The 256,050-nt window shown below is 43.1% G+C and overlaps 4 protein-coding genes and 2 pseudogenes across 6 annotated transcripts in view; 3 read left to right on the forward strand and 3 right to left on the reverse strand.

Moving 5' to 3' along the window:
- LOC129822793 (sonic hedgehog protein-like) overlaps positions 1-677 on the reverse strand; it is an 8,392-nt gene extending 7,715 nt beyond the window's left edge. Inside the window, exon 1 of the mRNA XM_055881215.1 lies at positions 47-677. Coding sequence (XP_055737190.1) covers positions 47-355 — 309 coding nt within the window. The 5' untranslated portion in view covers positions 356-677. The remainder of the gene's footprint in view (positions 1-46) is intronic.
- A 3,384-nt stretch (positions 678-4,061) lies between these two features.
- Positions 4,062-107,458, forward strand: LOC129823304 (RING finger protein 32-like; annotated as a pseudogene).
- A 6,517-nt stretch (positions 107,459-113,975) lies between these two features.
- On the reverse strand, positions 113,976-176,461 carry LOC129822794 (limb region 1 protein homolog). 3 transcript variants are annotated; one of them, XM_055881216.1, is made up of 17 exons: positions 176,272-176,461; positions 168,202-168,274; positions 155,876-155,915; positions 154,155-154,294; positions 152,777-152,880; positions 139,549-139,675; positions 137,314-137,382; positions 136,965-137,029; positions 136,414-136,486; positions 129,483-129,569; positions 128,189-128,265; positions 127,633-127,710; positions 124,129-124,202; positions 123,676-123,766; positions 122,956-123,022; positions 118,273-118,434; positions 113,976-117,066 (listed from the first exon to the last, which is right to left on the reverse strand). In XM_055881216.1, the coding sequence occupies exons 1-17, from the start codon at positions 176,332-176,334 to the stop codon at positions 116,981-116,983; spliced, it is 1,476 nt and encodes a 491-aa protein (XP_055737191.1). In that variant the 5' UTR covers positions 176,335-176,461; the 3' UTR covers positions 113,976-116,980. The 3 variants fall into 3 exon arrangements, with proteins under 3 accessions (XP_055737191.1, XP_055737193.1, XP_055737192.1); XM_055881218.1 differs by lacking the exon at positions 154,155-154,294; XM_055881217.1 differs by lacking the exon at positions 127,633-127,710.
- A 2,693-nt stretch (positions 176,462-179,154) lies between these two features.
- On the forward strand, positions 179,155-190,638 carry LOC129822795 (nucleolar MIF4G domain-containing protein 1-like; annotated as a pseudogene).
- A 7,691-nt stretch (positions 190,639-198,329) lies between these two features.
- Positions 198,330-200,972, reverse strand: LOC129823362 (motor neuron and pancreas homeobox 1-like). The gene is made up of 3 exons (XM_055882282.1): positions 200,426-200,972; positions 199,449-199,609; positions 198,330-199,208 (listed from the first exon to the last, which is right to left on the reverse strand). The coding sequence occupies exons 1-3, from the start codon at positions 200,910-200,912 to the stop codon at positions 198,921-198,923; spliced, it is 936 nt and encodes a 311-aa protein (XP_055738257.1). The 5' UTR covers positions 200,913-200,972; the 3' UTR covers positions 198,330-198,920.
- Positions 200,973-210,650: 9,678 nt separating this feature from the next.
- Positions 210,651-248,594, forward strand: LOC129822796 (ubiquitin-protein ligase E3C-like). Its single transcript, XM_055881219.1, has 24 exons — positions 210,651-210,797; positions 211,666-211,828; positions 212,147-212,200; positions 212,302-212,376; positions 212,593-212,739; positions 212,885-213,000; positions 213,231-213,388; positions 213,513-213,678; positions 217,461-217,681; positions 217,935-218,086; positions 218,506-218,696; positions 222,566-222,652; positions 222,931-223,094; positions 224,155-224,381; positions 226,999-227,103; positions 227,541-227,628; positions 232,417-232,514; positions 232,831-232,963; positions 233,770-234,017; positions 240,179-240,391; positions 243,238-243,426; positions 243,579-243,645; positions 245,437-245,567; positions 247,502-248,594. The coding sequence occupies exons 2-24, from the start codon at positions 211,760-211,762 to the stop codon at positions 247,670-247,672; spliced, it is 3,270 nt and encodes a 1,089-aa protein (XP_055737194.1). The 5' UTR covers positions 210,651-210,797; positions 211,666-211,759; the 3' UTR covers positions 247,673-248,594.
- The last annotated feature ends 7,456 nt before the right edge of the window (positions 248,595-256,050 follow it).

The raw sequence follows: 256,050 nt of genomic DNA on the forward strand, positions 1-256,050 counted from the left end.
GTCCTAAAAGATGCGAGGCATTCAAAAGGTAGGCTATTCATTTTACCTGAGTCATGAGCCGGTCCGCACCGGTGTTCTCTTCATCCTTAAAGATAATGTCAGTATTGTAATTGGGAGTCAGTTCTTTAAATCGCTCGGAGTTCCGCGTGATCTTGCCTTCGTATCTGCCACTGGCTCCTAGGGTCTTCTCCGCGACGTTTGGGATGAACTGTTTGTACGCAAGAGGTGTCAGCTTCTTCGGATGTCTTCTCCTACCGTAGCCCCTGCCCGGTCCACAGCCCATACCAGAGGACACCAAGGACAAGGAGATCAACCCGACCAGAACGATTCTCGTCAACAGCAGCATTTCGTCCATAAAATCTAAATTACTCGGAGCCTCAGTGTGTTATCAAACAGCGGCCACTTGTTTCTATATCTCTCCTCCCTCTCGCGCCGCTGCTTCCACAATGTCCTTGTCTCCTCCTCTAGTTCGTCTGTAGGCTACCGTGCCCCCCGATCACTACCGTGGCAGGTGCGGAAATGAACGCCTCTGCAAAATGATAACGGAACACATCGAAGGAGAGACGTTGCTGCGTGGGTAAAAAGTGAGAAAATTAACAACGGAATCTCTGCGCAGTCGAGCTACAGCCGCTTGTGCGAGCAGACCGCGTTTACTGCTATGTATTATAGCACCGATCTATGGCAGGGGAGGGACCTGATTGGTTCGCCTAGACAAACCCTTCTGATGTTATCACACAAAAGAGTTTAAAAAATCTTTAAAGATTTTTTCCACCTGAAGGGTGGGTTTAGGGGAGGGGCTGTACTCCATGGGAAAACATAAATTACACCTTTTCTCTCTCTGTTCCTAAAACGATTCCCAGTTGAGGAAAAACCCAACTCGTAGCCTATAGGCCTATGTTGTTATGTTATGTGACTTAGTGTGGGTGATTCGAATGTTGTGTCTGGAATTATTAGAAGTATTACTTACGTACATATTGACTTCCCACTCATGGGAAATAGCTTGAAAATGCGTGTGCGCTCACGGATGCCCATGGACATGCATGTCTCTGACTCTGGGAGTTTTTCACTGTGTAAGAGTCTATATTAGAGCGTCTGGGTCGATAGGCTGCATGAATAAGGCGAAAGTTGTCAAAAAGTTGTACAATTACTTAACCATATAGCCCAGTATTATTGCTTCTCATATGTATCATTTACTCAGTGCGTAACCGCGCATTTGGATATAACCTACAAACTAACTTTTGGAAAAATAATGGGTGAGTCACTGATTGGAAATTAGACGGGCCAGGGGAAAAAAAGATCGTAAAGAATATAATTTAGGCTAAACTATGTCCAAATGTCCGTTGATTAAATAATTTGACTCGGGCGTGATACCCCTTATTCTAGTTTCAGTATTGTAGATCAATTTTCAGTCTGAACAGAAAGTAGCAGGACAAATTGCGTTTCAGTCTGAGATTGCATCTAAAGAGTACATCCTATGGGCGCATATGATATGTCAGTGGACGTGAAAATCCTTGCGTTTATTTTCTTGCATAAAAATCCATGAAAAATATAAATGCGCATGGACACTGCCATATGCCATGGCGCACACATAGGCTATGTGGATGCATGTCACGCTTTAGAGCCACCGTCCAATTGTTCTTTTAGATACAGCGCCGCATAGAAGCAAGCCTATTTGAAATGGACAAAACTGACCAATGACGTCTAACTCAAACTCGAATTGTATGTTAATGATGCATGCGTAATGCGCGCTCTCGGTGCGCCTTTCCAAAATTCGCCAAAAGGTAATTAATGGAAAGCCACTTCAAACCACGTGGACGCGCAAATTATAACAGTAACAAACACTTTTCTTTTACTTTGTTACACTTGTTAATACAAATGTTGAATTACATTTACATTGTTACAGCACACTTGCGTTGTGTGGAAGCATAGGCCTGTAAATACAGGTTCAGATATTTAGCCTTAGATCTAGGGGAATTCCTTAGCAACAAACACTTTAAAAAAAAATCCTATTTCAACCTTACTCCGAACTAGTAACATCCTATTATGGAATATAATTATGTTTAGGCCTATCTTAATAAATTCCCCAAAGTCAATGGAACCATAATCCAAAACATATGGATAAAATCAGACAGGCACAAAAAGGTGTCCTGGTTTGAATTATGTTTGGGGGGGGGGGGGGGGGGGGGGGGGGGGATTTAGGGTGTTCTGAGGGTGTTATCCCAGGCCTCTCCTTCCTCCCGATCCTGGGCCATTGGTTATTGGAATTGGCTTGTCAAGTGTACACAAACGTGCTGCTGTCTGTTTGGGCCAGGGATCAGACCACAAAGCTTGCCCCCCAAAGTCCACTTCATTGACAGATTACGCCATGGTAACCACTGTGTTCACTGGTCCATAGCAGCAGGCGAGGTATGTGGTAATTGTCTTACTTTCTCTTGTCTTCACATGTTTGCAGGACCGCTTTCAAAGATGGTGGCTGTTTGTCTTTGGAGACATATTAATGCTCTGCTTCTGCTCCTCCATGGGCAGGCCTTTTTAGCAGGCCCCTTTGCAGATAATGATTTGTTGTCTTCCATTGGATACTTCTGGAGATGACCAAAACTCCAGTGTTCATCGGTGTCCACTTGATGCTGTGCTGCAGACCATATCTGAGTTTCACATAGATGGTGATCTTTTTAAATGGCTTTAATCACTATTTTCTGGGTTCATCTTAATAAAAGCCTTGTCTGTGATGTATCAATGAGTGAACCACTCTGGTCTGACACAATATAAAACATTGGGAGAGGCCTTGAAGATCTTGCCAGGATACTGCCACGGTGAATGACCACTGTAAAAGGAATATTATTTTTTCTGCACTGATATATGTATATTACTAGATACAGAAGCAACACAGAAAGAATCCAAGGCTTGGTTGAAGAGAAGTCGATTGGGAGGAGCTTTGTATGTAATCACAAAACCCTTTGTTAAGTAAGGAGGTGCTGATTTGGGTCGAACAAACAATGGATTACTTATCATTTGGAGATTATTCATTCAAATGTCTATAAATATAAATCATATTTTGTGTCATTACATAACATGTCCAGGGTGAACTATTGGTTCACATTGGTATTCAATATCATAGTGATAATGCAGAAATATGAATAGTTCAGATTAACCTTTAGTTCAGATTAACTAGATTAACCTCTATTCTAGCATTTGCATGCTAGAATAGGCCCGTAGGTCTTGCTTGTGCTTTGCTTTGCCCATATTCACCACGGTTGTGTGGCACATGAAATGGGGGAGATCCTGCCAACCACAGGAGAGACGGGTTAGGTCTAATTAAAACCTGCTCTGGCTGACCTCCAGCACTGCCAACAATATGCCAGTGGCTCATGCCAGCTCAGTCAGGGCAGGTGAAGCTACCTACCTCTTAGTGTGCCCAGGAACATGATGAGGCCCTTGCCAAAAGATGAACAGCGTAACTGGCAGAGCGCCAGGTCAAACTGAGAGTCCCCCTCTTCAGTGAGCGAGAAGAAAAAAAACGTGATTAGCTACGTATAGCTGTGCGCATGCACATCCTTGAAATGCCTGTGTTATTTGTTTGCAGAGTGACAGGAGAATCTCAGTCGTCTTGGCACTAGACACATTTCAGCAGCCGTCAACATGGAAGTCCTGAGTAAACACAGGGAGGACGAGCCTACAGCTGCAGAAGACGTTCCAAAACCAAGGGCAGTGTTTGGGCTGAGGTCACAGGCAGTGAACAGGAGTTCAGGTATCATTACTCTGAGATATAGACCTAGGCAAGCATTCCAGTGATGCCACCCAGGTACCTCAAAAACCACAGGGAGAGACGCATGGTGTGGTGGGGATTGGTGAAGTCAGGTGGAGCCCTCACCCTCAGACTCCACCACCACATCCACCCTGGTAGCTGACGCCGTGACGTCGCGCTTTGCACCATCGACCGTCGAACCAAAAAGGTGCATTACCTCAATCACACGAGGAGAAGAGAAAAAGGCCTCCCTGTAAATGTGTAACATGTAAAAACGGTAAGCAATGTAAATAATGCAGACTGAAGGCCATAAATAATGCAACCTGTACAGACGACTAGGAGGCTGTGCTGCTGCCTGGGCTCCGAGGGAACCAACCAGTCCACTGGAAGCACAGCTGACAACAAGAACACAGCCCGGCCCAGCATCTTTTCTCCGGCATCGACACAGCACAGAGGCCATGGCTTCCAGGATGAAGTTTCCCCTTGGTACAGATCTAGGATCAGCTTCCCTCCCCCGATCCTAACCTTAACCATTAGTGGGGGGGAAATGCAAAACTGACACAAGATCAGCATCTATGGGCAACAACACCCTATCCCGAGGCCATGGACAGGGGGCGATGGTGGTAGAAATGGGGGAGGCGGCGTGAGATATCTGGATGATCTGAACACTGGGGCAGAATCTCAGCAGCATAATATTTATACAGTGGTAGAGACTACCCCATTTAGAGACAGCTCTCATGAATAGTAGAACATATTCACCAGGGACAGCAGAGCAGTAGCAGCATGCCATGCTGACTGCTACCGGGAGTGACACAGCAACATTGAGAGTTGTTTGATGAAATCATTAAGGAGGGATTGAGGGCATTATAAATTGTGTAGCGCCGCAGGGCCTGTTGCATGTGATGGATAATCCACTGTGAGAAGTAATGAGAGGGATGACTCGTCAGTTCTCTCTGTGGCCATTGATCTCTCTTCCAGGTGACTACAGGCAGTGGCGATGTTAGCATGTAAATCTTGATGGGGCAAACTCCTCCGCAATTTTTTTTTAGATGCATGCCAGCAAAGCCACAACACAACACTAAACAATACATTAATTGCACTATAACGGTGACAAGCGGTGCCCACAAACTGTTAGGGCCGACATAAAGCTGTCCCAACAGCAGAGCTTTCCTTTCAGCACCATGGAGTGAATCCTTACCACTGGTACACCTGGCTATCAGCGGAGCCTTGTCTGGCAGCGAAACAGTTCATTCAGCCTCGTTTACTGCCTGTTTAAAAAACATAGCTGATATGGCTGACCATATCTCCCTGGCGTATTATATCATTGATGCAGTAACATGTAAGACATTTTAGGACTCACCGTGTTGTGCGCGGCGGTCCTTCGTTGGCAAATTTTGCCATCAAAGAAAAAGATTTGCAATTCCGAGTTGGATGACCGTTCAAAACGTATCTTCCCAGTCTGACTTCCCAGTAGCAATGCTTGCGGTCAGCCACTGTCGCCGACTCCCTCCAAACAACTCATTGTTGAATTTGCGATTTCTAACTTGTTGTGTAATGTTTATGTCCAATTGCCGCTGAGTACCGATACGTTTTATCTATAATTTATCTTCATTCTTTCTCTTCATATGACAAGGATTAAAAAGGATTTGCCGGTAGATTGTCTACTTGATTCATGATGATGACGGCTAGCTAAGATTTCGAATGTAAGAAGTTGACACGATCAGTCCAATCAAAGCTACTGTAGATATAACGTGATTTGGCGTCATTTTATCTGTGGCCAATAATACCCAAATACAGCACTGGCTGTTTGAGCATGTTCCCCTCACCAGTTGGAGCCGACATGCAGGATCTCAATTTGCCTCTGATCTGATTGAGTCAAAACAGGTGGATAAAATCGCCCAATACAGTGATAACCAAGCATGTTGCAAAGCAGAAATAAAGACGTTGAACAGAGCTTTTGCTGGTCCTTCGTGGCTGTTCTAAGTTCTCCTAATGAAATCCTGTTTGATGGATTAAGACTGCAGAATAATCACACACACACACACACACACACACACACACACACACACACACACACACACACACACACACACACACACACACACACACACACACACACACACACACACACACACACAGTGCCAGATAGCTCTCTGTTATGGTTTGTTAGGGAAAAGGAGGTTCCTTTATTCGACCCAATAGAAAACCATGACCAAGAACAAGGTTAAGAGTTTCAAATAGCAGGTCCAGATGCAGGGCTTGAGGGCTTTCATCCTGGCCTGAACCTCTGACAATATATATATTTTTTTATATCTACAGTACCAGTCAAAAGTTTTAGTACACCTACTCATTCAAGGATTCTGCTTCATTTTTTAAAACTATTTTCTACATTGTAGAATAATAGTGAAGACATCAAAACTATGAAACACATATGGAATCATGTAGTAACCAAAAAAGTGTTAAACAAATCAAAATATATTTTTTATTTGAGATTCTTCAAAGTAGCCACCCTTTGCCTTGATGACAGCTTTGCACACTCTTGGCGTTCTCTCATCCAGCTTCATGAGGTAGTCACCTGGAATGCATTTCAATTAACAGGTGTGCCTTGTTAAAAGTTATTTTGCTTTAGCCAATCAGTTGTGTTGTGGAAAGGTAGGGGTGGTATAGAGAAGATAGCCCTATTTGATAAAAGACCAAGTCCATATTATGGCAAGAACAGCTCACATAAGCAAAGAGAAACAACAGTCCATCATTACTTTAAGACATGAAGGCCAGTCAATCCGGAAAATTTCAATAACTGCAGTCGCAAAAAGCATCAAGCGCTATGATTAAACTGGCTCTCATGAGGACCGCCACAGGAAAGGAAGACCCAGAGTTACCTCTGTTGCAGAGGATACGTTCATTAAAGTTAACTGCACCTTGGATTGCAGACACATCTCAACATCAACTGTTCAGAGGAGACTGTGTGAATCAGGCCTTCATGGTCAAATTGCTGCAAAGAAACCACTTCTAAAGGACACCAATAATAAGAAGAGACTTGTTTGGGCCAAGAAACACGAGCTAAGGACATTAGACCGGTGGAAATCTGTCCTTTGGTCTGATGAGTCCAAATTTGAGATTTTTGGTTCCAACCGCCGTGTCTTTGTGAGACGCAGAGTAGGTGAACAGATGATCTCGGCATGTGTGGTTCCCACCGTGAAGCATGGAGGAGGAGGTGTAATGGTGTGGGGGTGCTTTGCAGGTGACACTGACAGTGATTTATTTAGAATTCAAGGCACTCTTAACCAGCTTTGCTACCCCAGCATTCTGCAGCGATACGCCGTCCCATCTGGTTTGCGCTTAGTGGGACTATAATTTTTTTTTCAACAGGACAATGACCCAACACATCTCCAGGCTGTGTAAGGGCTATTTGACCAAGAAGGAGAGTGATGGAGTGCTGCATCAGATGACCTGGCCTCCATAATCACCCGACCTCAACGCAATTGAGATGGTCTGTGATGAGTCAGACAGCAGAGTGAAGGAAAAGCAGCCAACAAGTGCTCAGCATATGTGGGAACTCCTTCAAGACTGTTGGAAAAGCATTCCTCTTGAAGCTGGTTGAGAGAATGCCAAGAGTGTGCAAAGCTGTCATTAGGGCAAAGGATGGCTACTTTGAAGAACCTCAAATATAAAATAAAATATTGTTTAACACTGTTTTGGTTACTACATGATTCCACATGTTATTTCATAGTTTTGATGTCTTCACTATTAATCTACAATGTAGAAAATAGTTTAAAAAAAACAACAACAAAAAACATGTATGAGTAGGTGTGTCCAAACTTTTGACTGGTACTGAATGTCTTTGAATCACTTAACACGATTCAATCAACCTTTCAGCGGAGACAACATTGGTCGTACTTTGCATTGAAAGGATTGATACTGTATGTCCTGTAGGCTTTTCTTTTGAGTTACAATGGAGATTGCACAATCACAGTACCTGGGATTGTAACTCTTAGTGTGTCACAGTGTCTGTAAAGACGTTTTATTTGCTCCCTGTAGCCGCTCCCAATACTTAAACATTAAGCGGCAAGGCTAGACAGGCAAACCCCCCATGAACTACGGAGCAGGGTGAACCCAACACGGGGAGGGGTGGAGGGGCATGGTGTCGTGATTCGGGGGGGGGGGGGGGGGGGTTGGGGGGGTAAGGAGACAAAGAATAGTTCTTCAGGTGTGTCAGAGGAGCCATGTTAGACCATCCAAGTCTTGACTGGAATAAAATGTGATGAGGAGAGAAAGTCTCAGGCCTGGTGTTTTTAGCAATGCCACTTCTGTGCTATTTCAATTTCAGTCCTAATTCCTACACTGGGAGTCACACAAATACACTGAACTAAGTTCATAAATCTGAACCTATCTATGGTTGCTTTTAGACAGGCAGCCCAATTCAGTTCTTTTGACCAATCGCATCAGGTCTTTTCACATCAGATATGTTTCACAGCTGATCGGGTTGGTCAAAAGACAAACTATTGAAAAAAAGATAGATCAGAATTGGGCTGCCTGTCTAAATGTATTCTTAGATAGGTTCAGATTTAGGTAGGCTGTCATTGTAAATAAGAATTTGTTCTTAGCCTAGTTAAATTTGAAAAAATTTGAAAAAATGGTTCAGATTTAGTCTGGTCCAGACTGGCCTTGATTTGGCCCAAACATAGATGTTTATGATTGGATCAGATTTTATTCCAAATCTGAACCAATCATAGACATCTACAGTGCATTTGGAAAGTATTCAGACCCCTTGACTTTTTCCATATTTTGTTACGTTCTAAAGCTAGGCAAAAAAAAAAAAAAGGCAAAAAAAAAAAAAAACAACAAGTCTAAAAACAAAAATGCACACAGACCGAAGACTGAACACACACTTGTATCATTACCCACTGGGCAAAAACTGGTTGAATCAACATTGTTTCCATATCATTTCAACCAACAAAAATCTATATGATGGCGTTGAATCAATGTGGAAAACTGATTGGATTTGAAAAAAGTCATCAATGTAAGGGAATTTCGTATTTTTTTCACCAAACTTTTAACCTAAATCCACTGTCATGGTGACATTTTTCATTGATTTCACGTTGAATTCACGTTAGTTGACAACTCAACCAACTGTAAATCAGAACTAGTTGAACTGACTCCTGTGCCTTGTGGGTAGCAAAGAGAAAGAGCAGGTGAGCCAGCGCAAGGCTGTATCGCATTAGTGGAAACCAAGGCTAGCAGAAGTGACTTTTCGTAGCAGGTTAGGAGAACTTATGCAGCAGGTTAGGAGAATTAACGTGGCAGGTTAGAAGAATTAACGTGGCAGGTTAGAAGAATTAACGTGGCATGTTAGGAGAATTTGGTTAAGGTTAGCTAAAATTGTCCCAGAAGATGCGATCACCAGGCCTGCCCTGAGAAGTGCCTTGGTTTCCACTAATGCTGACAGCATGAGGGAGTGAGAGGAGGGGGCAGGCAGAAATAACCGTGTGCCCATATGTCTTGGTAGTATGTATTTCTTGTCTTGTATGCCTGGCAAATTCACCAAGTAGCCTAAAATGTGCCTCTTCCTCTCTGGTTTAATTTAAATGACACACCTTTCGCCAGACCTAGATAGCCTAGTTAGGCTAAAACTCAGAGAATAATATGTATTGTGATAACTGCACTGTGATTTACATTGTGTGAAAGAAAAAAACAACAACGTTAAGGATCCCAATTACATTTAAACATTTTAACAGTTAAACATTCACACCTCTACTTAAATGTCCACAAAATACTTTTTAATTTTACATTTATTTTTTACCTTTCATTCAGAACCTAAACGGAATCTAACTTCAACATCTGGAAAGTACGTATTTTAGACGTATTTTCAACGTCATTTTGCTTACTGGGTTGGCCCTCTGCTGCGAAACAGTAATGGCAATTTCAGCAAGAGACAAAACACATGATAATTGCACTGGCGTAAGAAATCTGGATATGCAAAACCAATGCTTATGGTGAGCAAACTCTGCTTCGACACGATCTGTTCAATCTGCGTTTTTTTCTAAAACCAAGGAAACAGATACTATCTGTGTAATGATCCCGAGTCCTTCAAGTGTGTGCCATATCACCTCAGGCCTATCAAATAGAGGCTATAATTCCCTCCTTAGTCAAATGAACCCTGGAACACAGAAAACACCAACATAGCTTAATTGTGCCACAGGAACAGGCTACTGCGCTACCCCGTGCCAACCACACTAACCACCCCAGTATCTGCTAGTCGTTAGGGTACGCTGACATGCCAGCCAAGCACACTCTCAATCCGCTCTTTCCCATCCATGTTGATGATTTCTGTCCTTGGAGCAACAATGCAACTGTCATCAGACTGGGTCTTGGCTGGTTCTTTGTCAGAAGTACGTTTGGAGGAAATGTTCAACACGGTCCAGGATTGATTCCAAAGTATTACTCATGCTGTCTGAAGATACGGTTCGTCCCTATTACCTAATTGATTATGATATTAACCAAAGGTAAAGTAACCATTAACTTCATGAGTCACAGACTGCATATTTGTAATGTCTGCTTAGACATCATAAAGCCAACGAGTCAAAAGTAGACAACTACCTCATACCAATACAGACAGAGTTGCATCCAACTGACCAGCTAGCGACAGTGACGATAACACAACTGTTCAGTTCTCTTCGCAGACATCACACCAGGAGTGAGAGTCCTTTACATAGTTCACACTTAACCTGCAAACGTCAAATGTCAAAACCTCCAACTGACAAACTCTGAAGAACTGAGTTTCGTGAGTGTGTGTGTTATTGTGTTTGTGAGGGTTTGCGCCAAGACTAGCTTTCAGAAAAACAGCAAAACAGCAGCTAACAAGGCGAGTGACTGATTGAGTGGGTTATGTCAATAGTGTGTGGCAGACAGACAGTGGGGCTTATACTGAGGACGCATCCCAAATGGCACCCGTTCCCTTTGTAATGCACTACTTTTGACCAAAGCATCACCGTATAACCGTGTAACCCACAGTTATGGATGAAGACCGTCATTAAAATAAAATACCTGTCATAACCGTTGAAAAAAATATCTACATCTACTTTGTGGGGGGTTCCGGGGGTGTGGAACCAACAGCTGACTGAAGGTGGGATGGCGGAGCGTTCGTGCGGTTGAGTCCGCTTCTGCGATTACATGGACTCTAAACAACATGGTGGAACCGTGTCGCTCCTGTCTGAAATGTAGAATATTCATTCAAATGATGTTATGGAACGTATTTTTTTTGTCATGTCAGTTGAGTTGAATCAACAAATCACATCCCATATTGAGGGGTACACTTCCTGCTTTTACTTCCTGTTTTTACTTTCTGCTTTGCTCCTATGGGCAAAGATTCTGGAGAAATGAAGAGGTCGTTTACCATTAAAAAATTGAAAAACATTGTCAGTTCCGGGTCTGCTTAATGGGGTGGCTCTCCCATATACACCAGTGCGACAGCAGCTGGGTCTGGTCTACTTAGTTCATTGACTGTAACCAGAAAACATTTTGGGAGTGGGGTGACTGGCTTCCTCTTCCGTTTCTGCTATGGGTACATTCGCAATGGCCGCCAGTCCACCCATTATGCCCGCATTGACTTGAATGGGGACGCCCGTTCTATCCATTCTATTTTTACGGCAGCACATGCAGTCGGGAGCGGAGAAGAGGAGAAAATGTGTGCCTATTCGAACGGTTACTACGGTGACCGCGGTCATTTAGCTGGCCAATTACCGCCATCCAAAATGCCATGACCGTCTCAGACCGTCCCTGGTCAAGTGCACTATATAGGTGATACAGTGCCATTTCGGACGCACCTTGAGAGACCAGCCCAATGTGGCAAACTAAGGTGAGGAGAGCAGAGCTGTGAGCGGGTATCGAAGGCAGATGTCAAACTGCGCTCTGGAGGATGAGCCTGGATAGTAGCGAGCTGATTACGCTGACGGAGCTGCACTCTGAGTCACACTTTCCCAGTGACCCCTGCCAGTCAATCCTCATCCCCACACCCCATCTCCTCACCACCACCCGGAATAATATCATCTCCCTCACAAACAGCACTTTAACAAAGGCTCAGTCTTCGTACTTCTGTTGCTGTTGTCTGTGGGTTCTTCCCGAATGGCACCGCATTCCCTAGAAAGTACTCCCTGACCAGAGCCCCATCGGCCCTGGTCAAAGGGCTCTGGTCAAAAGTAGTGCACTCAATAGGGAAGATGGTGCCATTTGGGACGCACACTGTGGGTTAGCACGGCGATCAAGTTCAGACGTTCAAGCTCACCTTCCTTTCAGCTCTGAAGCCTGGTGGACACTTCAAACAACACGTTAACTTTCCAAATCCCTTTATGATGGCTTATAAAAATGCTCTGTCTCCCAGTCAAATAGCAACCAGGTCCCTGTTAAGAAGATGTGTTTATTACTCACGGTTCTTGTCATGTTTTTATGTTTTGGACCACATGTGAGTGATACGATGTAGACACTTGTGTTTAAGTACCTGTTGTAGTGGCTCTGCACGCGATTGTGGTTTGACCCCTATTAAAACAGCTTTGATGTCTGATTAGTTAAATAAAAGTTAAAGAAAACATAAAAATAAAATAGTAACTGTGTAAAAATGTATCTTTTCCTGCCTGTGACTTATGTGTCATACGTAACTGTGGATGTTCTATTCTGGTACCTCATTTCAGGTAAACAAACTGATTTCAGGGAAGAAGAGGTATTTCAACTAAAGCTATTGATGCAATGACTGTACAGACAGACAGACAGTAAGCTATTGATTGAATGACTGTACAGACAGACAGACAGATTAGTGCTAGGTGTGTCCTTTTACAATGTCCACTCCACACATACCACACCGATAATACCCCTCCTGTGAAAAGAGCAGAGAAAATCTGTCTCTTTCTCTGCCGCTCCATCTCTATCTGTCTCTCTCCTCCGGGGGCCTCTCTCTCTCTCTGTCTGTCTCTGTGAATTATAATGCTGTTAGTAGAGATATAAAATTGGCGTGTTAGATTATTGCCGGGATAAACTGCTGTGGAGTAGACATAGCCCAGCTACAGCGGCTCCAACCTCAAGAGCATGGCTATCGATCGCAGGCTGCTGCCATTGATTGCCCGTTCCCTTCCGTGACGTAATTGTATTCTCCTCGTTATCTCTCAGCAGACAGTGTCTGACTCCAATCCTCTACTATTCTCCCAAATGGCACCCTATTTCCTATATAGTGCACTACTTTTGACCAGCAAGACAGACTTGACCTATGGGCACTGATCAGAAATAATGCACTGTAAAGGGAATAGGGTGCCATTTGGGATGTTGACTCTGAGTACAGTTCCTCTACCTCCAAGTCAAACCAAACCGATTCGTTAACACAAGCCTGCCGGGATCATAGTCCAAGAGGAGGAGCCCCTCTTTCCTTCCTGATGACTAAAGTCTTGCAGTAAACTCAGTAAGCTGTCTCTAATCCTGTGGCGGTCGGGAAAACAAGACGACACAAGAAAACAAAAATACACTTTGACGATTCCTAAAAGCGAATGAGAACATTGTTTCAGGAGTGTCGAGTATGTGTGTAGAGTGTTTGAACACATACTGTAAGCTTAGGACGTCAAATCTCCATATGTTCTAGTACGTCATCAGATAAGGACGAACTTCACGGCCAAGCCAATAATGTACACAACCACCAGTTCTATAAATCTTACATTCTTTAACAAATCAGACATACGGTAAATTGGAATAAGGAGATAGTGAAGTATGGTGTATGTTATTACCGGAGCAACAGTAGTGTATTTTGTGACTGACATGAATAGTGGCAGTTGTGCTTATCTCAGGTCTCTTTGTGCAGGTGGGAAAACACCCCGCCCTTTATCTTTACAGCCTGACAGCAGGTCGGTGCTTCGTCAGGTAAGGAGAGGGTTAGGTTTAAAGCTTTGTGCACTGCATCTTTAGGCTACTGTGGGTAGTAAAGTCTTTAAAAGCCCAGATCACAAGCTAAGGGGATCATCACAGGGGGACTAGACAGGTGCCAGCTGTTTGAGGAAAGGGATTGAGGCCTTTCCCGATGCCGTGGACCATTAAACTATTAAACACATCACATCAGTTACGCCATCTTTGTAAAGACACGTCATCATTTATGATCCCTTACATATGATAACATGTAAAAGCAACATGTGATAACATGAAACTACACGTGTAATAATGTGATCTCGTGAAATAAATGTGACAACATGGGGATGCAAATTTCACCATGTGGCGGTCGGTGCCGTTTTAAGAGCATGGCCTTATTTCTATTACAACATTACGCCTTGACCGTAGAGAGCTTTTTATGTCTCTATTTTGGTTTGGTCAGGGTGTGATTTGGGTGGCCATTCTATGTTCATTTTCTATGTTTTGTATTTCTTTGTTGTTTGGCCCGGGTGTGGTTCTCAATCAGAGGCAGCTGCCTATCGTTGTCTCTGATTGAGAACCATACTTAGGTAGCTTTTTCCCACATGGTTTTGATGGGTAGTTGTTTTCTGTTTTTGTGTCTTCATCAGACAGAACTGTTTCGTGTTGTTACATTTTGTTATTTTGTTTCAGTGTTCAGTTTTTTAAATAAATAATCATGAACACTTCCCACGCTGCGCTTTGGTCCACACCTTCTTCACAACAGACGATCGTTACACCTAGCTCAATGTAACATCGATAGGTTTAAGCTACTACACGATACTCAACATTTTCCCTATACCCATCATGAGGTTGCTACAACCTAGCCTATGGATGAAAGTTTACAACGTAAGGGCAACAGGTCGAGAGAAATTTGAGTAATTAAGGTGACAGACAGTGACACATTCAATACCACCTTGCACACTCTTGCCTGCATCTAGCTGATCTAGGGTGAAATCATTAGTCTAACAGTTGCGAATGAGAGTTTCTCTTGGACAAATTCAGGTATGTTTATCCCCGTTTGCTTCCGTTTAAGAAACGTTTTTCAACAGAATCGTTTTTCAACAAAATGAATACACTTCTGATTAAAAGCAAACACACTTCACTTTCATAGCAGTCACATACAAACAGCATGATCCCTTTGATCAATGCATTCCTTTTCGCATCTACACGCTCTCCTCCTCTCACCTTTTCACTTCGCTTGTGGACTTCAGTGCCTCTGTACGCCTATGTAAATATTCCATAAAAAATCTGCCGTTTCCAGCTACGATAGTAATTTACAACATTAACTATGTCTACACTTTTTTACTGATCAATTTGATGATATTTTAATGGGCAAACATGTGCTTTTCTTTCAAAAACAAGGACATTTCTAAGTGACCCCAAACTTTTGAACGTTAGTGCATATTTCAGTTATCAGTCATTCGGACTATTCTCTCATCATCTGATTGTATAGTTGTCTAATGTTGGTGGGGCATACCATTCTGTTTTAATGTTACTCCTGGATCACTATGATGAATATAATAGTCTTTCTCGAGTGTATTTTTTAACAAAGCTGAGATTTACTGGGTTAAAAACAACCCAATTCGCTTAAATATTGGACAGAACACACGTTGGGTTATTTTGATCAAACCAGTTGGGTCACAAACAATCCATTGTTTTCTTTAAGTTGGTTTGTTGATGCTGGGTTATTAAGCTATGATCAGATCAGAAGACTGGAGGAGTGTTTTACTAGCGGTGTGGCTTTCAGATAGTTATTTTTGGCCACCTGTGAGAGTAAATATCATTCCAGTTAATTTGTTGTGTTCTATTGTCAACACGTGTTAAGGTTGAGCACTGACAGTTTTGTAGGTTAGTTAAGGCATACACAAGAATCATCACATGTGAAGTGTTCTAAAAACACATGATTTCACATATGGAAATTTCACATGTGAAATTGTGTGGTTCTTTCTCAAAGGGATAATCCTAGTGTTTCTCTATAAACTGTCAGTTTGTACAATGTCAATGCAGAACCTAAAGAAATCAACACGCTCTAACCCCAGCCAGCACAGAACGTTCCCTAAAGGTTCTTGCAACGTTGCTATGTTGGTTAAGGAAAACCACATATTTCTCATACATTGGTTATGGGCTTTTACAAATACAGACGTTTCAATCATGTACGCGTTCAGTTGAATGAATGTTCTTGGTACACAGTGTTTTGTCAGACCTCACCAAACGAAGAGAGGCCGGGTTTCCGGCGGCACCACAGTTGGGTCTGACCCGTGAGACTTTGCCACATCCTCTGATTGCGAAGCGCCCTGAAAACTGACAGGGAAGTGTGTAAAAACTCACTCACTCGCTACAGACTGGACGCCGGCGCTACAAAATGTGTTGAATTTACTCCCCTAAATACTTTCCTATAAATACATGTCTGCCTCAGAGTCGATGAGAGGGATTCTTGTCATTTCACACACAGCGAAAACGAGTGGACTCTCAGCCTTTCAGTGGAATGATTGTGATCATGGGGACCTCCCGGTCATCTCATTTAGAACTAGCTGGACCTGGTTTGGCCTAAATCTCTGCCTTTGTTAACTGGATGGTGAACAGACATGCCACTCACTGTTAAACGTGTCTGATTCGACAGAGTTTCATAAATACTTTATACTTCAACCATGTATTAGTAAAGAGAGACACATTGAGCAATTGAGTAACTTTGACTTAATGTAATCAAGTTATTATGACTCCTGCTTGTGTTTTGTAAGTTACCACTACGCAGTTCATTTAATTACTTAGACAGTTATATTTGACACTGTAAGTTAAACAAACAGATATGAGAAATTAATATGATTTTGAATTGTTATAGAGTACTGTAGGAGAGCTGGACAGGGCACGTTTCTATGTGAGAAGGAGGCCTACTCTCGTCTCCCTGTCTGTTTGTGGGACAGAGGGTCATACGCCCACCCTCACGGGTCAGGGTTGAAATAACGTGCACCGTGACACTGTGCAGGCAGACGGGAAGCGGCACTATACAGACAGACCAATTAGATGTGACTGTAGAGACCATTCAGCTGACTGGCATTGAGCATGACCCCTGGGACTCACAGGCAATTTGTATCTCCTCCCAGGGAACTTTGATGTGAGCCTCCAACCACCTTGACTTCCTTTGAAAGACGTGTTTTATGACATCTTCATTCACATCACCAGGCACCAACAGCGCCCCCAAAATATGCTACTACTTAGTTCCGTCCAATTTCCATCCATTTGCACATAACGCTATTTCTTTATCATTGTATTTCCATCATCACTGCTATATGAAGATTTACTATATGTTTTCCCACAGTGAATCCGAGACGTTAACTTCTCCCACTTAATTTCGGAGATCTTTCATATGTAAACACCGTGTCAGGAATAATGGGGTTCTCTTAAGTGGACACGTGCTTTGGAAGGACATGTTGGGAATCGAGCAATACATTTATAATGTCAGGATTATAATGACTATATAAAGGTTCCTAAGCTAGAGTCTGATCCCCAAACTATGTTAAGAGCCTTACTTTCCACTGGAAAAAAAACACGCACAAGCAATAACATTAAATCAGGCCATAATCGTGAATATATGGGAAAATACAACTATTTTTATTCTATTAACATGACATGATCTGAAAAGGTTCCGTTGCACAATGTCGTAGCCCGCGTCCCAAAATGGCACCCTATTCCCTATTCCCAAAGGGCTCTGGTCAAAAGTAGTGCACCATGTAGGGAATAGTGAATAGGGTGCACACCCTGGGTAGGTTGTCTTAAGAATGGCTGCTGTCAACAGCTCTGAGAAACACACTCTGAGCTTATAGCAGCAGACTGATGCCGTGGTTCAAGCCCTTATGGAGAAAAGATTGCACAAGGGGGGGGGGGGGGGGGGTCGGAAGAGAAAAAAGGGACTGAATACCTTTAATGGGTCTGTGATCAACGTGTAAGAATTGCAGAGTGTTATTGTCGCGGGAGAGGAATAGTGATGGAGCGAGCTGATAGACAGGGTTAGAATTGGACCCTCGCTCTCGCTATTCCCCATAATAATCATACTTATCAGGACACCTCACCTCACCCCTGCATCAATGCAGGGGTGAGGGGGGGGGGGGGGGAGAGAAAGAGACAGAGAGAGAGAGAGATGGAAAGAGGGAGAGGAAGGAAGAGAAAGTGCACTCGTGGAAATGCTAATCACTCCATAGGGATTGTTTACAGGGAAGAGAATATTTAAAATCGGTATGTTTAATGATGACGTGGAAGAAATCAAATCACCTCCAGCTCGTTATCTTAGTTGTTGTCAAAAACACAATCTGTAACAATTTAAAAATGTCTCTAAACAAAGTGGGTTTTACTATTTAGATCAAGTATTGACTATTTAGAGAAAGACTAGGTCCATGGAGGCAACAGATGAGTGGGGGGCCAATAGGGGGCACTGGGGGGCTAAGCCATAAGTTTGAGGAAGTGTGCCGAATTAGATGGACCCATTCTGTTGCTTCTTTTAAGATGTATAGCAATGAATATATGGTGTAAAAGGGGATGCTGTTCTTTGCAGCACAGTGCTCGGGGTCTATTGAAAATCCTGCAGGTCTTTGACATCCAATCAGCAGCTTGATTGGCATCCTCGGTGGTGAGGCCAGTTAAATAATCAGGAGGTGAAGAAGTGGAGTGGGCTGTTTCCAGGGTCTCTGCCATCAGAGAGCATGCATAGTATGTGTCCTAAATGGTACACTATTCCCTACGTAGTGCACTACTTTTGACAACAGCCCTGGTCAAAAGTATTGCATTACATAGGGAATAGTGTGCCATTTTGGATGCAGACAACGTGTATGCTCCCATCATTACGACCCCACAAAGTTCAATGTACTGCTGTGGATAGTCACGATGTAGGATGTAATGATATTCATTTGATCACTCTTTTGTTGCTGAGAACTTCTAGTGTAATTTACACTTTAAAATGTCAGACTTGATTTCGCCTAATCAAAACTATATCAACCCCTTCAAAAAAATGTGTATTAATTATAAACCACTTCACCACATAATAATTCCCATTTCCTGTTGCCGCAGGATTATTTTCCTGCTGTAGCATACCGGCTGAAATTAAGAGCATACATCTGTATAAAGGTAGCTGTACATTGTACAAACAAAACATGAAAGCAGGTAATTACAATGCAAAAGACCTCGTATTGTCTGTGAAATTATAAATGGTGTCCTTCCCAAATGGCAGCCTATTCCCTATAGTGAATAGGATGCCATTTGTGACATAGAAGGTGAACAGAGTGAACTGAGGCCTGGCAGGTTGACCACCCTGTTTCCTGCAGGCCTGTTGGTTACTAATGGAAACAGCAAGCCTAACATTTACCTTCCCCTTAAAGACCCTGCCTGCCAGACACAATGAACCCGGCAAAATAACATGCATAAACCATGAAGGGAATAACATACGTGTCTCTGAGGAGAGTCTTGACTAAGCTCAAAAATAGAGAGAACGAGAGAGAGAGAGAGGGAGGGAGAGAAAGAGAAAGAGAAAGAAAAAGAGGAGAGAGGGAGCAAGAGAGAGAAAGAAGAGACACAGAGAGAGGAAGAGAACAGAAAAAAAAACTTCCCAACTCCTACTCCTTCTCCCCAGTGGTGACAAAGATTAATTAGGCAAAGAAAGACAACAGCAGCCGACCCTCTGACATCAATTACCAGATTGATTATGCGGCTGAGGGGAGCGGACACTTGTCAATCAGTGCCATACAGGGGGAACTACAGGAAGGACGGACCTGGAATGCTGCAGGAACAAGAGGGATGTCTCAGGATCACCATAGAGATGCACTGATCCATATGGAAGCTGTGCACTCAACACCTCAGCAACACAAAAACACCACTCTACCACCACCAAACCCACAAAATGACACTAAAACACCACTCTACCACCACCAAACCCACAAAATGACACTAAAACACCACTCCACCACCACCAAACCCACAAAATGATACTAAAACACCACTCTACCACCGCCAAACCCACAAAATGACACAACAACACCACTCTACCACCGCCAAACCCACAAAATGACACTAAAACAAATCTCAAATAGCAATAGAAGTTGAAACATATTGTTTCTGGTTCACAAAATCCTCTGGTTCATTGACAAACTGAGCTCTAAAGACCTCAGCGCTAGTTCCTTAGTGCGATGATAGTGTATATACCTGGATGGGATTGTGACCATAGAGGTTGGGAGGGACTGTGTGTGTCTTTGTGCGTGTGTGTGTATGTTTGTGCATGCACCCATAAATGTGTGTGTATGTGCAATGCACGTATCATGCATGTGTGTGTACGTGTGTATGCTTGTGAGTGCCTGTGATCCATGAGTTCCCGAGGGGTTGAGTGTGCAGAGCGCTGCTCTGATTGGTGACAGGCCTGTTCGCCCTTCATTTAGCAAGGACACTCCAGCAAGGGCATCAGGTAAATAAACGCCAGCGCTAAATTTAGTGCCGCCTGACAGATGCAATGCCGCAGTCCTCGGGAGAGAGGAGAGTGTTCATCTATTTAACTTAGATTCACTGGATGACTCTGCTGCTGCTGTAGAGACCTGTTCTATAGGCATACACTGAAAATGTATGGTTACTGAACTAATACTGGTTCAGTTAACTGAGCTAATACTGGTTCAGTTAACTGAGCTAATACTGGTTCAGTTACCTGAGCTAATACTGGTTCAGTTAACTACATTTATAGTGAGAGTGTTAAGTTATATATCAACATAAATTTGTTATCTTCTTATATGGAAGAGACAGATACAAAGACATACGGGGATTATATTATATTCAAGTCCAAACACACACAGGTGCAGTGCCTTCAGAAAGTATTCACACCCCTTGACTTGTTCCACATTTTGTTGTGTTACATCCTGAATTTAAAATGGATTAAATTGAGCTTTTGTGTCACTGGCCTTCACATAATACCCCATAATTTCAAAGTGGAATTATGTTTTTAGAAATGTTAACTCATTCATTAAAAATGAAAAAATGTAATGTCTTGAGTTAATACATATTTAACCCCTTGGTTTTGGCATGCCTTAATATTTTTTATATATATATATTTTTTCCCCACCTTTATTTAACCAGGTGGGCTACTTGAGAACAAGTTCTCATTTGCAACTGCGACCTGGCCAAGATAAAGCAAAGCAGTTCGACACATACAGCAACACAGAGTTACACATGGAATAAACAAACATACAATCAACAATACAGTAGAAAAATCTATATACAGCGTGTGCAAATTAGGTAGGATAAGAGAGGTAAGGCAATAAATAGGCCATGGTGGCGAAGTAATTACAATATAGCAATTAAACACCGGAGTGATAGATGTGCAGAAGATGAATGTGCAAGTAGAGATACTGGGTTGCAGAGGAGCAAGATAAATAAATAAATACAGCTGGTGCTTAAAGCTAGTGAGGGAGGTAAGAGTCTCCAGCTTCAGAGATTTTTGCAGTTCGTTCCAGTCATCGGCAGCAGAGAACTGGAAGGAGAGGCGGCCAAAGGAAGAATTAGCTTTGGGGGTGACCAGTGAGATATACCTGCTGGAGCACGTGCTACGGGTGGGTGTTGCTAGGGTGACCAGTGAGCTGAAATAAGGCGGGGCTTTACCTAGCAGAGACTTGTAGATGACCTGGAGCCAGTGGGTTTGGCGACAAGTATGAAGCGAGGGCCAGCCAACGAGAGCGTACAGGTCACATATGGGGCGTTAGTGACAAAACGGATGGCACTGTGATAGACTACATCCAGTTTGCTGAGTAGAGTGTTGGAGGCTATTTTGTAAAGGACATCGCCGAGAGTAAGCATCTGCTTAACAAGTCACATAATAAGTTGCATTGGATCTGTGTTAATTAATAGTGTTTAACATGATATTTGAATGACTACCTCATCTCTGTACCCCACACATACAATTAAGGGTGTGTTTGTAAATTCAATCTGGAGTGCCAGAGGGCGCTCAGAGTGCGCTCTGGGCATTCTAAATTCCGAGCTTTGTCAGATTGTCAGTTTGTGAATTCAGAGCTTTTGGCGCACACTGGACGCTCTGTTCGAGGAGTAGGGTTGATCCGAGCGTTCTGACCACACAACGGCAGTCAAGCACCCAAGCTAACTTGCTAACGTTGGCTAGCTACTTCCAGAAACAAATGAGAGAACTGACCATTTTACATGCACTTGCAGAGCTGGTTAGGCTGTTTTCATGTTATCCAGAGCGTTGGTGACTGTAACTGTGCTGCTGGAAACTTTATAATTAAGTTTTTTTGCCAACGTTTACTGACACCGGCCATATTCAACGGGTGTTGGGTGTTCGTAAATTCATCAGTCATTCTGTGAACTTACGAACGCACCCTAATTTTCTGTAAGGTCCCTCAGTCGAGCAGCGAAATTCATGCACAGATTCAACCACAAAGACCAGGTAGGTTTTCCAAAGCCTTGCAAAAAAGGGCACATATTGGTAGATATAAAATAAAAAAGACATTGCATATGACAGAGTGAAAATGACAGAGTGAAAAGAAAGACGCCTGTACAGAATAAAAATATTCCAAAACATGCATCCTGTTTGCAATAAGGCACTAAAGTAAAACGGCAAGAAATGTGGCAAAGAAAGGAACTTTATGTCCTGAGATACAAAGGGTTATGTTTGGAGCAAATCCAACACAACACATTCAAGCATGGTGGGGGCTGCATCATGTTATGGGTATACTTGTCATCGGCAAGGACTGGGGAGTTTTTTGGGGATGAAAAGAACCGAAATAGAGCTAAGCACAGGCAAAATCCTAGAGGAAAACCTGGTTCAGTCTGCTTTCCAACAGACACTGGGAGACAAATTCACCTTTCAGCAGGACAATAATCTAAAACACAAGGCCAAATATACACAGGAGTTGCTTACCAAGATGACATTGAATGCTCCTGAGTGGCCTAGTTACAGTTTTGACTTAAATCGGCTTGAAAATCTATGGCAAGACTTGAAAATGGCTGTCTAGCAATGATCAACAACCAACTTGACAGAGCTTGAAGCATTTTTAAAAGAATAATGTGCACATATTGTACAATCCAGGTGTCCAAAGCTCTTAGCGATTTACCCAGAAAGACTCACAGCTGTTGCTGCCAAAGGTGATTCTAACATGTATTGACTCAGGGGGTTGAATACTTATGTAATCAAGATATATTCTGGGTTTTTTCTTCCACTTTAACATTAGAGTATTTCGTATAGATCGTTGACAAAAAAATGACAATTAAATCAATTTTAATCCCACTTTGTAACACAACAAAATGTGGAAATATTCAATGAGTGGGAATACTTTCTGAAGGCACTGCACTTAGTTAAACCATCTCAATCATGTATTCTGTGGGGTGCTTGAAATTGAGAAGAAAAGGGCACAATGTGATTTGTCTGGATGAGAGAAGGAAGATAGATCATTATGTTCTGATTTTCTCCTCTGCTCTCCTCTCAAAATATATGGTCCACTGTCACTCTTAAAAGGATGAGACTATGACATCACCTCCTAGTCTGAATACCCGTCAGTAAAATGAAAGAGTGGGGGGGGGGGGGGGGGGGGGGGGGAAACAGGAACCAATTTTTTTTTACTAAAAATGTATCATGCAGGCGCATATAGGAGTGCAGGAGAAATATCAGATATGTGTGAGATGTGTGTGTTGGACATTTCTATTGGAGGTATGTCACAGAATTATAATTTTTCATTTGTACAAATGTTCACAACACACAAGAACACAGCCAGACAGCCACACAGATACACACACAAACACTCTGGCCACATGATCCTGTGATCACCATGGCACACATGCGGCCAGCCCACCCCCTGGAGGTTGTTGGGCCCCAGACAGCATATAATAGCAAAATGTGTAGAATTGCCAGAAATTTGCTCCGGGGCCCCAAATCCGGTAGTCCGGGACCGCACATAGTAGACATACACAGGTACACACATGTGTAAACTCACTCACCCCCCGGAAACACCCCAGACCCACACACGGCTCTGACCACAGCAAACTGATCCCATTCTCCAAAGCCCTCGATTTCCTATTACTAAACAAAGGCCGGGTCAGGAAGAATTCCAGATTGTCTATAAACCCCGTAAGTAGCCAGGAAAAATGTTAAGCCGTTTCAGTGTTCCTTTCTTTCCTTTTTTCACTTCTCATAATCATGCGCTCTCAGGCAGAGGTGTAACATTTTTCAGCAAGAGGAAGTAAACATATGCGCACTCTCTGCTTCGCCTCTTCTCGCTTTTTTCGTAACTGTTGGGCGTGTTGTCATCTAAAAATGTGATATTTCACATTGAACATGACACACGTGTATTCCAACAGTATGAGGCAGACGTGCTCAGCGTCCTTACAGACCCCTGGGACTTATGCCGGTGAACACACACTCTGAAATACCACACTTCTACACGGCGAATGAGTCCCAAATGGCACCCTATTCCCTATATAGTGCACTACTTTTGACCAAAACCCTTATCAAAAGTAGTGCACTTTAAAGGGAATAGGGTGCCGTTTGAGAAGCAAGCAGACATTTCCTTAAGTAAAACCTGTCAACCAAGTGTCAATCCTATAACACATGATCAGACTGCACAACTATATTGCTTGGAGGAATCTAAACAAACAAAAGGGTAGGATTGTTACTTTTCAATGGATCAATGGATTTCTCCTCTTGACTCCAACTGTAAATTAATGTTACATTGATGTAACCAGTATGGAAAAATATCCCTCAAAGCAAATACATGACATGCTGATAACTGGAGTCCGTCTTGGAAGATGAACATTCAAATACAGTCTCTCACATATCTCTCACTGCCTGGCTGACTGCAAGTCTACCCTTGGAGTAGCATGTTTTTTTAAGTCGAAGGCAGCACCATAGTGTCAAGCGGGGTCATCACAATAAACATTTTTTTCAGCTTTTCAGGAGAGACTGCCTTAGTCATCTCCTTTAAAGAAACCCAAAAGACGTGTGGACAGACACCTCAGTGGACCAGCTAAGCTGTTGCTAGCAGACATGCTCTGTTATGAACCAAGGCCACTTCAGTCAACAGGATATATCTGGCCCGAAAAACAAAAAAAGAGACGTTTCAAGATGTCCTCTTCTTCTTCTTTTTTCCCCCTTCTTCTAGCTCTCTCTATCCTCTAAGATTGATACACGGCTCTTGCTCCCTGTCATCTAATTCTCTCTGTGGCATGTCTGGGCATAATTAAAGCTAAAAGGTGAAAAGCACTTTATCAAATGAATGGCTAAAATACAGCAGACCGTTATTACTATCAGTCCAAATTGACTCGGTGGGTTCCTGTGAAGAAGACAGGGGTGTAACAGAGCAGCACACGTAATCTCTAACTGGATATAATTGCTAGTTGATGAGGGGAGGAAAGAAGGAGGGAAGGAGGACAGGGGATTGCCATATATGTTATGAAGATCAACACGATACTCTGTTTCTATGCTCCTCTCTTCACATGTGGTTTCTTAATATCGGGTCATCTAGCCTGCATCTGTTCTTAAAAAAAGGCAACTGCTTGGAAATAGTTAATTATATATAATTAATGATATATAATTAATTATACGTTGTGCGGTTAAACGTTGTCTGGGTTATTGGTGTGGCAGCACGTTAAAATGTTTGCCATTCATAATTTCTAGGGCTTTTTTTGCTGTTTGAGTTTTACTACAGGACCAGGCTTGTTTACCTGTCTGTCTGCAGTGTTTAGTCGACCCGTGAAGGGAGCATCCCAAATGACACCCTATCCCCTACACTGTATAGTGCACTACTTTTGGCTAGAGCCCTGGTCAAAAGTAGTGCATTAACATTACAGCAGACACTCTTGAAGTAGTGAGCGCCTACATTTTCCCCCCCAGTACTGATCCCCCCCCCCCCCGTGAGAATCAAACCCACAACCCTGGCCTTGCAAGCACCATGCGCTACAAACTGAGTCACACAGGAACACATAGTGTATAGGGTGCCATTTGGGACCCGCTGTTACGTCTTCTATATTTGTGTATTCAGAAATAAAACAACGACCCTTTCGGGGAGTCCAGACAACACCCGCAATCCCATATTGAAGAGGAGACAGTCCTTTTCAGTTATGAACACCAGCCGAACAAACATATTGTGTCGAGATTCTCATCATCCTAAAACCTCTGTCGAAGCCTTATTGGATGTGCAATTTACATTGTGGTTATCATCTGATATCAGTTTACTCTATGACTCAATAATAATCCAGTGTCATTGCCACACAAAATGATTGACTTCTGAGAGTCTGGTAATATGCTAATCAAATTATTGTAATTTTATGGGTGACATTGCAGCGACTTGCAGAGAAGATCCAATTTCTTATGAGTTTCTGGGGGAAATCATCGTCAGTCTAGTCTTAAACATGTGCTTGATATATGAGATAGACTTCTGTCAAAAGGTTGGAAATGAATAATCTCATTCATTCTGATTGAAATCTACCTCCGTACTCATATGACTTTCAATGAGTTAGATTTTTTATCTCCATTTGATGTGTTCTCCCTGTGAGTAGCAGCAGCCCTAATGCACAGGTATCAAGAAGAATTGCAGGACTGCTCCTGCCTGCACACCGTCAGACACACTTTCTTGTGGCTTCCTAAATCGAGTTGGCTGGCACAAAAGATGAAGGGACTGCTGTGAAGTTACACATAGAAGATCATGTCTCGTTTTTTTTTAATGTTCTCTAGCTCGACCCTTTGAACACAGGATGCGTTGGCTGGGTTGGTTTCAGCTCAATTAGCTGAGAGCTTAGCCATATTCATCCTCGAACCTGAGAAAAAATGCTACATGTCTTTGTGTTTGTATGACAATCCAAAATGATGCAAACTAAATACAGTATGATATTTTGTATCAGATTTTGTAGTAAAAAGTGCAAAATATGATATTTTGTACTTTTTAGAGTGATTACTTAAACGGTGACATGAGGTGACTGGTGCCAACTTGATTTTAGCCAGACACTCTAAAAAACCCTCTACGACTGAGTTACAATTCAAATGCCTCATCTGAACCCATTGCCATGCATTCTCAGAGGGGGGAAGTGTATTAAGGAATATAAATTACAGGGATATAAAATGACGAAGCATTTTTGGTGTGTCCTAAAAGAAGACGATAAACGATCTAGGCGTCTGGAACCTGGAAGGGTTATGTTTTTATGCATTCACATTAATTATTCTCATCATGGACTGGAAAGTGCAATTAACTAGAAACATTCAAAGAATGGTGAGCACACAGGGCTGATTCTCTAATATTGTTGACATGCGAACTGTCTATTATCCGGTAATGAGGTGGGAGGATGTCTTGAAACCAGTTTCGAAGAGAAGTCTTGCACACCACTCGTTTTGTTGTGGTGTAAAGAGACGGACCTGGCGTCTCAATGAGAATTTGAGAATCCAAATCCAAGGCTATAGTGTAAACAGAACATTTGGAAATCTGATGCGGAAGAAAAGCAAATCTACTTCACATATTTTGTTCGTGTAAAAACGCAAAATGCCTGTGTTCCATTCCCTCTGTGATCTGATCTGGAGTCAGTGTAAAGGCAGGTGTGAAGCAGGAGTCGTACTCGGGAGCATTGCTCTGCATTCCTCCTCCCCTCACAACCAGGAGAGTGAGAGCTTCTTGTAGCTCTGCCAGGATGTCACTCGATACAAGGTCTGAAGGAACAGTTTCAAGCTCCTTGACTAACAGCTTCCTCTGTCAAATGTGTCACAAGAGTTATGTCTCTCTCCCTATAACTCTCTCTCTCTCTCTTTCTCTCTCTCTCTCTCTCTCTCAGTCTTTGATGATGGTGGAGAGGATCCAACTCAAGGAGGAGGAGGAGGAGGGGGGTGTTGGTCGGGACACAGGTGAGAGTTTCTCAATCTAGAGGAGCAGGCAGCTGCAGCAGTAGGGATTCTGGCCTGGTGTTGATGCTGCTGACAGATCCTTGTCTTCACTGGGGCTATGGCACCACTTCAGCCCAGCCTAGAAGCACCTGACCCGGGTCATGGCACCACTCGCACTGCCTGCCTACCTGCCCCAGGCTCTCTGCTCCTCCAGCTCCATTACACTAGCACAGCACACCCAGCTAGCACATTTGGTTCCTTGTTAAGTTGTAGGAACGAAGCCATACGTTTCCTGACCAGTAAAACCATTTTTTTTAAATAGAAATGAACATTTTGGCTGTTCTGGGAACGTTTATTTTTAGGTTGCAGGGAGGTTCTGAGAACGTTTTACTCTGGTTCCTTGAAACGTTTTCCTGATAAGTTTTATTTAAACTGATAAGGGAAATTCTAGGTTATTTGGAGGTTTTCTAATAATTTCCAAAAAGTTCACTGAATGTTTCAATCAGACTTTAAACAACACCGCTAGCTTATTTTGGGTAAACTTTTTTGAACTCCAAGTACAGATAGAAATGAATTTCCCCATCATCTATAAGTCTTTGCTAGGTAAAGCCCCGCCTTATCTCAGCTCACTGGTCACCATAGCAGCACCCACCCGGAGCACGCGCTCCAGCAGGTATATTTCACTGGTCACCCCCAAAGCCAATTCCTACTTTGGCCGCCTCTCCTTCCAGTTCTCTGCTGCCAATGACTGGAATGAACTGCAAAAATCATTGAAGCTGGAGACTCATATCTCCCTCACTAACTTTAAGCACCAGCTGTCAGAGCACCTGTACATAGCCCATCTGTAAATAGCCCATCCAAATACCTCATCCCCATACTGTTATTTATTTTGCTCTTTTGCACCCCAGTACCTCTACTTGCACACTCATCTTCTGCACGTCTATCACTCCAGTGTTTAATTGCTATATTGTAACTATTTCGCCACTATGGCCTATTTATTGCCTTACCTCCCTTATCCTACCTCGTTTGCACACACGGTATATAGACTTTTCTATTGTATTATTGACTGTATGTTTGTTTATTCCATGTGTAACTCTGTGTTGTTGTTTGTGTCGCACTGATTTGCTTTATCTTGGCCAGGTCGCAGTTGTAAAAATCAACTTGATCACAGTGGGAGTTGTTGAGTCATAGCTATCTGCCATGGTGTAAACCTTGAAGAGAAGAGCTGGAAAAGTGAAGAGCTGGAAAAGGGGGAGGAAAATGTCAGTGACTATGTCACAAATGGCACCCTATTCCTTAAATAGTGCACTACTTTATACCAGAGTTTATAGAGTTTATCAACTTTCAAAGCAGAATAACTTTCCCATTGTTCCTCAACTGTAGTGTATGGTATACCATTTTCTAGCTCTGAGTCTTTACTTTTATCCAATGTAAAAAACACAATTTCAAATGTTACTACATAAGACCAAATCGAGCCAGTCTGTCACATTTTCACTCTCTGCGGTTTGCACATCTGACTGGGGAAAAGAGAGATTAGATGCCCTTAAAGTTTGTATCAATAATGAATGTGATGCCTGGGTAAATCACTGAATATTGTCAATGGAAATGATGTAGCTAACTCATTGCTTTGCACTCATTGAGGATTTGGAGTACCTTTATTTTCCTAAATGTTCTTGAGGATTAACCTGAATATAATCTTGGAAACCCAGAACCAGATTTTGCGATACCAAATGCTCAATTTAGTTCTGTTTTAATTTTTTATTTAACCTTTATTTAACAAATTTGGGATGGGAGATGTTGAACTAGTGCGAGTGACGGAACCAGAGCGCTTCCTCTTTGATAGTCCACAACATTTACAAAGATGCCAGGTGTAGGTGCACCCCCACAGTTCGAGATTCACCCAAATAACCAGTGACACAAAACCAGTGCACCAATAGAACTGTTCCTCGTTATCTGACAGGTCCCAGTCTTCCGACAGAGGTGACGTGTTTTCTTCTATCACGAGAGACTAGACTAATGGTTTTGCAGTGCTGTATTAATGACGATGTACAACAAACACAGTTGCTTTACATACATTCTCCTACTTTGAACGTGCATGCATTGATCATTTAAAAAAAATCTTTGAATGAAGAAGTACATTTATGTGTGGTTGGTAGACAAACTATTTGAGTAAAACATGTTAATATTCATTTGATAACACCGTGTTGCACAGCCACCGTGTTGCACAGCCACCGTGTTGCACAGCCAGTGTTGCACAGCCACCGTGTTACACAGCCACCGTGTTGCACAGCCACCGTGTTGCACAGCCACCGTGTTGCACAGCCAGTGTTGCACAGCCACCGTGTTGCACAGCCACCGTGTTGCACTGCCACCGTGTTGCACTGCCACCGTGTTGCACTGCCACCGTGTTGCACTGCCACCGTGTTGCACTGCCACCGTGTTGCACTGCCACCGTGTTGCACTGCCACCGTGTTGCACTGCCACCGTGTTGCACTGCCACCGTGTTGCACTGCCACCGTGTTGCACTGCCACCGTGTTGCACTGCCACCGTGTTGCACTGCCACAGTGCCCTTACCCTGCTGTAGAAATAATACCCTGCAACACAAACTCACCTTATTTCTCTCCTGACTAATTACATTATGGTAATTGATGACAGTAAAGGAGGAGACAACATTTAATGAATTCGGGTCAAGGAAACTGCATCTCTGTCTATTTGCCGTTAGCTGCAACGCTACAGGGCGTATAACATTTATTATGTTTATGCCTAAACCTCTGGCATTAAATTGGCTATACGTTTTGTATCAGATAAAAATTGGGCCCTATTGATAGGCTGATAGCCTTGTCTTCCAAAAAAGCACTGCAACACCAGCCAGAGGCCACACCTTCTCCCGACCGAGGTGGAAATCACTCAGCTAGCTACAATCCATCATGCTAAACCATCTGCACTCTAAATGTTTTATTGGAACGGAAATATGTACTCAAAAAGTGATATGTACATCTCTATATAAATCAGCCTCTCTTATCTGTGTTGTAATCAATTGGCATCTCCACATTTGGGATCAATCAGACATTCCTGTGCACTTTGTCAGAGCCTGCAGCATATTTGCATCCAGGGTCACAGCCAGCTAACCTGGGAGAAGGAGGATTGTCTTTCTGCTGGCGACCATTCGGCTCTGGATTCAGTTCAAGTGATTCCTGAATTCCACCTTGGGCTAATGGGAGGAGGGATTTTAACTACTGTAAATACTCCCTCAAATACTGTACAAACATGTCACGTCTGCTGCAGCTCTCTGATCCAATGAGTTACTCATGTGGATTAATGACTTGGATAATATTCAGTTCAATAACTACTGTATTCACTGGGACAGTAAAATATGGGTGAGAATGTCTGCATCTCTCTCTGTCCCTCTGGGGGCAAGAAGAGGAAATGCAACTCCTCTCACTCAACATCTACATGCACAACGCAATGCTGTGTGCACAGCAAGTGTCCCTGGTTTTGTCATGAGTAAACAATTTTACGTAACGGGACATTTATCTATTTGTTTGAATATATGCCATCACGTTCCTTTAAATATAAATAGAAAGTTCTATTAAGTTCTATTAAATAGACAGTTAGATTTTTTTTTTATAGAACCTGGTATGTTTTGTTAAAGAACATTATATTATATATATAGAAAGTTCAATTAAGTTATGTTAAATAGAAAGTTCTATTAAAACTGGATTGGGTATTTTGACACTGCAAATTCATTCCTCATTCTGAGGGCGCTGGACTGTAAAATTACTCGTAAAACGGCTCATCGTTTAGTATGTAATTTCCCATGGAAATGATAGATTGAGGATTATCTAGCAGTGACGATACTAGTCATCTCTGGCAATTATCTGTAAGTATCATCATTGTTTAGTTGAATACCCTCTGCTATTATTTTCTTTCACCATGAATTAGGGCCTATGAAAATTACAGGTTCGAGGCCTGTCTCACTGTATTACGGCCTGTAAGTGCTGATATTGATAGGAAGGTAATGGTAGTCCTCGGCCCTAAATGTAAACAGTATCTAAGGTGATATTTATTCTGCTCTCACGTGGAGTGCTGTGGAGCAGAGCACTGGGGGTAAAGGCAGGAGTGAGGCCTGTTGTGGATCTGTGTGGGGCAGGCCCTAGCCTACATATTATACATACCTCATGAGTGGCACAGGTCTGGCTAATAAAGATAAAGATGTAAGAAATGTAAAACGACATGTACGCAAATTCGCATTTACAACGTCTGAAAATACGGACGACAAAGTGTTGTGACGTAATGCCTAGAGGCTGACGTTAAAACGGACATGGTCAGTTACGGTTGAATTTGCTAGCGCTGCCTGTTGTGCAAAATCTTCAATAGAGTGCAATAGACTGCAACTTCTTAGCCAGGTAAGTATTTTTTTTCCTGTGAACTCTGTTTGTAGTTGTGAACCAGATATGAATGTGTGATCAAGAGATCTGGCAGTCATCCACAATCTGTTCAGCTCCACTCCCCAGCTGAGATCTTAGTGACACTGAAACACATCTACTACCTTGAGTGTTACTTACTCTCCAATCAATCTGACTGCCAGCTCCTCTATTCATGTTTAAGGGGCTGTTAAATTGTTATGGTTAATTTAAAACCGGGAAGCTCTTGTTACGCAACACCTCCTGAAACAGCTCTCTTGACACCCTCGCCGTGGTTAAGATATTCCGTTTTCATCTGTTAGTGGGTCTCCTTCTCTGGGAATGCAAACTGCATTCTCCGGGGTAGAGTGTAGAATAGAATACGGCCGATAGCTTTCAATCAGAGCTTCTCTCAATGCAATCACACTGTCATTGTTCGTCTCATGTTGTGGAAAGCGCCTTTTGACAGAGCCCTGTAAATGAATCACCTGGCCAAGTATTTTGAAAAGGAGCGATTCAGATCACATCGGCAGCCTTTTTCATATAGTTAGAAGGGGGGACGGGACGGGACGGGGGGGGGGGGGGGGGGGGCGACGACATTCAATTCATTTCTCATGCTCTTTTATGTCTGCTGCTTTTCATTGGAACACAGTGTTTTAAAAGTTATTCAGTGCAGCATCCCGTCTCTTTTCTTCTCGCAGAGCTTCGCAAAGCAAATATCTAGCAGGGTAGTTCATAAAGAAGGGGTTTTACTTACTCAAGGTGCTGACGGCAGGGCACACTGTTATGTTGGAGGCTTAGAAAAACAAAACTTAAGCCAAACTGGCAGAGGCTTCTAATTGTACCGCGTTCATCTGGTGAACAATTATTTGCTCAATCTTTTGTTTTGTAAAGCCGTAGCAATGAAGAAAGTTTTTTTTTTTTTTTTTTTTACTTTGACAAAAAAAATCTATTCTAATATCAACTTCCAAGAGTCAAGTATGGGGACAAATATAAACTTGCAGGAACAGCATGCAAGCACATGATCTCTGGTCCAATATCAATGTTTTTCAAAAGGCTGAATACATCACAGGAAAACCAACGGACGGAATAGTGTAACTGACACTCCCTAAGACTAAGCAGTGAGGGTGAGTTGAAGCCCCTTTGATTTACAGTGTATTCGGAAAGTATTCAGACCCCTTCCCCTTTTCCGCATGTTGTTACATTACAGCCTTATTCAAAAATGAATCAAATAAGAATGTTCCTCATCAATCTACACACAATACCCCATAATGACAAAGCGAAAACAGGTTTAGACACTTTTGCAAAATGTATGAAAAAATAAATGAAATACCTTATTTAGATAACTATGCAGACCCTTTGCTACATCATTTGAAATTGAGCTCAGGTGCATCCTGTTTCCATTGATTATCCTTGAGATGTTTCTACAAGTTGATTGGAGTCCACCTGTGGTAAATTCAATAGATTGGACATGGTTTGGAAAGGCACAAACCTGTGTATATTAGGTCCCACAGTTGACAGTGCATGTCAGAGCAAAAACCAAAGCCATGAAGTTGAAGGAATTGTCCGTAGAGCTCCGAGACAGGATTGTGTCGAGGCACAGACATGGGGAAGGGTACAAAAAAATGTCTACAGCATTGAAGGTCCACAAAAACACAGTGGCCTCCGTCATTCTAAACTAGAAGAAGTTTGGAACCACCAAGACTGGCCGCCCGGCCAAACTGAGCAATCGGGGGAGAAGGGCCTTGGTCAGGGAGGTGACCAAGAACCCGATGGTCACTCTGACAGAGCTCCAGAGGTCCTCTGGAATCTTCCAGAAGGACAACCATTTCTGCAGCACTCTACCAATCAGGCCTTTATGGTAGAGTGGCCAGATGGAAGCCATTCCTCAGTAAAAGGCACATGACAGCCCACTTGGAGTTTGCCAAAAGGCACCTAAAGAACTCTCAGACCATGAGAAACAAGATTATCTGGTCTGATGAAACCAAGATTGAACTCTTTGGCCTGAGTGCAAAGCATCACTTCCGGAGGAAACCTGGCACCATCCCTACGGTGAAGCATGGTGGTGGCAGTATCATGCTGTGGCGATGTTTTTCAGGGACTGGGAGACTCGTCAGGATCGAGGGAAAGATGAACCGAGCAAAGTGCAGAGAGAACCTGTCCAGAGCGCTCAGGACCTCAGACTGGGGCGAAGGTTCCCCTTCCAACAGGACAACGACCTTAAGCACACAGCCAAGACAACGCAGGAGTGGATTCGGGACAAGTCGCTGAATGTCCTTGAGTGGCCCAGCCAGAGCCCGGACTTGAACCCAATCTAACATCTCTAGAGAGACCTGAAAATAGCTGTACAGTGATGCTCCCCATCCAACCGAGGATCTGCAGAGGAGAATGGGAGAAACTCCCCAAATAGAGATGTGCCAAGCTTGTAGCGTCATACCCAAGAAGACTCTAGGCTGTAATCGCTGCCAATGGTGCTTCAACAAAGTACTGAGTAAATGGTCTGAATACTTATGTAAATGTGATATTTCAGTTTTTTATAAAAAACTGTTTTTGATTTGTCATAATGGGATTTGTGTGTAGATTGATGAGGGGGGAAACGATTTAATCAATTTTAGAATAAGGCTGTAATGTAACAAAATTTGGAAAAAGTAAATGGGTCTGAATACTTTTTCGAATGCACTGTACCTGTAATGTAATATGCATTCAATGCCTGTAAAACATCACTGAAAACTGTTGTTTATGAGTGCTATTACACTAAAACATGTGTATAATGCTCATTTAATTTAGACAAGCAATATACTTTCTTTAGCATTTAGCTACAATGGGTAGACCATGCCCTGCTATGCCTAAGTACACTCTGTTCTTAAAGGGGTACAAACGCTTGTCATAGTACACTGTAAGGTACGTCCTTTGTACCTTTAGTTATAGGTACTGTACATACAGTGACTTCAGAAAATATTCATACCCGTTCCACATTTTGTTGTGTTAAAGCCTGAATTCAAAATGGATTCAATAGATTTTTGTTCTTACCCCTACACACGATACCCCATAATGACAAAGTGAAAACATGTTTTTAGAAATGTTTGCACATTTACTGAAAATAAAATAAGGAAATATCTAATTGACCTAAGTATTCACACCGCTGAGTCAATACTTTGTAGAAGCACCTTTAGCGGCGATTACAGCTGTGAGTTTTTTTGGGGGTAAGTCTCTAAGAGCTTTGCACACCTGGATTGCACATTTGTCCATCATTATGCTTCATTCTATAGTTAGAGGACTCCTGATATCACCAGGAGTGATATGCACAGTGCATTCGGAAAAGTATTCAGACCCCTTCACTTTTTCCACATTTTATTCTAAAATGTATTAAATTGTTTGTTTTCCTCATCAATCTACACACAATGCCCCATAATGACAGTCCCTTGATATTTTGGCTCTGACGGAGACATGGATCACTCCAGAGAACACTGCTACTCCAGCTGCTCTCTCTCCGTCTGACTATGTGTTCTCTCATAGTCCGAGAGCATCTGGGCGTCGCGGTGGTGCCACAGGTCTACTCATTTCTCCTAAGTGGAGATTTGATCTTTTCTCCCTTTCTCACCTGTCCATCTCCTCATTTGAACTCCATGCTGTCACTGTCACTTGTCCACCCAAGCTTAACATTATTTTAATCTATCGTCCACCAGGTGTCCTTGGAGAATTCCTCAATGAGCTTGACACCTTGACAAGCTCATTTCCTGACGATGGCTCACCACTTTTCGTACTTGCCGACTTCAACCTCCTGATGTCTGCCTTCGATTCATTTCTTTCCAACTCTCTCTTTCCCCTCCTTGCCTCTTGACCTCACCCTTTCCCAATCCCTTCCAACTCACAGGGCAGGTAATACACTTGACCTCATCTATACTAGAAGCTGCTCGCCTACTGATTTCACTGCAACCCTCCTCCAGGTCTCTACTTTGTTTTGTTTTCTGTCTCCCTTTCCTCCAACCCTAACCACTCAGCACTTACCCAGATGATCATGCGCCGTCGCAATCTTCACTCTCTCTCTCCTCTTCTATCCTATCATCTCTCTCTTCCGCTAAATCCTTCTCCTGATTCTGCCTCTTCGACCCTACTCTCCTCCCTTTCCACATCCTATGACTCGCACTGTCCCTTTTCCTCCCGGCCGGCTCGGCCCTCCCCTCCTGCTTTGTGGCTGCATGACTCATTGCGAGCTTACAGAACAGGGCTGCGGGCAGCTGAGCGAAAATGGAGGAAAACTAAACTTCCAGAGGACCTATCATCCTTCCACTCCCTCCTCTCTACCTCCTCTTGCTCTGTAGCCACTGCTAAAGCCACTTTCTACCTCTCTAAAGCCACTTTCTACCTTTCAAGCTTCTGCCTCTAACCCTAGGAAACTCTTTTCCATATTCTCCTCCCTCCTTAATCCTCCACACCCTCCCCCTCTCTGCGGACGACTTTGTCAACCACTTTGAAAAAAAGGTTGACGACATCCACTACTCATTCACTCAGCCTATTGAGTCCACTGGTCTCACTCACACATAACAATCCTACACCTTGACCTCTTTCTCCCCTCTCTCTCCAGATGACATCCTGTGACTAGTGAGGTCTGGCCGCCTGACAACCTGCCGCTCAACCCCATCCCTCCTCCCTTCTCCAGACCATCTCTGGAGATCTTCTCCCATTCCTCACTTCCCTCATCAACTCATCCCTGACCACTGCCTGCGTCCCCGCTGACTTCAAAATGGCCCGAGTTGCTCCCCTCCTCAAGAAACCAACACTTGACTCATCTGACATCAAACTATAAACTTGTATCCCTTCTTTCTTTTCTTTCCAAAACACTTGAGCGTGCTGTCTCTGATCAACTTTCTCGTTATCTCTCTCAGAACGATTTTCTTGATCCTAACCAGTCAGGCTTCAAGACGGGTCACTCAACCGAGACTGCTCTTCTCTGTGTCACGGAGGCTCTCCACACTGCCAAAGCTGACTCTCTCTCCTCTGTTCTCATCCTCCTAGATCTATCCACTTCCTTCAACACCGTGAGCCTTCAGATCTTCTTCTCCACCCTCTGAGGGCTGGGCGTCTAAGGCTCTGCACACTCTTGGATTGCATCCTATCTGGCAGGCCGCTCATACCAGGTGATGTTTTCAACCTTCCCAAGTTCTCTCATGTCACCCCGCTCCTCCACACACTCCACTGGCTTCCAGTCGAAGCTCGCATCCACTACAAGACCATAGCGCTTACCTACGGAACAGCAAGAGGAACTGCCCCTCCCTACCTTCAGGCTATAATCAAAACCTACACCACAACCCGAGCACTCCTTTCTTCCACATCAGGTCCCTTGACCCTCCCACCTCTACGGGGTTCCACCACCCCAATGGTGGAACCAGCATCCCCTAGAAGCTAGGACAGCAGTCCCTGCCCATCTTCCTAAAAACATCTGAAACCCTACCTCTTCAAACTGTATCTTAAATAATCCTCCTCCTCACCTCGACCCCACCCCCACATTTAAAATAAATAAATAATAATGAACCAGCACTTGAATTTGACACCCTCTCCCCTTCTAGCTCAGACTCTACTGATAGCTATGTTATTGAGGGAAAATGTACATTCTATGCCTGTGATATGTGGTTTTCCCATTTGGCCTTGTGTTTTAGGCTATTATCCTGCTGAAAGGTGAATTCATCTCCCAGTGTCTGATGGAAAGCAGACTGAACCAGGTTTTTCTCTGGGATTTTGCCTGTGCTTATAGCTGTATTCTGTTTCTATTTATCCCCCCCCCCCCTCCAAAATCCCTAGTCCTTGCCAATGACAAGCACACCAATAACATGATGCAGCCACCACCATGCTTGAAAATATGAAGAGTTGTACTCCGTGACGTGTTGTGTTGGATATGCCACAAACATAACGCTTTTATTAGCCATATTTTTTGCAGTATTACTTATGTGCCTTGTTGCAAACAGAATGCATGTTTTGGATATATATATTTTTTCATTTAGATTAGTATTGTGGAGTAACTACACTGTTGTTGATCCATCCTCAGTTTTCTCCTATCACAGCCATTAAACTCTGTAACTGCTTAAAAGTCACCATTGGCCTCATGGGGAAATCCTCGAGCATTTTCCTCCTCTCTGGCAACTCAGTTAGGAAGTATGCCTGTATCTTTGTAGTGATTGGGTGTATTGATACACCATCCAAACTGTAACGAATAACTTCACCATGCAAAAAGGGATATTCAGCGTCTGCTTTTTTTTCGGAGCATGTGACAAACACAATATTATTAAATGTAATTTAATTTGGAGTTAATATTTCCAACAGTTGGAATTTGTATTCACCCGCAACCTGCATTCAGAATGACTGTCAAGGTTAGGAACATTGATAAAGGAGACTACCTAAACTACGAGTGTCAAACTCATTCCATAGAGGGCTAGTATATGCAGGTTTTAGTTTTTTCCTTTCAATTGAGCCCTAGACAACCAGGTGAAGGGAGATCTGTACTAATTGGTGACCTTAATTCATCAATTAAATATAAGGGCCTAAATATGTGACCTAAACCATTTAAACTGGAACAACCATTTCAGTAACGGGTGCAATACATCTAACTAACTGACTGGACTGATAAGTTTAGAAAATGTATGTTGATTATAAAATATAAAATAACAATGGACAGATTATTGATGAAGACTTAACTGATAGAATATACTGAACTATAGATTATCATTGCTGCACAAAACCATCTGGTTTCAGAGACTAAAATAGAAAATGAAGATTCCAAATTTCCTGAAACGCTTTAGAATATTATGGAGACCAAAATCTAGCCACCTTGCTTTTCACACACACACATCATCATCCACACATGTACATCAATCACCTGCAACCTGTATTCTGAGTGCAGCCAGGGTTGGCGAAGGGTAACATGTGAGACTACCTTAAACATCTAAACTGGAACCATCATTTCAGTAATGGGAGCAATAAATCCAAGTAACCGATTGGAATAGCTTAGAAAAATGTATGTCATTTATATTTGAGTAACATGAGATTAATTAATCAATGTACATGCAAAAATATAGATATTGAAACCAACAATTAAAAAAAAATCAACCTGTAGGTTGAACACATTGGTGCAGCTGGCTTCCGGGCTAAGCGGGCGGGTGTTAAGAAGCGCAGCTTGGCGGGTCATGTTTTGGAGGACGCATGACTCGACCTTCGCCTTTCCCGAGCTTGTTGGGGAGTTGCAGCGATGAGATAAGATCGTAATCATGAAATTGGGGAGAAAAAGGCAGTAAAAAAATATATATTAAAAAGAATCCTTTGGTGGGCTGCGTCAGCTTTTTTTAGGGGATGCCAAAGTCCAAACAGTGTATATGTAAATATTTTTTTTTTTACATAAATATAAAGTCGGAATGGGTCTGCACTCAAAAATATGTTGCATAAAGCTTGTGTAGAAATGTGTAGAATTGCAGGAAATTGGCTTGAAAATGAAACATTTTCTCTGCACAGAAAATTCAGGGTCACGACTATGGCCATTATCATGCCCTCTGCCACGCCCAACACCTATGCAGCTTTTTGTTCCGAAAAAACCCTGCTGTCCCCTTATTTCTAAGAGTGTAATGCTATAAGAAGAAAGCTGTGGATGTGAATTAACATTAGAGGTTTGGAGGGGTAAGGAACATTTTGGCCTTGCTTACTGAACAGCTAGGGACAGGATAAGGGGTAAATTAAGGTTGGAGTTAAAGGAAAATTCACCAATTTTTTGTTATTTTGTATTTGAGAAACTCAGAGCGATGTTCTATCGATTCCAGGGATAATTTCATGTTTTCGTGTGCATCTGAGTGATTCACTGTTCAATCAGGAAGAAATACAGTTGGTATGGTGCATTTTGCATCATTGAATACCTCTGATGCCTCATATGATGCAATACTCGTCATACTGGCTGTATTTCTGCTTGCTTGAACGACGAATACGCATGAAAACATGAAATGACCCCGGGAATCAATAGAACATCGCTTAGAGATGCACAAAGATGATATAACATTCAAAATGGATGAATCTTTCCTTTAAGGTTAGGTATGTTTGTTGGTGTCTCTGCTTTATAATTTATACACTGAACAAAAATATAAATGCAACAATTTCAAAGATTTAACTGAGTTACAGTTCATATAAGGAAATCAGTCAATTTAAATAAATAAATTAGGTCCTAATCTATGGATTTCACATGACTGGGAATACAGATATGCATCTGGTCACAAGTAGGGGCATGGGTCAATAAACCAGCCAGTATCTGGTGTGATCACCATTTGCCTCATGCAGTGCGGCACATCTCCTTCGCATAGAGTTGATCAGGCTGTTGATTGTGGCCTGTGGAATGTTGTCCTACTCTTCAATGGCTGTGCGAAGTTGCTAGATATTGCCGGGAAGTGGAAGACGCTGTTGCAGACGTCGATCCAGAGCATCCCAAACATGCTCAATGGGTGACATGTCTGGTGAGTATGCAGGCCATGGAAGAACTGGGACATTTTCAGCTTCCAGGAATTGTGTACAAATCCTTACGACATGGGGCTGTGCATTATCATGCTGAAACATGATGTGATGGCGGCTGATGAATGGCACGACAATAAGCACTAGGATCTCGGGACGCTATCTATGTGCATTCAAATTGTCATTGATCAAATGCAACTGTGTTCATTGTCCGTAGTTTATGCCTAGCCCATACCATAACCCCACCGCCACCATGGGGCACTTTGTTCACAACGTTGACATCAGCAAAACGCTCGCCCACACAACGCCATGCACGCTGTCTGCCATCTGCCCGGTACAGTTGAAACGGGGATTCATTCATGAAGAGCACACTTCTCCAGCGTGCCAGTGGCCCACTGAAGTTGATTACAATGCTGAACTGCAGTCAGGTCCAGACCCTGGTGAGAACGACGAGCACGCAGTTGAGCTTCCCTGAGACGGTTTCTGACAGTTTGTGCAGAAATTCTTGGGTTGTTCAAACCCTCAGTTTCATCAGCTGTCCGGGTGGCTGGTTTCAGATGATCCCGTAGATTAAGAAGCCGGATGTGGAGGTCCTGGGCTGGCGTGGTTACACGTGGTCTGCCATTTTGAGGCCTGTTGGACGTACTGCCAAATTCTGGAAAAACGATAGGTAGATAAATCAACATTCAATTCTATGGCAACAGCTCTGGTGGACATCCCTGCAGTCAGCATGCCAATGACACGCTCCCTCAAAACTTGAGACATCTGTGGCTTTGTGTTGTGTGACAAAACTGCACATTTTAGATTGGCCTTTTATTGTCCCCAGCATAAGGTGCACCTGTGTAATGATCATGCTGTTTAATCAGCTTCTTGATATGCCACACCTGTCAGGTGGATGAATTATCTTGGCAAAGGAAAAATGCTCACTAATAGTGATGTAAACAAAACTAGGCCCTTAAAAGAAGTCCTTATGAAATATGTTAATGCCTTAAATAATTTCATTTAAATGGCAACATATTCACTTAAGAGCTCACTTGGTGAAGGCCACAGGACAAAAAGAAAATCATGAATTTAACAACTCTGTCACTAGCAAACACAGTCACGGGTGGTACTGGTAATAAATGCTCACTAACAGGGATGTAAACAAATTTGTCCACCAAATTTGAAAGACATTTCTGGGATTATTTATTTCAGCTCAGGAAACATGGGACCAACACTTTAAATGTTGTGTTTATATTTTTGGTTCAGTGTAGATCAGTGTGTATCTGTCAGCTGTGCAGCGATCAGTCCGCACGACTGCAGACAAAGTACCTAAGTGACACCATCCAAACCTTGGCTGGCCCCTTCACCTCGGGATACAGGGACTTGACCTTAGATAGACTGTTAGAGCACATTTCATTAACACCCCGATGTCATATGAAGTGTTCCTCAACGGTTTTAGCTGCTTCTCTGCGTCTATATTTATCTGTAAGAAATTCCTCAACGATGTTGCCAAGCGCCTCAGGAGATGCCGTTTTGACACACCTGAGCAAATATACACTTTACTCCAGAGGAGTACAATGCAATCATATTGTGCAAGGTGAATTCTGGGCTTGATGATTAATGTTGTTCGGGAAGAGTAACGCCACTGAGCTAGTAAAAGAATTTGCACTATACATAAACAGCATACAAGTCAAGCATCAGATCTTTCAGAGTATCACGTTTTCAAATACTGAAAAAAATAAAAGGTTCTTAAATGGTTCTTCCTCAGCTCTTAAGGTTCCTTGGAGAACTCTTGCCTGATACAGAACCTTTGAGTCAAGTGTGGGGTTCTTGACGTGGCAACTACGGTTCTTCAGAATTCTAAAAGGTTCCTAAAATGTATGGAAGCCTGCAGATAGCACACAGAAAATATTTAACTAGTGTTGATTTTTCAGTGGAACATTTCTAGTGTTGATTCAAGAGTGGTGTAAAAGTACACCAGTGTTGGTGTTAATAGCCAGAGTTGAACCAAAACCCTTCATTATCATATTTCCCAGCATGCTCTATTGCAGGTTGATTTTTACAAATTGTTGGTTTCAATATCTATATTTTTGCATGTACATTGATTGATTAATTAATCTTATGCCACTCAAATATACTGTAGGTAACATACATTTTTTTAAACAATTCCAATCTGTTACTTGGACTTACTGACATGGTGGTTTCAGTTAAGATATTTAAGGTAGTCTCATATCTTAGTCTTCCCAACCCTGGCAGTCATTCTGAATTCAGGTTGCAGGTGAATACAAATTCAAAATGTTGGATATCCAACAATTCCAATAAGAATTACACATAACTTTGCAGGCCAGCATAATGTGACTTGAGTTTTAGGCCCCTGCGTTAGGTTCAAACTAGGCCCTCAAAAGAAAGCCTTATGAAATATGTATTGCCTTAAAGAATGTAATTTTAATGACAACATATTCACTTAAGACTGTCACTAGCAAACACAGTCATGGGTGGTACTGGTAAAATCCACTCGAAAGGCTCCCTAGGAAATATGCAAATAAGCTCAAAACTCTACAGCAGGGCTACTTAATTCCGGTCCTGGAGGGCCAAAACATTTCTGGTTTGGGATTTTTATATGGTTCTTCACAGAGCCATCCCATTTATGGTTCTTTAGAGACCCTAAAATAGTTACCCTAAGGCAGAGGTGTCAAACTCATTCCACTAATGGCCGAATTTCTGCGGGTTTTAGTTTTTTCCTTTCAATTAAGACCTATACAACCAGGTGAGGGGAGTTCCTTACTCATTAGTGACCTTAATTCATCAATCAATTACAAGGGTGGAGCGAAAACCCGCCGACACTCGGCCCTCCGTGGAATGAGTTTGACACGTGTCCTATGGCATCGCTCCCAAGAACCTTATTTGGTCCTTTAATTTCAAGGGTGTAGGGCATTGCGATTGTGTATACAATTTTAAAGTTCATTATTTGTTTCGACTCTAATCTTTCTGGTCTCAAACTGATTTTGTTACAGCAGCTTGTGTCAACATACAGTAGGAATGAAATCATTTCCACAATTTTCACTATTTGTGTCACACTCAGGCTTCAGAACACTTTTGGCCATCTTTATAATATAAAGACGTCAGAGCTACTAAAAAGGTTATCCATACCATCAAGACATTGACATGTGTAGACATGCAGGTTGAAGACCTGGACAAACCCTTTGCTGTCTCAGTTAGGAAGACTAACACCTGGGCAAACACTGGAGCCCAAAGATCTTCCACCAGCTATGGAAACCAGTACAAACCTGGTCACTTTTGTCGACACACAAAATAAATTACTTCAAATTAATTTAGCACTGCATTAATCTACACTTGACACTTAAGACCTTGTTTATGCTTGCAAAATGATAAGGGGTCTTCATTGGAGGATATTGCTTGGTTGATAGGCGCAGTAAAATGTTGTAAAGACATGACACGCTGACTGTTTTGTCAAGTGTCTTGGATCTAAAGAGCCCTCAGATAGTAATTCTGTATATACTCCACTTCTCTGATCTCTTGTGTTGAAGCTGTCCTACAAAACGCCAGACCTCTTAAGGACATACAAGATAATTGTCCCTCAACGTTTCTCTCCCACGGCCAACTTCAAACAGAGAAATTCCAAATTCGAGATTACGTTAAGCGTGGTTGGTGATGACTTATAGGGATCTCTCAACGATGACATGTTTTTTGTGTTCTTTAGTGTCTTTGTGACGCATTGTATAGACCTGAGGAAAATACTCATGCTGTCTGGAATGCAAATAATGAATACAGGGATTACATCTACAAACCCAAGGACCGAAGGCCTCATGTCTTCAAGAGCCCAAACACAGACTAAAGACTAAATGCTTTCCGCAAACTGATGATGGAATATCCATCATCTCATCTGATATATTGTCTCAAGAATTTCATTCAAATGTATTTCATTTATAAAGCTAGTTGTCTGGATTCTGAGACAATTGGGGCAGATAATGAGAGTACATATAAGAGACAAATGTCATATTTCTGAGTAAATTGGCATTATCGGAATCTGAGCAACTACAAGCTGGAATAACGTTAAACTAGCAAATGTCTTACATATATGACTTAAGTAGTTTGCCCAAGAATCTAACACATACAAAGACGGTGACCTGAGTGCCATTTCCATGGTAACTCCTATTGGCGTGTCTGTAATCAGGGTGTAAGGCTGTCATAGTCAGCTATTCAGACAGTACCGGAGACCTTGAAAGTATAGGGAGAGAGGTGCTGTGACGAGACCCGTTGCTTTTCAGCAGTTCATTATATGGCACACTGCTCAGACTTGATCACATACAAAAGGAACTCGTTTTAAGCTCTTTAAGCTACCCCATAATCCACCAATGTGTGCAATGTGACATGAATATTTGCAAAGAAAAGAAGACATGCTCATGCATTCATGTCGCCTAATTCATTGTCAATGTTATGTTACCCACATTGAGGTTCCTTTCTTCTCATAATGCAGACATTCAGAATTAGCGTCCTAAAAAGGGTAGACATTGGAGACTATTTGGATCTGAAAGGAGTAAATAACTACAGTATTATAAATTACAACATCTATTAGAGAGACCGGGGCCTGATGTACATAAACAAAGATGCCACCAGTCCACCAATCCCACGGCTTGCTTCCCTGTAGGTTCATTTTTGGGGGGAAAGGTTAGCCACAAGAGCAGATTAAAACCCCACCAATCATCCTCTAATACCAGCAGTCTCTATAGAGCCCTTGTTGGGTTTTGCCTGTTGAATGTGTGGCTTATGGCGGCTAAAGAACTCTCGAGGGGAATCCTGAGGGGATTACTCTGACGTTTCCCATAAAGTGGGAAATAAAAACAGTCTTGAGGATGATCATAAACACGCATCATCTCCAAGCCGCCCCCCACCCCGAACTAAATAGTGGACGCCCACTTTCTCCATTCAGCTTTTTCTGACACCCAGGGATAGAGACCTGACAAGGGGCAACTCCACTTGGAGAGGGATTAGTGTAAATCCAACTGATAATGAAATCAAGGTGCTGAGTAGCTCTTGTTGGATTTGATACAAAAGATGGGCGAATTACTTTGTCTTTTTGGAAAATCCTCTATTTTCCTATGGTGAGAACTCGCTGATAAGTAGCCCAGGGATCCTGCACAGCATACGAGCCTGTGGCCCCATCCCTCTGCCCAACGGACCAATAGACGCCTCCATCCACTCCACATTGCTTGGACATTTCCCCATCCACACAGAAAACTATTTATACTGATCTAGTGACCAGCTAATCGTATTGTTATTGAACTAATCTGCGATCCAAGGACATTTTGATTGGGGTGACACAGTTTATCATTGTTGCCCACATGAACTCTCACCCCTAATGAATCATTATGCTAAGTGGAAAGAAAACGGTGACTGTGCTATTGGAACTATCACTCTATGTATGCAACCACTGATACACATTTCTCCACTGTCAAAATGTTGTGGTTTTCCTAGCGGTCTCTTGCTATATCAAGGAATTCCGCCAAAACAGACACAGCCTTTTTGAGTATGTTGATATGGACAGAGGCAGAAATGACTCCTTGCTTGTGACAATGCATGATTGTGGGTCAAGAAGAAGGTACATTTGAATGCAGAAGATCAACAACCAGTAGCTGTTTGTTAAGAAACTACAGAGTGGGTCGTGTTGACTGAATGTCTAGTTATTCGATCTCAGACACCAGTTATTAGTCAAATTTGAGCTTAATTCATGAGAGAATGGCCAGTCCCCACTGGGCACACACTGGTTGAATCAACATTGTTTCCACGTCACTTCAATTAAATTACGTTGAACCTAAGTGGATTGATGTCTGTGCCAAGTGGGTCAGTCCTTCCAATATATGACCGTATAAAAAATAATACAAATACTGAGCTATATTTGCACTATATATGTATATACAGTACCAGTCAAAAGTTTGGACACACATTTAAGGGTTTTTATTTATTTTTACTATTTTCTACATTGTAGAATAATAGTGAAGACATCAAAACTATGAAATAACACACGTTTAATCATTTATATTTTAGATTCTTCAAAGTAGCCACACTTTGCCTTGATGACAGCTTTGCACACTCTTGGCATTCTCTCAACCAGCTGCACCTGGAATGCTCCATCACTCTCCTTCTTGGTCAAATAGCCCTTACACAGCCTGGAGGGGTGTTGGGTCACAGTCCTGTTGAAAAACAAATGATAGTCCCACTAAGCGCAAACCAGATGGGATGGCACATCGCTTCAGAATACTGTGATAGCCATGCTGGTTAAGTGTGCCTTGAATTCTAAATAAATCACTGACAGTGTCACCAGCAAAGCACTCCCACACCATCACACCCCCTCCTCCATGCTTCACGGTGGGAACCATACATGCGGAGATCATCCGCTCACCTACTCCGCGTCTCACAAAGACATGGCGGTTGGAACCAAAAATCTCAAATTTGGACTCATCAGATCAAAGGACAGATTTCCACCGGTCTAACGTCCATTGCTCGTGTTTCTTGGCCCAAGCAAGTCTCTTCTTATTATTGGTGTCCTTTAGTAGTGGTTTCCTTGCAGCAATTTGACCATGAAGGCCTGATTCACGCAGTCGCCTCTGAACAGTTGATGTTGAGATGTGTCTGTTATTTGAACTCTTTGAAGCATTTATTTGGGCTGCAATATCTGAGGCTGGTAACTCTATGAACTGATCCTCTGCAGCAGAGGTAACTCTGGGTCTTCCTTTCCTGTAGCTGTCCTCATGAGAGCCAGTTTAATCATAGAGCTTCATGTTTTTTGCGACTGCACTTCAAGAAAGAATTATCCGCATTGACTGACCTTCATGTCTTAAATTAATGATGGACTGTCGTGCTTTGCTTATTGCTTTGCATATTTGAGCTGTTCATGCCATAATACGGACTTGGTCTTTTACCAAATAGGGCTATCTTCTGTTTACCACTGCTACCTCGTCACAACAAAACTGATTGGCATAAATAGATTAAGAAGGAAAGAAATTTCACAAATTAACTCTTAACAAAGCACACCTCTTATTTGAAATGTCACGTTCTGACCTTAGTTCTTTTGTATTTTCTTTGTTTAAGTATGGTCAGGGCGTGAGTTGGGTGGGTTATCTATGTTTTGTGTTTCTATGTTGGGTTTTTCGTTTGGCCTGGGAACACGCACCTCAGGGCGAGTGCGGAGAGCAGGAACAGGGCATACTGGACGCGGGAGGCGCACAGTAGGCCTGATGCGTGGTGCCAGAACTGGTGTGTGTGGCCTCCACGTGCCTGTATGACCTCCCTACAACGCCTGAGCATGCTCCTGATGAGGTGGCGGATGGTCTCCTGAGGGATCTCCTCCCAGACCTGGACTAAAGCATCCGCCAACTCCTGGACAGTCTGTGGTGCAACGTGGCGTTGGTGGATGGAGCGAGACATGATGTCCCAGATGTGCTCAATTGGATTCAGGTCTGGGGAACGGGCGGGCCAGTCCATAGCATCAATGCCTTCCTCTTGCAGGAACTGCTGACACACTCCAGCCACATGAGGTCTAGCATTGTCTTGCATTAGGAGGAACCCAGGGCCAACCGCACCAGCATATGGTCTCACAAGGGGTCTGAGGATCTCATCTCGGTACCTAATGGCAGTCAGGCTACCTCTGGCGAGCACATGGAGGGCTGTGCGGCCCCCCAAAGAAATGCCACCCCACACCATGACTGACCAAACCGGTCCCACACCATGCCAAACCGGTCATGCTGGAGGATGTTGCAGGCAGCAGAACGTTCTCCACGGCGTCTCCAGACACTGTCACGTCTGTCACATGTGCTCAGTGTGAACCTGCTTTCATCTGTGAAGAGCACAGGGCGCCAGTGGCGAATTTGCCAATCTTGATGTTCTCTGGCAAATGCCAAACGTCCTGCACGGTGTTGGGCTGTAAGCACAACCCCCACCTGTGGACATCGGGCCCTCATACCACCCTCATGGAGTCTGTTTCTGACCGTTTGAGCAGACACATGCCCATTTGTGGCCTGCTGGAGTTCATTTTGCAGGGCTCTGGCAGTGCTCCTCCTTGCACAAAGGCGGAGGTAGTGGTCCTGCTGCTGGGTTGTTGCCCTCCTACTGCCTCCTCCACGTCTCCTGATGTACTGGCCTGTCTCCTGATAGCGCCTCCATGCTCTGGACACTACGCTGACAGACACAGCAAACCTTTTTGCCACAGCTCGCATTGATGTGCCATCCTGGATGAGCTGCACTACCTGAGCCACTTGTGTGGGTTGTAGACTCCGTCTCATGCTACCACTAGAGTGAAAGCACCGCCAGCATTCAAAAGTGACCAAAACATCAGCCAGGAAGCATAGGAACTGAGAAGTGGTCTGTGGTCACCACCTGCAGAACCACTCCTTTATTGGGGGTGTCTTGCTAATTGCCTATAATTTCCACCTGTTGTCTATTCCATTTGCACAACAGCATGTGAAATTTATTGTCAGTCAGTGTTGCTTCCTAAGTGGACAGTTTGATTTCACAGAAGTGTGATTGACTTGGAGTTACATTGTGTTGTTTAAGTGTTCCCTTTATTTTTTTGAGCAGTGTATATATATATATATATATATATATGCAGTGGGGAGAACAAGTATTTGATACACTGCTGATTTTGCAGGTTTTCCTACTTACAAAGTATGTAGAGGTCTGTCATTTTTATCATAGGTACACTTCAACTGTGAGAGAGACGGAATCTAAACCAAAAATCCAGAAAATCACTTTGTATGATTTTTAAGTAATTCATTTGCCACGGCCCCCACTGAAATCTGATTGGCCACCGCATTGGCCCCCCCCAGAAATTCTGAGGTTATCTCTAAATATATAGATCATTTTTACCAAGACTCGCAATACTCATCAATTTCACCGGAGAAAGCATCCGAGCAAGTGAAACTGCGCCCCTCTGTCTTTGTATGTGTAGCCCATGTATCTGATACCGTCTGGCCAAAAAGTGTATGACATGACCTTACAGTGAAATGCTTACTTACAGTTTTAAGAAAGTAGAGTTAAGAAAATATTTACTAAATGAACTAAAGTTTTTTTTTAAAGTAACACAATAACAATAACGAGGTTATATAAAGGGGATATCAGTACTGCGTCAATGTGCTGCGGTACAGGTTAGTCAAGGCAATTGAGATAATTTGTACATGTAGGCAGGGGAATAAAACAAAGAGGGGTGGGGGTCAATGCAAATAGTCCAGGTGGCCATTTGATTAATTGTTCAGCAGTCTTATGGCTTGGGGGTAGAAGCTGTAAAGGAGCCTTTTGGACCTAGACTTGGCGCTCCGGTATCGCTTGCCGTGCGGTAGCAGAGAGAACAGTCTATGGCTTGGGGGACTGGAGTCTTTGACAATTTTTGGGGCCTTCCTCTGACACTGCCTAGTATAGAGGTCCTGGATGGCAGGAAGTTTGGCCCCAGTGATGTACTGGGCCGTACGCACTACCTTCTGTTGCGCCTTACGGTCGGATGCTGAGCAGTTGCCGTACCAGGCAGTGATGCAACTGGTCAGGATGGTCTCGATGGTGCAGCTGTAGAACTTTTGAATGCGGATCTGGGGACCCATGCCAAATCTTTTCAGTTTCCTGAGGGGCATTAGGCCGTGTCGTGCCCTCTTCACGGCTGTCTTAGTGTGTTTGGAACATGATAATTTGTTGGCAATGTGGACACCAAGGAACTTGAAGCTCACGACCCATCTCAACTACAGCTCCATCGGGAGAATGTCCTAAAAAGGTCCTGACATGGTTCTCAGTGACCTCCTTGGAACGTACAGGGAACTAGACAAAGATCCCCCAGAGAAAGTTCCCTTGTGACCATCAGTGGGATAACGTTGAGCTTAAACCTGGAACTCTACACATCTTGTCATGGGTTTGAGGGAAGAAAATTAAAATGTTAAGCTAATTTCCTGCAGTTTTACACATTTTGCCATGGAATAGGGAGAAAATGTTGCAGTTTTAAAGCAAATTTCCTCCAGTTCTCCACATTTTGCCATGACTTATGCTCAGCCTGGTATCAACTGATAAGCATCAGTCTGGTAAGCTCTCTCTCCCTCCCTCTTCTCTCCCTCCTCTCTCCTCCCTCTACCTCATTCACCCTCTCCCCCTCACTCCCCCACTCTTAACCTCCCCCTTTTCTCACTCTCTCTTCTCCATTCTCTCTCCCTCCTTCTTTCCCTGCCTCCCCCTCCTTTCACATCTCCCTCGCCCTCCTCTCTCTCCCACCACCTCTCTCTCCTCTCTCCCACCTCCACAGGAAATCGAAGCATATAAAGCTGCAATGGGCGATAAAGCTGCAATGGGTAAATTGATGAAAGACTAAGACAGACAGACATATACACTCACAGACAGACAGGCAGACAGGCAGGCAGGGGTAAGGTGGGGGTGAAAACTCCATATTCGTAGCCATGGCTTTACATGAAACTACACATGTGAAAACATGATCGCATGTGAAATAAATTTGACAACATGGGGATGCAAAATTTCAACATGTGATACCATGAAATTACAAATTTGAGCACAGGAAAACATGATCTCGTGAAACATGGGGATACAAAATGTCAACAGTGTGTCACGTGAAAATGCAATTCCACATGTGATCGTTTTCACGTGAATGTTTTTCACATGAGAAACTGCAAATTTCACATCTGAATCTGCAATACACGAGGGGATTTTTTTTTAATACTCCTCACATGTGAAAAGGTGGTGTTAACATGTGAACTCTCAATTAATACATGTGAACATATGAAGAGTTTCATTCCAAAACACTATATATCCATTTGCAGAAGTGTTAGTAAATGAGCTTTTATTGTTTAAAGAAAATATGAGATTGGTGTGTTTTTTCACTTCATATTATGACATGAGGTTGTTCAATGACCGACATGTATTTATTTTCAAATCAATGGTTTCATTTCAGAGACACGTAGTCGTGTTTTTTGCAAAATCCTATCAAATCTGAGAAGAGTAATATTTTACCGTGAAGGTACCCATAAGCAATTATTTATGATGAAAAAACACACACGTGAAACATATCCTTTTTGAAAAATTGTCCTCAAATGTGTCTGTTGTTTTCCATGTGAAAATTTCAGCTCGTGAATGAAAATGCAATTTCACATGTGAACTGCAAATTTTCCCAAAAAATTGGTAAGGAAATGAAATGATCTAGGGGTTTTGAAGGAGGTGGTATGGTAAAATAATGTAAAAAAAATATTTTGTCAATGACAACATGATTACATTGGACATGATCACCTAGTACTGCCTTTTCAATATGACCTTTCTGATGCACCACAAAGTCTGTAGCATGTCACTACGCATTCATTACCTATAAAACATAAATAATAATGTCATCTGCACTGCTATTTTAGTTATCAGTTCATCTGACTATTCTCTCATCATTTGAGTACTACATTGTTATTGATTATTGCATTGTTGGGTTCTGAGTTTGCAAGAAAGGCATTTCACTGTATTTGCGCATGTCACATTAAAACTTGAGTTCATTTACTTATATCGGCAATTTGAAGGGTTTTCTGAATAGTTGTCTGCTGTTTGTTGGGGATATTATTCTGTTTTAATGTTACTCCTGAATCACTATGATAAATAGAATCGTTTTTGTTCAGTGTATTTTTAGCAAAGCTGAGATTTAGTTTATTTAAATCCAAAGTATAGGGATACAGGTGAAATCTGTTATTGACACAGACATGGTGGCGTAGCAGGAAGATCAGAATGCTGTGAACCAAAAGGTTGTGAGTTCACATTCAAGGTGAGGACATGTTGAATAATAGTTCCTGTATAAATAAACATACACAGTATAATCATGCATGTCGAATATGATGTATGTTAAAATCACAGTTTGTGCGTGTTCCCTAAAGAACCATTTTTGTTTGCCGGGCATCATTTGAAATCTCATGTAAAAAATATTTGCATGTGAAAATTTGAATCGACATGTGAAAGGTTCTGGGATGACGTGAAAATCCACATGTAAAACTTCATGTGAAATATCATTACATGTGAAGTGTTCCAAAAACACATTGTTACACATGATTTCACATGTGGAATTTTGGGGGATATACGCAGGGGATATACTAGAGACACCCAACCAGGCCCAGATCCCGGTGATTCGCTGGAAAAGGACACGTAGATTTCGTGGAAAGAGTTCAGGATGCCTTGCGAGGCTCAGGCAACGAGTGGCTAATCTGCCCTTGCCTTCCGTTCTGCTAGCTAACGTTCAATCGCTGGGAAATAAATGTGACGAACTGAAAGCACGTTTATCCTACCAACGGGACATTAAAAACTGTAATATCTTATGTTTCTCAGAGGCGTGGCTGAACGACGAGATTAAGAACATACAGCTGGCGGGTTATACACTCTATCGGCAGGACAGAACAGCAGCCTCTGGTAAGACATGGGGCGGGGGCCTATGCATATTTGTAAAAAATAGCTGGTGCACGATATCTAAGGAAGTCTCAGGGTTTTGTTCGCCTGAGGTACAGTATCTCATGATAAGCTGTAGACCACTCTATCTACCTAGAAAGTTTGTATTTTTCGTAGCTGACCGAGGCTTGCACTAAAACCGCACTCAATCAGCTGTATTCCGCCATAAGCAAACAGGAAAATGCTCTTCCAGAGGCGGCGCTCCTAGTGGCCGGGGACTTTAATGCAGGGAAACTTAAATCAGTTTAACCTAATTTCTATCAGCATGATAAATGTGCAACCAGAGGTAAAAAAATTCTAGACCACCACTCCACACACAGAGACACGTACAAAGCTCTCCCTCGCCCCTCTATTTGGCAAATAAGACCATAACTCTATCCTCCTGATTCCTGCTTACAAGCAAAAAGTAAAGCAGGAAGCACCAGTGACTCGGTCTATAAAAAAGTGGTCAGATGAAGCAGATGCTAAACTACAGGACTGTCTTGCTATCACAGACTGGAATATGTTCAGGGGTTCTTCTGATGGCATTGAGGAGTGTACACCACATCAGTTACTGGCTTTATTAATAAGTGCATAGAGGACGTCGTCCTCACAGCGACTGTACGTACATACCACAACCAACAGCCATGGATTACAGGCAACATTCGCGCTGAGCTCAAGGGTAGAGCTGCCGCTTTCAAGGAGTTCATAAGAAATCCCGCTATGCCCTCCGACGAACCATCAAACAGGCAAAGCGTCAATACAGGACTAAGATCGAATCGTACTACACCGGCTCTGACCCTTCGTCGGATGTGGCAGGGCTTGCAAACTATTGCAAGGGAGCTGAGAGCTGCCCAGTGACATAAGCCTACCAGACAAGCTAAATAACTTCTATGCTCACTTTGAGGCAAGTAACACTAAAACATGCATGAGAGCATCAGCTGTTCAGGACGACAGTGTGATCACGCTCTCCGCAGCCGATGAGATCAAGACCTTTAAACAGGTCAACATTCTCAAGGCCGCTGGGCCAGACGGATTACTAGAACGTGTACTCCGAGCATGAGCTGACCAACTGGCAAGTGTCTTCACTGACATTTTCAACCTCTCCCTGTCTGAGTCTGTAATACCAACATGTTTGAAGCAGACCACCATAGTCCCTGTGCCCAAGAACACTAAGGTAACCTGCCTAAATGACTACAGACCCGTAGCACTCATGTCTGTAGCCATGAAATGCATTGAAAGGCTGGTCATGGCTCACATCAACACCATTATCCCAGAAACCCTAGACCCACTCCAATTTTCATACCGCACCAACAGATCCACAGATGATGCAATCTCTATTGCACTCCACACTGCCCTTTCACACCTGGACAAAAGGAACACCTATGTGGGAATGCTATTCATTGACTACAGCTCAGCGTTCAACACCATAGTGCCCCCAAAGATCATCACTAAGCTAAGGACCCTGGGACTAAACACTTCCCTCTGCAACTGGATCCTGGACTTCCTGACGGGCCGCCCCCAGGTGGTAAGGGTAGGTAACAACACATCCGCCACACTGATTCTGAACACAGGGGCCCCTCAGGGGTGCATGCTCAGTCCCCTCCTGACTGCATGGCCAAGCACGAATCCATCACCATCATTAAGTTTGCTGATGACAAAACAGTGGTGGGCCTGATCTCCGACAACGATGAGACAGCCTATAGTGAGGAGATCAGAGACCTGATTGTGTGGTGCAAAAACAACAACCTCTCCATCAACGTGATCAAAACAACGGAGATGATTGTGGACTACAGGAAAAGGAGGACCGAGCACGCTCCCATTCTCATCGACGGGGCTGTAGTGGAGCAGGTTGGTTGAGAACTTCAAGTTCCTTGGCGTCCACATCACCAAGAAACTAACATGGTCCAAGCACAACAAAATCTATCCCCCCTCAGGAGACTGAAAAGATTTGGCATGGGTCCTCAGATCCTCAAAAAGTTTTACAGCAGCACCATCGAGAGCATCCTGACGGGTTGCATCACTGCCTGGTAAGTCTTGAAAGTAAGCCTTTCACTGTAAGGTCTACCACACCTGTTGTATTCGGCGCATGTGACAAATAAAATGTTATTTGATTTTGATTTGAAATGTCACATGGAAATGTACGTGAAATTATTTTCCCGTAAGGGTATCCTGTCTGTGGATGTGAGGAGAAAGAGGTGGAAGTGGGACAGAAGAGGGAGAGAGAGGAGGGAGGGGGATAGAGATGAGGAAGGTGAGAGAGGGAAAGGAGGGAGGAGAATTGGAGAGCGGAGGAGGGCTGAAGGGGGGAGAGATAGGAGGAGGGGAGAGAGAGAGAGTCAATAGACAGACAGACAGACTATCTATGTGTCAATATCCTGTCTGTAGAGGTGAGAGAGAAGAGGGTTGGAGGAAGGAAAAGAAGGAGAGAGATAGAATGGAGGGGGAGGAGGGGGAGAGAGAATGGTGAGAGTGGAGGAAGGAGGGGGAGAGAGGGAGAAGATGGAGGGAGGGGGAGAGTCTCAAATGTCTCAAGGCTGAAAAACCTTCTTTAACCTGTCTCCTCCCCTTCATCTACACTAATTGAAGTGGATTTAACAAGTGACATCAATAAGGGGTCATAGCTTTTACCTGGATTCACCAGGTCAGTCTGTCATGGAAAGAGCAGGTGTCCTTAATGTTTTGTATAATTACTGTATATGTGTCAATACCTTGACGCATATATTTTCGCATTGAATATTTATATGTTATCGGAATGAGAGTGACTAACAAAATCAATGTGAGCCCCCTAGAGGTCAGGGCCCCTGAGCATGTGCTTTGCGTGCCCGGTCAGTAAATCATCCATGATTACTACAGGGTTTAGATAGCTGGGTAGACTAACGCACGGTTCAGATGACGAACTCATGATGAGTCAAACTGAATAGAAATTAATAGCGGGTTGGCACGGTTGAGATCTTTGCTTGACATACCGATTGGTTTCATACAACCACTCTCAAACCGATACTGCAGACTTCCTTGTTGGTTTTGAGTCGATTTCAGGCATAACAGCGACCTTTTGTGTTAAAGAAACCACAAAGTATATTGCAGTAAAAAGACAAATAAGGACAATTCACACACCTGTGCAGCAGTTGATGTTTGAAACAGTGAATATGATCAGTTTAATGTGTCTCTTCAGATTTCATAACTCCCTTTACTAAGGAATCACAAAAAGTCTCCTCATCCCTAAAATAAACCATGAGATTGGTTAGCGATAGTGATATTAGGCCTACTGTGCAACATAGATGTTCTCCAGAGATAAGAAAACAATTTGCATGTTGATGTAGTGCCCATCGGTTATGAATGTTTCAACCTCTGTGTTGAGAAGTCGTGTTTTAATGTGACCACCTGTGAATCTGAGTCCATGATTGTGCTTCCGTTTTGGGTTTGGTGGTGAAGCAACCTTTATTTGCATGCAATTGACATATACAGTGCATTCAGAAAGTATTCAGACCCCTTGACTTTTTCCACATTTTGTTACATTACAGCATTATTCTAAAATGGATTAAATAGTTTTTCTTCCTCATAAATCTACACAGAATACGCCATAATTACAAAGCAAAAACAGGTTTTTAGAAATGTTCGCAAATGTATAATAAAAAAACCCTGAAATATCACATTTACATTAGTATTCAGACCGTTTACTCAGTACTTTGTTGAAGCACTTTTGGCAGCAATTACAGCCTTGAGTCTTCTTGGGTATGATGCTACAGGCTTGGCAACTTTGATTTGGGGAGTTTCTCCCATTCTTCTCTGCAGATCCTCTCAAGCTCTGTCAGATTGGATGGGGAGCGTTACTGTCAGCCATTTTCAGGTCTCTCCAGAGATGTTCGATCGGGTTCAAGTCCGGGCTTTGGCTAGGGCACTCAAGGACATTCAGAGACTTATCTGCGTTGTCTTGGCTCTGTGCTCAGGGTCGTTGTCCTGTTGGAAGGTGAACCTTCACCCCAGTCTGAAGTCCTGAGCACTCTGGAGCAGGCTTTCGTCAAGGATCTCTCTATACTTTGCTTCGTTCATCTTTCCGTCAATCCTGACTAGTCTCCCAGTCCCTAAATCTGAAAAACATCCCCACAGCACAATGCTGCCACCACCATGCTTCACCGTAGCAATGATGCCAGGTTTTCTCAAGACGTGACGCTTGGCATTCAGGCCAAAGAGTTTAATCTTGGTTTCATCAGACCAGAGAATCTTGTTTCTCATGGTCTGAGAGTCCTTTAGGCTGCCTTTTGGCAAACTCCAAGTGGGCTGTCATGTGCCTTTTACTGAGGAGTGGCTTCCGTCTGGCCACTCTACCATAAAGGCCTATTTGGTGGAGTGCTGCAGAGATGGTTGTCCTTCTGGAAGGTTCTCCCATCTCCACAGAGGAACTCTGGAGCTCTGTCAGAGGGACTATTGGGTTCTTGGTCACCTCCCTGACCAAGGCCCTTCTCTCCCGATTGCTCAGTTTGGCCAGCTCTAGCAAGTCTTGGTGGTTCCAAATATCTTCCATTTAAGAATGATGGAGGGCACTGTGTTCTTGGGGACCTTCAATGATGCAGAAATGTTTTGGTACCCTTCCCCAGATCTGTGCCTTGATGCAATCTTGTCTCGGAGCTCTACGGACAATTCCTTCAACCTCATGGCTTGGTTTTTGCTCTGACATGCACTGTCAACTGTGGGACCTTATATAGACAGGTGTGTGCCTTTCCAAATCCTGTCCAATTAATTGAATTTACCACAGATGGACTCCAATCAAGTTGTAGAAACAGCTCAAGAAGGATCAATGGAAACAGGATGCACCTGAGCTCAATTTCGAACTCTCATAGCAAAGGGTCTGAATACTTACGTAAAAAAGGTATTTCTGTTTTTAATTTGTAATACATTTGCAATACAAAATTAAAACCTGTTTTCATTGATGTCTAGATTGATGAGGAATCAAATTAATGTAATACATTTTAGAATAAGGCTTTAATGTAACAAAATGTGGAAAAAGTCAAGCGGTCTGAATACTTTCCAAATGCACTGTACATTTGGTCATGTAGTGTAGGTGCAGGGAAATGTGTTGTTTTGCAGGGTCAAACATAGTGGTACGGCGCCCCTGGAGCAAAACAGTGTTAAGTGCCTTGCTCAATGGCACATTGACTAATTTTCACCTTGTTGGCTTGGGTAGAGTTAGGCGGATGAGCTATGCCCAGATTCTTTTAGATGAGTTCCACGTTTGGTTACACAGATGGCCAGAGATACTGTATATAATGAAGAGATGCTTGTGTCTCCCCCCTAACAATGGGTGGAACAGAGCGGAACAGCGGGCTGTCAAGCTCCCGCTTATTCCTCTTTGGATTGGTGGATACCAGTGGAGGCTGCAGAGCGGAGGATGGCTCATAAAAATGGCTGGAAGAGAGCGAATGGAATGGCATTTGATACCATTCCACTTACTCCACTTCAACCATTACCACCAGCCCGTCCTCCCCAATTAAGGTGCCTGTGGTGGATACATCTCGTAATTTGAATACTTTTTTGAATATTCGACGAGGGGTGTTGACATCAACCTTCTGTACTCAATGGAGAGTGAGATGAAATTCTAGCCTCATGAATATGCATAGCCCGTCTCCAATTTCAACAGGGACAACTCCGATATAAACATAAAAAAATCTCAACGTTTCCAGGATTCACGTACATCACACTTATATCAGTACACTCGTAAACAACCTAAGCATTACAAAACTTCTATTCGATCAAATAAGCCTCACATATCAAAATAGCAATTCATTTTTATCTTGACTATATTCAACGCTCTCTTATTGACCCCCATACAAACTCTGCACTTTCTTAATAATTCATGATCTGCTTAACATGGACAGATTTGGGGCGGAGTAAACCCTCTCAGTTTGCCTCTCCCACTCTGAGATGGGTCCTGGCAACTGCGTGTCACTTCAGAATGACGCCATCTGATGTCAGACAACGCACACAACCGTAAACGGTTAGCTGTGAAAAGGAAGCTTACGTACTTGGTCTTCTTTAGAGTCACAATTGTGGGGGTGAGAATAAAAGAATTGCCTTGAAATTGCAAGACTTAATCCCAGGGAAACTGACCCGCGCCCTACGCACGAAAAGCCTGGGAGAAATGTAGGTCAAAAGCTAATTTATGTGGTCTGGCAGTGAGGCTTATACATCAGGGTATTTCACAAGGACTACTAGAGCTCCACCAGCACACGCTCACTCAAAACATCGGTCATGCGATTGGAGGTGTTTATACCTCTTGTTTGGGTATGAAATGTCACACCTGAACCCTGTGAACTAAGTGCGTTACTAAAGAAAAAGGCCTTCAAGTCTCTTGATTGAAAGACAGCAGCAGCATCATAACAATATGTTGATTGGACAGTGAGATAATTGCGTGGGTCTGAAGAGGCATTATGGGTAGTGGTCTTCCGGTCAACTCTTCCTGAACCCTAAAATAGTGGTCTCATAATGAAGCGGCAGGTATTGGTTGGCCCGTGTGGCCAGTAACCGAACGTTTGCCGGATCAAATTCCTGAGTTGACGAGGTAAACAATCTGTCATTCCATACATTAAAGGAAAGGGGGATACCTAGTCAGTTTTTCTAACTTAATGCATTCAACTGAAATGTGTCAGAGAGGTGCGGAGGGGCTGCCATAATCAACATCCATGTCTTCGGTGCCCAGGGAACAGTGGGTTAACTGCCTTGCTCAGGGTCACAATGGCAGATTTTTACCTTGTCAGCTCGGGGATTCAATCCAGCAACCTTTCGGTTACTGGCCCAATGCGCTAACCACTAGGCTACCTGCCGCCCGATCGTGAGACCAGTATTTTAGGGTTCAGGGAGAGTTGACCGGAAGACCACGACACATAATGCCTCTTCAGACTCACGCTACACCCAAATAACTCTCCTTCCTCAGAAAGTGTACATTGATTTGAAAGGAAATTACTGATGGAAAGTCCCACTAGCCCATGTTTCCACCAATCCAATGCTTTTCGATTCATAATGCAGTAAGGATGGGGCATTTGAAATATTTTCACTATTTGAATAATATCATGATTTTTGGAGGAAAGCTGGATAGTCTAAATACTGTTTTTCTAAACAGCACCTGTTTGCTGAGCGACTCAGGAGAGCTGCAGCAGGTCGGGGGAAGGGCAGGGCCCGGTGACGGGAGGTAGAGAGAAAGTAGTCATACTCGCGCTTATTAGACAAACTTGTTGCTGCCATATGTTATCTTTTGTACCGTCTGGTAGTGCCTGTATTGACTGCATCAAATTGAGGTAAAGAAGCTAGCTGCACTAGGTTAGTCAACTAGCTAGCTTTCCAGGCTAATTGTCTACGACAACTCCATTCAGATTAAACAACAACCTACCTGCTGGTTGCTCATAGTCTACTCCTTCTCATTAAGATAACTTAATTGTGTCATTTTTATTCCATTTGGCATTGACTAGAAATATCCTACTTCGCATGCTAGGCTACATATGGCTGTAGTGCCACTTTGATTGCCCGACAACAACAAGCTACATGTGTGAAATGTGTGCAGCCTACCAGTATGTCTTTTTTATGGGGCGTACTTCATAAAAACTATATTCAAAAGTGTGTTTTATTCAATTAAGAATGTCAAATGTCATGGTATATACTTGTATGTAGCAATGTCACATGGATCCATTTGATTTAATTCAGACAAATGCCTTTTCATTGTTTAAATAGGCCTATAATTGTTTTCTAAAAGAAATAAGAATACTCTTGCAAGTAATCGAATAGTGACATCCATTTGGATATTCGAGTAATCAAATAACCGTACACATCCCTAGAATGTGGTCAGTGTAAATGTGGAACCGTACACATCCCTAGAATGGGGTCCATCTCAGAATTTTTATGTCACTGTTGTAATGTTTTACCAGACAATTTATTCTGTCAAAGCTATGCATAAGAGTGATGGATCTCCTAATCACAGCATAGTATGGAGATCGAGTACTATCTAAATTCACATTGTTACTCATTCATCAAATCAAAATCAAATCAAACGTTAAAGGTCACATACACATGGTTAGCAGATGTTATTGCGAGGGTAGCGAAATGATTGTGCTTCTAGTTCCGACAGTGCAGCAATATCTAACATGTAATCGAACAATTCCACAACAACTACCTAATACACACAAATCTAAGTAAAGGAATGGGATAAGAATATATACATATAAATATATGGATGAGCAATGACAGAGCAGCATAGACAAGATGCAATAGACGGTATAAAATACAGTATATACATATGAGATGAGTGATGCAAGATAGGTAAACATTATTAAAGTGGCATTATTAAAGTGACTAGTGATCCATTTATTAAAGTGGCCAATGATTTCAAGTCTGTATGTAGGCAGTAGCCTCTCTGTGTTAGTGATGGCTGTTTAACAGTCTGATGGCCTTGAGATAGAAGCTGTTTTTCAGTCTCTCGGTGCCAGCTTTGATGCACCTGTACTGACCTCGCCTTCTGGATGGTAGCGGGATGAACAGGCAGTGGCTCGGGTGGTTGTTGTCCTTGATGATCTTTATGGCCTTCCTGTGACATCGGGTGGTGTAGGTGTCCTGGAGGGCAGGTAGTTTTCCCCCGGTGATGCGTTGTGCAGACCTCACCACCCTCTGGAGAGCCTTCCGGTTGTGGGTGGTGCAGTTGCCGTACCAGGTGGTGATACAGCCCGACAGGATACTCTCAATTGTGCATCTATAAATGTTTGTGAGGGTTTTACAACATTTTGACAGAAATCTATCTCCATAGCTTTGGAGCAGACTATTGGTTTGTCAGCTGAAAACTAGGACAAACATTGTATGTAGACTATGTAGGCCTACCTTTTTATTTTTATTTTATTTGACCTTTATTTAACTAGGCAAGTCAGTTAAGAACAAATTCTTATTTTCAATGACAGCCTAGGAACAGTGGGTTAACTGCCTTGTTCAGAGGCAGAACAACAGATGTTCACCATGTCAGCTCAGGAGATTCAATCTAGCAGCCTTTCAGTTACTAGTCCAACGCTCTAACAAACGAGGCTACCTGCCGCCCCAGTCACGTTCCCAGTCACGTTCCTCAGTTGACACCATTCTCCAGAGTGCTAAGCAGAACCATCCAGTCTCAATAACACTGTAACACCAATAGGTTATTATGAGCTCAGTGGAATGCCATTCCCACAGTGAAAAATGTATATTTAATCAGAATGTTAGCTCGAAAAAAATGCCAGAAACTGCCAGATATCTGTCCTGGCCCAAGACAGTATTGTTCTTGGACTGTCGCTATCACCAAACCCTTTTAGACTCGCCTACATAACAAAGGATTTTATGAGGTTTTAAAATGATTGATGCATAGGTGTGGGTATGGTTCCTTAGAACAGCATGTCAGTGGAACAGTTTTTCTATGGCACAGTGTTAATGATTAAGCTGTTTTTGTCAAGGCAAATATACAAAGAAATTACTGCCAATAGACTCTTTATCATTTTGATTCCTATACCATTATTGACTTTTTTTTCACAAGTTCCTCCTTCAGATAAGACATTTCGCACAATAAAAGTCAACGGGTTGCTTATTCAAAACAATGCAGTTAAAAGCTAGTAATTAGAGGTACCAAACGGATATATTCTCTAACATAGATTTTCCTCCTTTGAAGAACTCCAATGACAGAACACTATCAGTTATAGGAGAGTAAATGAGCTCTAACCATGACAGGGAAGTCCACGTGCTCTTCTTGAAAAAAGTCAAGGCTAGATGTGACACTTTTCCCAAGGGATAAGAGGAATTGATTTGTTCACAGTTTGTGTGTGAAGGAACTCCCACATCTAGAGATTAGAAACCATTCATAAAAGGATTGCATGGTTCAGACACTATTCCTAAACAACTATTATGTTTGATGAGTGAGCACACCCCAGCCCTTTCTGAGGCCGGCGAAGAGCACTTAGCACTCTAAGATGTAGGCTCGCTAACCAGATGTCAATAGCACAATCAAACTATTTCAAAGGAAAGCATGTTCCCCAAGAGAGAACTGACGCATCACCCTCTCACCTCAGAAGTCAAAACAATACAACATATCTGGGAAAATAATGTCAAGATTAGTCATGATGATCCCATTTGGCCTGCTCTCAGGCCACCTCGCAATTATGCATAAATCAAACTTGAGCTGTGACATAACTGAGTCAGCAACGGTTTGAAGGGGCTATAACTGAAAGAGAAGTGGATCACAAAAATGTAATCGCCGTATTCGGAAAAACGTACAGGTTAGTCACAGTAAGAATACCACCCAAGCAAATATTATTTCTAATGTAGTGTATATGTTATCCATCTCCAGCATGGAAATGTGTCAAAACGGACTTCGATTAGATCTGACGGCAAACTGGTGTTTTCAGCAATACAACGTCTTAGCAAAGCGCCCCGAAGAGGAATTGATCTTTTATTTATCAAATCTTATTAACCCAATAAAAATACTGACAAATACAGACGGTGTTTCAAAAGTATGTCTCCTTACAGTGGGCATGCAGACAGTCCAATACATGTGTCTGTGATTCAGAGGTTCTCAAATGGAAAAAGAAACTGAATCAAAGAGGATTTGCCCTTATGTGCATCCCTTATCGGTTTTACGTAATCTACTTGTGCATCTAATTGGTTAATTATTTATTTTTTTGTCACAGTATTTATAGTCAAGCTTTTGAAGTTAATGCCATTAAAAGACCAACTCTACTGAATAATTGAATTCCTTTATTTAACCAAGGTAGCACTTCCAACAGGGAGAGTGTTTCTATAAAAGAACGAGCGAGTCGTGAAGCTGGTCTGAACGGAAGCAGGGAATTCAACACAACTTCTTTTAATAGAACATCTGTAGCCAAATATACTTCAAATCTGTCTCTCCAGAGAGGCAAAATACATTGTTAAAGACAATGGCCCCTCAACAATTTCTCATAGACTTTTCCTTCTCTTTTTTACCAGTTGCTTAAAATACCTACAGACAAGCTTTTTTCCCCATGCTATAATTGCATAATTGCAGGAAGAATAGCAAACTATTGTAGGTGAAAGAAATCCTGAAGGTCAAGCCAATATAATTTCTGCTGACTTTCCATTTCAACTCTCCATTCTACCTAACTGCTCACTTATAGAAATAGGGATGTCAGTTAACAGAGGGGGAAAAAATCTATGAGGATATTTCTGAGCCACTGCAACCTCTTAAATGCAGAAATTCTCCACAAGGTACCATTTTCTTCAATCAGGAGTTCGCCCGGGCCCTTGTCAAATATGGCTATTGCTATAGCAACCGCTGTCTCAACCTCTGCATTGAGATATGAACAATGCGGCAGGGCAAATGGAAAAGGCTGGCAGAGGAGCAAGGGGAGAGGATAGAAAACTTCAGCTATAATGAAGACGCAGTGGGCCTGGCTTAAAGGGCCAATCCGCAGTTGAAACATTAACTAAGCCGACATCCCGCCTCTGTTTTGCAACAAAAACAATAACGCTTTGAGACTACACGGTGTTATTTTACATGTACAATGTTTCAAATATGTTTACAAACATTGGAGTAAAAGAAAAACGTATATTTTGGGGTCTGATGGGGTCTCACTAGGCACAGACATAAATTCAACGTCTATTCCACGTTGGTTCAACGCAATTTCATTGAAATGACATGGAAACAGCGTTGATTTAACCAGTGTGTGCCCGGTGGGGTGTGACAGTTGAGCTAAGCTAATGAGGCATTGATCAGTTATAAAGTATATATCATTAATGTATGCGTCCAAAAATGGATGTGGCAACTGCAGATTGGCCATTTAACGACGCTCATCCTTTTTTGTCTTATACATGTAGTCTGGAAGCAAAAGGTACTAAGGTGGATGATTTCCATAGGCATGTGGTGTTCATTTCACTGAATAGTCCATACTTAATATGCATTGGAGTTGACAAAAGGATAAATGAATTGCATAAAATCTGTGCATGGAGTAATTTGCCCTGTGTTACACGTTTTAGTTCTGAGGGCACTTATTATGCAATCTGCTTATAAGGAGCACCAAAAGAGATATATAAATGCATGGACAATGGGTCGATAGAAAGGCTGACACTACAAGGAGAACGTTTGCTATACTGTACACTGTACCAGTGTGAGGGACACATGAGTGCCAAACCCAGCCAATGCTGAATATGTAATGGGGTTTCCAGATGTGGCGTCATTCTCCGAAGGAAACCCCATTTCCTCTTGGTGGAATGAGTCAGGAAAATTCCTGAGGATCAGGATGGAACACTGTGAATATCACAGTGAACACCAAAACAAATACTGTGAATTAGAATACAAAATATGTACCTACCTTCTGATTGGTTCTATGATATACATGCCCTGTAACAGAGAGGAGTTCATCTACCAGGTTGGGCGGAACTAACCGTTCTCGTAATGCAACAAAGAGGATTTTATGCATCACAAATCCTGCTGATGACGATGCCAAGGATTCCGATATGCTATAGGAGTAAGAATTACACCGAAATGTCTGCACACCTAAAGCTGAACAATCAAAAGCGTTCTAATCCTAATGCCTCACCTGCAGACACCGGAGTTATAAAAACCAAAGGGGGTGAAATGAATTCCCAGAGAAAACTTCTGTTTCCCAGAGGTGCAGATGAGAGAGAGAGAGAGGATTCACTTGTACTTTTAATCTGACACAGAATACCCTGAGGCAGTGTATGTCTACTCTGCCGCAGATAAATAGCACAGTCAGTCTGATACAATATGCCCTGTCTGTATGAGAAGCCAAGCGATTTCACGACGCAGAGATCAGCAACACACCCTTAGAAGTAATATGGCAGTAGTAATAACAACTCAGAAAAGTTATAGCAAAACTATATTAGCACAGGATCATGATAACTGTGCATCCTCTCAAAATATTTCATCAGAACATAATTTTTTTTTGGGGGGGGGGGAGAAAGGAGAGGAAACACCCTGTAGGTGACAACCAATTCCGTAATTATGGACAGACAACATAGTATAGTGGTCTAAATTCAATAAAAAAAGAAGGCCGGCCAAACAGAGCTCGCTCCAACACCACAGCCCTGATTGGATGACAAAGATAAAAAGGGGGGCTTTGAGAAAAGACAAAAAAACTTTTCAATAACTCAGACTAATGTTGTCGCCTTAGCCCAGACCGGCTGTTGCCCAGGGTGCGTGTGAAATGCTTGGTGTGGACAAAGTAAACCTCTGCCGGTGCCCGTACACCATTGTCCCCAAAGCCTCCTAAAGAGCACTCTTCACAGGTCCAGCAAACACACTCTCCAGACTCTTGGCATATCTCTGAAGATCCTCCCTTTGTGTGTGGAAACACATTACTCTCTCAAGGAGAGGAACAGGGGAAACAAGGCAACACTAGTGAAAAGGCTTAAGTAGCCCCCCCCCCACCCCAGTCAGACCCCCTTTCCTCGTTGCCAGATGATAATTGGTATTGAAACACTTTTTTGGTTTAGGCCTAATTCAGTGAGTAAATTGCAACATGGGAAAAACATGAATGGGGCCCAATCCTCTGTAGTGACTCAGCCATAGAGATGCAGAGGGCTTCTCTTTGTAGATGGCTACAATAGATGGGGAAACATGTTCTTTGAATCAGCATTTGTTCTATGAGCTGGCCTCTTGCTTTCCCAGATATGAATTAACGGACATATTTACTGTTGGAGAACGATAACAAATACGATTGGGGAGTTGGATGGAGTCATGAATGATCACGGTAGAGCATAATTGTAACGCTCGTCCTCCTCCTCGTCTGAAGAGGAGCATGGATCGGACCAAAACGCAGCGTGGTTTGAATACATACTTGTTTTATTAAAGAAAGACGAACACGGAAAAACACTTGATAAACTACAAAACAATAAACGACGTTAACAGACCTGAACTTGTGAACATATAAAATTAACGCACGAACAGGAAGGAACACACGAAATGAAATAAACGAAACGAACGAAAACAGTCCCGTTGTCACGCCCTGGCCTTAGTATTCTTTGTTTTCTTTATTATTTTAGTTAGGTCAGGGTGTGACATGGGGAATGTTTGTGCATCTGGTCACCAGTGCGTCTCCTCGGGCCAGCGTACATGGCACCAGCCTTACGCATGGTGTCCCCGGTTCGCCTACATAGGCCGGTCAGGCGACGGGGAGCATACAACCAGGTAAGGTTGGGCAGGCTCGGCGCTCAAGGGAGCCAGTACGCCTGCACGGTCCGGTATTTCCGGCGCCACCTCTCCGCCCCAACCCAGTACCACCAGTGCCTCCTCCACGCACTAGCCATATGGTGCGTGTCTCCAGCCCTTTACCACCAGTGCCTAAACCACGCACCAAGCCTCCTGTGTGTCCCCAGAGTCCTGTGCGTCCTGTTGCTGCTCCCCGCACTAGCCCTGAGATGCGTGTCCCCAGCCCGGTACCACCAGTTCCGGCACCACGCACCAGGCCTACAGTGCGCCTCAGCCGGCAGGAGTCTGCCGTCTGCACAGCGATGCCTGAACTGCCCGTCTGCCAAGCGCCATCTGAGCCATCCGTCTCCCCAGCGCCATCTGAGCCATCCGTCTCCCCAGCGCCATCTGAGCCATCCGTCTCCCCAGCGCCATCTGAGCCATCCGTCTGCAATGAGCCTGCAAAGCCGCCCGTCTGCCATGAGCCTGCAAAGCCGCCCGTCTGCCATGAGCCTACTGAGCCGCCCGCCAGACAGGAGCCGCTATAGCCGCCCGCTAGACAGGAGCCGCTAGAGCCGTCCGTCAGACAGGATCTGCCAGAGCCGCCAACCAGACAGGATCTGCCAGAGCCGCCAACCAGACAGGATCTGCCAGAGCCGCCAACCAGACAGGATCTGCCAGAGCCGCCAGCGAGCCATGAGCAGCCAGAGCCGCCAGCGAGCCATGAGCAGCCAGAGCCGTCAGCGAGCCATGAGCGTCCAGAGCCGTCAGCGAGCCATGAGCGTCCAGAGCCGTCAGCGAGCCATGAGCGTCCAGAGCCGTCAGCCTGCCATGAGCGTCCAGAGCCGTCAGCCTGCCATGAGCGTCCAGAACCGTCAGCCTGCCATGAGCGTCCAGAGCCGTCAGCCTGCCATGAGCGTCCAGAGACGTTCCTCAGTCCGGAGCTGCCCCTTATCCTGGTGCTGCGCCTTATCCTGGTGCTGTCCCTTACCCTGGTACTGCCCCTTACCCTGGTACTGCCCCTTAGTCCGGAGCTGCCCCTTAGTCCGGAGCTGCCCCTTAGTCCGGAGCTGCCCCTTAGTCCGGAGCTGCCCCTTAGTCCGGAGCTGCCCCTTAGTCCGGAGCTGCCCCTTAGTCCGGAGCTGCCCCTTAGTCCGGAGCTGCCCCTTACCCTGGTACTGCCCCTTAGTCCGGAGCTGCCCCTTAGTCCGGAGCTGCCCCTTAGTCCGGAACTGCCCCTTAATGCAGTGGGGTTAATGTGGAGGGGGGTCATTTGGAGGAAGCTAAGGAGGTGGTTAGGGACTGTGGTGGGGTGGGGACCACGACCAGTGCCGGAGCCGCCACCGTGGATGGAAGCCCACCCAGACCCTCCCCTAGACTGTGTAATGGTGCGCCCGGAGTTCGCACCTTAAGGGGGGGGTTATGTCACGCCCTGGCCTTAGTATTCTTTGTTTTCTTTATTATTTTAGTTAGGTCAGGGTGTGACATGGGGAATGTTTGTGTTTTGTTGGTTTTGGGTGATTCTATGGTAAAGGGGGTGTTGGGTGTAGTATATGGGTTTGTGTTGAGTACATGTGTCTAGCGTTGTCTATGTTGGTTTAGTTGTCTAGGAGAGTCTATGGTTGCCTGAATGAGTTCCCAATTAGAGACAGCTGATTTCTGTTGTCTCTGATTGGGAGCCATATTTAGGGTAGCCATAGGCTTTCATTTGATGTGGGTAGTTGTCTATGTTAAACGTTTGTAGCCTGTGTGTGCACATCGTTTATTTAGCTTCACGATCGTTTATTGTTTTGGTTAGTTCGTAAGTGTGTTTGTTTCGTTTTGCCTTCTTCATCAATAAAAGGAGATGGCTTATTTTCCTAATGCTGCGTTTTGGTCCGTCAATCCTCCAAACAGTCGTGACACCCGTGTGGCACAAACACTGACACAGGAACAATCACCCACAAACAAACAGTGAGAACAGCCTACCTTAATATGGTTCTCAATCAGAGGAAACGTAAAACACCTGCCCCTGATTGAGAACCATATCAAGGCTAATTGAAAATGAACCCAACATAGAAACACATAACATAGAAAGCCCACCCAGCTCACGTCCTGACCAACTAAACAAAGACAAACAAAGGAAATAAGGTCAGGAACGTGACAATAATCAGCGGTCAAGGAAAAAACGGTGTCAAGCCTTGTATGCATCTCTCATTGGAGGTAAACAGACACGCAAGAGTGTGTGTGTGTGTGTGTGTGTGTGTGTGTGTGTGTGTGTGTGTGTGTGTGCGTGCACGTGTGTGAGCATACACTAACGTATGTGTGTGAGACAGAGAGCACAGAGAAGGTGAGAGAGTTTGAGAAGAGTCTCTTTCTGCACAGTGTGTGCAACATGTTGGTCAGTTCTGCTTTAAATCCCAAGAACTGGCCTGGAAAACAAACCACAGAGCTGACCTGAACAGCTTATGCTGCATTGGTTCCCTTACGTCCATGAAAAAAACGCAAAGCAGATTAAAATGTTTTAAGGAATGTAAAATATGCCACACTGCAAGGATAAACAGTCCAAAGTACGCAATTGCTAGACGCTTGTTTATCTCACAACATTGGCCACATTGCAGAGGTGAATGTTATACTGTATGTAAATCTGCACTTCCAGAGAGAGAAAGAGAGAGAGAGCTCCAGGACAGCGACACAATTAGACCCAACCAAATCATGAAAGAACTACAAGAGAATTACTTGACACATTGGAAAGAATTCACAAAAGAAACAGAGCAAACTAGAATGATATTTGTCCCTAAACAGAGAGTACACAGTGGCAGAATACCTGACCACTGTGACTGACCCAAAATTAAGGAAATCGTTGACTATGTACAGACTCAGTGAGCATAGCCTTGCTATTGAGAAAGGCCACCGAAGGCAGACGTGGCTCTCGAGAAGACAGGCTATGTGCACGCTGCCCATAAAATGAGGTGGAAACTGAGCTGCACTTCCTAACCTCCTGCCAAATATTTGACCATAGAGACACACATTTCCCTCAGATTACACAGACCCACAAAGAATTAGAAAACAAATCAATTTTTGATAAACTCCCCTATCTATTGGGTGAATACCCCAGTATCCAATCACAGCAGCAAGCTGTTGCCACAAGACAAGGGCAACAAGTAAAGAACAAACACCATTGTAAATAAAACCTATATTTATGTTTATTTATTTTCCCTTTTGTACTTTAACTATTTGCACGTCATTACAACACTGTATATAGACATAATATAACATTTGAAATGTCTTTATTCTTTTGGAACTTTTGTGAGTGTAATGTTTACTTTTCATTTTTTATTGTTTATTTCACTTTTGTTTATTATCTATTTCACTTGCTTTGACAATGTAAACATATGCCAATAAAGCCCCTTAAATTGGAGAGAGAGAGAGAGAGACAGAGGACTCCAAGAATCACTGTAGAAGCATGATGTAAAGTAGATCCTCAGAATGATTGTTTTGAAAAGAATAGTCACATACCAGTGAAACAAACAAGTTCAAATAATTGAATGTACTGGGAAGAAAGATAAGAGACTGATTCAAAATAAGAAAAATACTGCAAGGCTAATACTAATATCAGGTAAAACATGATACATTTTTTGTGCAAAACTGAGCATGAAAAAGCCATCTAGAAAACGAATTTGCTCAAACAGTGTGCAAAAGCCTATATTTATTTCTCTATAAATGTTTCATATATAATGTAAAATTCAGATAGGTCAGCTACCCTGGCACAGATGGAAACTTTCAAAAGACACACAGATGGGCTAAATCAAGCACGACAGACATGAGTGCATTTAACTGTATTTTCGAATGAGAATGTATATCGTCAAAAATAGTGGTGTGGTGGAACCGAGACTGTGAAGTAGAAGTGTCTCAGAGGCCTAAAGGTCCTGGATATGCAGCTCTAGTTGTAAATATAGTGTCAGCTCAACACTGGCTGGGGCTGGAGGAAGGTGATGACTAACTCCAAGAAGCATCATTTTGGAGTCAGATGTTACCTTACAGCAAAAGAAAAGGCAGCAAATGGAGCTTGTCTGGACTGTGAGAAGGCATCAGTATGACCATGGTACATACAGAAGGGCAACTCTGAATGTAGGTCCCAACGCTATGTGTCATATGGATTTTTAGCATGCTGTATATTTTTATTTTTATTGTAAAACATTTTTGGGGGTCTTTATTCAAAAAATATTTAGACTTCATAAAAAAAAGCATTAATTTAACTTAAATCTAAAAATATTTAGTCTTTATTCTCGAAATATTTAGACTTAATTCTGAAATAACTTTATTCCTGAAACATGATTTTGACCTTAATCTCGAAATAATTTTCATGTTTTGAATTATAATGCTTAGAAAAATATATGTGTATTTGTACTTAAGCTTCTTCCAGAAAATGTATTTTTACCTCAAAGTTGCTTTTTGTTTGTGTCTTAGAGGAACTATTTTCTGCTCTGAAATGCATTATTTAAAATGTTGCCATTTAAAGGAAAGCTATTTCTGTTAAGAATGAACCCTGGGAAGCTTCTGTTCAGTTAAATGTAGTGTTTGTTCATTGAGCATCAGAGAATATGACTGTGATATTGGTGAAAACCAGAAAAAGAGAGACAAATGTGAATTTCCTTCTAGAGCCATGTAGTCATAAAACGCCCCCTAAAACAGAGAGAAATACTGCAACTGGCAAAACAAACATGATTCTTAAAGCTGCATAACTCACCAAACACGTGGCATTTTTACTCGGCAATCTGAAGCATGTCTCACCACCACTCTATGTTGAGTCTCGTCAGACTTGTAATCAGGAGACAGGAAATGTTTGTTAAGATATTCTGACTAAGGAAAGCATCTGAAATAGGAAGTAACTCCTTGGAGAACAAAAAATGGTAAACCATTTATGGACACCTGTGATACACAGAAGCATAACATAAGAATGAATGCAAAAGCGTCCATGACAGATTAAAGGAGCTATATGTCATATTTTTTCACTGTAATTTCCTTAATATACCTCCAGTAGTAGTGGAATGATAGTGTTTCCCAATATGTTTTCCACCAAAATGACAGACTGTCTCTTGTTGTCAAATTGACTTGTGCCCGAAAATCTCTTGTTATCAAATTGATTGGATCCAGCAAAGAGCAAGAATCAAACATGTAGAAACCGCTCAGCCCCAGTCAATTTGACAACAAGAGTCTTTGTTTGACCAATAAGAAGGCTGCACCATTATGATGCAATTTTGTGTAGACCCAATACATCATTTTTTGGGTGGGGGTATTATGAAAAACTATCATTCCACTATTAATGTAGATATATTAAGGACATTTTCTGAAATGACAACGCAAAACTATTACACATAGCTCTATGTACAGTATTACATATTATACTGTACCAAAACATAACTCTAAGATCCACTAATTAATCATCATTCTCGGGTAGAAACATTTGTCTTCTCAAGTAAAAAAAGAAAATGTCCAAATTACATTATTATAGCTACATTCTGCATTACTGTAACGGTTTTCCTCCTCCTCTTCGGATGAAGAGCAGGGATTGAACCAAAATGCAGCGTTGTGATAAGACATGATTTATTAAAGTAAAGACGAAAAAACACGAAAACACTTTAACAAACTACAAAACAACAAACGACGTAGACGCACCTGAACTTACATGACACGAAGAACGCATGAAACAGGAACAGACTACATAACCCGAACAAACGAACAAACAAACCGAAACAGTCCCATGTGGCGTAATGTACATAGACACTGACACAGGAGACAACCACCCACAAACAAACAGTGTGAAAACACCTACCTTAATATGGCTCTCAATCAGAGGAAATGAAAACCACCTGCCTCTAATTGAGAGCCATATCAGGTCACCCTATTACCAACATAGAAACACATAACATAGACTACCCACCCAAACTCACGCCCTGACCGTCAAACACATACAAAATAACAGAAAACCGGTCAGGAACGTGACATAACCCCCCCCCTCAAGGTGCGTACTCCGAACGCACCACCAAAAGTCTAGGGGAGGGTCTGGGTGGGCGTCTGACCACGGTGGTGGCTCAGGCTCTGGGCGAGGTCCCCACCCCACCATAGTCAATCCCAGCTTCCGTATTCCCCTCTGAATGACCACCCTCCTATTCCACCCACTTAATTTAAAGGGTACCGTCGATATATGGGGCAGCACCGGGATAAGGTAGCTCAGGACAGAGAGGTAGGTCAGGATAGAGAGGTAGGTCAGGATAGAGAGGTAGGTCAGGATAGAGGGGCAACTCCGGACTGAAGGGCAGCTCCGGCCAGAGAGACAGCTCTGGACTGAGGGGCAGTTCTGGATGGCTGGCTCTGGCGGATCCTGGCTGGACGGCTCTGGCGGATCCTGGCTGGCTGACGGCTCTGGCTGGTCATGGCTGGCTGACGGCTCTGGCTGGTCATGGCTGGCTGACGGCTCTGGCTGGTCATGGCTGGCTGACGGCTCTGGCTGGTCATGGCTGGCTGACGGCTCTGGCTGGTCATGGCTGGCTGACGGCTCTGGCTGGTCATGGCTCGCTGGCGGCTCTGGCAGATCCTGTCTGGTTAGCCGCTCTAGCAGATCCTGTCTGGTTGGCGGATCTGGCCGATCCTGTCTGGTTGGCGGCTCTGGCAGATCCTGTCTGGTTGGCGGCTCTGGCAGATCCTGTCTGGTTGGCAGCTCTGGCAGATCCTGTCTGGTTGGCGGCTCTGGCAGATCCTGACTGACGAATGGCTCTAGCGGCTCCTGACTGACTAACGGCTCTGACGGCTCGGGACAGACGGGCGGCTCTAATGGCTCGGGACAGACGGATGGCTCAGACGGCACTGGGCAGATGGATGGCTCAGATGGCGCTGGGGAGACGGATGGCTCAGATGGCGCTGGGGAGACGGATGGCTCAGATGGCGCTGGGGAGACGGATGGCTCAGATGGCGCTGGGGAGACGAATGGCTCAGATGGCGCTGGGGAGACGAATGGCTCAGATGGCACTGGGCAGACGGATGGCTCAGATGGCACTGGGCAGACGGATGGCTCTGGCCGGATGAGGCGCACTGTAGGCCTGGTGCGTGGTGCCGGAACTGGAGGCCCCGGGCTAAGGATACGCACCTTCAGGCTAGTGCGGGGAGCAGGGACAGGGCACACTGACCTCTCGAAGCCCACTATAGGCCTGGTGCGTGGTACCGGCACTGGTGGTACCGGGCTAAGGGCACGCACCTCAGGGCGAGTGCGGGGAGAAGGAACAGTGCGTACAGGGCTCTGGAGACGCACAGGTGGCTTAGTGCGTGGTGCCGGAACTGGAGGCACTGGGCTGGAGACACGCACCATAGGGAGAGTGCGTGGAGGAGGAACAGGGCTCTGGAAACGCACTGGAAGCCTGGTGCGTGGTGTAGGCACTGGTGGTACTGGGCTGGGGCGGGGAGGTGGCGCCGGAAATACCGGACCGTGCAGGCGTACTGGCTCCCTTGAGCATCGAGCCTGCCCAACCTTACCTGGTTGAATACTCCCCGTCGCCCGACCAGTGCGGGGAGGTGGAATAACCCGCACCGGGCTATGTAGGCAAACCGGGGACACCATGTGTAAGGCTGGTGCCATGTAAGCCGGCCCGAGGAGGCGTACTGGTGGCCAGATATGTAGGGCCGGCTTCATGACATCCGGCTCAACGCTCAATCTAGCCCTACCAGTGCGGGGAGGTGGAATAACCCGCACCGGGCTATGCACACGTACAGGAGACACCGTGCGCTCTACTGCGTAACACGGTGTCTGCCTGTACTCCCGCTCTCCACGGTTAGCCTGAGAAGTGGGCGCAGGTCTCCTACCTGCCCTTGGCCCACTACCTCTTAGCCCCCCCCCCCCCAAGAAATTTTTGGGGTTTCTTCTCGGGCTTCCGTGCTAGCCGTGTACCTTTATATCTCCGGTCTTGAGCTTGATTCTCCGGCTTCCAGCCACTCCTTGCTGCCTCCTCATATCGCTGCCTCTCAGCTTTACCTGCCTCCAGCTCCTCTTTGGGGCGGCGATATTCTCCTGGCTGTGCCCAGGGTCCTTTGCCTTCTAGGTCTTCCTCCCATGTTCATTTCTCCAAATAATTCAGCCTCTCCTGTTGTTGCTGCTTGGTCCTGGATTGGTGGATGGTTCTGTAACGGTTTTCCTCCTCCTCTTCATCCGAAGAGTGATGCAGCGTTGTGCAGCGTTGTGCAGCGTTGTGATAAGACATGATTTATTAAAGTAAAGACGAAGAAACACGAAAACACTTTAACAAACTACAAAACAACAAACGACGTAGACACACCTGAACATATGAACTTACATGACACGAAGAACGCATGAAACAGGAACAGACTACATAAACCGAACAAACCAACAAACAAACCGAAACAGTCCCATGTGGCTTAACTACATAGACACTGACACAGGAGACAACCACCCACAAACAAACAGTGTGAAAACACCTACCTTAATATGGCTCTCAATCAGAGGAAATGAAAACCACCTGCCTCTAATTGAGAGCCATATCAGGTCACCCTATTACCAACATAGAAACACATAACATAGACTACTCACCCAAACTCAAGCCCTGACCGTCAAACACATACAAAATAACAGAAAACCGGTCAGGAACGTGACAATTACGCATTTATGTGTTTGAGTTTTGAGGTCAGAGTGAATTCCACAGTGACATTATCCTTACCACAGTTCCAGAGGCATGGAAGAAAGGTAACCAAAGATAGAATTAGTCAAAGCCAATCGGCTGACAGTACTGTAACTCATGGCACCTTGCTAACCCTAACCCTAAACCCATTATTCAACAGAGAAGATTCAATAGAGATTCAACAGAGAAGACAGGTCTGTCTATACAAAACCACTCATTACATCAAAATAATAAGGGATCAACATAACTATTTATAACTATTAATCACTGGATAAGTAAGTGCAGACTCAGAAATTGTTTCGATGACAGCACAGATCTAACTCTCCAGGGTCGTAAACGTGTCATCAATGCAGGACATTATCACCTCATCAACGAGTCGTCTTGCATCCATCCCCAAACCCAGAATATCACTGAATACTCCACATGAATTCAACAAAATAACAGAACTTCAGCAATTTGTACCTGTAATCTACTATTACAAGTCTTTAACTGGAAATGAGAATTGTTGCACAATGAGTCTTGCTATCGTTTCTCATTTCATTTGTTGTGGAAGGCAAAAAATACACACACACACAGGAGTGCAGAACTAATCAGAATGCACTCTCACCTCATAGTCATAAAGTTACAGGAAACAGGTTGAAGATATGAACAAGAAAGTACAAAACTATAGCTTTGGGCTGTCTAAAGCAATAATTTTCCAAATTGCTAGTCTTTTCTTTCCCTGTCTCACCGTAGAAGTTCAAATCCCTCACCCAGACAGGTCTCTTATTACAACTTACTGAATCGAACTTGAGTGCTAGAATGCTATTTTCAAGTAGAAGCGACTTAATCAAGCCACACTAGCGGTTCACTGACTGTGGCAACTGTGAGATGCTCAGTGACACTGTCATTCTAGGTGAGCGAATTCAATGAAATCTGGAGTGATGGGAATCTTTCACGAGTTATCACACAAATGAATCTAGACATGTCTGTATTTTTGTTATATTATTGTTATAAAGTATATTTTCTAGTTGTCAAAGACCTGTGAAAGATTATTTAACTAGTGAAAGATTCCCATCACTCCAGATTTCATTGAATTCGCTCACCTATTGACGTTGAAAGCTTCAGTGAAAATACATGCACATGTGTAATTAAAATGAACAGACCGGCCAACTGAGAGACAAAATAGATCATCTCCCTGGAATTCCAAGGGATCGTTTCTTGTTTTCGAGGCGAGGAGCGTCGGACAGTGGGGTTGAGGTCAACGGGACCAGTTTGCTGAGGACCAGCTGTCGGCCTGCTCTGTATACGCACCATCCCTGAAGTGAAAGCAAGCGCCTCAAGAGCTATCCTGTTCTCATAACACTACACCGCTTCATAATGGAGGAGGAGAGAGAGTCCTCATGCTCTGAACCCAACAGCCTACCGACCAGGGCTGCACTAATTCAACATCTAACAGGGCTTTAACAAGGTATGGATAAAAGATAGAAGTCTCAGACGCCATTTCCTTATTTATGCTATGTATTGCTTTGAATACAGAATGATGCGTATCTTATTGTTGAAACAATAGTTTGAAGGCGAGCTGAAGGCGAGACATCATGATTCTACTATACAAGTTCTAACCTGGAGGCTACCAGGCCTAAAATAAGTATTTCCTAAATGGTATTTTGACTCAACAGTGTGTAGTTTCATTCACAAAATCTATGATTACACATTTTAATGATATGATTCCAGGCCATGACAGAAACCATAGCGGGTGTACTTATTTATTTTTTAACTGAATATTAAAAGGTAATATTTTAAATGAGATAGTTTTCCTGACGATTTGAAACGCTGATACTGTATTTAAAGCAAATTGTGCGTGCACTTGTGAAAAAATTACAGTGCTCACTATGTATTTAAGTCAAGCTGAATACAGTAAGAGAGCAATATGAGAATATCCCATGACCACATAAAACAGCAGAATATTGACTGACTTCAAAGGGGCAAAGCCAGGGCACCAGAAGCAAGCACCGACAGCAAAAACAATAATTTAATACATCATTATAAATATTAGGTGAAATTCTAATTTATCTCATAATCTTTAAAGTGGGATTTTATTATGTTTACTCTGTGTAATAAAAGGTTATAGGATAATTAAGGTGTCAGTTGAGAGAGACCCATCTTGTGGGCTATATTTGAAGAAATTACTCACTTTTCACCTGTACACTTAACAGATTTTGAACTCTATGTGGTTACATAAAGTGGCTAGCTTACACTTTTCCGATTAATGTTTGGGGTTGATCGAACTTTGTAACACTAAGGTGTTTTGATGTGAGTGAATACACCAAATGTTTGTTTAAACAGTTTTGAGTGATTGTTGAGGTTTATATCACACACTGTAAACCCCAGGGCATGGTTAACTCAAATGCTTCTAGTAAGTTGAACTGAAAGTCAATGAAAAGTAATTATTACTTAAAGTGTTTATGTGGTACTGACTCAAAACTAAATGAGGAGTCACATCACCTCTATTTTTGTAAATTATGATAACAAATAAACTTTTTCCCCAGCATGCTCTAATGCAGGTTTATTTGTTTTTGATATCTGTATTTTTGCATGTACAGTTGAAGTTGGAAGTTAACATACACTTAGGTTGGAGTCATTAAAACTAGTTTTTTAACCACTCCACAAATTTCTTGTTAACAATCTATAGCTTTGGGAAGTCGGTTAGGACATCTACTTTGTGCATGACACAAGTACATTTTCCAACAATTGTTTACAGACAGATTATTTCACTGTATCACAATTCAAGTGGGTCAGAAGTGTACATACACTAAGTTGACTGTGCCTTTAAACAGATTGGAAAATTCCAGAAAATGATGTCAAGGCTTTAGAAGCTTCTGTTAGGCTAATTGACATCATTTGAGTCAATTGGAGGTGTACCTGTGGATGTATTTCAAGGCCTACCTTCAAACTCAGTGCCTCTTTGCTTGACATCATGGGAAAATCAAAAGAAATCAGCCAAGACCTCAGAAAAAAAATTGTAGACCTCCACAAGTTTGGTTCATCCTTGGGAGCAATTTCCAAATGCCTGAAGGTACCATGTTCATCTCTACAAACAATAGTACACATACATAAACACCATGGGACCACGCAGCCATCATACTGCTCAGGAAGGAGACGCTTTCTGTCTCCTAGAGATGAACGTACTTTGGTGCGAAAAGTGCAAATCAATCCCAGAACAACAGCAAAGGACCTTCAGAAGATGCTGGAGGAAACAGGTACAAAAATATCTATATCCACAGTAAAACGAGTCCTATATCGACATAACCTGAAAGGCAGCTCAGCAAAGAAGAAGCCACTGCTCCAAAACCGCCATAAAAAAGCCAGACTACGGTTTGCAACAGCACATGGGGACAAAGATCGTACTTTTTGTAGAAATGTCCTCTGGTCTGGTGAAACAAAAATAGAACTGTTTGGCCATAACGACCATCGTTATGTTTGGAGGAAAAAGGGGGAGACTTGCAAGCCGAAGAACCCCATCCCAACCGTGAAGCACGGGGGTGGCAGCATCATGTTGTGGGGGTGCTTTGCTGCAGGAGGGACTGGTGCACTTCACAAAATAGATGGCATCATAAGGTAGGAAAATTATGTGGAAATATTGAAGCAACATCTCAAGATATCAGTCAGGAAGTTTGGTCGCAAATGGGTCTTCCAAATGGACAATGACCCCAAGGACACTTCCAAAGTTGTAGCAAAATGGCTTAAGGACAACAAAGTCAAGGTATGGCCATCACAAAGCCCTGACCTCAATCCAATAGAAATGTTGTGGGCAGAACTGAAAAGGCTTGTGCGAGCAACGAGGCCTACAAACCTGACTCAGTTACACCAGCTCTGTCAGAAGAAATGGGCCAAAATTCACCCAACTTATTGTGGGAAGCTTGTAGAAGACTACGTAAACTTGTATGTAGGTGTACGTAAACTTCCGACTTCAACTGTACATTAAATGATTGATGAATCTCATGCTACACAAAGATACTTAACATACATTTTTCTAAACTAATCCAATCATTTCGTTTTATGCACCCGTTACTGAAATGGTTCTTCCAGTTTGTTCCTAACCCTGACAGTCATTATGAATGCAGGTGAATAATAATTTCAACTGTTGGATATCCGAACTCTGGCTGGATTCCAATAGGAATTACACATTACTTTGCAAGCCAGCATAGGATGGCAAAATTCTGGTAAATTGCCCAGGTTTTCCAGAAATCCCAGTTGGAAGATTCCTGGATATCCTTAAACAAGGATTTTTGGAAAATATGGGAATTTTGGAAGAGTTAACAGACTTTTGCATCCCTATTTGCAGGCCCGCTGTCACCTGTAAACCCTGAGTTTCAGGCTGCTGTATTAGGGTAAAGCTAGGCCTCAAAATATGACCTCATAAGATATTTAATTTATTGTCATATAGTGTTTATTTATAATGATAACATTTGCCTAGGAACTCAGTTGGTGAAGGCTACAGGACTTTAAAATTAATGAATTCAACAACCATGTCTCTGTCACTAACAAATACAGTCGTGGGTGGTTACTCTACATTTCACTCGAAAATGCAAGGCACACTGGGAAATTATTTTGGAGGCTTGGCTTAGTGGGGGTGTTACTCAGAATATGATTATTTGTCAAACGGCAGTCAAGCATCGATCATCATGTCACCAGAATAAGCCCCTCGATATTTATTGAAAAGGAGCATCAAGCTCATCCCCGTGAACTTTCACCATCCTGTGAAGTACATCATCATTTATTTAATCTGTAGCCTAATGTCATGTTCAAGAAAACTAGAAACTCTGGGGAAAAAAACTATCTCCGACTGAGATTTTCTTTTTTAACAGTCATTCAACTCGGAATTCCAAGACGGAAACTTTTTCTAGAACTCTAGAACTTTCTTTCCTGAAGATCACTGACGTCATGATTTGACCTTGTTTCTTTCCGAGTTCCCAGTTGTCTTGATAGCACCATCACCGCATGCTTTTCTAAATCGTAGTGGGAGGTCCACAAACCATATCATCGTGTGACTCTAAGTTTACTTCGATATGTTGGTTATTATATCAATATTTGTGCATAAAAGCATTTTTCTACCACCATTTCTTGCATAATTAATTTTACTGACACAAAAAGATCCCACTACGTCGAACAAACTAATTATTTGTCTGCCTTTATACAATTCTACAGAAACTTCCTGTTTCCATCACAGCTGTCTTGATTTTGTTTTATACTATGACTTTACACTCATCAAAACTGTGGAAGGAAATGTGGTTAATGAGGCTGAGTCTTCAGAGATAACCTCTCTGGCTGAGTTGTGTAAACCAGGGAAATTCCTATTGTTGGCAGATGTACCAGCAGGCCTCAGACGTCCTTAGGCATTTAATGTGCAAGTCTTGGCTACACAAGATACGGCCTGGGGAGCTCAGACAGAATATACAGACCCCAAATACAAAAAAAGAAGGAAAAAAACTTGAAAATATAAACTGTCATTCCATCTGACTCCAAAAGGGCATAGTAGTGTAAATGGTTAAATGCTGTCACCTCTACCCCTATCATCTATCATATCCTTTTGAAACAATCACAGACTGTGTGAACGTAAACATTGTAAAAGTAATAAAAGCTTGGACATGAAACATCTTCTTGAACATTTAGACTAGCTTTGTGTACATGGCAGACGAACTGAGCAAGTTCAAGCTTGCGCTCTCATGAACGGTTTAATAAATCTTACACTGAAGGATGAAAACACTTAACAGACTGATTAACCGCTGACAGTTTTATGGCAAAATTACTATTGTTGCACTTTGAGCACTCATCATTAGTTGAATCAATGATGAGGTGCAATCGTTTATACTTTTACCACACGTCTTGTGTCTGTTTCTTCCCTTTGATTTGGTCCCACTCTATCACCATGCCACTGCAGCGCAACAAGCAGACACTCATAATCGCCCCAAATATCCTATGACAAAAACAGTCATATGACTAGCCTAGCCTAGCTATATCATATCTCAGCAATGTACAGTATGGGAAATCTGAAGGTCCCTAACACAAGGGGGGAAATTACACAATCATAAGGAAGCCTAGGAGCATTGAAAATAATATACTTTGCCAAAATGATTTAAAATAATTCACGTTTCGCCAACCAAGTATGATCCAACTCACCTGTGTTGGCCGTGATCTTATCCCAGGCAGCATACAGTACGCCTACTCCCGCTCGGTTGGAACTACAGCATCGTAAACTGGTAAGATTTTTTTTTTTCAGCTATCATTAACATGATAGGCATATTCCAATTGTCTTTTGACCAAGGATATTAGATATTTGGAACAGCCTCTCTTTATAAATTGTCGTAATTAACTCAGTGACGCGATTTAATAATTAGCAGCCGACATAAAACAGTCTTTTAGGTCGCAAAAGATGAATATGCCTACACAGTAAAATAAGTAGTAAAGCAACCTTCAAGATTTGAACAACCTTCATTAATTTGTGGTGTCGAATGACAATGACGCCATGTAGAGATAAACTTCTTTTCTTTCTTTTTTTAAAAATCCAGTGAAATATCTAAGAAATGCAAGGAATGTCTTTTGTTGGGCTTCCTATATTGATCAGCCTACTCAAGAGGCCACTTGGTGTCCTCTCTTTGTGGGTCTTTGGCCGGACACTAAAGCCTGATCCCATAGATGGGTCTCGACCGTCCACTTCTGTTGAGAAAGGGGTGACAGAATACCCCAGCTTGCTCAGAGGATCTTCTCTGGACATGCGGCTGCAGAAAGGGGCTTTGACTATTGCAGAGTCTGTATCCAGGCTTAGACGTTCTATAAGCTGGCAGTTATTACCTCCCTCACTCCCATCTTCCCTTCTTCCCTCCCTCCCTCACTCATTCAAACCTTACACAGCAACTCTCCAAGATTGACAGACATGCAGTCATAGAATTAGAAACTTGGAATAATAATAATTTAATAGGATCTACAGTATATGCATACAGTCCACCTTTCTCCTTAGAAAATGTTTGTCATCAAAGCATCATGTAATCTATCTTCCCATGAAAGCAAATCAATCGCATTTATTTTAAATTAGGCAATCTGGTGGATAAAAAGTGGAAAAACGATACGAAATTGTTGCCTGCATCACACTCGGTTGGCTAAATCAGCTTTAAGCAAGAAACATTCACCACCAACAGTGTAATAACACGCTGACTGGAGAGGGGCTTAAACCATGCCAAACACTGCAACAACTCAAACAATGGTCAAATGTCCTCATTCTTTGTGTGCCATGGCATGACAGCACAAGCTTTTAGTTCTATCAGGTTTAGACATCTATTTAGCATTAAGATGTTGAAATAGTTTACTTGAACATTTGTTTTACATTAATGCCAATAATCTTTATGTAAAGAAAGCAATCTTTCACGGTGAACTCAACGTTTTGTGATGTTAAGGTGTCCAGGTTTGTCCAGGTATTTGTAGTACCGTGGTGATAGCTGACTATTTCCTCATTGTTTTTGAGGTTGATCATTTACTTCAGGTCAGGTGAGAGTGTTTTCAGTAATCAATAACAAAGCCCATTCTCAAACGTCAGGTACAAAGTTGGCACCTCTATGGACGTGTAAGACTTGAGAAAAGATACATTCAATGAGGACAAAGAAGTTCTTATCAGGTGACACTGTCATTATAACCCTGAAGAGAACCTATAGGGAAGTGTGTGTGTGTGCGTGTGTGTGTGTGTGTGTGTGTGTGTGTGTGTGTGTGTGTGTGTGTGTGTGTGTGTGTGTGTGTGTGTGTGTGTGTGTGTGTGTGTGTGTGTGTGTGTGTGTGTGTGTGTGTGTGTGTGTGTGTGTGTGTGTGTGTGTGTGTGTGTGTTTTTGAGTATCTTTAAAATACTTTTTTCTGTGTATTTGAGCATTTTCAAATACACAGCCCAAAACAAATACTTTTATTTGAGCATTTGAATGGTTATTTGTAAAAACCATATAGTCTGCCAATTTGCATTTGACAGTATGTTCAAATACTTATTTCAAATACTATTTTCGAAAACCTGGGTTAAATGCTTCGGAGTGTATTTGAGACAGTGTATTTGAAATACTTTCCAAGTGTATTTTCAAGAACATTAACATATTCAACTACTTGTCTTTTCAAATAAAATACATCTGAATACTTACTTTGAATGTATGTGAATGTACATAAGATATTTGAAATAGTATTTGAGCCCAGGTCTGGTGTGGTGCACCTTTACTTGTATGTACATGTGCACATGTGCGTGTAGAACTATGCCAGCTGAACCTTCTGAATTCACTCCACTTGTTAGCCTTTCAAAGGGCAATCTAATACGACCTCAGCCTCGGGTCACCCACTTCTTCCTCATGTTATTTCAGCAACACAGACCGATCTAAAGCAGTTAGTAACTTCATCTCTGGACATATTCTTTCACAAAAGGTGTGTTTGTTTACAAAAACCCATGCAAACGTGACACTTACCCAGTCGGCGGGTACAAAGCCCCAGTCGTGTGAGTCGAGTGATCGCGGCACAGGGAGTGAAAGATGAAAGCTGGACTGAGGCTAGGGCTCTGCGCACATGTCGGGATGATGCTCTCACCGGCCTCATCGGCCTTCAATTAGACAGGTGGAAGAGTCAGCTGTAGAGAGGTCTGGGGGGGGTTAAACCCAGACCGGTGTTGGTCTAAACTTATTTTTTGGGGGTTTGATGCACTTTGATATGTACACTCCACATGAGCAGCCCAGACTGTGAGTGGCGCAGGGCGATGAGCAGGGACTTGTCGGAAGCTTTATGGGATGCAGCGTTTGTTTATTAATCACTGGGTTCTGTGATGTGTCTCTCATCACTCCTACAGGTATAATTAAGCTTTAAAGGGCATGGGAGGCTTGATGTGTCTGAGATACATTTTGTTTTATCTCCATGTCTCTTTTGAAGTCAGTGGTGCAGCTTGAGTGCGTTGTGTGTAGTGTGTAGTGTGTGTGTGTGGAGTGGAGACTACTCAGCCGGGGTTGCCATGTTACATGTTCTTCAAAATGTATGCAGCAAGCTTTTTACACGACAGCTTACATAACTTACTTAGCCTCAATTCATTCATTGAATTGAAAAGATTGACAGTTCAAAAACCGTCAGTTCATCAATGGCCAGAATGGGGAATAATTGTTCCCATGACATCCTTGATTTCCATCAGACAGCTGTGACAGACTGTTTCCCAGTCAAAGCTTCTGACAAACGTTGGGGGGAAAAAAAACAACGCCTCGTCATCAGAACCTGTGCAGCTTGACTGTCGTAGCCCAATTGACCCAATCGAAAGGTCAAGCGAATTGGAAGATACATCACAGGACATGTTTGAATTTCACAAGTTCCTCGTCACTTCATGTCGTCTAATATTGATTTACGGCGTCAAGCGGGAGATGTTGAGTGGGACATCAGAGAAGAATGTAAACACACTGCACGTCACGGGCCTTGATCTTCCATTTCACCTTTCCACCTTAATTAAGGACCGGTCCTCTGCCGGACTGAAGGGTGACATGTCTTTTTCTCTACTATATAGATTTCAAGATTTCTTCAGATTTAGGATAGCTTTGTAGATAGAGGAGAGAGAGAACTTGAGTGGCGAAGCAGGGGATCAAACCAATGTCTACAGGGGCTCGAAGGTGGCAGCACTACCACTAGACCAGCCCCCAGCAAGATTCTCTTTCTTTTTTGGAATACACTTCAAACAGAAGTTATCATCTTTGTCAGAGGACACCAGAAAAAAGTCCAATCTGGTCAAGTGCTAGAGCTAAAAAAAGGACGCAGAACCAATGGGAGAACGAATGGTGGCTGGCTACGCAAGCTAAAATGTATTCTACAAGTTACTGGGGTACGTTGTATAAAATAAGTGATGTTTCATGTGTGAAACCAGGTAACTTTAAATAGTAAAAAAGGTACATTTGCTTAATTTTGGTTGTGTTCCATGTGCTTGATCAAGCTGTCATAGAGCTGGAGCTGGGGAGGTGTGAAGAGATGAGAAGCTCACCTGTTTACTTTGGCAAGGAAGATAGAGCAGGCAAACAGTCAATGAGCTGTCATCTCTCCAATTCGATCACACGGTAATGTCCCTTCACATGTGAGTGAGTGAGCGAACACAAACCTTACAGAAAATGTTATCTGACACTGCACATAATAACAGTATAGTGGGCATTCATATTCTGAACGTAGTCTGAACGTAGTCTGAACATTTCAGGAACAGCTGAGTTCAAGGATGTCAATGTATCTATGTCAATGAGGCGAAAGGCTAATCCAATTGAACATTTCGTAAGCCTAGAATGGACCCCAGCCATGTTCTCAAACATAGAGTTGCTTTATTAATTCCTACATTTAGCCTTTAGCGCCATAGTGGCATATTAGCGTGACATCTTCTTGAATTTTTAGTGAGGAAGCTTTGTTGATGCTAGGGGCATATCCTAACACCTGACCAGTAATCAGAATGACATTAAGAAGTCTATTGTAGCTGGACAGTTACATGACTGAAATACTCACTGAATTGGAACACAAGTACAGATTGCAGTAAGTCCTGCTGAGATTGAAAGATGTCTGCCCTATTTTGGACACCGTTAAGGAGGAACAAATTGCAGACAGTATACATTGTAGATCAAAGACATATAATGACATAATGTATGTGCAACTGACTGGAGATCGAACTCAAGTTTTGGATTTGACTAATGATCATGTTAGCCTACTGAGCTAAAGCCTAGGCATTAGCTTTGGGAGCTAGCACAAGTTATCAGGTGTCGTTACTCATTCATGTGACCATAACTGACCAATGAACTTCAACCTTCTTTGACCTCCTAAACATAACACAAATGTGACCAAAGAGGTATAAACCAGGTTTGCGAGACTAAAACAAGACTATATTATCATTATATTGCCAACTCATGTCCTGTTCACAAACTGCATTCAAAGTGGTGCACTACATATTAGACTGAGTGTACAAAACATTAAGGACACCTTCCTAATATTGACTTCCCCTTTTTTTCCTTCAGAACAGCCTCAATTAATCGGGGCATGGACTCTACAAGGTGTCCAAAGCATTCCACAGCGATGCTGACCCATGTTGACTCCAATGCTTCCCACAGGTGTGTCAAGTTGGCTGGTGGACCATTCTTGACACACACGGGAAACGGTTGAGCGGGAAAAACCCAGCAGCTTTGCAGTTCTTGATACACTCAAACCGGTGCGCCTGGCACCTACTACCATACTCTGTTCAAAGGCACTTAAATCTTTTGTTTTGCCCATTCATCCTCTGAATGGCATACACACAATCCATGTCTCAATTGTCTCAAGGCTTTAACCTCTCCTCGCCTTCCTCTACACTGATTGAAGTGGATTTAACAAGTGACATCAATAAGGGATCATAGCTTTCACCTCGATTCACCTGGTCAGTCTATGTCATGGAAAGAGCAGGTGTCCTTAATATTTTGTACACTCAGTGTAGATTTAACAGTATGACTTCCATTTGTCTCTGACACAGGTCGATACATCCTATGCGTGTTTTTGCAATGTTAACAGCCTGCAACAGAGAAAATCCAACTATCCAAGTGCCTCCTAGTCGCCAAGCCGACGTTTCAAAGTCTTCGTCACGGACCTGATGAATGCACCATGAGAAATACAATTATGAGGTGACCGTCAAACGTTCCAACCCTCACTGATCCACCCTTTGTTACAGAAGAATCCCTTAACCAGAGAGTGATTTGTACTGACCTCATATTCATAGATACACATTTGTGACACATTCACAACATGTCCAAAAACAGAGAAGAATGAAGAAACCACTCAGGTTCCGTGAAAATAAACCGCGACAGGGCGGTGTAGTGCGGTCCCTGAGACTAAACTGTTCTTCACAAACAGTTTTTGGGGGGTTTCTTCAGTGTTCTATGCAGCCTGGAGTGGTGTGTTCCTTGGTTCCTTGCCACAGATAAAGCAATAACAAGACTTGTATCAGCTTTTTGGGAAAAGTCTTGTTTTGTGGCTCACATTCGTATCAGATGTCTAAGTGCAAAGTGCCATAAACTTTGAATTGTGTAATGAGGGGAATGATCTAGAATAGGGTTCTCTAACCCAGTTCCTGGAGCGCTACCCTCCTGTAGGTTTCCGCTCCAACCCCAGCTGTAACTAGCCTGATTCAGCTTATCAACCAGCTAATTATTAGAATCAAGTGCGCTAGATCAAGGTTGGAGCGAAAAGGATGGTAGCTCTGCAAGAACAGGTTTGGAGGTTTCTAGAGGTTTCTAGACATCCTTTTTTGAGAACATAACAGATCTCTAGACAAGTCATCATATCTAGGCCTCATTTCACCACAAACCGAGGTTGAGGTTCGTAGGTAATCATTAATCACATGATAGAAGGGGAAAAAAAGGTGTGATCAGACAGATAACGGAAACGCAAACACAACGCGCTGTACCTTTGGCGCATTGAAAAATAAGTAAATATGTGTTGCTACTTTACCTTTCATCACTGTTTGAAATTACAACAAGAGGCCAAAAGACGGCTTGCATTTGGCACAACCTCAACATGCTTTGAAGTATTAAAGCTGTGGTGAATGACTTGCCTCCTGAATGTTTAAGCAACATGTGTCATTTAGACTGTGGGGGTTTTATGTTTTTTTTTTTATGATGGGCTTGGCTTTTGACAATCCAACCATTTAGATTTTTTGAGTGAGGGAAATGTTTGGGAGAGGTTAATCCTGTGTACTGTATTGGCACGAAAGTGTAACCAATGCCAAAATATATTGTCATGTATAATGGGAAATGTGGTAGCATTGAGTTCACTTGTGGTGGCACTGGCAACAAAGGTACACCTGCCACAAAAACACCTTTTACCTAAAGACATTTGCGTTTTCGTGTAAGCACAGAAGACCAGAAAACACAAAACATTAAAGTAATGTGCCGTGATCTGTCAGTCTATTTGAAAATGTACATCTAACCACAAACCTCAAGTACCTTCTCAAAAGTGCACCGTCGTCGCTGTCGTTTTGAGCAGTTCAGCAATCCTGTGTTTTGTTGTTGAATTATTTTTTGACTGGTACAAGAACACCTCTACCATGTTGCCAGCTCTCATCACCTGAACATGTATTCATACAAGCAAGGTAGAGGAGACAGCGGGGTCCTGCACTGCAGACGCGGAAAGTCCCCAATTATGTGGTAATTCTAGAGAGTGGTTGGGATATTTATTCTTATTGCCCAAAGAACTTGGCATTTACGAGACTCACCACAAAACACATTCCACCAAGCACAGCACAGGCAAACTTGAGGCTCCCTCACTCCCTCACTCACTCAGATGAAATAGCTACTGATTTATGGTGTATTTTGAAGGAAGTCTCCGGGCTTAGTTTTTAATTCTGCCGCTTTTTAAAATTAAATCAGTTAATTACCTTTTCTTTGAGGAGTGGTTGGCAATATTAACGAGTATGCTAATAAACTACAACAAACAACCTGCAGTATTTTCACCTCACACCTCCACCCTTCAATATGCCCCCCTTAGGTAGGGTGTGAAAACCAAAGATGTTCATATAGATAACTGGATCTCAATGGTGAAAACACTGCTGTAAATTACATGATCTCTAAATGGTCATTTACTTTTGCGTAAGACAATTTACATTTTTCTTGATTACATATTTCGCTGTATTTTCCAATTGCTTTATCGCTTATTTCCAAAGTCACTCCATAACTAAGAACAGGGAAAGTCCTGTTCACTGTGCTCACAATGTTTTTTTAGGATTGGACCAATGGACCTCAGTGCTAAAGGTGTAATTTGAATCATTTCTATGTGCCATGTATGTAATCAGCATGCAGTCAGGGATAAGTACCAAACCCCTGTATGGAAGTTTCAGTGCCTTTCAGACACAGCAGGGTTGGTCAGATTTTCTCGAATAATTCCTTCCTAAAGCACCATTTAAGGCCATTATGTGAGTCTATTTTTGGCCACAGTGATGGATTCTGCTCAATTATTGTCCATTATGGAGAGAGATGGCCTAACATGCGTGACAGGAATTACTGGTAACGGCTGTGACATCCACTGTGAAATCCACTTTGCACATTTAGCTCAGCTCATCAACAAGTTTGTATTTCTAATTCACTTATGTGTGCAATGGCTGGTGGTTGCTTTCATGTTGTCTTCTTCCATTGTTTATATTAGGTATCTGTACAGATGTGGGATCTTAATTTGACCAGTTTCGTCTCAGGAGTAAAATAATCCTGCAGCAGGAGGATTGGACTATAAAAAAAAGGTGTTCATTTCTAACATTTCTTCATTTGTTTTGATAGGCTAAAGTAGACTATAGTTTTTGGTGTGAGATGTCGTGAGAGAAAGAGAGCTGCAGGTTTTCAAGGAATTTTTGTAAATCACAAGGCTCGTTTTTTTCCTGCGACAACAGATACTATATGTAGTTGATCAATTCATTGGTAAATGCTCCACATACTCAACATAATTGTACCTATAATGAATAGGTACACATCACGTATAGCCTACCAACTCTCCTTATAGTCCAGAGTTATGTGAAAATATCATAAAAGCATGAAACTTGGTACAGTTTGGGGCATATCTAATGCTATTTGCATAACCTGCAGTGGTATTTGTCTTATCAAGACTAATAGAACAGAAACAGGCAACAGAGGTTGAGTTAGCTCCTATAACTCATCTCCTGGCACTAGGGGACTGCAGTGGATGTCGTGTTGCCAGGGTTCAGTCACAGCAGTCAGCACAAACTGAAGCTAATTGAGAAGGAAAAGTGGAAACAAGTTCTACAAGGGGGCCTGAGAACAACCCCGAGAGCCACCAAGGCCCCCGCCAGAGATGAATCAAAATGGTCGATCAATAACTTCTCAAGTGCTAATAAGCGCTGGCACATTTGGTGATATGTGAGCCTGTTCGTCATTTCAACTGCGCAAAGAGTTATGGGAAATCCATTGTTAGGTCCAAAGTATGACGTAATGTAGCACTTAGTAAATGAAGGAAAACCAAAAGCCCTCTGTGATTTGTATTTCATTTACAAAGGACAAGTCTAATCATTAGGAGCTCCATCTCTTCGAAACACATAGGAAATGCTATAATGATGGCCATGTTTTTTTTTATAGCCGACTTAGTCAGCAATGAGCCAACGACACAGGAGATTACAGCAAATAGTATAGCCTTTCTGTCTTCCATCTTTGATTGGTTCCTTCTCAGATAACCAGGGGATGGATTCCTATTCACCATAAGGTGATTAAAGTCATATTAGGAAACCGTTATGGGGGAGTCGTAAAATTATTTGATTTCTGTCCTCTCCACTGTCTCCTATCAAAGTGATTGGTCTACTAGGTCATCTGCAGTGTTTGACATAATTGTTAATTAGCCATTATGGCCTGGCCTCTCTCCCCCAGAAATGTAATCTCTGACCAATTATTAATTTAAAAACAATGCCTTATATCACAGTGTGATGTATGGATACAGAACATTTTTATTACCACAGACTGACACAGTGGCCTGAAATGGTGATATATTTACACTCCAGTCTAGACATTACATTACATATTGATTGCAATATGAAAATTAAATCATAATATGGCAAAAACTGCAAGTCATTCCCTGTAATTCCTTCACTCATGCTGCCAAACATACCATCGTAAAACTGACCATCCTACCGATCCTTGACTTTGGCGATGTCATTTACAAAATAGCCCCCAACACTCTACTCAGCAAACTGGATGTAGTCTATCACAGTGCCATCCATTTTGTCACCAAAGCCCCATATACTACCCACCACTGCGACCTGTATGCTCTCGTTGGCTGGCCCTCACTACATATCCGTCGCCAAACCCACTGGCTCCAGGTCATCTATAAGTCTTTGCTAGGTAAAGCCCAGCCTCATCTCAGCTCACTGGTCACCATAGCAACAGCCACCCGTAGCACGCGCTCCAGCAGGTATATGGCACTGGTCATCCCCAAAGCCAACACTTCCTTTGGCCGCCTTTCCTTCCAGTCCTCTGCTGCCAATGACCGGAACGAATTGCAGAAATCTCTGAAGCTGGAGTCTTGTATCTCCCTCTCTAACTTTAAGCATCAGCTGTCAGAGCAGCTTAACGATCACTGTACCTGTACACAGCCAATCTGTAAATAGCACACCCAACTACGTCATCCACATGTTATTACTTACCGTCTTGCTCTTTTTCACCCCAGTATCTCTACTTGCACATCATCTGCACATCTATCACTCCAGTATTAATGCAATTATTAATGCAATTGTAATTATTTCGCCTCTATGGCCTATTTATTGCCTGCCTCCCTACTCTTCTACATTTGCACACACTGTACATAGATTCTCCTATTGTGTTATTGTCTGTACGTTTGTTTATGTGTGTAACTGTGTTGTTTGTGTCGCACTGCTTTGCTTTATCTTGGCCAGGTCGCAGTTGTAAATGAGAACTAGCCCACCTAGTTGGGGATGGGGGCGCTGTTTAGACTATTTATGCTAATGTGGCTAATTTTTTAAACGGCTTCCCACAAAATCCTTGATCGTACAATATGCATATTATTATTATTATTGGATAGAAAACAGTCTATAGTTTCTATAGGAGTTGAAATTTTGTCTCTAAGTGGAACAGAGCCCATTCTACAGCAATTTCCCTGACATGGAGTCAGATTTGAGAAATGTTGGCCACTTTTCTGAAGTCAGTTAAAAGGGCACTGTCGTTGCTATGACTATACGGACACTTCTTACGTCTTCCCCTGGATGCCTTTACGTGATGACGATTCCAACGGGCTCGATTGCGCGTTCACAGGCCCTACAAATGAAAAAACTCTGAAGCTAGTCATTCTTTGGGAGCTGCGTAACGCGCGTGGAAGACACCGACCCTCTCCTGTTCCAAGCGTTAGTTTAGCCTGTTATATTTCTCCGGTCATCTTTTCACTCGTTATAGGAGTTACAAACATCATAAAGTAGTTAATTTAAAGCGTTTTATAGCAATTTATATCCGTTTAGTGCGATTTTGGGACATTTATTTTTGCAACGATGTGAAAAGTTGGGCATGCTTTTCAGTTCATCCCGAACTCAGTTGACATTTCCACATGGCAAGAGGACAGCTTTCCACCAAAAGACGATTTCTCCCAAGAAAGGATCCTTTGCCCAAGATACTGATGGAAGAACAGCTCAAGGTAGGACATTTTTATTATGATAAATCGTGTTTCTGTCGAAACATTTTAGTGGCTTAGGACGCCATGTTTTTTGACGTAGCTTCGCTTGGCGCAAACTGTATTGAAAAGTAAGGATAAATTAAAAAATGTAATAACGCAATTGTATTAAGAATTAAATTGTCTATCAATCCCTGTCCACCCTATATTTTTTAGTCACGTTTATGAGTATTTATGTATAAGAGTAGATCACTGTCTAAGTGGCGCAAGGACGTTTTCTTTACCAGCTTGTCTACATTTCACATTGTCTAACCATGATTTTGGTGGCTAAATATAAACATTTTCGATCAAACTGTATATGCATGTTGTAATGTGATGTTACAGGAGTGTCATCGGAAGAATTCTGAGAAGGTTAGTGAAAAAATTAATATCTTTTGGCGATGTTGACTTTTATCGCTCACTTTGGCTAGAATCAATGCTGGGCTGCTAATTGCTATGTGCTAAGCTAATATAACGATTTATTGTGTTTTCTCTGTAAGACACTTAGAAAATCTGAAATATTGTCTGTATTCACAGGATCTGTGTCTTTCGATTCGTGTATGCTGTGTATTTTTACGAAATGTTTGATGATTAGTAGTTAGGTAAACACGTTGCTCATTGTAATTATTCTAGTCCATTTGTGATGGTGGGTGCAATTGTAAACTATGCCATATACCTGAAATATGCACTTTTTTCTAACAAAACCTATCCCATACCATAAATATGTTATCAGACTGTCATCTAATGAGTTTTTTTGTTGGTTAGGGGCTATAAATATCTTAGTTTAGCCGAATTGGTGATGGCTACTGGTGTTGGTGGACAAATAAAAGATGGTGGATTATGCTAATGTGTTTTTAGGTAATAGATGTACATCTTTACATATTGTGTCTTCCCTGTAAAACATTTTAAAAATCGGAAATGTTGACTGGATTCATAAGATCTGTGTCTTTCATTAGCTGTATTGGACTTTAATGTGTGAAAGTTAAATATTTTAAAAAAATATTTTTTTTGAATTTCGCGGCACTGGTTTTTCAGTGGGGGGGGGGGGGGGGGTGCCGCTAGCGCCACGCTGATCCTAGACAGGTTAAATAAAGGTGAAATAAAACACACAAAAAATAAAAGTATATATAAATATACAAGTATTTTATAAAGAAATATATTTCAAGTGTCAACTTTCAATTTCCCTGCATATTAAATAGTTCGGTCCAGCTATACTCATCAGATATAACACTGTTCAATGCCTTGTCCATCCAAGTAAGCACAAGGCTTATGTTTTATTAAAGAGAGACCCAGTTTATAGAGAGGAAAATGGGGGTTGCTAAAAGGCTGTGTGACCATGTGGGATACACACTAGTGATATGGGACAAGTCCAAGGTCAAAATATGTGAAAAGGAGAAGACTGCTCCCTTTAGAGAGGCAATTCGCATTGACAACACTAAAATTAAAAGTTGTTATCAAAATCATGGGTCACCTGACTTTAATCAGCAACGATGTAAAACAAATTGTATCAAACTGATTATTTAACAGTGGTATATGAGAGATATGAGGCATCTGGGCATGTTACTAATCAAATCATGTTGATACCCTGCATGTCTTTTTCAGCATAGATAAATTGTGGGCTTATTTTTTTCACATTCAAGTTGTCGTTGGCTCACACAATTTGCAAAGGGATACAGCAAAGGGCTCTCTTTCAACTCTTTACCACTATAGACCACCTTTTTTTTAACGTTTTTTTCAGTCGTCAGCTTTTTGCACGACAAGGTGAGTTTTTCTTTTCAAAATACCACAGATCAGGTAAAGAGATTGTTGGGGGAAGAAAGTGAAATAAAAGGCTCTTTAACGTGGTATTTATAAAGAAAAGACAAACAGTGTCCCTGTTGAAAATAAAAGTTTGGAAATGTTCAGAAATCCATTCTGATGACAGTTGGAAGAATGCAGAGCTTTATGAAGGACTTGAGCCCCATCTTTGCCATATCTTTTAACCATGATTATTTACTTAAAAACACAAGCGAGGGCCCTAGTCTGGCATTGTGGACGGCAGTCCTTTGATAGGGGCTCTAGGCTTGAATTCTTAACTAATAATTTGTTCCACGCCTTTGTCTGAGGCATTAACGGCAGTGGTCTGCGTTTTTCTTGCTCTAATCTCAAGAATGTGCCAGCCTCTTGAGAAGCGTAGGGCTTCCCTCCTCTCCCTGAGCGGGCTCCTGGTTTTGTTTTCTTAGAGGGCTCCCCAGATTGACAAGCCTCATCGTTGGGCCCTCTCCTCAGCCATCTGTTTTCACTGATTCTGTCCCAGCACATCAAAGTCAATCAGAGCCTGCAAAGCATTTTAAAAGACACACACCAACCCCACAGTGTGTGAGAAATAAGGCTAACTTTCATCAACCCCACAGAAAAAGATTGTTAGGAACTCATTTATGTTTGTGTGTACGATTTTCCATGTTGGGGGACCTGAGAGAGATTCCTTAGCTCACAGTATAGGTATGAGCAGCTAAACTTTGTTCATCTCCAGCTCTGACGACAGCTCGGTGAGTAAATCCGTCCCAACATATTCCATAGACTTGGATAGACATCGCATCAATATATCTGTCCCATTATGCTGTCTTTGAGGCCATTTCCATTTTGAAGTAGTCCATTTTCTTATTCTACTAACTGAAAGGCTGCATACAAACAAACTGAAAAGGTGCATACTGCCACCTAGAGTGTGTTGTTTGAACAGGTATACACCCTCCTGGTGACCTGGATGGAATGATGTGATCCTTCTTTAACCCATAGGAAATCCCACCCAGCTGACTACTTCAAAATTGTGAAAATCATCAATGGCGCTGCACATGCTAAAACAGGCTTTTTGGCATTAGAGTCCTCTATTTATCTCTATGACATAGACTGAACTTTTTTGGTAATGTATTCAGGGACATCTCTTGACAATGAAGGAATCACCTGTAGTGAAGACAGAAGTCAGTTCAATGACGTTTTTGTAGGAAAATCATATTTTTATTTAGGGCAAAAGAAAAACATGGCTATATATAGTGACATGAAAGATGAATCCTAGTTGACTAATGGCTGTGGGTATTGTACCACAAGACTTTATTAGCCCGCTGTGCGAAAGCAGAGGAATTAGCACGGGGAGCTAACTCAAGTCTTCAAGTTTCAGACAAGGTTACATAGGCGAGCGTAGTTCACCGAACCACGTCTGTGTGAAGCAGTGTTTTTTTACGGTCTCTGGTGTGAACCCATTAAGTATCATAGCAGAAATATTAGATTCTGTTGATACAATACATCGATTGATTTTTCGGCATGGAATAAACAGCATTTTATCATGTGTGAATGTGATGATTGGAAAACAGATGTTCTATTCAAGTTCAAACCCTAAAGGTAGCTCGACAGTTAGGGCTCAACAACAGCAAAACCCAAACATTACTATTATTATCATCATGCTATTACAGCCCTAATAAAAACAACGTATTAAAAGCATGACCATTTTAGGTAGTCAAATCTGGGTAGCCTGGTTCAGACACGTGAAACATTCTCAATTTCCATCCAGTAACCTATAGGCTACGTATATGTAGAAGACAACGGAAATGCCATTGAACCATTACAAAATATATTCCAGTGTTTTCTAGCAGGTTAACAGTACAAGGCAAATAGAGTTATTCTCAGCCCAATCGGGGATTCACTTGACCAAGGAACTTGTTGGGGGTGGATGGGGAGGAGAACTATTATTCAATTATTAAAGTATTCTAATTCCTAATTCTATGAAACAGATCATGACGAAGGATTTGGATTTAACTCGTTGTCTGGGTCTTGTTTTCGATTCCTGTCGATCATGAAATCATTTTTGCAACAATCGTAGCAACTGTCCTTTCCTGACAATCTTTCGGACGGATGCATATTTAGCTAGTCCTTTAGCTAGCTATTTTGATCTGTAAATGTAGCAATGTTACAATGCAGCTAGCTTGCCGACTAGCAAGTGTCAGTTGGGCATCTTTCAGCTAGCTGAGTGGCATAGTAGCATGTGATCTGACTGAGAAACATATTTTTGAACATAATAAAGTGCATTTGTCATAGACAATGTTTTAATGTAAGTTTTGGAGGTCCAACTATGAGAGACATTTATTTGTCTATCATAAAGCAACAAACCAGATGCATGTCCCATTTTGCTAAATACTTTTTCTACGTGTGCACATTTCCACATCAAATCAAAGATTTTAAAAGTCTTTATATTAATGCAAAGATACTAAATTAGGCTATGTGAATACAAGTTCTTTAAAAAAAAAAACTTTGTCTTATTTATTAATTCTAAAATAGATGCAAACTTCACTATCACAGTTCAAGAGGGGTTTCTCTCATTAAACAGGGCTTGAACTCAAAAGCAACCAGTGGCAAGTTAGCGATCACCACAATTGCTCTTCAAGACCATATCATATAAAACGTACTGTTTCGGAATTTGTCACTGTGTGACCCTGTGAAGACAAGATGGTGCAGAATAGCCTCCACAGACACCCACTGCAAAATAAACCACGTGAAAGGAACTGTGAAACAGAAAGGTCCTCATTGTCCCCAGTCACACAATGGACCGGAGGAGAAACAGTATGTGCTAGGTAGCCAAAAAAAATCTATCAATCAATTACATTTATTTTACAGTAGTCAGTTGGGAACTGGGGAACTAGTTCAACAACACTTCTGAACTAGGAAGTCTCATTGTGAAATCAAATCTGCATTTTGGTGCTTAGGCTACTACTGATCTATTTAATTTTTCACTTGTTTGATATTTTGCCGTTGTCTGCCGTTGTCTGCCTCTCCAGCCCAGATATTGGGTTTGGTGGAATCCCCGGCCAGGAGACTGATGGTGGATGAATGGAGTTGGGTCAAGTATTCACAAGGGAGACTCCAAGCAGCCCTGTGTGATCTGCAGGGAGGAGTTTCGCCTACAGACTCAGGTATTCCTCCATACACAATACCTGGTGTTTATCCTCAGTCAGAGTCAGTCAGAGGACCCTTTTTGAACGTTTTCAACGTTCCTCACCCTCCCCTAGGGCAGACCCCCCCCCGACTCCCCAACACCGTCTCTACCCCTCCCTCTGGTTCTTGTATTTTCTAATCTGTGTAGACAACTGTACAAATTTCCCATACTGCCTTGGAACTCAACTGTGACGCGATGATGTAGCAATCAGTGTGTTACTGTGAGGGGCATTCAGTCGTACACCTTTCTGATCCCCTTTTAAGATGCCAATCTCAAGAATGCGGGCTAGAATAGACTGCCTCACAAAGCACAGTTGCCATACATGCCTGTGTAAATATTAGTTTGACTGGAGGGAAAATTTAAAATTAGAGCCTGGAAAGTGACAAAAGTGAATCTTTGTTGACTTGTTGATGTGTTTGACAAAAAAACATGTGAAATGGGTTTGTTATTAGTGAAACAGTGAAATTATTTGAAATGGTCTAATTTCCTGTATTCTAAAATGCTTCCTTATTTCAAACAATGTACATTTTTGCAGATGATGCTTTCAGCTATTTAACATTGTACTAACACCAAATACAGACCATACTATGTATATATAGATATAGACTGAGCACTGCAGTGAGCCCTTTCACTGGTGATATAGTATGTTGTTCAGGCCAAAAACAATGGGAAATCAATATGGCTCCCCTGCCCTCTAGAGCTCGTACACTGGTTTGTGTGTCCCAAGCCCCCTTAGCTGGAGCTACTGACTCCTACACTCTCCTTGTGAGAGCAGACGACAAAAGAGTCTGTGGCAGGTGGAGCAGAGAAGAGGAGACTGCAGTCCCAGGTCCCAGCCCTCCCAGCAGGGACTCGCTGACTCCCACTGCCCCCTGAGAAACAGCACACACACTCACACACGTGCACATACACACACACACACACACACTCACACACGTGCACATACACACATACACACATACATCTCTCACAGTGCTCACCAGAAACACTTAGAGAGATGTGAAAGACTATACATATGCTCCAGCAACCCCAGGAGGCTCTGCATGCCACAATCATCTCAAAAGTCATTCAATCGGTAAAATGCAGAGGGTATTTCAGATGGATAAAACCAAACAAAGAAACCAAAAATCAAATCTAATTATAAGGCTGAAGCTGATTAATTTAAACTATATATATATATATATATACGTGTGTTTATAATTTATAATTGTGCGTATAATATTCAACAATCAGCACTAATGATATTCATATTGTGTCTAGGTTTTGATGTCCCGTTCCCATGTGTTTCACAGAGCCAGTATGCAGGCCTTTGAGAGGTTTTCAGGTAGGAAGTTCTGTCCTCTGTACAGGAAGGAGCAGTATGAGACCAGAAATTCACGATGGAGCTCGCCTCTTCAAAGAGAGGTGTGCCATCAGGTTAACTTCTCCAGAGATTGGACTGCATGTTTCCCTCTATTTACTGGGTTGTTACATCAATTTGGTGCCTTTTCTTAAATGTAACTTAATAAAACATTTTTAAAAAGTTTAATTTCACCAGATTTTACCATTGTGCCATTAAGGTCACATGTTCAAATTCATTAAAAACACATTTTCCCATCTCAAAAAAATACTATAATAAGTGCCTATTAAGTGCCAAATAAAGTAATTGTTGGGTTGACCTTAACAGGGTTGAAGGTTTTTGTCAAATATTACCTGGGGATTTTAACAAAGCAAATTTGAGAACAAGGCTACCTAAATTCTATCAGCATATTGACTGTAGCACTGGCACTGGTAAAACACTGGATCACTGCTACTCTAACTTCCACAATCCATACAAGGCCCTCCCACGCCCGCCTTTTGGCAAATCTGACCACGACTCCATTTTGCTCCTCCTTCCTATAGGTAGAAACTCAAACAGGATGTACCCGTGCTAAGGACTATTCAACGCTGGTCGGACCAATCGGAATCCACGCTTCAAGATTGTTTTGATCACGCGGACTTGGACATGTTCCGGCTAGCCTAGAGAATAATATTGACGTATACGCTGATTCGGTGAGTGAGTTTATAAGGAAGTGTATAGGAGGAGTTATACCTACTGTGACTATTAGAACCTACCCTAACCAGAAACCGTGGATAGATGGCGGAATTCACGCAAAACTGAAAGCACGAACCAACGCATTTAACCATGGAAAGGTGACTGGGAATATGGCCAAATACAAGAGTGTGCAAAGCTGTCATCAAGGCAAAGGGTGGCGACTTCTAAAATATGATATGTATTTTGATTTGTTTAACACTTTTTTGGTCACTACATGATTCCATATGTGTTATTTCATAGTTTTGATGTCTTCACTATTATTCTACAATATAGAAAATAGTAAAAATAAAGAAAAACCTTGAATGAGTAGGTGTGTCTAAACTTTTGACTGGTACTGTGTATTAAAAAGCAGATTTATTGAATTATCCATGTGGTCTATATTAAAGGGCACTTCATTTAATATAACAGGCTTTTAAAATGCAATACTGGTGCACAATTTCAACTTAAAATATCAAAGTTACACAAAAGGCACTCATTTCGTTGAACGACCCTACTATATACTGAACAATGCCATGACGGCTCAAAACACTTATCTGGTGAGTCTGTCAACTGGTGACCACCAGGTCACATTGCTGAGGCTTTTCCCTACTCCTATAAGTATGTGTCGCAAATGGCACCCTATTCCCTATAAAGTGCACTGCTTTTGATCAGAGCTCTATGTGTCCTGGTCAAAAGTAGTGCCCTATAAAGGTAATAGGGTGCCATTTGGGATGCATACTAAGTCAGCATTCTTCCTGAAACTCACCCGCCAGACATTCCTCACCTATTTAGCAGTGGTGGACTTTAGGTCGCCGTGATTGATGGACAGACAGCCGATCTGATCACAGGTCAGTGTGGAGTGGACATGGGCCTCAGTGGAGATGGAGGGCCGAGTAAGGGGGAACTGAACTCTCTAAGCAGCCCCAGAGGGCCTTTGATGCCGTGTGAATCATACACTGTTTGTATACTAATTATGGAGAGTGTGTGTTGTGGTCAAACAGTCTGGACATTCCAGGGTCAACACAAAAGCAAGTGTTTGTCTGTGATTTTTGCCCCCAATGCATATCGGGGGCAGGTTCCCCGGTTGTCATTTGCATTGGCTTTTTTCACTTTGATCTGAGGAAAGAATACACATTCTAAAGGGTTAGTCCTTTCAGCTTTGGCTGGCTGGTTGCGGGGATCTAGCAACTGGAAGGGGGCCTACCGACATTAAGGCCACTCTGCCTTCTCTGGTCTGTGGCTCCCTGGAAAAGGGAAGATTGCCACCTAGTGAGACTGAAATCTCCCCCTCCATTTGACTGACTTACCTCTGACTGTAGTGCAGGTCTGCAGAGGCAGGGCTGAATAGAAAACACTGCCCATGGCTACTATTGAGCTTTTCACTCCATTTGGTTCTATCTTTACCAGTCGGCACAGTTGTTCACTAGCTATGACATTTTCCCATCAAACAGACAAGTTAAAACTTGAGTAGCACTTATACTGATTTTACTGGTATATTTGTCGTGTGAGCTTTGGGTTCTGTCCCAAATGCACCCCTTTGGGGCGGTAAGTAGCCAATTGGTTAGAGCGTTGTGCCAGTAACCAAAAGGTTGCTGGATCGAATCCCTGAGCTGGCAAGGTAAAAATCTGTCATTCTGCCCCTGAACAAGGCAGTTAACTCACTGTTCCCGGTAGGCCGTCATTGTAAAAAATGATTTGTTCTTTAACTGACTTGCCGAGTTAAATAAAGGTTTTAAAAAAAGATATATAATTAAAATTAAAATAAAATAGGGCTCTGGTCCAAAGTAGTACACTAAATAGGGAATAGAGTGCCTCTGTAGGATGTCCTACTCTATCCTAGAATCCTCTAGGAGCCGCCAATCACTTCTCTCTCTAGGGCTCTATGTAATCAATCAGAGTGCCTCTATGGATTCAGAGAGACCCGTTGATTACGCCCAACTTGCAATGCGCTCGGAGAGGTCCATCACCTATAAACCCTGCCTTAGAATGTCACGTAAACACCGAGCAGACATTATATTGGTCTCATTAACTCTGTTGGAACTCATTAGCCCCGTCCAGGGTCCCATCCTGGTGCCAGTGACGGCCACGTCAAGGATGGGGATTGGCGGCTCCTAGAAGATTCTGAGATAGAGTAGGACATCCTCCATCACCCTGAGACAGGTTGAGTCCCAAATGGCACCCTATTCCCTATTTAGTGCACCACTTTTGAACAGAGCTCTATAGGCCCAGTTGCTCCAAGGCAGCAAAGCCTTTAAGACGTTCTACCAGTTTTCACATTCTTATCAGCCGACTGCGATGACCAGCTTTCCATTTATACCTTTTTGACGTCCGACCCTAAGTCAACACATTAAGGAGGACAACTGGTGACATCAAAATGGATTGCAGTCAGATAACGCGGCACCCTCTTAGCCCCGTTCTTTGCCCCCCTCGCTCCATCCCTTTTTTCTGTCCTCTGCGTCTGCGGTGAGACAAGGCAAAGTTCACCAGGGTCCATGTTTTTTGGATTCGCTGTAGAAAAGTCAGCTCATAAAACCTCATCGGAATGGTTAACAGTTGTTTAACTCGTGATAAAAGCCCGGCAATAAAGCACTTGTGATGTCACTGTGACATGAGCGAGCTCGGTGGGGCAGCCTGAGGGATGGCTTGTGTGTGTGCGCACGTGCGTGTGTGTGTGTTTCCCAGCACCAGCTATCCTATTACTGGCTTCCATAAATGTTCCATGTAAGTCTGAGACGTGCCGGTATCAATCTGGCCTGTTTAGCAACTTGACTTTGTCAGCAGGCTTCAAGCATTACAATACAGCAGTAATTAAATCTGAGATAAAAACAATTGAAAGATGCCCCTTTGTACAACTAAATGGTTTCCAATTAGTTGCAGGAGTGGAATGACAGCTTTGTCCAATACCGCCACACAGACCTGGAGGCTTTCCTGAATGATATCGACGAGTTGTGTCATCGAGCTGAAGAGTGTTCAATCAGTATGAGAGAGAGCACATCTCAGAGCCGCAGATGGATGATTGGAGGAAAATACAGGATAAGATTTGGGCCCTGACTGTGGAAAAGTGTTGCAAAATTCCTGGAACATTCCCAAAATTCCCAGGTTTTCCGGGAAAATCTCCAAGCAGGATTTCTGGAAAATCTGGGAACCTTGGGAAAGTTACAGGAATTGTGCAAACCCTACTGTGGAAAAACTCACCATACAAATACCATAGTGCACTATCAAAGAGAATCTCATAAAGTTTTAACCCTGGTCTATTTCTCCCGGTAGCCATGCCATTCATTCAACATGCCGACGCTTGTCCAGGAGAGGCAGCTGCTACACAAAGTCAAATCTCCCAGAGATGATCATTCACCTTTAAAAGTGAATGATAGAAATAATTCTCTCTGTTTACAAAAAACTGAGCGAGTCTTATAATGCACGCCAGGGCTTTCATCGCCCCGTCTGAACCATCTGTACTGTGGTTCGAAATGAAAAGAGATCTAGATTTGCTGTTCCATAGGCTCTGTTGTATATAGGTATTTTTAAAGCCAGCCAATGTAGTTTCCCACAATCCCACAGGAGGTGAAAAAGGGTACGTTTCTTTATCTTGTGTTAAAAGGTTGTGCGCAGGGCAACAGGTGTTGCTCAACCTTGACTCGTACAGAGAGAATCAAACGGTGAACTCGGGGTGTTAATCGCACACAGTGCACCTTCCTCATGAAGGTAAACACTATAAAAGTCGCAAAGCTCATTATCAAGCGTTTAAGCCTGTTTCTGAATAAAGGAAGCTGTCTCAGAGTTAATCATTGGGGGAGTTGCAGCAGACACCTGCCCCCCCAACGGTATCTCAGAGACACACGGCCAAACAATCAAGCTTGTGTGACACGCTAAAGTAGATAATGTCAACTGAACAGGGGTGTGTAAGGAGGCTTTGTGAGAGAAGATAATTATAATTATAACCATTATAAATGTGTGGTAGCAAGGTTGGGGTCAATTCCATTTCAATAGCGGAGGTGCATTAATATGGCGGACCCCTTGTGTCACGATCGTGTGGTGGATTGACGGACCAAAATGCAGCTCTTGGAAAATAAGCCATCTTCTTTATTAAACAAAACACGAAGATGAACACGACACAAAAACTCTATACAAACTAACAAAAACAACAAAACGACCGTGAAGCTACAAACGTTGTGCATAAACAGACAGGCTACAAACGTTCTGACATAGACAATTACCCACAACCAATGAGAGTCTATGGCTACCCTAAATAAGGCTCCCAATCAGAGACAACCGAAATCAGCTGTCTCTAATTGGGAACTCATTCGGGCAACCATAGACTCTCCTAGAATACTAACCACCATAGACAATACTAGACATCTACACTCAACACAAAACCATACACTACAACCATTAACCCCTTTACCAAATAAACACCCAAAACAACAAAACATAAACATTACCCATGTCACACCCTGACCTAACTAACATAATAAAGAAAACCAATAATACTAAGGCCAGGGTGTGACATAACCCCCCCCTTGAGGCGCGAACTCCGGGCGCACCATACACAGTCTAGGGGAGAGTCTGGGTGGGCTTCCTTCCACGGTGGCGGCTCCGGCTCTGGTCGCGGTCCCCTCGTCACCACAGTACCTAACCACCTCCTAGGCTTTCTCCAAACGACCCCCCTCCACATTAACCCCATTGCATTCAGGGGCAGTTCCAGACTAAGGGGCAGTACCAGGGTAAGAGGCAGTACCAGGGTCAGGGGCAGTACCAGGGTCAGGGACAGTACCAGGGTAAGGGGCAGCACCAGGGTAAGGGGCAGCACCAGGGTAAGGGGCAGCACCAGGGGAAGGGGCAGCACCAGGGGAAGGGGCAGCACCAGGGGAAGGGGCAGCACCTGGGGAAGGGGCAGCTCCGGACTGAGGAATGGCAGCTCCGGACTGAGGGACTGCAGCTCCGGACTGAGGGACTGCAGCTCCGGACTGAGGGACAGCCCATGGCTGGCTGACAGATCTGGCTGCTCATGGCTGGCTAACTGATCTGGCTGCTCATGGCTGGCTGACGGATCTGGCTGCTCATGGCTGGCTGACGGATCTGGCTGCTCATGGCTGGCTGACGGATCTGGCTGCTCATGGCTAGCTGACGGATCTGGCTGCTCATGGCTAGCTGACGGATCTGGCTGCTCATGGCTAGCTGACGGATCTGGCTGCTCATGGCTAGCTGACGGATCTGGCTGCTCATGGCTAGCTGACGGATCTGGCTGCTCATGGCTAGCTGACGGATCTGGCTGCTCATGGCTAGCTGACGGATCTGGCTGCTCATGGCTAGCTGACGGATCTGGCTGCTCATGGCTGGCTGACGGATCTGGCTGCTCATGGCTGGCTGACGGATCTGGCTGCTCATGGCTAGCTGACGGATCTGGCTGCTCATGGCTGGCTGACGGATCTGGCTGCTCATGGCTGGCTGACTGATCTGGCTGCTCCTGTCTGGTTGGCGGCTCTGGCAGATCCTGTCTGGTTGGCGGCTCTGGCAGATCCTGTCTGACTGACGGCTCTAGCGGCTCCTGTCTGGCTGGCGGCTCTAGCGGCTCCTGTCTGGCGGACGGCTCAGTGGGCTCATGGCAGACGGGCGGCTTTGCAGGCTCATGGCAGACGGGCGGCTTTGCAGGCTCATTGCAGACGGATGGCTCAGATGGCGCTGGGGAGACGGATGGCTCAGATGGCGCTGGGGAGACGGATGGCTCAGATGGCGCTTGGCAAACAGGCAGTTCAGTCATTGCAGTGCAGACGGCAGACTCCTGCCGGCTGAGGCGCACTGTAGGCCTGGTGCGTGGTGCCGGGACTGGTGGCACCGGGCTGGGGACACGCATCTCAGGGCTAGTGCGGGGAGCAGCAACAGGACGCACAGGACTCTGGGGACACACAGGAGGCTTGGTGCGTGGTTTAGACACTGGTGGTAAAGGGCTGGAGACACGCACCATATAGCTAGTGCGTGGAAGAGGCACTGGTGGTACTGGATTGGGGCGGGGAGGTGGCGCCGGAAATACCGGACCGTGCAGGCGTACTGGCTCCCTTAAACGCCGAGCCTGCCCAACCTTACCTGGTTCTATGCTCCCCGTCGCCTGACCAGTGCGGGGAGGTGGAATAACCCGCACCGGCCTATGTAGGCGAACCGGGGACACCATGCGTAAGGCTGGTGCCATGTACGCCGGCCCGAGGAGACGCACTGGTGACCAGATGCGTTGGGCCGGCTTCATGACATATGGCTCAACGCTCAGTCTAGCCCGGCCGATACGTGGAGCTGCAATGTACCGAACCGGGCTATGCACGCGTACAGGAGACACCGTGCGCTCTACTGCGTAACACGGTGTCTGCCCGTACTCCCGCTCTCCACGGTAAGTACAGGGAGTAGGCGCAGGTTTCCTACCTGACTTCGCCACCCTCCCTTTAAGGCCCCCCCCAAGAAATTTTTGGGGTGTACTCACGGGTCTCCAGCCTTGTCTCCGTGCTGCCTCCTCATATCGCCTCCTCTCGGCTTTCGCTGCCTCCAGCTCTTCACGAGGGAGGCGATATTCTCCAGGTTGTGCCCATGGATCTTCTTCCAATTCCTCCTCCCAACTCCAGAGATCCTGTGTAGGTATGTCCTGTTGCCGCCTTCCATGCCGCTTGGTCCTATGGTGGGTAATTCTGTCCCGATCGTGTGGTGGATTGACGGACCAAAATGCAGCTCTTGGAAAATAAGCCATCTTCTTTATTAAACAAAACACGAAGATGAACACGACACAAAAACTCTATACAAACTAACAAAAACAACAAAACGACCGTGAAGCTACAAACGTTGTGCATAAACAGACAGGCTACAAACGTTCTGACATAGACAATTACCCACAACCAATGAGAGTCTATGGCTACCCTAAATAAGGCTCCCAATCAGAGACAACCGAAATCAGCTGTCTCTAATTGGGAACTCATTCGGGCAACCATAGACTCTCCTAGAATACTAACCACCATAGACAATACTAGACATCTACACTCAACACAAAACCATACACTACAACCATTAACCCCTTTACCAAATAAACACCCAAAACAACAAAACATAAACATTACCCATGTCACACCCTGACCTAACTAACATAATAAAGAAAACCAATAATACTAAGGCCAGGGTGTGACACCTTGCACTTACAACAAATTCCGCGTTTTGTTAAGTTTGCCGTATTGTACATTGCTCTCCGTTACTCTTAATTGAAAAATGGAAAAAAGTAGCTTGTGCTGATTTATAGGCACTTTGAACCATGTAACACACCGTAGTTTAAACAGTCAGTGCAATGACGTGATATCTGAATTCAGCCATTTTTATACACGTTCGCCATTGTCAATTCAGGAAGTAGACTGAAATTCTAATTCCCCAAAATGTTCATAGGGTTTGAGGAAAATGTGAGTTCCCTTCCTTAATCGACATGGAATTGACCCTAACAGTATGTGGTGGTGTGGTAACGTGTTGTGGGAATTTATTGAAGACTTGAAGTCTTATTTTGGAATGCTGGTCCATCCCTTCAGGTAACAGCCCTGTCTGTCACAGGTCATCCAGAGAGTGACACGGGAGTGTCCCACTTGCCTCACCGCATCCCCAGACTAGGGACGGACGCAGGGAGGATAGAACAAAAACTGGTTGGATGTAACTTCAACGCACGCACGCACGCACACACACACACACACACACGCACGCACACACACACACACACACTCACAGTACCAACCAAAAGTTAGGACACACCTAGTCATTCAAGGGTTTTTCTTTATTTTGACTATTTTCTACATTGTAGAATACTAGTGAAGACATCAAAACTATGAAATAACACATATGGAATAATGTAGCAACCAAATCAAAATATATTTTATATTTGGGATTCTTCAAAGTAGCCACCCTTTGCCTTGATGACAGCTTTGCACACTCTTGGCATTCTCTCAAATGGCTTCATGAGGTAGTCACCTGGAATGCATTTCAATTAACAGGTGTGCCTTGTTAAAAGTTCATTTGTGGAATTTCTCTCCTTCTTAATGCGTTTGAGCCAATCAGTTGTGTTGTGACAAGGTAGGGGTGGTATACAGAAGATAGCCCTATTGATAAAAGACAGAGTCCATATTATGGCAAGAACAGCTCAAACAAGCAAAGAGAAACAACAGTCCATCATTACTTTAAGACATGAAGGTCAGTCAATTCAGAAAATTTCAAGAACTTTGAAAGTTTCTTCAACTGCAGTCTTAAAAACCATCAAGCGCTATAATGAAACTGGCTCTCATGAGGACCGCCCCAGGAAATGAAGACCCAGAGTTACCTCTTCGGCAGAGGATCAGTTCATAGAGTTACCAGCCTCAGAAATTGCAGCCCAAATAAATGCTTCACAGAGTTTGAGTAACAGACACATCTCAACATCAACTGTTCAGAGGAGACTGTATGAAATCAGGCCTTCATGGTCGAAATGCTGCAAAGAAATAACTTCTAAAGGAAACCAATAATAAGAAGAGACTTGCTTGGGCCAATAATTCTCTGTGTTTACAAAAAACTGAGTGAGTCTTATAATGCACGCTAGGGCTTTCATCGCCCCGTCTGAACCATCTGTATTGTGGCACATCTAAACATCAACTGTTCAGATGAGACTGTATGAATCAGGCCTGCACCAATAATAAGAAGAGACTTGCTTGGGCCAAGAAACACGAGCAATCAACATTAGACCAGTGAAAATATGTCCTATGGTCTGATGAGTCCAAATATGAGATCTTTGGTTATTACCGCTGTGTCTTTGTGAGACAAAGAGCAGGTGAACGGATGATCTTTGCATATGTGGTTCCCACCATGAAGCACGGAGGAGGTGTTATGGTGTGGGGGTGCTTTGCTGGTGACACTGTCTGTGATTTATTTAGAATTCAAGGCACACTTAACCAGCATAGCTACCACAGCATTCTTAAGCGATATGCCATTCCCATTTGGCAAATCTGACCATAATTCTATCCTTCTGATTCCTGCTTACAAGCAAAAATGAAAGCAGGAAGCACCAGTGACCAGTTCAATAGCACAGCCTGGAATATGTTCCAGGATTCGTCTGATGGCATTGAGGAGTACACCACATCAGTCACTGGCTTCATCAATAAGTGCATCGATGACGTCGTCCCCACGGTGACTGTACGTACATACCCCAACCAGATGCCATGGATTACAGCCAACAACCGCACTGAGCTAAAGGGTAGAGCTTCCGCTTTCAAGGAGCGGGACTCTAACCCGGAAGCTTATAAGAAATCCTGCTATGCCCTCCGACGAACCATCAAACAGGCAAAGCGTCAATACAGGACTAAGATTGAATCGTACTACACTGGCTCTGACCCTCGTCAGATGTGGCAGGGCTTGCAAACTATTACAGACTACAAAGGGAAGCACAGCCGAGAGCTGCCCAGTGACACGAGCCTACCAGATGAGCTAAAAACTTCTGTGCTCGCTGCGAGGCAAATGACACTGAAACATGCATGAGAGCACCAGCTGTTCAGGATGACTGTGTGATCACGCTGTCCACAGCCGATGTGAGTCTTCACTGACATTTTCAAACTCTCCCTGTCTGAGTCTGTAATACCAACATGTTTAAAGCAGACCACCATAGTCCCTGTGCCCATGAACATCAAGGTAACCTACCTAAACGACTACTGACCCGTAGCATTCCCAGCTGTAGCCATAAAGCGCTTTGAAAGGCTGGTCATGGCTCACATCACTATTATCCCAGAAACCCTAGACCCACTCCAATTTGCAAACCGCCCCAACAGATCTACAGATGATGCAATCTCTATTGCACTCCACACTGCCCTTTCACACCTGGACAAAAGGAACACCTACAGTTGAAGTCGTAAGTTTACATACACTTAGGTTGGAGTCATTAAAACTCGTTTTTCAACCACTCCACAAATTTCTTGTTAACAAACTATAGTTTTGGCAAGTCGGTTAGGACATCTACTTTGTGCATGACACAAGTAATTTTTCCAGCAATTGTTTACAGATATATTATATTTCACTTTATATTTACTTATAATTCACTGTATCACAATTCCAGTGGGTCAGAAGTTTACGTACACTAAGTTGACTGTGCCTTTAAACAGCTTGGAAAATTGCAGAAAATTATGTCATGGCATAAAAGCTTCTGATAGGCTAATTGACATAATTTGAGTCAATTGGAGGTGTACCTGTGGATGGATTTCAAGGCCTACCTTCAAACTCAGTGCCTCTTTGCTTGACATCATGGGAAAATCTAAAGAAATCAGCCAAGACCTCAGGAACAAAATTGTAGACCTCCACAAGTCTGGTTCATCCTTGGGAGCAATTTCCAAACGTCTGAAGGTACCACGTTCATCTGTACAAACAATAGTACGCAAGTATAAACACAATGGGACCACGCAGCCGTCATACTGCTCAGGAAGGAGGCGCGTTCTGTCTCCTAGAGATGAACGTACTTTGGTGCGAAAAGTGCAAATCAATCTCAGAACAACAGCAAAGGACCTTGAGATACTGGAGGAAACAGGTACAAAAGTATCTATATCCACAGTAAAACGAGTCCTATATCGACATAACATTGAAACAACATCAGCAAGGAAGAAGCTACTGCACCATAAAAAAAGCAAAACTACAGTTTGGAACTGTATCGGTAGAACTGCAATGGCAGAACTGAAAAAGCGTGTGCGAGCAAAGAGGCCTACAAACCTGAGTTACACCAGCTCTGTCAGGAGGAATGGGCCAGAATTCACCCAAATTATTGTGGGAAGCTTGTAGAAGGCTACCCGAAACGTTTGACCCAAGTTAAACAATTTAAAGGCAATGCTACCAAATACTAATTGAGTGTATGTAAACTTCTGACCCACTGGGAATGTAATGAAAGAAATAAAAGCTGAAATAAATAATTCTCTCTACTATTATTCTGACATTTCACATTCTTAAAATAAAGTGGTGATCCTAACTGACCTAAGGCAGGGAATTCTTACTAGGATTAAATGTCAGGACTCAGAAAAACTGAGTTTAAACATAATTTGCTAAGGTGTATGTGGACTTCCCGACTTCAACTGTATTTGAGAATGCTATTCATTGACTACAGCTCAGCATTCAACACCATAGTGCCCTCAAAGCTTATCACGAAGCTAAGGATCCTGGGTCTAAACACCTCCCTCTGCAACTGGATCCTGGACTTCCTGGCGGGCTGCACCCAGGTGGTAAGGGTAAACAACAACACATCCGCCACGCTGATCCTCAACACGGGGGCCCCTCAGGGGTGCGTGCTCAGTCCCCTCCTGTACTCCCTGTTTACTCATGACTGCACGGTCATTAAGTTCACCGACAACAATGAGACAGCCCATTCGGAGGAGGTCAGAGACCTGGCCATGTGGTGCCAGGACAACAACCTCTCCCTCAACGTGGTCAAGACAAAGGAAATTATTGTGGACTACAGGAAAAGGAGGACTGAGCACGCCCCCATTCTCATCAACGGGAATGTAGTGGAGCAGGTTGAGAGCTTCAAGTACCTTAGCCTCCACATCACCAACAAACTAACATGGTCCAAGCACACCAAGATAGTTGTGAAGGGGGCTCGACAAAACCTATTCCCCCTCAGGAGACTGAAAAGATTTGGCATGGGTCTCAGATCCTCAAAAGGTTTTACAGCTGCACCATCGAGAGCATCCTAACGGATTGCATCACTGCCTGGTATTTCAACTGCTCGGCATTCGACCGCAAGGCACTACAGAGGGAGTTTCCTGGCCATGGACCCAAAATATCAATGTTTTTTTTCGCCAAGCCACTTTTGCCTTATGGCAAGGTGCTCCATCATGCTGGAAAAGGCATTGTTCGTCACCAAACTGTTCCTGGACGGTTGGGAGAAGTTGCTCTCGGAGAATGTGTTGGTACCATTCTTTATTCATGGCTGTGTTCTTAGGCAAAATTGTGAGTGAGCCCACTCCCTTGGCTGAGAAGTAACACATGAATGGTCTCAGGATGCTTTACTGTTGGCATGACACAGGACTGATGGTAGCGCTCACCTTGTCTTCTCTGGACAAGCTTTTTTCTGGATGCCCCAAACAATCGGAAAGGGGATTCATCAGAGAAAATTACTTCGCCCCAGTCCTCAGCAGTCCAATCCCTGTACCTTTTGCAGAATATCAGTCTGTCCCTGATGTTTTTCCTGGAGAGAAGTGGCTTCTTTGCTGCCCTTCTTGACACCAGGCCATCCTCCAAAAGTCTTCACCTCACTGTGCGTGCAGATGCACTCACATCTGCCTGCTGCCATTCCTGAGCAAGCTCTGTACTGGTGGTGCCCCGATCCCGCAGCTGAATCAACTTTAGGATACGGTCCTGGCGCTTGCAAGACTTTCTTGGGCGCCATGAAGCCTTCTTCACAACAATTGAACCACTCTCCTTGAAGTTCTTGATGATCCGATAAATGGTTGGTTTAGGTGCAATCTTACTGGCAGCAATATCCTTGCCTGTGAAGCCCTTTTTGTGCAAAGCAATGATGACGGCACGTGTTTCCTTGCAGGTAACCATGATCGACAGAGGAAGAACAATGATTCCAAGCACCACCCTCCTTTTGAAGCTTCCAGTCTGTTATTCTCCTGAGGCGGCAGGTAGCCTAGTGGTTAAAGCATTGGACTAGTAACCGAAAGGTTGCAAAATCAAATCCCTGAGCTGACTAGATACAAATATGTCGTTCTGCACCTGAACAAGGCAGTTAACCCACTGTTCCTAGGCCGTCATTGAAAATAAGAATTTGTTCTTAACTGACCTGCCTAGTTAAATAAAGGTTACATTTTTTTTATCGAACTCAGTCAGCATGACAGAGTGATCTCCAGCCTTGTCCTCGTCAACGCTCACACCTGTGTTAATGAGAGAATCACTGACATGTCAGCTGGTCCTTTTGTGGCAGGGCTGAAATGCAGTGGAAATGTTTTTTGGGGATCAGTTCATTTGCATGGCAAAGAGCAACTTTGCAATTAATTAATTAATTAATTGCAATTCATCTGATCACTCTTCATAGCATTCTGGAGTATATGCAAATTGCCATCATACAAACTGAGGTAGCAGACTTTGTGAAAATGTGCAGTTCTATTATTTATTTGTATATCTTTTGGCCACGACTGTACATACTGAGTGCACAAAAAATTAAGAACACCTTCCTTATATTGAGCTGCACCCTCCCCCCTCCCCCTTCTGCCCTCAGAACAGGCTCAGTTTGTCAGGGCATGGACTCTACCAGGTGTCGAAAGCGTTCCACAGGGATGGTGGCGCATGTTGACTTCAACGCTGCCCACAGTTGAGTCAAGTTTCTGGATGTCCTTGATACACATGGGGAACAGTGAGCGTTAAAAACTAGCAGTGTTGCAGTTCTTGACACAAACTGGTGTGCCTGGCACCTAACTTACCCCATTTAAAGGCACTTAAATATTTTGTCTTTCCCATTCACCCTCTGAATAGCACACATACACAATCGATGTCTCAATTGTCTCAAGACTTAAAAACCCTTCTTTAACCTGTCTTCTCCCCTTCATCTACACTGATTTATTTAACAGGTGACATCAATAAGGGATCATAGCTTTCACCTGTTTTCACCAGGTCAGTCATTGAAAGAGCAGGTGGTGTTAATGTTTTGAATACTCAGTGTATATGTAGTGAAAATGTTTCTACAGTACCTCCAGAATCTAAATTAAAAGCATTTTCACAGAAATCGTATAATTTTGCAAAATGGTTTAGATTGAGTGCTTCCAGCAGGTCTTATATGTTGGGGTTTGTAGACTGTAAAGGACACATGGAATCAAATGTGCAGTAAAACAGGAAGTTATTCCTGTTGTTTTATTAAAATACTTTAAAATGCATCATCAAAAGATAAATGCAAATATCACTTTCAGGCATCCACACCAATAAAGTGCATTTATTACTCAAGTCTCATTCCTATGGCGACTCAAACCCGGAATACTGTGTTACCACTGACTTGCCAGGAGTTCATACAGCCAGATAGTGCCATGGTAACAGCAAGCTTACTTTTGCCAAGTGTGCCCTTACATCTCAAAAAGAAGCCTGTGACGTACGCCACAAATGTAAATGTGAAATTAAGCAGCAAACGTCAACAGAAACATGATTTTCATTGTTTTATTTGCAAACAAACCAACAACAAAACACACATATAGCAACTCAGAAAAGAACAAGGTAAAAAATATATACTTTCACATAAATGGGCAAGAAATGACATGCAGACACAGAAAATCAGACAGACAAAACTACCAGCTACTCCATCGACAGTACAGGCCAGCCCTCAACAATTCAAACCCTCTGAGTGAAAAAAACCCCGCAAGGCAATCAAAAGTGTTCCCTTAGGTTGGAACAGGCCCCGACTGTGTCCTCCACAGAAACTAAGTGGAAAAGTCAGATTGTAATAGATTGTGATCACTGGTGTACTTCTTCATAAAACATTGTCTGAAAAAGCAATAAAAAAAATATTTTTTTAAAGAATAAAACTGATAGTTGAGGGTGAGAGGAACACAGAGGGGGTCACAGTCATCAAGGAAACACGAAACAGATGTTATTAGCCACAGTAGTAATGGGTTTTGGTTAGTGATTTTTTTTTCAATTCTGGATTTTCACAGTATCATTTATCATCAGCATTACCAAATCAACCTGAGATGTGAAATTGGATCACTCATAATCTTGCATTTTAATGAGGGCACAGAACACAGTACAAGGCTTGGCACTGCGAACTCCAGAATCTAAGGTGAGCCTTGTGACAGACAATAGCTACTGCTTTCCTTTCAAACTATTACTGTATAATACATTCCTTTTTTTAAAAGTAAAACAGTCCCTGTACAAACAAGAAGTCTCAAATGCATATTTTAATAAAAAACGTTAATCGTATCCCCTGCCATTTCCATCATGACAAGTCACACTGAAAACACATCATAAAAACAGTCTATGAAACATTAATTATTGGGGCCCATCACCTTCCATTTTCACAAGTGCTCAGGTTCTCTGGTAATTCGTATTTTTGGAAGCCCACTATGGCTATTTGAGTTAAGGGGAGATTATACACTACCTTCACCGCAAAGGACAATGAAGAAGTTCAAACTGGTTTGCAATTGAAATCCAGAGACAAGGTGTTCACAGTAAAGTTGTCTTTTTTTGAACAAACATACCTACACGTGTGAGCACACACACACAAATAGGAGCCTCCTATAAAAACTGTGGTGAATTCCTCCTCTAGCTAAGGCATAAAAGGTGCTTCTAGTGACAAGTAGCATCACAGTTCAAAAAGAGCTTCTGTAGACTTATTTACAACAAACACTTGAGGCTTAACGGCAGCCCACTATTTACATCCAAATAATGCAAAAGAGGTATGAAACATAAATGGTATGTACAAATACAACATTTACAATAGGAAGAAGTTCAAAAAAAGCTTCATGCCAAGTGAAATAAGATACACTTTAAAATAGCTTAATAGTTATTTGGGGAGATCGAGATCAAGTTTACCAAAGCACAACATTTTTTAAAAACATCCACCCACAGGATCAAACTCTGAAAGCTGCGATCTTTGCTCTTCGGGACCAAAAAAAGACTTAATTTCCCCCCATCTCTAGAGTGATCGAAATCGACAGCACCAAAAACAACATCCATTAAATCAAGACAAAATAATGAACTACATCTTTTATGAAATTAAAGCACAGTAGGCCTACAGACTACGAGTAAAGATAAATTAAAAAGAGCACATTGTTACACATTCACAACTGGCGTGCGACAACCAGAAAGATGAAGGCTTGGCTAGTCACGCCTCCACAGTGCCTCCCCATTCTTTCTGTGTCAATGGAGGAGACACCGACTGAGCTCCGGTGTGGTCACTGTGGTGAACGGGTACTAAATGTACCGGCAAGAAGTGGTAATACACAGGCACCTGTGAGGACAAGCAAAGCAACTGGGTGTGACGTGTAAAATGGCTAAGAGTGATAAGTACGATTTATTTTCCATGCAAGGTGCTTTCAAAGCAAGTCTATCATAAAATGGCATCATCTTATCACATTTTTTGCATATTATCTTCTGACATAAACAAATAAAAATGTCCATTTATTTAACCAGTAGCCATACATACTTCACACATATAATATACATGATATGACATACTGAATTAGATGAGTGTTGGAGACCACCCAGTATTCAGATATAATACAGGTAATCTAATGTGAATGCCCCCATGGCCACATCACATTTACTTTCTAATTCTGAAATGGAATTGTCTTCTCGTTATACTTTGGTGAGGCGGCATTTTCTCTCTCTCTCCAAATAACCTTGAGCTGCATTTTATAACTAACATGTATTTGAAACTGTGGTGGAAATAGAACAGGCTGGAAACAAATAGTAGACGTAAGTGTAAAAATGCCCACTAGTCTATCAGTGAGCGTCTCTTCAGCCTCTGCCTCGAAAGGTTACATTGCATCTTCCAAGACAATACGGCATAGTGCAATGGTTAGGTTATGGGGAGAAAATAACATAAGAAGTGATTAGGCAAGCACGAAACACAAGAGGGTAGAATGAGATTGGTTAGAGCAGAGCTCTCCAACCCTGTTCCTGGAGAGCTACCCTTTCGATCCAACCCCAGTTATAACTAACCTGATTCAGCTCATCAACCAGCTAATTATTAGAATCAAGTGTGATAGATTAAAGTTGGAGTGAAAACCTACAGGACGGGAGCTCTCCACAAAAACGGTTAGAGGGTAGAATGAGATAAGAATAGACAAAGAGAGAGAAGAAAGTTGGCGCTGAGGGAAAAGAAAGTCCCCAACACATCGGCTGTGGCCCATGGTCAGTCACTGTTGGGGTCAACATCAAGGTCACTGTTGTGAAGACGGCAGTCTGTCAGAGGGCTCAAACCAGTCCCTGTCCTGCATCCATCCATCCACGAGGAAGAGGATGGAATGTCACGAAGATAAATTGCAGTTTCTTCTCAGTTCGCAAAGCCCGTCAGACATTGTGGGAGTCGCTTCAACTGTGTTGAGTCGCTTCCACAGACTCAATCCCTTTCACCTTCTGCTGTGGAGTTCAGTACTATCAAAATCTCCCTTTGGCTGCCGTTAGGTGTGTGTGTGTCCGTTGTCTCTTTTACAGAGTCTTCTGATGCCCGTTGGCCGAGAGCTTCCCAGACTCCGGGTCTGTGGGGCTGTTTGACAGTTGTAATTTATCCAGACCTGGCCAGGAAGAGATAAGGGGCAGAAATGTAATTAAAATAAAAACACAGTTAACCTTCAAGACGAGGAATGGGAAAAAATCAAAACACTACTGCCTCCGTCTGACATTTTCTACATCAGACGATCCTGGGTGTGTCACAACAAGCTTGAGAGACGTTCCCCCTTCGCCTCATAATATTCACTGTCACATATCAGTCCTAAGGCACATTGGATTTTGCCGTCATTTCCCCACTTTGTCGCTCAAGGTGTGTGTGACAGGAATCAACACTAGGCTATACATCTCTCCGGCTGCAGCCACAGTAGTCATTTTACTGCCTGAGTTGCAGAGAATGCAGACCCAGCTAGCCCCTGCAGACTTGGAACCCGTTAAGAGTTATAAGTCATAGGGAGACTGACTTCTATATAATTAGTGTTGATTATTACTGAAATGCACAAAAACCTAAAAGTTTACTTCTTGTCCGTATATGTGACCAAAACAATTTAATTTGATTACCTGGCTTTAAAGGGATAGTTCACCCAAATTACAAAATGACATAAGGTATGACTGCAATAGATGCTTTGGTTTAATTTCTCTGGCACTGTTTCCACATGCTAAAGTTTTAGCATTTGTGGAACAAATCCCATTCAAGTCATGGCACCAATATTAGCATTATTATACCATACAGAAATGGTTTGTCGAGATCGGCGTGTAAGAACTTGACTAGCCTGCACAGACCCCTGACCTCAACGAACACCTTTGGGATGAATTGAACCGCCGATTGCGAGCCAGGCCTAAACACCCAACATCAGTGCCCAACCTTACTAATGCTCGTGGCTGAATGGAAGCAAGTCCCTGCAGCAATATTCCAACATATAGTGGAAAGCCTTCCCAGAATAGAGGTGGCCGTTATAGCAGCAAAGGGGGGACCAACTCCATATTAAATGCCAGTTTTACCAATATCTTATAGTCAAAAGGTATAAAAGGCAGTACTCAAATCTAAAAGACTGTACAGGTGGAGGATTTCAAACGCACAGAGTGCGCTTTCATCAATTGTTGAAAACAATATTCTCCGATTGTCCTCATTGTCTGTAGTAATCTATGATAAGGCTTTATTATTGTATATAGCAATGCATTCTTTAAGAATGTCGGTAACTCAATGAACCAGTAATAATGTAATTTCAGCTTTGTTTGACATGAACATGAGTATATGAATATAAAAATGTTACCTAATGCTTTCAAGAGTTCCTCTCGGACCGCTGAGGTAAACTTCCGGACTAGGCAGAGAGTAGTTACCACGGCAAACAGCAAGTTGTACGATAGGACGATATAGAAGTTTCCCAGCCAATTGAATCTCCCGAAGTCTCCGAGAAGATCAAACCTGGTGATACCTGTGAAGAGTGTGAAGATGTTAAATAAAAGAAGATTCAATATTTTGCTATTTGAGTGGATTATAAAACAAAACAATGAATATAACTATACCATGATCATTTAGAAATACTGGACCATAGTTTATTATGTTTTTATTTTACTTCAAGCACAGATCGTTTCACAACACTGACACCAGCTCTAACCCCTGGTTGAATTATCTGTCTAAGTCACAGGAGTTAGGTGGCAACTTAATTGGGCAGGACGGTCTCATAGGAATGGCTGGAACGGAATCGATGCAACGATAACGAACTCAAACACATGGTTTCCTTGGGTTTGATACCATTCACTCCATTCCAGCCATTATTATGAGCCGTCCTACCCTCAGCAGCCCCTGTAGTCTAAGTAATGTAGGCCTATCATTATTCTCTGATTCCCATTGAGGCAGTGACCAGCAGCCCTACATGATCCGACACTGTGGACTGAAAACCAAGAGCAATCGACACGAACACGGAGCACAAAAATGTCACACAAAACCTGGAGGGAAAAAAGTGAGCTTGGATTATTTCCCAATGACAGGCACTAAGTAGACATGTTCCTTTTTCCAAACACCTTTGGCAAGACGAGAGTTGCGTTTATAATCACAAACCCTTCCCTTTCCACTACTGCTTCAGCGAATTAACTATTTAACAATGTCTGTTCTGTCGGCAGTTGAGGCACTTTGAAAAGTGTCTCTTCAATAGCCTGACTCTTTCAACAGGCAAGAAAGGCCAAATTGAAAGAAGCGCTTATACCTAAAAACCATTTGATGTACACTGTGTACTAAGATACTCAGGCAGTGCCGGATCCAGGATGGACGAAAATAAAACCAAAATAGCCAAACCCTTTATATAAATGATTTAGCGGCCAATGCCACTCTTCCTGAGATAAAGTCATCTTCATTGTCTGACATTTGGCGGATTACTAATATTCCTTTCATAGGAAACTGTTTTGTTAGTGGGACTGTATAGACAATTTGTTAGCGTGCAAAAATCGAGTGGAACAAAAAAAATACAGAAATGAGCCACACCCCAGGCAACATGGCTATCAATGGGACCACAGTCACCTGCACATACACCTGAGTCAACCGTTCTGAAGTACAGCAAACAAGCAGAATCTTGTAGGTTTCCGATGTTGCCGAGACCGCTTGTACAACTCATGGCGGGCGGGCCTGACCCCCCTGCGAGAGGGAATCCTCAGTTTCAGGCCAGTCAGAGGCATTCACTCCATGTCTCGTCTCAGTGTATGCTTAGTATGAATCATACACATCGTAAACAAAACGATGTCTGAACTTCATCAGAACTTCACAAAAGCTACTTCAATATGGCCCCGTAGCCACCTCATCCTGTCCTCTATTTAGCTACATACACATCTGCAGTTAGGTTACTGAGGAGGAACGAATGTAGAGACGTGCTGCAAACAGTTTCAATGCATTGGGAGGTTGTCTCCACTGCTCCATCCATCCATCTCTCCAGCATTGACAGAGACGGAACAGAGTTGCTAATCCCTCGTTTCTCTAGTGGGGCCAGGGCCTTTTACAGCCACGCTGGGACTCTGCCAGACCTGAGCGGGTTTTCTCATTTCAAACCATCTGTCATGGCAGATCACACGCTGCATGCAGAGGTGTCAACACCCTATTGTTTTCCTATTTATTTATCATGGGCTGCTGCTTCTTCTAGAACCTTCCAGAATGTTCCACCAGCCCTGGCCAGTACAATAACATCTTGGTCCCAAATGGCACCTATATAGTGCACTACATTTGACTAGAGCCCTGGCCAGAAGAAGTGCACTACGCAAGGGAATTGGGTGCCATTTGGGACGCACCCCCAGACTCATCTCAGTAGTCGAGGGTTTTGCTGCCGTCAAAAAAAAATGTACTGAAAAGTGACAGGATCGGGAGGATAACCTACCCTGAGGTGGATTAAAACACTTCAGTTGTAAATAGTCTTCACTCTTATAGTCCGAAGCAGTGGAACTCATTCATTCCTGTGCTTTCAATGTTCTTTACCCGTGTGAACTAAATAACAGTGCATGCAGCCAACCTTTCAAATTAAAACCACGACAAGCCTACCCAATATCAATACATGAACCGACCAGTCGCTTCAGCGGTCTTGATCAAATTTCGCAATTCATAAACTGGCATAGCTCACAGTGTGAGGTAATGTTCTTGGATTTTTTCTCCCCTTCGGTAATGCCTGCGAAACTGCTGCGTGGCAATCAATTTGGTGTCTGGAAAGATGCATCTACAGCCTCTAAGCAGTTGGCAAGCATCAAGGGCCTTTAAACAAGTTGCTTGTAAAAGAGAGGCAGGGAGGTTGGAGAGATGGCAGTCAATACACCTTGCCACACCGGTCAAGCCTAATTAATTTCTAATGCAAGACATTTTGATCTTGGTTTGGTATTTGGAGCTGTTGGGAAGTAAAGTTTTTGGGGGCCTTTGGAATGGCGCCGTTAGCAGATGGGGAAACTATGCCTACGTCCCAAGGGCCCGTAGGGCTCTGGTCAAAACAAGTGCACTTTGTAGGGAATACGGTGCCATTTGGGATGCTGCCTATATGGTGTGTGTCTAGAGATGACGTAACCTCGCATAGAAGAACCTGTCTTCCTCTGATCACCCAATTCACTTCAGCCAGTTTTTCTCATCACCATTTGCAAAATGTATCATTATGTATTACTGTGTGTATGTGGGCCAAGTGATATCCAACATGTCTCACAATCCATTCCAAGTAAGATGGAAGCCGTTGTGGGTGATTACATTTGCTGATTCATTCTGATCATTCATCCACTAATTTGCGAGAATGGTGGCCTACTTATTCATTCGACTTCAGATAAGGAACGATAAATGACTATCTAGAATTGCATCTATGTAATAAATGATCATTTTCTGAGATGGTTTATACTCTGGTAGGCTGTATACCAAATGGCACCCTATACCCTATATAGAGCACTACATTTGAGCAGAGCTCAGCCAGTGTATTATCCCAGGAACAGCAGCCAGGCTGACAGTAGTGACCCAAGTCCTCTGTGCTGCAGTACTGCAGTACAGTACTGTTACTGTGTTTTTTGGGGACACTGCAGACGAAATTTAGACAAACATACAGGGGAGAAAAATAACTTATCGGTGGGAGCGATGGGGGTGGGGTCCCCCAAATGTCCCCCTATGGTTTAAAGTAGTGCACTATGTAGGAAATACGGTGCCATTTGGGACGCATCCTATATCACTCTGATGCTAACAAACACACACACTTAGATAACTGGTCTACCTGTAAAGCCTAGCCTCTTTAGCCCCCCCCCCCCCCAAATAAAGTGTGTTCATTGGACTTTTACCCTTGTCTGCACCCTAACTAACCCTGATGTTGCTGCCACTGAGAAACGAGCACTCCCATTTCAGTAGCATTACAGGTCCCACGGCCCTCCTTCAAGAGAAGCTTAAATAAAACATGGTCGACAGGACTACTGTACAAGCAGCGGTTAGCATTAGCCCCGGGTTCTCCTACAGCCCCTCAACTCTGTGCACTTTATTTCTCTCAGACATGCGTTCAAATACTTGAACAATCCTTTCAAATACTTTGAGCGTTTGCCTGAGTGCCAGATGGGCAGGGTTTACAGTTTTGGGACTTTCTATTGGTTAATTAAGCCAGGCAAGCACAAACAGGAACAAAGTATTTTAAATTATTTTTCAATCAGTTGAAACCCAAGTAATCTGACTTATTTTGCTACAGCAATCATGCTCTCTGGTTTACACACACACACACACACACACACACACACACACACACACACACACACACACCTTTGACATGTTAATATCTTCACAAAATAGCAGAATGGTAACACTAAAAGAGTTTACCTCTCCCATAATATTGACACACACATTACACAAGCATACACACTCCCTCTCCCCACGTCTTTCTCCAGAGGGCTTTGGCTAGGGGGGGGGGGGGGCAGCATTCATTTATTCCTTTTCATCTATTCAGTGTCACAGAGCAGAACCTGTTGGTACTTTGTAAAGCTCCCTATGACTCACTGTAAGCCAACACACACACACACACACACAGGCGATGGTGCTATTTGAACAGCTGTGTCTGTTCCCTGCGTGTTTATTAGTGCCATTGTGACGCCGCTGCTATCATGTCATTTTCTCCCACTCTTGCTCCATTCTCTTCTCAAATCGCTATGGCAAACTATGAGGGAATTTAACTTGTTAACCTTAACGGTCTGATGGGGGGGGGGGGGGTTCACCTCCCTCCAATTAGTTTCTCACAAGAGCAATCCCGAAATGTTCACCGAACATCAGTGCTCACCTATTCCTTCCATCCACTACGTGTTCAATCCATGGGTTGAATAGATTGTGATATTCACAGATGTCAAAGTCAAAAGGTAGTGTCCAAAATGGCACCATATTCCCTATGTAGTGCACTACTTTTGACCAGGGCTCATAGGGAATAGAGTGCCATTTGGGACAGAAAATTACAAAAGACGGATAAAAGCTAGGAGAGACTCACCAAGTGTTCTGGACATGACTGGCAGGGCTGAACTCAGCACCAGGATGGACACACAGCAACCAATGATCTACATGGAGGGAGTCGCAGAGCGTTAGAGTCAGCAGGTATAGAACCTTAACTGATGAAAACCATTAACATATAGATAGGCCATGACGGAGACACTGAGTGTGAGAACTGAGGGCGTGATTACCTTAACAAGACACTGTGTACACACACACAGATGTGCACGCGCACACACCTCTTCACAGTAAATGGATTCCACACACATTGTGCAATTAGTAGTTCTGAAGATGCTCATTACCAGATTCTGCTCTTTTGTGGCTTTCGAGTCCTTTCACTGAGTCGCCATGGCTCGTTAACAAGCCTCACCGTTCCCCCCGCTCATTACTAAGTTGCCCCCGTGAGCCAAACAGAGCACACAACCAGCCCCCCCACACCCCTCACTGATGTACAAGAAAAGAAGCGCTTGCACTGCGTCCATGTTTACGCAACTCACAAACAAATATTGGGTGGGAGATCAACTGAACCATTCAGACGGAGGACTGAACCATTCAGACGGAGGACTGAACCATTCAGACGGAGGACTGAACCATTCAGACGGAGGACTGAACCATTCAGACGGAGGACTGAACCATTCAGACGGAGGACTGAGGCGGGGGGCTGAAGAGGATGAAACACAAGGTCTCAATATATCATCACGGGTTGTGTGTGTGCATTTACCGTTGTCATGGTCGTGTCGTCTTTCCTGGGAGTGAGGCCTTCAAACACTCGCAAGCTGTAGAAGCCGACAACTGAGGACACCATCAAGTAGCTGTTGCGGAATCAAGGACAAGAAATCCAACATTTGTTGACATTTTAAGTGGCCAGTTGGCACCTTTTCACCAAGGAATAATGTGACGAAACACAACAGAATGTCCCAGAAGATGTCCGGCTAAGCAAGGTCTTAAGTAAGTAAACACCACTGGCCCTGGGAATGTCACTCGTATCACTATGGAGCAAGGGCCATATGAATCAAATGTCTCAGAGTAGGACTGCTGAAATAGGATCAGTGTCGCATTTTTTTTTTTTATCCCAATGAAAAAGAATACATGGACAGAGGACTTGATCCTAGATCGGTACTCCTACTCAGACACTTCATATGGCCCCAGAGCAGAGGGAACATTGAAAGGATACAACATGAGGATGATGTCGACGACAGCCTGGACCAGTCCGAACGTGGACAGCGAGGTGTTCCCAAGCCCCCGATCCTGGAATGACAGAGGAAGAGGGGGTTTTGTTGTTGTTGTCTTGTTAAGGAAGGGGGCAGTCGCACTCCTCTTGATTCATTGTGGATACAGGACAGGAGACAAGGAGAGGAAATATAGGAGGAGAGTGTGCTGAAATAGCAGTGGGCTCGATTCAACCCCATGCTGCAGTGGTATGTGTTCCAGAGGCAGAGACCAAAAGGCTAGACCACAAATCAAATCAACATTCAAAAAGAGGATCTCATTTGTCTGTGTGTCATCAGAAGAACACAAAAATAGTTTTTTTTAACAGTGCAAATAAATCCTGAATATAATGATTTTATGTGACAAAAGTTAAAAAGTTAAGTACTTAGCTAGGTTCTGTAATCTGTAAGTCTGTGATTACAGAAGGAAAAGTTAAAACATTTACATTACAGTTTAGTCATTTAGCACAGGCTCTTATCCAGAGTGACTTACAGGAGCAATTAGGGTTAAGTACCTTGCTCAAGGGCACATCAACAGATTTTCGCCTAATCGGCCCTGGGATTTGAACCAGCAACCTTTCAGTTACTTGCCCAAAGCTCTTAATCACTAGCCTACCTAAAACTCGGCACAAGTCGAAGTTTCCCCTTCAACACAGACTCCAACCGGCTCAGTAATGGATGGAAAGAGATGAAAGAGAGACTCCCTTTTCAAATCACTGTCCATCACACTATATGTAAACAGGTGTTGAAACAAGCAGCAAGGCACAGAAGTGCTTACGGTAAAAAGTGGAGAACGTGAATGCATGCCAATAACAAATGAAAAAAAAAGAACAAAAAGAAAACGCTTCGGCAAACACGCCAGATGTTTTCTGCCCTGCCCAATTGAAGTTCGTGCGGGAAAAAGAGACACATCTATATATTACGCCAATAGTCTCGGCATCTGTGTTTTGTTTGAGTGATAAACATTTGCTTTTGTAAGACTTGGCACCCTAGCTGTTTACATGAACTACTTTTCACTTCAATCCAAAAGAGGATCAGTGACCTGCTTGCTCTGTGTTCGAGCGACTCGCAGCAGAGGAAGGCGTCGGCCGCGTCCCAAACGGAACCCTGTATTCCCTATAGAGTGCACTACTTTTGAGCCGGGCCCCATTGGCCCTGTTCAAAAGTGGCGCGCTAGAAAAGGGACCAGGACGCCATTTGGGACGCGTGTTCTCTGTTGGAGAGATCCATGCTATGGCACAGCAGCACTGGGACACGTTGTTCAGAGGGTTGCACTTCTGTCAAGTTAACAACGGCATCAACGGCGTCGATATCTAGGAGCTAGCTCCAGCTGCATTAATACTGACAAAAACACACTTGTACAGGTCACTTTGAACAAACTCTCTAAAACAAACACACACACGGCAAAGAAAGAGAAAATAAAAAAGTGTAGTTTCACACCTTTTTCTGCAAAGGTCTCTGTAGAGCCCTCTCTCTCAGCGAATTAGCACACAGCATCTGATGTCATTTATTAATAGTGGAGTGGGAGGGGTTGTGTAATGCATGTGTCAATGTTATGGGAAAGGTCAAATCTTCAGTGTTACTGGGAAGATATTAACATGTTAAAAAGTGGCAGGTGGGTGGGCGTGTGGCAGCTTTCTCATTAAGCCACCTTTCAACCTAGTCTCCTTTTCATTCCAGTGGCGGGGTGGAGGGCTGCTAGGGTTGGTGTTCCTCGCAGCCTGGCTCATTCAGACACACTGTGGTGGGTTTGTTGCTTCTGGGATTAGCGGTGAGCAACACCTGTGTGCAGGTGAGGTCGTGTGCAGAACGTCGCACCCAGCCAGGCCCTTCAGGTGTGTCCCGTTCTCCTCCGTCACGCTTTGATGTACCTCACATAGTTTCAGTGACGGATAATAACAGAAAAAAAAAAATGCTCATCGTGGATCCCCCCCCCCCTATCATTTCTTTGTTTTGCAAAGCCACAGATTGAGAAGGAACTGAATGTCATCAGTCAAAGGTTCAGAGGATCCCCTAGGTACGGATCTAGGATCAGCTTCCCATCCCCAATCCTAACCTTAACCATTAGCGGGGGAAATGCAAAACTGACCCAAGATCAGCGCCTACAGGGGATGAGCTGGCAATAACACGGTTAGAAGTCCTCTTAACGCCTGTTCATCAAGCTGTAAAAAGCCCTGTCCTCTGACTGGTGCACCTCCTCTCCTCCCCTCCTGTCTGGCTGTGAGTCAGAGAGAGAGAGACGGAGGAGGCTGGAGCAGCAGTAGCCCTGTAGTACGGAGTATGCTGAATGCCATGCAGTGTTGTGTAGGAGGGAGGGAGGGATAAACAAACATATATAGTTCCTCTCCATTGCTCTGTTCTGCTCCCGGCCCTACAGCTCTATCTGGACTGGGCCTCATTTGACTTTCCCACAGTCTGGAGCCCATTGGCCCTCTCCCTCGCTTTCCCTTCTCTCTCCCTTTCTCGCCCACCTGGCCCAGTCATCCCTCCCTCCCTTGCTCCCTCTTCCCCTATCTCTTCCCCTCTCTCTCGGAGAGTGCATAGTAGCTGAGAGTGCATTGCGATGCACCAGCCATCCCTGTTAAGTTGGTTAGATGGGTATGATATCCGTAATGATTGACTGTTAGGACACCCGAATGCCCCCCCAACCCCCCCCCCCCGGTCGCCTTAGCGATGTGAGATCAGAGGCGTGGCATCCTTCCAGCTCATCAAACGCGTAAACCATTTAGCTGTGCTGTGGCTGTCAGGGGGAGGAGGGAGGCAGGAATCAAGCTGCATGACAAGCATAATTTGGGGGATTTTCTGCAACGCGTCATGCCAAAGAAAATATCTCCTCAACAAAATAATTGGAATGTCGAGAAGGAGGGCGGACGGTCGCCCGTAAGACGAGCTGAGAAATGAGGCAGAAAGAAGATACCTTTTGTTGCCTTAGTCAGACGAAAGGAAAACACACAAGAGACTAGCGCACAACACCCACTTCGGTTGTAGCAGATGAAACGAGATGAAGGAAGTACATTGCATGCAAGAGTATTAGGTTCTCCAGTCAGACTCATAACAGGAGTTCACCTGGTCTGCCACCCCCCCCCACACACACACACACACACAGAGGGTAAAGCAGCTTATTTCACCTGCCGTAGACATCACACATTTCATCTGCATGCCGCTGTGAAATGACTTTCAATGAGCAGCAGCACGACAAAAAAGGCATCCAGGCCAGCTCTGCTATGATAAACATCTGGCCCTGAGCTTTCTTTCCTTTCTTCCCAACATGCACCTGAGCATATCCGGAATTTGATTTATGTCCCCGACGACTGCCAAGCACCTTCGCAGCGGTCTAGTTCAGTAGCTGCCTCGCTCCGGATTTACCTGTGTGTGCGTGCGTTAGGGCTTGTATAAGAAAAAACGGCCTCCGATGTGAATCTGTTCATAAGGGGAACAGGAAGTAAGTCTCTCTCGCCATTATAGCCTACCTCTGATCCCTTTGGCATGGCAGTCTCATCCACCAGCAGATAGAGGATATTCAGCGCCACCAGTAGGACTGAGATGGTCTAGACAGGAGGAGGAGGAGAGTTGAGAAACAGAGGGATTTAGCTAAAAAGATCAAGTCAAAGACCAGACCGAACTAATCATCGGTTTGTTTGTCTGTACTCTGCAAAGTGTGTATTCTGTAAGCAGTGCCACACTGCTGCTGTACAACAGGAGCATGTTAAAGAGGCAGACTACTCTACATGGGGGGTTCAATCGAAAGCCCAGCTGCTTCAGCGGTGTGACTATTTAGCGGAGCCTTTTCTTTAACACGGCCGGGCAAACGATAGGGTGCCAATAGGGCTCTGGTCAAAAGGAGTGCACTACATAGGGAATAGGGTGCCATTAGAGATTGCAAACTAAGTTGACCAGGGAGAACTCCCCAGCAGCCACCAAAGCTTTATGCTTCATATGCCATTGGGAAACAGGGGGTGGTTGGTTGGGGGGGGGGGGGCTTTCGTGAGAGTGACTGGCTGCAGTACTATCAATCTGAATACTCACTGTCCCTGTGAGTAGTATTAACATCACAATGGGGTAGAGCAGGTTCTTTTCCCATGCAGACGCTTTCTTCCTCCTCTCTAGGGGAGGGAAGAAGGGAAGGTAGGAGAGAGAGAGAGAGAGAGAGGATGAGAAAGAAAGACAAAGAAAGAGATGGGGAGAGAGGTCAGAGTTGGGAAACCACCACATTCATTGAGTTCGGGATTCTAAACATTTGGGCAAATACGACCAATACCTCAAATCAATCAAGAGTGAATCACTTACGATATTAAAGACTGTTTTCCTAAACTCTTTCATAAATACATCAAAAAGTGAATAGTGAAACCTCATGGCTTCAGGGTTTATTTATAGAGATAGTACAACTTGGTTTGGTAAAACATATCGTGAGTGTGGGCTCCAACATTATCTGCTCACTCATCAGGGCCCAGAAGGTAAGTCTTCCTCTTTAATTAGTCTATCTTCGCTATATAGAAACAGTGACGGAGTACAGATGAAACAGAAAGCTGAGATTGAAATGAACAACTTGATTTATAGGTCTACCTGTTAAAGGATGACAGAACGCTACCGCTACCGATCTGCCTTCTTGTTCTGAGACAAATAGATGGTTGCAGAGAATAGGTCTCTATTTTTAATCGTTCCACACATTGAGAATCTGCCTTATAATAGTATTATGTCAGCATTGATAGCTGCTGAAGACTGACGGAAGAGTACACAACAGCATGGGCCAAGGACAGTAAAGGACATGTGATGTAATGTCCTTTCTGAAATCCCTTTATAACACTGTGGTCCAGTGTCCTTACGACTAGCTTGACTGACTTGCCCTCTATCCTTCTCTCTCACCCCCCCCCTCCATCGCTCTCCCTCCCCTTGTGCTAGGCTGGGCGGCCTGTGACGTTTGCCAAGGCTCACTCTATATGCACCCTCCTGCTAAATTAATGACATCACTAAAAGGCTGGGCACAATATAAAGTTTGCATCTTGTCCAATATCCTAAGTGCCTTCTGTGGCCTCATCTCCCCCTCCCAACCCCCAAAACCCTTGGCGCGCACCCATTGTACCTCATTTATAATATCCTAAAAAGGATGGAAAATAATCATTATCGGGCAGAAATGCTTTGGGACGTGTCCAAATTAAGAAATAAGACCGAGGGGAAAAAGAAAGGCTCGCTGGCTCTCAGCGATATCTGAAAAGCCTACCTCTTTGCATACGTTTCAATGGGAAATTCAAAGTCCCGAAAGACGGCATCTGTCCATACATATTATAATTCGAGAAAGCATAATGCGGCACCAACAACTCACCCAGTTTATTCCTCTGATCTCGGACGACGTCCAATTCTTTGTTGAGTCGATGAGCTCCTCCTTGGGAACGAGAGTGAGATGTCGACCCTGCGGACAAGAGGGGGGACATCAAATAAGGGTCTCAGGAATGTCATTTTATCAAGCTTTTAACTTATCTTTACACTTCACTCAATCACTCACGCGCCACATAGTCATTGTGATTCGACTGCCAAATATCTGAAAAGGTATATTTGTTAATTCTGTAAAAACAGGGAGGCTAGACACAGTTCGATTAGCTACACATGATTAATGTTCAACAATAATTCATAGTCATGGCAAGAAGTCTCCCTTCAACAGTTAAATAAAGCATTTTCAGTCACTGCTCACGTAAGTGCAGTTCTTTATCCAGAAAGGTTGCACTAAAGCTTCTATTAAAAAGCATGACTATTTCATCTCTGTATTTTCTACTCTCAACCTTTATGGCATTTCTCCTATTTTATTAAGAAATCCCATCTGAACGGGTAATCCTGCTTTGTACATAACAATGTGGTCTCTCAAACAAGTAAAAATAATCTCCTGTGTCAATGCTGTCTAGCGAGCGAACGGGTGCATGCTCCAACTGGTCCCGGGGCTAGGGAGAAGACAGCGAGGGATTCTCCAGGAAAACCACAAGGGCAGCTCATTTAAGGCTAATTGATCTGTTTTCCTTCCAGCCTTGACGTACAGGTTGGAGCCCTCAAAGCCAAGTGGAAGAGTATCCATTTGCATCCCCTGGGGTGATTGGCAGATCAAGACCAATTAGTTCAGTGTTACACTGTTACTAGCGTGCAATAAAAAGATGATCTTTCATCTTTGTTACAGGGGTGAAGAACCAATCACTTTGATCAAATATTTTCCCCCCCCAACTATTATGACACACCCTGTCTGGATGGGCTTTGGGATACAACGAGAAAGGGAAAAAATAATAGAGTAAGTGGAGGGGGAAAAAAACAGAGTGGATCCTATCTGTGCCCTGCCTAATACCTGTCCTAGGAACGCAGTTGGGGAAACTTTGAACCCTCAAACCAAACGCAGTCACAATGCAACAGGAAATGTCACGAGCAGTTCAACAGGACGTGATTTGAGAATCGAGTCGGACCCAACATCGAGTCCTGAGGGGCACCGTGACTGTTCAGCCACGAGACATCTCATCTATCTGGAGAACGTATGCAAAACAAAATCCTCAGCCATCACCTTATCACAGTAATCCTATTATTACACCGACTCCAAATCAATTTCAAGCCAGGTCGCAGTTGTAAATGAGAACTTGTTCTCAACTGGCCTACCTGGTTAAATAAAAGTGAAATAAAACAATTTTTTTTTTTTTAAGTTCCAACTACCCATGACTATTATTAGGAACATCAAATTATCTGACCACCAACCAAGAACAAAATCATTACATGATAAAAAAAAACAATGCAGACGATAAAGAAAAAGTGAATAATAGCATTTTAAGATGTGACATCCTTCAAGATATATTAAGGTAGTGGCAGCAGAGGAGACAGCAGTCCCCCAAACAAGTTCCAGAGTTCCTGCACGTACCGACGCTGCCACTGCTGCCGAAAATAATGAAACTTCTCCTCTCCAACCTTCACCATTAGTTTAGCGATTACGTCACCTAGCATTATGCTAAGCAGCATGCGGAGGCGACGGACGGAGGCGTTGGCAAGGTCATCGTGCCGCATAGCATCTGGACCAGAGCACGCTGCTGCTGCCGCGAAACACACAGAGGGAACCAGAGGGGCTAGCGAGCCTCAACTAAGACAGCAGCTTAGCTCATGTCTGCACTGCATCCCAAATGGCACCCTATTCCCTATATAGTGCACTTCTTTCATCCAGAGCCCTATGGGGTGCTTTTGGACACAACCGTGGACTGGAGCTGGAATACTGGACTAGCTCTGGTGCAAGGCCTTCACATTAGCATAGGGTCATTGTTACGTTGCCCTCTCGCCTAATTAGCTGCTGCGTCCGAAGATGTGGCATAAGGTTCAAAATCGAAACCATTCATGTCACTCACTATAGAACGCCGTAAACTACATAGGCAAAGGCCAGAAGTATAGGGGGGGGGGGGGGGGGGGGGAAGAGTCAAAAGAGGGATAATTGGATATCTTAATCCATTATCAAGACATTTTGTGACATTGGATAATATCATATGTAGCCTAACTTTGCATAATCCATTATCTAAAATGACCAACACACTTAATTTATCTCAATGCACCAAACTGCAGTAACTTAACGAACAACACGTCCCAATATCTCCTTTCTCCTGAAGTGTGCATTTGTTCGCTCCTTCCCACAAATCTAAAATGATTGGATTGGTGGAGGCATGGGCTAAATGTTTCGGCCATATTTCTTATACCAGTCATTTCCTTTCAGTCAAGGGATGTGAACAAGTGCATACTTTGGGAGGAAGGAGAGATAACTGGGACATAGCTAGACTCTCTCAATAAAATAGGCTACAGCATAGCAAACAAACAGGGACACCTGGTGGAGGGGGCTCAGGACACATCATTTTGTCAGGCCAATGTAAAACTATGCATAATGTCAATTCTCCTGACACGAATTACATATGCAGATAAATTATGCAACACTGTGCATTTCAAAAGGACAAGCTTGCTCCCCATCACTGGCTAGGGTAGCCAGATCTGATATTGTAATGAGCGTGTCACTGCGCGTCTCCTTGCGGTTCATATGGTCCTATCAAACCTCTCGCAGAGTAAACACACACACACACACACACGGCCACTCAGCCGGAATAACCCACCGCTCCTGCTCATCTAAAGCAAACAACCAAATCCTAAATGCTATTTGGGATGTAATTGCACAGAGAAGAGATGCAAACTCAAAACCCCGAAGAGTAAATATAGATCAATCCAATCCATTGATCGGTAGATAATCCAAAACAGCAAACATAAACAAAGTGTAATGAGACAGGTCTAATCTACGGCCGGGCAGGCGAGGGATGCAGAGGACACAAGCCAAGCGAGGAGGACATTGGGCGCTTGTGGAGTGTGTCCTGTGAACTATCCCTGAACCTCTTCCTCCTTCTCCCCTTCTCGAAAAGATCAGAGGAAACCTCACCCGCCACTCATACCCTTAGAGTTACACCCAAGTGTGTGTGGTGAACAAAAAAAATAACATTCCTGGGATTCCCGATAAGGCGACACGGATCTCGCTACTTAGCGTCTGAGCGAGAGCTCTTCTCCCAGCTGCTTAGCTCTCGCTCTCTCCACCACGGGAGAGCGGTGGAGTCGGGCCGCACCGCCCCGGTGGACCTGGAGAAGTCGTGGAGTGGGGTTATTGTGTTCCAACTCACGGCGACATCAAACCCTCGTCCCGGTGATAAGGAACAGATTACACTTATTTTATCAGGTGTTCAAAGCACCAGCGTTTGGCATAAGCCCTAGGAAACCAAACAGCTAAATAGCAGGCCTATTGAGAGGAGCAACCGGCGTAGCGTTTGACAACAGCGCTATCAGCACAAGCAATCTTCCATACCTCCCTGGTTTGTAAAGACACTCATCCTCTTTATTTACTTGCATCTGTACACTTGGTTGCGTGCCTCACTTGATATTAAAGTACGTTTGGCGGGCGCCCCAAATACTTCCTGCTTTGTTGGATTCTTCAACACTAAAAGAAGGAATTTGGGAACAGTAGCCGTAGGTAGCCGTAGGTAGATAAAAGGCAACGCAGGTTGACAAATAGTGTATTTTGCAAATAAAACATTTTAGCGGCCCTCTTGACAGCAAATAACATTTCTTTTTCGTTTTACCATGGGGAGTAGAGAAGATTTTGCAGTTGTAAAGCAATAATGCTGCACATCTACACATTTTGACATGGAGCGGAGAGAAAAATGTGCAATTTTACAGCTTATTTCCTGCAGTTCTACACATTTGATGGAGAGAAATGTTTGCAGTTTCTAGCATGATATCTGAGTGAGAGTGACTAACGAAATCAATGATAACCGTGTCGGTAATGTAAGTTTAGATAGCTGGCTGCTAGACTAACTTACCAATCGAAAAATGTTTAGCTGACATGGGCTAATCTTTTTTGTTTTATTTTGTTGAATTTTTCTCCCCAATTTTGTGGTATCCAATTGTTAGTAGTTACTATCTTGTCTCATCGCTACAACTCCCGTACGGGCTCGGGAGAGACGAAGGTCGAAAGCCATGCGTCCTCCGAAACACAACCCAACCACTGCTTCTTAACACAGCGCGCATCCAACCCGGAAGCCAGCCGCACTAATGTGTCGGAGGAAACACCGTGCACCTGGCGACCTTGGTTAGCATGCACTGCTCCCGGGCCGCCACAGGAGTCGCTAGTGCGCGATGAGACAAGGATATCCCTATCGGCCAAACCCTCCCTAACCCGGACGATGCTAGGCCAATTGTGCGTCGCCCCACGGACCTCCCGGTCGGCTGCGACAGAGCCTGGGGGCGAACCCAGAGTCTCTGGTGGCACAGCTAGCCCTGCGATGCAGTGCCCTAGACCACTGCGCCACCCGAGAGGCCCATGACATGGGCTAATTGAGTGAATGTTAGTGACTGACATAACAAGAGAAAAACTGCTGATGCACAACCATATTTCTAAATGGCACCTTGTGTTTTCTACTATTCTAACTCTCAACAATAAGTTGAGATCCCAACTGAGAGCCAAACATCTTTGGAAATTGATCCCGGGCCTGCAAAAAAGGGGGCCGCCAACAGTTTCCCATCCCTGGCCTAGTTAGTAGTAGTCTATGAACATGTTGTTTCACCAACATCTACTACACCACCATCAGAAATAAATACATTCTGCGTCCCAAATGGCACCCTATTCCCTACACAGTGCACTTTTTTTGACCAGAGCCCTATGTGCCATTTGAGACACAGCTATTCTCCAAGACCATTTCAATTCCCTCCTAATGAGGGGCCTGTCATTACTAGTCTGGGGCCAGAGATCAAATGAGGAAATCGCCTGGCCAGTAGTGCCAGTGGAAGGCAGTGTGCCGTGCTCTTAAATTGACTCTAAAACTCTCCACCAATGTAATTTATGGTCTCTGACAATGGCAGCTGCAGCTTGTCCTTTAGAAAAAGTGAAAGAGAGAGAGAGCGAGGGAAAGAAAGCGAGCGAGGGAAAGAAAGAGAAAGAGAGCGAGAAAAAGCGAGAGAAAAAGAGGGGGAGCGAGAGGACAGGGAAATAGAGAGAGTTGTTGGGGGAAGAGAGGGGACGAGAGAGAGAGAAGGGAGCAAATGAAAACAAGAAAAAGAGGGGTGGAGTGGGGAGGCGGATTTGTCAATGCTAATTGGTTCCAGTGCAGGAGCGCTCCATCCCAAACCAATGGCGAATGTGCATAAAGACGACAGGACATCAACTTTAGCCCTATCCACTGAGTTTTAAAACTATAGCGTGCGATATGGTTCAATGTGCCAATAAATGCCAAATTGCCGGCGTCTTGAAGTTAAGCTTTGCTAACGACCATACAAAAAAAGAGTAATGGAGAGCAACGTACAATATGGCGAACGGAGCAAAAACTAGGAATTTGTGGTAAGTGCATGGGGGCCGCCATCTGTATGCACCTCTGCTATTATGCAGTCATCTCCTTGTAATGTGCCAACACATTTCCTGGTCTGTGTCCGAAATGGCACTCTATTCCCTATAGCCGATAGTGCATTACCATAGGGCTCTGGTTAGGACTGGCACAATTACCGTATAACAGACGGTCATGGGGGGGGGGGGGGGGGGGGGGGGGGGGGGCAACAGCTGACTGAAGATAGGATGGCCGGGCATTCGTGCGGTTGAGTCCCTTTCTGCGGTAACATGGAATCTTAACAACGTGATAAAACTGTATTGCTCCTTGCTAAAACAAACACTGGCGTTGTAGCAAACAAGTCTTTGGTTGCCTAGGCAATGCACCCAACCCTGTAGCACCCATAGAAGTAGAATGAATAGAACAGGCTTGGAACCTCTAACACTGGTCATTTGAAAGGTAAACTCATAGTCCCAGTCGGTACTAAAATAGAACATCTCGGCCCTGCCCGCCTGTGAGGAAAACAACTTGTGGTTACCTTGGTTACCCCATTGGCTCACAGCAAAATCTCGACCTTTTTCAAATTTTGTTGTCGTCTGCTTGTTTTAGTCAACAGAGAAGGTTTTTCTGGATCAAAAAGAGGGATAGATGGTTGTCCTGTTGGGGTCGGGTAATGGGCGTGTATTGCCATTGTGATCTTATGCTCAAACAGTATAACAAAACCAATTGGCTCCCAATCGGGTCCTCTGGGCATGTGCCTAGAGGAAATTCTTATTTTTTCCTCTCCTTGACTGTCTAGCTTGCATTTATTAGGTTTTGTAGTTCTCAAAGATTATATTATAAAAAAATATATAGGTAAAGGGGTGGCACGTAGCCTAGTGGTTAGTGTGTTGGGCCAGTAACCAAAGGTTGCTGGATCGAATCCCCGAGCTGACAAGGTCGTCGTTCTGCCCCTGAACATGGCAGTTAACCCACTGTTCCCCAGTAGGCAGTCATGGTAAGTAAGAAGTAAGTAAGAATTTGATCTTACCTGACTAAAGGTTAAATAAAAATGTTAAAGTATCTGTTTTACATACTTTCAGTATGGTTTTAGTCATTTAAGGTCACACTGAAAGTCTTTTCCAAACCGGAAAATGTATTTTAAAAAGATTTGGGTGTGCAGCGGCAGTGCGCATTCTAAATGCATATAGGGGAAACACTGAACTCATTCCATTTCTATGGCAGCACATGTAGTCAGGAGCTGAGAAGAGAAATGTGTCTCTTAATTAAAAATGTGTCGTTTTCGCTATTCAAACGGTCATTACAGTGAACGTTGTCATTTGGCTGCCTCACAGCCCTAGCTCTGGTCAAAAGTAGTGCACTAAATAGGGTGCAAATTTGGGCGAGGATCGACTGACAACGTACCGTTCAATCTCCTCTGAAGGGCTTCCTCTTGCAAAGTAACGCAGTAAATCTGCTCATCCAGGTCCTCCAGGATCTGAGGGGACAAAATGGGTTATAATAAGGTCCGAAGTGGGGCCGGAGAGTAACAGATGGGTGGATGAGTTGGTGACATGTTTGTAGTCCTCGTGTCCACAAGTCGCGCATGTTAATAGCAAAAATGACCCATTTCAGAGTCAGACAGAGGAAAGCCAGAAATCCATGTCGGCCAAACGTATAAAGTCACTAAAATATTTACAGTACACATAAATACATGTAGCAATGTGTTCCCAAAAATCTGAAGTAGCCAGCGTAACGGAAAAAAAAGGAGCCAGGTAGTGGAGGGGCATGCTCCCCCAAAAACATTTGTGCACTTCAAAATTGAATGTGGCATCTGCTGTACTGCAATTTGTTAAAGTCAATTAGGTAGCCAGTCATATGAGGGTTAGTATGCCAGCTATTTGGCTGGCATCTGGCGCTTATAAAACACAATGAAGGCTTTTGAGGTAGAGCATGGAATGGAAGTTAGTACTCACGGTTGGTTTGACTAGTAACTGGCCCATGACTGTGAACATCCTGGACAGGCCCACAGGAGTACACACTGGGGATGAAGAAGTTACAAGTGGTGAGACACAACCAAAACACTTCCAGCACATTAGGGACCTAGGGATTACTACAGAAATTCTCGTCTAGTCCAAGCCATATGTTATCCCCCCCACCCCACACACTTTTTCATAAAAGCATGGAACTTGGTACACTTGTACAGTTTAGGCCCCTATCAAAAGTGTTACTGAACCTGCCGCACATCAATCATCAATTGAGATAATATTCCATTTGCACATATTCCATTGATTATGCTCCTATTAATTCAACAACAATACTCACTCAGGAGGAGCAGTCCCCCCATCAGAGATATACAGGAGTAGAGGTATGGTAAGTAGAACTCCCAGAGATCTGAAGGAAAAGGGATGAAATGTTAGTCAAAGCTGAACAAATACAGTACCAGTCAAAAGTTCGGACACACCTACCCATTCAAGGGTTTTTCTTTATTTTTACTATTTTCTACATTGTATAATAGTGAAGACATCAACATTATGAAATAACACATACGGAATCATGCAGAAACCAAAAAATGTGTTAAACTAATCAAAATATATTTTAGATTTTTCAAAGTAGCCACCTTTGCCGTGATGACAGTTTTGCACACTCTTGGCATTCTCTCAACCACCTTCACCTGGAATGCTTTTCGAACAGTCTTGAAGGAGTGCCACATATGCTGAGCACTTGTTGGCTGCTTTTCCTTCACTTTGCGGTCCAACTCATACCAAACCATCTCATTCGGGTTGAGGTTGGGTGAAAGTTCTTGTCATTTTCCAGATTAAGACATGAAGGTCAGTCAAAGTAATGATGGACCGTCATTTTTCTTTGCTTATTTGAGCTGTTCTTGTCATTTTACCAAATAGGGCTCTTCTGTATATCACCCCTACCTTGTCACAACACAACTGATTGGCTTAAACATTAAGAAGGAAAATTCCACAAATTAACTTTTAACAAGGCACACCTGTTAATTGAAATGTATTCCAGGTGACTACCTCATGAAGCTGGTTAAGAGAAAGCCAAGAGTGTACAAAGCTGTCATCAAGGCAAAGGGTGGCTACTTTGAAGAATCTCAAATATAAAATATATTTTGATTTGTTTAACACTTTTGGTTAGTACATAATTCCATGTGTTACCGTAATTTCCGGACTATAAGCAGCTACTTTTTTCCCACGCTATGAACCTCGCGGTTTATACAATGACGCGGCTAATTTATGTTTTTTTTCCTTATTTTTTTCCACAAGATTCATGCCGCCAAAAAAAACTGAGCACCGTCACATAATGTGACGTAAATCGAGCGCGCTCAAACTTGCCATCATTCTGATTACCGTAGTCATTTTGTCACCCTCATCATGGCAAAGAAACGGAGAAATGGCCTCCCGGGTGGCGCAGTGGTCTAGAGCACTGCATCGCAGTGCTAACTGCGCCACCAGAGTCTCTGGGTTCGCCCCCAGGCTCTGTCGCAGCCGGCCGCGACCGGGAGGTCCGTGGGGCGACGCACAATTGGGCTAGCGTCGTCCGGGTAAGGGAGGGTTTGGCCGGTAGGGATTTCCTTGTCTCATCGCGCTCCAGCGACTCCTGTGGCGGGCTGGGCGCAGTGCGTGCTAACCAAGGGGGCCAGGTGCACGGTGTTTCCTCCGACACATTGGTGCGGCTGGCTTCCGGGTTGGAGGCGCGCTGTGTTAAAGAAGCAGTGCGGCTTGGTTGGGTTGTGCTTCGGAGGACGCATGACTTTCGACCTTCGTCTCTCCCGAGCCCGTACGGGAGTTGTAGCGATGAGACAAGGTAGTAATTACTAGCGATTGGATACCACGAAAATTGGGGAGAAAAGGGGGATAAAATAAAATAAAATAAAAAAAGAAACGGAGAAATGCATGTGATGCAGCTTTCAAGTTGAAGGCGATCGATCTGTCTGTTGGAAAAGGAAATAGAGCTGCTGCACGGGAGCTTGGCATTAATGAGTCGATGATAAGACGTTGGAACTGTGCAGATCCGACTGAAAGCCAAAACAATCGCCACCGCAATGAAGTTTGACTTTCTTGGTAGGCTACTGTTTACTGCTATTTATTTTTGATTTTTGTTACAAGCCGTGTTTCGTTTAAAGGCTGTGTAAAGTTCATTTGTTTCAATGTACCGGTAGGCACTTGCGGCTTATAGACATGTGCGGTTTATTTATGTACAAAATACATATTTGTAAAAAATTCAGTGGGTACGGCTTATATTCAGGTGCGCTTAATAGTCCAGCAATTACGGTATTTCACAGTTTTGATGTCTTCACTATTATTCTACAAAGTAGAAAAGTGTCAAAATAAAGAAAAACCCTTGAATAATTAGCTGTGTCCAAACTTTTCATTGGTACAGTACATCAAACCACACAGCTAGAAACAGAGGTAGCGTCCCAAATGGCACCATTCCCTATATAGTCCACTACTTTTGACCAGGGCCCATAGAGCTCTGGTCAAATTTAGTGCACTAAATAGGGATTAGTGTGCCATTTGTGACACAAAATCCCCATAGCCTTACCATAGAGTGACTCCATACTGGCTGCGTCATTGTCGATGAGCGCGGACGCCACCCAGACTATTCCTAGGATGAGCAGTCCGAGGAGGAAGAGCATCACAAAGGTCTCTAGAACCCGTGACTTAATGCCCTGCGAGAAAACACACACAGATGGAGGAGAGAGAAGTGATGAACAAAAACAGCCATGTTACTGTTTTTATTCATACAAAGCTGTGATTTTTGCCAAGTTCTCCCAAGGCTATTCACATTGCCTAGGAATTGAGTGAGGCAAGGAAGGGACAGCAAAACAAGCTCATTCTAAAAAATGACCCATCAGTTGAATGTATCACTTGGGCCCAGTTCCAAATGGCCAGAGCCCATGACCAGAGTCCTATGTTAAACAAGTAGGTAGCCCTGCGCGAGCCAGAAAGACTCGTCCTGCCCTATGGGCCAATCTCTTGTTTCTGTAGCGTGCGACAGATTGGTACCCCAATCCTTAACCTTAATGCTGAGTGCCAAGCAGAGAGGCGTTGGGTCCCATTGGTATGACTTGACTGGGGGGGTCAAACCCCCAACCCCTGCAATCTCAGGGTGGACACTACCCACAAGGACACTGAGCTGGTATGGGCCCTGGTCAAAAGCAGTGCCCTATTGAATAGTGTGCCATTTGGGATGCAATCTTGGTTCATAGAGTGAAACCATGCAGACACTGCAGTCTCCCCACAACCAGTGTTGCTGCAGCCTCACTACGTTACTTCAAATATCAATGTAGCTACTACAGTGGCTTCTCTATAAAATCACTCAAACTAATGCTGCACTCTAATTGTAAAATGCCATTGCTTTACATTCAGGGAATGTCCCAAATGGCACCATATTCCCTATGTCGTGCACTACTTTTAACCAGGGCTCATAGGTGCCTGATCAAAAGTAGTGACCCATTTAGGGAATAGGGTGCTGTTTAGGACGCATGCTCGGATCCATATTACAGCCCCACACACAGTTAACTGATCCCAGAGAAGACCATGTTAAAGCACCTTCTACAACAGTATATTAAAAGGGGCCTATCCAGACTCAGAGCCGGGTCCGGTTAAATAAAAAAACAAGTTGAAGTGAAGCCTCGCTCCTGTGTGTAGATTAAGAGCAGGCCTCCCATTACATCTGGGGACGATTAGGGGGCTCTTAACGCGCCCACGGCCCTGCGGCCCAGCGCAGACAGGAGTTGTGGTAATTTGGGTTTTCCGGGTCACAGACTGCTGAGTGGTTAATAAAGTCTTCTCTACCTGTTCACACAAGAGTCCATTTACCCCCCGCGCCGCTAGTGGAGTCGGACAGGCTCTACACGAACGCGAAACAGCGGCTGCCTTCCAAATGGCACCATATTCATTATCTAGTGCACTACAAAAGTAGTGTACTTTAAAAGGAGATACACTGTAGAGGAGATACTGTCTGGCACTATAGGAATAGGCTGCAAAGCATGACTTACACAGGGCTTGTGGGTTAGCCTCAAATTGGGCAGCTATGATCAATTTGTTACTAGGTAAATGGTGATCTGCTAACTGGTGTGTGGAAGTTGTTTATAGCCAGGTATATAAATGGGGCTGCAGGTAGCCTAGTGGTTAGAGCGTTTGGCCAGTAACCGAAAGGTTGCTAGATCAAATCCCTGAGCTGACAAGGTAAAAATATGTTGTTCCGCCCCTGAACAAGGCAGTTGTTCCCCAGTAGGCCGTAATTGTAAGTAAGAATTTGTTCCTAACTGACTAGCCTAGTTAAATAAAGGTTCAATTAAATAAATACGCAGTGATCCTCTGTTTGAAGGTGATCCTCATGTAATGTAACTGCTTTTTAAAAGTCTGAACTCAACACTGAGCCCATATCTCACACACTGAACACTTAGCCTACCAATGATCTCAAACACCATTATCGCCATCGTCACAACCATTTTGATAATCAATCACGTTCTCTCCACACAGACAGTGGATCTGTCGAATCTAGGCTCGTGTCCCAAATGACACCGTATTCCCTATATAGTGCACTACGTCAAAAGCAGTGCACAATATAGGGAGCCATTTGGGGGACACAGACTGTCATATCACTGAAGTATCCCCCCACACATGTAGGCTAGATAGAAGGGACCTGTGTAGAATTTTCTAGCACAGCAGTGGGAGTAGTCTAGAGCGCCCCATTGTGGCCATGTCTGGTACGATCTGCTGCACCTCAGCAGGCAAACCTACTGATTCTCTAAAGTGAGGAAAGGAGTTTTGAATATACTGTACGTAGTCTACGTCCCAAATGGCACCCTAATCTCTATATAGCTCTATGGACCCTGGCAAAAAAGTTGTACACTATTTTGGGAATAGGGTGCCATTTGAGATGAAGACATTCCCTCAGTAGACCTTAGAAAACCTCATATCTAGAGAAGCATCTCATGTGGTATACTGAGGGAATATGTCTTCGTCTCAAATGGCACCCTATTCCCTAAATAGTGCACGGGTCTAAAATGGTTTAATGACAGGCCCTTTATCCTGACCTGCTTACTGAAACCTCTATCCTCCAATGTGTTCAGTTCCTCCCACTGAGTACATAACTACTGTGATGCTGCAGTCTAGCGGCTCACATCAGAGCTGAACTGGCCAATAGGGAGCTCTCAATGCCGAGAGAGATGGAGAGAGGGAGGGAAGGGGAGAGATAGATAGATGGTGGAGGAGAAGAGGAGAGCAGTTGAATGTCTGAACGCATCTCGTCCCCAGAGGTGAGAGGTGAGAGAGGAATGCTTTCAGGGACTTCTGTCACATCCCACACACACACACTCTTAAGGAGGCTCCGGGATGGATGGAACCTTGCATGGCCTGCTGCAGGAGGCGGCTCCGCTCGGGTGCCTCGGTCCACCTTAACCAGCAGCCTATGCTATGCTGAAGGTGTATTCCCTCTAGGCCAGGCCTCTCAATCATTTATAAGACTCAAATCATTACCCATTCAGATCATTTAGGGCAAAGGCAATGCCTGTCACCTCCCTTAATATTATGTCTGTGGAGTGTCAGACAAAGGTTGACCAAGTGTTGGGAAGCAGAGGGTCTGAATTGCAAGCTTTGAATTAATCACGTATCACATAACATATTCCATTACTTATACCCTGCATTCTCCTTGTTTCTCTTTCATAACAAATTAGCACAATTATTTTCTTAAGTACTGAAGATGGTAAGGACTGCAGACAGTCGCCACAATCATCAAAACGTGGAAAACGTAGTCAAAACTCGTTTCAAAAAATAGGCAAGGGAGAGCGCCATGGCATCCAGAGCCGAGCGCCAGCCCGAGCTGAATGGTTCTACTCTTGCCATTCTAAATGTGTACACCACTATTCAGCTTCCCAGATCCTCACACCGCACCGCTGTGGAGCATGGGGCTAGCTGCCTGCTCTGCCCAGGTGCAGCTCCACTAGAAGAGCAGGGAATCAGATACTTCCAAGAAACGGGTGGGTGTGTGTGTGAGGGACACTGCCCTGTGTGAATGAGATGACTGCATCTGAACAACCACAGCGACACACACTCGCAACAACCTACACTTGTGTGTGTGTTCTCACCCAGACCCATCCACAAGAGCCATCCCAAACCACCAGCAACACTGAATTAGAGGTCTAACTACCTTACAGTGGATATACCCTAGTGGACCCGACCACGGCTCTGCATAAAGACTATAGCTTTTAGGTTAAGGGGAAGTTGCTGACTTACAGCATGCCTAAACCAATACATTAACCAGAGGGAAACTTAGCTGATACATTTCATTGTCTCTTTTTTTTTTCTTTTTTTTTTAACCGGGTCCGTTTAGTGTTCTTGTAGGAAATCCAGAGGTCAGTTCCGTTCGGATCCAGCTTTTTGGACCTGTGAAGACCTCTACGTTGAATCACTGGTTGCCCTAATACCAACACTGAATGGCTCAATGCCACCCTCCTACTCTGTAGGATCAGAAACGACATATCTGGGTACTGCCATGTACAGCACAACAGATACATGCATCCCCATGCGCGTCCTTGGGGAAGCATAGCTAAACTGTGTCAGCATCGTCAATGGCACCCTATTCCCTACATAGTGCACTACTTGGACCAGGGCCCAAAAGGAGCGCACATGCAGTGTTTCAACAGTGCTGAATGTCATTGTGCTATTCCCTCCACATCCCCGGGGCAGAGAAAGAGAGAGGGAAAGAGAGAGAGAGAGAGCGTGATGGGAAATGAGATGGGACAGCGAGAGTGAGAAAACGAGGTCTGAGCAAACGAGTGAGGAGAGGGAGAAAACAGAGGAAGGTAAAGAAGGGGCGGGGCAGAGTTGCAGAGAGACAGAGAGAGGGGGACAGGAGAGGAATAGAATAAGGAAGGAAAATAGGGACTATAGTGACGGATAGAATAAAGAATAGCATGGGACGCATGGGAGACATGGGGTCTCTGTGGCGGGGGGGGGGCGCTTCCTTCCCTCCAGCCCCATTCATCTGCAGCAAGTCAGCGCCCAGTGGCAGAGATCATCCCACTGCCCATTGCTCCACTCCCCGACAGGAGCGTGTGGGATGGAGGGGCAGAGGGATGGAGGGAGGGGGCCCCAATCCACCACTCCCAGCCAGTCCACTTCTCTGCCTATGCTTGCTAAGGAGACGCCAGATGCAAAGGGCCCTTATTAGCGTACCCTTCAGTCCCGGCCGTGTCAGAGACAGAAAACAGAGAGGGAGTCGCTGGTCTGGAGGGGACTGGAAAGCTTCCCCGTGTGAAGCTGCCGCAAACTAAACTTCTAAAGACTCGCCCCAACGACACAGCAGTGGGCGCGTGGGAAACCGTTTGCTTCACGTCCGTCTTGTACAGCGAGAGAGGAAAAAACAATGCTGTGAAACTCATACTTCACAAACACTCCCCTTTTTGAGTTTTAAATGTAAAGCCTTTAAATGAACCGGAGCCCTTCGCGCCCAAGCTCCCATGGCCAATACATTAGACGTCAGAAAAGGGGGTTTACAGGGAGGAAGAGGCTTCAGTATGCTACTTTTGATGTTTTCCTCGAGTTTATTCAAATAAAAATGTATTTGTCACATGCGTCGAATACAACAGACCATACAGTGAAATGCTTACTTACAAACCCTTAACCAACAATGCAGTTAAGAAAAATAAGTGTATAGTAAAAACTAAATAAGTAAAAAGAAATACAAATAATTAAAGAGCAGCAGTAAAATAACAGAAGCGAGGCTATATACAGGGGGTACCGGTACAGAGTCAATATGCGGGGGCACAGGTTGGTTGAGGTAATACGTACATGTAGGTAGAATTAGTGACTATGGATAGATAATAAACAGAGTAGCAGCAGTGTAAAAAGAGGGGGGGACAATACAAATAGTCTGGGTAGACATTTGATTACCTGTTCAGGAGTCTTATGGCTTTGGGGGTAGAAGCTGTTAAGAAGCCTTTTGGACCTCAACTTGGCGCTCCGGTACCGCTTGCTGTGCGGTAGCAGAGAGAAAAGTCTATGACTAGGGTGGCTGGAGCCTTTGACAATTATTAGGGCCTTACTCTGACACCGCCCGGTATAGAGGTCCCCCTACAAGGACTCCATCTTGTTGTCATTACCAAGAGGTGTCAGGCTGATAAGTCCTCAAAGAAGAAATGACCGTCACCTGTGCTAATAAAAATCACACTTTTTGGATGTCGCACACTGCGTTCAGCCAATCAGGTTGCAGCAGTCGGTTGTTTCCCCTGGCTGAACGCGGTACGCAAGATCAGGAGGCAGCATTGGCCTCTCTAGCATGGTGGTGGAAAATTGTGTTTTATTAAGACACTATGCATATTTTCCCTTTTTTGGAGGCCGGCAGTCCATTAAATCGAGTTAAGGATCCACCCCTTTTTTTCAATTTTCCCCTAAAATGACATACCCAAATCTAACTGCCTGTAGCTCAGGCCCTGAAGCAAGGGTATGCATGTTCTTGGTACCATTTGAAAGGAAACATTTTGAAGTTTGTGGAAATGAATGTAGGATAATATAACACAATAGATCTGGCAAAAGATAATACAAAGTTTACAAAAAACAACATTATTTTGTATTTTTTTTGTACCATCATCGAAATGCAAGAGAAAGGCCATATTGTACTATTCCAGCCCAGGTGCAATTTAGATTTTGTACACTAGATGGCAGCAGTGTAAGTGCAACGTTTTAGACTGATCCAATGAACCATTGTATTTCTGTTCAAAATGTTGCATCAAGACTGCCCAAATGTGCCTAAATTGTTTTTAATAACTTTTCATGTTCAAAATTGTGCACTCTCCTCAAACAATAGCATTGCAGCTGAAATAAGGATGTTTTATGTACGAGCCGGTCACCTGTACAGGTTTCCTTCCTTTCACTCTGTCATTTAGGTTAGTATTGTGGAGTAACTACAATGTTGTTAGTCCATTAGTCCAGTCCAGTTGTTTTCTCCTATCACAACCATTAAACTCTGTAATTGTTTTAAAGTCACCATTGGCCTCATGGTGAAATCCCTGAGCGGTTTCCTTCCTCTCCTGCAACCGAGTTAGGAAGGACACCTGTATCTTTGTAGTGACTAGATGTATTGATACACCATCAAAAGTGTAATTAATAACTACACCATGCTCAAAGGGATATTCAAAATCTTTTTATTTTGACCAATCTACCAATAGGTGCCCTTCTCTGCGAGGCATTGGAAAACCTCCCTGGTCTTCGTGGTTGAATTTATGGTTGAATTTATATGAATACATATAAATTGTATGTGTGGGGTACAGAGATGAGGGAGTCATTCAAAAATCATATTAAACAATATTCCTGAACACTAAGTGAGTCCATGCAACTTATTATGTGACTTTTTAAGCACATTTTTACTCCTGAACTTATTTAGGCTTGCCACATCAAAGGGGTTGAATACTTATTGATATTTCAGCTTTTCATGTGTAATTAATTTGTAAAAATGTCAATGAACATAAATCCACTTTGACATTATGCGGTACTGTGTTTGGGCCAATTGGCAAAGAAATTAAATAAAACGCAATATAATCCATTTTTAATTCAGGGTGTAACAACACAAATGTGGAATAAGTCAAAAGTGTGTGAATACTTTCTGAAGGCACTGTATAGCTGGCTGGATACATTAAAGTCGGACGCAGCAGACAAACTAAGTAAAAGTAATATTAGTGTTATCTGGAGGCCGGTTGGGCTACCTTAAAAAAGGTGCAATATGCAGAATTCGCTCCACCATATCCTGGTTGCAATTAGAATACGTCGCCTAACTTCAATTTATGTGACAAAACAATCAATCACTGTGTAGATAATCATTGTAGCATCTAAACCGCTGTGAAATATATTTTCCATAACAAAAAAATACACTGCTCAAAAAAATAAAGGGAACACTTAAACAACACAATGTAACTCCAAGTCAATCACACTTCTGTGAAATCAAACTGTCCACTTAGGAAGCAACACTGATTGACAATAAATTTCACATGCTGTTGTGCAAATGGAATAGACAACAGGTGGAAATTATAGGCAATTAGCAAGACACCCCCAATAAAGGAGTGGTGCTGCAGGTGGTGACCACAGACCACTTCTCAGTTCCTATGCTTCCTGGCTGATGTTTTGGTCACTTTTTGAATGCTGGCGGTGCTTTCACTCTAGTGGTAGCATGAGACGGAGTCTACAACCCACACAAGTGGCTCAGGTAGTGCAGTTCATCCAGGATGGCACATCAATGCGAGCTGTGGCAAGAAGGTTTGCTGTGTCTGTCAGCATAGTGTCCAGAGCATGGAGGCGTTACCAGGAGACAGGCCAGTACATCAGGAGACGTGGAGGAGGCCGTAGGAGGGCAACAACCCAGCAGCAGGACCGCTACCTCCGCCTTTGTGCAAGGAGGAGCAGGAGGAGCACTGCCAGAGCCCTGCAAAATGACCTCCAGCAGGCCACAAATGTGCATGTGTCTGCTCAAACGGTCAGAAACAGACTCCATGAGGGTGGTATGAGGGCCCGACGTCCACAGGTGGGGGTTGTGCTTACAGCCCAACACCGTGCAGGACGTTTGGCATTTGCCAGAGAACACCAAGATTGGCAAATTCGCCACTGGCGCCCTGTGCTCTTCACAGATGAAAGCAGGTTCACACTGAGCACATGTGACAGACGTGACAGAGTCTGGAGACGCCGTGGAGAACGTTCTGCTGCCTGCAACATCCTCCAGCATGGGGCCTCCCGGGTGGCGCAGTGGTCTAGGGCACTGCATCGCAGTGCTAACTGCTCCACCAGAGTCTCTGGGTTCGCGCCCAGGCTCTGTCGCAGCCGGCCGCGACCGGGAGGTCCGTGGGGCGACGCACAATTGGCATAGCGTCGTCCGGGGTAGGGAGGGTTTGGCCGGTAGGGATATCCTTGTCTCATCGCGCTCCAGCGACTCCTGTGGCGGGCCGAGGTACACTGTGTTTCCTCCGACACATTGGTGCGGCTGGCTTCCGGGTTGGAGGCGCGCTGTGTTAAGAAGCAGTACGGCTGGTTGGGTTGTGCTTCGGAGGACGCATGGCTTTCGACCTTCGTCTCTCCCGAGCCCGTACGGGAGTTGTAGCGATGAGACAAGGTAGTAATTACTAGCGATTGGATACCACGAAAATTGGGGAGAAAATGGGAGATTTTTTTTTAACAAAAAATAAAAAAAAACATCCTCCAGCATGACCGGTTTGGCGGTGGGTCAGTCATGGTGTGGGGTGGCATTTCTTTGGGGGGGCCGCAAAGCCCTCCATGTGCTCGCCAGAGGTAGCCTAACTGCCATTAACGACCGAGATGAGATCCTCAGACCCCTTGTGAGACCATATGCTGGTGCGGTTGGCCCTGGGTTCCTCCTAATGCAAGACAATGCTAGACCTCATGTGGCTGGAGTGTGTCAGCAGTTCCTGCAAGAGGAAGGCATTGATGCTATGGACTGGCCCGCCCGTTCCCCAGACCTGAATCCAATTGAGCACATCTGGGACATCATGTCTCGCCCCTTCCACCAATGCCACGTTGCACCACAGACCGTCCAGGAGTTGGTGGATGCTTTAGTCCAGGTTTGGGAGGAGATCCCTCAGGAGACCATCCGCCACCTCATCAGGAGCATGCCTAGGCGTTGTAGGGAGGTCATACAGGCACGTGGAGGCCACACACACTACTGAGCCTCATTTTGACTTGTTTTAAGGACATTACATCAAAGTTGGATCAGCCTGTAGTGTGGTTTTCCACTTTAATTTTGAGTGTGACTCCAAATCCAGACCTCCATGGGTTGATTTCCATTGATAATTTGTGTGATTTTGTTGTCAGCACATTCAACTATGTAAAGAAAAAAGTATTTAATAAGAATATTTCATTCATTCAGATCTAGGATGTGTTATTTTAATGTTCCCTTTATTCTTTTGAGCAGTGTATATTTTCAGCTGGTGTACAAAACCAAACTTAAAAGACTCAAAACGAAACGTAAGAACAGGAAGCATAGAAACAGCGCACAAAGAACAGATCTACCGCTTCTTAGACATGCTTTCAATGAGAAAGACAGATCTATAACTCACATTTCTATGCGGATTTGGTAGGGTCACCCAAAAAGTTACACATAGCAGCTTTAAATCGTGAATAAAAAAATCTGTGCGCCAAAATCCGGGATCAAACCAATAAATAAGACTTTTATCTTGAAACTATTAACATTGGACATGAATCTCAGGCTTGTATAGCAGGCACTATATATTTTTTTCAAACCGACAGAAAGAGGTCTAATACCCCAAAAAGACAACACAAGCTATAAAATAAACAGACAATTTCATCCAAAAAATGTAAACAGTCCCTCCAGGAGCTGATCAATTCGTTTGAAAGACAGAGAGAGGAAAATAAGAAATTCTCAGCTCAAACTAATATGTTACCATGGCGATGGACATTGTAACAGAGTGGCTTTGGTGAGACATTCTGACCTTAAAGGAAGGTATGTAAACATCACTTTATATTCTCCGGCCACCCCTGCCAGAGCAAAGGCCTGGGAAAAATGTCTACATGTGCAGGGAGATTTGAAATAAACATCCAGGCTCCATTGTGGAGCGCCAACAAAGAACAGTATCTTAGTAACACAAGGCGGTTTACTCAGCTCAGACGTTTCCCCTCCACAATAAACACACACACTTTTCTTCATTAAAGGGTTTAGCCTAGGGCGTTAGATTGATGAGGAGCTTCTTTTAGCAACAGATGAAAACTGCTGGCCCATAGCTGGGTCACTTTCTGGGTCAGACTAAGTCTGTGTCCCAAATGCCACCCTGTCCCCTATATAGTGCACTAATTTTGACCAGTGCACTTTATGGGAAATAGGATGCTATTTGGAACGTAACCTAGCGAAGGAGAGGATCCGCAGAGTACTCAATATTGGTTGGAAGACAAAAAAGGCATGCCACTCTATACTCTATAACAGCTTTGTTGACGTAATGTTTCTATCCCATATGAACTGGAGACTTCTCATGCCGAGGGGATGTATGAAGAATTAGGCCCACAATGGGAGAGGAAGTCCTTTTTTGGAAACCTTCGAAATGAGGTTGTCTGGATGGACTGGGATAGCTGCGAGGCCAAGGCAGAGGAGAGACCCTAGGGCCTAGGCCACTAGTCCATCATTCAGATACTGACCGACCATCATCATAAACATGCCATCTACTGGTGGTGAATACACAACAGGGCCTTCACCCTCCACAGAGGGATATGCTAATGTACGCTAAAACCAAAATAATTCATAGTTAAAGATAATGAATAGATCATTGATAGTTAATATATAAAAACACATACAAAAAAATGTAATATCCAAAAAACATAGCCAAAATGTGAAGAAAAAAAGCCTGGTTTGAATTATGGCTTAAAATCAGCAATGGGTAGCTTTGATGGGGGTGGGGGCCACAAAAAATCTGAACACATCAAGAATTTTAGTTAATTTCCTGTAATTCGCCACATTTTGGCATGGGGAGTAGAGAAAAAGTTGCAGTTTTAAAGCAAGTTTGCAGCAATTCTACATTTTGCCATGGGACGGAGAGAATCTTGCCATTTTACAGCTAATTTCCTGCAATTCCACAATTTTGCCATAGGGTGGACTGGTGGAGAAAAATGTTTGCAGTTTTTAATATGAAACTGGAGTGAAAGTGACTAACAAAATCAATTGGGGCCCCCCGGTCGGTAATTAGACTACAAATACTATAAGTTTAGATAGATTGGTAAGTTAGTCTAGCCATCCATCTAAAACATTTTTTGCTGACATGGGCTAATTGAGTGACTGTCAGTAACTGACATAACAAGAGAAAAACTACTGATGCACTACCATATTTAGAAAATTGCACCTTGTGTATTCTACTATTCTAACTCAACATTAATTCAGACCCTGACGGAGTCCCCAAAAAATGTAACCACGGGCCAGGGATAGGCCAGTTGCCCATCTCTGGCCTAAAATCAACCAGCCCTAAAAGGTGGTGCGTTCATCAAAGTAGATCTAGTCTAGTATCTCTGTATAAGCATGAGATGATGACTGGCTGGCACACAGTCTGCAGCATAAATGGGTTTCTGGAACAAGACAAGGAGCCAAAACCGTTCAATGTTAAGATGACATTTAAAATCTGCCACTTCACCGCAATGATTTTAAAAGCATTTTAAAACCATTAGTAATAAATCTTTTTCAGCTAAGAAAGTCAGAGAGTAAGGTTATTGAGGGGTATTTTATGCCGGTGAACAAAGTTAGTTCATACCCACATTTGGGCTGTAATTCCGATTCATCCACAATTTGGACAATTTGAAAGACTGTTAATCATGTGGACAACAGAACATCTGAGTGAGCTAATAAAAAAAAAGCATAGAACATTTCAATCTCGATTCAACTCGGAGAGCTTTAGTGCCCTCGTCAAAAGTAAACAGAGCCACATGAAAAGCCTGACTTACATTTACATTTACATTTAAGTCATTTAGCAGACGCTCTTATCCAGAGCGACTTACAAATTGGAACTGTTACCAGTTAAATTCATCATTCACTTCATTTCCGCAGTCAAAGGGACTTTTCAGTGGCGTAACATTACGGCCACATAAACCCCTGAAATCTAATACTCAGTCTCTAATACTTTTATTGGGAGAGGGATAATATCACATTATAAAAACTTAAATCAAGCTTTTAAATGTCATCCTGTGGTCAGTCTGTTGAGTGACTCAGCAGGGTGCTTTCCTCTGTTCTCCACAAATACACACAACTATACCTGGATGTGTAGCCAACATTAAGCAGTGCTTCCTCTCAGCAAATGTATAGATGATCAGTAGCAAGAAAGGGTACAAAAGCATAAAGTGATAGAGGCCAGTGTGTTCCACTTCCTAGCCATCCTGGACTTCATTACAAGAAATCCAAACGAAACAAATTAGCAGCCTGCCTCCCCCCCCAAAAAGGGGGCTGTAAACTACAGTAACAGACACATTTTTATGTAAGTTTGCCAGGAGGGACATAAACCAGAGGGGTTTCAAACTGTGACACAGGATAGAGGTGTATTAAAAGTAAATCTTTCCCCGCGCTTTCAGCTCCATTGTGCCATCACGTTGTTCTGTCTTTATGGACCCGCGAAACACGGGCCCCAGCCTTTTTTCAGAGGTAATTAATTAAAAGAGGAAGTTTGCAGAGGCTTACAACTTGATTATTAGGTTGTCCTTTTGAAGTTTTATTTTAGGGCAGAGGGGGGGGGCGAATCAGGCCCTAAATCACGGCGGCCGATGCCGTGGTGTTGAACTGTTTGCAGCGTCTGGCTTATTGGAACGGCTTGTCAGGATGTGGCGGATGCCAAAGACCAGATTGTCGTTGTTTCATGGTTAATGAGGTTTTTGCGGTCGCAGTTACGGTCAACTGATGAGAGTCAGAGAGAGGGCAAGGACCAGGCACCTGCTGTTGTCACTAGACATACTCTCACACAGACAGACAGACAATGTAAACAGGAATTAATAGATACTCTTAGACAATGAAAGGCAGAGAAACAAAAGAGACTAAAACGATCTACTCTGCAACATGCTCTGCTTATGACAATCGACTCAATAGCCATAATCATTAGGATTAATGATTGATGAAGATGGTGTAGTTCTGCTATGGCACAGTGGACAATTCTAAACAGTTGTGTGAAAACATGGAGATATAAAATCAAGAAAGATCAAGAGTTCATCAATACTACAAAAGCATGTAAAACAAAAATAAACAGGTTTTAGCAAGTTGTTAACGAACCCCATGCGTTTTATACCTTTTTTGATCCAGCAAATCCCTCGGACTCCAGGAAGAAATAGGCAAACGGCATCAGGACGAAGAGGCAGAGATTGGAGAAGAGCGATACCAGATTCCACAGGCCTGTAAGGGCAACATTACAGCTAGTCCTGATCAATGAATCAAACAACCAATCTTTCAAGATTGTCACCAAGCAAAATACAACATGACAGAAAATCACACCTTACAATAAAACACATTATCCTCAGAGGCATCCTAAATGCCACCCTATTCCCTACATAAATGCACTACTAGCCTAAATAGTGCACTGGGTAGTGCGCTATATAGGGAATAGGGTGCCATTTGGGACACATACATAGTCTCACGAGCTAGCATTGCTTTGGATAGATAGACAGCACAGTTGTTTCCACTGGCCACCATGTATTCCTGCAGTCAACTGCTAAACCATGGACTCTGATGCCCCCTTGTGACAGCAAATGAAGATGTTTGTAATACCCTATCCTCTGCCGAATCCCCAACAACCGGATGTTCCAGGGAGATGGAAAGAGTCTGTGACACAACGCGACTTCCGCTTTTGGACGCTAACAAGGCGACACTCCAGTTTAACTCCTCCTCCACATTTACTGGATTGGTTGAACAACGTAGAAGAGAACCTCCCCCCAGACAGTTTTTATTTCTTCTTGTCAAGACCAGTATTTAGGGGATCTAGTTTCCGGCGTTAGCTTACTAATACCCTGTTCCTGAAGAGCTATGGGTGTGCAGACTTTTGTTCCAGGCCAGCACCATCACACCACGTCTGTTTCCGCTTATGATATGTTGATTATATGAGTCAGGTGTGTAGAATCAGGTGCAGTGCTAGAACAAAAGCCTACACCCCCTGCAGACCTCCGGGACTAGGGTTGGTGGCTACTGCCGTTGGGATGGTTTAGGCATGCTTTGCAGTCATGCTCACAAATAGATGTAATGTAACACTCTCTGACAAACCAACAGGTTGCGTCCTATTCCCTTTACTTCTTTTGACGAGGGCCCATAGGGCTCTGGTTGAAAGTTGTGCAATTTATAGGGAATAGGGTGCCATTTGGGACGCACTAGTCTGATGGAAACAGATCTTTGTAACTGGATGTATAAAAGGAGTGATTCTGTTGTGTGGTTAGTGGACCAAATCCAAAGAGACCAGGACGTACTTATCTAAAGCTGGAACTACAAAATCGAAAGCACTAAAAACAAAGTAAATCCACATAAAAAGTATGCGTCCCAAATGACACCCTACACAGTGCACTACTTTCAACGAGAACCCTATGGGCCCTGGTCAAAAGTAGGACGCTATTTAGGGGAAAGGGTGCCATCGGGGATTCAACCAAACAAACAAGATGTGAAATGTGAATGACACTACTGACCATGGATGAGGGAGCCATTGAGCCACTGAATGTAGTAGTTTCTGGGGAAGGAGAGCAGGATCTCATTGCTAATGATAGAGAAAGGCAGGAGGAGAACAGCCCCACCCGACATGGCCAGGGTGAAGGTGCACAGGTACAGTCTGTGGGGGAGCCACACACACGTGCAAGAACGCACACACGCACGCACACACACACACAGAGAGTGAAAGAGAGGAATTAGTAAGAAAGTCTACAGTTTGCTGTGAAATCACACAGCTTTGTTAAGGAATTACACACATACAGTATCTTACACCTAGTGTCGGCAACAGGTGGCCCGCGGGCCAAAACCAGCACGCGAGTGATTAAAAATATTTATATTTTGGAAAATACCATTTTTAAAATCGCCAGCTAAAATTAGTTTAATTTAGGAAATCTGTTCAAGTATTCCCACAAATAAAATAAAAAGACACTTATGTGATCGTGTCTCAATGTAATCAAGGCATGAAAGTATTGTTATTTTCAAATACAAAATCACTTTTTGGGCTTAGTTGTGGTCAATTTGCAGTGATCAAATTGTTATAATTATGTTCCGGCCCCCCGACCCGTCGCTCTGACAAAAATCCTCCCGCGGCTGAATCTAGTTGCCTACCCCCGCCTTACAGTATTAATTCATATAGGAATGTCAGTGTCACAGCTCTACACATCAGCATTCAAATGCATCTACACGAGCTGTGTCTACACATACAACGCCCACATTCATGCAGGCTAGGAATCGTTTGAATAAATTTGATTACTCAAGTAGAACTGTAGGCCAACGGTCATTAAAGGATTAGTGTTAGAATACAAGTCACATTAATGGAGAATCTTCTTATACAGTGTGACAGGGATTAATAATAAGGGAATTAAGTTGTTTAGTGCAGCAGGCTGCTTCCCAAATGGCACCCCATCTCCTATATAGTGCAATACGGGGCCTGGTCAAAAGTAGTGCACTACATGGGGAATAGGGTTCCATTTGGGACGCACAACAGCCGACCACTTAACTTAAATACTAGTGGAGCAGATGGCCACTTCAGTGTCTATGAGCCTTAAGTCAATCTATATCCCTCCCTCCCCTCCCCTCCAACCTGGCATCCCAGCAGAGCAGGGGCCTGGGCTTCATTCAGCCTGCATGTGGAGCTTGCCAGATTCTGCTGGCCAGAGGACTACTTCTGTTCTGGTCCTCCGTGGGACGTGGACAAGGTCACCACTTTGATATATAGCTCGAGAATCGAATTCATGTGGAATGCTACACCATTTACTTTGCTCAGCTGTTCCCCCTTGCAATATCACCATTAGCTGGACCCAAGAGGACAAATGACAAAGTGGGCCACAACAATATGGTCTATTGTTTCTGCTTTACTACCAGAGTTGTGTTGGTTAGGCCCGGTGTGCAGTGGTGTGTGCTATGTGAAAGACAAGCCACATCAGCCATTCGAACCAAGACATAGGCTACACCTGTGTTTCGCAAAGCGGTCCGCGTGACCCTCAGCCGTTCCACATATTTGTTCTATTCCAACACAAGCACACCTGATTCACCTAATCAGTACTTGCTGATAAGTTGGCTGGTTGAATCAGGTGTGCTAGTGTTGGAATAGAACAAATATGTGGAACGGCTGAGAGGCATGAGGACAGGTTCGGGAAACACTGAGATACTAGAAGTAGGGCTATTTCTTAACAGCTTTATTGAAAGTAGTTCCACTCACGATATTCTGTTGACGATGGCGTCTTCGTCCTCCTGGTCATCTGAGGGAGAGGAAACCACTTAAGTCACAGCAGGTACAGCAAGTGAACCCTACAGAGACAACCAAGGGCCTCTTGGGACTACAAACCCCACGTTGCCCGGTTCAAATCCTGGGATGGACTACCGTTAATGCATAATGTACTTGGCTTAGGTGAGTCACTTTTTCCTATGGGCATGTCCCAAATGGCACACTATTCTCTACACAGTGCACTACTTTTGACCAGGGTCCATAGGGCCTATGTAGGGAATAGGGTGCCATTCGGGACTGATACATGTACCTACTGTACTGTAGCCACCTGGGTGCGGAGAAAAGAACAGCCTAGATTTTCTGGGCACGATATTTCACAGGAGGATCTTTGACGTGGAGTGGTCTACTTTTATAAAGGAGCTTCGAGAAACCGGGGTGACCTGGACGTTCTATTCTTGTCCAAGAACAATGGGTGTGGAAGAGAGTTCATCATAACTGCATCTTGTGATTATTTTACTTTGATTCCACACATAGTAAAACGTGCAGTTAGGCTGGCTATAGGCCCATTTCTATCCATGGCCATGGACCATCTGTTTATACTATCAACACACTTCATGTGGGGGTGGGGGTCATATTAGTTTCATCGTAGGGAACATTACATGGAAAGCCATATACTTTTGATCTTGAGAGAAGCCTTTCCCTCGGAATAAATATAAAAATGAGTGATTCCAGTGCTGGACAGCAAATGCATCTGAAGTTTATTTAAATTATATAAACTGGGTGGTTCGAGCCCTGAATGATGATTGGCTGAAAGACCGTATACCACGAGCATGACGGAACATTTCAATTTACTGCTCTAATTACGTTGGTAACCAGTTTATAATAGCAATAAGGCACTTTGGGGGTTTGTGGTATATGGCCAATATACCACGGCTAGGGCTGTACCCAGGCACCCCGCGTTGCGTCATGAGTAAGAACAGCCCATAGCCGTGGTATATTGGCCATATACTACAAACCCCCGAGGTGCCTTATTGCGTCAGTATACATTTTCACTAGGTAGAGTGCCTTCAAAAAGTATTCACACCCCTTGACTGTGTTACAAGTAGGGCTACCCCAAAATAGTTGACTGGTCGATTGTTTGGTCGCTAGGCTGTTGGTCGACCAAGATTGTTTTAGTGCCTTCGGAAAGTATTCAGACCCCTTGACTCTTTCCACGTGTTACGTTACAGCCTTATTCTAAAATTGATTAAAACATTTATTTATTTATTTTTTAATACTCAGCAATGTACACACAACACCCTATAATGAAATTTTAGCAGACTTCTAAAAATAAAAGACAGAAATACCTTATTTACATAAGTATTCAGACCCTTTGCTGTTAGACTCAAAATTGAGCTCAGTTGCATCCTGTTTCCATTGATCATCCTTGAGATGTTTCTGCAACTTGATTGGAGTCCACCTGTGGCAAATTCAATTGATTGGAAATGATTTGAAAAGGCACACACCTGTCTATATAAGGTTCCACAGTTGACAGTGCATGTCAGAGCAAAACCAAGCCACGAGGTCGAAGGAATTGTCCATAGAGCTCCGAGACTGGATTGTGTCGAGGCACAGATGTGGGGAAGGGTACCAAAAAATGTCCGCATAATTGAATGTCCCCAAGAACACAGTGGCCTCAATCATTCTTAAATGGAAGAAGTTAGGAAATATCAAGACTCTTCCTTGAGCTGGCCGCCTGGCCAAACTGAGCAATCGGGGGAGAAGGGCCTTGGTCAGGGAGGTGACTAAGAACACAATGGTCACAGAGAGCTCCGGAGTTCCTCTGTGGAGAAGGAAGAACAGCCATCTCTGCAGCACTCCACCAATCAGGCCTTTATGGTAGAGTGACCAAACAGAAGTCACTCCTCAGTAAAAGGCACATGACAGCCCCTTGGGAGTTTGCCAAAAGCACCTAAAGACTCTCAGACCATGAGAAACAAGATTCTCTGTTCTGATGAAACCAAGATTGAACTCTTTGGCCTGAATGCCAAGAGTCACGTCTGGAGGAAACCTGGCACCATCCCTACAGTGAAGAATGGTGGTGGCAGCATCATGCTGTGGGGATGTTATTCAGCGTTGGGGACTGGGAGACTAGTCAGGAACGAGGGAAAGATGAACGGAGCAAGGGACAGAGAGATCCTTGATGAAAACCTGCTCCAAAGTGCTCAGGACCTCAGACTGGGGTAAAGGATCACCTTCCAACAGGACAATGTCCCTAAGCCCATAGCCAAGACAACGCAGGAGTGGCTTCGGGACAAGTCTCCGAATGTCCTTGAGTGGCCCAGCCAGAGCCCGGACTTGAACATCTCTGGAGAGACCTGAAAATAGCTGGGCAGCAACACTCATCCATACAAACTGACAGAGCTTGAGAGGATCCCGCACAGAAGAATGGGAGAAACTCCCCAAACACAGGTGTGCCAGGCTTGTAGCGTCATACCCAAGAAGACTCGAGGCTGTAATCGCTTCAACAAAGTACTGAGTAAAGGGTCTGAATACTTATGTAAATGTTACTTCCGTTTTTTGTATTTAATACTTTTGCAAACATTTCTAAAAACGTGGTTTTGCTTTGTCATTACGAGGTACTGTGTGTAGATTGATGAGAGAAAAAAACCATTTAATCCATTGTAGAATAAAGCTGTAACATAACAAAATGTGGAAAAAGCCAAGGGGTCTGAATACTTCCCGAATGCACTGCAGACAGGTGTGTATTCAAATCAATTGAATTTACCACAGGAGGACTCCAATCAAGTTGTAGAAAGATCAAGGATGATCAATGGAAACAGGATGCACCTGAGCTCAATTTCAAGTCTCATATCAAAGGGTCTGAATTATTATGTAAATAAAGTATTTCAGTTCAATATTTGCTAAAATTTCTAAAAACCCATTTTCACTGAGGTGCCGGTACTCAGCTCCTGTGAGCTCCTGACAAAGTCAAGCACTGCTTCTTATCACTTGCGCAAATAGCCTAGAGCTGTGTCTGTCTCGAGCTCACTGGTGCTGTAAACGGAGGGCCCAGAATATTTTATGTTGCAAGTTCACTAGCACAACAAACTTTGGCTGGACCCAAGTTAATAGTAGATACAATGTTTTAAGTTCGGTTGCAGACAGGCCATGTGTAGCCAATGTAATTTATAGGATATTTACATTTATCTGGATATTGTCTACCTGCAGGCTGCAATATTGTTATTTGTTGGCTTTATGTAGGCCATTTTTTGTCAAGAGATTACTTTTTATGTTAGTATCATATAGATTTGGATATAATTTTGATTAACCACATGACAATGATAGAGATATGAAGATGTTATTTTCGGTATTTATTATGGATCCCCATTAGTTGTTGCCAAGGCAGCAGCTACTCTTCCTGGGGTCCAGCTAAAATAAGGCAGTTATACAATTATAAAAACATTACAGTACATTCACAACAGATTTCACAACACACTAAGTGTGTGCTCTCAGGCCCCTATTCTACAACACAAAATCCATGTGTACGTGTGTGTATAGTGAGTATATTATTGTGTGTTAGTATGCATGTGTCGGTGTCTGTGTTGCTTCACAGTCCCTGCTGTTCCATAAGGTGTATTTCTATCTGTTTTTTAAATCTAATTTTACTGCTTGCAGGAGTTACTTGATGTGGAATAGAGTTCCATGTAGTCATGGCTCTATGTAGTACTGTGCACCTCCCACAGTCTGTTCTGGACTTGGGGAATGTGAAGAGACCTATGGTGCCATTTCTTGTGGGGTATGGATGGGTGTCTGAGCTGTGTGCCAGTAGTTCAAACTGACATCTTGGGGCATTCAATGTGTCAATACCTCTCATAAATACAAGCAGTGATGAAGTCAAGCTCTCCTCCAATTTGAGCCAGGAGAGGCTGACATGCATATTATTCATGTTAGCTCTATGTACATTTAAGGGCCAGCCGTGCTGCCGTGTTCTGAGCCAATTGCAATTTTCCTAAATCCCTCTTTGTGGCACCTGATCCCACGACTGAACAGTAGTCCAGGTGTGACAAAACAAGGGCCTGTAGGACCTGCCTTGTTGATAGTGTTGTTAAGAATGCAGAGCAATGCTTTTATGGACAGACTTCTCCCCATCCTAACTACTGTTGTATCAATATGTTTTGACCATGACAGTTTTTAATCCAGGGTTACTCCAAGCAGTTTAGTCTCCTCAACTTGCTCAATTACCACATTATTCATTACAAGATTTATTTGAGTTTAGGGTTTAGTGAATGATTTGTCCCATGCTTTTAGTTTTTGAAATATTTAGAACAAATGTATTCCTTGTCACCCATTCTGAAACTAACTGCAGCTCTTTGTTAAGTGTTGCAGTCATTTCAGTCGCTGTGCAAGCTGACATGTATACTGTTGAGTCATTCGCATACATAGATACACATGCTTTACTCAAAGCCAGCAGCATGTTGTTGGTAAAGATTGAAAAAAGTAAGGGGCCTGGACAGCTGCCCTGGGGAATTCCTGATTCTATCTGGATTATGTTGGAGGCTTTCATTAAAGAACACCCTCTGTGTTCTCTTAGACAGGTAACTCTTTGTACACAATATAGCAAGGGGTGTAACGCGATTACACATATGTTTTTCAAGCAGCAGACTATGATCAATAATGTCAAAAGATGCAAAGAAGACTAACAAAACAGCCCCCACTAAATTATGAATTAAATGCAACCATTTCACAAAAATTTGCATATGAAATCCGTAACTGGCATACAGATCGGTAGAAAATATAAATTGGCATTCCACATGAGAAAGGTTGCCGACTCCTCGTGTAGCCTATTACCGGCAACTTCAGGAGAGTACTGGCAGAAACTGCAAAAGCTAGCAGGAGCGGGAGGAGAAGTTGGGTCAGGTTAAGTTCTTTCTTATGGTTATCTAGATCTCTGGCACCCTCTTGAGGCATCAAACCGTAAACTTAAAGCATCAGACAAGCTCAATGCATATAGTTGATTTTATTAAAACACAGGGTGTGTCTATATATGGAAAAATACACATTTAAAAATGTAGAGCAATTGATTGGTCGAAAGAACACACGACTTTAAATCTAACAATATTTTTTTTTTTGTCGGGGACAGCCCTAGTTACAAGGTGGGATTCAAAATCGAGTTAATTGTCAATTTCTGTCAAATTCTAATATTTGTAAAAACTTTATGTAAAATAAAACACTAATATAGACTACATGAGCAAAACTATGTGGACACCTGCTTGTTGAACATCTCATTCCAATATCATGGGCAATAATAGGGAGTTGGTCCCCCCTTTGCCGCTATAAGAGCCTCCATTCTTCTGGGAAGGCTTTCCACTAGATGCCGGAACATTGCTGCGGGTACTTGCTTCCATTCAGCCACAAGAGCATTAGTGAGGTAAGGCACTGATGTTGGGCAATTAGGCCTGGTTCGATGGGGTCGAGGTCAGGGCTCTGTGCAGGCCAGTCAAGTTCTTCCACACTGATCTCGACAAACCACTTCTGTATGGACGTCGTTTTGTTCAAGGGGGCATTGTCATGCTGAAACAGGAAAGGTAATTACCCAAAATGTTGCCAAAGCTAGAAACACAAAATCGTCTAGAATGTCAATGTATGCTGTAGAGCTAAGATTTCCCTTCACTGGAACTAAGGGGACTAGCCTGAACCATGAAAAACAGCCCCAGACCATTATTCCTCCTCCACCAAACTTTACAGTTGGCACTTCGCATTTGGGCAGGGGTTTTCACGCTCAACAGTTTACCACCCAAAGTACATCCAGCCAACTTGACACAACTGTGCGAATCATTGGAGTCAACATGGGCCAGCATCTCTGTGGAATGCTTTTGACACCTTGTAAGTCCATGCCCCAACGAATTGAGGCTCTGCTCACATCCTCTGATATGGGCTAATATTTGACTAGAGCGAGATTCCTAAATGCTGGAGCGCTGGCCTCCTCGCCCGCTCCAATTTCGCTTCCAGTAGCGTTCATTTCACGTGCTCACGGCATACCTGGCCCAGCATGCATTTGTAGTTCACTTTTATGCTACCATCTATAGCCCCTTGCTTTAGATACTGTCATTTTCATACAAAACCAACAACACACAGGTTCTAAATCATGGTGACTTACAAAGATGAGGACCAAGAGCAAGACAGGGATAGTGCTGATGTACAGTAGTGTCCACAACTAAAGAATCATTGTGGAATCTGAAAAGACAAGTATCCCGAAAGAAAAGGAACGAGGTGGGTAGATTACTACGATTACACACTTAGTTAAGTATTTAGAAATTACAAATAATACCTCCTCTTACACGTTACCTTCATTTTTGTTCTATTATCTACACAATAGGCCATCATTTATTTTGCCCCAATAGGCCTGGCATATTCCCACGTTCAAGGAGCTTTCCGTTGTGATTGGGTTATTTTACTTAAAAACCTTTAGGGCTACCTATAGATTTATTTTGAATAACTCTGCCCAACCTGGCAAGTGGCCAAACGGGTGTTTAGCTTCCCCAGTGGCTCTGCAAGTGTGGAGAGGATATTCTCTGCTGCTGGCCTGCTCTCCAGGCACCATCGCATGAGCCTGAATCCACAGACTGGCCAAACTCGTGTTTCTAAAAATGTATTCCAAAGGCACTAAGTCATTTTTTGTTTCATTTGTATTCATTCTAAGTAAATCACTGCCTATATGCACAATTTATAGACTAGAATGATTTAGTACAACGAAATGTTGACATGCTCTGCGCTTTATGTCCCTACCAGCCTATTGTGTCGCAAATGCTTGTATTTCTTTGTAGGCTATAGCATTGAAATAATATAGCATAAATATTTAATTTTCGTTCCTTCTTAGGTTCCCTTTCTGGCGCCTGACCTATTTAGAGTGTTTATATGCTTTTTAATATGACATGTAGCCTATTTGAAAATGACATGCGCTACTTACATTCATATTCATGTTTATTCAAATACTTTTCATTCAAATCCATATGGTTTGGTTTCAATTTATTTATTTATTTTATTTCACCTTTATTTAACCAGGTAGGCAAATTGAGAACACGTTCTCATTTACAATTGCGACCTGGCCAAGATAAAGCAAAGCAGTTCGACACATACAACAACACATAGTTACACATGGAGTAAAACAAACATACAGTCAATAATACAGTGAAAAATAAGTCTATATACAATATGAGCAAGTGAGGTGAGATAAGGGAGGTGAAGGCAAACAAAATATATATATAAATAAATAAAAATATAAAAAGGCCATGCTGGCGAAGTAAATACAATATAGCAAGTATAAAAAAAGAAAAAAAAGTAGAGATAGTAGAGATAGAAATAATGGGGTGCAAAGGAGCAAAATAAATAAATAAATAAATACAGTAGGTAAAGAGGTAGTTGTTTGGGCTAAATTATAGATGGGCTATGTACAGGTGCAGTAATCTATGAGCTGCTCTGACAGCTGGTGCTTAAAGCTAGTGAGGGAGATAAGTGTTTCCAGTTTCAGAGATTTTTGCAGTTCGTTCCAGTCATTGGCAGCAGAGAACTGGAAGGAAAGGCGGCCAAAGGAAGAATTGGTTTTGGGGGTGACCAGAGAGATATACCTGCTGGAGCGCGTGCTACAGGTAGGTGCTGCTATGGTGACCAGCGAGCTGAGATAAGGGGGGACTTTACCTAGCAGGGTCTTGTAGATGACCTGGAGCCAGTGGGTTTGACGACGAGTATGAAGCGAGGGCCAGCCAACGAGAGTGTACAGGTCGCAGTGGTGGGTAGTATATGGGGCTTTGGTGACAAAACGGATGGCACTGTGATAGACTGCATCCAATTTATTGAGTAGGGTTTTGGAGGCTATTTTGTAAATGACGTCACCGAAGTCGAGGATTGGTAGGATGGTCAGTTTTACAAGGGTATGTTTGGCAGCATGAGTGAAGGATGCTTTGTTGCGGAATAGGAAGCCAATTCTAGATTTAACTTTGGATTGGAGATGTTTGATGTGAGTCTGGAAGGAGAGTTTACAGTCTAACCAGACACCTAGGTATTTGTAGTTGTCCACATATTCTAAGTCAGAGCCGTCCAGAGTAGTGATGTTGGACAGGCGGGCAGGTGCAGGCAGCGATCGGTTGAAGAGCATGCATTTAGTTTTACTTGTATTTAAGAGCAAATGGAGGCCACGGAAGGAGAGTTGCATGGCATTGAAGCTCGCCTGGAGGGTTGTTAACACAGTGTCAAAAGAAGGGCCAGAAGTATACAGAATAGTGTCGTCTGCGTAGAGATGGATCAGAGAATCACCAGCAGCAAGAGCGACATCATTGATGTATACAGAGAAGAGAGTCGGTCCAAGAATTGAACCCTGTGGCACCCCCATAGAGACTGCCAGAGGCCCGGACAACAGACCCTCCAATTTGACACACTGAACTCGATCAGAGAAGTAGTTGGTGAACCAGGCGAGGCAATCATTAGAGAAACCAAGGCTGTCGAGTCTGCCGATGAGGATGTGGTGATTGACAGAGTCAAAAGCCTTGGCCAGGTCAATGAATACGGCTGCACAGTATTGTTTCCTATCGATGGCGGTTAAGATATCGTTTATGACCTTGAGCGTGGCTGAGGTGCACCCATGACCAGCTCTGAAACCAGATTGCATAGTGGAGAAGGTATGGTGGGATTCGAAATGGTCGGTAATCTGTTTGTTGACTTGGCTTTCGAAGACCTTAGAAAGGCAGGGTAGGATAGATATAGGTCTGTAGCTGTTAGGGTCAAGAGTGTGTCCCCCTTTGAAGAGGGGGATAACCGCAGCTGCTTTCCAATCTTTGGGAATCTCAGACGACACGAAAGAGAGGTTGAAGAGGCTAGTAATAGGGGTGGCAACAATCTCAGCAGATAGTTTTACATTTACATTTACATTTAAGTCATTTAGCAGACGCTCTTATCCAGAGCGACTTACAAATTGGTGCATTCACCTTATGACATCCAGTGGAACAGCCACTTTACAATAGTGCATCTAGATCTTTTAAGGGGGGGGGGGGGGGGGGGGCAGAAGGATTGCTTTTTTTTAGAAAGAAAGGGTCCAGATTATCTAGCCCGGCTGATTTGTAAGGGTCCAGATTTTGCAGCTCTTTCAGAACATCAGCTGACTGTATTTGGGAGAAAGAGAAATGGGGAAGGCTTGGGCGAGTAGCAGAGGGGAGGGCAGTGCTGTTGACCGGGGTAGGGGTAGCCAGGTGGAAAGCATGGCCAGCCGTAGAAAAATGCTTATTGAAATTCTCAATTATAGTGGATTTGTCGGTGGTGACAGTGTTTCCTATCTTCAGTGCAGTTGGAAGCTGGGAGGAGGTGTTCTTATTCTCCATGGACTTTACAGTGTCCCAGAACTTTTTTGAATTTGTGTTGCAGGAAGCAAACTTCTGCTTGAAAAAGCTAGCCTTGGCTTTTCTAACTGCCTGTGTATTTTGGTTTCTAGCTTCCCTGAAAAGTTGCATATCACGGGGGCTGTTCGATGCTAATGCAGAACGCCATAGGATGTTTTTCTGTTGGTTAAGGGCAGTCAGGTCAGGAGAGAACCAAGGGCTATATCTGTCCCTGGTTCTAAATTTCTTGAATGGGGCATGCTTATTCAAGATGGTGAGGAAGGCATTTAAAAAAAATATCCAGGCATCCTCTACTGACGGGATGAGATCAATATCCTTCCAGGATACCTCGGCCAGGTCGATCAGAAAGGCCTGCTCGCTGAAGTGTTTCAGGGAGCGTTTGATAGTGATGAGTGGAGGTCGTTTGACCGCTGACCCATTACGGATGCAGGCAATGAGGCAGTGATCGCTGAGATCTTGGTTGAAAACAGCAGAGGTGTATTTGGAGGGCAAGTTGGTTAGGATGATATCTATGAGGGTGCCCGTGTTTACGGAATTGGGGTGGTACCTGGTAGGTTCATTGATAATTTGTGTGAGATTGAGGGCATCAAGCTTAGATTGTAGGATGGCTGGGGTGTTAAGCATGTTCCAATTTAGGTCGCCTAGCAGCACGAGCTCTGAAGATAGATGGGGGGCAATCAGTTCACATATGGTGTCCAGAGCACAGCTGGGGGCAGAGGGTGGTCTATAGCAGGCGGCAACGGTGAGAGACTTGTTTTTAGAGAGGTGGATTTTTAAAAGTAGAAGTTCAAATTGTTTGGGAACAGACCTGGATAGTAAAACAGAACTCTGCAGGCAATCTTTGCAGTAGATTGCAACACCGCCGCCTTTGGCCGTTCTATCTTGTCTGAAAATCTTGTAGTTGGGGATGAAAATGTCAGAATTTTTGGTGGTCTTTCTAAGCCAGGATTCAGACACGGCTAAAACAACCGGGTAGGCAGAGTGAGCTAAAGCAGTGAACAAAACAAACTTAGGGAGGAGGCTTCTAATGTTAACATGCATGAAACCAAGGCTATTACGGTTACAGAAGTCATCAAAAGAGAGCGCCTGGGGAATAGGAGTGGAGCTAGGTACTGCAGGGCCTGGATTCACCTCTACATCACCAGAGGAACAGAGGAGGAGTAGGATAAGGGTACGGCTAAAAGCTATGAGAATTGGTCGTCTAGAACGTCTAGGACAGAGAGTAAAAGAACGTTTCTGGGGGCGATAAAATAGCTTCAAGGAATAATGTACAGACAAAGGTATGGTAGGATGTGAATACAGTGGAGGTAAACCTAGGTATTGAGTGATGATGAGAGAGATATTGTCTCTAGAAACATCATTGAAACCAGGTGATGTCATCGCATATGTGGGTGGTGGAACTGAATGGTTGGATATGGTATAGTGAGCAGGGCTAGAGGCCCTACAGTGAAATAAGCCAATAAACACTAACCAGAACAGCAATGGACAAGGCATATTTACATTGAGAGGCATGCTTAATCGAGTGATCAATAAGGGTCCAGTGAGTAGAGGTTGGTTGGGGTCACGGCGATCCAGACAGCTGGCCGGGTAGATGGCTATCGGTAGCAAGATAGCATAGGATGGAGGTCTATTTTTAGACACCTTGTGCGTTTCCGTCGGTAGATTAGTGGGGTTCCGTGTGGTAGAGGGGATCAATCCAATTGGCAAAATAGATATAGTGACCCAAGAAAAAAAAAGAAAAAATGTCCGATATACGTCTTAAGATAACAGCCGATAAGACAGCTAACAATTAGAGGGCCCCAGATGAGCGTTCAGGTAACATCGCGACGGAGGTGCCAGTTGGATAACTCCCTCGGGCAGATAACGTCGGCAGTCAATCGTGAAGGCCCAGTGGGGCTCCGTATCTGCAGCAAAAAAAAAAAACGGGTCCGGATAGGTGCCTGTAGCCCAGGAATGGCTGATGGAACTCCTCAGCTGGCTAGCTCCGGAATAGTTTAAGTTTGCTCCGGGATCGACGTAAGCCAATAGTCACACGGTTTGCAGCTAGCTAGCTGCGAAATCAAGGTGCAAATGTCCAGAGCCTGCGGCTGAAATCCGGGGAAACTGAGAGAAAAAAAAAGGCCCGGTATGCTCCGGTCCGAGTCGCGTTGCACAAAAGTGCCGGTAGATTATCGAGCTAAAGGAATAGCTGATGACCACAAAACGTGGGCAGCTGAAACACCAAACACCACTTCTGGGCAGCTTCAGATTAGCTTTCGGCTAACTTCTGGTTAGCTTTCTGGCTAACTTCTGATTAGCCCCTGGTTAGCTTCCACTGTGGATTTTCAGATTTGAGGTAAATAATACTTTTTTTGTTGTAATTGGTGAGGCGGGTTGCAGGAAAGCTTTTGTAGTTGAGTTCTTGGATAATAAAAAAAATATAAAAGATATGCGAAGAAGGTGTAAATATATATATACAGGACAAGACAGTACGAGGAAAAAAAATGACGTCTGAACTGCTAAGCCATCTTGGAATCAATACCAAATGGTAGGTTCACGTAGTCACAAAAATAGATGGGTGTTGGTAAAATTGTGATTTTAATGAATGGAGCGAATTTGGAGCGGCAGTGTTTTTGTGTTAGCGCGGAGCCCTTTTTTAAGCGGAGCGCAAGAAAGGAAATGGAGCGCCGGAGTGGTGTGCAAGCACCATGAGCGTGATTTCAAACCGCTCAACTCCGCTCACATGCTCTGGCCACTAAGCAGTCTTGGAACAATGTGAGGGATGGTCCCTCCGTGTGCAAACATACCGTGAACAAAAGGCCGAGCTCAGCAATAATCGCTGTGAAAACTCCGGGACTGTGTACGCATCTCAGGTGTGCAGGTATTACATAGAAACAGTTTTTGAAGTTGGTAGCACAATATGTGTTGGTAGTTTCAGTACAACCACCATAAAAACAGAACAAGACTCCTTACCTGTTTTCCTCTTGTACCTGGTGATGATGCAGTACGACACAATGTAGAGTACTGCAAACAGTAGGAAACAAATCTAAAAAGACAAAAATAATTAAACAATTATAAAGCTGCTGAAGTGTTATGTACATGAGCAATGCTACAATATCTGCCATTATATTGATGTGAACACATAACACATTTTGATATAAATTAGCCTCCCGTAGACATGTCTTGCATCCCAAATGGCACTCTATTCCCTTCTTAGTGCACTACTTTTGACCACAGCACATAGGGCTCAGGTTAAAAGTAGTACACTACATAGGCAATATGGTGGAATTTCGGACACATATATGGTACTGTGACATTACTACAGTAGTTTATAGGGATGCACGATATATCGGTGAACATATCGGAATTTTGCGCTACACAGCATTCCTAACCTAACCCACAATGTCTGCTGTGTGGATCAAGCAGTCAATAAGTCGAGCAGTCAATTGAACGAGTAAGAACATTTCAGCGAGACAACTCAAAGGCGAAATCCATTAACGCCAAGATAATGGAATTCATTGACAATCAACCGTTCTCTGTCGTGGGTGATGTTGGCTTTCGCCGACTGGTCGAGCACCGGTACACACTACGAAGTGTGCCATTTTTCAGATGTTGCCCTACCGGAGTTACACAGTAATACCGTCACTGCTATTAGCTTCACGACATACATACTATGGAACGCCATTTGGGTCTTTGCGTGTCAAAAAATATACAGTAGGACTGCCAAAGCTGTACAAAAGTCTGCAAACAAGCAAACACCGGCCACGAATGATTACAATACCGCGTTGGTAATAAAGCATCATTTGTTCGACCGCAACTTCTGGGGTAGCTAGCTTTAGCTCGGTACCTAGCTAACACCAATATAACCAGCCTGAAAACAATGACCAGCAGAAACTGCAGTCATTTTCATTACTCTTAGCAATGATTTAGGAATCCTTGTGAGTAAGTATTAGCTAGGTTTCCACTTGTTGTTCGCCTATTGAAATTGAACTTCGGTTCATGAAAATAAATAGCTAGCCAGCTACTTACACCTGTTGCCCAAAACTAACGTTATAAGCCGCCAGCTAGCTTCATCTGTCTAGTCAGGCTCGACCGGACCGAGTTATGTTGTGAAGCTAGCCACAATAAGGACTAGCCACAATAGCAGACTTTGCGGTTAGCCTTCAAAATAAGTGCCATTGTCAGGATGCAAATGAATACAAATAGTAGAATGTCATACTTTTATTTTGAAGGCTAACCGAAAAGTCCACTATTGTGGCTAATCCTTATTATGGCTTGCTTCACATAGATGGGTCCGACCACCATTAATCAAATAAGACCTGTCGGTCTTATAAATGAGGTTTATTTTAGATGACACCTAGCTATATAGTTAGATGGCTAACTATATAGCTACTGAAACAGATGTCGTTTTGCTATGTTTTGGGGGAAGAACATTGTATGCATCCATTAGCCAGCTAGCTTTTTTAAAATGATCAGCACTGTATGTGCGCAAGACAACTTAACCAGCATCATAGCATACGTATCGATGAATCGTTGTGACATATGAAATACAAGTGATAGTGTAATCAATGTGTAATAACTACATAAAAAATGTATGAACGCGTTAAATTATTATGTGACGTACAGTCATATTCAGGTCCTGATTGGTCAACAAGCTTATTTGACATGTATCTTTTTTGACACGCAAAGACCCAAACGGCGTTCCATAGAAATCCTGGTTGAGAATGAAACGACTGAACAAATGAATAACGAAACAGCAAGTAAGTGAAAGAAATAGGTTTTGATGATGTTTTACTGGTAATGGGGACATACATAAATGCCAACAAAAACTTTTTAGTCAGTGTGGTGTGTGTGTGTAACCTTTATTTAACTAGGCAAGTCAGTTAAGAACAAATTCTTGGCCTCCCGGGTGACGCAGTGGTCTAGGGCACTGCATCGCAGTGCTAACTGCGCCACCAGAGTCTCTGGGTTCGCGCCCAGGCTCTGTCGCAGCCGGCCGCGACCGGGAGGTCCGTGGGGCGACGCACAATTGGCATAGCGTCGTCCGGGGTAGGGAGGGTTTGGCCGGTAGGGATATCCTTGTCTCATCGCGCTCCAGCGACTCCTGTGGCGGGCCGGGCGCAGTGCGCGCCAGCCAAGGGGGCCAGGTACACGGTGTTTCCTCCGACACATTGGTGCGGCTGGCTTCCGGGTTGGAGGCGCGCTGTGTTAAGAAGCAGTACGGCTGGTTGGGTTGTGCTTCGGAGGACGCATGGCTTTCGACCATCGTCTCTCCCGAGCCCGTACGGGAGTTGTAGCGATGAGACAAGGTAGTAGTTACTAGCGATTGGATACCACGAAAATTGGGGAGAAACTGGGATAAAAAAATAAAAAAAAGAACAAATTCTTTACAATGGCGGCCTAGACGATGCTGGGTCAATAGTGCACCGCACTATCGAACTCCCAATCACGGCCGGATGTGATACAGCCTGGATTCAAACCAGGGACTGTAGTGACGCCTCTTGCACAGAGATGCAGTGCCTTAAACCGCTGCGTCCATGTGTGTGTGTTAACTATTTAACTGTACTAGAATGCTTAAAACGGCAACAAAGTTTTGGGATATCGGTCAAAAATGTCCTATCAGTGCATCACTAGTAATTTATGGACATGCGATACATGGTCTATGACAGCAAGTTTGCTGGGATATGCATCACTGCATATCATGTACTGTATACGTAGAGTTATTTCCATAAGACAGCTATGATTGATGGAAGTTGGGATGGCCTGGCTGGATGGATACCAGTCATGCATGTAGCCTTGATCAGGTTACAGGCAGACCTCCACCCCCAAAGGCCTCTCTCGAGTCTAGGTGATTTACTCCTACCGGGGAAGAATAGCCTGGGTGGGTGCCGATACTTTTGCTACGTATATTCAACACCACCTTGCCCTCGCCTTGTAGACTGGGTATGTATTCATAAAACATCTCAGTGTAGTGCTGATCTAGGATCAGGTCCCCATGGCCATGTGATCTTGTTCATTATGATACAAAAGTTAAAACGGATCCTAGATCAGCACTCCTACTGAGGCACTTTATGACTCACGGCCCTGGCCACACCATATCCAAATCTAAAGAACAGATAGCTTAAAACAGAAAAGTTGCAACTGACTAGTTTAAACCATAATAGTCATTGTTTGACACGAGATAGCCCCTACATTTCCAATTTGAATGAATTAGGTCCTCCTCCGCAGCAGCACTATCTCCGGTTTCCACATTATACAACACGAGGAGACATGAGTCAGCAGGAGTAACAGGCAGACAAGACACATATCTTTGTCTATCGTTATAAAGCATGATAGACAAAGGTTGGCTCTCAAAACCCTTCAAAAAGAAAACTCAATATCACCACCACATGACAACAGACCAGAAAAACGGTTGAAAGGTCAGTGCTCTGATCAGCAGCAACACATCTAACCCCCCCCTCCGACAAAACTTCAGATATGAGGTTGGTTGGATGCCTGACTGTGCCCAGGAGTGGCAGGACACCCAGGGAGAACCCTGAGCTGGCTGATGGTGATCAACTGACAACAGTATACTCTACTTTGCTTATCGTCAAATTGCTCCACTGTATCTAGGCCTATTTCTTATTTTTCTCCCTTAGAATCCTCACTTATTTAACAGTAGGCTCGTAATTTACACCCAACTATCCTAGCCTGCATCAGCTTTCTACACACATTCCCTCGTGACAGGCAGCGCATTGTTGCCCGGCATCTACCAGGTCGATGTTTTACATGATTCATGCATCTACTACCATCATATGCATGACTCAGTGGATGTACTGATAAAGCCTAACAGTCATGGCGTTTTCGAATATGCATTATTTTCCACTTGAGGGTCAATGTTGTTAGACATAGCAGCAGAGACAACCGATGACATAGACTTGTTTAGAGTGAGTGCAGGGCACTGCCAGCACCTCAAATAGCATTGTACACCTCTATAATATTTGACCTCACACAACACTGGGGACACTATAGTGACAACACCTTTAAAAACATTTTTTTTTTTTTTTAAATACAACTAGCTCTGGTCCATGGCGTTACTGTGCATTAATCCACTAAGGAATGTGCAGTGGAGGAACGCAAACTAATGCCCTGGACCAGAGCTATGATCCCTCATGTTAAGGTACATATGCTGCTACAGCACTAGCTGTGTAAAGTTTAGGCTATGCTATAACTCCGGTGACAGCAACAAAACGTGGGTCACAAATGGTGGTCACATTTCATAGTAGAATCACTTAGGCACTATGTGCTAGAAGGGAGGAGGGAGCATTGGAATGCCAACGTGGATAGTGGCATTTCCATGTAAAAAGCCCCGTGAGCACCGACATGGGAAGTTCATAGGAACATGTCAAATGAAAGAGTCTATAAAAATAAATAAAAACTACGCAGAAATTTCTCAACCATTTTCCCATCCTAAAAACGTGGAATAAGCAAATGCTTGGCTTTCTGGTCAAACCGATAGAAAAGGGGTGTTCTACAACATCTACCATAAAGTCTTGAACGATATTAGAAATAAGTTGAAACACATTCATGTTGAAGTAAAGACACCTGGCAACTAATAAACACATTTAGTTTTGTACATAAAAAAATAAAAAATATATGGGACTGGAAGTATGGATGAGAAGCTAGGGTATAAGTTAGTACAAATGTATGGGTTATGGGAGCTTTGTAGTTGTGTTACTTTTTTATATAATTTTTTACTTGCGGTTTAATATTCAAACCACTGATATACAGTACCAGTAAAAAGTTTGGACACACCTACTCATTCAAAGGTTTTTCTTTATTTTTACTATTTTCTTTACATTGTAGAATAATAGTAAAGACATCAAAAACTATGAAATAACACAACACACCCCCACACCTCCTCCTCCATGCTTCACAGTGGGAACTACACATGCGGAGATCATCTGTTCACCTACTCTGCATCTCACAAGACACGGCGGTTGGAACCAAAAATCTCACATTTGGACTCAGACCAAAGGACAGATTTCCACCGGCGTAATGTCCATTGCTCGTGTTTCTTGGCCCAGGCAAGTCTCTTCTTCTTATTGGTGTCATTTAGCAGTGGTTTCTTTGCAGCAATTCAACCATGAAGGCCTGATTCACAGTCTCCTCTGAACAGTTGATGTTGAGATGTGTCTGTTACTTTAACTCTGAAGCATTTATTTGGGCTGCAATCTAAGGTGCAGTTAACTCTAATGAACGTATCCTCTGCAGCAGAGGTAACTCGGTCTTCCTTTCCTGTGGCGGTCCTCATGAGAGCCAGTTTAATCATAGCGCTTGATGTTTTTTGCGACTGCACCTGAAGAAACTTTCAAAGTTCTTGATATTTTCCGCATTGACTGATCTTCATGTCTTAAAGTAATGATGGACTGTCATTTCTCTTTGCTTATTTGAGCTGTTCTTGCCATAATAAAATTGTATTTTACCAAATAGGGCTATCTTCTGTATACCACCTCTACCTTGTCACAACACAACTGATTGGCTTAAACGCATTAAGGAAAGAAATTCCACAAATGTACTTTTTAAAAGGCGCACATGTTAATTGAAATGCATTCCAGGTGACTACCTCATGAAGCTGGTTGAGAGAATGCCAAGAGTGTGCAAACCTGTCAAGGCAAAGGGTGGCTACATTGAAGAATATTTTTATTTAACACTTTTTTGGTTAGTACATGATTCCTTACGTGTTACTTCATAGTGTTGATGTCTCACTAATATTCTACAATGTAGAAAATATTAAAATAAATAAAAACCCTGGAATGAGTAGATTTGTCAACTTTTGACTGGTACTGTACGGTTGAAAGATGCTGTCTTGTTTGCGGTCTTGTTGAGTGTTAGGCTTTTGTTTGTATCAGTGTTATGGAATGGTGTAATGTCAAAATGATTAAAAAAATTATAATTAAAAATAACTTTCACAGAAAAAGAAACAACCCCTTGTGCCTAGTAATTCTGTAACCAAAAACCCACATATCTTTAAGATATTTTGTCATTTTTTTCTCTCATGAGAGAGGGAGGATAATGAAAGTTCATGGAAATAACAAGTAAAGGTAGTCCTACCAATTAGTTAGTGTTTTTACTAATATCAACTTTAAGTGATTAAAACCAATTTATCAGTCAAGGAATTACTGTAATTTAATTGGCTAGAATGGGAATTCATAGTAGTCACAAACCACAGTTGGGTCACCTGCTACTGTCCTCCCTTCCACTGTCATACTGTTATGTTCAGCTCATAACTGGTGGTCAAAGCAATACTTAAAACAGCCTGGCCACACCTCCCTCTCACTCCAGTTAATGTCACCTCTCCCGGCTCTTACAGACACCTACCACCTACCCTCTTTCCATTTACTGTCACAAGTATCCTCACCCTCTGAGCACCGACCAACACCGGACATCCATGGACGTTGAAAAGTAGTTGACATTTGGTCAGTCCGCCCTGGCCAGACCAAATCTGAACCAATCATAGGCGTCTATGTTTCATACATTTGGACAGCACCGTACAGTAAAGTAAAGAAAATTAGAGTAAAGTACATTACAGTAGAATTCAGTAGGGAACTCTAGAGTACAGTATTGTACTGTGCTTATTTACTTTACTGAACTCTATTGTGCTGTACTGTGATGTAGATGATTGGTTCAGATTTGGTCTGGACCAACCAAATGTAGTCTTGTTTTGGGGAATAAGAATAATAACCAGTGTGTGGAATAATACTCAAATATGCAAAGGAGGATATTGAATATATCTACCTTTCAGGATACATCACCGTGAAGAGAATGATATTCATAATTATGCATTTTTTTGTATGGTACAGATCAGGGACCCATGATGTAATTCTGTGATGTAAATCCACTTCATTTATTGTAGTTCAATAACCAAAAGTCAAGGTGTCATGTCATAGCTGACACCCTATTCTTTCTGCAGACATCTTTGAATCTTAATTCAGAGCAGATATTTAAACAGTGTTTGGAAAACGTGGCCACATAAAAAAAACAGGGAGATTTTACAAAAATTCTGTTACCAAACTTTGCATCTGCACATTTCTTGCAGTTTTTGTTTTTGTAAAATGTTCAGCAGAAATTGTTAAAATGAGTCCTTGTGCATAGAGTTATTATACTTTTTAAATTACATTTTTGTTTGGTAACATTTAGAAGGAAAAAGACTCATTACCATGGAATTGCCTATAGCTAATTGGGTAGCCACTGCCAGCATACTGCATCGAATCCCAGCATCAAATCCCGAGTTGACAAGGTAAAAATCTGTCGTTCTGCCCCTGAACAAGGCAGTTAACCCACTGTTCCTAGGCCGTCATTGAAAATAAGAATTCGTTCATAACTGACTTGCCTAGTTAAAAAAAGGTAAAATAAAATGTAAAAAAAATACTGAACAAGCAAGGAAGGAGAAAGATGACAACAATAGAGGCAAGCTAACTTATTTGGAGACATAAAGGCGCAATTTGTCGTTCAAACAATAGCAAAGCAGCTATCCCGACACTGATTTGGTAAATAGATGGATTAGACTGTAGAAATGGAACAACTCCAATTCATATAGATGCAAGGACTGACCAATATATAGATTACTTGTAAACATGTTTTGAGAATACAAATGTTAGTGTTTGTTTACAATTACTTTGTTTACAAAACAAATTCGTAAAACAAGCTTATATTTTGGGTTCTGATGAGGGTAAGACACTTGAACTCATGGAGGTATTCATAAGTTTTACTCTTCAAGAATTGTAAAGACCCAAAATGGATGCAGAAATCGCAGCTTTTCCCCTTAATTAACGTGGCTATCCCTTGTAGAGCTACAATAAAAGGTGAGCTAATCAGAAAGCTACTATTATAGTTACACGTGGGGAACGTTCGCTAGTTATCATTGGTAGCTAGCTATATGCAACTTGCTTGCTAGCAAAATAACGTTAGCTTTGCTTTTGACTGATCTAATGTAAGCAGCATCGCCACATATCAAATGTTGGCTAGCAAGCTAGCTAGCTAACGTTAGAGAGATTAACTTACAATGTACTCTCGAACTTGGCTGTGAAAATTCTGCTCTCTGATAGTAACATCGTCTTCTTCCATTCTTCATATTGCAAATGCAAGTCAATTGCCCCACTAAATACTAGTCGTACCACTGACGTCCATAAAACCTGTCTATGGTCAACAGAAAAAAACGGCTCAGGCTACATACACTTCTGTGACTAGTATTCTGCCAGCAGCACAAACGATGACGTCACATTGTATGGTAATAACAAAAACTTCAAAATAAAACCCCACATTTCAAAACATTGCAATAATATATTTAAGCAATAATGTCCGAGGGGGTGTGGTTTATGGCCAATATACCACGGCTAAGGGCTGTTCTTAAGCACGACGGAACGTGGAGTGCCTGGATACAGGCCTTAGCCGTGGTATATTGGCCATATACCACAAACCCCCCAGGTCCCTTATTGATATTACAAACTAGTTACCAACGTAATTAGAGCAGTAAAAAGACATGTTTTATCAGCTATATGGTCTGATATACCACTGCTGTCAGCCAATCAGCATTCAGGGCTCAAAACACCCAGTTTATAAATGCCATTTAGCAGACGCTTTTATCCAAAGCGACTTACAGTAATGCGTGCATGCATTTTACGTGTCGTGGTTCCAGGACTCGAAACCACTACCCCAGCGTTACAAGCGCCATGCTCTACCAATAGAGCTTCAAAGGACCACAATGTGGATAACTCATTCAAATTATATTGAATTTTAATCAATGGCCAATTTTATTGTGTCAACAAGAAAATGCAATAAGTAATTTATGAAAACATAAGAAATAAAAAACATTTTATAACACCAATAATGAAAAAATACAATGTTGACACTGGTATGTTAGGCTATAGAAAGAACACTTTAGCTGAGACAGGTAGAAAAGTTGTGTGGAAAATACTCAGTAGGGTCTCTCTCTACTAACCAAATATAGTTTGTTTTGGAGGGCGACTGTTTTATAGGCATATGCATTTAGTCCTGCATGTTATATTAATTCCAAAAATACATTAATGTACTGTTGTTGTGTTGAATATCAGTTGTAAAGACAAAACACTTTAACTGTTTTTTGGGGCTCACCCTGTTTGCTTCCTGTGTGAAATCAAATGTAAACAAAGACAAAATGTAAACAATGATGGAATGGCATACCTGTTAAAGCCCTATATTAACCTAATGGTGCTGATAATGGTTGTACCTTTACATATTTAAATCAGCCCAAGGCCAGCCTTGACATGTGCCATAAAATGCATCAAGTCAATCACTTGGCAAATTAAATATTTTTGAGATAATATGCGATCCCGTTGATGTGGATAGGGGCATGCTCCCTCTGCTGTTTCCTGAGGTCCACGATCAGCTCCTTCGTTTTGTTGACATTGAGGGAGTGGTTATTTTCCTGGCACCACTTCGCCAGGGCCCTCACCTCCTCCCTGTAGGCTGTCTAGTCATTGTGACCACGCAGTCATCGGTGAACAGGGAGTACAGGAGGGGGCTGAGCATGCACCCATTTGGGACCCCTGTGTTGAGGATCAGCAAAGTGGAGGTGTTGTTTCCTACCTTCACCACCTGGGGGGGCGGCTCGTCAGGAAGTCCAGGGCCCAGTTGCATAGGGCGTGGCTCAGACCCAGGGCCCAAGCTTAATGATGAGCTTGGAGGGTACTATGGTGTTGAAGGCTGAGCTATAGTCAATGAACAGCATTCTTACATAGGAAATCCTCTTGTCCAGATGGGATAGGGCAGCGTGCAGTGCCATGGCGATTGCATCGTCTGTGGATCTATTGCATGCATGCAATATGTATGCAAATTGAAGTTGGTTTAGGGTGTCAGGTAAGGTAGAGGTGATATGATCCTTAACTAGCCTCTCAAAGCACTTCATGATGACAGATGACAGGAATTTGTGTTTCCTTTTTGTTGTTGAGTGTGTATTGATTTCAGGACCATGGATAGCCTCCAGGTAATTTAAAGCTGTGTTGCTGGATATGACGCAGTCCCCCTCCAAAACGACACATATTTGGTTAGTAGAGACCCTACTGAGTATTTCCCACCCCACTTTAGCTGAGACAGGTAGAAAAACTTTATCTTTATTAAGTGCCAACAAGTATCCCATATACTGTGTATTGCATTGCAGTGATTGGAGTGGATGGAGTAAGGGGTCACAAGTAATTTGTATTAAACCCGTTGCCCAGAACAAGAGACCCATTTCATTTTTGCAGAACCTATTGAGTAATTCCAATAACATGTATTTGTATTTTATTAAAAAGTGTATTTCTTTAAATATAGCCTACACAACAGCTTTAAACATAGCAGTATTTGTGTAAACTTTCAAAAGAAATGCTGATATAAATAATATAAGAAAAAAAAGAAAATGTGTCAAATTATAAATGTATTTTTTCGAAGGTGGCTACAATGCTGTGAAAAAATTATCGATATTTGCATAGTTTAGCATGTCTTTGCAGAGGGGGCTCTTATTTTTTTGTTTTTTATTCCGCGATCGTGCTCCAGCATAATATCCTGCTGCTAGGAGAACGGTTATTCAGCCAAAACCCACTGAATGGGTTGTTACTAGTTAACACAGTTACAAAATCCTAACTATGGCTAAACCACACCGATTTCTACAATTTATCTTGTTAAAAACTGATTTTAAACCTTAACTCTAACTTTAACTACACGGTTAGCCTATATTGTATATCATACAAATTCATGAAAACACACAAAAAACTCGTATTCATTTAAGGTTAGGTTTGGGCATAAAGTTAGCAGTGTGGTTAAAATTAGGGATACGTTTAAAATCAGATTTGAAGAAGCTACATCGTAGAATAGGCGGGGTGTAGACATAATTATGACTTTGTGGCTGTGGTAACTAGTGACGACCAAAAATAAATGACATCATCATTCCGCGCTAAAAATGATAATAATTTGTTGTGTTTCCTGAGTCGTTTGTCTACAAAAATGTCTTGCCTCATGAAGACTGGATACATGTGTCTAATTATTTGACGTTTTAAGATAGTTTTGTTCAACTATTTCAAGTGTTTCGAAGTAACGACGGTAGGGGCTATTTCACTTAAGTAGGTGGTAGGTAACGTTAGCCTTTTGCTTCATAGACGAGCTTTTTTGCTTCAGACACAGGCATGTTTGTTTCTTGCCAAGCTTGAAACTCGTAGACCCATCGAAAGGAATTTAATTATTAAAGTCCGTGTCTTTCGTCAAGTAACAATACGATCATAGTTAAATAACGATAGTTATCTCTGTTGCAAAGTTGAAAGGCAAGGGAAAGCCAAGAGGGAAGGAAAGACACAGGAAATTTGTTAGCGGTGGTGAACTACAATCCACCAATCACATGAAGTGTGATGTAAACAAGAAGCAGATGGGGCACCTGCTGCCATGCAGAATGCGCTTCATGGACCTTGTGGCTGTGTTATCTAGCGGGGGCCCGTAAGCGTGGCACGCTCGAAAGAGAAAATCATATCAGCTCTGGTTTTGTAGTACCTAGTCTGTTCTCCGTTTTATTTTGTAAACTTTTCGGCATATTCTCTGTGAAATAGGCTACAGCAGTTTTGTACCTTTTTCCACCTTGGCTTAGTGCTAGCACGCTAGCTGACAGACACCCAGGCAGTGTTGCCAACTAATTTTCAGAGTAAGTTGCTAGAGGCAGGTTGATTTGTTGCTAAATGACGTTGTGATGTCATTGCGTGAAAACGTAAAACTGCATCATTACGTAGAATATACAATAACGTTACACAAAATGACTGGCCATCTCGGCGAAAAATATGATTTGATATTTGTTCAGGTACAGACTCCCGCTCTTTTCTGTACAATTTTGATTGAGACATGATTTGCAATGTACTGAAATTGCTGCTGGCTTTCTGCTGACGTCACTCACAATGCACTTTTGCAGCCAGGCACGTGTGTTGTGACTGAGTGTGTGACAGAGAAAATCGTTTTTGTGTAATTTAGAGGGAAAATACGTGCATTTTAGCGTTTGAGTCACTTTTCAAAAGTTGCTAAAAGTTCAAAATAAATGTTTAAAAGTAGCTGAATGTGTTGCTAGGTGCTGTTTGAAAAAAAAGAAGTTGCCAGGCTAGTCTGAAAAGTTCCTAAATCTAGCAACTAACTTGCTAAATTGGCATCATTGCACCAAGGGTAACTGCAGCTCAATATGGCAACTGGAGTATGGACGAGTGGGTGTGTCGAAAGGAGTGGGTGTATGGAAAGCGAATCAGCTAATTGGGCAGGTTTGTTGCCACACAAGAACGTTTTGCGTGGCTGATTGGAGTGCACAATGAGTCGATAAGCCGGCAATGGTGTTGTATTGGCCTGCCTGCCGACTTGAAATACTTCTTACTGGCTATCGCGGTCATGTCGCTGCTGTAGCTAAAGTGGCATTTAAAAAATACAAATAAACGTATACTAATGCAAATCCATATGTGATATGGGGTTATGTTTATGCTACCTACCCTTAAAAAAAGATAAGTGAGGGGAGTGAGCTAAAAAACTAAGTTGAACCCCTTTAAAAAAAATACTATCCAACCTTAGTTCAACACCTAGCGACCTCACCAAGCGATTTGTTTTTGCCTTCTGGTATAACTGTTTTGGAATGACAGTCACAGAAACCTGGGCTCGAGTCTCAGTCAGAGTACTCCCCTAATTAACTACACTGGTGTCAGGTGCTGGATAGCACCACATTTGGGCCCTGGTCAAAAATGGGGCACTATATAGGGAATAAGGTGACATTTGGGATGCAGAAAAGTAAGGGAGCTAGTTACAGTCAACTAAGAATTACGATTGAATCCTAATGATTTTGTAGCAGGTGTAGTTGTCTAGGATTCTGTTCTCTGTTGGTGACCTTTAGTTTACCTTTAGTTCACCCCTGTATGCTCCTCTGATAAGGGCACAGAAAGAAGAAAATAGTATTTTGTAACAACACAGTCTGTGTGAGAAAAGGAGTAACCATTAACCCGTGAATGATCATTAGCTTGTGGTTTGTTTGATTTACGTGCTGTGTGACTTGTCTCCAGTTCCTTTATAAGCTAACCCCCTCTGTTTGATTAATGGGAAAGTGGCGGTTCACACCTTGCCTTCCTATTAGCATTATCTCTTTCAGTCAGGTTTATTCCCCAGCTGTCAGTAAATGACCACACACAATCAAACTTGAAACACACACACATTCACATACCCTTCAGCAATTCAAGGTTCCAATGACTTGCTTTATTTTCTGTTCTTTGACACAATGTACCATTTTGCAGGTGGCTAATTTCTTGGAGAGAGTTTGACGGAATGTACAAGAGCCCGGTGGCCATGGTGGCACGTCTCTACAACTTCCAGGTGGTGCACGCCCTCCTCACCTTTGACATCCTGAAGATGTTGGTTGGGGCCTTCACCGAAAAAGGACATTGAGCTGGTTCTGTTCATGCTGAAAAATGTAGGCTTCGCCCTGTGGAAGGATGATGCCGTGGCTCTGAAAGAGCTCCTCTCTGGGGCCCAGCGCAAAGCCAGCGGTGTGGGCACCAAGTTTCCGGATGAAAACAGGGTACGGTCTGTCACAGCTACCACACAACAACACTCTCAACATCACCCTCTGTCTATACTCTGAAATGCACCTTATTGGTGGTAACGCTTTCGAACATGGTCTTTTAACATTTTGCTCATTTAGCAGCTCTTATCCAGAGCAACTCGCAATTAGCATTCCTTAGCAGTCATAAATGAATAACAAGCCAACTCTCTTCTGAACGTCATCTCTGTCTTTAGGTGCGCTTCATGCTGGAGACCATGTTGGCTCTGAAGAACAACGATATGAGGAAGATCCCGGTCCATGACCCAGAGCCTGTTGAGTGCAAAAACTACAGAGAACTCTGGTGGGATATGGATCTGATTAACTTAATACTTACTAACAAACTGTGATATCATAACCTCAAAACCATTCTTTGCTCAGCCATGAAATATTCTTCCATTGTTGATGTTTCAACCACAAGAATATATCACTTGTGCATTTTAGCTAAAACCACCAGGGGGCACTATAATCTCACATAGCAGTTTATCTTTAAGCAATAAGGCATGAGGGGGTGAGGTATATGGCCAATATTCCACGGCTAAGGGCTGTTCTTAAGCACGACACAACGCGGAGTGCCTGGATACAGCCCTTAGCCGTGGTATATTGGCCATATACCACAAACCCCCGAGGTGCCTTATTGCTATTATAAACTGGTTACCAATGTAATTAGAGCAGTACAAATAAATGTTTTGTTATACCTGTGGTATACGGTCTGATATACCACGGCTGTCAGCCAATCTGCATTCAGGGCTTGAACCACCCAGTTTATAATATAGGTTTGCGCACCCAGATGAGTGGAGTGTGAAGGAGTAAGGTGAGGTTGCCCCTAGATGCTGATCTTGGTTCAGTTTAGCATTTATCCCACTTACATTTAAGGTTGAGATTGGGGAAGGGGAAGCTGTGCCTAGATCTGTAATTAGGTGAAACTTCACCCCGGAGCATTATGTGAATAATATTTTAACTGTTGTGTTCAGATCTACCAGAGTTCAGGGGCCAGTGATGTGAAGCTGAGGGTCTCTTTGGAGAACCTCTTGGCTGCAGAGCAGGTGGGCCGCTGGTGGATCGTGGGCTCATCGTGGAGCAGAGCACCCATGATAGGTGACCAGGGCAACATGACATCAAAACAGACAACTGCCGAAGGAAAGGTACTGGAACCATAAAATATCTGGGGCCGTATGCATCCAGTGTCTCAGAATAGTCCTGCTGATTCAAACCATATAATCTTATTTTGACGGGGGGGGACCTGATTCTAGATTAGCACTCAGAGATGCTTGACACATATGGCCCCTGGTGTTCCACCAAATCATTACTGCAGCTCTTTCATATGAAGGTTTGAGAAGAGAGGTCGGTGGCTGGCTAGGCACTGGCTATTATCAAAGCCTAATTTACTGACAAATAAACCTTGATGAATGCCAAGTTCACCATACAATAGATACAGTGAAGCTCCAAAATTACTGGCACCCCTGACTGGCAATGCACAAACAATACTTAAAAAAATATAAACAATATAATTATGGAGATAAACTCAAAATACCAAGATGTGAGAAATACTGTACTTTATTAACGTTTCAATGGAACCCAACAAAATCATTCAATTATTTAATACAAAATACATTTAACCAAAATCAAGGTTTCATAATTATTGGCACTCCTCATTTAGAACTTAGTGCCACCACCTCTGGCAAGGATAACAGCATGGTCTTTTCCTGTAATGTTTGACAAGGTTAAGGAACACATTTGGAGGGATTTTGGACCATTCCTCTATGCAGATCCTTTCAAGATCCTTCACAGTCTTTGGTTTGCGCTTATCAACTGCCCTCTTCCACTCAGCCCACAGGTTTTCGATTGGATTGAGGTCCGGCGACTGAGATGGCCATGGCAGAACATTGATTTTGTTGTCACAGAACCATTTCTGTGTGGATCTTGAGGTATGTTTTGGGTCATTGTCTTGTTGGAAAGTCCACATACGGCCAAGTCCCAGCCTTCTGGCAGAGGCAACCAGATTGTCAGCCAAAATTGCCTAATACTTGGTGGAATTCATTATGCCATCAATCTTACCAGTGCCTCTGGACCTCTGGACCTCTGGAATTAAAACAGCCCTTAAACATCACTGACCCACCACCATATTTCACAGTGGGTATGAGGTGCCTCTCCTTGTATGCATCTCTGTTTCGACGCCAAACATGCTGATGCTGTATCTGACTAAAACGTTTAATTTTGGTCTCATCTGACCAGAGCACCTTCTTCCAATCATAATTTACATGACGTTTGGCAAACTCCAAGCGCTTGAGTCTGTGTCTTGGGGTCATTAAGGGCTTTCTTCTGGCAACCCTTCCAAAGAGCCTGTGGTTGTGGAGGTGGCGTCTGATGGTGCTTTTTTAATCCTGATGACCCCAAGACGCCATCAAGGCCTGCAATTCTTTCACAGTGATTCTTGGGGATTTTGTTGCTTCTCTAACGATCCTCCTCTCTATCCTGGGGGGCAAAATGCATTTGCGTCCTCTACCCTTGAGGTTTTTAACTGTTCCATATCTTTTTAATTTTTTAATAATTGCCCTGACAGTGCTCAGTGGTATATTCAATCGTTTGTGGATCTTCTTGTAGCCATTACCAGATTTATGAAGGTCTACGACCATCTGTTCCTTTTGAACTGCCAGTTCTTTTGTTAACTTCATGGTGTTGGATGGCAAAGGAATATTGCATGCGTGTTACCTCTTTTTTATACCCTAGGGAAAAAGGAAGTGATGTAATGGCTCAATATAGTTCCTTAACACTTAGATAAACTTAAATACGTGGAATGTAATTCCTTGTTTAATTTTGGTAGATGTTATTTACAATAACATTTAAGGGTGCCAATAATTGTGCAACCTTGATTTGGAAGACATTGATTTTTAATTAAATCAATAAATAATTTTGGTGGGTTCCATTGAAACATTAATAAAGTACAGTATTTTTCACATGTTGGTATTTTGAGTTTGTCTCTATGTTTATATTTTTTAAGTATTGTTTGTGCATTGCCAGTCAGGGGTGCCAGTAATTTTGGATCCCACTGTAGCTCCAACAGCCAGTGACATAGGCTATTAACTGAAATTGACAAACAATTTTGACCAAATGTAAAAACCAATGTAGCCAAGATACAAAAGCGATAGTCTCAGATGGCGACATATTTCATATCATCCGACAAAATGGCACACTGCTCAACTCAGCTCGGCCATAGACTGATGTAGCATCCACAGTTACATTTCATTCAAATAGTTTGCAACGCAAACTCCCTAGCCTTTCACAATGGATTTACAATTCTTCCAATGCACCGCGAGTGGAATGCGCAAATGCACGCACGCACACACAATAATATTATGTGAAATATTATTACACACGTGATGTATACGGTTCTGAAGAAAATCCCATATCAACAATTGAAATGTTTCTTCAAAACAAAATTCTAGCTTGATAAATTAAATGCATCAAAGGGATGGTGTCTATTCTCATGTTCATTCAGCAGTAGCCTAAACCGCAATTTGCAAAGGAAAATGCATTTACTTGTGATTTAAGTCCATTCATCTGTCCTTTAGGGTGAACCTCTCGGTGACAGTGCTGTAGGGCCAAGGCTGACAAACGGATCAAACATGGCTTTTATTTTAACACTGATATTGTCCAAAATGTTGTAAAACATTCCTCTCGTCTCTGATCGGTTGTGTGCTCCGGGATGCTGTGTCTGTCAGGCCAAGTGTGGTGCATTCGATCGGATGATTTTCTGTCCCTTCCTCTGATGAAGGCCAGGAAGCTCAGCTGTTGGTCTCCCTCTGAATTATACCAAGTTTGCCTTGGAAATCGAACTTGGAAAATTATTTGAGGTGCAGTGAAGGCATGGCTCCGGGAAGATGTTTTTTACGGTGGGTGTGCTGAAATTGTTTGTCTAACAGATTTTGCTCCGCTCGTACAGGAGTAATAAAGGCCTAGTGGCACTATTTTGGTGGGGGGAAGAAATGCTCATTAGCGCACGTTATCTTAACCATCCCAGAATAGGGACACCCATCAGAAAAAAACATAAAATATCCCCAAAAAATAATAACAATTTGTTATTTTCTTTTATCATAACAGCTTTTTAAAATGATTATTATAATTTTGTTACGCACTGCCTACCCTGACTGCATATCACTACATTTGAGCTGAACTAGACCACATTTTCAATGTGTTTTACTGATCATAATGCCATTTTTCCTTCATCTGTCTACTCAGTTCAGCTTAAAGATCTTAGACCTGGCCTGGAAACGGAGAATGAACAGACATAAGGAGAAATATCTTCTGCGTCATCATGACCAGCGACGATTACCTGGATGCCTTTTGAGAAGCTGATACGGTGTGTTTTGTGTCCCTACCCTTCTGCACTGCTGAAATGCTCTCATACCAAAGCTAGACGTTGTCACAAGTTTCAGTATGTGACACTACATTATTTTCTGTGTACAGGATGGGGCTAAAGGACCAGCAGGAGAGAGAGATTGTCCACCTGCTGATGGATTGTTGCCTCCAGGAGAAGAGATTCAATGCCTTCTATGTTGCACTGGGAGATAAGTTCTGTGAGCATGACAGGCGGTTCCAGGTAAGAGAACAGGGCCCGTAATTATAAAACCTCTCAGAGTGCTGATCTAGGATCAATTTAGTCTTTTAGATCATAATGAGTAAGATTACATGGACAGAGGCACTTTATGAATACAGGCCCAGACATTAGAATTTTTCATAAATTCTCCATAGTAGGGATGGTAACCTACATTTGACCGGTCATGCTGATCGGTCTATAGGTTAATTTGCATCATTTTGTGGAATTAAATTGGTGCATCTATTTTATCGTTAGTTCATCATGTATCTTAGTTATTACACGCGCATAGCATACATGGCCTAGTTTGAGTGAAATATCTGTTGGAAAGCAAAATCTGCAGCTCCTCAAACAGCTGGTTGCTACTGGAGTGAAAGGTGCTTTTATAAGCCCAGTCATTGCGCAACAATTCTAAATGTAATCGCGTGTTTAAAAACAGAGTTTTGATGGCCATGATTAAATCGAGAAGGATCCCAGCTTTCTATTGCTACTATTTCTCAACTCGTAATTGAAGCGTGCCTCCATTCGAGTGCATAGGCAACGGTAGGCAGGCTATCAGCACGTCACCTTCCACTTTGCAATCTGAGCTGGAGGCAGTAGGCTTATGCATTTTGAAACATATAGCCCTACTTAATTGTTTGAAACCTGAACGTTTTACCTCATATTAGCTCCACAGGGAAGTGGTGGAAGGGGTGGTATGGGGAGGGTTTCTCTGGTCGCCAGGAGGGTGGATGTGGGGCTGGGGGAATAGAATGGGAGGCTGGAGGTGGAGGATCACTTATTTTTGTTTCTTTTCCTTGTATATTGTACCTGTAACCCCCCCCCCCCCCCCCCCAAATCAGATCTTATTGAAAATGGCCCTTCCTACCCCCTCCTGGATGGCAGGAAGCTTGGCCCCAGTGATGTACTGGGCCGTTCGCACTACCCTCTGTAGCGCCTTACGGTCAGATGCCGAGCCGTTGCCATACCAGGCGGTGATGCAACCGGTCAGGATGCTCTCGATGGTGCAGCTGTAGAACTTTTTGAGGATCTGGGGGCCCATGCTAAATCTTTTCAGTCTCCTGAGGGGTAAAAGGTTTTGTTGTGCCCTTTTCACGACTGTCTTGGTATGTTTGGACCATAATAGTTTGTTGGTAATGTGGACACCAAGGAACTTGAAACTCTCGACGCGCTCCACGACAGCCTCGTCCATGTTAATGGGGGCCTGTTCGGCCCGCCTTTTCCTGTAGTACACGATCATCTCCTTTGTCTTGCTCACATTGAGGGAGAGGTTGTTTTCCTGGCACCACACATACATTTCTTTGACCTCCTCCCTGTAGGCCGTCTCATCATTGTCGGTGATCAGGCCTACCACTGTTGTGTCGTCAGCAAACTTAATGATGGTGTTGGAGTTGTTTGGCCACGCAGTCGTGGGTGAACAGGGAATACAGGAGGGGACTAAGTACAAACCCCTGAGAGGCCCCAGTGTTAAGGATCAGCGTGGCAGACTGGTTGTTTCCTCTCTTACCACCTGGGGGTGGCCCGTCAGGAAGTTCAGGATCCAGTTGCAGAGGGAGGTGTTTAGTCCCAGAGTCCTTAGCTTCATGATGAGCTTCGTGGGCACTATGGCGTTGAACGCTGAGCTGTAGCCGATGAACAGCATTCTCACATAGGTGTTCCTTTTGTCCAGGTGGGAAAGGGCGGTGTGGAGTGCGATTGAGATTGCCTCATCTGTGGATCTTTTGGGGCGGTATGCAAATTGGAGTGGGTCTAGGGTGTCCGGGAGGATGCTGTTGATGTGAGACATGACCAGCCTTTCAAAGCACTTCATGGCTACCGACATGAGTGCCACGGTGCGGTAATCATTTAGGCAGGTTACCTTCGCTTCCTCAGGCACAAGGGTCAGTTTTCTTAGCAATGGAGGTAGCAAGGGTATCGTTTTCTTAGCAATGGTGGAGAATTCTCCACCTGGTTGGACTGTGAGAGGATCAAGTACAAACTCAATGATATCCTTGGGCATGCTGTAGTCTTCAAATCTGGTGGAGAAGTTGTCCCTCAGCTGCTTGATGAAATCTTCCATCACCTGTGTGACAATGCTGCGGCCTGGTCCCTCTGCCTGTCGTTTCTTCATGTGCTAAGGTGCAGTAGCCTTCCAGATGACAAGTCCAAATCGAACAACTCAAGCTTCCTAGTAAAGGCCTCAAGTTTTTCCACCATGTCCACTTTTTTCCCTCGTCCTTGTAACTGCAGATTTAACCCGTTTTAAATGACAGAATGTCAGCCAAAAAAAAGCTTTATGTGTAGCTTGCAGTTAACTCTTCAATGTTTCTGCGTCGGGCCTCTGTCTGGGGCGGAGGGCCACTTCAAAGGTTCCATGCTTAGACTCATAATGACGTCTGAGATTTAAATGATTTGCACGCAGTGGCATTTTCATTGCAAATAAGACACACTGGCTTGGCATTGGGAAAATATGGTAAGTTGAACGCATATCGCTCTGTCCATTCTTCCCTGAAATGGACAGAGATTTGCGTTCATCTTACCATATCCGCGATCTTTATTATCCACCTTTCTTTTGATACTTTTTGAGAGCAACATTTTCTCTTGCAATGAAGCTAATTGTTCTGAACGAATGTTGACGTTAAAAAGAGTGGTGTAGCCTAAAGTAGGCTACGTAGACATGTTTTTCCCACCAATCAACTCGCAGAGAAAGAGGCAAAAATAATAAAAATTGTTATTTTCACTGAATTTATTTTGTGCTAATCAGATGTATTAAATTGTGTTCAATTTGTAAAGTAGGCCAATTAGTTGTGGTAATATATGCTAATTATGTTCTGGCCCACCGACTATTAGCTCAGAATTTTTTGTCGTTGACGAACCCTGGTTTAGAATACATTTTATCAGGGTCAGATTCTTCCTCCTTTCACCTAGTCATGAAACATCTTTGGCTAGAGTCCTTTGGCTCTCCTGTAAAACTGCACCACTGAGGGTTGACCATGTGAAAAGTCTGGTGTCAATGTCTGTCATTGTGTTGTGTCTCGTCAGGATTTTGGGAATTCCCAAGCTAGGAATGCTGCGGGAGGGCTTGAAGCTGTTCATCAGTCACTTCCTACTGAAGAATGCCCAGCCCCAGGGACCAGCTGAGCAAACAGGCCTTCTGTCAGAGCGAGCCGAGGTCGCCACCAAGGCCATGGGGGCCAAAGAAACCAAACTCAAACTGTAAAACACACACAGACACGTTCGGACTCTGGGAGAATGCCAGGAGAACAAAAGAGACCTGTTTGGAGAAAATGGTCTTTATTACAAAGAACAAACCCATCAATTGAATTTCAAGACTGAAGCAATGCTGTTTTGTTTTGTGGTTTTGAAACTGGTTTTGAAACTGTGATTTTGGATGTTGCCCCAAGGTCAATGGACATGGTTCCTCTGGGAGGTCTCAGTCATCATTTAAGTCAGCTTTTTTAATGAATTGCAGTATTGGCAACCACGGAGATGGTTTTTATGACATTATAAATATCAACGTTAAGTAGAGGCTTCATCAAGTGGCAATGATAATGATAATTGTGGACAATTCTATTTCCAGTGTAGTTAACACTTTGAATTCATTCAAATTGAATTCATTGTCATAATGGAAATTGCCTTTGTCTATATATTTGTACAGAATGCCAAGTTATTCTGATTTTACCATGTAGCAATGGTATGCAGTCTACTAAAATGCATGTTTCAGATGAATAGAGGATTAATAATGTAAACATTTGAGATGTGCATAAGGGGAAATGATAAACATTTGCATACTGAATTCATCTGATTTGATGGGTCTTGATACATGTGAATGTGTTTCCTGTATGTTATGTCTCTGGAATTCATGAAAGCTTATTTGCATAATGTCAATACACTGAGCTCACTTTCCAGGCGGACGCAGCGGTTATGTGAAATAATCCTCTCGGGTGACAGTGGGAAACAATGTCTCAAAGTTCATACAGAATTTACATGACCGTCATCATCACTGCATACCAAATTTGGATTAAATTTATGGAGTTCTGACCTTGTCTACTAATGTTCTGTATTATGTCACGTTTTGTGTGGACCTGAGGAAGAGGAGCTGCTGCTTTCGCAACTGCTAATTGGGATCCTAATAGAGTACCAGTTGTTTGTGGTCATATTGATGTTACATTTTACCAAAGCAGTCTATTGAAGTTTTACATTTGAATCCCTAATTGATAAATCAGCTTCTTCTCAATTACATGGTGTTGTGTACTCACTATATTCAATTATAAGTTGTGTAAGTCTTAATCTTTTACTTTGTGTACGACCTTAGCTATGAATTGCGTTTGAGGAGGAGGTTGTTGACTGAGGACAAAATTAATGGCTTTGGCTATGCCATTGGCATCTGATTGTCCATAGCTAACTTTATAGGTCACTTTCTAATCTGTTGTCAACGTCATTAGCATCGCTCTGTGACATTGTTGACCTCTTCCCATGAGCAAGCTTCCATGTTTACGACCTTGTATCAGAAGTGCCAAATGAATCACTATTCAATCTTTTCAAGTTTTTACCCTTGAATGTATCAACATTGTAAAAGAGACCCAACATCATGTTCATTCACATTCTGTGTAGGCTAACACATCTGAATGAAATGACACTGGGGTTTTTATTCAAATCAAATTAAGTTTTATTGGTCACATACACACAGTTAGCAGATGTTAATGCGAGTGTGGCGAAATGCTTGTGCTTCTATTTCCGACAGTGCAGTAATATCTAACAAGTAATCTAAACAATTCCCCAACAACTACCTAATACACACAAATCTAAATGTACAGTATATACATATGATATTAGTAATGTAAGATATGTTAACATTACTAAAGTGGCATTGTTTAAAGTGATTAGTGATATGAGTCTCTATGTAGGCAGCAGCCTCTCTGAGTTAGTGATTGCTTTTTAGCAGTCTGATGGCCTTGAGATAGAAGCTGTTTTTCAGTCTCGGTCCCAGCTTTGATGCACCTGTACTGACCTCGCCTTCTGAGTGGTAGCAGGGTGAACAGGCAGTGGCTCGGGTGGTTGTTGTTCTTGATGATCTTTTTGGCCTTCCTGTGACATCGGGTGCTGAAGGTGTCTTGGAGGGCAGGTAGTTTTCTCCCGGTGATGCGTTGTGCAGATCGCACCACCCTCTGGAGAGCCTTGCGGTTGAGGGTGGTGCAGTTGCCTTACCAGGCAGTGATACAGCCCGACAGGATGCTCTCGATTGTGCATCTGTAAAGGTTTGTCAGGGTTTTAGGTGACAAGCCAAATTTCTTCAGCTTCCTGAGGTTGAAGAGGAGCTGTTGCATCTTCTTCACCACACTGTGTGTGGTGACCATTGACCATTTCAGTTTGTCTTTGATGTTTACGCCGAGGAACTTAAAACTTTCCACCTTCTCCACTACTGTCCCTTCGATGTGGATAGGGGGGTGCTACCTCTGCTGTTTCCTGAAGTCCATTATCATCTCCTTTGTTTTGTTGACGTTGAGTGACACCACACTCCGAGTGCCCTCACCACCTCCCTGTAGGTTGTCTCGTCGTTGTTGGTAAACAAGCCCACTACTGTTGTGTCGTCCAAACTTGATGATTGAGTTGGAGGTGTGCATGGCCACGCAGTCATGGGTGAACAGGGAGTACAGGAGTGGGCTGAGCACCCACCCTTGTGGGGCCCCAGTGTTGAGGGTCAGCGAAGTGGAGATGTTGTTTTCTATCTTCACCACCTGGGGGCAGCCCGTCAGAAAGTACAGGACCAAATTGCACAGGGCGGGGTTGAGACCCAGGGCCTCCAGCTTAATGAGGAGCTTGGAGGGTACTATGGTTTTGAACGCTGAGCTGTAGTCAATGAAGAGCATTCTTACATAGTTATTCCTCTTGTCCAGATGGGATAGGGCAGTGTGCAGTGTGATGGCGATTGCACCGTGTGTGGACCTGTTGGGGCGGTATTCAAACTGAAGTGGGTCTAGGGTGGCAGGTAAGGTAGAGGTGATATTATCCTTGACTAGTCTCTCAAAGCACTTCATGATGACAGAAGTGAGAGCTATGGGGCGGTAGTAATTTAGTTCAGTTATCTTTGCCATCTTGGGTACAGGAACAATGGTGGCCATCTTGAAGCATGTGGGGACAGCAGACTGGGATAGGGAGCAGCTAGTTTGTCTGGAAGCGAGACGTTGGTGTCCGTAACGTGGCTGGTTTTCTTTTTGTAGTCCGTGATTTCCTGCTATACGTCTTGTGTCTGAGCCGTTGAATTGCGACTCCACTTCGCTTGTTTGATTGCCTTGCGGAGGGAATCACTACACTGTTTATATTCGGCCATATTCCCAGTCCTCTTTCCATGGTTAAATGTGGTGGTTCACCCTTTTAGTTTTGCGCGAATGCCGACATCCATCCATGGTTTCTGGTTAGGGTAGGTTTTAGTCACAGTGGGTACAACATCTCCAAATCACTTCCTTATAAACTCACTCACAGAGTCAGCGTATAGATCGATGTTATTCTCAGAGGCTGCCCGGAACATTTCCCAGTCCGCGTGATCAAAGAAATCTTGAAGCGTGGATTCCGATTGGTCAGACCAGCGTTGAATGGTTCTAGTCATGGGTACATCCTGTTTGAGTTTCTGCCTACAAGATGGTAAGAGCAAGTAATATACTCGGAAGCGCTGGGCAGTGTGCACGCCTACGGAGCCTGACCAGGCGGCCGCTTCGTCTGCCTCTTCTGCGGCGATGTTGTTTTGGGTCGGCTTCTGGGATCAGATCCACTGTCCTGGGTGGTGGTCCGAACAAAGGATCCGCTTCGGGAAAGTTGTATTCCTGGTCATAATGTTGGTAAGTTGACGTCGCTCTGACAACATTGGCTGCGTGCATTGCATAGCAGAGTCATTGCATTACATTTGATGCCTGCTACTATTAATTAGCTCCAACAACAAGGCTGGCATTAATCTGTGTGTGGGCCAGAAGGTGAGACAGGGCCACCGAGGTCACTCAGAGGAAACCCTCCGCCAGACCACCAGAAAATGGCTTCTATGGGAGGGTGGCAATGTCTTCGCCTTTGATGTTCTTATTTGTTTTGATGAAGGTGAAAGTGCAAATGTAGCTGATCCGTGTCAGTCAGTCTCTATGGTAACAAAGAGAATCCCTGTGAGTCAACTAGAGAGGAGAATTGTGACTGAGAGTCAGTGAAGAGCTCACCGGCTATTGTATGCAGGTGAAAGCCATCTTGCATGTGTCATTAGGTTGGTATTGACCCCTGAGTGACCCTCTAATGGTTCTGCTAAGATGTTAAATTCTACTGACAACACTCCAGCTAGCAAGCACAACCAGCCAGTTAAGCGTCTGTAATCCCATAATTAGTATACTACTTAACACTACAGTACTATCACAGGAATAAAGAAAATATGGAGACCCTATAATTAGCCTCAACATTTTATAATGCTTACACTGTAGTACAGTATGTGTGTCCCATTCTTCAGACTGACTCTGGTAAATCCCAAATGGCACCTTATTCCCTTAATAGTGCACTACTTGTGACGAGCCCTGTGGGCCCTGGTCAAGAGAAGTGCACTTTAAAGGGAATAGGGTGCCATTTGGGATGCGTGCCGACTCTGTCTATTGTTCCCAGCTATATCCTGCCCTCCCAGAGGGTGTTCCCGTCCCGTACCTGACTGAGGGGTGTTGATAAAGCAGCTCTCTCTCTCTTTGTGTCCTCACAGCTGGGCAAACTATCCGTTTGCTAAATTACTCCTCAATCAATAATACTAACACAGCTATACAGAAACTCAGAACTTCTGAAACATATTTTGGAACACTCCCTTACAGAAAAACCAAATTAATTTTACAGGTGATAATGTGATGACGTAAAATCAACAAGTCATAACATGAAACTAAACATTTTAAAACATGATCTCGTGAAATAAATGTGACAACATGGAGATGCAAATTTTCAAGATGTGATACTTTGAAACTACAAATTTGATTAGATGATCTCATTAAATAAATGTGACAACATAAAATGTCAACATGTGAAAAAGCAGTTTCACACTTGAGAATTGGATTTTCACAAAGGTTTTTCACATGTGAAAGTGCAAATTTGATTTTCGCATGTGAAACTGAAAATTTCACATCTGAATCTGCAATTCACATGTGAGATGAAAACATGTTATTCTCCTCACATGTGAAAGGTGGTGTTAACATTTGAACTCTAAACGTAATACATGTGAACATATGGTTTCACATGTGAACAACTGACCTCACGTATCTCTTTTCTACATGTGGAAATTTCAGCTCAACATGTGAAAACAGCTATTTTACATATGAAAATGTAATTTCACATGTAAAACTGCCATTTTCACAATTTAAACTGCAATTTTCAAATTTGTTTTTTTTTTGTAAGGGAAATAAGTTATATGGGGGTTTTAAAGAAAGGGGGACGCTGTTCAGCTAAAATAGTGTCATTTTTTTAAATCAATGACAGTATGATTCCATTTGACATGATCACTTCGTACTGACATCTCAATATGACCCCACCTGGGATTAGAATTTACAACCTCTGGATTATGGATATGCTGCGCCACAAAGTCTGTGGCGTTCCTCTACACGTTCATTACATATAACACATCTCTGCACTTAGAAAAAAATGACATCTGCACTTCTATTTTCTGACTATTCTCTCATCATTGATTTAATTGACTTATTTCAGCAATTTCAGGGGTTTTCTGTATAGTTTAATGTTGGTGGGGCATATTATTCAGTTTTAATGTTACTCCTGAATCATCATGATAAATAGAATAGTTTTTCTTCTGTGTATTTTTAACAAAGCTGAGATTTACTTTACTTAAGTCCAAAGTGTAGGAATACAGGTGAAATCAATAATTGAGAAAGACATTGTGGCATAGCAGGACGATCGGAATGCTGTGAACCTAGAGGTTGTGAGTTCAGATCCAAGGTGAGGACATACACAATGTAATCATGAGTGTCAAATATGTAAATTGAAAACACTGTATGTTAAAAGCACTGTTTGTGTCTGTATCCTAAAGACACATTTTGGTTTGCAGGTCATCACCTGTGAAATCTAATGTAAAAAAAATATGTACATGTGAAAATTTGAATCCTTATGTATGGGATTAAATGTGAAACTTCATGTGAAATATCATCACGTGAAGTGTTCCAAAAACACATAGTTTCACATGATTTCACATGTGAAATAAAAATTTTAAATCATGTGGTTTTTCCGTAAGGGCTTAGCTACTCTCTAAGCAAAAAAACAAATCACACATTTGGTCGAACATGAACGAAACGCTGATAAGGAATTCACAAAACAGTAATCATGCTATGCACCACATAAAGCATAAGTACCCCATAAACTCACCAATGTGCTACAGTGACTGATTTCCCACATTTAAGCTGTGCTAGGCTCTGTACATCAGACCAGACCATGTAGGACAGAAACCTACAGTATGTTACATGGTTGGGGAGTAACTGATTACATGTAATCGGTTATATAATATAATTACAAAAACCTGTAAATGTAATCGGTTATGTTACCAGTAAAAATATTGTAATCAGTGCAGTCAAAAACTAGATTTTGGGGTTTTATATATATTTCCACACTATGAGGTTGGAATAATACGATGAAATTGTGAAAATTATGATAAGGCTCTTTTAGACTAAGAGCTGTTGAAAAGGCCGCCTGAAAAATCTGCCTGTTTTGGTGGGAGGGAGTTTTGGCTTTTCATGGTGACATCACCATACGATAAATTAGTTACTAATTCCCATGTGGCTCAGTTGGTAGAGCATGGTGCTTATAACGCCAGGGTTGTATGCTTGATTCCCATGGGAGATCAGTATGAAAAATGTATGCATGCATTACTGTAAGTCTCTCTGGATAAGAGTGCCTGCTAAATGACCTAACTTTAAAATGTTAATAGACCAATAAGAACGAGAGTTCCAAAACTCTGACAATAACAGCTAATTTTTCAATTTTCACCTCCCCACTCAAACAACTCCGGACAGTCCTAGCAAAATTCTTGCATGAGAAATCGCTCTTTGCGAAGAAGTTATTTTTGTTTATTTTTGACCATTTTAATTTGAAACAATCACAGTAAAGTACTTTATTGTTAATTGTTACCCAGGAAATATTGAGATAAAAACTGCTGCATTGGACCTTTAAGTTTGTTCTACTTGAGTGAGTCTAGTCTGACCACAAGTAAGAGACCACTATGATGACACAACAAATGTGCCTCTTAAAGGGAAAGTAATCCAAAAGTAACTGAAAGTAATCCGATTACGTTACTGAGTTTGGGTAATCTAAAAATTACGTTACTGATTACAATTTTGGACAGGTAACTAGTACGCTAACTGTAACGGATTACATTTAGAAAGTAATCTACCCAACCCTGTTCATAAAGTAGACTGGTAAATATATCACACTTCATATACAAATAGCTGCAATGCAAGACATCTGTATTTCCAAAACAAAAAGACACTGCATGTGAGTATGAACAACTATCAAACATTGTCAATCTTAAAAGAGACAATGGAATAGGGGGATATTAGATGAGGCATTATGGCTAAAAGAAAGGGAATATATTGCAAAGGAATTGCTTTTCATGCCTTGAGCATTATGTTGATATTTACATGTACTCTAGTAATTTATCTGAGATATAACTCATTGGTAGCTATGTACCCTTATAGAAAAACACATTATTTCACATGTGGAAAATCACATGATTTCACATGTGAAATTCCCACATGTTTAGGAAATGCTTTTCATTCACATTGAACCAAATGTATTACTAGATTGTTTGCTTAGAAAGTACCTAAGCCCTTGAGGAAAACCCACATGATTTCACAATTTTATTTCACATGTGAAATCATGCATGATGATATTTCACATGAAGTTTCACGTGTGGATTTTCACAAGTGATCACATAACCTTTTCCATGTGAAATCATGTGAAACCATGAGGTTATGGAACACTTCACGTGATGATATTTCACATGAAGTTTCACATGTGGATTTTCATGTTATCACATGCTGCTTTTACATGTTGTCACATTAACTTCACATGTGAAATTCATGTGTTTTTTTCTTAAGGGTGGCCCTAAATATGTATTAGACTTTTACTTTCTATTAAACTGGACTGAATTACATTGCCACAAATGCCATTGCGATTACTAAGAGCTCTGTTTTCTTACAATATTGTATTTCCTCCAGATAATGCTGCAGTCTCTTCAGGCCTAAAGAGGATGTAGTGAGCTCAGTAGCCTATAATTTTGATAAGTAAAAGCAATGTTGTTGTGGTGGATGTAACATAGGCTACAGCCTAAATCCCCCCCAAAAAACTGCATTATAAGCTGTGGATGTAGTCTATATGTTAGTAGGCCTATCGTACACTTCGTAGGCCTATTGAAGGTTCTTGTCGTAATCGTTGGTCTGACAGGCCGGGTCATGGGAATCGCTGTTTATAGCGGTGTCGGGTCTGTGCAAACGTGTCTGGAGTAAGACTGTGGAACCATTTCACACTAGACCAGCAATTGGCTCATATTAATAAATCTTTGAAACCGAATGTTAATGCGGATAGACAACAAAAGCACTATTTTCAAAGGATTGTCATTCGAACTGCTAAATATAGACATTGTCATAATTTATTTATGAATTAAAATATTTTCCTACTTTGCACAATAGCCCTCAAGAAAATGTGAAATGCTATGCACTTGCTGGCTAAATCAATATATCAATCAAAATTATACTAAGATCATAAGGTCAATTGTACAGACCTATGTGTATGCTTATGACCTGTAAACAGAGCCCAAATTGGCTCCAACATGGGACCATAATTGGCTAAGTGTGTTTGATAAATCCACATTGGTCAGCATTAAAAAACACAATGTTTTATACAACAAATGTATTTAATGTCGTCTGTAGGCTATCATGGGAGACAATAATTTAGCATGCATCGGTATAGCCATTTTATAAATACAGTATACAAAAATAAACAAAGGACATTTTTCTGCACGTTAACAGTATATGACACAATTACATTAGTGTTATAGGCTATATCCACACAAATTCCAAAACATTCAACAAAATAAAATGCAAAGATGAATATCATGTCTGAATTTACAATTGGTCGCCCTATCAAAATAGTATGACAACAACACCTATAGTGGAGTACCTATGCGATTGTACTGGACATCAAGGTCCTAAACCAACTGGATGAAAACATGACATTGTCACATAAAACCATGCAATGTTACAAATAGCAGACTGTACCTCGATACTGCATTCTAAAACGTCAATCTGACCTTATTAGGGCCATTCTGCAAACTGAATCTCAGTCCGGCATTGATCATTTATTATATTCCAAAGTATTCTAATTACTTTCGTAATTTCCGGGTAGGTGATTGAAGGTTGTTATTACTGTACATGCAGCTGCAGTTAGGTGGAAAATGTCATTCACATTTAAGGAGTGTAGGCCGCTAGCTTTTCAAAAATACATGTATCCTTACCCATATCAAGGCTGTGGGCTTATATCACTGGTGTGGTTTCGATCGTCGTCCGATGAGCAATCCGAGGAGTTGTACAGGAAGTTGTCACCTTCATCATCGTCACTGTCCCTGAAGTCTCTTATTCTGTTACTTTTGGCAGAACTCGTCTTTTGATAATCCGTTTGTTCCTGTCCGTCCGATTTCTCCTGTCCGTTTTTGTTGCTTTTCTTATTCTCAGCCTCCTGTGCGGCTTGCTCTTTGGCCTTCTTGCTCCGTTTCCACTTCATTCGCCTGTTCTGAAACCAAATTTTCACCTGGAAATGAAAATAACAAATATAATTGAGAAAATGTGTTTTATATGGTCGAACAATAATCGTTCGAGTTAATAGGACGTTTTTAGATACGAGCCGTTCGTAATGGGCAGCACCTGGCCAGTTCATAGAACACACAACTGAAGAACAGTGTTTTCATGTAAAACGCATTAAATAGCATAATAGTGGTATGTTTCACAATGGCTCTCAAACAAACATGTATTTGAAGCTCTTAATATATACCTGCGTTTCCGTCAGCATCAAGGATGTAGCCACCTCAAAGCGCTTTGGTCGCGACAGATACTTATTCAGTTTGAATTGATGCTCGAGCTCCAGTAGCTGCTGACTTGTAAATGCAGTCCTTGGTCTTCTGCACTTTCCAAGCAAGTTTGACTGGGCCTGAGCTGGAAAACAAAATCTAAGTACATTTCTATACTCATGAGGTCAAGAAAAAAATGATGTCAACGTGCGTGCGTGCTTTTACATTAGGCCTATGCACGGCATTTCAATACATTATTCGACACGCAGTAGACTTAGGCTATAATAAAACCGTTATATGCCTGAAAAATCCAATTTGTCTGCAAACTAAAGGAATAATATTGAGATAGCATTTTCCCTATATGATATAGCCTATAACAATATGTACTTTAGTAATAAGCAGATTGAAAATGAAAGGCTAATTATTTCAGATTTAAATGGGAAATCAGTTGTTGAATATTAAATGGATAAAAGCTTTATATTAAACTGATTTAAATTGAACATATAGAACACATATATCCTTTGGGATATAAATGTATGTTTTTTTGCACACTATGCAGCCTTCTCAAGAAACGGGTTCAGGTCGAAATTGCCATAATATTGTTAGTATAACATCTAACATTGCCCGAGTATATATTCAGAGAGAGCTAAGCTATTTGCCACCTAATTTTAAACACATCTGTTAAAACGAACAGGAACAAAAGACGCAGTATCTGGTTAGCAAACAGTGTGTCGGCTGCGAGTTTCACACTGTCACTTTCCCACTGTCCATTATAGTTTCTCTCTGAAAACCTATCACCCCTCTCCTCGCACCTTCACCAAGTATTGAGGCAATAAAGGCACCAATGGATGAATAATGTAAAATCCATCAACTTGCTCGCCATACAGCAAATATAAAGTCAGCAGTTTTTTGATACCAGTCCAAAAATATTTGTATAATTAAAAACAGCAGTTATACTCACAATACTCACAATTAAAATCGGGCATTTTGGGTAGCATCATTCCCGCTGTGGAGACTCGCAGCCAGTGGTCGAGCTGAAACGTCCCGGCCGAGAGTTTGAGGGAGTCGCTGCATGGATGGTGGTGATGGGACCCATGCGGGTATGAGTAGGACAAGGCAGGGTGCTGCCCGAGGGAGTAGGTATACATGGGGTGGCCGTAGAGAGCCTGGGGAGGGATTCCTGCGCTGCTCTGTGGATGTAATCCAAGCATACTGTGGGGACTGTTCAAGAAGCCTGGTTTAGGAATCAAACCAGAAGGGGAAATCCTAGGTGGAGACGGCGTCTCATTCCGTAAAGAGTCGGCATTCAATTCTGAGTTTGGTACACTTCCGGACGATGAAATGGAAGAGGACGATAAAGAAGTCACAAGCGCAAGCGGAGATGTCTGCACCTTCGGCGGGTCAACAGCCAGAAGCGCATCGATGCGGAAATTTTTGGATTTCTCCATTTGAACCAGTGTCCGTCGTTTGCAGACGTTGAACAGTTGTATCAAAACGATATTGAAGTGTCGTCGTCGTTCCACCTCTTAAAGTTATGATCTCGGTTAAAGTGTGAGCGGTGAAACCAACGTGACACTTCATTCTTATTCGATATCGGATTGGTTCCACCCGTTTGGCATGGGGTTATCCCATTGGTCAATCCAAGCCATGTTTACAATGCGTTTAGCTGGCACATTGCATACCTCTCTAAGAAATGACACGTCCCACTTTGGGTCGATGGGGCACTTTTGAAAGGGTGAATTTTAGAAAACATTTTAATGAATGGGTTGGATATATTTGCATTGAACAATAATATGATATACATTTAGCCAAAGATGGATAGACTTGAAAATGTATTGAGAGCCTATTGACCTATTTATCGTCACATAGTTTAATTAAATTCCAAGTTGTGAAGACGTCAACCTATAATGCCTGGTGATTGCAACGGTGGAAATGTACTCCTCTATCTTTAAAGTAACTCTGCAGTGAAAATCTCACGTTTAAAAGTTAATACTATCTTAACTCTTAGTCTACCCAAATAATGTTGTTGACTCATCCTATACTCGCATTTTTAGCCAAAGCAAACTTGTGTCTCAAACAGACATTAGAAGAATGCTTGCTATTTCCTCATAGAGGATGATGTCATCCTCCCGAAGAGGATGAGCTGGCCAATCAGTGGTCCATGAGCTGGCCAATCAAGAGGCTATTTTTAGTGATCAGTATAAGCCAACAACACCATTCTGTTGATGGGGTATGCCCACAACATTCCGACACAGAACAACTGCTTTTTACATACATAGGTACCATTTTTTGGAAGGAAATCTATTGACTCATATTGTAATTAATTATAGATCATATTTCATAGAAATTTCGAAACACTGGACAGTTACTTTAAAAAAAACTATGGCCTATACTTTCCTAAGGGAAATTATTCAAATGCTTTTTGGGTAGGCCATTATTGTACAACATATACACTGAGTGTACAAAACATAAGTAACACCTGCTATTCCATAACAGACTGACCAGGTGAATTTAGGTGAACGCTACAATCCCTTATTATTTTCACCTGTTAAATCCACTTCGATCAGTGTAGCCGAAGGAGAGGAGACAGGTTAAAGAAGGATTTTTAAGCCTTGACACAATTGAGACGGATTGTGTATGTGTACCATTCAAAGGGTGAATGGGCAAGGCAAAATATTTAAGTGCCTTTGAATGGGGAATGGTAGTAGGTGTTGGCGACCGGTTTGAGTGTGTCAAGAACTGCAACGCTGCTGGGTTTTTTCACGATCAACAGTTACACGTGTGTATCAAGAATGGTCCACCACCCAAAGGAAATCCAGCCAGCAGCAGTTCAGTAGAAAAAAACGGGTTATTGATGAAAAAGTAAAAAGGAGGCTGACACAAATTGTGCAGAGCAACAGACTATAATGCCTGGTGATTGCAACAATGGAAATTTGCTTCTCCATCTTAAAGTAACTGTCCAGTGAAAATCTCAGCTTTAAAAGTTAATACTCTCTTTTAACTCATAGGCTACCCAAATAATGTTAGTCAACTGACACTCCAATACAACATGGGTGCCCGAAGACCCAGACAAGAATGCATAACTTGCCGTACCTTGACACAAATGAGGGAAGCTGACGACCTTACAGAGTTCGACTTCTTTCAGCAAAAAACACTGGACACTGGAGAATTGGTCTGATGAAATCTGCTGTTTCACGCTGATGGGAGGACTACGGTATGGAGAAAACCACATGAGTGCATGCATCCATCATGCAGCGTGTCAACATTGCAGACTGGTGGTGTTACGGTGTGGGGTGTGTTTTCATGGCACACATTGAGCCCCTTGATAAAAGTGGAGCAATGTTTGAATGTCACAGGGTATGTGAAACATAATTTCCTATCAGGTGAATCACCTTCATGGCAGCAGTGTATCCATCTGCAAATTGATTTTCTCAGCAGGGTAACACCCTATGGCACAAGGCTAGGATTGTCCAGGAATGGTTCCATGAACATAATAGTGAATTCAGCTTACAGCAGTGGCCTGCCCAGTCACTAGATCTAAATCCAATTGAGTATCAGTGGGATGAGATGGAACAAGCTATTTGAAGTAGAGATCCACTACCAGCCAACTTGACACAACTTTGGGAAGCATTGGAGTCAACATGGGCCAGCATCCCTGTGGAACGCTTTTGACACCTTGTAGAGTCCATGTCGCGAAGGAATTGAGGCTGTTCTGAGGGCAACTCAATATTAGGAAGGTGTTTCATATGTTTTGTACACTCAGTGTATGTGTTTCTTTCTTTCTGCAGTATAAGACAATGGGGGGCATCTAGGGGCCAGTGGATTCCTAACTTCAGTTCTGCGCACATAACTCACATTTGAGTTGGGGGGCAAGCATTTATAATAACATTTTGCCACAAAATCCGTAGGCCTGATCAATGCATTGGATTTTGATGGCTTGTGTAGCCTGCATGTACAGCTTAGCAATGACAGACATATTGCCCAAAATATTTTGGAAGAAGCCTATACAGTCAAATTATAGGCCTATTCATTTTCTATGCCTTGTTAGTAATCATAAATTGTTAATGAAGAAACTCACTTGCTATGGCTTTACATCACCTGCCATCACATGGCTGGAGAGTTATTTATCCAACAGAACACAGAGTGTTCTTCAATGGAAGCTTCTGAAACATCAGATATGCACAGTTTGGTATCCCTCAGAGCAGTTGCCTTGGGTCGTTACTCTTCTCTATTTTTACAAATAATTGCCACTGGTCTTACACAAAGCTAGAATGACTATGTAATGCGGATGATTCCACACTCTACATGTCAGCACCCAAAGTCAGTGAGCTCACTAAAATTCTAAATAAGGAGTTACAGTCAGTGTCAGAATGGGTGATTAAGGGCCTCCCGGGTGACGCAGTGGTCTAGAGCACTGCATCGCAGTGCTAACTGCGCCACCAGAGTCTCTGGGTTCGCCCCCAGGCTCTGTCGCAGCCGGCCGCGACCGGGAGGTCCGTGGGGCGACGCACAATTGGGCTAGCGTCGTCCGGGTAAGGGAGGGTTTGGCCGGTAGGGATTTCCTTGTCTCATCGCGCTCCAGCGACTCCTGTGGCGGGCTGGGCGCAGTGCGTGCTAACCAAGGGGGCCAGGTGCACGGTGTTTCCTCCGACACATTGGTGCGGCTGGCTTCCGGGTTGGAGGCGCGCTGTGTTAAAGAAGCAGTGCGGCTTGGTTGGGTTGTGCTTCGGAGGACGCATGACTTTCGACCTTCGTCTCTCCCGAGCCCGTACGGGAGTTGTAGCGATGAGACAAGATAGTAATTACTAGCGATTGGATACCACGAAAATTGGGGAGAAAAGGGGATAAAAAAAGAAAAAAAAAAAAAGAATGGGTGATTAATAATAAATGGTTCTTAAATACATCTAAAACTAAAGGTATTGTCTTTGGTTCAAAACATTCTCTAAGACGTCAACCTCAGCTGGAGTTGTGCATAAAGGGTGTGACCATTGAGCAAGTTGAGGAAGCTAACCTCCTAAGTATAACATCGGATGGTCAATTATCATGGTCAAGTCATATTGACAAAGTTGTTGTGAAGATAGGGAGGGTTATGTCTGTTATAAAAAGATGTTCTTCGTTTTTGACACAAAAATAAACTGTACTAGTTAGTTGTTAAGGCTCTGGTCTTGTCCCATCTTGATTACTGTCCGTTGATATGGTCAAGTGCAGCCAAGAAAGACCTAGCAAAGCTGTAGCCGGCTCAAAACAGAGCAGGAAGCCTTGCAATTAACTGCACATACAGAACTAACATCAACAACCTGCATGGCTCAGATGAGGTTTGACGAGATATTAACTACTTCTCTGCAGTTTTCATGGGAAATATTACTGTGATGTAATTGCCAGTGTCTGCATGAAAACGTCTGCTAAATGGCGTATATTATTATTATAATCAAATTACATGCAGCTTAAACACCTGTACATACCCCACAAGACATGCCAGCAGGGGTCTCTTCACAGTCCCCAAGTCCAAAATGAATTCACGGCAACACACAGTATTATACAGAGCCATGATCACATGGAACTCCCTTCCATCACCAATTACTCAAGCAAACAACAAAGTTACCTTTAAAAAGCAGATTAAACTACATATCATGTTAAAGCAGGGACTGTGAAGGGACACACACACAAACAGACACCCTCTAGCACCCTCATGTTATTTTTGTTGTTGTATTGTTTGTACATCGTTGTATTTTAAATTTTGTGACTGTTCTTGTCTAGCAGTGTATCAGTATTTTGTTACTTGTCATGTTTTGTGTTTTTTTGAGGACCCCAGGAAGAGTAGCTGATGCTTCTGCAAAATCTAATGGGGATCCAAACAAATAAATCACCTCACCATGCTGGATATTATATTCCTCCCCCCAAAAATGTAATGTCACAAATGAAAAACTGTGTCTATGCTTGACCCAGAGACCTGAGCCCAACTGGGAAATTTAGCTAAGAGCCTGCCTTATGCCACTACCCAAATCTGAGAGTCGACTGAATACATTTCGCTCTGCCCTGCACAATATAAATGTTAAATGTAACATCTTGATATGTAGTGCATATAGCCTCCTGGGACCCTGCAAAAAAAGGTATTATATGTGAATGGACTTCTTTGTGTTTGGGGTGAAAGGAAAATGCAACCAATAATGGATATTTTAACTAAATGCAATACATTTAGCATAGTATTTTGGAACTCCTTTAATTACTCAAATAAATTACATATTAGACTTTTCAAAGTGTATTAAATTATGAATAATTATAATTAGGTTAATACCATAATTTGAACATCTCTTTTCAACTCACGTGCTGCCCCCTGGATCTCTTCATGTATGCACCTGCATGCACCTGTATTCACACCTGTATTCACACCGGTACATAGATATTCAATATTCAAAGGCATATTTTGACATTGAAAGTGCACTAACTGTTATCAAATTAGACGAAACTTGCATCCTTAGTTCTATATGGCTCAAATGAGCGCGTAAAATATGAAGCATATAATCGTTATTAGGTGCCATAGGTTCCATGTAGGCCGAGATATCATTGGCTCTGGGGGTGGTTGTCTTATGGTCTAATAAGCCACTTAAAGTTAATGGAGGAAGAGGTCGAAATGAGAATTATTACTGTTGCCCTTAACCTGTCTCCCAATCAAGCTGATTAGTTTTTGTCAATTCATCAGCTAACCACTATTGGGACCGGCGCAGGCTGTGCAGACTTTATTTGCTCAGGGGAAATCAACAAGTCACGGGGTAGTTCCAAGTAAACGATGACCGTTTAATTGGAAACCTTGATGATATTATGACCGATTACAGAATAATAGCCACATCTGAGATTGATGTGGCATCCTGCAATGGGAGTCCACGTGCGCCACAAAATCAGAACGTCTTAACCCAAGCCTAAAAGCTAATCAAATATTGCTAATGGGGTAATCTTGATATTACTTTTATCTCGCTCAGGCCTCAGATGATGTTCACCTTTTGCATTTCGAACATGGACAAAAACATTTTTTTATGATGACCTTTGAGATCCTTTAAATGTTTTGAAATTCAATTTTTGCGATTTCTTAGAATTTATGAACGGCATCTGAATCTACGATTTGATCATTTCCTTAATATCTTAACAGCGCCACACCGTTTGATCCTTGCTTTGTCGCCTCCCCTGGTTTAATTTCATTAAGGAGCCACATGACTATTTCTATTAAAGCGCCAGTGAAATATGAAGCCATTTAGATCACGAAGATGTATTGCCCCTTTTCATCACGTCAACAGGAGGGAAAATGTATATGGGACCCTAAGATGGAAGCAGACCCTAAAACCCCAGTCTTTCCTGAAAGCTGTTAATTTGCACCGTAATTACTTTCACAATTAACTAAAATACAAATCAAAGTGACAAATCGAGATAGTTTATATATTCATTACCCTCGGTAAATGTGTTCATTATAAAAAGGCAATTTAAAGGGACGTGCACTGTCTCTTTTATTGCAATAAATACATTCCATTAAATCGGCACAAATGACCAATGCCTTGAAATGCAGCTAGGACTGCTTTGAAACACATTTGTGACTCATCATTTTATCAATTTAAAATGTTCAGGAAGCCATTCCTTGGAGAGTTTTTCTCTCCTTAAAAGCCCTTGAACGATAGACTCCATTAACTAGACATCATTAGCGAGGAGATCACATTCCTTCAAGACTTAATTGCATATGATTTTTGTAGACTGTTGGATCTGAGTAGAGAACTAATTTCCCTGCAAAAGGCGCAATATGTCTAAATGTCCTAAATTCAATATTGCAGGCTAATTTCTTGGGCACGTGCCATCAATTTTGTTTGGCTGCAGAGCCGTATTGATAATTTCTTTCAATGTCCTTCAGCATGAACCACTCAATAGAATGTAACTTGTGCTATATTAGGCAAGATTTTTTCAATGAATGAAAATGATTCAAAACGTTAAAAGTTGTAGGCCTATTTAAAATTGCTGTTAATTTACTTTATTTGATAAATGTAATTATTGATATTAATGCACATTTATTGTTAACCCTGTCTTATTATTAGCTATTATTATTATTATTGGTGTTATTGTTGTTTAGGCCTATCACATAGTCATAACCAACAAGTAGTAGGCCTATATCATCAGCACCACCATCCACTATATCATCATCAACCTATAGCTCACCTGCTGGAATTATACCTTAAGTGTACCTTTCTGTAATTCACGTTGACGGTGAAACCATTTATTTTACGAACCCAACGAAAAATATGAAATTGCATGGACTGATGGTCAAATCAGTCTGCTTTTGTGTCGTGAAATTTCCACTAAACGAGATGACAGTCGGATAGGCCGTTCCCCCATCACGTGAGACACAGTGATTGACGATCTGAAATGTTGTGTATGTAATCTTCTAACGTCTGTGTTTCCAATTGACGCTGGACACGATTAATTGTGCACTTGTCAACGTGTTAAGTAACCTGTTAATTATTTAGTACAATTCATAAAATTTGATCTCAGAACATGGTTATTTTAAGTTGTTAGGCCAACATGTGTTTTTAATTTTTTCTAAGCGAGTGCAGCAAATGATAAATGTCCTATGATATGTTATTTCATTTATGAAATGAATTTTTACACACAAGCACAGAAAAGTACAACGAATGGATGTGACAAAACAGGACCGCATTTAAATAGAACAATGAATAAAGGTGGGTGAGATAGATGTAAGCAAGATACATCTTCGATTGGGCACTTGTGTTAAGTTGATGTTGAATGCCTTCTTCTCAAAAGCAATGGACATTGATGATGACGCAATTGATGAGTCATTTGTTTAAGTTTCATCTCCCTTAATTCAACTATGATTAACACTAGGCCTATCACTGTTCACACATCAAGTGTATGAAAAATATACTAAAATGCACTTATTGCTAAAAATGCACCCCCTAACATATATTTTGATCCATTAGAGGAAATGTAGTGAGGTGACATCCCACAGACAGTAAATGATGCTGATTTAATTTCTAAAGACACTTCTAACCTGTGGTCTTAAATTGATTAGATTAGATGTAGCTACAACAACATACAGTCCAAGCCAGAGGTTTACGATATTTTGAAATGTGTATAGTCCCCATCTTGTTCTATTGACTTGGTCCTGAGACAAAAACAAGCAAATATGTACATCCACAAAAGTTAAGGTCATCATTTGTCCATTACTGTGCCAACTCTCAACAGCTAGCCCACTGGTGACAGACGCCAATTCAACGTCTATTCCAGATTGGTTCAACATATGGTGCGTTCGTGAATTCACTCTGGCTATCAACTCCGACTTCTGAGTGCTCTCGTCTGAGTGTGCCAGAGCACAGAATAACTGATTATAACTGATGAATTTACGAACACGCAACACCCGTTGAATTTGACCAGTGTCCATAAAGCGGCAGGTGGCCTAGTGGCTAGCGCGTTGGACTAGTAACCGAAAGGTTGCAAGATCGAATCCCCGAGCTGAAAAGGTACAAATCTGTTCTTCTTCCCCTGAACAAGGCGCTGTTGCTAGGCCGTCATTGAAAATAAGAATGTATTCATTACTGACTTGCCTGGTAAATAAACCTCAGCAAAAACAGGTCATTTAATTGTTTCAGTTACAGTCACCTACGCTAGAAAACAGCTTAAACAACTGTCTTATTTATTTTATTTTATGTAACTAGGCAAGTCAATGTGAGTAAAATGGTCAGAGTGAGGTGTTCTCTTCTTGTGTTGCTCATTTTTGTCTGGAAGTAGCAAGCAAGCCAGTTACTTTGAGTGCTTGACTGCCGATGTGAGGTCAGAACGCTCGGATCAACCATCATCCGCAGAATCGTCCAGTCTGCGCTCTTTATTTTAATTTTATTTATTTTACCGTTATTTTACCAGGTAAGTTGACTGAGAACACGTTCTCATTTGCAGCAACGACCTGGGGAATAGTTACAGGGGAGAGGAGGGGGATGAATGAGCCAATTGTAAACTGGGGATTATTAGGTGACCATGATGGTTTGAGGGCCAGATTGGGAATTCTGAAAGCTCCGAGCGAACCGTTCTGAATTCACGAACAGACAATCTGACAACACTTTGAATTTACTAACGACCCACAGCGCACTCTGACACACTGGAAGCAATTTACGAACGCACCCGAGTGCACGCTGGGCTCCCGAGTTGCGCAGTGGTCTAAGACACTGCATCTCAGTGCAAGAGGCGTCACTGCAGTACCTGGTTCGAATCCAGGCTGAATCACATCACCGTGAATGGGCAGCCCAGAATCGTCCGGGGTAGACCGTTATTGTAAATAAGAATTTGTTTCTTAACTGACTTGCCTAGTTAAATTAAAAATATAATTATTTCATTGAAATTAAGTGGAAAAAACGTTCATTCAACCAGCTACTATTTGTGATTTTTCGAAATTGTTAAGCGTTTAAGATGGAAAATTGTGTGGGGGTTAACAGGTAAACTGACAACTCAAAGTCAGAAATTTCTGTAACTCACTGTAACAATCAAAAAGGTATTTTTGACAATTATTATGTCTAATTGCACATATAAGATGTCATAAATGCTTGATCTTCTTTGACATAATGGAGGGTGGAGAATGACTTAAGTATCTCCAGGAGAATTATTGGATTAGTTCGTTAAATCCATTTTTAAACTGAAAAATTATTAAATCAATCAAAGACTCATACATCATTCTGAACAGAAATGGGAGATTGGGTAAAATGGAGCAGTTTCAAATCAAACTATAAATAGCACAGCCAGGGTCATATGTAGGGTTATATGTAATTTAGAGAGACTAAATGCAACTTTGAACAAGATTCTTCAGGTTTGACAAGCACACCTGTCTCCTTTCCATGAAAGTACACAATCAGTGCAGCTAACATTGTGTTGCATACCATATAACTATTTATATTTTCTCTCTTTTCTAGTTGAAGTGGAACTAGGCCCATAGTCTACTATTGCATTATAAAGAATATCACCATATGTTAATTTGAATAGCAAATCAACAACATTTCCCTGTTTCCTGTTGATCCCCGGACCAAGGCACGAATGCACTAGGATTCTGCTAGATGATGATGATGATCCAATAATGCCAAACTGTGTTTTGTTGACATTGCATTCAGCGAATAGCATTTCAACATTGAAACGCTTAGCCAGTCGGATTTCAGTATTCTAAAGAAGGACGTACCCGTTTATGTTGTGTTTCTGGAAAGACGGGGAGAAGGAGCCAACAATACATTTTTGTTTCATTTAATATCGCACAAAAGTCTTATGTACTCTTTCATTTCTGTTGGTCATTTCATTAATCAAAGGTAATCCACATACAGTTACTTTATTTTTTAGTCCAAACGATTTCTTCTGTTAGAACAAAGATGTCAAGAGGATAGCCATGATTACTAACGTTAACGCGTTAGCTAGCTAGAAAGGCGACCTGTCCCGTAAAGTTAGCTGGCCAGCTAACGTTTGCTAACGGGCTAGCTAGCTATAATGTCAAAAGAGTCATCTACATGTACGCACGAATAAAGTAACTTGGGGGTTGTCTGTACATCCAATTGAATGTATGAAGTAGTGGCAGACAGATCACCAAGAGCGATGTATACACAAGCTGCTGAGTCATTAGCTAACCTAGCATGCTAGCCAGTTAGCCTATCGTCCAGGGTTGTCTTTGGTGTTGTGCAATGAAAACCAAAAGAGTGACGTTTGTTAACTAAGTTGCCTAACTAACAAATACATAAAACCGGAACATGGTTGACAATGTAGCTAATGCGTTATAGAGACATCTACAAGGCAACAGTGATTTCCCCACAAAAGGTGCTGTGTTGTGCTAGCTATATAGCTAGTCAAAGTCACTGTGTCTTTTGGGAATTTTTATAACGTTAGTTACTGTAGCTAACGTTAGCTAGCTAACACTAACGTTACTGTGGCTAAGCATGCTAGCTACCGTTAGCCTAGCTAGTCAGTTACACTTTCCACTGGTTGTGGCTCTTTTTGTTTTTCAATTTCCCTTCCAAAAATATTCTAGATGCGGGAAGTGTAACGTTCGCTAACAATTGCAGCTATGTGTCTAGCTAGCTTTAATATTGATGCTTTATTCTGGATGGTGTCAAGTTGTCGGTACTGTACTAAGTTAGACAACTAGCCACCAAATGAATGGAATGTTTCGTTTACTTTATTTTTCAGATTGCTGTAGTACCCAATTTGTAAATTCCTGAATTGAACCAAGACAAGGATCCTTCATCTATGGTTAGAAACATCTCTTTGATAACATCTAACCATGAGCTTCAGTTTTGAGGGAGATTTCAAAACAAGACCCAAGGTGTCTCTTGGGGGAGCGAGTAAAAAGGTAAGACCACAATGAGATTAATAACTTAATAACTTTTGGATTTTCTGACTACTTGTTTTTCACACCCTTGGCTGAACGCTGTGTGCAACATCCGAAGTTGTCCGTAATTCAGAAAATTGTATTTTAGTACACATTTTCTTTCTGCCATTAAAACTAGAAAAGTATGCCTTTGTACGAGCTGGTCCACGGGGGACACGTATTACTGGGAATGCACATCAAGATAGTGGCCGCTGTATCTGCACTAACGTCTGCCTAGGCTAACCTAGCGACTTATTTTTTTCTACTAGTCATGCCATGCTAATATACTTTGTCTTTCAGGAGGAAAAAGCATCTCTCCTACACCGGACACAAGAGGAAAGGAGAAAAAGAGAGGTAGTCCTTTGACGTAAAATCGTCCAGCTTTGTATGTCAACCAATCATTATTTACTTTCTCTGTGTATTTATTTACTGTACTGTTTTTCAACTTCAATAAGGATGAAAGACGAAGATTGAAGAATGCAATTATCATTCAATCCTATATACGAGGATACCATGACCGAAAACAGCAAGTATGTCTACTAATATGAACAAGCTCACAGTCATTAGACAACACCCATTCTTCAGTTTCAATGCCATTCCCTTCCACACTCCCTTATCTTGCCAGCAATCCCTTTTCCACAACCTTTTATTGCTGCTGGCAATGTTGATAGTCTACACAATGAAGTATCTATCAAGGGATCATCGCTATAACTGTTTGTTTGGCCTCTGACCCTGGTGTTTTCCAGTATGCCATCCAGAGGGGCAACTTTGACCGCTGCGTCTGCCAGGCACAGTCAGAAGGTGGACCGCCAATCTCCGACGCTGCCAGTCTCAGTCTCTTAACAAGGCAACTGCTATTTTTCTACAGACAGAGTGAGGACTCTCAGAGATTGGTGAGGACCAATGGTTTTTGGGCAAACGTGTTGTTGAACTAATGAAAAACTTGTGTCAAAATGTGACGTCTAAATTCTAAAATGACTCAAATGTACGTTTTCCGTGTGGGAACATGACACAACATTTCTGTCTGTGTCTCTGTAGATATGGATTTGTCAGAACCTAGTGAAACACAATGGGCAGTTTGTGAAGCTGCTGGCGGGGCCCGAAAGACAGACGTGTGTGTTTCAGATCAAGAGGGTCCTGGGATTCTGTTGCAGGTAATGGGGCCTACACCTATTCTTCATGAATGCGCTCTGGGGGGAAGTTTCACCTAGGATCTGCTTCCCCTCATCCAATCCTAACCTTAACCATTAGTGGAAAGAATGTTAAACTGACCCAAGATCAGCTTCTAAGGGCAACTTCACTGTACATCCATGAATGCATTTTGCGAACAAATCGATGAAGTGTATTGCACCACCTTAACACCCTTTGTCCATCTCTCTCCTAGACTTCTACAAACCTGCAAGGATGACAGTTTGAATGTTGCCGTTCCCATGAGGATGCTGGAGATCTATTCCTCAGAGAGAACCTATCTCCCTGTCCTTCAAGACGTTAATTGTGTGGCATCGTTAATCGAGCAGATTTTGCACTATATGGTACAGAAAGGTAAATATCATGAGGTTGTCTGTGGAAGTGCACTAAAACATTTTATTTGGTTAATGCTAATTTTCAAGCCCCATTTGAATTTGAATCTGCTCTTTTTCTTTTTGTCTTACTCTTTCTCTCTCAGGATACTACAGGTCGCTTTATATTCTAGTGAATCACAAGCTCCCTTCCAGTCTGGAGTACAGTGATGCTCCCTCTGGAGCACACGCTATCCCCTTGGCAGGCACACTGCTGGAGCACACGCTGAAGCCCCTGCACTTTACCTATTCCTCCTGCACAACAGGCGCAAGGTATAACACTCCGGGGATACGTTTTTCCTAGGTACAAGATCAGCTCAATCCTAACCTTAACCATTTGTGGGGAAAAATATAAACTGGCCCAAGATCAGTGTCTAAGGGGCAACTTTACCCTACTGTAACAGCAGCCGTAGCGTCTGTAAAACCAAAACGGTCACATCAGAACAGTCAAACGCGCACATACCGTAAAAGTAATCAGAACAGAACACACACACACAGACAGACAGACAGACAGACAGACAGACAAGGCCCTTTTTGCTAAAGCCAGACCCCCTAAAAGTTTCACCTCCAACATATAAAAAAACCCTCACACACAAAGCCTCTCAGCATCAGCAACTGCTGAGCATGTGGGAAAGAGCACAGTGAGAAGCCACGAGCGGAATGCCTTTGTCTGTGGCGTATGCTGTTAAGATTGTCCAGTAAACCGGTAATGTAAACTTTGGGCATTTGTTTGTCCTTTGAGTTGGCGGAGACACCGTAATTGCTTCACCAACCTGTTTACAACGAGCAATAAAACGGATCCCGACTCGGAGTACAGAATATTGACGATTTGCTCTCAATTTGAAACATTCTGAATGACAAACGAGGGGGGCGTTCTTTTCTTTTTGAAGAAAAGCAGAGACTGGGTGTGAGAAACCTGTGTACACACTCACTCCAACAGATAATTATCTGACCGGGGCCACCAGATGTGTGAGTGACTCAGTAAAAACAGCTCTGTTTAACAAGACAATATTGGGGCACTCACAGAGCTGAAAGGAGGAGACACCTACTCTCTCGATCACTCTATTGTCCCTGTTTGGGTAATGAGTTTAAAGAATAACTTTACTCAAAAACGGTATATTGGCTCTGTACGGAAAGTGCTCCATCTTGAAAACTTGACAACTGACTTTTTGGGGATTGTATTAACAGTGTGAACAAAATACTTAAAGATTGAAACCAGAAGTTATCCCTTTAAAAACAATTTATTGTGTAATCTAAGCTGTTCATATGTTTATTTGTCATAGTATAACATATTTGTACATTTTCATTTGTGATCAGTAGCTTAATCCAATATCATTATCATGTATGTAGTGAACTGGCCTCCCGAGTGGTGCGGTGGTCTAAAGCACTGCATCGCAGTGCTAGCTGTGCCACTAGAGATTCTGGGTTTGAGTCGCAGCCGGCCGCGACCTGGAGACCCATGGGGCGGCGCACAATTGGCCCAACGTCATCCGGGTTAGGGGAGGGTTTGGCCGGCAGGGATGTCCTTGTCCCATTGCGCACCATCGACTCCTGTGGGGGGCCGGGCGCAGTGCACGCTGACACGGTCGCCAGGTGTACGATGTTTCCTCCGACACATCGGTGCGGCTGGCTTAAGGATTAAGTGGGCATTGTGTCAAGAAGCAGTGCGGCTTGGTTGGGTTGTGTTTCGGATGACGCACGACTCCCGACCTTCCCCTCTCCTGAGTCAATACGGGAGAAGCAGCAATGAGACAAGACTGTAACTACCAATTGGATACCACGACATTGGGGAGAAAAAGGGGTTAAAAAAAATATATATATAGGTATACAGTTGAAGTCGGAAGTTTGCATACACCTTAGCCAAATGCATTTAAACTCAGTTTTTCACAATTCCTGACATTTAATCCTAGTAAAAATTCCCTGTCTTAGGTCAGTTAGGATCACCACTTTATTTTAAGGATGTGAAAAGTCAGAATAATCGTAGAGATAGTGATTTATTTCAGCTTTTATTTCTTTCATCACATTCCCAGTGGGTCAGAAGTTTACATACTCAATTAGTATTTGGTAGCATTGCCTTTTAAATTGTTTTTCTTGGGTCAAATGTTTTGCGTAGCCTTCCACAAGCTTCCCACAATAAGTTTGGTGAATTTTGGCCCATTCCTCCTGACAGAGCTGGTGTAACTGAGTCATGTTTGTAGGCCTCTTTGCTCGCACCTGCTTTTTCAGTTCTGCCCACAAATTTTCTATAGGATTGAGGTCAGGGCTTTGTGATGGCCTCTCCAATACCTTGACTTTGTTGTCCTTAAGCCATTTTGCCACAACTTTGGAAGTATGTTTGGGGTCATTGTCCATTTGGAAAACCCATCTGATCCCAAGCTTTAACTTCCTGCCTGATGTCTTGAGATGTTGCTTCAATATATCCACATAATTTTCCTACCTTATGTTGCCCTCTATTTTGTGAAGTGCACCAGTCCCTCCTGCAGCAAAGCACCCCCACAACATGATGCTGCCACCCCCATGCTTCACGGTCGGGATGGTGTTCTTCGGCTTGCAAGCCTCCCCCGTTTTCCTCCAAACATAACGATGGTCATTATGGCCAAACAGTTCTATTTTTGTTTCATCAGACCAGAGGACGTTTCTCCAAAAAGTATGATGTTTGTCCCCATGTGCAGTTGCAAACCGTAGTCTGGCCTTTTTATGGCGGTTTTGGAGCAGGGGCTTCTTCCTTGCTGAGCGGCCTTTCAGGTTATGTCAATATAGGACTCGTTTTACTGTGGATATAGATACTTTTGTACATGTTTCCTCCAGCATCTTCTCAAGGTCCTTTGCTGTTGTTCTGGGATTGATTTGCACTTTTCGCACCAAGGTACATCTCTATGAGACAGAACGCATCTCCTTCATGAGCGGTATGACCGCTGCGTGGTCCCATGGTGTTTATACTTGCGTACTATTGTTTGTACAGATGAACGTGGTATCTTCAGGCGTTTGGAAATTGCTCCCAAGGATGAACCAGACTTGTGGAGGTCTACAATTATTTTTCTTAGGTCTTGGCTGATTTCTTTTGATTTTCCCATGATGTCAAGCAAAGAGGCACTGAGTTTTAAGGTGGGCGTTGAAATACATCCACATGTACACCTTCAATAGGCTAATTGACATAATTTGAGTCAATCAGAAGCTTCTTGAGCCATGATCACATTTTCTGGAATTTTCCAAGCTGTTTAAAGGCACAGTCAACTTAGTGTACGTAAACTTCTGACCTACTGGAATAGTGATACAGTAAATTATAAGTGAAATAATCTGTCTGTAAACAATTGTTGGAAAAATGACTTGTGTCATGCACAAAGTAGATGTCCTAACCAACTTGCCAAAACTATAGTTTGTCACCAAGAAATTTGTGGAGTGGTTGGAAAAACACGTTTTATTTTTTTTATCCCCCCTTTTCTCCCCAATTTCGTGATATCCAATTGTTAGTAGTTACTATCTTGTCTCATCGCTACAACTCCCGTACGGGCTCGAGAGAGACGAAGGTCGGAAGCCTCCGAAACACAACCCGCACTGCTTCTTAACACAGCGCGCATCCAACCCGGAAGCCAGCCGCACCAATGTGTCGGAGAAAACACCGTGCACCTAGCGACCTGGTCAGTGCGCACTGCACCCGGCCCGCCACAGGAGTCGCTGGTGCGCGAGACAAGGATATCCCTACCCGCCAAACCCTCCCTAACCCAGACAACGCTAGGCCAATTGTGCGTCGCCCCATGGACCTCCCAGTCGCGGCCGGCTGCGACAGAGCCTGGGCTTGAACCCAGAGTCTCTGGTGGCACAGCTAGCACTGCGATGCAATGCCTTAGACCACTGCGCCACCCGGGAGGACCCTGAAAAACAAGTTTTAATGACTCCAACCTAAGTGTATGTAAACTTCCGACTTCAACTCTATATGTAGTAAACATTTTAAAACCAACTCATCATTTTACAATGTGGATAATGTACGCGCGGCTCCACTCCAGCCGTTTGTGTAGTGACAATCAATTTCTCTCCCTCTCTCTCTGGTTCCACAGGCAGTTTGTGTTTGCAGCCTTCACAGAGGAGTTCATCTCGGCGCCGTTCACGGAGCAGATCTTTCACTTCTTTATTCCGGCGCTGTCCGACCCGCGCCTCCACTTCCCCTTTGAGGCCTTCCTGGGCTCCCTGCAGGCCACTGTAGTCTCCTCCGCAGCGGCGCAGAAACAGGCGCCGTGGCTCTTCTACTTTGTCCTCTCAGCCGGGGAGACGTGCCTGGGTAAGTGTTGTCAGGGATACGCTTTGGCTGCGTCCAAAATTGCACCCTTTTCCCATAGTGCACTACTTTACACAGAGCTCTATCAAGGTAATAGGGTGCCATTTGGGACACAGACTTTGTGTACAGTGTGTGGGGAATAGTACTCTCGTGTACCAGCAGATACACTGACAAGAGGATTTTGGAGAGAATGACCAGAAACAAAATCTATGGCGATAGGGAGTGTTTTGTAGTAATGTTGTCTGTATGTGTGCAGGTTCCCTGTCAGAGGAGGGCCTTCAGCTATACCTGCGTGCTCTGCAGACCCTCCTACCCCTCCTTCCCGTGTCAGAGAGCACCAGCAGGCCGGAGGTCATTAGTGACTCTGAGGACGAGGAGGACACCGACATCCAGGCTCCGTCCACACAGGTAGCTAGCTACCACTAATGTGTCAATACAGATAACAGAGTGAAATCCAGGGATAGTACTCTGCAGGTTACAGGTAACGCATATAGTTCAGAATGCCCCTTTACTTCACAGGCAACACTCTCAAATGAAAACGGCTAACATCTGAATACAGGTGTTACACACGAGTAGCAGACCACAGCCGTATCCACACTGCCTTTAGGCACCTCATTATAAACACCGGGGCCCGTATTCATAAAGCGTCTCAGAGTAGGTGGGCTGATTTGGGATCAGGTCCGCCCCCTGGCCAAACGATTTGCTCCATTATGATCTAAATGGCAGAACTGATCCCAGATCCTACTGAGGCTTTATGAATACAGGCCCAGCTATACTTCCTGGAACATCTCACTCACACCTATTCTGTGTGTTCTCGTTCGTTCCAGCACGACAGTTATCGGATATCGGTGCAGCTGATCACGGAGGAGTGCGTCCACAAGCTGGACACCAAGCAGCAGACCAACGCGCTGCTCAACCTGGTGTGGAGGGACTCGGCCAGCGAAGAGGTCTTCACCATGATGGCCTCCATTTGCCACACGCTCATGGTGCAGCACCGCATGATGGTGCCTAAAGTCAGGTCAGTGTTCTACATCGGATCTAGTCACATTGTGTGCGTCCCCAAATGGCACCCTTTTCCCTATATAGTGCACTCCTTTTGACCAGAGCCCTACAGGCCTTGGTCAAAAGTAGTGCACTACAAAGGGAATAGGGTGCCATACCTAAGGTTTTACATGTATCTACGGTGCTAGCATAACCACTTTTGTTTTATTTGAATCCTTGCATTTAGTTGTTTCAAAAACCTTTCTTCCACTACAATTTGAATGAATATTTAGCCTTTTAAGGCATTTTGCAGGAACTTGATGTGAAGCCTTTTTTTAAATCATTTTTTGACATCATGAAAGTGGGTGTTCAGAATCAGCATTTATTTTAAAGTTGTAAGCAACTAATGTGAATAGCGATGAAGAAGCACAGCCACTATCTGTGGTCTTCGCCCTAGTGGCGTTTACAACCGGTGGAGGAAGTACTAGGATGTCAGGGAAGCTCTGAAGCTGTCACTCCTAGATTAGGGTAATTAGCCCTGGACTGGCTGATTGGGTTGATTGCGTAAGGGCAGGATGTGGATGTGAGAGGGGGGATCTTCCCTGGGCTTTATGGCACACACTGTGGGTCTCTGTCTCAACCCCCCTGGTTAATAGTTAGTAGAGCCAATGGAAGACATTACCTGTCCGTACTGTGGGGATGAGAGAGCGAGCGTGTTATCATTACTGATGCGTTGTTCTCACCTTTTAGAGGGTGGGCAACAAAGAATGTGGCTATTGTTTAAGGCTGGAGAGTTATCTGGGTCGTATTCACTAGAAACCAAACGAAAGCAAACAGGCTGCAACGGGAGGAATGTCTACCTGAATTTGTCTGACAAGGAACCCTCCTCTTCGTTGCAAAACGTTTTAAGTTGCAAAAATGTTTGTGACCGTTAGGAATGGTGTGCACTAAGGAATACAATCCTGTCTGATCTCATGCTAGACTTGATTCAGGCAACATTCAAGCTAACCTTTAGAACCCAAATGTCTCTCAAAAACGATACTAGAGAAGATGCATCGCTTACCAAATCAGTTGTTGCGAAAGGCCTAGAATCCTCCCTAAGTATTTTCTCTCATTTTTACAGCTTCCTTTAGTCCAACTGCTTTTACCATCAATTTTACATTTTGTCCTCCATCATTATCGGATATCTGTACAAAATAATTAGCTCACTGAGGAAGATTAATTAGTGGCGAAGTGGATGGGATACCTTTACAAGAGGCTAAAGGGAGCAAATTGCATCCCGGGCCTGATTAACTGCGTTTAAAAAAGAGCTCGTCTGCCCAGCCCGGCCCTCCCGTCTCCCACCTCATGCCCGACGGCCAGCCCAGCGCAATGCCTCAAATAAATATGTATCTTTTTTTTTTTGCTTCCTTCTTATTAGAGCTCTAAGATGTAGGCCCTGTATTTTCAGTAAGAGATTTTACTTCAGATTTAATCATACGATTTAAGATTATTATATATTTTTTTAATTCACACCGTTTTGGTTGGTATAATCTTTGTCTTTGATGTTGGGAGGCTAAATGGGTGTAATTTCAAGTTAATTGATTCATGTTTGGTATTTGTTGTAATTTCACTGATATGTTATTTAGCCTTGGCCTGAGGTGGCTCGCTGTCCCTAACTGATGTTCACTGACAACTGTAAGTGCTAGCAAGCCTCTGTCCTTAATTCGTTTTTGAGCGCTTGATGTGATTGTGGAATTGACATGAGATAATGACTCTCGGGCAATGAGAACACACACTTTCTGCCACTGGCACTAACTCGCAGGCCCTTATGAATTTAAGCTAGTTTAACATAAATAAAGCCAGTTATTATCAAATTACTATTTAAGGTAATTTTCGATTGAGCTGACATATGCAGCGTTTACCGTGAATGCAATCTCCTCTAAAGCAGGAACATTACAGTACTATCTAGCAATCTCCTCTAAAGCAGGAACATTACAGTACTATCTAGCAATCTCCTCTAAAGCAGGAACATTACAGTACTATCTAGCAATCTCCTCTAAAGCAGGAACATTACAGTACTATCGCGCTGTAAGCGCAGCTCTTCAGTGGTTCAGATTGAATCGAGCCCTTTCCCTTTTATTTTGCCTAGTTTTCTCTTTTTCTGCGAGCATACGTAAATTCTTGCGTTATGTCTACATAAAATAATCTGTTTTGGCCATCAAGGTAATTTTTATGGACACACACACACACACACACACACACAACCCTTTTTGATGCCTGTGATTGTATTTATTAGTGCCTTCATTTCCTGATTGAAATGGAGCTTTGGTTTCTAGCAGGCCATATATCAGGCTGTCAGTCAGCATTTTATTGCTCTGTTGCCCATTTCAATCAAACACCCGGCCGCACACTGTGAAGGCCCAGAGCACTATGCTATACCTGGCTCCCGTCCTCTTTTGTACTGACGGATGGGGGGCCTTGGCAGAAACGATTTATCAAACATATAGAGAGTTGTCACTCGTTTTACCCCCCCAGAAGGATCATTTACATTTTTCAGCCTTTCAAATAATCTCTGCTGCTCAATGGTGAACGAGGGTGTGCTCTAAATGTCACCCTATTCCCTATATAGTACACGACTTTTGACCAGAGCCCTATGGGCCCTGGTCAAAAGTAGTGCACTATATAGGGAATTGGGATGCACTCTTAGAGATTGGAGGCTGACACCAACATTAGATTATCTATGTGATATTCCATCCACTTCCCATTCCCTCTCTCTGTTCTTTTTTTTTTTTTTTTTTTTTTACAAGATCAGCTTTACAACCATATCTCTCTGTTTTGTTTTCTCTTTCATGAGTTACAGACACTTGTTTTGCATCGTCTCTTGTTTTGTTGCTTCTTTTAAAAAAAATGTATTTGTTCCACATTTTAATAGGATTTATGTTTTTTTTTGGGTGTTGTATTTTGCTAGTTTAGGATTAAAAAGAGGTGATTAATTAACATCAATTCATTACATCAACCTTTACCTCTCAACATGTGAATAGGAGATTGCCTGCCCTTAACAGGCTTCCTTATAGGTGACAATAGCCTATCCCGTTAGACAGAGGCACATTTATAAGCAAGGGGCTTATATTTTATTTTAAGCTGAATTACTGCATTGGCGTTACCTGTTGTTAACCCTCGGTGTTAAAGAAACACACACACAATCGAGCACCTTCACACTTGGGTGCCATGGGCCGTTAGTTAGACCGTCCGGAGTGTCGGGATGAGGGCCCAGTGGGAGCGTTCCAAATGGCACCCTATTCCCTACATAGTGCACTACTTTTGACCAGGACCCATAGGGCACTATAGGGAATAGGTTGCCATCGTGATGCAGCCAGTGGCTCACCCACCCCCTCCTTCCCTCCTTCCCCTGTGTTTTCATGTAATTCAGGGAGAGTGTGGAAGCGTGCTGGCGCGCCGAGGTCATTGTGAGGGCTATGCCCCCCCATCCCTCCTATTGTCCCCATCGTTGCCATTAAGTTAAATGGGGCTCCTGCAGGAAGCCAGAGGGCCTGTTTATGACCCAGGGCCGAGCTCCTCCTCGCCAGCAACTAGTTTACTAATGGAAGGTGCCTCGTCTAAATAAAGCTTAATGGGTCGTTTAATCTTTTTTTCGTCACGGAAAAGGGAGAGCGGAGAATGGAGGAGGAGAGAAAGGGCCAAGAAGGAAGATTCCTGGGGGATGCTGCGGTTCAACAGCTTTTACTAGTATTTTTTCCATCTTTATTTGTGTCCTCTAGTTAATTGGTCAATGTTGACGATCTCCGCCTTGGAGGGCATCGAGGCAGAGTGATTTATACGTTTACAGACAGACGAGTACATTGTATTGTACGAGTACAAATATGTATCTTTTCAGGCCTGTCTTTTTTATTTTGTCCCCTCCAGGCTTCTGTACAGTTTAGCGTTCAACGCACGTTTCCTGAGACATCTCTGGCACCTGATACAGTCCATGACTACCAAAATGATTACAGGGTGAGTTGATTGAATGTCAGTCCGGGGCTGTATGTATCAAGCGTCTCGGTTTAGGAGCGCTGATCTTGGATCAGGTCCACCCCTGTCCATGTCATCTTATTAATTGTGATCTAAAAGGCCCAACTGATCTAAAAGGCCCATCAGAACTCCTGCTTTGATACACTTGATATATGCAGCCCTGAACACAGTGACAGACCTTGATGTAAGCCAATTCAATGTGCCCCGTTGGCATAAATTCCCAGGTAAACATAGCGAGTCTCTCCTTTTCTTCCCCCCAGGTCCATGGTTCCGCTGCTGCAGGTCATCTCCCGGGGGTCTCCCATGTCTCTGGAAGACTCCAATCGCATCATTCCCCTCTTCTACCTCTTCAGTTCCCTCTTCAGTCACTCGCTCATCTCTGTGCACGACAGCGAGTTCTTTGGCTACCCCATGGAAGGTCATGGTAGGCCACTCCCTCTGTACTATTCCCTATGCACTACTTTTGACCAGGGCCCATAGTGTGCTATTTTGGACGCAGAACCTAGTCTCAAAATCACCTGCCTCTTGTTTTGATTTGGGGTGCAGCTGACATTGTATTTTACGTTGAATTTAAAGGCTTCTAATCATTAAGGACAACTTCCTAATATTGAGTTGTACCCCCTTTTGCCCTCAGAACAGCCTCAATTCATCGGGGCCTGGACTCTACAAGGTGTCCAAAGCGTTCCACAGGGATGCTGGCCCATGTTGACGCCAATGCTTCCCACAGTTGTGTCAAGTTGGCTGGATGTCCTTTTGGTAGTGCACCATTCTTGATACACTTGGGAAACTGTAGAGTGTGAAAAACCCAGCAGCATTGCAGTTCTTGACATGAATTGGTGTGCCTGGCACCTACAACCATACCTCGTTCAAAGGAACTTCAAATCTCGTCTTGCCCATTCATCCTCTGAATGGCACACATACACAATCCATGCCTCAGTTGTCTCAAGGCTTAAAAATACTTGAACCTGTCTCCTCCCTTTCATCTTTTCTGATTTGAATCGAATTTAACAGGTGACATTGATAAGGGATCATAGACTGACCAGGTGAATGCAGGTTGAACCTATGTCATGGATTTTTTTTTTTACACTCAGTATATTTTTTATCCAGATGGATAGTCTCTCAAATGTGTGTAATATTTATTGGGCAACAACAGTAAGAGATGTAGGGTGACATTTTCCCCTGGCAAAGACCAGCTGTGCTGTGAACTAATGCACAGGTAGCGTTCTAAATAACTGGAGCTCTGATACTGTATCTCACGATTGCATTGCGTGTGGTGTAAATCACACTTTTGATTAAATCTCCGGTTGAACTAAAGTTCTTTCTCATGGAAATTGGAACAAAAGTCGTGCTGCATAATTCATAATTTAACTTTGTGCATTAGCTCACGGCGCAGGTGTCTTTGCGAGAGGAAAATGTTGCCTGCACTGTGTTCAATGGCAGTGGCAGTGAACAACCGTCCATTCCTCCTGTCCACCCGTTTTCAGGCCACAGCAATACGTCCATGATGCCGTTCACATTGTCCGAGCTGGTGACCTTGTCTCGGTTACTAAGGGACGCTTGTCTGGGCATTATCAAGCTGGCCTACCCAGAGACCAAGACGGAGCACCGCGAGGAGTACATGGCTGCCTTCCGCAGCGTGGGGGTCAAGACAAACACAGAGGTGCAGCAGCGCATCCAGGCCGAGCAGAAACGTTGGGTCCAGCTCTTCAAGGTGAATGCCCACCCATCGCCCTGGCATGGTCAGGGTCATATTCATTAGTCCCACTGTAGCAAAACGTTTTGCAACGGGAAATGCATACAAGCTTTCTTATTGAACAAAGTTTAGGTAGTCCCTCCCTTTTTGACCCATTTGCCTCCGTTTCACTCCTAGTGAATGCGACCCAGGCAGTGGCTCCACATCTAATTGAGGGTTTTGATACGGTCCTATGTTTACAAAATAATTCAGAAAAACTTGTTTCATAATCCAACATTTAGATGCCTCCCAACTGGCTTGAGTCCTTACTCTTGTAAACGTATTTGAAAAATGGTTACATGCTAGTGTATTCAGTGTCCTCTTGAATGCTCTCTTTTTAAAAGTACAATGCAGCCGTTATTTCACTATCACATCATTTCTGGGTAACAATTAAGTACCTTACTTAATGGTCAAAAAGAAGCAAAAATGGCTTCTTAGCAAAGAGCTATTTCTCAAGCAAGACTTTTGTTAGGACTGTCTGGAAGTGGTTTGAGTGGGGATGGGAAAACTGAAAAATAGCTGTTATTGGCAGAGAGGTTTGGAACTCTCTTATTGGTCTATTAACTACTTTACAGCATAGTGACATCACCATGGAAAGCCAAAACTCCATTCCACTAAAACAGGCTGAAGTTTCAGTTGGTTTTTTCAAACTGCTTTTACACTAAAAGGGCATTATCATAATTTTCACAATTTCACAATATTTATCCAACTTCATAGTGTGTAAATATATATAAACACAGGAAAACCACGTTTTTGTAAAAGCTGTGCCTTATAAAGGGTCTTATTTTGACTTTGGTTTCTCTCATAGCTTTTACAGAAATGTGTCGATAAGCAACAGAGCATGCATGGCTAAATTCACACCAGGAAGAGCAAAGGGGGTTGAATTAGGACATTAATTGTCTGTTTACTGAAAGGAAATGAGGCAGATAACAACATTAAGTTAATTTGCCACTCGTCAGGCCTCTCTCATCTTTACCTCTCTCCTTTACTCTATGCTCCTCTCCCTCCTTCTCTCTCTTTCCCTGAAACGGTAATTAAGCGACTTCGTTCTTGGCTTTGAATTTGAGAGAGAGCCTCGAAGGTGAGCGAGGCTTTCTTTCAGCCGAGGTGTTGGCCGTGTACAAATGCGGCAGGAATTTCATAACAGATCGAGGAGCGCAAACACCGTCAGCTAAAACGACCCATTAAAGAAGTGGGAGAGCAGGGGGAAAGGCATTTTCCAAATTGAACGGGGGCTGGATTTACAGTCGCTTTAACGCCGCTGACCCCCTAACACGCTAATGTTTGGTTCGAGTCATCAGCCGTCCCTCGACCATCTTTTATCACCCCCATTGTCGAGCTATCTATATAATTGAAAGAAGTTAATTTAATGAAAATGATCAACTAAGCTTGTATTAATATTGCTAATGGACCTTCTCTTCTTGGCTATGTTTGGAGAGGGATGTCACGGTGGAGTTTGAGAAAGGCCCATTAAGGCGTGCACTTAACCCAATGGGCTAATTAAGGAATGCTTATTCATTCCTCGGAGTAGGGGCTACGTCTCCGAGCCCATCGTCCGCGCCACGAACAGCGTTTGGCACTCCCCATTATTACTGAGAATAGCGACTCCAGTCGTCGCTGATGACTGCCCGAGATTGATCGCGTCCCGTATGAAAACGTTGTGCGTTTTTGAAAATAACGTTTCCATTCAAACGGTGTTGCCTGCTTATTGGGTTAAATTGTTTCAAGGTAATTACGTGTCTGACTACTCCTAGCTAGTGCCGGTAATGACTGTGGAGTGAGATTATGGAAAGGATCAATGTAGACGTGACAAGTTCAGTCTTTACAGTGGAGTATTTATTTACATTTACATTTAAGTCATTTAGCAGACGCTCTTATCCAGAGCGACTTACAAATTGGTGCATTCACCTTATGATATCCAGTGGAACAACCACTTTACAATAGTGCATATTTATCAACTTCTATCTAACATTCATATCCCAACACTGCACACAGTAAGACATGGGATAGGAGGCAACAAATCCATGTTTTTCACAGGACAGTACAGGAACCTGTTTTTAGGACAGGACTGTACAAGATTGACATTTTTTTTGTTATTGACGGTACTGGACAGGAATAAATATCCCAACAACTCTCACCCTGACCCTAACTCACAGTACAACAGATTTACACCGGTCAAAATGTTGCTCTCGGTCACGTGGCTGATGTAAATTAACTCTGGTGCTGGTCATGGAGGGATGACTCCAGCCATTTCTCTTTTCTACTATCATTATGGCAGCTAATGGCTCGACTCACAAATAGTTTTAGAGGAAGCAGCTTGTTGTCTAGCCTCCACGTAGATTTTGTTTCTTTGTAAACAAACTCATCTATGTTAAAATGACACGTTTCAAGTGTTTAAAATGACTAGTATGTTTAACTTTTGTAACTTTTGGTTTCACATTTGTATTTTGTTGCACTTTCACCTATTCATTAAATAACCAACGTATTTTAATTTGTTTTTATATGAAGTAGAGAGACTGAGAACAGAGGGAGTGGTTTGTTCTCAGAGTCCTGAGTGTCTGACTTTTATTTGTGTTTATTGCTATTTATTTTGCAGGTCATCACTAACTTGGTAAAGATGGTGAAGGCTCGTGACATCAGACGACCATTCTGTCCAGCAGGCCATTGGCTTGCTGAAGAGGTCAACATCCGAGCAGATAAGGTAACCGTGCTCTCGGCCATTACGTCAGACTCGTTGCCCTTAATGAGTTAATCCGTCTTATCACTCATATGCTTTACTCAATAACACTTCACTGACACTTCATTTGAACAATCCACCTTTATGACTGCATGCAGGGCTTATGAAGACCATTTAGTTTCTATATGTTATAACATCTACGGGATGCATGCAATGTCAGGAACTGAGCTACTGACATGTACCTTTAGGAGTATCTATGTGCATGGTGTTAAGATGGATCGAATACGTTAACTTTATTGTCCAATTACATGGACATCCATTTTGTGAGGTCAGCATACAAAATACATTATAACACATGCAAGTGGCATACTGTCAGGCCATGTGTTGGGTCCACGCTATGTCCCATGTAGGATGTTGTTAGTATAGTCATGCTGACTGGAGCCGTGCTCGTCCCCCTCCAGGTGACCCAGTTGTACGTCCCTTCAGCCAGACACGTGTGGAGGACGCGGAGGATGGGACGCATCGGGCCCCTGCAGTCCACACTGGATGGTAGGAGACAATATAGTAGCACCAAAAAGTAGTTCCTGTTATGCATTAACGATGACGGTGGGAAACCCTGTGCATCCTAGCTATCCGGTATATAACAGTGCATATCCAGCTAGTGTTAGCATGGGGGAAGTGTGTCATGTTTTCCTATGGGAAACATGAACAGTTCCCTGTCTTAGTAATGCGTGTCTTTGGCATAAACCAACCACTGATGGTCGTCACAGAGTTTAGAAGTACAGTGAAACACCCTAATTGGGGTACAGGGAACACTGTGTGACCTCTGGTAAATGAAGCTCTTAGGTCAGCTCAGCTGTAATCTCAGGTTTGTTGTTTTCCTTCGAGTCACTCCAAAATGCCTCAGCGAAGTGCCAGGGAGGGCAATGGGCCGAGAGAGACAGCCAGGCTCTTTTGCCCTTTAATTTAGAGCTGCGTCACGGGACTCCGGCAGCGGGCAGAGAGCTGGTGTGAAAACAAACAGATAACAATGCGTGTATGATCTGCCTAATGCCACTCCAGCCAGCCCCGATACCTGGATCAATTCAATTAGCCTGAGAGTCCTGATGAGCGCAGCCACATCTGGCTGTATATTCGTCTGCCCTTTCTTCATTTCCTTAAATGGACAGGCCCCTCGGGTGATGAATGGCCAACGTATTGACCACTCCGGGCCATATTTCTCCTCAAAGATGGAAACCTGATGGGCGAAATGCAGATGGGATTGACTAATTGAGCTCTAAGGGAGACAATGAAGGGGTGGAGAATGGCGGTTTAACTTTGCTTTTGTGGCCGTTTTTGGTTCTAAACGGTTCCGAATGATGAGTTTAATACAAAACAACCGTCCGGGCGTGTTGGACGGGCAGCTCACAGTTGCGTTAATTGAAAGTGTGTGTTAGTGAGGAAGGGGGAGTTGAGGCAGGATTGAGCACTCTTTAATGGGCTGCCTGTAAACAGTCAGCTGGGTGGAGAGAGGGGGCCTAGCAGGTTTGTAATCAGGTAGGGAGTAGGGTTAGCAGGCATGCAGGATGGGGGGGGGAAACCCAATCCTTCCATTTCTCCAGTTATCTGGGTTTGGCCCCCTCCATGAATACGCGTCTGGGTTTTCTGTTCAGTGTTTGTCATTAGGGAGATGCGGGTCAAGAGTGTGGGGTTTAGATTCTGGTAGTGGGAAAGAGAAACCTCGGTGCAGCCTGGTCAGCATCTATCCACACACTGTGTGGTCATGGAAACCCTACATGGGGCTTTTAGGAAGCCCTACATTGGGCTTTTATTAGATGGATGGATGGATGAATTAGAGCCGGATGGATGGATAGATAACTAGATGGCGGATCAGATTGATGAATGGTCGGATAGTGTGGATAGATGGGTTAATTGATGAAGTGAAGATGGATGGATAAATGAATAAATAACTAGATGGATGGGTAGAAGACAGACAGATTGACTGTTACAGAGCAGTTTAAGCTAACGTTGTTGTACTGTGTTGTATGTAGAGTCATGCACGGGTCAGCTTTTTGGAGCCGGCCACATTAATTCCGAGCCCCACCCGATATCCGACATCAGGACAGATTTTTCTCCACAACCTGACCCACCTGCATAGAATTGTTCTGAGAGCCGATTCGTGACCTGCCAAATAACATCAATTTCTTTAGTTGCTTTTATGACTCCAGAGTAGTAGACTATTAGTGTATTCCCCGCATTAATTCATTTGTCTGCATGTCTATTCAGCGTTTGGATAAAAGGAAACCATGCCACGAATTAAGAACGATAGGCCTATCTTTTTATTTTCACGATGCGATGCGGCACATTGACAACTCAGATCTCTTTAAAAAAGAGCCTTCTAACTAGCCTTCTACTCACCTAATGAAAGCCTATAGCCGACATAACTAAACAATACCTTGACATTCAATATTTAGATAAATAGTTTAATTGAAACTTAAATCAACAATTCCCAGAATCTAATAGGCTATGGGCTGCAAAAATAGCCTATATTTAGTAGGCTACTCAAACCTTTACCAGCCGCACCGGTTCAAATTTTATATGGCCTGGGTATGGTCAAAAACTGGTACGCGCAATGCTGTCGGGGGTACGTTATATATATATTTCATATTTTCAAACAGTCCATTTATATTTTCTAACGGGGCTATACATTTGGGTGAGATTTTTTTCTCGCCTGAGTAGCCTCGTTTCACTGCCAAAAATAATATTAAACCATCTAGTGTTCAGCGAAATAACAACACAATGTCAAATACAGGTAGCCTAGTCAAATAATTAACATCCAAACACATTAACCGTTACTCCCTCACCGGAATTCCACTAACGGTCCGTATGTAGACAAAAGTAGCTGCTGCTCATGTTGGTATCTGTACTGATGGCGCAAAAGCCATGACAGGGAGACATAGTGGAGGGGTAACCCGCATGCAAGCAGTTGCTCCCGACGCCACTTGGGTACACTGCAGCATCCACCGAGAGGCTCTTGCTGCCAAGGGAATGCCTGACAGCTTGAAAGACGTTTTGACACTACAGTGAAAATGGTTAACTCTGTTAAAGCGAGGCCCCTGAACTCTCGTGTATTTTCTGCACTATGCAATGATATGAGCAGCGACCATGTAACACTTTTACAACATACAGAAGTGCTCTGGTTATCAAGGGGCAAAGTATTGACACGTTTTTCTTAATTGAGAGACAAGCTTAAAGTTTTCTTTACTGACCATAATTTTCACTTGTCATCATGCAGGCGGTCAGACGAGTTTCTCACACGACTGGCCTATCTGGGTTTGAGTTTGAGTTTATTTTATTTTTACAGGGACAGTGCACATTAATCAACGTTTCAGTAAAAGTGCCGGTTTTAGCCAGCCGGCTAATTTTCAACCGCAGTCCCTGGGCAGGTTATTAAAAACAATTACAATATAGACAATAGCAACATAGAACAAGACATAGCATACAGACATAGCAACATAGGACAAGCAAGACGTAGCATACAGGCAGAGCAAAACAAAACAAGAACAAAAAGCAGCAAGACAAAATTCATAAAAGCAAAAAAGTGTTTCCACACCTCACAAGTTACAGACAACAGACATGGAAAGCGGCAACACACAGCTAGGGACCATGTTCACAAATCTGATTTTCCTTTAGCCATGTCTTCAAGCATTTTGTGAAAGTGTGATATGTGGTGCAGTTATGTGTGTCTGATGGCAGTGTATTCCAGACAGAAAAAGCGGATTTACTAAAGGTGCTTTTCCTTAGGGGAACTACACAGTCACCTGATGTTTTTTCTCGCCGGAATGATCTGAATATAGGATTACAGGGGCTCTCCACAACTATATTCAATGTGCGGGACAAAATTGAGGCTATGATTAAGAAGTTGGAGCTCTTCTCTGTCTGCATTAACAAGGACAACACACAGGTCTTTCCATCGTTGTATAATTTTTTTGTGTGCAAATTAACTCAATTTACGGACAATGTCAGATGTGATATAGCGAAGCACCTGAGTGAGTTGGGTGCGCAATTACACAGTTACTTTCCCAAAACGGATGACACAAACAACTGGATTTGTTATCCCTTTCATGTCCTGCCTCCAGTCCACCTACCGATATCTGAACAAGAGGGCCTCATCGAAATTGCAACAAGCGGTTCTGTGAAAATTGAATTTAATCAGAAGCCACTGCCAGATTTCTGGATTGGGCTGCGCTCAGAGTATCCTGCCTTGGCAAATCGCGCTGTGAAGACACTGATGCCCTTTGCGACCACGTACCTATGTGAGAGTAGATTCTCGGCCCTCACTAGCATGAAAAATAAACACAGCCACAGACTGTGTGTGGAACATGATTTAAGACCGATTCTCTCCAATACAATCCAACATTGCAGAGTTATGTTCATCCTTTCAAGCACACCCTTCTCATTAACCTGTGGTGAGTTATTCACAATTGTTGATGAACAAATAAGGTTTTAATGTAAGATGGTTAAATAAAGAGCAAAATTACTGATTATTATATTATTATTTGTGCCCTGGTCCTATAAGAGCTCTTTGTCACTTCCCACGAGCCGGGTTGTGACGACAACTCACACTCATTCTTATCTTTAATAAATGTATCGTATAGTTTGTGTGTGTGTGGCTGACCCTGGTGCTAGAGGGGGTACGCAGCTGGAGGTTGAATGTTTGAAGGGGTACGGGACTATAAAAAGTTTGGGAACCTCTGGTCTAAATGAACGAAAGCCTGAATAAAATGTAATTTTTTACTGATAGTTAACTGAATGATCTTAAACAAATATGTTATGATTATGATGGTGTATTTCACCATCATAACCTTTCTTTCTAATTCTCCTGTTACCTTAGCCATTTTCGTGTGAGCTAAGTATCAGGGAAAATAAACTTGGCAACCCATTGTTGCGTGGCAGAAGGGAACATAAACACTGCACGTGGACAAATTAGGCATGTTTCAGCACCACACATAATGGACAGTTCCCTGCTCCACTCTCACTGCATGGCTGGTAGCCTAAGCCTAGGCTTGTCTGCCTCACCGCTCACGTAATGGAATTTGCAACACAATTCAGCACAACAAGCTCCTGGCTTTTTATCTTAATTTTGAAACGTTTTCGAACCGCAATATAATTGTTCTGAACTGCGAGCCTCCCAGAGGGTAGGAAGAATGTTTTAATTTCACCCGCCAGCTGATAATTTTTTTTGTTGTTGCGGGTCAACCGCGGGGGACCGTGGGTGTCCGACCAGATGCAGGACTCTACTGTATTGTTGTTGAAGACGAGGAAAAATAAAGGATGTTCAAATCTATTCTATTCTAGTGGGGATGGAGCCTCCACAGCTGTCTGTGTCTGAGGAGAGACACTTGGCCATCCTGACTGAGTTGCCCTTCGTCGTGCCCTTTGAGGAGCGAGTCAAGGTGCTCCACATCTCAGCCCTGCATATTGCTCCATGTACTTGTTATAAAACCCAAACCCTTGAGGAATAGTCTGTATAACTGACTTCATTTTCACCTCATTTATCAATGTGTCACTATATTAGTTATTCTAGAATTCGCAGACATTATCTCTCAGAAACCAATTGAAGAGAAAACAAGCACATAGCATTTGTTTACATTGTTTTATCGTCTTTATTTACTACCTCCATTAGAAATAGTCCATGTAGTCAGTATAGATGTCCTATAAAACCTGGCTGGCTGTAGTCAGTCATTTTCAATCTGCTTGTCCCTGGTGAAGATCTTCCAGAGACTGATCTACGCGGACAAGCGGGACGTCCAGGGAGACGGGCCGTTTCTGGACGGGATCAACGTCACCATCAGACGGAACTACATCTACGAGGACGCCTACGACAAGCTCTCCCCAGAAAACGGTACATGGTTAGGCTGAGGAGGGATACAGCTTGGTTAGAAGGGTAATGTCTCGGGCTGCGTCCCAATAGTCTCTCCTTTCTCCCAAAGTGCGCACTTGTTCACTTCCATTTGGATGGAAATTACTGGTATAATAAAGTAGTGAACGAGTGTACATTTCGGGACGCAGCCTCAGTTTCTAATATTTGTGGTCCATAAAATCCAGATTTTGTCGTCGAGGTTACAGATCCCATTAGAAATGAAGGCTAGCTTTCGCATCGGTCTCGGAGCTGTGGGATTTATTTTAAGTCCCCTCTTTTGTGTTTGAATTTAAAAGAGCACTCGTTTGGCCATATGATTAAAGTGAGTAGTAGGAGACCTTGCCTTGGAGGGGCTGAAAACAGTATAATTTATGTGACTTTCTATGTTATAGGTGCTCTGATTTATCACCGCACATGAATTATGCTGAAACGTGACCTCTTTTGATACGCTTTGTTTTGAATATTCCTCAGGTCAGAGTAATCATGCCTCAATGTGGAAAAGGGACAAAAAAAACGCAAAAATAGATATTTTCTGTTTTATCCCTACATTTACAGTAGATTTTTAGATTGTAAATGTTAATAACATAACATGCATGCATGTATATTTCCATGTAGACTGTGCTTCTACTTTGAGTAGAAAACTCTGATCTTTCAAAAGAGGTGTCAGAATAAGGGAATTGAATCTAACTTTTTAACTTTTTTCATCATTTCTGGAAGTAAAATATAACAGGCCTTTTCTATATTTTCTGTATTAACTTGATTACCCCCCCCGTGTCCCCTGTATCCAGAGGCGGACCTGAAGAAACGTATCCGGGTGCACCTGCTCAACGCCCACGGCCTGGACGAGGCGGGCATCGATGGAGGGGGCATCTTCCGTGAATTCCTCAACGAGCTGCTCAAGTCGGGCTTCAACCCCAACCAGGGGTTCTTCAAGACCACCAACGAGGGCCTTCTCTACCCCAGCCCCACCGCCCAGATGCTGGTGGGGGACTCCTTCGCCAGACACTACTACTTCCTGGGACGGATACTGGGGAAGGTAAAGTTATCAATATAAACATTTTATGTGTTTTATTGGATAGAGGAGAGACAGTGGAAAGATGGTGTTTCACAAAGGCAGTGGGCCGGGTTCGAACCCATGCCGACGCTGGGCAAACGTGTGCTGTTGGGGGGCTAGACCACCCAGGCGGCACTGGGAAAGGTAAAGCTGTCTATTTCCAGGTCTCTGTAAAAGTCAGTGTTCTTGTGTAGTCAATACAGTGTAAAGTGGAGCCTCTAGCTAGGTTCCATTAACTTGTCCAGTGATCTCTTTGATGATATCTAGAACGTTTGAAAAGAAGGTAGATTGCCTGCCATGGGTGCGTTTCCATTGAGCTGTCTTGTCTAAAAACAGCTGGACATAATGACGTTTCACCTGAAGAAAAAAATTCCCCATTATCCATTTAAGCAAATTGCTGTTCTGCCCTTGAGCAAGGCAGTTAACCCCCAACAACAACTGCTCCCCGGGTGCCGATGACGTGGACGTCGATTAAGGCAGCCCCCCGCACCTCTGATTCAGAGGGGTTGGGTTAATGCGGAAGACACATTTCAGTTGAATGTATTCAGCTGTGCAACTAACTTTCCCTTTCCCATTAACTGGCGAAGGCCTGTATGGCCGGCCCACCTATCGGTTTCATTTAAAAAAAATATATATATATTTTTTTAATTTAATTAGGGAAGTCAGTTAAGAACACATTCTTATTTACAATGACGGCCTAGGAACAGTGGGTTAACTGCCTTGTTCAGGGGCAGAACAACAGATTTTTACCTTGTCAGCTCAGGGATTCGATCTAGCAACTTTTCGGTTACTGGCCCAACGCTCTAACCACTAGGCTACCTGCCGCCGCATATCTCAGGTAGCCTGCAAAAGCCAGCATGGATAGTAGTAGGGCTAACCCCATTTAGTCGACTGGTCCATTGTTTGGTCAATATGCTGTTGGTCGACCAAGATATTTTTTAGTCGAGCAGTGGCAAATATATAGAAAGGAATGATGGCACACGAGACACCTGTCTGATTCACGCCTGTGAGTGGACTAATCCATTGCGGAGGCCTCGGAGATGGCACACCAGTATCACCAGTAGTACATTTACCGTTAATTCCCATCATTTCCACGTTTGTTAGTGCATTCAGTATATTATTGTTACAGTCTTACTGTTGTAATTGTAGGAGTGGACACGTTTTTTGCAGAGCGCACAACCTTAATTCCATTCCAATTTATTCATTCTTTTGTTCGAAGCGCTCCTGTCAATCTTGAGTAAGGACACGCTCTTGATTATGCATAGAACTAGGCCTAGGCTACCTGGCCAGCGCACAAATGTAGGCCTAGAAATGTGGGGATCTGATACTATTTCTGATTGTCTTAACTCACCATCACTGTGGAGCTTCTCAAATAAATGTTTTATTCATCTCAAACAGTAATTTAACAAGTCTTCTACCTGCCGGCTGCAATGTTTTTATTTGTTGGCTTTATGTAGGCTATTTTTACGTATTGGCAATGGCAATAGAAGTTACGTTTAGATTTGTATCATTTTCATTTAGATCGAGTTTTGATTAGCCACATGACATTGATTTTGAGATATGAAGACCTTATTATAAATGAAATTAAACTGGCACGCAGATCAGTAGAAATGGTACGATAACGTGGCACTCCAAATGGAAAGGGTTGCCGACCGCTGGTGTAGCCTATTACCAGCAACTTCAGGAGCTTAAAGGCAGAATCAGCGAAGGCCAACAGCACTGGGCAGCGGAAGGTCGGGAATAGTTATTTTTCTTCTTCTGGTTAGGCTATATCATTTTAATTTTTAATCGCAGTGCTTAAAGCATTAGACAAGTTCAGTAGCCTAAATATAGTTGATTTTATTCAAACAGGGTGTGTCTATTATATATGGAAAAATAAACGTTTTAACAGAACACAACAGTCGACTTGTCGACCAATATTTTTTGGGGTCAGGGACAAAAAATATTTGCCATTTAGGCCATTCAAATAATTGTGTGTGCTTACTTATCGCCATTGTGTAACTTGCACTCGTAGGCCTAGAGTTCTGAACCAATTTGATGGTGAAACTTCAAATTGCAATGTGAAGCAATTCAGTCATTCTTGAAAGTCAAGACAATCCTTGTCTTGCAAAAGCATTTTTTTATTGTTGAATAAATGGATATTGCAAGCTGTGTGCATTTAGAATTAAATGTTGAGTGGAGCTTATAGTTACGTGATAACATCACGTGCCATTTTCCATAATTTGTCGCAATAAAGTTGAACAAAAGAAAAATCCACTCCGTCGAACGGATAAATATTTATTTGATCTTTGGAAAATTTCTCCTGCATCTGCCGTTTCCATTATAAATGACTTTGCATTTGTGGAATAAACCTGGGTCAATGGGAACCTGCCTAATGTCACAGACAATGGAAGAATGAGATGCTAAAATGCTTGCAGCAGGAACCCAAGGGTGTAGTTATTATCACCAGGTATCTTCAAGCATTAACGGAAACAACAAGCACCTCTAATGTTGTAATTAGATGGTAAACCAACCAATGTGTGTAAGTAGATGGTAGGTAAACCAACCAACGTTTGATGAAGTCTAATCAGTTAATGAGATGTGAAATGTAGTCGGCAACACCGCGCTCCTGTACCTCAGGGAGGGGGTTCTGGCCTGCCCTCTTGTGGTCCTTCTCTGACGGTCACACTGTGCCCCAGACACCAGCAGATCATCTGGGTTTGACCAGAGATCACTACCAATGAGGCTGCCCTAACATTGAATAACAGAGGTACAGTACAGGGACAAGGCTGATTCATTATAACATGCAATGGTTGTTAGTATTTCAACTTGACTTCATATCTAACAAAGGTGTTTGTTGTCCTTGATAATTATAATTTTTTTATCAAGTGATGTCCAAGAATGTGACCAGTTTGAATGGAATAAGCTATAGAGCTTGAACCCGAGTTTGGTTTATTAACCCTACAGTATGTGCAATCTTTGATGGCTTTGTTTTTCTTTTCCCCTCCCTGATGGCACAATTTATTAGAGCCTAATGTTTTTAAATGTTCTTTAATGAATGTGCTGGCTGATTGTTTATCGAGATGCTGTGAGAGAGAGAGAGTGTGTGTGTGAGTCGGGAAGAGGGGTCATCTCATTCTCAACGGGAGAAGAATGACCTCATGACAACCGGCCCCCTCTCAATATGGCCTTCCATTAGCCAGTGATTCTTTCCTCGTTGTTTGTGGAGCGATTGCATTTGGCCGGGCGCTAAATCAGCGCCAGCCCCCCGCCGTCAGGGACATAAATAAGCGGTCAAAGCATGTGGTAATAGCATTTTGATCTGAAAGTCCTCTCCCGCTCTCTCTCTATCTCTCTCTCTCGCTCTCTCTCTCTCTCGCTCTCGCTCTCTCGCTCTCTCGCTCTCTCGCTCTCTCGCTCTCTCGCTCTCTCGCTCTCTCCAAGATGGTCCCGTCCACTCGTCAGAGCACCATAACTCCTCCTGGGCTTTGGCCCTAAATAGCACCCTATTCCCTTTTTATAGTGCACTACTTTTGACCAGTCATATGGGCCCTTGTCAAAGTAGTGCACTACATAGGGCTTTAGGGTGCCATTTGGGACTAGGCCTGGTCTCTCTCTGTATTCGTCCCGCTGTGAAATGGCCAGTCAGCTGCTAGCAGCATGCTCTGCTCCCCCCTCCCCACTCACTACAGCTAATGGCTCAGGCAATAAAGGTGGGGGAAATTATTTTGAATTTGGCTTTCAATTAACCCTACCTAAAGTTCTCTCTTTCTCCATAAATACGGGCTTGTGAGTGCTCGTTTGAGTGGTGTATTGATATTTGTTTAGTGCTGTTATTGGCGATGAACCGTTGCGGAAAGATGGAACTGTTATAGATTAGGATTGCATCACTGCTGCGCTGAGATGCGTGGTACACACGCCAAGGCCTATGGGACACAGGAGATTAATATAGTTAATGAATGGCCTCCTGGCCTGCCATTGTTGTGGAGGTAATGTATTCTCGTCAGGAGTGGGCCTGTTTGTGGTACTCACTGAAATTGTATTGGACATCACAATATGGGCTATCGCTCTTCCTAACTTGTCCTCCCAACTGACATGTCTAAAGGTTGACTCCACAAACAGAAACCACATAACATTACAGACCACATGAGTATATAATGAGAATGAAAGCATATTGAATTCTCATAGCCTTCAGTATTGTATCTCTCTAGCACCTGGAGTCTAAGGTAAGGTTGCTGGTCTCTCACTGTTCTCTCTGGCATCTAAAAGCAACCGTGCAAATCGCCTCAAGTTAACGTCAAACCAAATAACTGAGTTGATTTTAGTTGATTTGGTCATGGGGAGAAAAAAAATATATTCCTGTTGCTGAAGTTTGACTAATGTGTTTGGCTTACAGTTCCTCGTGGCCCATAGACTGATTTCAGAGTGAGGAACCATCCAAGTTGTAAAATACTGAACTTCCCCTTTAAGATGCTGTGCCGGCTGGTCGCTGTTTTCGGAGCCCCTCTTCTTCCCGACTCTTTTGTTGGGCTATTAAAGAGAGAGGTCTCCTGTTGCCAGTCTCACAGCTCCACATCACTGTCCAGCCAGGCTCCCCGTAACCTTCAGTAGGACGTGTGGATCAGACTGCCCCCCTGCTCTCCACGCCTCACCCATTACTCACCCCATCCATCCACCTGGAACACCCACCCTGCCCCTTCATGATAGTGCACTGCACCCAAAAGCCCTGTATTGTTAGCCCTGACCTGCCCTCCAAACTCTCTCAGGGTGGCTGAAGTTGTGTGTGTTTGTTTGCACCCCTCCCTCCTCATCCCTCCCTCCCTCACCCTCCTCCGTCCTCCCTAGTGCCTTTCCTCATTGATCTACCCGGTCGGACTAAAAGTTCCCCTTCAGAGGTGTCCAGGTTGCACCCCTGATTGATAGTGATGCGTTTGAAAGGCATTATATTTTGATTGATTCTTAATGTTGTAAATTAAGGGATTTATTTGGCAGCTAACAGAAGGCAACCTGCAATGTTGTCGGGCGTTTATTCTCCCTGATGGCGCCGCGATCTGTTTTAATTGCGTTGCCACTGCACTCACTTATATTAAAAGGGGACGGTCCATAATTAATCAGTTTTATCCCGAGTCATTTTGGCACAATTTCTGGCAATAAACACCCATAAATAAAGCGACCGAAAAAAATATATATATATATGCCACATGTTTTTACTCTTCCCCCATACAGGTCTACTTATTGCCACCTCTTCCCGGCACTGTGTTGTTATTGATAGGTTTCAAGAGGGCACGCGGCGCATATGGTCAGGGAATTCGTAGAGACTCCCCGAGAAATGCTGAGTGGATTAATTTGCATAAACAATAGACTGTGTTTGAAGTTGCCCAATTAACCTGTGTTTAGAAAATAGCCAGGGATTTATGCCTGCCTATGTGTTTTAAGATGCATGCATTATGGAAATGGTGTAGATTTATAATCCATTTAGCTGATGTGGTCAGGATTTTTTTAGTGCAATCATTTATAAGGACCTGTATATTTAATGCTTGGAACGGGCTCTTTTCTTTAGGACAATTCCAGTACATTAGCTCCCCGTTTTATGAGTCACCTGCTTGGCCATGGTTCTTACTGGCAGCCCAGGTCAAGGATAGAATTTACATTTGTAAAGTTTGAGGCGGGCAGATTTGAAAGCCAGTATGTTTTAGACAGATTATGTTCTTGTGTTGCGCTCTTGCGCCGATGTGAACTGATGTACTACGTTATCGCTTTCACATCCGGTGTTCTGGTCACTCTCTTAATAATGCGTTTCGTACTGGTTTTTAATTGAAAACAGCAAAGGTAGCTCTCATCTTTACCCATTGTTGTTATTGATTCTTCTCTTCACTGTTCTGTCACTGGTTATGTTAGTCTGATTTGTATGACTTTATCATGACCTCATTTTTATCATAAGAAATAATATATGCCATTTAGCAGACGCTTTTATCCAAAGCCACTTACAATCATCCGCGCATATATTTGTGTACGGGTGGCCACAGCCGGAATTGAACCAATGATCCTGGTGTTGGAAGCACCATGCTCTACCAACTGAGCCACACAGGATTACATCATGTTATCATGACCTTGTGACCTGAGTTAATCTATGACCCTGACCTTTGTTTCCTGTCTCCCTATAGGCCCTGTATGAGAACATGCTGGTGGAGCTGCCGTTTGCCAGTTTCTTCCTGTCGAAGCTGCTGGGAACCAGTGCAGATGTGGACATCCACCACCTGGCCTCGCTGGACCCCGAGATGTACCGCAACCTGCTCTTCCTCAAGAGCTACGAGGACGACGTGGAGGACCTGGGACTCAACTTCACCATCGTCAACAACGACCTGGGAGAGGCACAGGTGTGTGGGTGTGTGTTTTGGGTGGGTGTGTGGGTATCCGTGTGTGTTTTGTGGGGGGGGTAAATAATTCACACACTACCACTCTCAGTATTATTCTCTCTCTATCATCTTTGATTGCCAGTGCCTCTTCCTCATTCGTGCCTGTTTCTGTGACCTTGTCATTCTGTCCTTCTCTTCATTCCCTTTGTCCTGTTCTCTCCTTCATGTCGGTCTCTAGCTGCCACCCTCCCCGCTCCCTCACTCTCTCTATACGCTCTCCCTGTGAGGTGTTAATAATTAATTTCCCTCACATTGTCTGTATTTTGCGCTGAGAGAGATAAAGCACGTCGCCCGCTCTCGCCCTGACTGCTGCCGTGCAGCGGCGAATAGAAGGCTCTATGTTGACCGTTCCACCAAACGGGCCTTCGAGCAATTATCTCGGAACACGCCTGAGAGGAACGACTTTCGCCACTTTAGCACGTTCACCACGTCTGAGCCTGGCTGATTTGACAGAGAGGGCCTATTCAGTGCCCTCTGGTCCCCCTCACCAGTCTCCCCGGGCTGGGTTAAGCACTCTACCCACTCCGCCTGTTTGCTCAGGGCCTTAGCTTTTCTTATTAGCTCCTCTTTAAACAGGCTTGAACAGTGTCGTTAGAATGTAGCCCGCGTTTGCAAATAGGGCATTGCAAATACAATACCGAAAACAATTTGCGGGAGATTAGGCACACACTCGGAGGCAGACTGGCCTATATATGCCCTCGGGAGATAGTCAAAGCAAGCAAACAAGATAAAGACAGTAATTCGCATGCAATAAGGTGTGGAGTCAATATGACCTGGAATCGCGTAACGTTACGGATTCTGAATGACCTGTTTGTTGAAAACATAGTCGATTCGATAATTTTCTGTATTACCTTTTGACTGAAATGTTGTTAAATTAAAGGTAATATAGATACCTTCTACAGAAGGGGTTTATTACTGGGAAGTATCTAACAACGGTGTACAATACGAGCAAGCTGCCTATAGCCGACTAAAGTACCCTTTTGTGGTGCTTAATTTTCTCTTTAAAACTTCTTATGGATCAAATCCCGTTAGCGGGATCGATTTGACAACATCCTGTGAAATGGCAGAGCGCCAAATTCAAATTAAATTATTAGAATTATTTAACTTTCATACAATCACAAGTGCAATACACCAAAATGAAGCTTAACTTCTTGTTAAGCCAGCCAGAGTGTCAGATTTCAAAAAGGCTTTACGGCGAAAGCAAACCATGCTATTATCTGAGGACAGCACCCCATCAAACAAACACATGACAATCATATTTCAACCGCCAGGCGCGACACAAAACTCAGAAATAACGATATAATTCATGCCTTACCTTTGAAGATCTTCTTCTATGGGCACTCCAATATGTCCCATAAACATCACAAATGGTATTTTTGTTCGATTAATTCTGTCGTTATATCCCCAAAATGTCCATTTATTTGGCATGTTTGATTCAGAAAAACACCGGTTCCAAATCGCCCAACATGACTACAAATTATCTAATAAATTGTAATCTTGGTTCAAACAACTTTCCTAATCCAACTTTAGGTATTTTCAAATGTAAATAATCGATACAATTTAAGACGGGATAAACTGTGTTCAATAGAGGATAAAGTGAAAGTGGAGCGAGCGCTAGGTCGTGCGCCTCAAACTAAAGAGTCCACTTGGCTATACTCCCAGAAAGGAAAGGGCTACTTCTTCACTACTCAAAGGAAAAACATCAACCAATTTCTAAAGACTGTTGACATCTAGTGGAAGCAATAGGAACTGCAAGCATATTTCTATTAAAATGGGCTTGCCATAGAAAACTAATGGAAAAGATATTGACCTAAAAAAAAAAATCCCTGGATGGATTGTGCTCGGGGTTTTGCCTGCCAAATCAGTTCTGTTATACTCACAGACATTATTCAAACAGTTTTAGAAACTTCAGAGTGTTTTCTATCCAAATCGACTGATAATATGCATATCCTAGCTTCTGGGCCTGAGTAGCAGGCAGTTTACTTTGGGCACGCTTTTCATCCGGATGTGAAAATACCGCCCCCTAGCCTAGAGAGGTTAACCCACTTTGTAGAGCAAACATTTTGCAGGGGGACATGCCCCCGCACCCCTTTAGCTGTCAAGTATCCACATGATTGAAAATAGTTACGATTTTTAGGAACACAATGATTTTAGTATCATAAGTATCATAAACTCCTAAATTATCTGGATTATTTCACTGTGATTATTTGGTATGTGTCTTAACTCATCCAAAACCATTCAATCGTTATACAAACTACTCCAGGAAGGGGAGAGATCAGGATTTGTGACCCAAAGCTCAACAAACTAGAGCTGATGAAACAGGTTGGTGGAAGAATCTTGGACCAAACTTTTAATGGACCAGCAGCTGTTCATGGACCATACCAAAGCCAGGAACAGAGAACTGGTCCTTATCCCTAGCGCACTGTCCCATCTTAGGCCTGCCAAACCGAACCATGGGTCCCTTAGCCTGATCAGCGAATTCTCCCCTTGCTCCACTGGTACCCTCAAACAAGCTGTTTGGGCCTAAACACTCTAAAGTGCTAGTCTTGTGTTCAGCATTGTTGAGAGTATGCCTCCAATGACACAATGATACTACATGCTCCACTACCAAATTTCTACTTTGCATTTTGCATGACACTTGATTGACACTTTACCTGTGAACACACGCCTTGACTCTGTTTTCAAATTGAGAAAGGAATACCCTCAGTAAAATATTCTTCGGGGTGACATGTTCCCTCTCTCTCCTGGTTGCCTTCTACGTGGCTATGTGATTAATGCCTGTATGTCTGACGGGTTCTTTCTTCCAGGTGGTTGAGCTGAAGCCGGGAGGGAAGGACATCCCTGTGTCCACGGCCAACAGGATAGCATACATCCATTTAGTGGCTGATTACCGACTCAACAAACAGATCAGGCCCCACTGCCTGGCCTTCAGACAGGGCCTGGCCAACGTGGTAAACCTGGAGTGGCTGCGCATGTTTGACCAGCAGGAGATCCAGGTAACTTGGATTTTCACTAGGTTGGCAAAATTCTGGCAACTTTCCCAGGATTACTGGAAATTGCCTGAATTTTGCAACTCTATTCACATTACTTGCACACATAAAGATACATTTCTAATTATTCTTCATCAATCTTTGCTTTCCCACTACAGGTTTTGATATCTGGAGCTCATGTGCCCATTTGCCTTGACGACCTGAAGACGTTTACAAACTACTCAGGTATGATCGCATTATGAATGGTTTATAAAACTTTATTGCAAGAAACCAAAACTACTTAGGCTCAGTCATAATGGTGAAAATGATATCGAAGTGATACTCAGTTACTAGTAGTAGGAGTAACTGCTTTTGTCATTTAATGTGTTGACCACCCCTCATCACTGTCAAACGCTCCCTAAAACACTTCAGCGAGCAGGCCTTTCTAATCGACCTGGCCCAGGTATCCTGGAAGGATATTGACCTCTTTCCGTCAGTAGAGGACCTCTGGCAGTCTCTATGGGGGTGCCACAGGGTTCAATTCTCGGGCCGACTCTCTTCTCTGTATACATCAATGATGTCGCTCTTGCTGCTGGTGATTCTCTGATCCACCTCTACGCAGACAACACCATTCTGTATACTTCTGGCCCTTCTTTGGACACTGTGTTAACAAACCTCCAGACGAGCTTCAATGCCATACAACTCTCCTTCCGTGGCCTCCAACTGCTCTTAAATACAAGTAAAACTAAATGCATGCTCTTCAACCGATCGCTGCCCGCACCTGCCCGTCCGTCCAGCATCACTACTCTGGATGGTTCTGACTTAGAATATGTGGACAACTACAAATACCTAGGTGTCTGGTTAGACTGTAAACTCTCCTTCCAGACTCACATTAAGCATCTCCAATCCAAAATTAAATCTAGAATCGGCTTCCTATTTTGCAACAAAGCATCCTTCACTCATGCTGCCAAACATACCCTCGTAAAACTGATTATCCTGACGATCCTTGACTTCGGCGATGTCATTCACAAAATAGCCTCCAACACTCTACTCAGCAAATTGGATGCAGTCTATCACAGTGCCATCTGTTTTGTCACCAATGCCCCATATACTACCCACCACTGCGACCTGTATCCTCTCGTTGGCTGGCCCTCGCTTCATATTCGTCGTCAAACCCACTGGCTCCAGGCCATCTATAAGTGTTTGCTAGGTAAAGCCTAGCCTTATCTCAGCTTACTGGTCACCATAGCAGCACCCACCCGTAGCACGCGCTCCAGCAGGTATATTTCACTGGTCACCACCAAAGCCAATTCCCCCTTTGGCCGCCTTTCCTTCCAGTTCTCTGCTGCCAATGACTGGAACGAACTGCAAAAATCACTGAAGCTGGAGACTCATATCTCCCTCACTAACTTTAAGCACCAGCTGTCAGAACCAGCTCACAGATCACTGCACTTGTACATAACCCATCTGTAAATATCCCACCCAACTACCTCTTCCCCATATTGTTATTTATTTATTAGCTCCTTTGCACCCCAGTATCTCTACTTGGACATTCATCTTCTGCACATCTATCACTCCAGTGTTTTTAATTGTAATTATTTCGCCACTATGGCCTATTTATTGCCTTACCTCCCTTATTCTACCTCATTTGCACACACTGTATATAGACTTTCCATTATATTATTGACTGTATGTTTGTTTATTCCATGTGTAACTCTGTGTTGTTTGTGTCGCACTGCTTTGCTTTATCTTGGCCAGGTCGCAATTGTAAATGAGAACTTGTTCTCAACTGGCCTACCTGGTTAAATAAAGGTGAAATAAAAAAAACAGGAGGATTTCCATCGAGTTAACTGTCACGCTTTCCTGTCAACTTCATGGGCCAGGTGGCCTAGTCATGGGATACGGTTGTTCTCTAAAGAACAATGTGTGGTGGTCGAGATGGTATGACTGGCATGACAACTACTTCTGTCTGCCAGTGGATTCATTTACTGTTTAAAAAAAAAAATATTGTCCTTTCTCTGTCCCTCTCTTCTCCAGGTGGTTACACTGCCACCCACCCTGTCATTACCATCTTCTGGGAGGTGGTAGAGAGCTTCACCGATGAAGAGAAACGCAAGCTGCTCAAGTTTGTCACCAGTTGCTCGCGGCCTCCTCTCCTGGGCTTCAAGGTGAGGGTTGACCAAAAGTTCACCATGACAGTTTGTTCCTGCGCCCGTTTCATTTTCTACCCTCCGTCTGGTGTTGTTGATTGTAGCCCGGTGCTATCCGGGGTTTAACCAAACACTCTGGGTACCAAATGGCACCCTATTCCCTATCTAATGCACACATTGACCAAAAGTTGTGCACTATATAGGGAGCCGTTTGGGACGCAGCCCCCCAGACAAAGGCCAGCACTCTGGAGTGTTCACTGTTCTAATGGGCATGTAATGAAAATACCTGTCCTGATGACACCCTCCGATGAACATTTTCAAATTGGGCTTAGTGATAAGACTCCTAAGGCTCCCTCGTTCATGCTTATCTTATCCTGCACTGTGGTTTACAGCCCTTCTCTGGATTATTGGCACGGTTGGCTTGTGAGTAGTAGTGAAGTTAGTTTCACATTATTAATAATGATTTCCTCTTTCTTTAGTTGGGCACAGGGTATAACCCCAGAATGAATATACTAGTTTTTAATAGCCCGACCCCAAAAACTAGCACCAAAACATTGCTGTAACATCATCGAAAACTGTTTGTTTCCAAAATGACTTCAGCCAAGAGCTGAAACCTGTGCTGAAATGGTGGAATTGCGTTTATCGGAATTACCATTATCGTGTCATCAGTTTCACTTTCCTAATGACTTGATTTATAGGAACACTAAAACGGTTGGAAATAGAAAAGAGAGCAACGCTGAAATCCATTAGGACTTTTATATACACACCGTACTTAGGATAACCAGCTGTAAGTGTCATATGATTGGTTTTATTACGGTTTGTTGCCGTCTTTAGTTAAGAATACTTAAGTACTCCCACAGTGGGGAGAGAGAAGATGGTACGGGTGGGAACACTCCTAAAAATCTCCCTTGGTGGCTTAGGAAGGAGGGCTGGAGAGCTCCCCCCTGTTTAATGAATTTGACATTGGGGAGTGTGTGGATGTGATGTCCTTGCCCTTCCCGGTCTCCTCCTGATCTCCTCTCTGGGCCCGGAGAGGGGGCGATGATGGTGATTGGTAGGGTGGGGGGCGGGGAGCGGCCCCTGACCCTAACCCTGGGCCCGTGCCAGCCCAGCCTTAATTAGCTGCCGTAAACGTCCCGAAGATTCATTAGCGGAGAAATAGCTCTTTCACGAGAAGCCATTTAAAAAGATGATGGATAGCCTCTTTTTCCAGAATGATCGCTTCCATAATGACACTTTCTCAATAAGCAACGATAGTTTAATACGATAATTGTCCGAAAAATGCCGTCGTTACCGCCGAGCCCCCCAGGAACCATTTAACTAGGCTGGTATAGGCGCTGAACCCCACGCCACGCTCCTAATCTTTAAATAGCTATAGAGCGGCTGGACGTTAGAAACAGAAAGGATGATTCCTGTGGATTCTGATGGAAACCGTCAATGGGTGCGCTCCAAATGGCACCTATTCCCTATATAGTGCACTACTTTTGACCAGGGACCATAGGAAAACCCATAGGGTTCTGGTCAAAAGTAGTGTACTATATAGAGAATAGGGTGCCATTTGGGATGCGGCCAGTGTCTTGGCCTTGATGATGTGAGTGGAGATGGCCTGGCCTCTTCACCAGAAAGTGTCATTTTATAAAGTGCCAGACTGAAAACATGAAATTACCATTTGCTACTCTTGCTCAGCATCCAAGTGTCACACTCGGTCTCCTTCAAACATAATAGCCTATTTTAATTGTATATCCACGCTTTTTTCACGGCTTATCACATTTATATCCTGACGTCGCTTGTAATTAATTATTTTGTCCAGGAAAAAAAACTGTTGTATCACTAGTGTTATGCCAAATGCGTGGTACATCAGTTGTATGAATTGAATGTATAAAGGGCCTCCGTGGCCCTCTGAACCTCTAGTTTGACACAGTTCTCCCTCCCCATCTCACCCAAATTTCCAGGAACTGTACCCAGCTTTCTGCATCCATAACGGAGGGAATGACCTAGAGCGCCTGCCCACAGCTTCCACCTGCATGAACCTGCTTAAGCTGCCCGAGTTCTGCGACCAGCACCTGATGAGGAACAAGCTTCTGTATGCCATTGAGTCCTCCGCAGGCTTCGAGCTCAGCTGAGGGGGGACATCTGTGTCTTACTCCCTGCAACCACTGATTCAATTGACATGGACGGGCCAGAGAAGACTTCCTGTTGAGAGCGAGAGAACGAACATGATGAACTGATATCTCTCTTTGACTGTGTGTAGAACAGAAATGGGGATGAAGGGATTGTCACCCAAGAGTGGGACGAGGGAAGAATGGAGGGGGGGGGGGGGGGGGGGGGGCGCCGCAGAATGTTTTGGTTTTAAAGTAACTTACATGTGTATTCAAAATCCCCAAAAGAGCAGCAACAATAGAATCTCGAGGCTGTTTTTTTAAGACTTTGCGCAAAAGAAACAGACAAGATCTACTGTGAGTGTGTCCATGACCCTTTCAGCAGAGTGCATTATGAAATAAATGACAATAACAATCGTGTTCACCAAAGATCGAACAGTGCTGTCTGAGGAGGAGAGAGGAACCGGCAATAAAAGGACAGAAATGGGGTGACACACAGGACTGCAGCACTCCTTACACTTCTGTCTCAAGGGCTTTGAGAGGGCCAGCTTGTCTGTTAGGGGCCTGTCCCTAATGGCATCCTATGGCCCTGGCCAAAAGTAGTGAACTATAAAGGGACTTGGGTGCCATTTAGGACACGTTTTCTACTAGAGGTAATATAAACTCACTTAGTTTTGTGATTACTGTAATTATTATTATTAATAGTAATTTCATAACATAAAAATGCAAATGCTTTGGGCAGACTACTGTGTTGTTTTTCAAGGCAAAGAGACGAGTATTGCTAAGAGAGTGGACTATTGATTATGGAATATTTGTGAATATGTATATGTGTTTACACCACTCTTGTACGATTCCTTTAATCAGTATTTGTACAGGTTGCTTTTCTTGTGTTTTGAATGAAGGCCTCGTGTTCTCACACACATTAAAGTGAACCATCTATTCTACAGTATGTGCCCTGGCTGCAGTGATTATCCACCTATGGAGCAACAGCTGTGGGTTGCGTCCCAAGTGGCACCCTATCCCCTAATTAGTGAATAAGGTGTCATTTGGGATGGACACTGTCAAGTTGATAAAGCTAGTGAAACCTGACAGTCACCAGACTGGAAAAATTTGTCTCTGAATATGATTAAATATGTTTTTTTTTTGCATTGAAGTCTATTTTTTGTTGCCAGGTTATTTACAGTGAAGAACCTGGACATAAAACAAGCTGCTTTGTGGGTAATTTACAGTGAAGGACCTGGACATAAAACAAGGTGCTTTGTGGGGAAATCTCCAGTATTTTATTGCCCTCTGACATACAGTATAATGAAATAAACATCCAGTTAAGAAACACAGAGCGGAAACTATTCTAAGATTATGGGCCTTAGTCATAAATCTGCCTGAGTCCTGATGCAGTTGGGTTGATGGGATTTTTTTTTTTATCCCTCTGGACCATTTCCATCCATTCCTCCTCTCTATCTTGTGTCCCAAATGGCACCCTATTACCTATATAGTGCTCTACTTTTGACCTATAGAGCTCTGGTAGTAGTGGCATTTGGGATGCACCCCTGGAATAGCCAACCAATGCCTCTTTCCGAACTGAAATCCCATGCATCCAACAGGCCAGGGGGGAACTCAAAGCAGTTTGGGTCTTAAAAAGATGACTTCTCAAACAGGAATGAGGGATTCATATGAATTACAGAGATATTTATTTAGGGAATTGGCCTATCTGGATAGAGCCAAATTGAAACGTTTCTTACAGAACTGTGAAAAGAATATGCATAACCATGGTAACAATTGAAAGGAAACAGTTTGGATATCATGGGGAAATGATTAGCCTAAAGGTGAGTAGGCCTACACAACGGTTCACGTGACAAGACAATCCAAACATTACGCACTTGATTTGATTTTTACATTTACTCTACTTTTCGCCGGAAATACACAGGATACATTAAATAACAACACTATTCCTGGAAAATGTTGGTGTAGGTGCAACATAAAACACAAGGGTTTAAGTGAGGACTAAATGGTGTCTCCGAAATGTGCACAGTTCCTAACCTAAGCAATTTCAATGCACTTTTATGAATCAAAGAAGTCTCCAACTATAAGGTACTTTTCTTTACTAGCTGTGCCTTGAGGAACTAGAGCAAGCACACTTGTAGGCTAGTTGTTTCATTTGAAACATAACCCTGCATTCCCGCCATCACACAATTAGTGTTTAGGTCCATTGTTAATCGCAATTTGGATCAGGTGGGCATGATTTGAAATCTTGTTCTATTGCCAACATTGACTAGCTAAATTATAAAATACGATTTACAGCGTTAGACTTTCACACGGCAATTCAGAGAAACGGATCGTAATTGTGGTGCGCATAGAAAAGAGTTAGGAGTGCATTCAGGTGCGTGTGGTCCACCGAATTGTCTTTACAATAAACAAAGTCTCATTCTGTCCAGAACAACCCAGGGTATGACGCCATGTCATGTTGTAACTACATCAAACATGATGATCATAAACGTTGACACTGTATATGACATGAGCTTCATGATTTGGAAATGTTGCTGTAAATAATGTGTTCTCAGTCAATTTACCTGTTAAATAAGGGTAAAAAAAAAAGATTTGGAAATGTTAAGTGCACATTTGGCTGACATCAAAGCGGTAGTCTATTATTGATTCATCAACGTCTCATCTTTCAAAATACATGGAGTAATTTAAAATGTACAGCATTTTCCTCCGTCGGGCAAAACTAAAATGTGCTAAAGTCAGAGAATCGTTGCTGAATGATGACATTGATATTCATCTAGGGGGATATACGCTGCACCGGCTAGATAGAACAACACACTCCGGTAAAACGAGGGGGAGCGGTCTGTGCATATTTGTAAACAACAGCTGGTGCACGAAATCTAAAGAAGTCTCTAGATTTTGCTCACCTGAAGTAGAGTATCTTAATGATAAACTGCAGACCACACTATTTGCTAAGAGAGTTTTCATCTATACTTTTTGTGGCTGTTTATTTACCACCACAGACGTAAGCTGGCACTAAGACCGCACTCAGTCAGCTGTATAAGGAAATAAGCAATTCGGAAACCGCTCAACCAGAGGCGGGGCTCCTAGTGGCCGGAGACTTTAATGCAGGGAAACTTAAATCAGTTCTACCTCATTTCTATCAACATGTGAAACGTGCAACCAGAGGGATACAAATTCAAGATCACCTGTACTCCACATACAGAGACGTGTACAAAGCTCTCCCTCGCCCTCCATTTGGTAACTCTGACCACAATTCTATCCTCCTGATTCCTGGTTACAATCAAGAATTAAAGCAGGAAGCACTAGTGACTCGGTCAGATGAAGCAGATGCTAAACTACAGGACTGTTTTGCTATCACAGACTGGAAAATGTTCCGGGATTCTTCCGATGGCATTGAGGAGTACACCACATCAGTCAATGGCTTTATCAATAAGTGCATTGAGAACGTCGTCCCCACAGTGACTGTACGTACATACCCCAACCAGAAGCCATGGATTACAGGCAACATTCGCACTGAGCTAAAGGGTAGAGCTGCTGCTTTCAAGGTGTGGGACTCTAACCCGGAAGCTTATAAGAAATCCTGTAATGCCCTCTGACGAACCATCAAACAGGCAAAGCGCCAATACAGGGCTAATATTGAATCGTACTACACCGGCTCCGACGCTCGTCTTATGTGGCAGGGCTTGCAGACTATTACAGACTACCAAGGGAAGCTCGGCCGCGAGCTGCCCGGTGACACGAGTCTACTAGATGAGCTAAATAACTTCTATGCTCGCTTCGAGGCAAGCAACACTGAGGCATGCATGAGAGCATCAGCTGTTCCGGATGACTGTGTGATAATGCTCTCCGTAGCCGACATGAGTAAGACCTTTAAACAGGTCAGCATTCACAAGGCCACGGAGGCAGACGGATTACCAGGACGTGTGCTGCGGGCATGTGCTGACCAACTGGCAGGTGTCTTCACTGACATTTTCAACATGTCCCTGATTGAGTCTGTAATGCCAACATGTTTCAAGCAGACCACCATAGTCCCTGTGCCCAAGAACACTAAGGCAACCTGCCTAAATGACTACAGACCCGTAGCACTCACGTCCGTAGCCTTGAAGTGCTTTGAAAGGCTGGTAATGGCTCACATCAACACCATTATCCCAGAAACCCTAGACCCACTCCAATTTGCATACCCTCAAAACAGATCCACAGATGATGCAATCTCTATTGCACTCCACACTGCCCTTTCCCACCTGGACAACAGGAACACCTACATGAGAATGCTATTCATTGACTACAGTTCAACGTTCAACACCATAGTACCCTCAAAGCTCATCACTAAGCTAAGGATTCTGGGACTAAACACCTCCCTCTGCAACTGGACTTCCTGACGGGCCGCCCCCCAGGTGTCGAAGGTAGGTAGCAACACATCCGCCACGCTGATCCTCAACACTGGAGCGCCTCAGGGGTGCGTGCTCAGTCCCCTCCTGTACTCCCTGTTCACCCATAACTGCGTGGCCAGGCAAGACTCCAACACCATCATTAAGTTTGCAGACGACACAACAGTGGTAGGCCCGATCACAAACAACGACGAGACAGCATATAGGGAGGAGGTCAGAGACCTGGCTGGGTAGTGCCAGAATAACAACCTATCCCTCAACATAAACAAGACTAAGGAATGACACCCCAAGACAGTCGTGAAGAGGGCACGACAAAGCCTCTTCCCCCTCAGGAAACTAAAATGATTTGTCATGGGTCTTCAGATCCTCATAAGGTTCTACAGCTGCAACATCGAGAGCATCCTGACTGGTTGCATCACTGCCTGGTACGGCAACTGCTCGGCCTCCGACCGCAAGGCACTACAGAGGGTAGTGCGTACAGCCCAGTACATCACTGGGACTAAGCTGCCTGCCATCCAGGACCTCTACAACAGGCGGTGTCAGAGGAAGGCCCTAAAAATTGTCAAAGACCCCAGCCACCCCAGTCATAGACTGTTCTCTCTACTACCACATGGAAAGCGGTATCGGAGCGCCAAGTCTAGAACCAAAAGGCTTCTCAACAGTTTCTACCCCCAAGCCATAAGACTCCTGAACAGGTAATCAAATGGCTACCGGGACTATTTGCATTGTGTGTCCCCCCTAACCCCTCTTATGCTACTGCTATTCTCTGTATATCATATATGCATAATCACTTTAACCATACCTACATGTACATACTACCTCAATTGGCCCGACTAACCGTTGCCTGTATATAGCCTCGCTACTGTTATTTTTCACTGTCTTTTTTACTGTTGTTTTCATTTATCTATTTTTCACCAAATACTTTTTTTTACTTAAAAATTGCAATGTTGGTTAGCGCCTGTAAATAAGCATTTCACTGTAATGTCTGTTGTATTCGGCGCACGTGACAAAAACTTTGATTTGATTTTCAACGCGGTATTAGCTCATGCGTATAACAACGTCATCGGGTCTCACGCTTGTCTCGCGCTGAACTGCGCATGTGCATTCAGTCAACTCATAAGCACTCCTTCGATATAAAGTTGATTTTGACGAAAATGAAAACGTGTTAGCTTGTCAATATCACGAGTTTTTTTGTAATAACATGTTTAACTACTTAAGACATTGGCTCGAATCTAGGTTGTGCCTTTAGCTTTCGATAAAATTAACAACTAAGGAAGAATCAGCAGTTTGGAATTATTTATATGTAGCTAAATTAATGTAGGCGTACCCATTTCTTCTTGAAATATAACTTATACATTCCTTATCAGCTTAGTTCAACTGTCATTTTACTCCGATGTTTGTAGACAAAGTAAACGTAAACAAACACAATATAGACTCAAACATTGAAGGGATTCGATTAAGCTTCCCCGGGTTAAACGGGCTATGTGGTTCGGTCGTCATTATAAATACGAATGTGTTCTTAACTGACGTGCCTAGTTAAATAAAGGTTAAATTAAAAAAATATGGCCCGTCACGTGAACGGATGTAGCTGGTGATGGTGGTGCGCCCTGTTCGAATCGAACGGTAATATGCGCTGCTTGGTCATCTTGTCAACAGTGCAGCATGGTGCATCCTTCAGAAACATACATCTGTTTTCCATAAAATATGTTAAAATTCAGTGGTGTTAAGTACTTTAAAGTATTTTTACTTAAGTACTTTAAAGTACTACTTAAGTAATTTTGGGGAGTATCTGTACTTTACTTTTTCTATTTCTGACTACTTTTACTTCACTACATTCCTAATGAAAATAATGTACTTTTTTTTAACTTCATACATTTTCCTTGTCACCCAACAGTACACGTTACATTTTGAATGCTAAGCAGGACAGGAAAGTGGTACAATTCACACACTTATCAACAGAACATCCTTGGTCGTCCCTACTGCCTCTGATCTGGCGAACTCACTCAACACACATGCTTCGTTTGTAAATTATGTGTGAATGTTGGAGCGTGCCTCTGGCTATCCGTAAATTTAAAAAAACAAACAAGAAAATGGTGCCATCTGCTGAACAATTCATAAAAATCGCCACCGGACAATTTACATTGACCCCCCTTGTACACTGCTGCTTGTTTGTCACTTCACCCCCACCTACAGGTACAGATTACCTCAACTAGCCTGTATCCCTGCACACTGACTCGGTACCGGTGCCTCCTGTACATAACCTCGTTATTGTTATTCTTATTACGTTACTTTTTATTATTACTTTTTATTTTAGCCTACTTAGTAAATATTTTGAGAATGTTTTTTTTTACTATTGGAACCAAGACTTAAAAATATTTGATGTTGGCACAAGATGGAGGGAATGTTGGCGCATAACTAACGAAATAAAATTATGCTTAATCCAGTGTAAACTAATGTATAGCATTTATTATACAAGAGACAAAATTAACATCCTACAGCACAAAGACGGAGTCATGTCTTAAAAATAAAAGCTGTAATTATTTTTCTTAAAGGCCGCTCCGCTTCTCTCTTTTCTACCTAACTTCCCGTCACTGTCCCTTCAGTTTCCCTTAAAAAAACGGTTAGTTTGACTGCTGAGCCTACCTTTGTTACCACTCACCCATCATAGCCCTGCCATTCCCAACCAATTAGAGCGCTTGGAAATCCGCATCTGGACACTGCACCCGCCCACTCAGGGTGTTATAGTCGTCCGAAGGGAGAAGACGCATGTTTCTGAGGACTTTTTATTGTCGACAGTAACACGAATGTCTGAATGTTGTGCGTGCATCGAAGTTTTTACATGGTCCGTAATTTCTGTGGATTTAGGGTCCAATAAATTTTACAAGCGTAAAACTAATAATGACTCAATAATCCATGCATTCTGGGACTACCATGAAGTCCGGAAATTGTGGGCGAAGTTAGAACGTTCGCTGTCAGAAGTATTAGTAAATGTACTTTTAATCCGTCTGTATGTATAATTTTAAAACACGGCATATGGAGGTGTAGTGAGATACCGAATGGCCTGGACAATTCTCTTCTCATCACCCAGCTTGAAAAAACCTATACAAAAAACGTTGAAATCAATCAACCATTAACACAATGGAAAAATAAAATGCCATGTCTTTTTTAAATATTGAAATAGCATAGGCAGACCGAGAAAAACAAATTCATCAAATGTTTAAGGCCAAATGACAAACAATAATGCAGACACTAGGGATGGGGGTGAGCATGCGGCTCTGGGCAGATGAGATCTAGTCATTGTTTGTGTGCGTCTGTAAATTGTTGTTTATATGTATAAGCTAGTATATGGAGTAAAAAAAAAGAAGCTTAGATTCACAGCTATCCATCAGTCACATTTTCGGATTGTTCTGGTCACAGAACTACACTGAACAAAACTATAAAGGCAAAATGCAACAGCTTCAAAGATTTTACTGCATCACAGTTCATATAAGGAAATCAGTCACTTTAAATAAATACATTAGGCCCCAATCTATGGTTTTCACATGACTGGGAATACAGATATGCACCTGTTGGTCCCAGATACCTTTAAAAAAAGGTAGGGGCATGGATAAGAAAACCAGTAAGTATCAGGTGTGACCACTATTTGCCTCATGCAGTGCGACACATCTTCACATAGAATTGATCAGGCGGTTGATTGTGGCCTGTGGAATATTGTCCCACTCCTCTTCAATGGCTGTGCGAAGTTGCTGGATATTGGTGGGAAGTGGAAGACGCTGTTGTACACGTTGATCCAGAACATCCCAAACGTGCTCAATGGGTGACATGTCTGGTGATTATGCAGGCCATGGAAGAACTGGGACATTTTCAGCTTCCATTGTGTACAGATCCTTGCAACATGGGGCTGTGCATTATCATGCTGAAACATGAGGTGATGCCAACGGATGAATGCCACAACAATGGGCCACAGGATCTCGTCACGGTATCTCTGTGCATTCAACTTGCCAACTATAA

Source organism: Salvelinus fontinalis, chromosome 25 (assembly GCF_029448725.1).
Source record: "Salvelinus fontinalis isolate EN_2023a chromosome 25, ASM2944872v1, whole genome shotgun sequence".
Taxonomy (NCBI): domain Eukaryota; kingdom Metazoa; phylum Chordata; class Actinopteri; order Salmoniformes; family Salmonidae; genus Salvelinus; species Salvelinus fontinalis.

Coding starts and splice junctions, on each gene's coding strand:
- LOC129822796 (XM_055881219.1), top strand. CDS start 211,760: ATGAGCTTCAGTTTTGAGGGAGATTTCAAAACAAGACCCAAGGTGTCT. Junction 211,829..212,146: donor TTGGGGGAGCGAGTAAAAAG/GTAAGACCACAA, acceptor TTTGTCTTTCAG/GAGGAAAAAGCATCTCTCCT. Junction 227,629..232,416: donor CCTGCAGTCCACACTGGATG/GTAGGAGACAAT, acceptor ATTCTATTCTAG/TGGGGATGGAGCCTCCACAG.
- LOC129822794 (XM_055881216.1), bottom strand. CDS start 176,334: ATGGAAGAAGACGATGTTACTATCAGAGAGCAGAATTTTCACAGCCAA. Junction 152,881..154,154: donor CAATGGCTCCCTCATCCATG/GTCAGTAGTGTC, acceptor TTGCCCTTACAG/GCCTGTGGAATCTGGTATCG. Junction 123,767..124,128: donor GTCGACATCATCCTCATGTT/GTATCCTTTCAA, acceptor ATTCCGCAACAG/CTACTTGATGGTGTCCTCAG.
- LOC129823362 (XM_055882282.1), bottom strand. CDS start 200,912: ATGGAGAAATCCAAAAATTTCCGCATCGATGCGCTTCTGGCTGTTGAC. Junction 199,610..200,425: donor CGATTTTAATTGTGAGTATT/GTGAGTATAACT, acceptor TTTGTTTTCCAG/CTCAGGCCCAGTCAAACTTG. Junction 199,209..199,448: donor TGATGCTGACGGAAACGCAG/GTATATATTAAG, acceptor TTTCATTTCCAG/GTGAAAATTTGGTTTCAGAA.